A 278,110-nucleotide genomic window follows, 5' to 3' on the forward strand; every position below is an offset into this window, starting at 1 on the left:
ATCTAGAAATGCAGAAGCCCAGCCCGAAGGCCAATTAAGGTGTGATTTAAAGTTAACAATAATTTCTATCTTAGTTTATTCTTGGAATTCTAAGAGGACTGTGTAGTTTTATACAAACCTAACCCTATTATGAGGTAAGGTGGACTCTGGCCAAACGTTGAGCCAAAAAAGAGGTATTTAAACCCAAATAAGACTGAAGACCAACACACTAAAAGATCCAGAATGGCCTTAGCTTCACTTTCTTTGGTCTTCAAAGGTAGTGACCATCCCTCTTCCAAAGTTTACTTTTATTCAACACTTTGGGGAGTCATATGATACAGTGTTCCACACGGGCCAACCACCAACATTCTTATATTCTCACAAAAGGCTCTACACTGTGATTGATGAATACTCTGAATTTCTCCTGTTGGCTTTAAACACACCCTCACGGAATGGCCAGAAAACATGTATGTGTGTCAGTGGAATAACTCTCTCCCAGCCTTCAGTTTGTGCAATGTACGAATTGTAATATTTTTGAGGCTGAATATGTTCTAAACATGGTCCTTGGACTGGCAATATAGCAGATGTTTAGTGATGGGCAAATTTCTCCCGTTTCGCAGAAAAATTTCCGAAACTCGAAAATTGCTGTAATGTGTCAATTTTGACACTAGCGTTTAAGTCAATGGGCGTCCAAAAAAACTGTTGACAAGCGACGGTTTTGACGGTCCAAAATTTTTTTACGTTGGCGCATGAGTTTCACTAATTTATTTGCCGGCAGCGAAACGTGGAAATTCACATTGCATATTGGCAATGACGAATGTATTCACCCATCACTACTGTTGTTGATTTGCTAGAAAATAATACTGTAGTAGACTTTCTTTTGTCTTCTATAACAGTTCAATAGGTAGGGTAGTTGAGTTTATTCTAGCAAATACACAATAATATATATGCATACAGATGATGGCTTGCTCCTGTTTTTTTGTACTTTGCATCCTGACCTGTACATAGTATATGTCCCCTAGTGAATGCATAAAACTGTGTGCATGGGGGTGGAGGGAAGTACAATGGAGCAACAGAAAAAGCTATAATAGGTTAAAGACTCCAATGGCTGCCCCACCCTAAGAAAGTGCAGGTAGCAGCTTTTTTCATATAAGCCTAGGTGGGATCTTCTGTGTAGCATCAGTTACTGTAAAATGGATTTCACTAGCTCATTCCCCTATGACAACATTATCATATAGGCTGGATACACAATGGTTTTGGTTTTTTTTATCGTTGTGGTAGTTTTCACTCAAATATAGAAAGTTATAACCCCACAAAGTGATTTTTTTTTTTTACAAAACACATTACAAAAAATGATTGCATGTCTTTCTGTAGTAAAGTTTGTTACATTGCTATCGCCTTTAACAGGCTCATTAGCAAATACTATTAAGAGTAGCCTAGCGAAACAAAACTCCTGCATATATAACATGAATACCACTTGGTTTGTGTTAATAACACTTACAAGATCCTTCTCTTTGCATTATCTTCTCTAAGAAGCGTTTGTCATATAACGCAGCCCTGTGGCTCCACTAACAAGGCTGATATCTCGTTATGCAAATTGCCCAATTTACTGCTGGCAAGAAGCTCAGCCTAACCCAAGCTAATATTATTCTCACTATTTATTATACTCTGGTTCCTACCTAAAGACTGCACACTAATTATGGTAATGAGCATATCTATGACACCTCAATTAAAATTTCATTATAAATAGCACTTATCTCTTGTGACCACCCATGTGTGGCAGGAGTTGGTCAGGAATAGGTTAAAAAGCGATGCAATCAATAGAATAGCTAAAACAGTTCATACTTGCAGGCGATATAGTGACTAACTGAAAATGTTCTCATCGCACAGCATGTACAAAGTCCTTCCCTCTGTAAAGGAGAATAAAATGTCATCAAAGCTGTAATGTTTTAAGTCATTTAGTGATAACTATTTATTGTGAGCTTCTCGTATTTGTTAATTAACAACTGAGACTGTGCTATGGACTGTCCTATGGATCTATATTATTAAAATGCCATTATTTGTTTCAAAACGCCAATTCTTGCTCATTTCTGCTACACTAGTTTTTGACAGTTGTGAGACCTCTTGGGGTAAAGACAGATGTTTATAATTCTCAAACAGTATGAGATTTTTTTTTTAACATCCAGCAGCGTTCCTATAAGTGGATATGCATACTAAGCTGTCACACTTCAGTGGAGAGGATAGCACATATCCCTGAGCTTTGCTAAGACAAGAGCTTACATTCTTTGCCTGAGTTGGGTTGAGTATAGTAAAATACTTGCTTCAAAAGGTGGTCTACTTTACTATATCTCTTCTTTTATGGACAGTGACTGGTCAGGTACAATATAAGAGGAACACAATGAAGGTGGAAGCTGAGTTTTAGAGGTGATGCTGATAAAGTCTGGCGATGAGTTAATATGTCTCAATCAACAGAAAATAAAAGTGTGCACAGAGAACAAAATTAGGATGCAGTCAAAATGTATTATGAACCAAACTGACATAGATTACCAGACTATCTACCAATTAATTTAGCCATGCAGTGGAAGGAATTATGTCCTGACCCCAATTGCCCATTTGCAGTTGATTACACCATGGATCAATTATTACCGACTGCCTGACAAACCATAATTATATAGGTGACCTTTTCTGCTAGAAAAGCATTCAGTCTAAACTCATTACTATTTATTTTGGTAGGGAATTCCAAAACCTATACAGGGGCAACCTAATGTGCCCCTTAGTGCAGTGCACTTCTGAATATTTGTAAATTATTTCTGATGTTGTTATTTTATATGTATGTATGTGTATACAGTATATAAAATGATTTCCTGCAGCGTTTTGCAGAGTACAAATACAAGACATAACAGTTACATATACAGATAAATAATTCAACAGAATAGATGCACAGTTATATTTGCATATTGTCAGACAGAAGGGGGAGGGCCTGTGACAGCTTACAATCTAAGAGTTGCATACTAAGTACAGACTACATATCTTTTCAGTTCAATTCATCTGTGTGCCTTATATGCTTAGTCTAATATGCTTATCTTTTCTAATGTTCCCATCATGAGTTTGGGAACAGGGAAATATTAACCACAACATATAATTAAATATAATTGGTAAAATGTAAGCAAAGCACAGTGAAGAAACACTTGGCAATGCTTGGTTTTAAACATCAGTTTGGCCAGGTCCTAAAAAAAAAAGTGATTATTAAGTGTATATTTTTACCGTTCAAACCTCTTCCTCTCCAATTCCACACATCTCTCACTGGCACGTACCCACAAACACACAAAAAGTCAATTGATCAGATCAATGTAAAATGTGGAGTGCTCTCACAACCTTTTTTTTTGCAGATTTTTTCAGACTTTGGTCCAGATTCAATTCAGTGAGAAAAAGTTATCTCATGGTGATAAGTTATGTATGAGATTCAATTTGAGGAGAACAAAATGTGACATTTCACGTGATAAACCTTTTTCTCGCTGAATTGAATCTGACCCTTTGTGTGTTTTAGCAGAGATAATTCTCAGAATTGTCTATTGTGGCATTTAGATGAAAACTCATTGAAACATTGTGTAAGACACGCCGGGAGATTTTCCCCTGTTCTTAACTCCCGGCGCGTCTCTGCCTGTCTCAAGGGGCGCAGGCGTCCGGCACTGATGTCACCAAAAGTTAATGGACGCCAGCATCACGTCACTGGCGTATGATGCCGAGCTGCAGGACGGCAACGTTTTGACGCCCACGTTTTGACGCCCACGTTTTGACTCCCACGTTTTGACGCAGCAGAAAGCTGGGGCCCCAAAGGGGCGTGGTGAACACCTGTGCATCCAAAGGTACCGTTCACTACACAAGGTTCCTATTAACGAGATCGTTACACATTGCTAGTCTACCAATATCACTACAATAAGTTTGTCATAGGCCATAGGGCCAGATTCAATTCAGTGAGAAAAAAATCTCATGGTTTGGCACTTGAAAAGTCATGGGCGAGATTCAATTTCAGGAGAAAAAAACATTTCACCTATTTTGGGTCCAGTTAGACTTAATAGAGTCTTCACATGATAAACCGTAAGGTAAGTTTTTCTGAACTGAATTGCATCTCAAATTAAATCTCATCCATGACTTTTCAAGTAATAAACCAGTTCCTCACTGAATTGAATCTTGCACTTACTGATAGGTACAGGAACCAGTTTCAGCAGAAGGGAATGATAACCTTAGGCCAGAAACTTCTAAACTATGTAACTACCCCCTGGTGTGAAAGCAGAGGATGGAGGACCCAGTTTAAGATGGCCATAGACATGCAGATTATTAGGCTATATAGGACAAAACAACATCCATGCCAATCTTCCGACCTGCAACTAACCATTCAGATTAATATAAAGTAGTAAAGAAAACAAAGCACAGGATGCGCAGTCCATTAATTGACAGGCAGCAATTGTACGAAAGTTATATCCATCAAATAGTAGTGACAGTCTTCCATTGATATCATCAGATAGGCAGTTTTGTGTGATAATATCTTTGTGTCTATGGCCATCTTTATTTACAGCCCCACATATTCTTGCAAGGCTGAAATATGGTAGCATATTGCAAACATGAGTGAATTTACTATTATTGGTAATTAAGTCGCAATTCTGTGGGTTGATCCCCTTTTGTGAACGTTGTGAACTTGTGATCTGGATGCAGATGCTAAATTACATTACTGTGCCAACATGCCAACCAATCAGATATTTAATTTTCATTTTCTAACTAGTAGTAGTTCTAACTAATAGCTGAAATTCATTTTGATAAACAGACTGGCATTGCCTGTGCACATGGGAACCAGCTGTTAATAATTTAATAACCAAACAGTCCAGTTAGAACTTTAGTAGGAAACACTAGCTAAAATACAGCTCTGTAAAACTGCATAACATGCTTTTACATATTTAGTAAAAGGCACACTAAATATCAGATATTGACAGCGGGGTGCAACTTTATTTGCTTCTAGGGAAGACTTCCTGTTTAGCTGAACAGGAAGTTGCTGTTGCTCTGAGGGATTGAAACGTGGCACTGAGTCAGGTAAAAACAAAAGTGACCTTTTCATAACTGTATTATGCTTTTATACAGGAGCAGCACTTTAATGCATGTTATCCATTGTGAAGGAATTTATGATGATCCTACAAGTAAGGACCCTTTTTGCACTTTGCACACTGTGGGGTTATATCTCAATATTTTCTGAAATAAACTCAGACCAAATCCGCACATGTTTTTAGGCTTATTTATTAATATACTTTCCCGAAAATTTTGTTTGTGGGAAAAAAACCCCCAAAAATCTGGAAAAATACAAATTTTTCGGAATTTGCAACGGAAAACTTCGACTTTTTTAGGATTTTTGCCTGAAGACCCCAAAAACTTGGATTATTACACGGAACCCAGATCAAAAAAATCTTTGGGACTTCTCCCATTGACTTATATGCAACCTTGGCAGATCTAAGATGCTGGATTTCGGTTTCAGACTTTTTCCATCCTGAAAAATTCGTGATTTTTTTTCCACTGAAAAGTTTAGTAAATAACCCCCTGTGTGTTACATTGTAAATTAGGTCTATTTTCCCTGTTTATAACAAATATCATACAACGGGGCAGATTCATTTCAGTGAGAAAAAGTGATTTCATCGTTTATCACGTGAAAATTCATGGACGAGATTCAATTCCAGGAGAAAAAAAGTCCAATAGCGTTTTCAAGTGATAAACACTGAGATATGTTTTTCTGAATTGAATTGCATCTCAAATTGAATCTCGTCCATGGCTTTTCATGTGATTAAACTTTTTCTAACTGAATTGAATCTGGCCTAATATTTATTATATCATCAATGGGGATCACTGACCATGACAGTAAAAAAACATTTGCTACAATTGTATTTGTTATATTCAGAATGCTGTATCAGTAAAGAGGCTTACAGCAGCTTGTAGTAGAAAAGACTTTACTTAGCAAAGAACATGGCTGAACTGCCAACAAGTTGAGAGAAAGAAAAGGATAGACAAAGAGCAATTTCCAACAGAAGAGTTTGATTCATAACAGCTTTACATGTATAGCGCCATCTAATGATCGAACAGTAAATAAGAGTTTTGTTTATAGCTTATTTGTCTGTTCAGTCCCTCTCATATTCATCTCCAAGTCTCTCATTCAAATCCATGCCTGGTTGTTATAAATACAGTATATGAAAATTGGACCCTAGCAACCAGACAGCTGTTGAAAATCTAAACTGGAATGCTGCTGAAAAAAGCCTAAATTGTCCAAAAATCAGATTAAACATGAAGACCTATGACACCTTTTCCTATTTTTCCCTTTTACAAAGAACCCATCATTTTTATTTTAATTTGTAAAAGAATTGACATCCATTAAAATCAAAAACTGTTTCTTTAAATGTACTTTGGATACATTTTTCCTAATACACCAATATCTAAAATGATGCAAGGCTGCAAACTTGTGATGAATATTTCTTACTTATTCTTAATTTCTTATTTTTAATGGTTTCTACTTACACCCGCTATATGATTTTCAATTGACCTTATTTAAAAGTGAATGCTGGTCCTGTTCAAGGGTGAAAGGCAGTGCATTTCCATTCCTGTAATCATGACACAAGCTTCTAAACAATGATTAGGAAATGACCTTGGTGACACAACCATTTCAATTCAGCATATAAACACGTCTACCAGTTACTCAGTGTGCAAGGACTAAATGGGAAACCTGACACTAATGCAACTGTATAAAATATGTCCAGCGCTGTCATCTTATAAGCACCAGATTTATGAGGACCTTGCAAATTTAATATAGCACCAGTCTGTTAAACAAATGCATTGTGATAGCAAGATAAATGAATGCAAAAAGAGATTGAGAGGGAAAGAGGAGGTAGAGGGGGGAGGGAATGTTACAAGATTCTGTTAACAGCAGCCTTGTATCGTTACCTTCCTCCATCATTGCTGGGAAAAGAAATGTGATTATACTGCTTTACTCCTGAACTCAGGGAATAAATATGCACGTAATTAATTTAAACATTTAGTGGAACACAGTGAACAATATTTTGGAATCACCATAATGGAGAAAATAAAACTCCACTAGCGATGGGAAAGTGGATTTTCTAAATAATGAGTTCTTCAGTTGGTTGCAGAAGTAGCCCAGTCATTGAATCAAAAGCCCGTCATTTTCATTGGCTGATCAAATTAAAGAAGAGTATGATTGTATGTGCAGTATACTGAACATATATGATGCTTTTTCAAGTTGTTTTGAAAACCACAACATACTTTAGAATTCATCCTGATTTAGCATGGTACAAATTGGAACATTCGCTCTTTTGAATTGACTGAACATACAGATTGTTGGCCAGTTCAAGCTCTGATCCAGTCCTCTGGAATGAATCCGATTCAGAAAATAGATTAACCATCATGTCCAATTGGAATCTTCCCAATTACAAGGTTGTTCTGACCACCAAACAAAATTAACAGTTCAAGAAATCCGTGGCTTGGTTTAGATGTGGGAAACTGCACTCACATGACTTAAGGTGAATATTAAAAACTTTTTTACTTTTTTCAGTTTCCAATAATAAAAATTTGACATACCATTCCTAAGTCCTGTGAGTGTGGGACATATAAAGCACCTGTGGCCACCCCAACTTACATGAATAAACACATTAGGCACAGATATACGATAAGTCTCTACCCAATAAACTATGCCAAATGTTTTACTGAGCATTTATGGCTAAACTACATTGGAGATTTTGATCAAATTTTGTGGGTCAGATTTCATCTGATCTTGCCATGCGACACCATGCAATGAGGCGCAACACCATGCAATAGCACAAGATTTGTAGGATGCTACGAGATCTTATCCCCCACAGCTGGAATGTAATGTCAGATCAGATGAAATGGTGATGGTGTCTTTTGTTCATGCATCCAGCAGGCAGTGTATTTCAACGCGGAAAATCTTTCCTACACCATCAGTTTTGTATGCTGCATTCCCAACCAATAGGCATGTTGTGTCAAATGGCAAATCTGCCATTTATACATCAGATTTTTGTATCAGTCCCATTCTATTTTGATCCCTGCGACTACATCCGATTTGTTGGATACAGTTTGTCAATCCAACACCATCCCATCAAAAGCTCCCTTGTAATTTAGCCCTTATATACGGAAATACCTAAAATCCTGTCTATTTGTTGCTAGGAAGACTGATCTACTGGTCTACTGACTTAAAGGAACAGTAACACCAAAAAATTAAAGTAATAAAAATATAATGTACTGATTGTGCTGCACTCGTACAACGGGTGTGTTTGCTTCAGAAACTGTACTATAGTTTAAACAAGCTGCTGTGTAGCCATAGGGGCAGTCATTCAAAGCTTAAAAAAGAGAAAAGGCACAGGATACTCAACAGATAACAGATAAGCTCTGTAGTATGCAACGGGATTCATCAGAACTTATCTGTGATCCATTGTTTATCCTGTGCTTGAATGGCTGCCACCATAGCTGCACAGCAGCTTGTTTATTTGAACTATAATCATTTTCTGAAGCACAAAACACATCAGTTTTACAAGTGCAGGACAACAGTACATTATATTCTCATTCATTTTAAACACTTTGATTTTTTGGTGTTACTGTTACTTTAATACAAAAGATAAGAAAGTCTTGTGAAACTACTGATTATAACTGAGTTGCAGAATACATTTAAGTAGTATGGTTGTATCTTTTATATACGGTAGGTAGCTGTTTATCTAAACGTATTTATCAGAACTGTTTACCATTTACATTCTCAAATAAGCAATGGATCACTTAAATGTTCCCTATGTGGTTCATAAGGGTTTGGTAGTGACTTAATAAGGTGGTTTCTGTATCTCTGTTACTTTACTACTAATGACTGCTTTGGATTTGATCAATCTGCAGATGTACATGTGACCCCAGCCCTTCTATATTGCTAATAATGACCCAAATGGATGAGGCTTAGCTCTTATATCGCTCAAGCAGTGGTAAAATGCATTTTTGAGAATAGTAAGTATTTAAAATGGACCTCCGGCTAATCTCCTGATCACAGAAGTTAGGTATCTAGAATTTATGCAAACTTGAGTGTTTAATCATACCTGTCATTGTTAAAGGGCCAGTATACCACCGTTCAACATGAGTTCAATGAATAAAGCAGATAATTAGATTACCTGTGTTCATATAATTCTCCTGCATAATGGACAGATCTATGCACTTGTAATGTAGTTATCTACCTTGCAAGGACCAAACATGGAGTAGCTTTAATATCCCTGGTTGGCCTAGTTCTAAACATAAATTTTCTATTATTAAAGAAATAGGTAAAAAGCATGTTCCAAACAAGCCCTATTCTCTGAACGAATAATGAACAAAAGTGTCTCCTGCCCCATTAATGAAAGAAGGTATCATCTTTGGTCTGCCATGTTGCTCATATTAAATAGACTATTATCACACAATTTCGTCATTAATATGCGTGCTGGTGAACAAGGTACATGGTGAGATGTCAAAACAAGTTTGCTGCATCTGCACATAAATTACGTGCCTGGTTGGTCTAATCTTTTGAATCTCAAATGAGGACAGTGTAGCTCAATTTGAAACTGGAATAGTGGATAATAAAATAATGTAGTACAATACTTCTAAAGACCTTAGATCTGATAAAACTGGCTATGGAATGAGGTCTCTATAACTTTCAAATTTACTTTTAGTACAGTTATGCGATCCGATATCCAGATACCCATTATCCAGAAAATTCTGAATTACAGAAAGGTCATCTCCCATAGACTCCATTTTATACAAATAATCCAAATTTTAAAAAATGATCTTTTTCTCTGTAATAATAAAACAGTACCTTGTACTTGATCCAAACTAAGATTTAATTAATCCTTATTGGAAGCAACACCAGCCTATTGGGTTTATTTAATGTTTACATGATTTTCTAGTAGACTTAAGGTGCGAAGATCCATAGTCCAGAAAAACCCAGTTCCTGAGCATTCTGGATAACAGGTCCCATTCCTGTATGTTATAGAATACTATTCTTAGCAACATTTCAGTAGGTCTTTTTATTTTTTAGTTCATAAAAATGATTTGCCTTTCTCCCCTGCCACTCTCCAGCATGCAATTTAAAATCCTCTTTAATACCAGCCACATATTGAATCCACATCTTGCATGGCTAGCTAGTAGTCGGGCTGGGGAATTGGGGGCCCACCAGGGCTGCGACACCAATAATAATAAAAAAAGACCAACTGCACATTGTGTTAGAATAACACTACTTTACTTAATTATAAAAGTTAATTTAAAGCTGAGCAACCCCTTTAACTGAAAGCTGACTATAGTGTCAGATTAAAATTTCAATTAACACTTAAATATGTCAGCCACAGGCACCTTGTTTGAGTTGATGCTGCAATCTCATCCCAATTAACAGTATAAAGACTGTGATTCATTTACACATAGACATGCTGTAGTTTAAACTGATCTCCATGAAGTGGTGTGTAAAGGTTACTGAGGCAAAATTAGATAAAACAGAATGTTTGGCTCAGAAATGTGTACCAGACAGCAAGGCTTTCAATAGTAGCTGAAGAAACAAATGGTAAAAATTAACCTTCTCTGTAGCTTTATGACACTTTACTAAAGGGATGTATTGTACCTCTAGTATTGGGGTTCAGTATATATAACAACTTTTTAACTGAGGTTGCTATAAGAGTTACACAGGGACCTATACGGTAGAAAATACATTCATGTGCTGGAGCTAAACCCTGTTTTTTGGATACTATTCCTAAAGAGTAATTCTTCTTTAGATAGCGTCTGTAATGATAGTGTTATTAAGATAACATCCTAGATTCTTTCCACAGTGTAGCGTTAAAGACCCAATATTTCACAGATTTTGATATCAAAGGGACATTAATAGAGTGATCTATTATAGCCCCTTTATAAGGAAAGACATAATAGAATAATGCTTTGCTGGATAAGAAAATGGAGGAGCAGACAGCATAGATGAAGATGAATCAATGGGCAATGTACTCTGTTTTGTTGTAGCAATAAAGCTCAAGGGTGCATACTCTGAATGGAAAGTTGTTAGAGATATGATATTCTGAAGATTGGACTGGAGCTAGGGGACACTCTGCCACCTTTCCAGTAAAAGAGACACAAGCACACAGATATGATCCCAATAGGAATCTTTTAATAACGTATAGAAAATGCATTAAAAAAGGATCTATACATCAGCTAACAGCATCCAGGACAAGGGATACAAGATTGAATAAGGTGTTAACTCTATAATAGTCTCCTCTGTGATCTTCTGTGGGATAGTTGCTGCTTCACAAGTCACAAATATAAAATGGGGTACACTGGTCTCCATAAAGTGAATATTGTTTTGTTCATCCTGTTGCTTCTACATAGCGCACCCTTGTCAAGCAGACGCAAAGCATATTAGGTGTAGCATTCCATAGTTAAGAAAATAAAAAATACAGCGGTATGTGGAACATGCAAAATGCAGTATTTGGGATACTGGCATTCTTCATACCATGTGAATAGGAGTTGCTCAGGCACGGTGTGGATTAATGTGTCCACTGAAGGTACCGTATAGTCGGTGCTGTTAAACAAAGGTACAATACATTATACTGAAATGCTGGTCAATAAAATCATTCACTTTACAAAGATCAGAATGCCCCACTTGATTGTTGGCATGTGAATCTTGAGTGCACAGAGTCATCCACAGTGTAGCCAAACACCTGGCAGTAGTATGGTATTAAAGGGAAATTTAAATAAAACATTTTCACCAAATCCCTTTCTATCCTAAATGCAAATAGTCATCATAGGAGCTGAATGCCAACATATCCCTATCATGGATCAGTTTGAATAAAGAGCCCGATTACATTGAAGGAATAACATTTTTACAATTCAAAACAATTAGACATAAATTTTATTTTAAACCCAAAATTTGAATTTTAGGAAATATAACCAGAGGATTTAAGGGCATCCACATTTTCTGTAAGGCAGTTTGGGCCCTTTATTTCTTTGACCAATATTAAAAGAACAACTAGAATGAATTACTTGATCTTAATCAAATAATTCAGGCTACTGTCATGGATGCTGGCAGGAAATCTTTTAAAGGGTCCTGGGTTGCTGAGTATTCAGTGCTACATGTGTAATTCCATTCCACTTGCAATAGTCAGTTATTTACTGTGTACAAATCACTCTCCAATCATCAAAAGGAATTGGAGTTGCAAGAGGAAAAAGACAAAGTTTGGCACAGCAATTATTAAAGAGTTCACGATTCTCTAAAATTCAGAGAGTTGTGGATCTCATGGGCACTAAAACAGGTAATTTCATTGCTGGTTCCAACAAGGTTTATGTACACTGAAATTAACACTGTCTTAAACTCAGGGAGAAAGGAAAGAACAGAGGAGGTAAAGGTATTAGGGTGGGATAATTTAGTACCCATCAGGGCAGGGAAAGGTTTAAGAACTGCAACGAAAAGCAAATGTCAAAGGAAAAGTGATGTGCATAGGTGTGTTTGAAAGTGAAAAATAAGGTAAATGCAGGGCAAGTATGAGCTTGAGAGAACCATTTCTGTCCACTAACAGCGAGAAAGGAAGGTAGACAGTTGCAGGCTGTGGCTGTTTGGGGGAATAGAGCTAGGTTGGAAAGCAAGGAACAGGAAAACATTAGATAGATGTCTGCATGGAGGAGCCATGTGCTTGGCTGGTACAATTAGCTTAGAGCTGGAGGGACCGTTTCTTCAAGGTACGATGATTATATGGCCGCATCTTCATCTCCACAAAAGGAATGGAAAATTCATGACCTTTCCAGTGGTACCAGTTTATTCCCTAAGGAAAGAAATTGAGATAGGAAATTAAGATAAATAAATGAGGATGAAAGTAAAGTAATATATGTGCTGTACATTTTATCTGTAAATTCTTTATAGATTTTAATTGGGAAAACAGAGTCTTAAGGATCTAGTGTTTCTGGACTTTCAGGCACACGATTAGTATTTGTCTACATTAGTCATCAAGAATAGTCTTGCTTCATGCTTCAAGAATCCAATATAAATACAGTCATATGAAAAAGTTTGGAAACCCCTCTTAGCCTGCATAATAATTTACTCCACTTTCAACAAAAAAGATAACAGAGCTATCTCTTTAATTTCCCAGGAACATCTGCGTACTGGGGTGTCTTCTGAACAAATATTTTTAGTGAAGCAGTATTCAGTTGTGTGAAATTTAATCAAATGTGAAAAACTGGCTGTGCAACAATTTGGGTACCCTTGTAAGTTTGCTAATTTGAATGCATGTTATTGCTCAATATGTGTGTAGGGACCTATAGGATCTATTAGGCTCCTATAGAGTTAATCCCCTACCTTTGCTTAAGTTCTCTTTTCCCTTGTTATTGGGCCTAGCCCTTCTAACTGGTAAAGTGTAACATCTACACCTATTGGACAAAGAGTGTAATGACACTCCCCTGCCACACTGCTATATAGTGCTGTGTAGGGAGTGGCCTCTTCCTCTTTGGCTCCTGGTGTCTGTGCTGCTAGGTGTTTCCCATTGAGCCTGGGATCACCAAGGCCCCAGTAAGCCATTTACCCCAAAGGGACCTGTACCTTTGGTGCCGAAGTCAGGAACCAGGCAATCCCGTGAATGAGGATTAGCTATCATTAGGGCAGATCTGTAATAGTCTCTCTAGGAGAGAGAGATAGCCAGATTAAGGTAGTATGAGCAGTTCTGTGCTCCAACAAGGAGAATAGCAGGGAGTAGCCTCCCAAAGGCTTTTAAGGTGCCTTTAGTGTAGGGAACTCAGTGATAGGGAATTCAGTTTAGCAGAGCACTGCCTGACCCCTACTTGATTGATCCTGTTTCACATTGGTCGCTGGTCTTTGGGAGTGAGATATTCTTCCTACTGTTTGACTTGAGGAGTGACATCTGTACATGCTGCATCATCATCAATGCTATCCTTTCTCCTCTGTGATATGCTAACTCCTACTACAACTCCTGCGTGAGTAAACCTGTGGTCAATTGCCTTTGCATATTGTTGTGCTAATAAATCATCTCACTTGTTTTCACTATCTAAAGAACCTCCTGGCGTCCATTATTCTATTTTAACATTAATTAGCCTGTGGGTTGTAGTTTTACACCATCTTAAAGGGGAAGCTTCGATTTAGCGAAGGCTCCGCCCTGAGTGTAGTATCATAGTGTAACCCATGCTAATACACTAGCTGGACACCCTTTTTGGCGGGATAGGCCAAGAAAGCGTTACAGTTGCATTAGCTCATTAAGCCTTGAACTTCATAGGCAATTGTGTCCAATCTTGAGAAAAGGTATTTAAGGTGGCCAATTGCAAGTTGTGCTTCTGTTTGACTCTCCTCTGAAGAGTGACAGCATGGAATCCTCAAAGCAACTCTCAAAAGATCTGAAAACAAATATTGTTCAGTATCATGATTTAGGGGAAGGCTATCTCAGAGGTTTAAACTGTCAGTTTCAACTGTAAGGAATGTCATCAGGAAATGGAAGGCCACAGGCACAGTTGCTGTAAAACCCAGGTCTGGCAGGTCAAGAAAAATACAGGAGTGGCAATTGCGGAGGATTGTGAGAATGGTTACAGACAACCCAAAGGTCACCTCCAAAAATCTGGAAGAACATCTTGCTGCATATGGTGAATCTGTACATAGTTACAAATCAGCGCAATTTGCACAAATAACATCTGTATGGCAAGGTGATGACAAAGAAGCCCTTTCTGCACTCACACCACAAACAGAGTCACTTGTATGCAAAAGCTCATTTAGACAAGCCATAGTCGTTTTGGAACAAAGTGCTTTGGACTGATGAGACAAAAATTTAGTTTTTACATGGCGGAAGAAGAGCACCTGCTACCTATTTTCAAATTTGGTCGAGGTTCCATCATGCTGTGGGGCTGTGTGGCTAGTTGAGGGACTGGGGCCCTTGTTAAAGTTGAGGGTCAGATAAATTCAACCCAATATCAAGTGATCTTAGCTGGTGATCTTGTGCTTAGGTTAAAATCCGCACATTACTGAATTTGACCATAGTAAAAAGCCGTCTGTCGATAGCGACGGTCTCATTCACTAGCGAATTGACGCCTGCACCTGTTAGTGAATTGGTGATGTCCCTGTGGATGTGATTTCTGGTGAAAAGTCACCAGCGTTAGCCACTTCGCCCTTTAGTAAATCTGCCCCTTAGTATTGATGTAATATCTCTGTTGGGGTGCCCAAATTTATGCACCTGTCTAATTTTGTTATGATGCATATTGCATATTTTCTGTTAATCCAATAATCTTCTGAAATACTACTGTTTCCATAAGGCATGTTATATATTAAAAGGTAGTTACTACTTTGAAAGCTCAGCCAATGATGCTTTAAGAGGGGTTCCCAAACTTTTTCATACGACTGTAAATGGAGCTAAAACCAGCATTCAGTTAAGAAAAAATATGGCTTTAATAGTTTCTGGTAAGGGAGTGTGTGTTATGAAGCCTAAAATGTTATACACCTGGCTCAGAACTGGTTGTTTCTCTACCATTATGCCTTAATAAAATAACTTGATTACATTTTATCAATAACAGGTCCAATATTCATTCAATCTAATGTGTGCCTAAAAGTAAACAGTTGGGTGCAATGGTGTAGCCTGTAGTAGAGACTGATGGTTGAAGCAGCTGAATACCTCTTCATGTGGCTGTTTCCAGTAGCAAGGAATATTTATCTGCCTTCTGGAATACAGTTCTGTATGGAATACATTTGCATAAGTGAACAGTGTTTCTTATCACAAAAAGCAGTAAGTAAGGACATTGCCAGGGATATCAGCAATGAATTCCTAGTCGGCTGCCCAATGAATTGCTTTGTGGAAACTGTTGCTTCTCAAGGGAGCTGCCATTTTACATATGAAAATCAATAAATGCATATTTGACTGTATAGAGAAGTCTTTATAGATCTTGTTTGTATTTTTCTGCTCTAGCTTGGAGAGGTTATATTAATAATCATGGTGTGTGTATCTTAATCCTCCAGATAAATTAAAAAGATCTACAAAGTAATTATACTAAATTAAATAATTTAATGCTACAGGACACCATTGTCAATGGATTGTCAATTTAACACACACACACACACGTATTTTTAAAACTATAAAATATTTATAAGCTAACAGAAATGGGTTTTGACACTATGCCACATGCATGGACACTTCTTTTACATGGTCTGTATGTTTATTAACTATATGTTTATTAACTATATGAAAGTGTCAGTTCTAGAAACTGCTGTACTTTATAGTAACATTAATGTGTCAATATTCATGAACAAGCCCCTTTCAAGCTCAATATGCTCTTTGCTTGAGATGCTAGAAGCAACCATTTCAAAAACCCTTATTCTTTATTGCATTTACAAGTTTCAGATGGGGCAACTATCAAATTATTTAGCATGATAGTTCTAATGTCATGTTGCTGCCTCACAATAACAGCTGGTTGATATAATTCACAAAAAGTAGGCTTCCCATTTACATTATTGAAGTGTAGTGCCGGGTAGACCATATACTGAACCAGAGTTTCTCAGAGATTCACTTTGATTCTAAAAATGGGATCTCAAAAATGTGCATATCATTTAGGAACCCCTATCCCTAACCTGGGCTTGTGATTCTTGCATAATTAAAAATGGCTGGAGAACCCCAAAGCACCTCATCTCATTTAGTCAGGGCTACAGTTAAACTCTGGAGCTGCTTTTTCCTTTGTAAGTGTCACTTTCTTAGGGTATTGACTGCTGGGTACCGGTAGACTGCTTAATAAGTATGCCTGAGAATTAAAGTAGATTGGGAAACAAATACCAAAATTATACTAACTTTACCACTAACTGGGAAGTAGATTGGGAAACAAATACCAAAATTATACTAACTTTACCCTTTACACCTGAACTGGGAACTGGCACTACAGTGTCACACACTGTAACCTACAGCACTTTAATACCCCTCCAAATTGTATCCGTAAATTACCCTTCCATTTAGACCAGGCATGTCCAAAGTGTGGCCCAGGGGCCAATTGCTGCCCTTTTTCAAATTTACACCGTCCCTCAGCCTCCATCATAAGCACAGCACAGTGCGATCATGAATCCCATAGCAGTAATATTAAGGCACATTAGTGAAATGATCTGCCACTTGGTCTATACTGCTGCCTGTGTGCTGAAGGTGTTAGCAATAGACACGTACTGGCACATAGTGATGCACCACTCTCACATACTGTACTTCTTTAGGGCTGAAGGTGTCAATAGACGTACTGACGTGCCAGTACAGTAAACTAAAGAAGTATGGCGTCACTATGTGCCAGTACGTGTCTATTGCTAACACCTTCAGCACACAGGCAGCAGTATAGACCAAGTGGCAGATCATTTCACTAATGTGCCCAAATATTACTTCTACGATTACTCGGGTTCCTGTAATTTAATGTTAATGGTTCATAAAATGTCGGGCTGAATGGTCGGCTCCCACACATTTTAACCTCACCAAATCTGGCCCTCGTTGCAAAAAGTTTGGGCACCCCTGATTTTGACTGTAAGCCACACGGGGTAGGGTCATCAATTATTTTGTCTTCTTGACACTGAGCTCTGTATTTTAATTATATTTCATATTTATGTGAATTATATTGCTAATAATGCACTTATTGTTACGTATTAATGCAATGAACCCTTGTTTGTTGCTACTAAATAATTGTTTTGCTGTACAGTGCTTTGCCCTCAAGGAGCACTATACAAATAAAAATATACATACATACATACATACATACATACATACACTAATTGGAGAAAAATACATGGTCCCAATGACATCCAGTCTTGTCAAACACAGTAACGGACAATATTTCTGATATTTATGAACTTAAGTAAAATCTTGTGCTGCTGATATAACAAAGAGGTAACATGAACATTAGACAATTATAAACACGAGCCACAAATGTCATTATGGATTAATCATGCACCAATCATACCAGACTAATTTGATTAGCTTCTCTAGGGGTAAGTAATTCATTTGATGGGAGCAGCACAGTTGTTATGATACATTTAGATTTTGTTTTCGTTTGTGGTAATTTCTTTCATAACAAACTGATACACAATATAAGGTCAATAGGACTGAGGGAAAAAGCAGAGAGATGTCAAAATTCAAATTCCATTTGGTAGCTATAAGCACAGAACTGCTGAGGGCCTAGTACAGGTAGAGTGCAGATAATAATAAATACTGCAGTTATAAAATTAAGGCAAAACATTTTTCTACAGTAAGAAAAAGTGTAATCATGACAGATGATAAGGTTATGCATATAGATTTTAGAAACAAACAACTTATCCATGAAATGCATTTAAGCAGAGATGGAAAAGCATTTATGAATAATAGCAAATAATGAGCTTGACACTCAGCGTCTGACAAATGATGCAAGGGATGATAAGGTAATGAACAGAAAAAAAATAAGATTTGAAGGGACCCCTGTGCTTTCAAATTTTCTGCTGAAATGTACTTTGCAAATCAGTTTTATAGAATGATATGATAAAATAATGAGAATTGCTTCTGTAAGGCTATTTGAAAGTAGAATTCTGCTGCTCTTGAGGAAGAGCACATTGCTTTCCACTATCTCTATAGCATTGCTAATTTATACACATTTTGTCACAATTACTTTGGCACCAGCATGTCTTAAAAACATAAACTGGAACTTTATTGCCCTGAAATGCTGTCTCTCAGAGTTTTGCTATGCAAACAAAGGGGCAAATTCATTAAGTGCCGAAAATGCGCTAGCGACGCCTTTGTCGCACTTCGCCGGGCGAAGTTTCGCCAGGGCGCAGCTAATTCACTAAAATCTGAAGTTGCGCTCAGTAAGGTGAAAGGTAGCGAAGTTGTGCTAGCGTTATTTCGTCAAGCAAAGTGAAGTTACGCTAGCGATGCCTAATTTGCATATGGCGCCAAGTTAAAGTACAATGGACGTATATGTAGCAGCAAATACATTACATTACACAAGCCTGGGAAAGCTTCATAAAATAAAATAGAGTTGTTATTTTGCCTTATACATGTGCCCACTGTATAGTTTAGGTGCCATATGTTAGGAAATGTAGGGGGGAAGGAGTGTACCTCCAAAAAAATTTACGATAATTTTCAGCCTATCACCCTTAAAAAAGGAAAAGACACCAGCGTTTTTTGGGACTTTTCTTCAACTTATTTTGAAGCAAGCCCTATCTACTCTATTGTTAAGGCAAGTCTGGCGCAAGAGGTAACGTTCAGTAAAATGAGCAAGTTAGTGAATTAGCGTAGTTACGTCCCTTCGCCATAGCGCAACTTCGGCTGGCATAAGGGTGCGATGTAGCGCTAGAGTAGGTCCACTTCGCTAGCGAATTTATGCCAGCGCCCGTTAGTAAATCGGTGAATTAACGAAATGACGTCACGCTGGCGAATTTTCGTTAACGTTAGCCACTTCACCCTTTAGAAAATTTGTCCCTATATGTGCCCTTACTATTGCCATTATCATTTGGGTAACTAATGCCACTCTCCTCCTCCTTGGTGAAGCACTGCTCAAACTTTCTTACTCTTACAGCTACCTCATACTCCAAGAGTGCTGGGTATCTCTCCCTTACATCCACTGAGTTGCCCTCATTATTTGAGGACACTTTTTCTGAAGCCTTCTGTAATCAACAATTATCCATAGAGAAGTGTCAAAAGTGACTAAAGCTTGGAATCCCATTCTCTTTACAAACTAGTAGTACCCATAATTCACTTTTCACAGCTCCTCCTTCCAGGGCATCTCTATCCTAGATGAAAAATTATTAACACTCCCCCCTACATTGCAGTTTTAGAGGTAAATTTAAAGTCATGCCCCTAGACTGTCATGCTTTTTTCCTTCTTTTAAAATTATTTTTAAAAGGATTACAAAATATTAGAACAGCTGAGAGGGGTGACAACATAGGCTGGTTTAAAACAAGCAAGCCATGGAGATAATGTCAACCTAGGTAAGAATAAAAGAGCAATGTAATAAAACCTAGGGGAAAAGTAATAAGAAAATAATCTTCCTCTGAGCAAAAATAAAGAAATATTACAAGGGTAGTTCATCTTTAAAATTAACTTTCAGTATGTTGTGATATTCTGCAACAATATGTACTTGGTCTTTATTTTTGGTAGTTTTTAAATTATTAGTGTTTTTTCTTAGCATTTTGGGATTTCTTAACAGTTTGGGATTTCAGGAGTTTGCTAGTGTCCAATTTATCCTAGCAACCAGGCAGTGTTGTGACTGAAAGAAATAAAAAGAAATCTAATAAAAAAATAACAATAACAATGTAGCCTCACAGAGCAATATTTTTTTGGCTGCTGGGGTCAGTGACCCCCCTCTCCCTGAAAGATGGAAAGAGACAGAAAAAGATGACAAACAATTAAACAAAATATTTAAAACTTAAGATCAATCGAAAAGATGCTAAGATTAGGCCATTCTACAATATAGGAAAAGTTAACCACTTTATTCACCACCCTTTATTTACATGGAGTGTCATAGCCCTGGGTTTGCTCTGTGGTTTCCATATTGCATCCTGTTGGTTGAACATTATGTTACAATAAAGTGGTATGTTTTATTATCTCCTAATTAGAATTGTTGTAAAAAGTAATATGAAGGGTTCATATTTTGCAAAGTGTTTTCTAAGCACCTATATATAATAAAAAACGTATCTAAGATTATTGCAGCTAACAAGAAATATTATTTGCAACTACTGTATAGAAACACATTTTGACTGTACACAAGGGGGGTTATATATCAAAGTCAGAATTTATCTGCATATAATACACAAAAGCCATGAATATCCTGTAAATTATATCCTTATAAACGGTGAGTTCTGATGTCATCAGTTATAAACGGTGAGTTCTGATGTCATTTCTGTCACATCACTCACTGAAATTTGTGTATTATAATAAATAAAGTACCCCCAGTTGCAAAATATGAGGATATTAGAAGTTACCTCGGAGTTCCATGACCTGTATAAAAATACTCGGCCTTCGGCCTCGTATTTTTATATGGTCATGAAACTCCTCGGTAACTTATAATATCCTTATATTTTACAATAGGGGGTACTTTATTCACTATATTTTCTGCTACAAACTCCGATCAAATCCACTTGGTTTTTTGCGTTTATTTTTTATTACATTTTCCCAAAAATTTGCTTTGTGGGAAAAAATCAGATTTTCACGATTTTTCCAGGTTTTTCATCCGATTTTTGCCCGAAAATGTCAGGGTATTGCACGAAACCCAGCGAACATCAAAAAATCATTGGGTCTTCTCCCATTTACTTATATCTCAGGTCTGAGATGCTGGATTTTCTGATCCTGACTTTTCCATCCTCGGGGTTTAATAAATTCTGAAAAATTCGTGATTTTTTAAAAGTCCGATTTTTTTCATGATTTTTGCATTTGGGGTTTAGTAAATAACCCCCTTAGTCTTTTTATTAATGCCTGCCACTGGCCCTTTAACTAAAACCATAACTTACTGGTGCAGGGCGTTCTAGCTAACACTTTCGGAATGTTTTCCTCTTTAAGTGGGAAATATTAATCTTTATTTAACCTGCAGCCAAAATCTTTTCAATCACAATATCGACTTCGCTTTTCAAAACAATCATCTCTACTGGCAATCCTCTGCAATTGAGCTAATTGAGTTTTCAAGCATATGGTTGAGTGCTATCATTTATTGATTTACATTCCTGTTTTTATTCCAGTTTCATTTATGTGAAGGTCAGTTCCATGTTTATAAGCGGTCTTTATCATATTAACATCCAAACATAAAGAGATTTGACTATGAAAATAGCTGTAAATTCACTTTATAGTCTCACATTATTAACACAATCAATCAAAGTCGTTAAAATAAAAACTGCAGAAATGGGGTATGTTGTCAAGATCATATCAAATATTTAATCTTATTACCCTGAGAAACTTTCTTTTGATTACAGTGTGTAAAACTACTTTACTATGCGGATGCAATATTAGTTTTCAGCACTGTACTGAATCATTCATAATATTTCTTTCAGGCACAATTTCAAGTGTCATAATTTGACAGATGTGGATCGTATGAAGCTGTAATTAGAAAAATCCTCAAAATGAGAGACACATTACACATCCTAGTTTTACAGAATCGATTCTGTTTATTAACAGAAAATATCACAAAAATGACACAAAATCTCTTTGTAGGGCTACTGTTAGCTTTAGCATAGTGAATAAGCATCAGCTGAGATACTTGCTCATAAAAGCTGTAGCGAATGTACCGCCAGTAATGCTTACTTGCCTTTTGGGAAACGCTATGGTTCAAACTGGACATATTGGTTGGATGGGTAACCTCTAGCATGAATCTTTGGAGGATATTTGGTGATGACAGATAAACTCTCTTAAAGATCTTCCCCAAACAACCCCTAAACTTTCCAGACTAAGCTTAAAGTAAGGCACGTTTCAGGGGCTGCTGCCGCCTGAGGCAGATAAACAGATTTTTTTTATATTTAAGTTTGAAATCTGACATGGGCCTCGACATGTCAGTTTCCCAGGTGCCCCCAGTCCTGTAACTTGTGCTCTGATAAACTTCAGTCACTCTCTACTGCTGCACTGCAAGTTGGAGTGATATCAACCCCCCCCCCCTTTCCCCCCAGCAGCCCATCAGCAGAACAATGGATAGATAACCAGAAAACAGCTCTCTGACACAAGATAACAGCTCCCTGGTAGATATGAGAATAGCACTCAATAGTAAAAATACAAGTCCCACTGCGACTCCTTCAGTTACATTGAATAGGAGAAACAATAGCCTGTGTAAAAGCAGCTCCATCATGAAGTGATGGCTCTTTCTGAAAGCACAACCAGGCACAATGACCTGGGATCCCTACACACCAATATTACAACTAAACAAAAATACAGGAATACCATTTTATATATATATATATATATATATATATATATATATATATATATATATATATATATATATATATATATATATATATATATATATATATTTATTTATATATGTGTGAATTATTTGCAGTGTATACAGTGCAATTTAGAAATAAATGAACACCATAAAATCATGACAGAATCTCTTTTGATTCATATTTTGCCTTGATCTAATGGTGCATTTCCAACAACTTAAATATTTTCTAGAAAATAAATACAAATAAGGATGTATATACAGTAAGGGGCAGATTTATCAAGGGTCGAAGTGAATTCAAGGGAATTTTCAAAGTAAAAAAATTTGAAATTCAAAGTAATTTTTTGGATACTTCGACCATTGAATAGGATACTACAACTTCAAATTTACTTTGACTTCAATTCGCAGTAATAATCATTCGAAAATCGTACGTACCAAGATTGGAATACGATTGTACGATGAATAAATTCCTCCGACTTTGAATTCGAATGTCGGAGGATTCTATTCAATGGTCGAATTTCGAAGTATTTTCCACTTCGAAATTCGACCCTTGATAAATCTGCCCCTAAATGTATGCTGTTAACTTGAGCTATACTACACTACAGTTTGTAACTGTCTACAAATAGCTTCCAAAAATAACAAGATTTTAAGTGCACTTGTCCCAGAGGAAGACATTAAACCTATTTATATCAAGAAAAAGAGAATGTTATTGTTAAAGAGGGTAACAAATTGGTAAGTTAGGCAAACGGCAAGGACTTGCCAGCTAAATGGCAACTTAAGCGGGTTATTTATTAAAACACATTTTTTTTTCTCATATTTTACCAGAAACATACTTGACCTATCTCCCATCCAAGAATTTGGTTAATTTACTAAGAATTAAACAAAAAAAAAAGGATATAAAAAAACTTTAAAAATTCAAATATTTCATTTTTGAGTTTATATGCTTAAAAACTTGATTTTAACGAGTTTTTGAGAAAACACCCCAAAACACCAGAAAATCGCGAAGATCATCTTCAAATGGTGAAAGGCACCTCTGCCACTGACTTTTACATGAATTCGACAGGTTTTAGCTGGAGTATTTTTGGATTCTGATTTTTTGCTGCTTTGATGCACAATAAATAAATCCCTAAAAATGTGAGTTTTTTTCTCTCTATAAATCCAAGTTTTTAATGAAAAAAAATCTCAAATTTTTATAGAAAACAAAACTCAAATTTTATTAAATAGATCGCTCAATAAAGAAAATATCTATCAACTGAAAAAAACAAGTTTGTTAATTTATTCTGAGTAGAACTTTTAGTGGGAAATTAAGGGGCCGATTCACTAACTTCGAGTGAAGGATTCGAAGTAAAAAAACTTTGAATTTCGAACTATTCGAACTAAAAATCGTTCGACCATTCGATAGTCGAAGTACTGTCTCTTTAAGAAAAAACTTTGACCCCCTAGTTCGCCATCTAAAAGCTACCGAACTCAATGTTAGCCTATGGGGAAGTTCCCCATAGGCTTGGCTAACTTTTTTTGATCGCACTATTTGCGCTAAAATCCTTCGACTTCGATATTCGAAGTCGAAGGATTTTAATTCCCAGTCGAATATGGAGGGTTAATTAACCCTCCATATTCGACCCTTTGTGAATCGGCCCCTAAGTATTCTTATTTATAAGAATGAACTGACATTAGTATAGATAATAGTAATTAATATAAAACGTAAGTACGTTTCAGCAAAAGCGCGCCATAGTGTCATATGTTCAAATAAACATATGCTTTTTACTTAGAAGTCTTTGATAAGACTCCACTTTGAGTATGCAGCTTTCTACAGTATGGTATTTTATCAAAATGAAAAGGTGAAGCAAAGGGAAACATTAAGAGTTTTTCAACTGATGTTTTAATCAGGCAAAATAACATTCCCATGCTCTCTCACTTCTTTACTTATGTTGCCATAAGCAAAAATAAAATAATAATGAAGGATGTTCCTGCATAAAGTTCTAAATTCTCCTAAATAATATTAGTATATGGTCTTCCATAAAGTTGGACTAAACACAGCACACTCTATCTTGAAGATTTAAGGTTTGCTAACTCAGATAAAGCAAAGAAAATAAATAAATGATTATTAGCATCTGAAGGAAAAGAGCTTGTCATGTAGATTTCTTTTGTAGATTTTTAGCAAAAACACCCTGTGTGTCAGGTAATTCTTTTTCAAGTACTCTGAAGCCTTCAGAACCCTTGTGTTCTGAAGTAGCTGCAACTCTCCAAATTAAAGTGTACAAATAGCGAGGCTCTTGATTTTAAGATGTGTACCTTTGTGCATATATATATTTAGAGAGTCTGCAAGGAGCAGAGTGAGCATTTGACTTAGGGGCATATTTATCAAGGGTTGAATTTCGAATTTGAAAAACTTTGAAATACGAATTCAAAAAGACTAACGAAAATTAAGTTGAAGTTTTTTTTGGCCGAATAAGTCCGTATTTGGCCGAATTCGAAACGTACAAATCAAAGTAATAGCACATGTATTCGAATTCGAATTCCCAAAACAACCTTAGATTTGGAGTCCACCAATTGACTCCAAATAGGTTCTAGGAGGTCCCCCATAGGCTAAAACAGCAATTTGGCATGTTTTAGATGGTGAATGGTCGAAGTCGAATTTTTAAAGAGACAGTACATAAATCAAATTTTTTTCAAATTCGAATCGAATTTGGACTATTCCCTAGTCTAGGTACACAAAAATACCTTGAAATTCAAATTTTTTTAATTCAAAAATTCACCTCAACCTTTGATAAATCTGCCCTGAAAGTGATTGAGTGTCTGAAGAACTCAGAGAAAAGCCTGGAGACTCAGCAATCCCCCAAAGATGAGTTGTGAATAAAGGGGTGACCCCTTGTATATGTGTGTATATATAAAGAATATTTTGACAGCTCTCTCCACTCACTCCAGGGACTTCCATAAGTCACGTCTATTACACATATAATAATAATAATAATAATAATTGTCAGCTAAAAACATTTCAAGGTATAGTTTATTATTATGTATTCATGTAAAATCATTTAAAAAATACTTCAGCTGAATGTATCATGGCTTTTTTTTTCTTGTTTCTTTATCCTTTCTATTCTTTCTATCATTTATACTACTTGCCTTCTTTTAAACTATAATATATATTTTATTCCACATTTGATAATTTGAATAGTCCTCTTCCTTGCTTTGAAGCACACACTATTTATATCAGACATTAAAATGTGCTGCTTCCATCACATTTTCCCTCCATTTGCTAATAGCCTTTATCTTGGCAATGTCAGAATGCAGACAGATACCTGTAGCCTCTATGCAGTAAGTAAAAGAAAACACATTATGCTGGCAGGTAAATGAGATCCGGCGCAGGAAAAAAAAAACATTTTGAAATGTTATGTCTGTAGAAATGAGTAGCATAAAATTCTTCAATTTATTTTGCTCTCCAAAAACTAAAGTTGTACAGATTCTCTGTCGGAAGATAATTGTCTCTATCTAAAGTACTTTTTGAATTGTGTGTTCAAGAAACTATAAATCCAATTTGACTCTTCATGGATTCAGGGGCCTATTATCTCTCATGAAAAATAGAATTCTTCTGCCCAGCAATATTGTGCTTTGTGTAAAACTGTTTTATTCTCACCTGGCTGTGCCGGGATTCTCCATATTTGCCATTCAGGTTTGTGCGGTGACAGTTCTTATACCACCATGCTCCTTTATATGAAGAGGCACAATTTGTCACAGCAACATCATTGTCTCTATCTTTCGTAGAGAACGGCCGTCCCTGGTGGTAGGTGAGTGAATCACCTGTACAAAAATCAGATATAGGCGTGCATCAGTAAATAATATGTCAGCTTTATTCAGCTCTAATATAAATAAGAGTAAAATATCACTAGGGGTTACTTGGTGTAAAATGATATATAAATATACCTGATGTCCCATTGAAGTCCCCAATGCGCAGCTTGTATAAACTGCGGGCATCGCCAATGTTAAACTTATTATAATATGCATAAACTGCTTCTTGTCCATCTCGCATATCAATTCGAAGTTCATACCGCCCCTGAGAGGTCACCTGATGCAGAGTATCTAGTCCTGTGAAAATTGATATTAACAAACAAAAATATAAATAGTCAAAGGAGGGCAATAAACATATCCAGATACATAAAAGGAAAGTAGAGAACTTATGGAAGTCCCTGGAGTGAGTGGAAAGAGCTTTCAAAATATTCTTTGCTATATATTTGCACTGTGACTCACCCAGCCAAAACTCATCCTCTAGGTTACCAAAACCTGCACGATAATCTGCCCACAGGCGGAAAAAATCTGTCAATCCATTCTGGCGTCTTTGAAATACCTGTAAGGAAAAGTTTATGTTGTACTCATGGATACTAAACAGTTTAGGAACTGGAACAGACCAATTAGGACTCAGTTATATACACTGGGCAGATTTGCACAAGGGCAGTAAACCATTACATCCACAGCTAGCTGCAGGTTGAACAATTAAAGCAAACATATGATTGGTTGGTATGTGATACTGCCCAGGTGCAAATTTGTCCAGTGTTTATAAATAAGCCACTGACACAAACTGACAAAGATTTTTTTAAAAAAAGGCATTTAATGATGTGGGTCTTTACAGTTCCCCTCCAATGTTGGTTTTCCCACATAAGTTTAATGGAGAACTAACTACATTATGTTTTGGGTTTTTATACCAGCCCAAAGCAATGACAGCCTTTAAGCAGTAAAGTTATGTGCCTCTGAAGATGCCCCATTAGCTCCCCGTCTTCTTTTCTGCTGATTCACTGCACATGCTCTGTGCTAATGTCTGCTACTGAATTTAGGGTCCCACTCTACTACATGAAAGCACAGAAACCAGTGCAATTAGCATCAGAATTTAATAATCTGCCTTGTAGCATCATTTTATATTACTGACCAACCTCAGTTTCAATTTGATCATTTTGGACGACCCCTAAGCTTTACTTCTCAACAGCTGCTCAGAGCCCACTGAGCATGTGAGTGTCGCAGACACTTTCCAAGATGGTGACCCCCTGTGACAAGTTTGAAGTCCTGGATCATTGCTGCTATTGACAAGCTGAAACTTTCAGCCGGTGCCATAAAGTATATAAAATGTAGCATTTTTAGACATTTTCATAACATTTAGCCATTTTAGGATTTAGTTCTCCTTTAAGGACTACAATCCAAGGTGGAAACAACAGTAAAATTTGAACTGCAGTATAACAGTGAACTAAATTGAATTAATTTAATCCTATAACCCATTGTTAAAGTAATACTGACACTAAAAAATTTCTTTCAAAATATTAATCTACATTAAAATTAACCTATAGGTCACATTGATAGTTTTTTGTTGATCGTTCTGCTTTTGTTACTTGAAGTTCCTAAACCTGACTGTCTTGCCAACCTGACTGTCTCATCTCAGTCTGTTTCTAATGTTAACTGACTACTGTTGCACAAATATGGCAGCCCCCTCATAGAGGAACATGGGGGTAAGAACGGTAATGTAAAATCACCAGGCAAATACCTGATCAAATACTTATAAATAGCATTCAAAGATAATGTTAAGATGGATATAAATAAAAAGTTATTTTCTGGTGTCAGTATCTCTTTAATGTTGGCATGCTCAAATTCATTTTCATACAATGAGGAAGTACTTCACAAGTTCACATAAGGGCATATTTATTAAGACTCATTAAGATTGTTAAAATTCATGTTTTTGAGTAGAAAATATTGTGAATAAATGAATTCAGTAATTACTGTATGTTTTGTGCAGCAGTGCTTTTCTGGCATCTCAACAGGTAGCAGGTGGTGAGATCAACATTTTTAATTCCCTTGAGATTTTAATTTAATGATTCTCAAAAAGTCTTGGTGAAAAAAATGCAGAAGCAGCTGTGATGGTATGTTTATTGAGGAATGTACGAGATGATTAAGGTAAATAAATTCATGTTTTACTTGTTCAGCCCACCAAGACTTACAATCCAGCCTCCACCATCAGTAGTCATATCACAGTATACTGGCACACTTTGGCTCATGTCGCCATTTATATAAATATAATATACTCCACTCTGATTGTCTCCGTTCAGCATGTGCTGAGCACAGTCTTGCGGATTAGAAAACACTCTCCCTCCTGCAAAGGAACAACAAGGAAAGTGAGTTGAGTGTAGAAATCAATGAAATTACTCCAGTGTTAGACTGGGACACCAGGGGCCCACCAAAAAACCTTATATCGGGGGCCCACCAAAGAACCACAGAAGAGGGGCCCACTCTCAGTGCTATTATTCTTCCTCTGCTCACTTAACCTTTATCCTCCTAGTTTCTATTCTGTACATACTACAAACTATTATTCAATCTGTTTAGCCTCTATGGTCTCATAGAAATAAGGAATGTCTATGAAATAGACCAAACGTTTAGCAGCATGAGGGCCAACTGACACCTGGGCCCACCGGGAGTTTTCCTGGTATCTTGGTGGGCCCAGTCCGACACTGAATTACTCCATTGTAAAAAGTGGGTTATCTTGCCGTAAGACTTGTGTGCATAGAGTCAAGAACATCTAAATCAAGGGGATTACTTATTAAAGTGGCACACTATTTGGACCAAGTATCCCAAGATGGGGTGGCAGTGGGTCCCTGTTCCTAAAAGCTTCTAAGAGAACTTAAATGCAGTTGTATGCTTAGCTATTACATTACATTTACATACTATCCTCCTGTAGAATTTCTTCTGCCTATGATCTAAGTTCTACAAATTCCCTCCTGTGCTTACATGCCACATAAAAAGAATGCAGATTAGTATGCAGGGCATATTTATAAAATGGCTGTTTCAATGTGAAGATCCAGATCTAGAATCCCAGGACATTTTACACAAGATATTGATTGCAAAGTTTTCTTATAAATACCGTCCAAAAGACAACTAATAGAACATTTCCATATTCTGTTACATGAAGCTTGGAAGAAAACAGAGATTTCATAAACCAAAACAGAACTATTCAAATTGTTAGAGATGAAAGACTATATACTATTGCACTTTGAAGATAGCAGGTCAGCCAGATCAGGGAGCTCTTTCACTCTGTAGCTGTACATTTATATTGGAAGTTACAATATTCTTATTTATTTATGGAAACACAGATGGGATCCCATACTGATATTTATCCTTTTACCTCTTCTTTTTATTTTTCTACCTTCTTTCTCTTTTTTTATATCATTTTTCCCTGCTTGTCTTTCTCTGCTGCCTTTACACCCACAAACAGTAACTTATTTTATTACTGCTAAACTGCTAATAATCCCCATGCCCCATTTTTATTTTCCTACTTTCCCTTTATTGCTACCATTGCTCCCTCCGCCATCCTTACATGTATATATGGGATACAGCTACCCACTCAACTTCTCTCCTATTTTGGCATTTTATGCATTATGTTGTCCCACTCTTGTCATCTGCATTTTTCTTCTTATTACAGCTTCTTATTATCATCTTTTCTCATGTCTTTCTATATTGCCGCTTTTTAATTTGGTGCTTTTTCCACCATTTTCCCCTTTTATATGTGTCTACTTCTTTCACGTTTCTCTCTTCTTCCTTATTTTTCCTGGACTTGTCCTCCATTTTCTTCTGTTCTCCCTTTCTTTACTTAGTACTCCAATTCTTATAATATTCCACTCCCCCTCCATTTGTTTCCACTTTATTTTCTTATTTCATTTTCATCCCTTATATGCTCCTTCATTTCCTGATATCCCCTTTCCTATCTTCTATCTATTTCTCCCATTTCTTATCTCTCTTCTGATTTCCCTCTTGACTATACACTTTGGGGCACATTTACTATTGATCGAATATCGAGGGTTAATTAACCCTCGATATTCGACCTTCAAAGTAAAATCCTTCAACTTCGAATATCGAAGTCGAACGATTTACCGAATTTCCATCGATCGAACGATCGAAGGAAAAATCGTTCCAACGATTAAATCCTTTAAATCGAAGGATTCGAAGGATAGTAATCCATCGATCGAACGATTTTCCTTTGATCACAAATACCTAGGAAAGCCTATGGGGACCTTCCCCATAGGCTAACATTGGTGCTCAGTAGGTTTTAGGTGGTGAAGTAGGTGGTCGAAGTTGTTTTTAAAGAGACAGTACTTCGACTATCGAATGGTCAAATAGTCGAACGATTTTTAGTTCGAATCGTTCGATTCCAAGTCGAAGTCGTCAAAGTAGCCAATTCGATGGTCGAAGTAGCCAAAAAGATACTTTGAAAGTCGAAGTATTTTTTATACTGATCCTTCACTCGAGCTAAGGCAATGTGCACCTTTATCTTTCCTATACACTTTATCTTCTGTTGTCTCTCATTTCTTGCTTTCTTCTTGCCTTTTATCTTCCCCCATTATGTTCTCTTTTGTGTTACATATATCCCTTATCTATGTTTGCCTTATTTTTTTCTCCTGCTCCTTTTCTAATCTCTCATTCCTTTGCCTACATATTATTCCAACAGATAATTCCATTAATTATGTTCCCCCTTCATCCTTTATCATCATCATTATCGTCATCAGTTATTTATATACGGTAGAACCATTTATAAAACTATGCAGTGCTTTGCAATAATTTATATTAACAGTTATCTGCCCTACTTTACTTATCTGTTACATTTATATACAGTACCATCCTCTTTAATTTCCATTCTTTGTCCATCATACTCCATAAGCCATCTCCTTTTAACATTCTGTCTCCAGTGTTGCAGACATCAGCTTTCTTTCAATAGAATCCCTAGCACATATCACTTTGCTTTGGAACAAACTGTATTTGAACCTCATATCTCAATCATAGAGCAGTCTTCTCCTAAGCAAAAACAAGTGCTATGGTAAGCACTTTGTGAGAAAGATAGAATCTGCCATTGAGATTCAGACAGCTGTTAATGTCTTGTGACAGCTGTTGAGTATTATACTGGCATTTAGAGCTGTGGGTCACAGATGGTGGGTCTGTGGGATGGATGCAGCCGGTTGGCTACCAGTTGGACAACTGTGAACTGAAGATTAATAAATCACAGAATGATGGGTAAAGGTGTGGGCAGGTGGCTATGGCTGAATAATACAGAGTTGCCCAGACATCAGCAAATTTGCATAAGAAACATTTACCTGTAGTGAACACAGTGTGGGTGACAGAACTTCGCTCCCCATTCTGTACAGAGAGAATGCTAACAGTGTATTCTGTACTCTCCAGCAAGCCCTCCAAGCGGATCCAGGTGTCCTCAGCATCTACTATCAGCTCCTAAGGATAAAACAAGCAAATGCACAAATGTTCAAAAGTGCAGTTTATTCTGTATTACAATTCTACAGATGTCTTAAAAGAATCAAGTTACTGTATGCCTACCTGCCCAAGGCATCAGAAAAATACATATCTATATATTTGTAAGACAATGATGAATTGGTAAGCTGGGTATGACCATTTCTGCATAAATCTCAATCAAGCTAAGTTTTAAAGGTGACATTATTCCATCACACAAAATTTAGCAGTTTCACATCTCACCTTCCGGCTCTCATTAGCAGATTTATAAGTGAGGATGTAATTTTCAATAGAAGAGATGGGTGGCTGCCAAGAAATCAGCGCACTGGTCCTTGCAACTTCTGTGGCAGTCAGATTCATGGGTGGATCCAGAACTACAAATAAAGCAAAAAATAAATACTTTGTCAGTATTGAAACACTCACGGTTCATACACTATGCAGAAAACTAAACACCTGTATTATGAATATGACAATAAACCACATACAATGCTAGCTCGCACACGTCACAAACCATTCACACTATTCGCACTCCCATGGGAATAACCACAAGAGATACTAACAAATTCTTAATACGTTCAGAACCTTTTATACAGATCTATATGCAGCAGATAAAGCTCCTGAGGCAACCAAGGCAAGCAAATCTGAATTTCTAATTAGGTGGATGCCCCATCCCATAACTAGGGAAAACCGGGAAATGCTAGCGGCGCCAATAGCCATAGAAGAAATTGAATAGGTGATTAAAAACTCTAAATCAGGTAAAGCACCTGACCCAGATGGCTATATATCAAAATACTAGCAAAACAGCTCTCCCCTCACTTGAGAGATCTTTTTCAATCGTTCCTTGAGGGCACCCCCCCTACAAAACATATGCAAACAGCATCCATCGTAATTATTTTAAATCCAGGAAAAGACCCATACAACTGTGACAGCTATAGGCCAATCTCACTAATTAACACTGACATTAAGTTATTTTCAAAAATACTAGCCAACAGATTATCCACAGTGCTTCCTAGTCTTATACACCAAGACCAAGTGGATTTTGTACCAGGTCGACAAGCGGCAGATGGAATTGAAGCAATAGACTTAGTTTGTAGAGCACCTAACATGGCCACGTCATCCCTTTTGTTGTCACTGGATGCACAAAAAGCATTCGAAAGATTGGATTGGACCTACGTGTTTGCAGTATTAGACAAAAAAATAAACATACCTAAACCATTCCTCACAGGTATCAGACAACTTTATACAGCACCCTCAGCAGAGATACTTAGTATGGGCCTTTTCTCTAATCATATTGAAATAAAAGGAGGGACAAGGCAAGGTTGCCCCATGTCCCCTCTGCTTTTTGCTTTATCCTTGGAACCGTTAGCTCATGCCATCAGGGAAAACCCTAACATTAAGGGCTTTCCAGTGGTTCAGAAAGAATATAAAATTAATCTCTTTGCAGATGATATCCTCCTTACATTGACATCCCCTCAAACCACATTACCAAACCTACTACAGACCCTACAAAGATTCCAACTTATTTCGGGGTACAAGATTAACCCCACAAAATTGCATGCACTACCATTAAAAATGACCAACTAACCTACACTAATAAATAAGTTGAAAAAGGAACTAGTCCGTGGTTTGGCAGAATAGCAGGTATCAAAATTATACTTACCACGACTATTGTACTTATTCCGAACGCTGCCAATACATTTTCCTGAGACAGTAGCCTCCTCGCTCCAAAAAGCTATATCAAACTTTATATGGGGAGGGAAAAACCCCAGAATTAAGGCAGCCATTATGACTAAACCAAAATCATTAGGAAGTACCCCATCTATAAAGGTATTATCTGGCCAGCAGACTTGAAGTAATGGTACACATACATGCTCCAACAGAGGAATCCTGGAAAGAAATTGAAGATCATTTCACAGCTCCATTACTCTTAGCTCATCTTTTCTGGATGCCTAAGATGTCCAGAGACATACCGTCAGACATTCTACCCCCATCACAACAAGCACTAGATCTTTGGGACGCTATAGGACTCAAAATGAAACTAGCCACTCCCACTACCAGATACAGAACCATCTTTTGTAACAAAAGTTTTCCACCAGGATGCATGCCTACAGAATTTTGACCATGAATAACAGCAAATATGGTGACTGTACTCAATTTTGTATCTGGCCAGTAACTGTTAATACATTCCAGCAATACAGAGACAAAGAACATAATATCCCACATACACAATTCTTCCTGTATTTACAAATAAGAAATTATGTTGAAACTTTGTTCAAAACCCAAACAAACAGGCCCTTTCCTACTTTGAAACAATGTGCCATAACCACTCATATCCAACCCATTTGATCTCACTATTATACATGCGCCTTACCTCAGATAATACAGACATACACCAGCCTTACATCTTTGGGACGCTATAGGACTCAAAATGAAACTAGCCACTCCCACTACCAGATACAGAACCATCTTTTGTAACAAAAGTTTTCCACCAGGATGCATGCCTACAGAATTTTGACCATGGATAACAGCAAATATGGTGACTGTACTCAATTTTGTATCTGGCCAGTAACTGTTAATACATTCCAGCAATACAGAGACAAAGAACATAATATCCCACATACACAATTCTTCCTGTATTTACAAATAAGAAATTATGTTGAAACTTTGTTCAAAACCCAAACAAACAGGCCCTTTCCTACTTTGAAACAATGTGCCATAACCACTCATATCCAACCAATTTGATCTCACTATTATACATGCGCCTTACCTCAGATAATACAGACATACACCAGCCTTACATGACGAAGTGGACTTAGATATTACAATCTCTGAAAAGACTTGGCCAGCAGTTTGGGAAACAGCAAAAAAAACTTCCATATGTGCAGTTTCTTGTGAAATTGTTTATAAAATTATATTCCGCTGGTACTATACTCCAACACGCATTAGCAAATTAAGTGGCAACTAAGATCATTCAAACTGCTTTAGAGGATGTGGAGACAGGAGATCCTTCATGCATACCTGATGGACTTGTACAATAGCTCAAGCATTCTGGAAAATGGTAGCTACTCTGCTCTCTGAGGTTTTGCATTGCACTATACAAGCAACACCACATACATTCTTGTTAGGAATGAGGATCAGAGCCATGCGCTCTCAACAATCTCGCAAATTAGCCAATCACATTCTTACAGCAGCAAGGTCTCTATTAGCAGCGAATTGGAAACAACCAAACATTCCAGGGCGACAAGCTTTGATATCAAAGATAAACTGGATCAGAGCAATGGAATCCATAAGAAACAAGCTTCAAGATAGAAGCTACGAGGGGGAGCTGTAGTGGCATCCATGGGCCCAGTACCTGGATAACCTGCAGGCTAGAGGTACCACTTGTTGAAGATGTTTCAACCTTTTTTTTAGCTAGAACCTGATAACTTTTTCTCTTTCTTCCTTCCTTTCTCTATCTCTGATTCTCCCCCCTTTCCATCACTTTACCCCCCCCCCAAAATAACCATTGATACAAAATATGCTGAACTAGGAGAAATGGGAGAAGAGGAGACTCACTATAGAATAGATTGATAATAGTGTACAAATAATATGTCATGATACTGACTAAAGAAACAATCAGACTACAGTTATGTATGTTGTACCTAGCACGTTAATCCTTTGTTCCATTTGTTCACAATATTCTTTTCTCTGGCAACTGAAAATTAATAAAAAAATATAAATTCCAGTTTTCTCATTGTGACATTTAAACCACCAGTCAAACCACCAAACCACTTGTACACGTATTTCTGGTGTCTGTTCAATGGCTATAGAAATTATAGCTCTTTATCAGTGTATAGACCAAAAGCAAAACAGTAAGGCTCTTCCTTTTACATCCCACCCAGTTGCACACTTCTTAGTGGTAAATATACAATGAAAGGAGCAAAGCCCAAGCAGGACTATCTGCAAAGTGTGTTTATTCACACATTTTGCAGTACACATATTTAATTTCTGATATCTGATGTTGATGGCCAGTAGTGTCACACTACAGTGTCATCTGGATTCAGGGAAGGAAATCACTGGCTAAAGTTATGTTTAGATTCAAACTGTAGTGTATCCTTGTGTAGTTTTTTTGTGTACTTTTGTTTATTTTGCTTATTGTTTGTTTATTTTAGTTTTCAAACTTATTAGCACTTCTGTGCATGTATGGAAAAATCTATTTCCTGGTACTCATAATACTATTTCTGTTTCTTCTCTGGTAAACAAAAGCCTATCTTGCCCTATGTCATAGATGGAATATTTGCAGCCAGTGGATATCAGATAGTTGAAAAGAACCTATCATGGAACCAGGGTGGTTACCAATAGTAAAAACAATATATAGCTTACAAAATGCAGCCCAATATAAAATGTCAGTCTCTTAGAATATTTCTTGCCGACCCCTCCACAGTCTCTCAACTGTATATGAATCCAAAATCGAACATATATATACCCCCCAAAAGGGATATGTATAAGAAGTGTTAGCTCACTCCAAGCTCTTGTCAGCTCACTTCAGGTGCCTTGATCTAGGTTGTTGTGTCCCCCAAACTATGCCTAACGCGCTTCGCTGGGTGTTACCAGCTTCCTCAGAGACGCCAGAGATGCGTAGATCAAGGCACCTGAAGTGAGCTGACAAGAGCTTGGAGTGAGCTAACAGGATTGCCCCTGGGGACCCCAGAAAGACTGTTGTTTGGACTCAATGCGCAAAAACCCGCAAGGGAAATGTGAGTGTGAATTTTAATTGTTTTTAATTATGTTTTAAATAAACGGTGTTACACTATCATCGATTTGTATTCCTGCTTGGGAACTCGGAAGGAGTGGTGAGCGCTGAAGGAGGAACCCGAAAGAGATTCATGTTAAATACACCATACCACGGCAGTGGTTTGTAAGTAGGCATTTTATACAGAAGGTGGAGGCATCTGCATCTTTGGAATATATTTTATTTCACAGGAAAAGCACTTTTCTTTTCTTCTGTCCACCTGTATTGCCACTCTATACCCTCGTTAATAGCCATTTAAAGAAGAAGGGGAGAACACATCCACTTAACATCCAGTGCACGCACGGGGTGATATTTCACATTTGTGAACATATTGCGCTATGTCTGTTTTTTATTTCTGTTGCCACAGGCGCTGATCACTTCTTATACATATCCCTTTTGGGGGGTATATATATGTTCGATTTTGGTTACCAATAGCAACAAATCAAAGATTTCTTTTTATAATTCAACCTGTACAAAACTGATTGGTTACTGTGGGTTATTCCACTATTAGAGGGTTATTTATAAATGGTCGAGTTTTAGAGGTTTGTGAAGTCTTTTATACCTCAAATGAATTCACAACTCAAATGTTTTCTGATTTAAGAAAAAACTTGAATGGAAAAAACTGAAATCAGTGAATTTGGGGGTGAAAAACATGAAACTTGAATTACTAAATTTTTTGGCAGAAAAAAAAAACTTGAATTGCTCAAATTAAGTTTTTTGAGCGAACCCACCGAAAAACACCCCGAACATCATGAAGGCCACAAATATATTCAAATGGTTCGAGGGACCTCTACAATTTACTTTAACATGACCTTGACAGGTTTTAGATGGAGTAATTTAGCATTCCAGCTATTTCCAGGTTCGTGTTATAATATATCTCAAAAAAATTGAGTTTAAGAAAAAATTGAGTTTTTTTTACCTTAAAATTCAAGTTTTGACTGAAAACTCAAATAGTTCAGGTAAAAATTAATTCGACCTTTATTAAATAACCCCCTTAATGTTAGTAACTAATCCAATGTTACTTTAACTGTTGCCACAAGTTAACATAGATAAAATGTAGTGAAAAATAGATTTATTAGTACCAGTTCTGATGGGTGACTGCCAAGTCTTTACATAAAGATGCAAAGGAATATTGCCAGAATCAGATTTGTTCTTCTAAGGCACTGAAGTCTGAAATTGAATACAATTTGAATGACAGACACCTTGTTTTAATCATCTGGAAGACCTCTGCAATGTTTTTTTTAATGATGATACAACCCTTACTCTCATATTCATTTTTCTACAGACAACTCAATACTGTAACAGTATTAGGGATGTAGCGAACTGCCGATTTGGTGTTCGCGAACGCCGTTCGCGAACACCGGCAAAAAATGCGAACGTTCGCAAACAGTTCGCGAACTTCGAACACCGCTAAAATCGTTCGATTCGAACGATCGAAGGATTTTAATCGTTCGATCGAAGGATTTTCATTCGAATCGAACGATCGAAGCCATTCGATCGAATGCTTTTCATTCGATCGAATGCTTACAATCGTTCGAACGAATGGAAATCGTTCGATTTTTAGCGGTCGAAGGAATTCGAATGGTCGAACGATCGAACGCGAACTCAAAATGCGAACGTTCCCAAACGTTCGCGAACATTCGGCGGACGCGAATGGTCGAAGTTCGCGCGAACTAGTTCGCGGGCGAACAGTTCGCTACATCCCTAAACAGTATCCTCACAGATAGCATCCTGCTTTGTTAAGAGAAAATATCAAGATTGTTTTTCATATGTTACATTTATAATGATGGGATTGGTGATATTTTGCTTTTTTTCTTCAGACATATTTTGACAACAAAATGATAGATCTTATTTATGACTGCCCCTGCAGCAAGTATAGAAGCACTAAGGGGTGCACCCATCCTACTTGCAGCAGGGGCAGTGCCGAAATTTGCACCTCATGTTGGATACAGAAATCCAGTGCTAGGCATTGTGTCCTGTATGACTTGCTACTCCCTAACTTGCAAATCTGAATAGCATGCAAGTTAAAGTGAATGTGTCACCCAAAAACTGTTTCCTCCATTGGAGGTCCAGGCTAATAAATTGCACACAGATCATGAGCACTTCTCTTTGTGCACTTGTTATGCACATGTATTATGGGGCAGATTTATCAAGGGTCAAATTTTGAAGTAAAAAATACTTCGAAATTCGACCATCGAATTAAAATACTTCGACTTCGAATATCGAAGTCAAAGGATTTTTCAATGAATTTTGCAATCGAACGGTCAAAGTAAAATAGTTCGATCGAAGGATTAATTAGTTCAAATCAAACGATTTTAGCGTACGATCGAACATTTTACTTTGATGTGTAAAGACTTAGAAAATGATTGTAGAAGGTCCCCATAGGCTAACATAGCACTTCGGCATGTTTAATTTGGCAAAGTATTGAGGTCAAGTTTCTTTTTTTTAAAGAGACAGTACTTCGATTATTGAATATTCGAACGATTTTTACTTTGAATCGAAGTCAAAGTAAATTTAAAGTTGTAGTATCCTATTCGATGGTCGAAGTATCCAAAAAAATACTTCGAATTTTTCACTTCGACCCTTGATAAATTGGCTCCTACATGTATGCTATGCACATAATCAGTGAAAGCTGTGGCACTATTGTCAGTGCCCATTGCATGGGTCACCTAGTGTTCGGGTGGGCATTTTAAAAAAAGGTACTAGACAGGGGTGCCCACCTTATCCACTACTATTTAACCTGGCACTTGACCCTTTCATGCATATATTACTTGCCTCCCCAGCCTTTCAGGGAAATACAAATTGGCACCGGCCATTACAAATTGAACGCCCTTGCAGATGACATTTTGTTGCTCATGACAAATCCATCCATCCCGCTTCTCCTAACCAATATTGAAGCCTTCAGCAAGGTGGCAGGATTCCAAGTTAAACTGACAAAGACAATAGCTATGCCCCTAAATCTGCAATTGGAAAACAAGTGGCATAGACTATTTCCATTTAACTTCACTCTTTGATAAATATACACCATAGACACTTGGGGTATATTTATCATAGGAATGTCATAGGAATGAATAGAAAGTGGTGGAATTTCACTCTAATGGACTGTGGCGATCTCTAACTTCACTCTTTGATTAATATACCCCATAGTGTGGCTATCTATATCACCATTCCTACCCTTTGCAATGGGCTTAGTTCTTACTAATGATGAGCGAATTTTTTCGTCAGGCTTGGATTCACAGCAAAATTCCACATTTTGCCATATGCAAAAAACTTCACTGAGACAAACAAGTCACCACAAGAAAAAAGGCCATTGACTTTAATGCATTTTGAGTGAGAAATAACTTCAGAATAAAACACCCATTAACTTTAATGCATTCGGACAAAAAGTTGGCGAGACAATAAAAGTCACTGCAAGAAAAAATGCCCATTGTCTTTAATGCATTTGGAGTGAGTGAAAAAATGATTTTGCCTTTTGACTTCAATGAGTTTCGCAAATTTTTTGATGATGCAAAACAGGACAGATTTGCTCATCATTAGTTCTTACAAAACTATAAAAACAAAGATCAAATATCGTTCATAGCTCTACAGAACCACAGAATTTCCCACTTTCTCATAGAGCAAAGGACATTTGTTGCCAATAGTTTGTCAATGCTCATCCTTCAATAGTAACAAAAATTATTTTTATTTTATGATGTTGATGGTTTAAGAGTTCTAATAAACCTGGATGTGGTAAAAACAAACAGAGACTTTGTTTGCACTTATCATTTGTGTCCCAATAACATATTTTCAGTTAGCACAACTTTGTCATGGATCCATCTTTTTATTTGTCTATTGAAGTTAAATATAGACAAAGCAGATTGAGCTCCAGCAGGAATGGCACTGAAAGCTACTGACTCAGACTGACTAACATTCTAGGTTTCCTTTTATATATGTTCACGCACCATCTCACTCTCCAGTCTGATTCCTTTTAGATATGTTCTTCTGATTTATTTTTAGCTTCATGTTTTTGGTGCTTTGCTGAAGGCATAAGTCACATATTTTACACTGTGAATGTCTGCCAGGTTGAATCTCCTGCCACTAACCCATTGTCTGATTTAGAAGTTGGCGAATGATCTGGGCAATTACTCATATACAACACATCATTTTTTTACTTACAGATAGAAGAAGAGTGCAGCAGTATTTTCTCCAAAGAGCTTTCTAATATATCTTTGCAATATGTGAAATCCACAAGGGATATGATTGTCCTTGCAAGGAAGAACCAGGGCAGCAAGCAAGGACAGCTATGATTTCCAGGTGTATTGCTGCTGCACATTATAAGGCATAGGTTAGATTTGATTGATTACAGCAGAAACTTTGCCTGTGGCAACTACATAGACTAAAGTAGTGGGCACCTCAAAAAATCTTTGTAAAACTTTGTAAAATCTCCTGGGTTTTGAAAATCACATTCTCTTCTCAATGCTGGGTAGATTTCATTGTAACACGGAAAGTTTAACATGGATCAGTGAAATAATTTATTAAATTTCAGCTCCAAAGCCCCATTTCCCTCATTCAAGCTGCTGCTAGACGAGGTCAGAATTTCTAGCGTCTATCTAGATGAACCTTGGCTGAGGACAATAATAATAATTGGTGCAAGAAATACTTTCCCTTTTCCTAACTTTTTGGATCAATATGAATTTCATGAAAGCTATTTGGAGCTTTTACAATTTCCCAGCCATTATAAAATAAAATAATAATTTATTAACAGAACTTCAATCTGACGTTTCGGCCCCATCCAAGGCCTTTCTCAAAGTGTATATGTATATATATATGTATGTATGTATGTATATATATATATATATATATATATATATATATATATATATATATATATATATATATACATATATATTTAGAATACCCCCCGCAATGCTTTTATTTGATAATGGGGAATGTTACACTGTATGAATTTGGGTTACAGATCTTACTCTTTAAAAACAGATTCATATAAAATAGAAATACAGTACGTTGGGTCATCATTTACCCTAGCAGCATGTCCAATTAAAACACTGAAAACTCCCACTTTCAGATATGTTTATGGAATGTACCTGACACAAGGCTGTATAGATTTCTACACAACCCAGAAAACACACAAACTCCAGTGTTAGTAATTAACACTATTAAATGAATGAGCTCGTAAGTCTATCTTTCGCACATAGTTTAGCAGAGCTTTGCAGGATCTATTTTAATTAAGTGTATTTACATAGGATTAATAGGTTCTCAGATAAACATATGTATGGTTGCTATCTAATTCCTTTTATATTTCTTTTTACTCATTCACTGATCCTATATAACCCTAGAAATACACTGGAGTACTTTCTAACAGATTCATTTAGTCTGACCCACGGGGTTTCAGTGGTTGGGGGAGCTGTAAACATGTCCTCAACTATATTGCTCTCACAGCCCTGCTCCTAAGCACGGTAACCCTAGAATGAGGACAGTGTACATTTCCCAGAACTTGCATTCACTAGCATGAGCCTGAATAAAACCAAGAGTATGCTCTTCGAATGTAAAGCCAGTCCATGGTAATCTACAGAGTGATAAATACTGTATATCTACACATATTCTATAAAACAGAGATTCAGATAAATAGAATATGCATACTTTATCTCATTATATTAGAAGCATCTCTAAATAGGCAATACTTCATAAGTTTAAGTTATTATTGTAAACTGATCATCAATGATCTGCTCATAACATTACCAAGGGCTTCATACATTTACATGCTTACACAGTCTTCTTTCTAAATTCTATGGGGCAAATTTACTAATGGGCTAATTTTAACCTGAGAAGGCTACGCCAAACTCCGCAACCAGGTGCAAATTTGCTACCACTAAGCTAATTCACTAAAATGCGAAGTTGCGTCTCTGCAGCCAAACGCTGACAAGGTTTCGCTAGTCTTAATTCGTCAACGTGAGCATTTTATAGCAAACGTTCGTTTCTGCCTAGCAAAACTCCTTTAGTACATTTGCAATTAGGTCAATTTGAATAGGGCGGGTACATATATCTCGTATAGACGTCTTTATTAGAAAGACGTCTATAGACGGTGCAAATGCTTGAAGTGGCCATTTACAGTATTATTACACATGTCTAAGGAAGCATAACAAAGACAAATGAGATCCTCTAAAGCCCTAGACATGAGCCCACCATAAAACAAATGTGGCATGCCCCTCAAACTGGTAAAAAAATATATAAAAACATTTTATATATTTTATAAATTTGTAAAAACACCAGTGTCTTTATGGTTTAAGTTTTATGACTTTTCAGTATACAGGATATGATGTCATTGACATACGATTGAGGAAGCTGTAGCTTCATCTTATCAGTTTGCCTGGTCTAAGGTGGTGAAGCAAACTCTGTCAAAAGAGGTAACGTTTTGTAGAATTCACACTTAAGGGACTTTGCCGAGTAACGTTCGTTCACCTGAGTAAAAATGCGCCTGGCGATAGGGCGTGAAACTGCACTAGTGACCACTGGGTAGATTTACTAAAGGGCAAAGTGCCTAACACTGGCGGAGATTCACCAGCATTACCACTTTCAGGGACTTTGCTGATCTACTAACGGGCGCAGGCGTCACTTTGCTGGCGAAGGAGATAGACTCTAGCGTTGATTCGTACTCTATCACCAGGCAAATTTTCGTTCTGGCAAATGGACGCTACTCTGCAAATTAATTAAGAAGTGGATTTTACTAACCTCTTTCGCCCAGACTTGCCTTGCCAGCTCAGTCCAGACGAAGTGCAATGGAGTGCAAAGAACTTCCTCAATTTTCAGTTACTTTCTTTTTTTTGAGTGCAAAAACTCCTAAGATCAAAAAACACTGGACTATTTTCCTTTTTTCAGGGTGATAGGCTGCAAAAGTCGTAATTTTTTTTTTGCGTGTAACCAGTTTCCCCTATACATTTTATAACTTATGGGAACATTATTTTACAGTGGGCTCATATGTAGGGCATTAGAACAACTCTATTGACTTAATTAAGGTTCCCTTGGCATGTGCAGTTATCAGTGTAAATGTAATCTATAAAATGCACCATGTAACATAAAGAGGTGCATTCAACTTTAAATTTCCCGCCGTATGCAAATTAGCCTGAGTGCAAAAATTCTAACGAAGTTGCGCTAGGTGGAATGGAACACTAGCGTATCTTCACTTTGATTTGCTCGCACTGCCAAATAACGCAAGTGAAAATTCGCCAGCGTTTGTTGGCCAGGGCGAAACTTCGCATCCTTCGCATCTATGGGATTTTTTAAGGCGTATTTATCAAAGGATGAGCTTCCACTTTCACCCATTGATAAATTTTTAATTCAAGCTTAATTTAAGATTTTAAAAATCCCATAGAAATTAATGGAGAGAGGCAGAATTTCACTCTTGTGGACTCTGGTGATCTCTAACTTCACTCTTTGATAAATATACGACTAAGTCGGCAGTGTAGAAGTATTATGACCATACTGCCTGACTAGTTGGGCATGTATTGTACTTCTGTAGGGCAATTTCAATAGACCATCCTGGCTTTCTATTCAATATACTCTATTCAATATACTATAAATTATGTCTGCTTATATGACCCTTCATGGCAAGCTGATGGGGCATTAGCAGACAAGGAAGTGAGATTATCTGCAGCTCCTCTTCATATATTGCCAGGACAAACAAACACTGCTATTTGTCTGTTTGTCTCTGAACCAGTCAAAAGAATACCTGTCTAATCAGTCATTACATTGCCAATTTAACTCTGGCTTTCAAATACATTAGTGAAGGTAAAGCTTAACAACCACAGACGTAACCTCCTTAAAATGTTTGTATAATTGAAAAATTAATTAGCTGATAAAATAAATATGGTTCTTTGGCTACATAAAGCTGTGTACAATGCTCTAAATGATTTACACAAAGTTTGAACAGGTGTAGTAACCTAAAACAACCAATAAGATGTTTCATTTATATGGTAATTGATACCTGCTGATTGGTTTCTATTGGTCATTAGTCCACAGAAAACTTTGTGCCTTTTATTGTATAACCCCCAAATCCTTTATGGATTTGGTTATGGTTATGCAGGATTTCAAAAGAATCAGCATGGTGATTGGTGGCACTCTGTGCTGGTGTTAACTACTTTCATATGCTTAGTAGCATTTGTTATTTTGGATTATTTTTTTTAAGTGATTTAATATTTGCAGGATTAATATTTTTATCTTGCTGAAGGACATACCAAAGGAATAAGTAGAGGGTTTACTTCTATGTAAGGCTGTGATTTACTTATTTTTGTTTTGCCATCCCATTGACAATGGGTTGTATTAAGGGAGTGCATACAAGGGTGTTTCTATAGACACTCTTTATTGTCTGCCCAACACCCTAAGCACAGACCTTGGGAAAGACGTACTGTATGTCAGGAACCCATCGATTATTTAGTACCTGTTTATTCTCCCTATTAAGGTGCAACCGCGATAATTCCATTTATACACAATGCAATAAAATGTGAATATGTTCAATATCTCAGTCCATCAGTATCAGTATTTATTTACTAAGGTAGTAAGTAGAGGGTGTGCTCATACATAAGGTCATTGTTTGGTTCTAGTGATGGGTGAATAAATTCGGCAGGCACAAATGTGCAGCGAATTTCTGCGTTTCACCACGGCAAATACATTTGCAAAACTGGCGTCCAAAGATTTTGGACGCGCATTGGAAAAGTTGCTTGCACCAAAACCGTTGTGCGTCAACATTATTTGGACGCCCATTAACTTTAACGACAGCGGCAAAACTGACGTGGGCGTCAAAATTAGAGTTTCGCAAACAAATTCGCCCATCACTAATTAGTTCTTATTTTCATATTGCTATCCCACTGGCAGTGGGTTGATATAAGGAAGAGTGTCCACTCGGGGTGTTTCAATAGATAGATAGATACAGAGTTGGGGTAATAAGTACTTTATTAGGGATTCATAGATTATTTCCTCCCAATTGTCAGTGTTTAGGTGATAATTCCAATAAGGGTGAGGCTATCCAAAGGTGGGCAAGATTTCAGTTAGATTGGGGTGTATCTGAGTGTAACTTGGTGGTTTTGTCATAGTCTAAAATTCCACATTTTTTTAATTTCTAAATTTTACAAGATAATGGATTTTTTTATTATCCCCACAAAAGAGAGTGGGGTATTGGTCTTTCAGTTTTAATATTGATGTCGTTGGAGGACAAGATACATTATTGCAAATATTTATCCCACCAGGCCCCCACCAAGAATTACTCACCCTGCAATGTATGAAAGTGTTCATGCTTCATCTGTATGCATTAATCATATTTAATTTGTCCAATGTAAATTATAGTTCACTCATTTGGAGCAGCTGAGATCATCATAGCAGGAAAGCAATAGGCACTCAGGAAGTCGATAAATGGTTTACATAGCAAACCTGTTAAAAAAGTCTTTTTTGGAATACACTTAAAGGATTATAATTTGCATAGTGATTTCTCAATGTGTCAGCCTGTAAAACAATGCCAGGCTAATAGTAAGAGCACAGCATCCAGCAGATGGTGCATTTGAGCTACAGCTCAGTCTTATACTGACAGGTTTATAACAATGATGGACTCCTGCAGTTCCTTATTACCTTTGAGGCATGCATATCTCAACAGCTTGTAAAAGCCCAGGGTTCAGAGATTGTCACAGACCATCTGCACAACACAAAAGACACTCCTGGGGCACAGGATAAAAGGGGAACTCTTGCACAAAGTACAAATGAGGCTTATTTTTAACTTAGTCATACAAGTTTGCACCACTTTTCTCTTCTACGAAGTAGTTAATTATAAATGGAGAATAAAAAAAAGAAAAGGCAAAATGTCCTGCCAGCAGTAAGAGGGTGTGATTTCTTTCACAACTCATTATATCAGGTACAAGTGGACTCTCAAAAACTGAGACTGTGAAGTACAGCATTGTTACAATGTATTTTCTAATTATCAGCAGTTGGATGAAATGAAAAGCAACCACATGTCGAGTCTTTACAATGATACTTGCAAGACCAACTCCCAATAATGACTGTTAGGAGTCCAAGGATAAGGTTGAGTCATCCCTTTGTTTTAAATATGAGAGTTTCCTTTAAAGAAGAACTAAAACCTAAAAATGAATATGGCTAAAAATGTCATATTTTATATACTGAATTTATTGCCCCAGAGTAAAGTTTCAGCTTCTCAATAGCAGCAATAATCAAACATGTCCCAGAACATCAAACATGTCCCAGGGGGTCACACACATGATCAGTGGTCTCTGAGCTGCCAAACTTAGGGGTTGTTGCAAATTATGAAGCAGAAAATTAATTTGACCTGTAATATAAGCTGATGCTACGAGGCTATTTATTAAATTCTGATGCTAGTTCCCCTGGTTTCAAGGTTGTCATGTAGTATGTATTTTTTATTAATTGGCCACTTAACATTTATATTTTATGCCTATTGTATATTTTGAGTGTGTCCCTAAGCTCAGTAACTGACATCAGCACAGAGCATGTGCAATGAATCAGTAGAAAAGAAGATGGGGAGCTACTGGGGCATACTCAGAGGCACATAACTTTCCTGCTAAAGGGCTGTTGTTGCCTTGGGCTGGTATAGTAGCCTAAAACATAATGTACAACATTTCTAGTCTACTTCTTCAGTTAAGCTTTAGTTCTCCTTTAAGCTTAATATTATTTATTATAGTTATTGTTTTGGTTATTGACCCAAACAATAACTGATGTCCAGTAGAAAGCTGTTTTTATATTTAAACAAGCCATAAGCTCATTCAGGCTTATGCAAAAAAGATGCATAAAAGTATCTGAACTTCCAAAAAAAAATATTAATGTACTGTATTTTTTTTCACACAAACATACCTGATTCCACAGATTCAAAGCAAACCACATTAGTCTTATTAATAATGTCCCTCTGCTTTCCAGAGCATCTGTGCACTATAAAGTATCATTTCACAATGGAACAAAGTGAGGGAGGGGTTGCATAAGGGGGGTGGGGCATGGTTCCTACGAGCCAGAGATAGATCTTCAAACTAGCAAGGCATACTTGGGTATTATTGTGTCTTTGATATGGACACACAGCTTAATGTGAAAATATTGTCTGCCAATTTAATTTGGCCACAGAGCGTTCACTCTATGGTCAAATAAAATTAAGAAACACCATTTTCATGTTAAGCTGAGTGTGTGTGGTTCCTACTTTGCTAAGTGCATTACCAGCATTACTTAGTGATACCACACCAGTTATCCACCACCACCAAGTAACTTTTGCATACAGTGTGCAGGATGCCTTCACAACATAGGTCTTCGATGTGGAAACATCTATAGGATAGTGTTATGTACCTTTTTTTTTCTATAAGCCCAACTCTTGACAAAAAGGGGGTATTGCGTATTGTATATTTTGAGTTGGTCAATAACCTCAGTAAGTGACATCAGCACAGAGCATGTGCAGGGAATCAGTATAAAAGAAAATGGGGAGCTACTGGGGCAACTCTTGACAAAAAGGGGAGTGTTTTTCTTTAAAGCAAGCTTCAGCCCATGCCAGAGGCTGCTATTCCATCATCGATGATGCAGCTGACTGTATACCACTCTGGTGTTATACATGTTAGATCAGGGATCCCCAAGCAGTAGCTCAGGAGGAACATGTTGCTCACCAATCCCTTGGATGTTGCTCCCAGTGGCCTCAAAGCAGATGATTATTTTTGAATTCCTGGCTTGAAAGCAAATTTTGGTTTCATAAAAACCAGGTGTTCTGTCAAGCGGAGCCTCCTGTAGGCTGCCAGTCCATATAGGGGCTACCAAACAGCCAATCACAGCCCTTATTTGACATCCCCATGGACTTTCTCATACTTGTGTTGCTCTCCAACTCTTTTTACATTTTAATGTGGCTCACAAATAAAAAAAGGTTGGGGACCCCTGTGTTAGATGAATAAGGTTCCAGTCAAAGCAGGGTGCTATGTTTATGAAACGAGGAAGAAATTCTCTAAATCTCCTAAGTCTTCTGTGTCTTCCTATGTTATAAAGTTTAATTAGTACCTGTGGTCCTTAAGTTGCAAAGCTCAGTTTTTAATTACTTTTATTAAAAACATAGTAATAACAGTGATGGAACATATTACGAGTGTGGTCCTTATACAAAACATCCATAAGGCTAACCGTGTTTAAACATTACAACACAAACTTTCAGGAAATTGTGGTCTCTGTCAGGCAGTAAAACATTCAGTCCAGGCTATATGGGACTTTAGTTCATAACTTTTTGGTCAAAAATAGAAACTGGCCAAACACCAGGCAGTTATACTATGACCTGGATGAATGAAAATCTTCATAGTCATATCACCAGGCAGTTGTTTTAAATATGTTGATTTTTGGCCACATGAAAAGAAAGCAGGTATAATTGATAGGATTATTTATGATGTGCAGCTCTGATAAGAATATTATAATTTAATTCTGCAGCTCTATTTGGGGAGTAAGATTTTCTTATCAATTGTTGTGTCCCTTCTGTTCCAGTGTAGTTTTCATATGGTCCCTCCCGTTTCCTCTTTTCATGCCATTTTCTTCATTTATTTTTACATCTACTTGTCCCCATTCTCTCATCATTAATTAAAAGGGTGTAACTGCTATTCACGCATTGCATTTATCAGGCTCTGTGCTTTCAATGTGAACATCGTATGTGCTATTGGTTATTGTATTTCATATAGTTACTGAAGAACATATCAGGATAAACCAAAAGCTTCTGGAACTTTACACCTTTGGCTGCCATGCATCTGCATTTAAAGAAATATAGGTTAAAAAAAGTGTCTTGCTAATTGTCACGATGCCGCCCGGAGCAGTTCCAGGAGCTCTGGGCGGCGCATCCGCTCCTTCCGGAGTCGCTCCGAAAATGGTGGCACCCATGGCCGCCACGTGGGTAGCGGCACCGGTGCAAACACGCCAGCGCATCGACGTCGGCATAAGGACGTCCATGACGTCACTATGGCTGCAAATTCAAACTTAAAAGCGCAACCTAGACGCCAGAATGGCGCCCAAGTATAGGATTCATTTACTGTGTGTATCCTGGGTTCCCTGTGTACAGCTATTAGACTCTATCTTGTTCTTGATTGTTGCCTGACCCCTTTCCTGGACTTTGGACTTTGCTATTATCTGCCTGCCCGTGAACTCTTGCCTGGACTTTGGACTTTGCTATTATCTGCCTGCCCGTGAACTCTTGCCTGGACTCTGATTACCCCTTTTGATTAACCCTTTGGACACCGCGACTTTCGACCCCTCAGAGGGCTTCCTCCTTGATCCTGACAACCTCCCTAGAGGGAGCTCCCGGCTCCCTGACACTAATTAACCCCAAAACACCAGTTATTTTATAGAGAATTCCTTACTTCTGTTTTGATACATCGTCAAAAGCACAAGTCAACAGAAAAGCTATGTTTAATTATTTATTGTGAGTTTGGCTCACACAAAGCCCTTATTTCATGTCCCCTGGTTGCCGAGAAACACATTGGAAAGAAAAGGGTTTGTTTTATCAATTTTCTATCTTCCTGTCCTTATCATATGGCAAGATAGATGAATGCTTTCCAGGTTTCTAATTTCCTGCCACATTTCTCTGGCAGAAATCTAGTGTTGTTGAAATAAAGCCTTTTAAATTTAAATCTAGTGGGTCACCTTAGAAGCATCTTGTATTTTCAGAAAACAACACACATTGTGCTACCTTGGAGGAGGCAAAGAGAAGACAAACACTCTTGAAAATGTATTATATAATCTATTGTATCATACATACATTGCTGAAATAAAAGTTGCTTGTTGATTGATAGAGAACATAGTATCACAAAGAAATTACTCTGTGTGTTGTTTTTTAGCAAGCTAACACATACCCGGACATGACCTATTTATTTTTTAGTCAAGGTTATGCTGTTTTCCAAACCAGAAGGGCATCATTTGGCAGGAAGTATATTTTTGCAGGCACTCTAAGCAGACAACCTCTGAACTTCACTGTTGAAAAAGGTTATTATACAGATTACAGTGTCAGCTCAGCCTTATGTCTTTCATTCTTATGCATTCTGTACCAAGCAGTTACTCATAGGTCAGTAGTCTTCTTGGATCACTTGCTGGTTTGTGATCCTCCGTGCCATTGCCTTAGTTGAAGGCTCAGTGCATCTCTGCTCAACCTTACACATGGAGGTCCATTTATTAAATGTCGAATTGTAGTGGTATTAAAACTTTTTTAAAACCATGATTAAACAATATTTCTCTAAAACCAAGAATGTCATGAAAGTTTTTAAAAGATCCAAATATAAAAAAAACGAAAAAACTCACTGAACAATCTGAAAAAAATTGATATATCTCTAAAGCCTTTAAAAAATGGATTTTCTCAGACAATTACTAGTGAAAAAAAATCCCAACACCTCTAAAAGTCTGGTCCATGGGACGTCGACTGATTTTACTTGCCGTTGTTTGCTATTAGAGTTTTTCGTGCTTTTTACACTTAATAAATTTCAAATTTTTAGAGTAAATCGGCCCCTAGAGTTAACTCTATGAAATACTGTATGTCCTTTATAACTTTGTGCCCACTAAGCAATGTGCTTGATGTGTAACCATGGAAACCCAAAGGTAATTCACATTTTGAGCATCAAAAACAACAAAAAAAACACATTGAAATAGTTGTATTTCACAGAGAAACACTATTTAGAGTACTGAAGGGTATTTTATGAATATAAAGTAAAGTGTAAAAAAAGGAAAAAACAGGCAAGAAATGTAATGCTCTAGAAAAGATCAAGGAATGATTGATTCATTTAAAATATAAAATAATGCTATTTTTCTATTTTTACATGGTTCCAGCAGGACCACGATTTTTAGAAATTAATCCAGCAGTGTTTCAGTGTAAAACTTGTTAGAACTGATGCCTGGAAGGGGTTTTCAGATTAGAAAGACATTGTGCAAAATTTTAGAAAGCCATAAGGAAGAATTGTCCTTGGATATAATTTGACTTGTAACCAGATAAGTCATTTTAATAAGACACTTAGGACGAGATTTACTATACCCAAATCTTCTATGGGTGTGCAACAGCATTAAAAAAAGACACAAACATCCTTATAAACAGTAGACATTATTGTGCAGATTGCAAGAATCTAGCCTTAAATTTATCCTATTGTCCTATGAATCTTATTATCACGATATAAATAAATGATAACAATGCTAGATAAGATATTCAATGTGGTTTTCTGAGTTTATCACAAAAACTTTATATTCTGAAAAGTTCTTCTAGGCATAAACTGTAAAATAACATAGTAAAAAGACATATACTGTAAAGTATACAGTGAGTCCAATGCAAGTTAGAGATTCTGTGCACATTTTCTGCCAGCAGAAAGCAACACAAATATGATTAGTGTAACCCTAGAGAATGCCACTGGCTAACAGTAAAGTCTTATTCCCAGATTATAGGACCATTGAACCCTGGCAGCAGTGTTATATATGTATAGTATTGCAATCAAACTAGATTTCTCAAATGAACAAACAATACGTCTGAACTGCTGCTCAGCAGCATGATATATAAAATTCTGGATTTCATAAGGAAAGATTGGTTTATAAGGATAATAGCCTTTACTCGAGGAGCAATATCCACTGTAATGGAACTGGGACTGGAAAAAATGCTCAGGATTAGGATACCAAACCTCCGAAAGATTTTAGTAAAGCTTCTATATTTTGTCTTCATGAAAAATTCATCTTTTGTAAATCATTTTGTTACTAAGTGGAGCTGTTTCCCCTGTGGCTTAATGCTGTCAAGTTGTGGTTAGTGTTCTTTGTGAAACTATTGACTTATTGATAGGAAAGGGTTAGTAGGAACATACGCTGTACAGCAGAAACTCACAATGCATTTTAATTTAATTCATTAAGTCTGTATCATAAACTGACCTACAGACCGTGTCTTTATAACATCCATTACTAGACCCAAACATTTTGTCTACAAGTTTCGTTTTTTGTTGCTGTGTGTATGTGTGTGATAGTAAAGTAACTAAAAACATTAAACGTAAATTATTTTAAATGTAAACATAAGCTCTTAAGCTTTTTTATAATGACTGTTCAGCTTTTGTTTATTCTGTCATAATGAATAATCGTTTGACATAATATATAATTATGTCATACAAATTTATGATGAGAGCATAATTTTTGTACACACAGAAGATTCCTCCGCTACACTATAAAAATTATTTAAATCTTGGTTTTGGTCTTGGAATTCATAATCACAGCAAGCAGGCTTGTGCCATTTTGTAAAACAATGTTATTAAGGCAAGCTTTGTATCATCCAAAATCTTGTTTGTGGGCCCCACATGAAAGTCTGCTTGCTGTGACTGCTTACCTTGTGTAAGATTTAGGGATGCACCGAATCCACTATTTTGGATTCTGCCGAACCCCCGAATCCTTTGCAAAAGATTTGTCCGAATACCGAACCAAATCTGAATCCTAATTTGCATATGCAAATTAGGGGTGGGAAGGGGAAAACATTTTTTTTCTTCCTTTTATTGTGACAAGAAGTCACACGATTTTCCTCCCGCCCCTAATTTGCATATACAAATTAGGATTTGAATTCAGTTCAGCCGGGAAGAAGGATTTGGCTGAATCCTGCTGAAAAGGGCCGAATCCTGGCTGAATCCCAAATCTTGGATGCTGTGCATCCCTAGCAAGATTTAAAAGGTGTCAGTACTGAGATTAACTGGTCCCTGCATTCAGTCAGTAAACTTCTGCTTGTTCACACCCCTAAAGCCCTTTACTGTTCAGACCCAGACTGAAAATGTCCACATTGTTCACCTGTTCACACCTCGTACAAACTCCTGGAAGGGCACCCACACTGTGTCAATGTATGTAACACAGTATTAACTGTTCATTTTAGAGTGGTCCTGCTGTATTCTGCCTTCCCTATCTTCCTTGTGTGTTCCATACTCTGCCTGCCCTATGCTCCCTGTGTGTGTGTCATGTTTTGCTTGCTCTATGCTCCCTGTGTATGCCATACTCTGCCTGCCCTATGTTCTTTGTGTGTGCCATACTCTGCCTGCTCTATGCTCACTGCGTGTACCATACTCTGCCTGCCCTATGCTCCCTTTAGGATGTAAGCCTGGTAGGGTTTGTTCTGGGGGTTTGTTAGCATTTGGAAATTGTTGCTAGGGGCCCCTAAGGTGTTTAATCAGGTGCTGGGGGTTGGTGGCGCTGTACTATCCACAGGGAAGGCATATGGATTTAATGGTATGTTTTATATGAATTAAATTTTTCACAAATTAATACACTGCTCTATAGATGTATGAATATATTGGATTGCCATGACTGGTTTTAGAATGGACACCTTATTGAATATTCAAGAAGCCAGTCCATCGGTTTGGAAACTTGTGCTCACCACAGAAAAATCCACTCACTCACTATTTATTCCTATGGGATTATTAGAAGAATATTTATCAGTGGCTGAAAGTTAGAGTTAGAGTTTACCAACTGACAAATACATTTCTTAGTGTGAGTTATCAATGAACTTTTTCTGTGAGCACTGATATGATTTTTTAAATTTTAATATAATATATTTGACCTCACACACACAAGCATTCAACATCATCCAAAGCCTTTTCAGTACATACTTGTTGTAAAGCTGACCCCAACAGATTGACTGGTTTGGTGCCCAAAATTAGCAGACAGCGTCACTGAATAATTTGTGTGTGGCAGAAGGTTCTGCAGCTGAAATTCCAGGCTCTCCCCATCCACGATGATAGTTTCCCCTGAAACTAAAGCCAAAAACAAAGCCACTTAGAGATTCTAGAAATGTACAGCTAAGAAAAATAAACCTATTGAAAAAAATAAATAAATAGCATTCGTTGTAAAAACATCAACTATAGGTAGCCAGTCAGATATCATTCAGAGCTAGGGAATTTGCCTCATTCACACAATACCGGTGATGTTACTAGAATATGAGTTGGAGAATGGAGAATTTATTCATCACTTTTATATTTCTATGGTACAGAATGATGTCTATTGATGAGCCTAACCTGCATTGTGTGTTACTATGATGACATAGCTCTCCATTTCTGATAGTGGTGGTTCCCAGTGCAGAATGACTTCTGTGGCAGTGATATTACTGGTCTTCAATCCATATGGAGGATCCACAGCTGCAACAAGAGGAAACATGAAATTGAGAGTCATATTTGGCAGCATTTTCTATAAACTTGCTAATGTTTTGAGCCCAAATAGACATATTACTAGTTGGCAAAGCTTGCACTGACCTGTCCACGAGACGATGCCAATACGCTCACTCTCTTCACGCCCCCAAACACTTCTTAAACTTATATTGTATTCTGTATGTGGCATGAGATTTGTCAGGGTAAACTGTGTTTGTTCATTCCCAATCACCACACTGTCCATTCTCCCTGCATAGAAATATTTATAGTGAATAACTTGACAAACAATGTCTCCAGAAACGCAAAGCTATGGTCCTCTTCTGATTAAAAATCTCTTTACTGTCTTATTTGACAGGTGTATGCCTTTTTTAAGATCTGTACAGGTAGGTCAGTGTACAATACAAACAAATGTTATTGGTTAATTTGTTAATTCCTTTGTTCTTTACCACGTTCTTCTTCATTTGAAGCATAAAAAACATAAGACCATTGTTTGTAGTTTTGGTTTAATGAAAACACAAAAAAAGGCAAAAAAAGACCACAATACATGAATATGAGGGAAGCACTAGCCCCATTATAATGTCTCCTCAGTACCTTTGGTAGATTGGTAAGTCAGTCTGTAGTGATGTAAAGAAGAAGGAGGTGGTCTCCACACCACAGTCAATGAATTTTCAGTAACGTTTATAACAGAGATCTCCATTGGCGGAGCCACACCTGGAGAAACAAGAATGTAGACTTTCTGGTAAGGAAACAGTGCCAATAACATTGAGAATATATGCATCCAGAAAGAAACTGCCACAGTAGAAATAATAAAATCATTTTCATCTTCATTGTGAATTGTATGTTCTGTGAGTTCTGTTGCAGACATTAAAGCAAAGTTTTGGTATTTTGCTATCTAATTAAAGTCAAATGAAGTCTACATGGCAATTCAGAAATTAATTTGGATAAGGGCCAACATATTAGCGTATGTATGTACTATTTTTTTGGGTTCCGTTAAAGGAATGCTCATAAAAAAATCTTCCTACCTGTTGTGACTGTGCCTTCCACAAGCTCTGCTCTGACAGTTTCATGAACTGGTAGAAGAGTGACCATGTATTCTGTGCAAGGCTGAAGATCTGAAAGTTTGGTTTGTCTAAATGAGGGGTCTAAAAAGAGCTGTAGAGGCTCATTGCTGTCAATAGGGTTGTAGGTTAGGATGAATTGATCTGGGGGTGGAGAAGGATCAGTCCATGAAACATTTACAGTATATGCTGTAACTGCCGAAAAATGAAGCTGTGTGATTGGGCGGAAACCTGCAGATTCAAGAAGAAAAAAAAGAATTGCCATATCATTACAGATCAATAAACCATTTTATATCTATATTTGCAATTCTAGGTAAATTTGTTGTACCATGTAAACAAGCCAAATTTTATAGTGTTAAACTGTTGATATGGAACATAATACATAAATATATAAAGTGGTGAAACATCTTTTTTGGATATCTAAGATGATAAGCACATCTGAAAAAAACTTTTTTTAAAGCTGTTGGACATTTCATGTACCTTATTGAGAAAATTGTGTTACTGGATGTTTTATTTCACTAATGTGTCGGGTAATTGCCATCTTAGTTGATGACACAATATGTGTGCATACTTTACCTTTTTCCACATAGTTGTGTTAATTTACTGATGGGCTTTTCTGTGGAATGTGATCTGATATGACAGGGTGCAGAACTGGTCAAAAATTGGGGAATTCCAGAAAAAGCAGCAGTTATAACAACCCTTATTGTGTACAGCTCTCAGTCATACAATACAAAAATCTCTATAGTTCTCTCTATTCACTAAACGAAATCAGCCCTTTGATCCAAAATTAATGATACCAATTTTGAGTTTGTGCCTGACTGAATCCAAAAATTTCACTTGTTCTCAAAAGAAGTGAAGCGACAAGAAGGAGGAATACAAGGGATTAGAAAAAAAATGGATTTTTGCACCTTGCTTTCATGTGGTTATTTCAGTTCTAGCTTCTATATATATATTTAGATGATAGATGATGTTTAATAAAAGACTTTAAATATATATATATATATATATATATATATATATATATATATATATATATATATATATATACAAGTGTATATATATATATATACACTTGTGTTTGTTTTAACATAATACAATAAAAAAAGTTTTACTTATGCAGAAATTACTATGTGGTGTATGGCAATGAAACAATATAGCCGTGCTGAAATACTGAAATGGTTCTATTTACCAAATGTCTTAAACACTTACCAGTGAACGCATCAATAGTTGTTTCCTTGCTTTGCTGTCTTCCTCTCTCTGCAAAAACAGAGATGGTATACTCTGTGCCAGGTTCTAACTCAGTAAGTTCATACTGTGAGATTTCGCTGGGCACAGTGACTTCAGAAGCCATGCCAGAGGAAGGAGTGAAAGAGATACGGTAATGGTCAATTGGACCTCTGGCTTTTGTCCAGGTCAGGGATATGCTCTTGTCTGTGGACCCAGTTACCATTAGATCCATTGGACTGTCTAACTCTATAAAACAAAATAAAATAAATTTCTACATGTATCTGGTTCACATTCTCTTAACATAATGACAACATGTGCCATCGGGCTTTGCAAAGTTCATACAACATTCACTGCCCCATTGAAAATATAGTCTAAGTCCCTATAACATTTGTGTAAACTATGGTCAATTTTATCAGGAGTCAATTAACCTGCCTGAATTTCTTTTGAAGGTTGGAGAAATATAAAAAAAACACCTATGCAAACATAGGGAGACTTGAAAACTCAATATAGTACCCTGTCTGGAATTGAACCTAAAAATGTCAACAATCACTTAAAGGAAAACTAAAAAGTAACGAAAGAAGTAAGCTAGAAATTACTCACGGCAGCACAGAAACCAGTGCAACTAGCATCAGAATTTAATAATCAGCCTTGTATCATCAGCTTATATCACAGGCCAACCTCATTGTCTGCTTCATAATTTACTGCGATCCCTAACCTTAGCTTCTCAACAGCTGTGAACAGGACAGCCATCAGGGGGGGGACAGGGGGGGAGGGTTGTAGGGGGCCCGGCCACGCCACACTTACTTGATTAGCAGGGCCCCCCATCTTTCTGAGAGCTGCTGACTTCGGGAAGGCATGGATGTTTAAGGGGCCCTGGCCACAAATTTTCTTATAATGTGGGGGGGACCCTGGCAACCAATTTTTTTTTCTCATGTAGGGTCCTAGCCACCAATATTTTTTAATGGGGGGGGCTGGCCACAAAAGGGTCCTGACCACCAATATCTTTTTATTTTTTATTAACATGTGGGATCCCTAGCCACCAATATTTTTTTTGTTTTTTTACTGTGTGGTGGGGAGGGCGGACCTGTAGGTGGGGCTTGTGGTGGGCGCAGCCCAGGGGGCCCAGGAAATGTTGTCGTATGGGGCCCTGCGATTTCTGATGGCGGTCCTGGCTGTGAATGTCGCAGACACTTTCCAAGATGGTGACCCCCTGTGACAAGTTTGAAGTCCTGGATCATTGCTGCTATTGAGAAGCTGACACTTTAGGCTGGTGTAATAATTTCTTTATATAAAATATGGCAGTTTTAGCCATATTTATTTTTATGGTTTAGTTCTCCTTTAAATAAAAAGTATATATTATAAAAGCATATCATGTGTACACATAAGCTTTATAACACATCTTTTCAATCTATACTGGGCTATTACACAGGAGAAACTGATTTTTGGATCTGTGCATTGTGTATGAACATTTCCATTTTTTCATAGATTGTAAAGTAAAAGTAGTAAAGATCCCCTTGTTTGATGAAGTGGAACAAAAGAAACCCCTTGGCAATGACTGGATCATAACAGGGACCCTTGCAGAACTTATGCAACAGCTTGATTGAATTTTAGATGGCCTGTCCAAATATCAATTGGACAGGCCATCATTTTGGCTTATACAAGAACCAATCAGCAGCCAACTTGTGAGGTGATCAAATCAGCCTCAATTGTCAGCTCTTGTATTGTCCTTTCAATTAAGTTGTGTTTTTTGTTTTTAAGTAAATACCATGAGAAACAGTCTCAAGAAATCACTATTCAGGATGCAAAGAACAAAAATGGGAGCTGAAATCTTTTCATCATGCTAATATTGAAGCACTAAGATTAGATTAGACTAACCTCATTCCTCTCTGACAATAACCTGCTGGACCCCCTACAATCTGGTTTTAAGCCCCAACACTCCACGGAAACTGCCCTGACTCGACTAACTAATGACCTTTTAACTGCTAAAGCCAACAATCATTTTTTTACTACTAATACTGCTTGATCTCTCAGCCGCATTTGATACTGTAGATCACCCTCTCCTCCTCCAGTCCCTCCAGTCGCTTGGCCTTCGTGACAAAGCCCTGTCCTGGTTCTCTTCTTACATCACCAATCGTTCCTTCAGTGTCTCCTACAATGGAGTATCATCTTCTCCCCTACCTCTTTCTGTTGGAGTTCCTCATGGCTCTGTCCTGGGACCATTACTATTCTCCCTCTATATTTCCTCCCTCGGCAAATTAATCAACTCGTATGGTTTCCACTACCACCTCTATGCTGACGATACTCAGATCTATCTCTCATCTCCTGATCTCAACCCAGAACTCCTAACTCGCGTCTCCTCCTGCCTGTCCGCTATCTCTACCTGGATGTCGCAACGCTACCTTAAATTAAACCTCTGAAATGATTCTCTATCCTCCAACTAACACCAGTAACATCCCGGAAGTATCCATCATAGTTAACAATTCCACTATCACCCCCTCTCCCCAGGCCCGGTGCCTTGGGGTTATCCTAGATTCTGCCCTGTCATTCACTCCTCATATCGAGTCACTTATTTAATCATGTCACTTCCACCTAAGGAACAAATCCAAAATACGATCATTTATCACCCAAGATGCTTCCAAAATTCTTATTCACTCTCTCATCATATCGCGTCTAGACTACTGTAACTCTTTTAATTGGCCTTTCCCTCCAGAGACTGTCACCTCTCCAGTCCCTAATGAACACTGCTGTGAGGCTCATACACCTCAGCAACCGCTCCTCCTCTGCCTCGCCATTCTGTCAATCCCTGCACTGGCTTCCATTACCTTTCAGAATCAAATTCAAATTAATGACACTGACTTTCAAAGCACTTCATAACTCTGCCCCACCCTACATCTCTGAACTCATCTCTATATACTCACCCAATCGCTTACTACGCTCCTCTACTGACCTGCTACTCAACTCTTCTCTCATTACCTCCTCACATGCTCGCATTCAAGACTTTGCAAGGGCTGCACCCCTCCTCTGGAACTCTCTCCGACTTTCTCCCAACCTTTCTGCTTTCAAGAATTCTTCGAGAAGCCTACCCTCACTCTGCTTAACTACCAAACGCAACACCACATACAATAACACTTTTCTCACCCACTTAATTCGATCTTGCCCACTCCCACACCTTGTGTATTACTCCCTTCTCTTAAGAGTGTATGCCTATGCATAGGGCCTTCCTCACTTTTTTGTACCTGTATTGACTGTGATGTATGTAACGCCATATGTTCTATGTATATAATTCATGTGATTTAGTTGTATTATCACATTTACTTTACAGTGCTACGCAATATGTTGGCTCTATATAAATACATGTAAATAATAAAAAAATAATAGATGCTTTGTATATGTTTATACCTGGTTTATTTCGCGCTTAAGTGAAATATAAGGAGGATAGCATCCAATTAAAAGGGCACATTATCTGCTTGACTTGACTTCCCTGAAAAACCCCCCCACTGCTCTACAAGCTGTATCTATTATCGTTACTTCTAAATGAATGTTTTACACATACCATATTTGCTTAGCACTTCCAGGTTTAATGTTAATGTTTCTAAAATATATTATCTTTGCAATTGCCACAGTTCTGGTTCTATATTTATTTTGTGAATAGTGTAGTTGTGATGGACAATTTATTCTAGCTAAATGGAGCTCTTAATGACTGCTTACTAGCAGGTTATTCAGCAATTATGTTTTAAACATTTACTTTGGAGAGAAAGATATAAACATTATTGCTTTCATTATCTAGCACTTTCAACAATAGTTTTTACCAAGGAATATGATGGATTTTTCTTCTCTTCTTCAATTCACTCAGCTGAGGTGACACCTCTGTAATCAAACTTTCCTCTTGTAGATCTTGGGACATTTGGCACCCAAATCACAGCAAGTTGTAGGCCATTAAGCAATACAATTAGTGTGATTGCTATTTCTTAGAACATTTATATTAAGTATCCACAAAAGAAGCATTTTTATTCTCCAGCTTTCACCTTTTTAAAGGTTTCAGGGAACAGTACAGACATAAGGTTAATACAAAGGTGAATTGTAGTAGATTGCAAGGTTTTGCCATATATTTATTCTCCACCTACATTCATATTGTAACAGACTTCACATTGTCTATGATAGATGGAGTGTCCTATTTATGAACCATCCTTGAACTTATAAAATGCTTATACAACTAACATTATTTACAATAAACAGAAATACACTGTAAAACTCATAGTTTAAGGGACAGAAACGAAGTATTCTAGCTAATTGTGGGAAGGCCGTCTCTACTGATGGGCGAATGTATTCGCCAGGCATGGATTTGCGGCAAATGTACCGATTTAGCTGAATGTTTTCGTGAAAATTCACCGTGGGAAAACACACGTCAAATTATTCAGATGCCCATTGACTTTAATGCAAAAATTTTCACGCGCATAAAAATAAATATGTATCTCAATAAATAACAGAATCTAGCTCAATATTGTTAATATGCAATGCAGCCACCAGTGTGTTGCAACACAAATCTGTGTGTGTCTTGATCCATAGAAATTAAACAATAAAACTCAGAATGTGGCTCATCCACTCTCTGGGGCAAATTTACTAAAGGGGCGAAGTGACTAACACTGGGGAAAATTCGCCAGTGTGACGTAATTTCAGAACTTTGCCAATTTACTAATGGTACTGGAGTAACTTTACTAGCGAAGGAGATAGACTCTAGTGTTACTTCACTCCCTAGGGCCAGGCAAATTTGCGCTCTGGCGAATGAATGTAACTACGCAAATTCACTAACATGCGGATTTTACTGAACGTTACCTCTTGCGCCAGATTTGCCTTCGCCACCTCAGACCAGGCGAAGTGCAATAGAGTAGATAGGAGTTTTTTCTAAGTCCCAAAAAACGCTGGCATCTTTTCCTTTTTTCAGGGTAATAGGCTGCAAAAGAACGTACATTTTTTTGGGGGTAACCAGCTTCCCCCCTACATTTCCTAACATATGGCCCATAAACTATACACTGGGCTCATGTGAAGGGCAATATAACAACTCTATTTTCTTTTATTAAGGGTTCCCTGGGCTTGTGTAGTGTAATGTATTTGATGCAACATATATGTTCATTGAACTTTAACTTCCTGCCGTATGCAAATTAGCCAACGCTATCGCAACTTTGCTTTGCTTGGCGCAGTAAGGCTAGCGCAACTTTGCCAGCATTTGACGCCCTAGACGCAACTTCGGATTTTAGTGAATTAGCGATGTCCCGGCAAAGCTATGCCTGGCGAATTTTTGGAGGTTAGTATATTTGCCCCCAAGTTGGGATTAGCAATTTACAAGGTTCCTGATTTCAAAACAGCTCCATATAGTCTTAACCTTAACTGGGAAGTCTCTTGCTTATTGATGAATGAATTTTTTATCGCCAGGCACAAATTCACGGAAAATTTCCTCGTTTAGCCACCAGCGAATAAATTCGGAAACTGCGGTGAATTTCGTTATTGAAAAATCCACTGCAAAAAAAAATAAATTGTCGCCCGTCAGAATAGTCGCATGCATAAAATGGTTGCACGTCAAAATAATTTGGACGCCCTCTGACTTTAATGCATTTTGACAAAATAATCACGTGTGAAGAAATTGTAGCTCGCATCAAAATTGTCGTGCATCAAAATGATTTTGATGCCTATTGACTTTAATGTGTTTAGTGAATTTTTCTGTAAATTTGCTAATTTTTCAGCGAAGCAAAACTGCACAGATTCGCCCATCACTAGGGGGCACATTTACCTAGGGTTGAATATTGAGGGTCAATTAACCCTCGATATTCGACCGTTGAAGTAAAATCCTTTGACTTCGAATCGAAGTCGAAGGATTTACCGCTATTCCTACGATCGAACGATCGAAGGAATAATCGTTCGATCGAATGATTAAATCCTTCGATCGAACGATTAAATCCTTTGAATCGAACGATTAAATCCTTTGAATCGAACGATTAAATCCTTTGAATCGAACGATTAAATCCTTTGAATCGAACGATTAAATCCTTTGAATCGAACGATTAAATCCTTTGAATCGAACGATTAAATCCTTTGAATCGAACGATTCGAAGGATTTTAATCCATCGATCGAAGGATATTCGTTCGATCAGAAAATTGTTAGGAAGCCTATGGGGACCTTCCCCATAGGCTAACATTGGCCTCGGTAGGTTTTAGGTGGCGAACTAGGGGGTCGCAGAATTTTTTAAAGAGATTTGAAGGTCGTAGTCGAAGTAGCCCATTCTATCGTCGAAGTAGCCATATTCGACCATTCGAAATTCAAACTATTTTTCCTCTATTCCTTCACTCAAACTAAGTAAATGGGCCCCTAGATCTGATTTTATATTAATATAAACAGTACCTCAATGTAAACATGTATGTACTATATATATAGATATACTGTATGTATAATATGGCATATATGGCATAATACCCTTATATCTTTGCTCTTAATGTGTGAATATTGCATAAAAACACCACAAGATATGAGAAGTGATTAATATTCAACATATAGTAATAGTGGTTGTGTTACTTTGATTTGAAGGATTGATTGATATCACATGTGGTGTTTATTAGATATTTATTTATGTATGTGTAAGAGGAAACATATCACTCTGAAAAAGGCCCCAGGAGGGAATGAAACACGTTAGGTGTTGAGAGCATTATTAGTTTGTTGTCATTATGAATGCTGTTTTAAATTTGGCAAATAAATGTGTGTTTCTTTTTAAGAAAATGAATCTGGACTGAAATAGTTTCTTCTTTTAAATCCTGTTATCTAAAACCAAGGGCAACATCTTGGGGACATTCATTGGCCTTTATCAAGACCTCAGCATTACGTTTATATATGTGAAAAGGGCGTAACAAATTCAATGTAGTTATGTGTTTTCTCAATCTACAAAGCATGTGAACTATGATGCATGTCAGGGGGATTACAGAGATGTAATGAAAGCATAGTAGTTACTGAATTATCTGGGACCTAGTCTAATGCACAATATTTGTTTTTATTTCCTTTTTTTGGTAGGTGCTACATTCATTAATTGTTGGCATAAAATATCTCTAAAGGTACCTCTTTTACATTTAAAACCCTTATTACAGTCTATTAAGTGTATTCAAGTTTTCTTAAGCCAAATGAAACATGGCAGTAACACAAAGGCAAATGGTGATTTATTTAGGAATAATGCTTTAATATTTTTGTCAGCTTACAAAAATCAAGTTTGCTTCCAACATTTTAAAATCAGCGATTTAGGCTTTTTCTTTACCATCAGACCCACGTCTGTGTTTATTCTACCATTTATGGCTCAGTAGTCAACAGAAGTTAAGAGTTGGAAGAACAGCTGGAGATATATGTTATTTCAAGCCTAAGAACGATATATACCAACTGCCTCCTTACTCATTGCTCCTACCCTAATATTCTCATGGTTACTGCCAGTGCTTTAATGTTTTTAGCTGTTACAATTTTCTTCAGATGACAGGGAAGAAACAGAGTTTCACAATATGAAAAATGTAATGAGCCCACACACACATTACACACTTTAATTACTTGACATTCTAGCAAACACACATCACTTGCAAGGGATTATAATAACCTTTGCTGGTTTTCATTATAAAGAGGGGGGCATACAGTCACAATACAAACAGAAAAACAGTAATATCAATTACAGAGATAGCTTACAGAAAAAATACTTTTCCTCTGTGCCTTGAGGTGAATGAATAAATTGCATCAGCAAGTCAGTCTTTGGTTCCCAGTATTTAAAAATATGCCTTGAAATATGCATTGTTTATGTGAAGGGATTATTGTCCATTTATTTTCTGTCAAGTATACATTTGTGCATGCTCTGACTAATGTGTTCCACAACATTTATTCTCCATATGTTTATATACACATGAATGAGAGCTGTGACATTGCTTGTCAAGGCTGGGAAAGGTTCAATAGACACCAGGAGAAGAGCACTTCTAGTCTTCCCATATATATATATATATATAGGGGCAGATTTATCAAGAGTCGAATTTTGACCATCGAATTCTAAAAAATTAGAATATCGAATTTGAAGTTTTTACACCGAATTTGGCAATCCCACGATCGAATAAAAATCGTTTGATCGAACGATTAAATCGTTGGAATCGAACGATTTTTATTCGATGTGTAAAGACTTAGAAAAAGTTTGTAGAAGGTCCCCATAGGCTAACATAGCAATTCGGCAGGTTTAATTTGGCGAAGTATTGAAGTCGAAGTTTTTTTAAAACGAAACGTCAGCCCAGTGCTCGCCATGGAATTAAACATTTTTTGAATCTTATCAGACTTGTGAGTGCGGATCTTTCTGGAAGAAATGTATATATATATATATATATATATATATATATATATATATATATATATATATATATATATATATATATATATATATATATATGAACAGTATATAGAAATAATAGTTTGCTTAGCCAATGAATACTTCTTTGAGCATATTCAAGCAAGGGAGTGCATCTTTTAGCATTAGATAATGTTTTGACTTATGCCTCGATATTCACAAACTGTATCCTTCTTGATGATTTTCTTTGCACAAAGAATGTAATGTATAGTGCAATTTATTTTTGCAAATTCAATTTTACCTTCTTCAAACCATGGGCCAGATTCAGTTCAGTGGGAACAAGTTGGTTTATCACATGAATAGTCAAGGACTCTCCAAATTCAGTTCGAGTTTTTTTCCCATAGACTTCAATAGAGTTTAAATGAGATACGTTTTTCTGAATTGAATTGCATCTCAAATTCAGTCTTGACCATTTCTTTTCACGTGATAAACCCTTTTCTCACTAAACTGAATCTGACCCCATGCTTTCTAAACATACCATAGGCATGACAGCTGCTAAATTATTCAGTGGCAATGACCTATGGTACTTGCAAGATGCTATAAAGGGTTGGGCTAACCAACCTGTGTTCTTGATGTGTTGAAATTCCTCGAGCATCTCCACAGAGACCACTTCTATACCCTTTACAGGAGATAGCTACAGAAGGTAGGCCCACTCTAAGTAACATAGTTACTGTTAGCGATGGGCAAATTTATTCGGCAGGCGCGAATTCACGGTGAATTCCAGCAATTCGCGAAACTGCCGTGAAAAATTCCAGGCGTCAAAAAAGCAGACGCCGGTATCAAACACAGATGCCGTTTCGAAATTTTTTTGCCGTTTCGCGAATTTCACAGTAAATTCGCAATTTTTTTGGCGAAGCGCAACGCTAGTTACTGTGTCCCTGATTTTAAGTGGTAATTTGTTGCTGTCATTCGTATCTTTACAAAGTTCATTGGGAGCATATGTTATTGAATCTATTTCCCAGAATACCCAGACATCACTATCCTTGAGGACTGTGTAATATGACTCTGGTTATCCCATGGGATAATTAATGTCATAAGAGCCAGGAGCATCCTGCAATGTGGTTATTTAAATGGTGGAATGAATATCAAAATTTCTAAATAACCTTTCAAATTCAAGCCAATGTTTTGTTGCCTTGTAAATATTATATTAAGTATAAAAACATAGACTTGTTCTGTTCAAGCCTTGGCCTAACTCAAGACACACTAACATTACTCACCAGTACGTGCATTCATTGTTGCTGGAGCACTCTTGAGATTATGGCGGATGGCAGAAATTCCTATACCATATTCTGTTCCTGGGATCAGATCTTGCCCATAGATGGAAACAAAGAGGGTATAAGAAAATGTTTGCATTCTTTGGATAACACACCAAACAGTTGGTAAATGTCACAGAGCTTACAATTCTGAATTTGGCTTTAGATTGGGTTAAAAATCAGGCATTACTCAATGTCAATGTAAAGACAGACCTTTATACATTAAAATGTTCTAAAATACTGTTATTAGCATTTCATATTAAATGTCACAAGTTTAAATCTATTTTTTGGCTTACAAAAAATATTTCTTTGGTTTACAAGAAACATTTTTAAGTCCATAAATACGAGGATGCTGACACCCTAGACACAGAAATGATTGCCTCATTGTATGATTCATGTCACTTAACTCCCATTTCAAGAAAGAGCTGATAAGCAACTAGCTATAACAAGGCTGAGCAACTCATGTTAAAAAATGTGCTGTCTACATGTAATTAAACTGACATTTTGCAGCATCAGTTCATTTTTTGACGTTGGTTCCATCTTAGCACCTCAAAGGCAACGAAACAGTCATAAAACAATCACACGATTTAATGATCACCACAGTGTACCAAGGAGAAGATGAAGTTCATAGATGTGATTGAATGAACCAATGATGCATTCGATGGATGCATGTCACATTTTGTTAAAAGATATTTTGATGTGCCAGTCTTATTATAGTAATAGAAAGCATTAAAGCAACTTGAATAACCCCTATATATGCAACAGGCTCCATTCAACTGCCAGCCTCTGATAATTTGATTGTGTGGACCTATTATTCCTATTGTTAAAATATTTGTTGCCAAAAGGTTGGGCGATTCTGTAAAAAGAAGCCATAGCTCCGATTATAAGATAAATCTTGCGTATGACAGGCTAGGTTAGCAAGATTTCACTGCATGGCCATTAATCATACACAGCAAAGCCAGCAAGACCACGAGTGAGCAGCATTCCACATACTCTAACAAGCTGTTTGATTCTGGGAACTGATAAATGGACAGGGTAGTGAGAATTGTGCCCTCTATCTCTGACTCTCCAGGGTTCTGGAACTATAGTACCATATTTTACAGACAAAGTATACATCTTTTTACATTTGCCAAAATGTAAAAGGTCACAGCTGCCAATATAATATATCCCATAACTGGCTCCGCTTTACCTACAGTAGTACTTCCTAATCTTGATCAGAATTATCCCTTTTGATATAAAGCAGAAATCATTAGACCCAGAAGGATAATCAAACATTCATGTAGACTTGGACTGCTGGCTGCAGGAACACGTGGAATTGTATAGGCTGTGAAAGGCACTGTACAAAAATGGCATTATAGGAAAAAAATATCAATAGTATTTGGGGATGGGGGGAAACCACACCGTCATACCTTTTAAAAGTGTGTAATATATAATTATCATGTAATATTCTATAGGATACAAGAATGCTCTTTCATTCCTAAAAGCCATAGTTTTATTCAATTCCTAAACATTGCAGTCAAGGCATAGTATTCTGTGAAGTAGTAAATAGAGTAAGGAAAAGTAAGGAAACTTTCTGTATGGTACTGTACCTTTGGTTGAAGTGTTTATCCTAAACCAAACACTCCAATAACCAGTTATATACTTATAAATACTTGATTATTCATAGGAGTTTGGCAGTGGGTAAAAAATGTTGGTTCAGACTGCATCCTCTGCCACCCCATGATGTTATAAGAATACCTGGAACAGCTCTGGCCATAGTTTGTGCAACATATTGGGCTGGAGATAAGGGATTACCACTTACATACCTCAGAACATGTTAGTAAAGCCACTGAATATGATATATGAGTGTCTTTGTCAGCTACAAAGGTATTTTTGAAAATGTATTGAACTAACTTATTACTAACACATTACAATAAGAGTAGGGATAAATAAAATCCAAGCAACTTGTTTCATAGATAATTCAGGGCAGTGGACCCCGAACCAGTGGCTTATAAACCAATCCCTTGGATGTTTCTCTCAGTGGCCTCAGCAGGTGCTTATTTTCAGATTCCAGGAGGCAAGTTTTAATTGCATAAAAATTAGGTGAACTGCAAGTAGAGCTTCCTGTAGGCTGCTAGCCCACATAGGGGCTGCCAAAGGACTTTTTCATGCTTGTGTTGTTCCCTAACTCCTTTTACCTCTGAATCTGGCTCATGGGTAAAAAGTTTGGGGACCCCTGCTTTAGGGTAATGGCATGTAAAGGCAAGATGCCTGAAATTGCCCTCTAATGGTGCCTATGAGAACCTGAAAGCAACAGCACCAGTGGTTGCTCTTGCCTGAAAATGAATGTTGATGTTTCTCATCAGGGCTAATTGTGGGTGATTTGGGGTGTCTTAGTCCTACATGTCTTGGCTTCTGAACAGATGAGTGTAATTACAGTTTCAACCAAAACGTTTACAAACAACAGTATCAAAATGAGGGGTTGATTTACCATTAGCTGTGTATTGTTTTAAGAGAGCTAGTGGTGCCTAATGTCTGCAACCTTAACCCCCCATGTGATTTTCAACAGAAATTAACAATTAAGATGGGTTGAACAAACTATCAGCGCTGATAAATGTGCCAATTTGCAAGAAATGTTCCTTTTACTATAAATTGTCCTTGAATGTTTTGATAAGTCTGCACAGTGAAGACTTTCGAATATCTATTTCATGGTCAAGATAAACTTTTATAATTTGTGATTCCCTAAAAAATGTATTCCAATTATAGTACAGTATATTTTTATATTAAATTAGCTTAATGATGCTTAGCAGCAAAAGGTGTAATTGGAAAATCATTTTTACAAAGCAGGTATTCAAGCTCAATCTAGTATTGCTTATTAAAGCAGAGCAGCCATAGGAGCCGTTCATGTATTGCTGTTCCTTGCACCCTCCCTCCTTTTGTTCCTGTGTTTCACCCCATCCCCAAAGCATTTGTAAGTATATCATGGTAAATGGGGCAGTGGAAGTATCTGAGAAAAACCTGAGGCCATGCAATGCATATTTATGTCACGGACAAACCTCAAAATATGTAGATCTTCAAAATCCAAATAATAATTTTTTCTATCTCTGTGTAAAAACTCTATGTAAAAAAAAGAGTAGAGCTAGAAAATGTACTTGCATTCACAGGTTAACTCATAATATTTAAAGCTCTAGAGTAAATTTAAAGAAAGAAAATTAGAAAACGGTTGGTTAATATGCTTCTTTATTCCGGGGCATTCTTTGTAAACAAACAGCTCTCATACAAGATACTACAGGGAAAAGCCAATGTACATTTCTGCTGACAGAACCCTCTGTATCAAAAAGTCAAACAATGGCCAGTTAATCTTCATAATACAGAAGAGTCGACACTGAAAAGTGTAATCCTATGATACAGCAGACAGATAATTCAGGGGATCACAGCTCCTCTGAAATGCCGTCCTCTGTTAAACTGACCCCTTTGTAACACCTACAAGGCTGTATCACAGTTATAATAAGTATTTCTTATCTTTCTTTTTTGAACTGTCTTTTCCATTATTGTTGACGGCAAGACATTCTCCCACTCGGCGAAGCATGCAGACATATGAGGTTCCTATAAGTAATCTCTCTATGAAACCTTTCTATTTTGTACAGAAATCACTTTTAGAATCCTGCGACGGAATTGTCACCCACGTATTGTCCTCCCTCCTTGAGATGATTGAAATTCTTGCTGGAAAAAATGATTCCTCTTCATAAGAATCAAGAGCTTGTTTGTGTCTCTTTCAATATTCTGGATTGAGGTAACTAAATAAAGGTTATCGGGACACTTTCCTAGCAAGTCAAACACATACATTTATTTGCATGTGGCATTTCATGCTGGGGGTTATTTATATACCATTCATAGATCCAACCTGGGCTGGCTGCATAAAAAACTTCTCTAATTGTAGCAAATATGATTGTCTGATCTCCTGACAACATGGGCAAAGGGGACATATTTGGACAAGATGTCATTAATCATTATATGCCCCTAAAGTTGACACTAAATTTGGGAACTAGATAATAACAAAAACACATTTATCAGTTAAATGAGTGGATTAAAAAGACTATTTTCCCATGTGGACCATGCTTGCTATAGGAACCCACAATTCTCTTATGGTTAAAGCCAGGTCTAATGTATTCATGCATAGCTATCTTTTGCAGTAATGTTTGAGGGCACACCTGTGACCATAATTATCATTTCTGTAATGTTTATTCATATAAATGTGATTCTGGAGTGTTGACTATGATCAACACAGATGGATTTGGTGTCATTTTTATTTCTAAACTACACTGTTTACATTGCAAAGAATTAACTCTACCATTTAAAATGCTATTCTTGAACCAACTTGCAATACAGCAGTAAAGAGTGACTGAAATTTATCAGAGCACAAGTCACATGACCCAAGGGCACCTGGGAAACTGACAAAATGTCTAAACCCATGCCAAATTTCAAAATTAAACATAAAAAAATATCTTTGCTCTTTTAAGAAATTGATTTCCTTGCAGAATTCTGCTGGAGCAGCACTATTAACTGATGTGCTTTGAAAATAACATGTTGCAGAAGTGAACATTTACCATACACTATACATACTCTTTTAAAATTGTATTTTACATATAGGGGCAGATTTATCAAGGGTCAAATTTCGAAGTAGAAAAAGCTTTGAAATTCGACAATCGAATTGGAATAGTTTGACTTCGAATATCGAAGTCAACGTTTTTTTACATCGAATTTAGCCATTTGCGGTCGAAGAAAAAGTCGACCGATTTTTCTTTGACTTCCAAAAACTTAGAAAAATGCTCTAGAAGGTCCCCTCTAGAAGGCTAAAATAGCACTTCGGCAGGATTAATTTGGCAAAGTATTGAAGTCGAAGTTTTTTTAAAGAGACAGTACTTCGATTAGCGAATGGTCGAATATTCAAACTATTTTACTTTGAATCGGATTCGAAGTCAAAGTTTAAGTCGTAGTATCCTATTCGATGGTTGAAGCATCCAAAAAATTACTTCGCATTTTTTTACTTTGAAAATTCCCTCGAATTCATTTCGAACCTTGATAAATCTGCCCCTAAGATTCATAATTTTGTTGTTGAAACTAATTATATCTATCTTACGCACCGCCGTACATGGCTTTGTAAGCTTCTATAATTTTAAATAGTAGTGTGCGCTGCCGACATATATACAACCTAAGATTCATAATCCCAGTCACGTGACATTAAAAAAATGTTTTTGATTCCATACTATAAAATGGGTTTCTGTCTCAGTACTATAAAATTAGTTTTGGATCAATACTATAAAAATGGGGATATATGATCATTTTGAAGTGCTTTGGGGTTAAAAACAAATGTAATTACCTGCTGTATAGCAGATTGTCTTTAACATGTTCAGAAAGTGCTAGAAATATCTATATATAATATGCCTGAAGCATGATGTCTGTGTAAAGGGAAGTTTCCATTTCTATTCACTGAAAATGTAACCTTGGTGACCTTATGGATGCAATATATCAGAGCACTTAAACGCACCATTATGAAGAGCACAACTCTTAGAGGAATAAGTAAAAGGAACAAAAATAGAACTAAATACAGTATGATACAGAACTTCAATAAGTATTCCTGGCCTGCTGACCCTATAGCACAGCTTTATACAAGCTATAGCAAAGAAGTCCTGCTGCGAGCAAGCAATACATAAGACTTTTACTGGATTATGATATGAAGCAGCTCAGTGAACTGTAATGTAGATGCCATGGAAGGACTGGCCTATCTCCATTTTTCATCTTACTGAGATGGAGAAGCTGACAGTACAGGTACAGGTATGGGATTCATTATCCAGAAACTCGTCCTCCAGAAAGTTCCAAATTATAGGAAGGTCATATCCCACAGAGTCATTTTAAACAAATAAATATACATTTTTAAAGCATTTCCCTTTTCTATGTGACAATAAAACAGTAACGTGTGCTTGATCCCAGCTATGTTATCATTTATCCATACTGGGGGCAAAACAATCCTGCAGGGTTTATTTTATGTTTATATATTTTTGGCAGAAGATCCAGATTACAGAAAGATCCCTTATCTGGAAAACCCCTGGTCCCAAACATTCTGGACGACAGGTCCCATACCTGCATTTAATGGTGTTCATCATATTTATTCAGGATATCCTCTTCATTAACAAATAGTACAATAGCCAATAAACTTGGGACTATGATCACATCTTTAAACCCTTAAACCCTTTATTTCTTGTCATTTACAGCTCCTCTGGGCATAGATCAGGCAGTTTGCACCTGACCCAGATGCACTTTTATTCTGTATGTGGCAGAACTTTGTTCACGAGACACATTTAATACAACATGGGACACTATACATAGAATTATTGTGTCAATAATATATCACTAAACTGCTTCTAGGTTATTTTCATACAGTATAGTTACAGGTAATGTATGTACAAATATAAACAAAGTGCAAAATATTTTTGACATATCTATTACATACCTGTAAGTGTAGCTTTAGTGGTCTGGCCAGAGTTTCTTGGCACAATGAGTTCATGGTACTGATCCCCAGCAAGGGTACTATAGACTACGCGGTAGCCCTCGCCCTCGGCCTCGCTGTTATCCCACTCTAATTCCAATGTGGATGAGGCATGGGAAATCACTCGAAGATTTTTTGGAGCATCTAACTCTGGATCAGCAGTGAAGGTGATAGGTGGGAGAAAATTTAAAAGAACATTATCATTCTATTTTCTTAAATGAAGTTAATGCATTTATATATTCGAAAGGTTCTTTGTTTAATTTTGCCTCCGATAAACCCATTAATCACTCCAATTGCCCTTGTTAATGCTGGTATCTCCAGTCATCAGATGTAAATGAATGCTCCATTGTAAATAATGTGCCAACCAATTAAGTACCTGTGGTGAAAGTAGCACGGACTGGTTCACTCTCAGTGTCTCCCCGCACGCCTCGAATTGATATTTCGTAGTGTGAACCTGGACGCAGAACCTGCATGGAATACTGGCTCAAAGGAGGCTGAAGACGAAAGGTGGTCTTTTCCCCTTCTCCATTTATAGGTCCATAGTCAAGCCTAATGAAGTCTAATTTTGCTCTAGCTGTTGTCCACTCCACAAATGCAACTGTATCAGAAACATCACGAACCAGGATATTGGTAGGCCCATCAATGGCTAAGGGTAAACAAAAAGCACAAATTCCAAATTAGCATCTATCTTTGTGATCACTGGTGAACAATTGTTCTCTTTCTTATAATAATATATATATATGATATATATATAATGACAACATTCATAGGACTTGTGTCAATATACTCCTGCAGAACGAACAATATGAAAGTGTAAGCAGTGTGTTTGGATGCAAGTACCTTTAATGAATAGCATTAGTAAGTGCACAGCCATAAAATCCATTTGAGCTCAGGCGCATTTCCACTTGAATTCATAAATGTGTATTTACGTGTGTTTCTGTGTGTAGTCTACCATAGAAATGCAGAGCAAAATCCATTAAGTTTAACCCCTCCAAATGAACTCCAGTGTGTATATATATATATATATATATATATATATATATATATATATATATATATATATATATATACATGTGTCTAAAGTCCTTTTGCTCTACAATAAAGTGAAGTTTTTTTTTAAGTCCTGCAAGTGCAGATCTCTGGAGGTATATATATATATATATATATATATATATATACACGAATAAGATCCGCACTCACAGGAATTATGCAGAGATTGTAATTGTTGATACTGCACCCAGGCGTTTGAAACTATTTTATCGAGAGTGCTGGCTTCATGGAGGACTATATATATATATATATATATATATATATATATATATATATATATATATATATATATATATATATATATATATATATATTCAGTATTTCTCTCTCTCATTCACAATTTAAGGAGTGTGCTGATCCTTAATCTTTATATACCAAATCATTGATTGTGCACATCTGATCATTGGAAGTCTGCTTATACCGACCTATCTAGACACTCACATATATAAAATATATATACTGATACCTATATTAAGTGGCCGATTTATGAAGATGCAACTTTTTTGGATCTGTTTTTTTGACACCAAAAAATTAGTGTTATTCTGGATTAATTATGCAACAATACTCTGAAAAACCTCTAAAACCACTTAAATTTGACCTTTAATAAATAGGCCTCCAAAATGTTCATAGGCCTCCACCTGTAATCTTAAAATCACAATAACCTTAATATTATGCTTGTTCCAACAGGAACAAGCAAAATATAATATAATAATATAAGGGATGAGCAATCATAGGTTCCCTGCTTAATGAGTAATTGCATGCATATATGCAAATTATCCGTATTGAGAGAGGGACATTACGCTTTTATGTAGGCAACTAATAACAAAGCAATCTTCACAAATGTGGGGTCAGTCTGGACATGGGAAATCATCCCATATAAAGGCACAGCGTGAGGATCTCCTCCTCTACACTCAATTCAGTTTTATATGAAACAAACATATTAAGCATTTAAGCTTTGTCCATGCTTCCAGGGAAGTCATCTTAAGCAACCCAGCTGATAATTGAAGCTTCTAAAAAATGACCGCAGAACCACCAGGATTCCTATTCTGCATCTCCACATAGCTACATAATTGATATATTAGCACAGTTGGTGTGGTCTATACAAATGTTTAGAGAGGCACTACTTATTTTCCCAAAATAGGCTCAGTAATATTGTACAACTCCATTTAACCCTTTTTAGCCCGTTAATCCAATCCTCACTATTGATATTGACAAGTTTTAGGCCACTTACCTAAACTGTGTATCATACCTTAATTATATCACTGAGTTCATGGCAAGGCCAAAGTCACAAATAGTTTTTGTAGAGACTTTTACATGAACAATCTGGGTTTACTGGTAGCCTGTATATAAATATATGCTACAAAACGATGCCAAGATAAGTCTTTACTTTTACTGAGGAACAATTCTGCAGCAAAGGTTAAGGGCACAGCGGAGTCTTAATCATAGAAAATAGGAAATAAGCACAATGTATTATGTTTCTAAGAATAGCTCTAAGAAATATGCCCAGAAGGCTTGTGTGCAGAATACTCACATAAGAAGGACCTATATTGATTTTTCTATACAAATAAATTAGCTGTTTCCAGAAATTTGTATTTACAACAGGTGCAGAATATGAGTAAGTTCTAACTGATCTCAGACCTGCCTAGCACAATCTATGCCAAACCGGCTTAATAAAGTATATTATGTTAATTTATTTCATCCAAACCAGTCATTTGCATTTATTGTCATATCAGAAATTGCTCAAGAATGTCCTCCCAATGAAACAATAGGAATGTCTGTATTCTACGTCGCTACTTCATCCTGTAGTGTTAAATGAACTCCCCCTCCATGTGCAGCTGTGCATATGTCTCAGGTATATTAAATTTGTTGATTATAATGAGAACTAAAATGAAGACAGAGTTTGAATAAATAACTTACACTCCCAAGAGTAAAATAAAAAATATTGTTCAGTTGAAATGTTCTTAGACTAATTAATACAGGGGAAAACAAAAGGTAGCTTGGTTTTCAGTGAAACAAGTGAAAGTTCCATTGTACAAGTTCTATTTATTGCACTCCTTTTAAACATACTGGGGGTCATTTATAAACTTCGCACAGGGCAGATTGGTTCGCAAAGTGAATATATTTGCCCTGCGCATGGTTATATTTATAAAGCTGAATAAATGTGGTGCAAACAGAATTGCGATTTTTTTTTTACAATATAAATGTCTATAGGAGCTTTTTAAATATGTCACAATTCGCAAATTGCGAATATTTATGCGCACACTCTGTGACTCAATCACGCCACAACTTTGGTGGCGGATAAAATATTTGCAAAACAGTTTCGCAAACTGCGAATTTAAGTTACTATCAACTCTATTTTTGCGCACAACAACCTCGCACAAATTCCCGTCTTATTTGGGTGCCATTTGCGAAAATTTATTCACAATGCAAATTCGCAAAAACCGGAAAGACGGGCAGAGCAGTGCAATATATTTGCATTCAGCAAAAAACATGTGCAATACAACCATTTGTGAAAAATATGCACTGTGCGAACTTTTTAAATGACCCCCACTGTAAGTTTGCATTGTCTCTTAAAGGAGAACTAAAGCTTAACTAAAGAAGTAGGCTAGAAATGTTGTACATTATGTATTGGGATGCTGTACCAACCCCAGGCAACCACAGTCCTTTAGCAGTAAAGATCTGTGTCTCCAAAGATGCCCCAGTAGCTCCTCATCTTCTTTTCTGCTGATTCACTACACTTGCTCTGTGCTGCTGTCACTTACTGAGCTTAGGGACCTACTGACAATATACAGAACACATAGAATATAAATGTCCCAATATAAGACTGATTAGTAATTATTACAGATAATTACTACATGACAGCACAGAAACCAGTGCAATTAGCATCAGAATTTTATAATCAGCCCTGTAGCATCAGCTTATATTATAGACAAACCTCATTTTCTGCTTGATAATTTGCGACGACCCCTAAGCTTAGCTTCATAACAGCTGCTCAGAGCCCACTGAGCATGTGAGTGTCACAGACACTTTCCAAGATGGTGACCCCCTGTGACAAGTTTGAAGTTCTTGATCATTGCTGCTATTGACAAGCTGAAACTTTAGGCTGGTGCAATAAGTTCAGTGTATAAAACATGGCATTTTTAGACATTTTTAGGGTTTAGTTCTCCTTTAAACCAGTGAAGCCTAGAGATCTAAATGACATCACCCACAATCATAACTATAAACCACTGACTTGGGATTCACATACAATAGTTGAATTATGAAATATGTATGCTAGGTTAGGGACAATGATCCAGTAACATGTTGTTCACAATTGATTCAAATAATTACATTGAGGTCTTCACTGTTGCCTAACTCACTGTTCGGTAAAACTATACCATGTAACTGAAGGAAATAAACCAGCATCAACAGTTGCTTGTAATTAAAACATTCACTGCAGAAGTCGGTTTTGTGGCTTTCCAAATTGTGGAATGAACTTGTCTTGAAAAACCAGGGACCCTGACATTTTCAGATAATACATTTGAAATCTATTAAAACATCCAGAGAGACATCACTTCAATAAAACTCATTAGCCAAGTCAAAGGGAGAAGAAATCCGAGATCAGGTTGTCATTTTTATTTGAAAGAGATTCTCCGAGATTCGGGTTTAGGTAGCTAGTGTTGCTGGCACGTTTTTGAGGATAATCTTGGTCAATCCATGAGTTGTCAGTAACAATGCTCCTTTTATGTACTGTTAATTTGTACTTACATGAACTGATCAGCTCAGCAATTACCACAGCACTGCTCTATTGCAAACACCCCTGATATTATCTTGCTGCTATTTTTATCGTTCAAGTTTTCTCTACTCTAAATGTACTGAATTAATGCTACTTAGGGGGTTGTGAATGCGTATAACCTATCCAGAGCTTCCTGCTGCTTCTATTCCAAAACTTGCTTCTCCCTGATCGTTAGCAGCTTCCAGATGCAGAAGAACAGCTGTTAGTAAGATATTTTCTTCTCATCCAAAACTCCCTATGGTTTATGTTTCCTTTTGTACACATTTCTCAGTCTGGAAGTAGTCTTCAAGCACAAGCATTTATACATAGCTAGCCAATATCTTACCAGTCAAAATGCTACCAGATGTTGCTGGGCTCCTTGCTTGATCCTTCAAAGAAATGATGCTCACGGTGTACTCTTCTCCTGGTTTTAGACCCGTCTGGTTAAAGGAAGTGACACTGCTTGGAAGCTGGACCGTCAGCCCTCCCTCATTATTCTGAAAACATTTGAAAAGAGGAAATTCTGTTAAACTATAACTCTATTGCCCCTGATAAGTACATGTAATAAAGCATTGATTTCAAAGATTAGGATATTCTGCTGTAAAAACAGCTGAACTGACACTAGGGCACAGTTTCTTGTTAGCGATTCATTCTCTCATTTACTGTTCTCAGTGGATTATCTCCATCGTTGCATGAGGTTGATTTTGGTAGTTAGCAAGAACAAGAACTGGTAACTGACAAAGCAGTGGGCATAATTAAAACAACAAGAAACACATGGTAATATTGATGAAGAGAAACATAGAATACTTAAAACTGGAAGTTCAGCAGGCAGGAGTTTGTAGCTAGGAAGGTTTTAAAGTTATCTCATCTTAAACAGTAAAGTTAGTGTCTTATTTATGCTGCCCCCTTTATGTTTAATCTTCTTTCTCTAGTCCCCAGACACTTTATTTTACTATACCCATAACCAGCTTCTGTTCTAGAGACTGATTTTCTCTTTTTAGTTGGAGAACATGGTGCTGTTTAATGCAATATCAATAATTTGTTTAGCAGCTGCCTTGAAGACGTTCCTTGCCTTGAAGTTAATACAGTATGTTATAGTATATACTATAGTATACATGACTTATTAAAGTGAGAATATTCATCTCTCTTTGCAATGATCTCATTCAGTTAGGCTTATGTATAAGAGATACATAACCGCTATCTGGTATTGCAGGTACCAGTTACTCACTTTAGGCTCACAGAGTGATCCAACCACATCCCTTACTTTGTTCTATTGTGAAATGATAGCTTCTGGGATAAGAAGTTTGTCTGCTTGCCAGAGAATCTGTGCACCACCAACTATGGAAAGCAGAACCCTTAGGGGGTTATGGGAAATGGCTCTTACAACTAACATGGATTGCTTTCAATCTGTGGAATCTCTGGAGTCTATGTAAAACAATATAAATGTAGTGCTATAGTAAATTGAGTGCACCAATCTATAGGATTCACCCCTATATGGTGCTCCTCATGAGACCTTAATTCTTAGGGGGTAAGCCTTTGCAAACGGAGTGGAGGCAGGGTGTTGTACAGATGTAACTTGGTGCAGGGTACAATAATTGAGCACCAGTGGTTCTTATAATTTACCCAAAGAACATATGTATTGATTAGGAGCATCCACAAAGGAGTGGATAAAGAGCAAGCAGGATCATACAGAACAGTGGGTAGACATATACTCACAGCACCTTTGGTCAGTATCAGTCCCCACAGGGAAGCGAAAATGTACAACAGCAAGTGCTCGGGGTACACCCAGCTTTCAGCCTTTTCCCTAAGTGGAACCTGAAGGGGAAACTCACATCTGTAGGTCTGTACATTTAGTCCCTACTACTGGACAATTGGTACCTGTGATCATAATCCCACTGATAATCCTTGGAGGAGCTTCAAGCTGCTTGGCTAAATAGTTTGTCTATCCACTGGAGCTCTGCTTGCCTGCTTAGGCCAGAGCTAGCACAAAATGGACCATGAGCACATGGCTGCCCAGGATTTTATACTTTAGCACAGTCCCATCTACTGGGCACTGCTTGAACACCAAGGGGCATAGCTTTAAGAATGAGAAGGAAACTGGTCCTGCTTCCAAATGTATTTTAGGACCCAGTTAGACATCTATAACACTAGGGGACTGCCTGCTAAATAATACTGGGAGACTAATTTACCAGTCCCCTACATATTTATTTTTAGATAATAAGATAACGTTTATACACCTTTTCTACATTAGCTCAACTGGAAATATAGATAAGGGTATATTTTTAACTGCTAATGATATGGAACATTACCATAGCCCAAAAGAGGAATTACTTTAAATAAATAATATTTGAGCTCCATGACCTGGAGAAATATTGTGTTGAGTAAAGCAAACTAATAAAAAAGTTAGAGTTCAAATTAGTAGCATATTATGGGAAATGGCCTTAATGAATTTTGGGGATTTCTGGATAACTGCTTCAAGATGACCATTCCCATAGCATAGTCCATTTAACAGAAGCTATGGCATCTAGTACACAATTCAAATAAAATTATTTTTATGTAGTAATGACTCTGTATCCCTTAATAAAAAAAATAATTATTTTCAACATCTTCCTATCTGCCAAGATATTGTGTCATAATATATCAGAAAAACACAATGTTCTTAAAAAAGCCATTTTATATTCTTTGTGGCAAGTACTGTATGTAAGCACAAACTTTAAAAATCTATACAATAATTCTTTCCTGACCCGTGGGCTGATGTTACTTGATGTTTATAATAATGCCATTTGTCACATAATCCATACCTATATGAATAATAAACCTAATGTGCCAAAATGTGCTCATTTTTTGCATTAAAGCTGATTATAGCTGCCTGTTATTCCTTAGCTCACAATATTATTAGATTGTACACAGATCCATCTTCTTTCCCTCAGCGGACACAATTGAGTAGATATTATCCCACAAATGTATCACTTCTACATAGAGCAGGAGAAGACTCGCTACTTATCTGCAACTATGCCCCCATATTTTCCATTAAGGTTGTTGCAGACTCCATTCAGCCAGTCTCTGAAGCATGCAGTTTATGAGCATTCTGTGACATCAAACCATTCACAAAAACATGACAATGCTCTCTTTTTAACAAACAGAGCAATCTATCTCTGAGACCTCCACTCTTAATAACTGGAGCAGATCCATCGCCCACACACTCTGCTTTCTACCAAAGTGCCCAGAGAAATACAGCTAAATGTTTTTTTTTATAACAGACAGCTTACACAAGCTCAGTCGTACATGTCATGAGTTCTAAATATCTTTTTTTTAAGTTTAGGCACTGTTGGGAGCTAACAAGCCCATTTTCCTCCCTATTAACGTGTGCTGCAATTAAAACATAATGAGAAACTTAATTGCCACATTTTTTATAGTGTAGAATGGGGCACACAATGTGAAAAGCATACCAAGTTTGCAGGGTGTGTAGGAATGCTGTAGTATTACTGTTTCAGAAAATATGTGTTGTTTTAAGCCAACATCACACATGGCCCTTTGGCAGTATAAAGAAAGTAATTCAGTGTCACAGCTCATTGTTAAACAGCAAAAAAAAAAATTGGTTTAGGAATTTAGCCGTGTAGTATGCCTTGTGCTAGGTGTTATTATCCCATATTATGCATAAACACTACCTTTTAGCATTATTTGTTTTGGGAAATATGGGGGCAATATAGAGGTTAAAGAAAGCCCCCATTGATGTAACAGGTGTATAAAAGGTAGTGGAGAAGGTATTTTTTGGATACACAATAAGGAAGATTGTATCTAAAACAGTGATCCCCAACCAGTGGTTCAAGAGCAACATGTTGCTCCCCAAACCCTTGGATGTGGCTCCAAGTGGCCTCAGAGCAGGTGCTTATTTTTGAATTCCCAACATGGAGGAAAGTTTTTGTTACATAAAAACTAGGGGTTACAAACAGAACTTCCTGTAGCCTGCTAGTCTACATAGAGGCTACCAAATAGCCAATCGTAGCACTTACTTGCCACCTACCCCCAGTAATATTTTTCATGCTTGTGTTGCTCCCCAATGCTTTATACATTTGAATGAAAAATATGGTGCAGACCCCCAATGTAGAGCCTTGAACTGTTTAAACCATTAAAGTTTGACAACTGGACTTCCTGAGAGCCTCTAAAAGTGTCAATTTTTTAAGTAGCCCAAAAGTGCATTGTTGTATGTGAGCAGTAAATATTGAATTGTGATGAACTGTTATTCATTCTCTTACTGAGGCTTAGGTATCCCAACAGAAGGACTATGATGACTTTGTGTTAGATATGAGCCAGCTAATGTCTAGTGAGGCATATTTAATATACCAACTGCCCATTTCCATCTAGGTAAATACTGTTTAACAATTACTTTTGTGTAATACACATTATTTTAATAGTGGACCCAGTTGTATGTATTGACTCTGATCCTTCCAACTGGGACAAAGCCACAAGGATCCAGTCTCTCCCCACAGTGTCCTGGGTATATTCAGGTTTTTCCTGTAGCAAGTTGAGTGCTATACTGAATGAACCTGGAGACAGTGGACAGTCATATCTGGGGATTGATAGCAATTTCTGTACCAGGCTCTGACTGTAGAGTAAAACATAAGGTTTCCCCTGTGTTTTCAAACCGATTTTCTGAAACTGATTTATTTGTGGCCCTGTGTAGCTCAATTCGTTTTATAAATACTACTGTCAGCAAACATGATGCAATTAAAATTGCATATCACTTGTAGTGTACACAAACTCCAGTATATTTAAGGGTCCATCTTGAAGTGTAGGGGGGTCTAAAGAACATACAAGAAAATAAGCTACATTAGTGTTACAATTTATATGCATATATTGTCATATAGAAACCCTGATGACTCTGTAGTATTTAAACGAGTGTGCTCTCCTGTCCCTTCAACAGGTGTCAGCTTCTGGCTGCCTTGTGATATAGGAAGCTATGACTTGATATGATAAGAGAACAGCACAATTGTGTTATAATGTAAAGGAGAAATGAAACAATGGTTGAATGCTATATAATATTTAAACATAAAGGGGACATGTCACCCTAAGAAATAATTCAAAATCCTATTTTATGATCTAAGTGAAGCAAAATCAACTAGTACTTTTATTATACAGCTTTTTATGTCTGGGTGAAAGGTTCCCTTTAAGCAATAATTCTATTTTTTTTAATTTGCCTTTTTTTGCAATAATACCTTGTACTAGATGGCAACTAAGCTGCAATAATCCATATACAGGCAAAACAATCCTATTGGGTTTATTAGGTAGTTGGGTGAATACTTTTTAGCAAACCTAAGTTATGGTGAAACAAATTATGCAAAGATGCCTTTTCAAGGAAACCCCAGGCCCCAAGCATTCTTTATTCTTTGATTCTTTCATTACATTAAAGAATGTGTAGACATAAAAATAATATAAGACGTTGTGGAATAATATGAGTGTGCGTGGGTTAATATTCAATAAGGCCCCTGCACAGTCTACACAGTGGAGTAAATTGAGCAACATTTTCCTTTCATATGTTGCTCCTTGGTTCTTGCTAAACAACTTGCATATTGGTCTGTATTGTTTGTGTAAAGATATTAAAAAAGGTTCATCATCCCTGAGCATTAAAATTGCCTGTAGTTAAGGCTGATCTTTGATCAGCTCTCTGTACACTCATTTTCGTGAAATGCATCAAAAGATAACTAAAGCTTAAAAAGTCTTAGGCAGTAAATGATGTACTTTATAAGGAGGTTGTTTGTGGGGTTGTTTACAGAATCCTTATGCCCAAAATTCCCCCATAGCTTCTTATCTTTGTTGGAAGGGTCTCTCTGACAGCTTCCAGTGGCCTTGCACATTCTGATTTGCCATCTGTACATGCAGACGAGGAAGAGTGAGGTTAAATTGGTTCAATATATATCAATATTTTAATTAAAGAACCAAACGCTGGTCCCATGTTGGTAAGTAATTATCAAACAGTTTAGGTGTTTCCAACGCATTTTTTTTAAAGCACATGCTTACATGAATATAAAAAATGAATCAAGGCGGAATGCCAATCATTTTGAATGTGTGCTTCACTACTGCACAGTACACTAGATTCTGTTCTAGATTTATAATGCTGTGTTCCTCAGAGGCTCTCCTGGGAGCTTTGAGTACCTTCCTCATACCTTTTATGGGACCTTGACACCTCGGCAGACAGGATCATTCAATTTCATCTTCAGTCAGGGCTAGGGATTCTCTAGGAAGCGTGCTTTGACAACAGCACAGCAACTGTAATATAAATGACTTTAGCTGCTCTGCTGCTCTCCTTTTGGATGCCTAAGTACTCATGCTGCATACATTATTACTGAAAACGTTGGATGCAAATAGCATTGCTTTCCATGTAAACATATGGTATCTAACTGAGCTAAATACTAATCAAAATATCTGCTGCAGGAATGAATTTAAATCAGTGCTGCCCTGCAACTTGCATTTTCCACGAGTCTCCTGGGTAAAGCAGTGATGCGTCTGTTACATGTTAGAGACCTTAAAACGATGAATACTGAGTTGGGCAGAACTGGTTCCTGTCATCTTCGGGGTTCTTAATAGAAATATTTAGCAGTAACAGTGTTACGAACTATATATAAGGCCCCTGCTACTTACTCCTATGGTAACCCAAAACCCAGTGGATTTCCATTAAGCCTCCAAACTCTCCAAACACCCCAGCCCAACACCCAATAGTAATACTGAAAGAATTATGTAAAGGTGAAGTAAACATTTGTTAAACATTTTACAAACATTTAGAAATATGCTTGTTTTTTTTAATGTAAACATAAATGCAATACCTAAACATTTGTAACATGTAAACCTAGAAATGGCAGGCAGATGGACCATTTAAATAGTCAATCACCAGTTAACACAAGCACAGCTAACCATAAGCCAAAATATCTCTGATCACATCTGTCTTAGGGCTTCTTCATAGAGGACACTGAACATAAAACCTGCCTGCCCAACTTCCAGCTTCTGCAAAACAGACTATTGCTTTATGCTAAGACATTGTAACCCATTTATATGCACTGGGTATATTTGCTCCTGAGCAGTAATCCATGGCAAACAATCAGATCATATATAGGCTGGTATACCCCACATTGTGCAGGACAGCTGGAAAACCCCTATTAGGACAATCCTGTATTTTCTCTGACAAAAAGGAGGAAGTTCTGACTACCCTCCAACACCTATGTCCTTTCATTTATTCTCTGCAGAGATGTCTTTGCAAGTACACAAATGTTTACCAGCATGTTTCAAAAGTGCTAGATTTATTTATATATGAGGCCCTTATTTGGAAGCTTTGCTGCATTCTGAATAATGGATCAGGATGAAGGAGACAATATAAAGAATGTTAATTTTATCAATATAGTTGACCTCAATCCAGAGGAGACGTCTTAATGAGCTGCAATATTCTGGAACTAGCTGAAAGGATACTAAATCGACTAATAGCAAGGCAGACATTTGTGCTAAATAGGCTAAATTCAGAGGAAGGACAGAATGCCAGCACAGGGCCTCTGCTGTAGGATATTTATTCAATGATTTCATTTAAGGAAATTATAGAGATTGAGTAACATATTTTGTAGTGAATATTCTGTAAAATGATGACACTAAAATGCCAATGAAAATTGGCAAAGATTCACCAAATGTTATCTTTAAATGTGTTCTTATTTCAGAAACAGTAAATACAAAGATACTGGATTGCATTAAAACCAGTATGTGCTGCAGAAGAAGGAGGCACACTGTGATTTAAGGCATTACAGAAGCTTACTTGGAAGAAAGTGAAGAACTGAGAAGTCAAGCTAGGAATGTAGAAGGCTGGGGACTCAAGAGAAATGATAGAAAGGAGTGGTTCACTCATTCATGAAATAGCCTTCCAGCAGAGCTGAGACATAAAGTTATCTGGCATATAAAGCACTAAGGCAACAAATGGGAAAAGAGTACTTAAACTAAACAAACCAGATGGACCAAATATTTAATGTTTTCTAAATTTTCCAAACCTCTTTGGGGCTGCCACCATATGCTTTTAAAAATGAGCGTCATTCCAATGCTTCAGTGCTGAACAATAATTGGTAAGGCTCCTGGCATTTGGATTGATGTTTGGTTTTAAAGAGGCAGTTTAATCTCAACACAACCCCTTCCCGTCCAAAAAAGTCTTTATTTATACATGTTTTTAAACCTATAGTTTACATATTTACTTGTTAGATACCATTGTGCTCAGCTGACCAATCATGATGAACTAGATTGATTTAGGAGAGCAATTCTTATCATAAATTGTGTTTAGATGCATATTGCACACATAGAACACTGGCTGACAGTTCTCCTCTAATGCTACATGACCCATGGCAAATAATTACTCGGTTCAGATGCTTGCTCAGGCCCTGGTGTATAAGTAACCATGCACATTGCCTTATTAGTAATCAGCCAAGAAACCAGTGGACATTTACTGTAGTTGCTTCAGAAGGAACTAAAGGCCAAATTCATTTTAGGTCTAGCGGGACTCAACCATCATTATTTTTAAATAAAAATCACATCAGAAGCCCCTGTGACATTAACAGGGGGATAGGGGTGCTATTGGAGAGGAATGTTGTTTCTTGAATAAGTAGCATGGTAAATCTATAAACTCTCCTGCCAGGGCTTTGGACAAGTTGTTGGCCAAATTATGTTTTGTACAGTGACATCCTCATGACCAGATACTGCATCTTGGGAAGTGGGGAAAAATGCAAAAATTTAATTAAATAAAGAAAGCAGAAAGAAAGCCCCCTGTCCATTTCAAAGGGAAAGGGAACTGAATTCAAAGTGATGATTAAATAAAAAATTTAGGGGAACAAGAAGATTATATATTGCATTTGACAGAAAAGCTCATTCAAAGTGCACCTTAGGAGTGAAGCTTATTTCCCAGCCATCGAGAGGAAACACTGGTGGGTCCCACTGCACTTCCACTGATGTCTGTGTAACTTCCATAAATTTCAATCCTCGCGGGGACGAAATATCTGAAAACAAGGGAACATGCCAGTGAATGCAGGCAGAGGAAGCTCACACAATCTCCAGCTTAGGTTTGAAACAAGATGTAGGCAACAGACTATAACATATATAGTTAAATGTCATAGTTCACTGAGAAAGGGCCCATGCTGCCCAAAACATGTTGTGTGGATACACAATAAAGCCCTTTTAGCAGTTATTCTGCAGATGTTCTTCGTTCCAACTTTCTAATTAACTTCTGAAGAAACTTGGGACACTGTATTGCATGTACCCTGAAACTATACTGTCAACATGGTTTTACTTTCCTTTACATGAGAATAGCTTAGGTCTCACCCAAACATGAAAGCTCACTGTCATACATGGATAAGTACTTTTATGGACTGATCCATTTCTAACTTCACTCTTTATTCTGGAAATTCCATGATATTTTCTACAGCTAATGGTGGCTCCTACAAAACGGAGCAGTGTTTAAATCAATTAGGAACTTGGCCATGCCTCAATATTACAAGTGCAGACACAAATACCTGAAATTCAGTGATGTGGTGTTCTCAGTTTTAGAAAGTGAAATCAAATGTTTTGGGACAATAGTATGCCCTTCCTCATGCTTTAGTAGAATGGAGTTAACTACCTGCCATTCTGAGTAGTGATAGTTGGAAATCGTACCATTATTTTCAGCAACCATTACCATGCAAATGAGCAATAATAATAAATGAAATATCAAATGAAGGTGTTTTCTCTTACGTGTGGACATAGTTATACTGGCTGGCTCGCTGGTGATATCACTGATGACAGAGCAGACACTGATATTGTAGGTAACTCCAGCCTCCAGCTCCCTGATGGTTACTGAACTCCAGTCTCCTGGGACCCTCTGTTGGAGCTGCTGTTGGGTCCCCCACTCTCCTAGCACTGCCGGTTGGTATGAAATTACATATTCTGTCACTGCGGTTGTTCCTTCCCATACAAGGTCCATCCAATGATCACCAATGGCTGTTACGCTAAAATCCACAGGTGGTGCAACTGTAAGGATATTAAAATGTAAACTTTAAGTTCTTACCATGAATGTTACTGTTCTGGATCCAAAGTAGAAGTTACAATTTAATAGAATCTACCATAGAGAATAAAATGTGGAGCACCTTTTCATCATCTGTATAGCTAATAGTTCCGTTGGTAGGTTTTTATTGTGGCTATCATTCTTCAGAAAAGAATTGGTAAAACAGGGCTATCCCCAGGAATAGTCTGTTTAGATAATGCAAATACCCAGATGTTGTCTCAGCTTATGTCTTGGGACTTGAAAAAGAAATACTACTATCAATTCAGTGCATTTATTCAGCAAAACCCACTGGACAAATACGTTGAAGGTAAAAGGGAAAACGTGTTTAGTACTTTAATGAAAAAAAAAAAAGTGCAGCAAGCACATCTCGAAACTGCACATTTTGTTGGTACCATATCTCAAACTTTAATAGGTGCTCTGTAATGCACTGTGCTTTTGAAAACACATGCAGTATTTATTTCTCATATTTTAAACAGGGAAGGCTTTTCCATCCAGAGATTTATTACCATTGCTGGCTATGTTGCAGCCCTATGCATTTCTGTTTATATAAAACAAAACCATCATACAATTACAAATGTTTTTTTTTGGTCAGTGAGAGAATTATAAGAACACAATTGCTTAATATAAGCCCCATTGATTATCCTCTGTAATTCAATGACAGTGAGACATGCAGACAGTTAAAATGTAAATAAACAAGAAGTGAAGAGAAACACTCCTGCTATTAAAAAAAAATGCCATACTGCAATCCTGGCAGGTATGAAGAGAACTTTTAAAAACAATTTAAAAAGCACATTTGAAGTGATCTTGTCCAACATTTACTACATACAGGAACTACAAGGCAGTAGATTGTAACTGAATTCCTTTCTCTTTATTCTGCAGGACTGGAAAGGACCATGTCACTTTAAATTACATTTCCTTTAAAAAAGATAAAGTTCATGGTTTAATAAACTGGGTCAGTATTAGTAACCTCTAGAGCCCTTGAAATCACCAGTTTCTGCCTCTCCTTTCCCCACTTGAGAGTACCTAATAGGGTTGCTTTTTGATCTTCTGGGAGAGATTCAATTCATTTTATGAGCTGCTCAGCTATTTCCAAAGATCACATCTTAGTGATTCTGTTCAAAAAGATTGGCAGCTTGGACGTACTGAGAAACATTTTTCTCTGAAAGAGCTATTACTTTCAAATGATTGGGTATAATTACCAGCCAAAAAAGTGTCTGAATTGATTTAAAAGGACTCTGGCTTATTCCTTAAATGTATTCCAGAATAAATATGAATATATGGTGCAAATAGTTTTGTTTTTTCTATATGATTTATAAAATTAATTGTTAAAAGCACAGCAGAGCTCTCTAATTCAGTGGCCCCCTGGATGCACCCCAGGAAAAGCAGAGAATATGGCAAGGCTTTGGTGTCTCAGGTGGTAGAAAAGCCTGAAGAAAACCTTGTATCAGCCCATGAACAGGTTTGCATAGGAGGGGCTGTACAATAAAAAACCGCCAGCAATTTTAGCTACAAGGTATATATTTATATATATATATGTATATATATATATATATATATATATATATATATATATATATATATATATATATATATATATATATATATATATATATATATATATAGTGCAGTATTTATGTGTTATTCCAACACCTTATGGGGCAGATTTATCAAGGGTCCAATTTCAAGTTCATAGGAGTTTGTAAAAACCCCCATAAAATCCCATGAACTCAAAATTTGAAGAAAAAAAAAACGATTTTCAAATTACACAAAAAACGAGAAAATTTGAAATCGAAATTTTAAATTCGAATTCGAATATTCAAATTTTCACTTCAACCCTTGATAAATCTGCCCCTATATGTCAGGAATCAAAAAGGGCCCATAGATTTAGTCCAACATTCCAAACAAAAACATCTGAAATAAAGTAAGAAACAAAAAAAGCCTGAATGGAAATGTTAAAAGAGGTATTCCCTGTATAATTGGTATAGGTGGGTACTTACAAACCACTAAAGGCTTTCAGCATACTGTATATAAATCCTCTCCCAATCTGAAAACGCTGTTAATATTTTTAGTTGCTTGCACACTAATGGGGGATTGTAATCAAATTCGTTAATGGTAAAAATGTATGCCTCTGCTTAAACAAACTTTCCTTTGCACAAATGCAATATAATTTTTTCAAACCTGGAAACTGTTTAGAGACCGCTTCCGACAGTGGAAGAAACACTATGAATTTTATAGTGCCAGTGCATGTAATAAAACATCTTACTGAAAAAGTTATGTTTCCTCAAAAAGATTATACCAGCTTCAAGCAAACCTTAAACATGCGCAATTGACATTTGCGATGCAATTAAAGACTAATAAAGAATATTCCATTGTAAAAAATGTGAATTTTTGAGAGCAAACATAACATTTGCAGTAAGAAGTTTTATTACACACGCTGCAAACTGGTGCAAACTATAACATTTGCAATCTGTCTTCCACTATTGGAGCGGTCGCTGAACAGTTTCCGAGTTTGCAAAAGCTTAACTAAATTTGTGAAAAGAAAATATGGCATACATTTTCTCATTGCAAATAGTTTTCCATTGCTGACTTTTATCGCATTCCCCATTAGAGATTGGAGAGTACTCAATAGTGTAAAACATTCTATTTATTAAATATTAATATTGTATTATAATATTGCATTTACAAAACTAGTTCCATGGAGGTCTGGGTCTGTGTGTGCAGAGAAGGGAATCTAAAGCCTGTGTTCCACACAACCAGGAGTCCCTTCCTGGTGTCACACCATTTTTAATGAAAAGTACGTTTTTACACTATTGGGTACGCTCCTATTTCTATATGTTTTCCTATTAAACTGAGGATTGTGGGAGATCTATTGACCTGTCAGAGAGTAGAAGGCAGTTGCAGTTTTATACCTTTAGCTCTGGACAGGAGTGACTACAGTATATAAGAACCCAAAGTGATCCTACACTGCTGGGCATAGGAAGCTCCACCAAACAAAAGCAGTTGTGCAACAGTGCAAGAAAAAAATCTCGAAAAGCAGAATCATGCAACTGCAAAAAGAGTATTCCAGATAGAATCACCCCAAGGTAAGTGAGAAAGAATTCAAAACATGACCACAGTCTGATATAGAACACATGGATGCACTTAATAATCAACTAATGCCGTTGTGACCTTAGCCTGAAAATAAAGGACACCCTGCTGATTGGAGATCTTGTTCATCACATGCTGCACTTGTATGGGTACAGTTCCCTGCAATTACAATAGTTATAATTTGTGAAGATATAGGAAAACACAACCATTCATCACTACCAAATGAGCATTCTGGATCAGTTTCAAACTGACCTATATATTCTTAAAGGATAATGTAAGAGATAATTAAATTTGCTAATGGATATAATGTAACTGTTTCAATTAGGAAAAAATTAGCAATTTTAAAAAAATGATGTTGCCTATTGTTGTAAAACATGTATTCCATGTATAGGCTGAGAAGCATGTAGTTAAGGTTTATTTTGTGCACAACTGTTCTAAGTGTATATTTACAAATGAAATAAGTGGAGGCTGTCACTGTTTGCCTTGGATGAGTAATTCTTTAGAGTCTCCATTATAAGAGTGTAATCTATCTATGACCACATGCTGTTTCTCTAAAGTCTTTACTGAATTCTTCTGCCACAAAAATCTACAAATTAAAATATGAAGAGAAGGAATTTTCTACGCACACAGCAGGATAAGCCTTGCCTTCTCATGGTCTGTACTGTGGTCGGAAGCAGAAATTAAATAAATGATAAACTCTACTTAGATGTAAAGCTTCCTCCTTAATAATGGACTTTGCTCTTTTTATACGACAAACTCGGGTCTACACAATAACGAAAGAAAGGTCAGAAAGACCTGAAATGAAGAGCTTTCCCCTCAGCTTCTTAAATGATAAGAGACTATAATCTTGTAGCACCTGAGTGTTCAGCTTAATACTTCTCTTCTCCAAAGCCATTTCTGTTTTTGTGGAGCTCCCACTGTATATTACTTTTTTTACACTTTCAAAGGACTGATTTCTGAATTATTCATACTGATCACACTGCTCCTCTTTTAGGAAGCATCCCGAGCTTAAAGAACTATAACACCAAAAGAAAATTCTTCATTTGAATTGACATACCGGTTATTTATATTTTTTCTTTGAAGCAGAAGTCCTGTCTTTTACTATATTGTGCTTACTCCACTCATGAGTCCAGAGGTTGTTTCCTAAACAAGCCCTTACTCTGGTGTGTTGTATTGTAAGCATTTCTTGGCACTAGATTCCAGGACTATAAATGCATGTCCAAAGCTCCCAGTAAATAAGAAATTCTGTGGGCTTGGATAACATTGGTACCATCCAGTGCTAGAAATTATAAGCTGACATGAATACATTTACTTGGAATCACAGTATTGGGGAATACTGCACAGATGCCAACCTGATTAAAAAGGATCCAGGAGCATCTTGGCCATGTTCTCGGATTGCCACCTTTCAACCAAAACAAGTCTGGACAGGCGGGGACTTGTGACATCAGTGTGTGGGGTGGGTGAAATAACAAGTGGTGTGATGTTTAGAGGCAGATTTGTGACAATCTGGTGATTGGCTGACCACTGGGTCAGAGTCCAATCTGCATGTCTGATTTTGGAAATCCATGCAGACAGTTTTGAGCGAAAACTTGGCTGTTTAGTTCAAAACCCAACTGGTAAAATCCTACTGCCTTCCCGGCTCCTCTGCTTCACCCAGATATTGGAGGTCTTTGAGTGACAGTTCTAATCAATTCAATGGAGCAGGTCATTTGTTCTAGGTGCAAATAAATAACTGATGGGCTACTGTGAGTGACTGAGTGAGGAAGGCTGAAATCAGGGTGAAAAATACAGGTAAATTGACATGCTTACTGTGGCATCTAGCACAGCAGTATGGTATGGCCCATGTTTATTATACTGTGTAAAATGATAAATAATGTAAAAAAGCTGTGCAAAATAAATGACAAATTCTTCAAGCTGTGTGTTTTATTTTATGCCATCAGTGGAAATCACTCTGGAACAAAAATGGATGGATGGATGCTATATATTCCCATAGTATTTTCAATAGGCTGCATATTTTTTTTTTGAACTATTACACAGAGATAAGTGATTGCTGAAAATCAGTATACGGCTTGATAAGTATGCTGTTTTTAATGCACCGATGCCTGGTGACGTGTGGTGTATTAGGTTGTCGTTATTTTAAACAGTATGATAAATTGGCCCCAATATGTATCTCTACACACATATATGTACATATATTGCACAAGGAGATTTGAACAATTATATTACCACTATAGTAAATACAATGTACAAATTACAAACAATACAACAAATAAGAATATAAATGGTGGGTCACTCCTAACATCCTCATTTACAAGGTGCAACCCTGATTTTTACTTTTATACTTTGCCCTGATTCAACTTGCTGCTTATGCCCTGAGGCTCAACTAATTTGCTCGCCAGCAATTACACCTATAGATTTGTAAATGAGCCTTAATATGGCTATAATGTAAGTGTGTACCCTATATGGGATGCCAGAGTTAACTACTAGCACCATTGTAGTGCTTGCAGAGATTATAGTGTTTTCTGTATTGAATAGTAACACAAAACAATGAACTTCAAATATAAGAAAAGATCTTTGGAATGGACATATTTTCTCAGCAAAATATTAATAATGGTTTAATTAAAAGGAACAGTTATTTTCTCAACCAAGGGCTCTGAAATTTGCTCTTGAGTAATTAACCCACGCTTTACAAACACTTTATTAGTGCTGAAAAGAAAGCATCATTTTCTTAATTAGGGAAAAAACACCCCTTTAATTTGCAACCATCTGGGAAATAACGGATGAGTTTGGGACTGGTGAGTATAAAATTGGTGGACGATGCTCTTGTGTGCTACTGACAAGGATAATGGAAAAGGCCAGAGAATTTGGGGTCAGTTTTACAGTCTTTTTGTGGCTCATTTTATGTTCCACAATACAGCAGCGTGTTACAGAAAGGACAATTTAATTAAACGATGGAGGGATTATTTATTGTATTCATTTGGCAAGCATTTATTTTCAGCCCTATTAGGTTATTGTTGCTTATCTTTTTTTTTTTCATACCTTTTTAAATGACATTCTTACCTAGAAGCCAAATAGTGAAGAAATAAATGTTTCTCTACTGTGGCTCCCCCCTCCCTCAGTTTTGCAAAACACAGGGTTTTCTATCACATGTTTATTGTATAAATGTGAAGTGCCAGGACAGCAAACCCACCTTATCTGCAGATGTATGTGTATTATATGATAAGGGAGCTGCCATACTACATGCTTTGCTGAGTTAAAAAAAAAATTAGACTCCCTGTAGTGGCCAAATATGGCATACTATATAGCTTGAACTAATGGGCAGATTCATTATGAATCAAACAGGGAACAGTATTCTGTTAAAATATGATAAGAGCTGAGTTAACATTTAGGGGCAGATTTACTAAGGGTCGAATTTCGAAGTTAAAAAAACGTCAAAATTCGACCCTCGAATTGAAATCCTTCGAATATCGAAGTCAAAGGATTTTTAACGTATTCGATCGAACGAACAAACGAATAGAAATCGTGCGATCAAACAATTTTTTTTAGCGATCGATCGAAGGATTTCTATTCGACCAAAAAAAAAAGTAGAAAAGTGCTGTGGAAGGCCCCCATAGGCTAACGTTGCACTTTGGTATCTTTAATTTGGCGAAGTATGAAGTCGAAGTTTTTTTAAAGAGACCGTACTTTGATTATCGAATGGTCGAATAGTTGAACGATTTTTACTTCGAATCGTTCGAATCGAAGTCAAAGTTGAAGGTAGTAGTAGCCTATTCGATGGTCGAAGTACCCAAAAAATTACTTTGAAATTCAAAATTTTTTAACTTTGAAAATTCACTCGAGTTTAGTAAATCTGCCCCTTAATAAATACATTCTTCTGTATTTATGATATGTAATACACTATTTGTAAAGTGTTAAAGTAGTACCTCAACGCAATCCAGTTTTTCTAGATTTTTTAACTGCAGGATAGATATCCGGACAATTTTTGGTCAGATATGGGTTAGGTAGGCCATCAGAAAGACCACATACACAAAGCAACATCAATTTTATTTGCCCATAGTTTGATGTTTGGCTAGTTCATGTTCTGTAAGTTTTGCCTTTTTTATTCACCCTATGTCTAACATAAGTCTACAATATATATGACTACAACATTTCCAACTGTCAGTTTGTATATGTAATTGCTATTGAATTCAGCAACTGGCATCTTATTTGTATGTTCTGCACTCCTCAGGTTGTTTTGCCTAATCCTGTTCTTTCAGAAAGAGCCAGTACGTCACTATGGAACTACTTTCAGATAAGCTATTGTTTCTCCTACTGAGTGTAACTGAGGGAGTCACAATGGGACTTGGATTTACTACTGAGTGCCATTCTCATAAATACCAGGGAGCTGTTATCTTGTCACATTCCTATTGCTCTGTTGATAGGCGACTGGGGAAAAGGAAGGGGGTGATATCACTCAGTTTATCAGAGGACAAGTCACACAAGGGCACCTGAGAAATTAAAAACATGTCTAGAACCTTGTCAGATTTCTAAAATAAATATAATATAAAATCTGCTCTCGTGAATTTCAGATTTCAGAGCAAAAGTCTACTGGAGCAGCTCTATTAACTGTTGAAAATGCTTGAAACTTTAAAAAACACATTATTTTTACATGAAGTAGCCATAGTTTATATATCACTTTGATCACCTGTAATCTGTAGGCACCTACAGGTCCTTGACCCTGTTCTTGTCTTTGCCTTTCCTTGCTTGTAGTATCTGTGTTAACATAATCTTAAAACAACCAAATCAGTGACTATTTCTTATCTACCAGGAGCAGGGAGGCATTAAAATAAAGCGCCCCCCCCAAGTAATATCTGGCCAGTGAAAGTTCAAGTTTTCATGAAGATAATGTAGTTTTATTGTACAATATATCACTATATAAGCTACATTGGCAATTTTGTAGTAGCGAGATTCTAGTAAATTGCCCCATTTTGATAAATTACTCTCTGCTACTTTTGTTTGCATCACTGTGGCTGTAGTTCTGCAGTGCACAGACTAAGATAAATTGGTCTTCCCAATTGTAATTTGGTTACTCAAGCTATTTTTGGTTGTTAATTTTTCACTATTCCCTCTGACAGTATTCACAAAAAAACTACTTATTGTTCCCCAAACAGGGTTCGAATATCCTGCATAAATGAAAGAATGTTTGCATCTTCAGTATAGGAAGACACATTGAAGAAAAGGTTTCTGGGAGTCAACGGATGGAGGGATATTGAAAGCTGTTATCATCAGACTGAACTTAGTACTGGTAATTTCCAATAGTTCAAAAGACTGTGGCTATATTACGGTGGTTCTCCATCCAGAAACCTTGCTGCTTTACTTGGTTCCCCTGTTCCATATGCTGAAAAAAGTAGGATGGCACACACTAGTAGCAAATGTGCTAAAACATAGGTGCTTTATTCAGATCTCAAACACAACGTTTCGGAGGTGCAACCTCCTTTATCAAGAACACTTTACTACTAGTGTGTGCCATCTTACTTCTTTCAGCATATTGAACTTAGTACTGGGTTGAGGGCAAAATGACAACTTTCCATGTGCAAAATTAAAAACAAAAAACATTAGGGTTTAATTACGAATGGAAGGGTGCAAAGTACATATAAACAGGTGTTATCCGCCCTGTTTTATTTTACTTTGAACTTGTGTACTCCAGAAGAGGGCACAAGAACCAGTGCACAGGTCTAGCATGGTGTACAGTGTGCAGCAATGTACCAGACATGAGTGCTGGCATTGTTATATTACACTCAATGTGTTTTTTTTAATAATATTCTGCATTCGACAGTTATTGCTTTGTAAATGCCATCTATATTCCCTCTGTATTCCCTATTGAAGATTGCTTATGTGTTTGAAGAAAAATAATCACTACTTTTTTAGAAATAATTATAAATGATAGAAAATTATTTAATAAAAAACTTATATTTCATTCCCTGTTATCCAAAGGAAAGAAATATCCAGAATGAAGCATTGGGAATGTAATAAAAGATATTAACAGAAAAATATGTATAATACTTTATTCCAGGTTTTGAAAACCATGGCACCTCCTCCTCCAATAAATAAAAAACATTGTAAGTCAAGTCTAATTTCTTATTGCAAAGTGCTAAAATGGATGCAAAACTGAGCGTGCAGTGATGTACTGAAATGTGCTTGCACCCATACATGCTCCTAACAGCTTGTGGCAGTTTGAATGTGCACATACTGCAATACATGCATGTACACATACTATGAATTAGCCCCAGCATGGAGGTGGTGGAAATTTAACTTTAAATGTCTTACTATTTAGCATATCCCATTACCAAGTTAAAGGAGTGGGATCCCCACTACCCTCTTTAGGAAAGAATATTTAACAAAGACTGTCCTTCAAGCTCCTTTTTCTCATGCCAGGCATCTCATACTGAGCATCAAACATCCTCGCTTGAGATGTATTTGCTCTGATTAACCTGATGTTGTAGAAAAGTATTAACAATGGGTTATAACATCACAATTTTGATTAAAGCTTTAAAAACCATTACTGACCCAACATACTGCTCCTTTTTAAAAAGTGGAAACCACAAGTCAAATTTTGATGTTTCATGTTGTATCTTGATATTATCATATGAATGAGTTATCAGGTATTGGATCCATTATCAAGAGACCCATTATGCAGAAAGTTCGAAATTATGGGAAGTCTGTCTCCTATAGAGTCCATTTTAATGAAATAACCCAAATATTGAAACATATTTTTCTCTAATAATAAAGCAGTACCTTGTATTTGATCCCAACTGAAATATAATGAATCCTTATTGGAGGCAAAGAATCCTATTGGGTTTATGATTTAAATTATTTTCAAGTACACTTAAAGGAGAATTCAACCCATAACATAAAAAAAACCCTAGGCAGACCCCTCTCTCTCTTTCCCTGTAGCCTACCTGGTATCTGGAGAAAATGCCCCTAACTTTCTACTTACCCCTCGGTGCAGATTCTGTCCTTTGGAGTTCACGGAAGCCATCTTCTTTTCTTCATTTAACTTCAGAAGCAGGCCGTTGGAGTAAAATTCCGGTCCCGAACAACTGTGCATGCACCGAAGTTCATGAAAATTTCCGACATATTTTTCGAAATTTTCATAACATTTTTCGTGAGGAGGGGGGTCTACCTAGGGAAGGGGGGCAGGGTTTTTTTATGTTACGGGTTGAATTCTCCTTTAATGCCCCCTGGGCACAAAACCCCTCCCCCCGCGTCTTCTTCCTGCTTTGACCGGCGTCTTCTGGCGCATGCGCAGTAGGAACAGTTACCGGTATGGCTCTACTGCGCATGCGCCGAATGTAACAAAGTTTTCCCATTTCATTTGTGACATTCGATGCATGTGCAGTAGAGCCGTACCGGTAAATGTTCCTACTGCGCATGCGCCAGAAGACGCCGGTCAAAGCAGGAAGAAGACTCGCGTGGGAGAAGATGGCGACTGTGAACTCCGTGGACAAGACCTGCACAGAGGGGTGAGTAACAAGTTAGGGGCATTTGCCCAGGGGGACAGGTAGGCCAGGGGGGAGGAGGGAGGGGGGGGCAACACAGGGGAGGGGGGAGGGGTTTTGCGCCCAGGGGGTTTCCTTCTCCTTTAAGGTATGGATATCCAAATTATGGGAAGAGCCCTTATCTGGAAAACCCCAGTTCCCCTGATCATTCTGGATAACAGTTGCCATACCTGTATAAATGTTAAGCCACAACATTTTATTTTCCTTACATTTTTTTTTACCAGGCATATAAAATGGGTTAAAATTCTGGGAATAGATGTGCATTCATTTAGTACTCAAATCCATTATAGATAAGTTTAAGTGCTTAGAAGTCTTTTTAAACCAATGCCATAGCAACCACAATTGTAAAGACACTTCTCATGCTTCCCTTGTCTCTCCTGTGATTACACGTTTTATAAACACATTTAAAAATTATATAAAGACAAATCTTGAATGCTTGCTATAACTTGTTTTTCCAAGACACGCTTGTTGTACAGAGCCAACTGCAGCCCGGAAAAAAATAGCATTTTAGCATAATAAAGTATAGAGTGTTGTGTTTTGAAATATTGATTTTTTTCTTTACCCTACAATTCTGCTGCAGTTGGTTAATAGAAATTCACTACAGGATCTGCAACTGCAAACCCTGCATGCTTGTACTGAGGGGAACAAGATGAGTGTGTCTGATTACTCTGCTACTCTAGACTGCGCTGGTTAAGTATTACTGAGCTGTGCGTGTATTAGGAGAGCTAAAGTAAATACATTTAAGGCCCTAAGCTATTTGCCATAAACCTAGATAAGAGGAAAGTCTTCTCCATGCTGTTTTTGTGGCACTTACCATACAGAATGCAAAAGGGACCTTTAAAGAATGTACAATTCCTGCTGAATGGTGCTTAGTACTTGGGAATAAAATTGCTGGAACATATCGTCTCTGTCTATAAGCTACAGGCAAGCCTAAGGCATTATCTCTGCTGCAGAGATACCCATTGGAACCCAGTACTATCTATGTACCACAACACCTACTTCTTATATATGTATAACACCTATTGGAAGTTGGACAGCACCCAAAAATTGCCACATCACTTTAAGTCAAACTCATCTTCTGACAAAGATCAATGCAGCTTTAGAGCATTTTCACAGGTATTGGATCTGTTATCCAGAAAGCTCTGAATTATGCAAAGGCTGTCTCCCATAGCCTTCATTTTATCCAAATAATCCAAATTTTATAAATGATTTCCTTTTTCTCTGTAACAATAAAACAGTTCCTTGTACCTGATCCTAACTAGGATGTAATCATTATTATCAGCAGAACCAGCCTATTGGGTTTATTTAGGGGCCCATTTACTTAGCTCGAGTGAAGGAATAGAGGAAAAAAAACTTTCTAATGTTTTTTTTGGCTACTTCGACCTTCGACTACGACTTCGAATCGAATGATTTGAACTAAAAATCGTTCGACTATTTGACCAATTGATAGTCGAAGTACTGTCTCTTTAAGAAAAAACTTCGACCCCCTAGTTTGCCACCTAAAAGCTACCAAAGTCAATGTTAGCCTATGGGGAAGGTCCCCATAGGCTTAGCAATCTTTTTTTGGTCAAACAAAAATCATTTGATCGATGGATTAAAATCCTTCTAATGAAACAATTCGAAGGATTTAATCGAACAATTTTTCATTCGATCGAACGAATAGCGCTAAATCCTTCGACTTCGATATTCGAAGTCGAAGGATTTAACTTCGACAGTCGAATATCAAGGGTTAATTAAAACTCGATATTTGACCTTAAGTAAATTTGCCCCTTAATGTCTACATGATTTTCTACCAGACAACGTATGAAGATCCAAAGCTAAAAATACAAGACTCATGCTACCAGTAGAAAGGATTAGTAGAAAATATTTCTGAAGTTTAGAACTTAATGAATATCAACATATTTAAACCTCCAACTTACCTTCTGAACAATCCTGCCCACTGTAGCCTTCTTCACACTGACAGACTCCATCTTGGCACAAGCCGCGCCCACTGCAGGCATTTATACACCACATACGCCCACAGTCCTCTCCTGCAAATCCATCCTGGCAAACACAAGTCCCATTGGCACAGCGTCCTTTCCCCAAGCAATCACCAGGACAGCGTAGCTCTGTGCAACCTAGGCCAATGTATGGATCTTGGCACACACACTGTCCATCTTGGCATAGCCCATGTGGGCTGCACTCCTCAGGGCACAACAGATCTGTACACCATTCCCCTGTGAAATCTGGCTCACATACACACATCCCCTCTATGCAGGTTCCTCTTCCAGAACATCCCAAAGGGCACAGAGGCTCCGAGCAGTTCTCACCACCCCAACCTTGATTACAAATACACGAGTCTACAGTGAAGTTTCCATGTCCACTGCAAGGTGGTGCAAACTCTGTGAGACCTGTAGAAATGGAAATTAATGGAATTAAAATGGAAAAAATGATGATTTTTTGTACATTAGTTGGTGTAAAATGGTATTTGCTCAGCAGATATAATTAAAATTTGCTTAAAAATACATTATAATAAAGTTAATATTTGTAGTGGGGTATGGATTTAGTCTTCCTCTGTGCCTGTGAGTTCTTAAATACGTTTAATGGCTTTAGACAGAGAACTAGTCTGTGTAAACATGGGAGGAATGGGATTGCAGCTTATCCAAATAAAAGAAATACAAAGGAAGAAGTCGAGTTTGAGTTATCGCACAATAACAACTTTTTCCTATTGTCTCACAAAAGACTCCAAAACACATTAAAATCTCTAAAATCATTCTGTTTGGCTAATTATAAACAATCATGTGATTGGTTGTTATAGTTTCCTGGACCTCTAGCAATCTTTGTTCTTGCTCTTACATTATTCCCTTATGCTTGTTTGGACATACGTTACTGTACTTTTGTCTGTTACAGATTAAAGTACTTATTTACTATAGGTATGATTTTAGGTCCTGAACCGCCAGCTTTGCGCCATGATCGGTTCCCATAATAACAGAACCCTTAAAGATTTTAGTCCTATCATTTCTTTGATTGAAATTAGTAGCATTCCTATTTGTTGAAAGTATATTCAATAGCATTCTTTTTTCCAGATGTAATTAATGATATTATAATTGAAGGCACATCTGTTACAACATTGTCTGAGTACATGTCCCCTGGCCTAACACATGTTCAAGGCAACTCTTTTGGGCTTCCTTCTAAAATAAATGATTAGAATTGTTTTACTGATGTGCACAGGAAGGGTATGAAACACATGTTCGTATTCTTTAAACAGCCCCTTGCTGGAAAATGTTTGAATAACACATAAAGTAATATAACAAGTGCAATCCCATATGGTGGTGTAATCAAGGTACTATTAGCATCCAATTGAATCAGTGTCCTGAGCCATTTTGGCATTTTCAGCAATGATTTTAATTTATTATTAGTGTTTCAACTTCCATTCTATTCTGCTTCACAATCCGTGTGTTTCTTAGTAGTCTCCATTAATTCAGCTAAACATCCTCTTTAACAGATAACTATCCCTGACAATCCCCTCTCTCTCGCTTAGCAACAGTTGGTGCTTTTTTTATTCTTTTATTTTATTTAAGAGTTATGTTCATGGGGAAAATATTTAAATGCTAGACAAGTATTAATTAGTCTGACAAGTTTGTTTTCCATTTCAGTTCCCCTTTACACCCTTGTGCTTTGCTCCTGCGTTTTTTTAAACATAGTTTCTCCTTATGTAAATCTAGCCAAAAACCTCTTTGCCCCATCCATCATGCTTTCATTGATGTCTACTTTTCTAAACCTTTACTTGACTGCAGAGTGTGACCCCTTGTGCTACCCCAAGATGATCTGTCAAATAACTTGTAGGAAACTGCAGATTCTTTTAAACAGGGAATGAGTAAAAAGGATATATAAATCATGGGTACAGATAAGCAATTATAACAATTTTCTTTTAAAATAAATACCTTAGTTAAAGCAAATTAGTATTTTTTTTACTTCAAGAACAAGAGTTTCTCTGCCTTAATAATTAATGAATAGCAGAAATTTTTGACAAGTCACATGTCTGGAACATATATTGCATGCAAAACATGTCACCATATAAAAATTTGCATGGGACATTCCTTACAGGTGGCTTACCATACACATATTCATTTTGCAGTTCTGGAGCATTCCCAATGTAGAAAATAGATCCTGTGCAATTTTCATTTTACACTTGATTTGCTTGAAACTACACAAACATTTGGGTAAGTCCATTCCTTTCTGAGTCCTGTGAACTGGGACTGTCCCAAGTGAATATAGATAATTGAGAGGGGGAGTACACTTACTATACAGGAATGCTTTTGATTGGAGCAGAACACATGCCATGGGCCACAAGCTCTGCCTATGAGTAAGTGTCTGAGACACGAAACGCGTAAGGCTCCATGTGTACAAAATAAACTTTAACCCTTTTAAACGTCTGTCTGGAAGACTGCTCTTTGAGTGCCTGCTCTACTACAAATACGGTTTTGATCGGCTCCCTCAGCTGAAGGTTCAGGGTGGTGCGCCTGGACCTCTTCCATTACTTGGTGAGTCAGTGCCCTGAGACCTCTTTTTTGTATCTATCTACAAGCTCTGCAGCTCTTAGAATTTACTGTTGTGCTCAATCAAGAGATTAAAGCTGAAACATAAAACTCTAAATACATGTATGGGATCTGTTATATGAAAACCTGTTATCCAGAAAGCTTCAAATTACTGAAAGGCCATCTCCCATAGACTCAATTTTATCCAAATATTCCAATTATTGTACTTGATCCAAACTAAGATACAATTAACTTGTATTGGAAGCAACTGGGTTTATTTAATGGTTATATGATTTTCTAGTAGACTTAAGATATGAACATCCAAATTACAGAAAGATCTGCTATCCAGAAAACCCCAAGTCTCAAGCATTCTGGGTTTCAGACCCCATAACTGTATTAAAATTAAATATTTTATATATTAAAAAAATGTTTGTTTGTAAACATTATTTTAGTATATAGTGCTCCTGTGACTACTGTGAGGATATTTTGCTTTTCACTAAATCTGGCAGATATGTCTCCTTTAATTTTTTGCAGATATCTGCTAGTGAGCGGAAGCTCTTGTGAGCAGGACTAACTGTTCCCATTTATATTCTGTAACCCTTGTTTGTTTTATTATTCTAAGACCCCTGTTTTTTATACATTTATGTAAAGCTATGCTTAAATTGCTAACACTATATAAATAAGTGGTGATGATGGTACTGATATATATATATAGATAGATAGATAGATAGATAGATAGATAGATAGATAGATAGATAGATAGATAGATAGATAGATAGATAGATAGATAGATAGGGGTTTATTTGTGTCAATTGTGTCAAGCTGAAGGTTGATACTATTAATATTTTGATGAATTGTAATTCAGAGGATGCAACTGACAGAGGAAGTGCCTGTTTTGTGTACTCAATTAATGTGATATTGGAAATGTTTCACTTAAAAATATATATGTTAAAAGGTAAAGGAGATGGAGTACCCAAGAAAATGGATCATGGCTGTGGGATAGCAAGTATAGAAGCCAGAAGAGGTGCCTATAGAAGCAGTGGGTATGACAGTACTTAAAAAGAGACTGTTTCTGTGGGATAGTGAGTATAGAAGGGAGAGATGGTGCCTATAGTAGCAGTGGGATAGGGCTGTGGGATAGCAGGTAGAGTTGAAAGAGGTGTGGTGCCTATAGTAGCAGTGGGGATAATAGTGTCTGAGAAGGGACCATGGCTGTGAGCTAGTAAGTATAGTATGGTGAGATGTTGCATGTATCAGATGAGATAAAATGATCTGGGAAGGTACTTAAGTTGTGTGATAGTAAATGTGGTGGCAACAGAAACAATTTATATAATTTCTGGTCAAATTGCTGTCCTTCATTTAATGCCCTATGCCAAATGGCAACTGTACACACTCTGCCACCAACCTTTTACTTCTAATCTCATGACTACAAACATATCTAATACTCTTAACAATGATAATCCTAACTATAATTTTAATGATATATTAATATTAAGTGCAAAAATGATAATAAAACCGTGGCTTCTGCAAAGCTTCACTGCCCAAGAATCTAGTACTGAGGTGCCATCTATAATAATTTCTTTTAAAAAAAAATATTTTTTCATTAGTAACCTAGGTTCAACCTATTAATAATCATTATATTATTGGTTTACCTGTAGCCTCTGCATCTTGACATTCTCTGTCATTACAGCGCTCCCTGAGCAGCATCACCTCTCTTTCCAAAGCTTCAATCCTGCTCAGGAGATGCTGCACAGCTTGAGGTGTAGTGTAGCACTGGCATAACCTCTGGGGGACATGTATGCTGTGTGTAAAGGTTATTTGGCTTTCAGCATCTGCAGTATTCTCTGTTTGCTGAGTAACCCAACTCCCATCTTCGGGAGTTTCTGGTTCAAGTGTACAGGGGAAGCTCATGGGAACATTAAAGTTATAGACATGGTTGAAGACCATAGGTTGCTTCTTGTTATCAACTCCATGATCAGTCATGTTTCCCCCTTCATCCACCTGTATGTCCAGTCTTGGTGTTTGGCCTGCTATCTCACATTGTGAGTGTCTAGTTAGGCAAGCCAACAAGATGAGATGTACTCCCACTTGCAGAGGTCCTAAGGCACTGCTCACACCCTCACTCCCCATCTTCTCAAGATGATGGAGGCAGTATTAAACCAGTATGGTATCCAGTTGCCTGTAACAAATAAAAAAAACTGCATGTTATAATCCATCTTCATTCTGGACCATAAAAATGTATCTATCTTTCTATATTATTGTATTGTAGATACAATCCACTTACAAAAACAGAATTTTCAAATATGTTTTTTTTTTTTTTGCGATGACATATTCTTATGAATTGTGTCTGTGGCTTATTGCATAGGGGATAAAAGAAACCAGAAGCAAATCATCCTAAGGCAGCATAAAGACTAAATAGACCCCTAGTTGTCCATATTACAAATAGGAAAAAAATAAACAACATCAAACTTTTTCACACAACAAAAGCAAAGCATTTCTACCCTTTATGAATTCAGATTTTGCTATACTTTGAGGTTGCCGCAGCTGCCACATATTATGATGTGAGGTTGACAGGGAAAAGTCCTGTACAGCAGAGATTTTAATGAGGAACAGTTTGTTCCCCAAATGCCTTTTATTTCACCTACAGTATCTTCCTCAACAGCTAGAGGACTGCAGGACCGGCGTTGTTAATCTAAATGCTAACACATCCTGTAACATTCGCAATTATTTTTCACTTTCAATTGATGTACTGTTTTTAGCACCTGTCAGGAGTCATTTGCCTTTGCACATCTTAATGTTTGTATTTCCTGAACAGAAGAATAATCAGAAAGTCTTTAGGAAGCTCGCAAAGAGCTAAGGAGCACATATACATTTTCATTACACAGTCCAGAAAGTATCAGACAGTTCGTCCTTATGCCACTCTTATTTGTCCAAAAATTGCCTCAGGCTACTTTCGCTCAAATGTAACTTGTGTAATGCTTTTGTTAACACTTTAAAAACACTCCCAAAATAAATACGGTCTGCCCCTGGCTAGAACATGGATGGAGGAGGTATCAGTAAGTTATGTCTGAACATTTAGTGTGCCACTGTAGGCACAAGAACAAAGTTTATTAAGCAATCATGCAATTAATACTTCTGTAGAAACACAATAAATAACAACACTCAAATTCACACCACACATACCAGTACAGGTATAGAAAGTTACAAATTACGGGAAGGTAGACTGAATTTTATCCAAATAGTCCACATTTTTTAAAATGATTTCCCTTTTCTCTGTAACAATAAAACAGTACCTTGTACTTGATCCCAACTAAAGGTGGCCATACAAAGCCGATAAAAGCTGCCGACAGACCAAGTCGGCAACTTATTGGCCCATGTATGGGGCCCTCCGACGGGCTTCCCCTATCGATATCCGTCATCGCCAAACGAGCGGATCTCCCCGTGTATGGCCACCTTAAGATATAATTACTCCTTATTGGAAGCAAATACAGTCTCTTGGGTTTATTTAATGTTTGAACGATTTTCTAGTAGACTTAAAGGGATACTGTCATGGGAAAAATGTTTTTACAAACGCATCAGTTAATAGTGCTGCTTCAGCAGACTTCTGCACTTCATTTTTCAAAAGAGCAAACTGATTTTTTTCTATTTAATTTTGAAATCTGACATGGGGCTAGATTGTTAGTTTCCCAGGTGCTCCCAGTCATGTGACTTGTGCTCTGATAAACTTCAGTCACTCTTTACTACTGCACTGCCAGTTGGAGTGATATCATCCTCCTACCTTCCCCCAGCAGTTCATCAGCAGAACAATGGGAAGGTAACCAGCTCCCTGGTAGATAAAAGAATAACACTCAGTAGTAAAAATCTATGTCCCACTGTGACTCCTTAAGTAACATTGAGTATGAGAACCAATAGCCTGTCAGAAAGCAGTTTTCTGCTCTTTCTCTTTCTGAAAGAACATGTCCAGGAAAATTAAACTAAGATGCCTCCTACAGACCAATATTACATCTACACTTGTTGGGTTAGGAGTGACATTTTACATGGTAGATTGAAACATTTGCAGTATTAGTGTAATTTAGAAATAAAAACTACACCATAAAAATAATGACAGAATCACTTTAAGGTATGAATATTACAGAAAGATCCATTATACATAAAACCCCAGGTTCCAAGCATTCTGTATAACAGGTCCTGTACCATTCTAATCACAATATGAAACACTTCAGGAGTACTTCCTATCAAAGCGCTAACAATCTACATTATTATTATCACTGAAAATTCCCTGGAACCTTTAGTGTTTACTCTAAACAGCCCAGTCTTGTGCTCCTACATCACCCCTACAAAACTACTAGCCTGTGTGCTGGTTAGGCCTTAATCATTGGTTCCCCAGCCCAAGCTTACTCTTCACTGGAGACTTCTTTTCAAGGATCTGTATACTGAATCTTCCTCCATCTTAAAGGGATTTACTAACTTTTCCCCAGACTTTTATGCTATTGTAGTTGATATCTGACCCTGCCTGCCACATGGAGCTAACCTGACCATATAGGTTCTTTATATCTGAAGCTAACTTAAACTAAAAATACATGATCCATTTTCTTCTATTTTCTCTACAGGAATAATCAAAAAATCCACCCACATGGCCTTCAGACAACCCCATTGCCATTATGGGCACCTTAAGGGAACTAGCCCCATTTAGCATTGCATGCTGCTAGCAGACTGCATAAATGTCAACACATACGCACTATGCAATATGTAAATATGTAAAGGCTTGAAATGGGAAATTCTGACTTTCTAAATCTCCATGAAAAGAGAAACCACTTTTAGAGTGAGAATTGGAGAGAACTTTTCAAGATAATCTTGAAATTATGTTTGTATTCTTCAAAACTGATATTTTACTATATCTCTACATGCCCTACGTGTGGGGTTGTTCACCTTTGCATCAACTTTCAGTATGATGTAGAGAGGGATATTCTGAGACAATATGCAATTAGTTTTCATTTTTTATTATTTGTGTTTTTTTGAGTTATTTAGCTTTATATTCAGCAGCTCTCCAGTTTGCAGTTTTAGGATTCTGGATGCTAGGGTCCAAATTACCACGGCAACCATGCATTCATTTGAATAAGTGACTGAAATATGAATAGGAGAGGGCCTGAATAGAGAGTAGAGTAATAAAAAGTAGCAATAACCATACATGTGTAGCATTACAGAGCATTTGTTTTTTAGATATGATCAGTGACCCCCATTTGAAAGCTGGAAAGAGTTTTAAGAAGAAGACAAATCATTTAAAAACTATAAAAAATAAATAATGAAGACCAATTTAAAAATTGCTTACAATTGGCTATTCTATAGCATACTAAAAGTTAACTAAAAGGTGAACCACCCCTTTAAGGGGAGCCTTGCTTAAGGCTGGACTTTCAAGTGGGGCTTAAACTAAAAAGTTATTTCAGTTTTTTTCAGAACCAGTTAAAGACACAGCATGCTGTTTTCACTAAATCTAAATTCTGCTACAATTTCTTTACACAGAGGAGATGTAATGATGTTATCACTTTTTCCCCTGGCTGACATAATTGCCTTCATTTTCCAAAGTGTTGTCTGGACCCATATATCTGACAAATATGTTTTTGCTTCTATTTGGATATGCATAAATCATGTCCTGTTGCTGAGCCCAGTGGACATGACTGAATGCTATCAGAAGTAGTAATTACCCACACTGCTTTTCCCACCTACTGTATGACCAAATATCTTTTGAGCATTTTAACAAGCAGCATGTTATTCTAGTTTCACAAAATGAAATAGATCTTTTCCAATGCACACCATGTCCCACGGAGCATGATTACTATCTACTGCCATAAACACTTTGGTGGCCTTGTCTTTCTCAGCTGCAATCTCTTGCAAGTGGACAAAATAACAAAAATAGAGGAGTAAGAATTTGCGCATGGAGAACATACTTTATAACTCTATGTCTGTCATGTGTGATCTGAAGGACCGTGACATGGCATAAGGGAAAATGATTACAGGATCCAAAAACAGCAAAATGAAATTATTGGTTGCACGTGGGGGAAGGATATATGCACCTTTACACGCCCTTGATGGTTAGTACTGTTAGTACTATGAAGGATATATATATCCATTTCTTCTTTTAGACAACAAAGTAAGGAACTGGGAAGTAAGGTCTGAGATTGAAAGCCTATAGCTTTAACAGAATTGGGTCAGGTGGGCAAGTGAAAGCAGGAAACTCTAAACCCCCGACTGGCAAGCATTTCCCCCTACCTGTTACAATAAAATGTACTGCCCTAAACCCCCAACCAATACTGTACCACAATCCTTGTGTATCATGGGGCAGATGGGAAGAGCAATGGTGGCAAAGCAAAATGCTCATGCATGTCACTTCTGGCACTGCGACCCATCACCCAGACATAAAAAGCTGTATAATAAAAGTTGCTTTCAATTTAAATATGAAGCCCACATTTTTTTTTCTATTAAAATACCCATATCTGTTGTAAATATGTCTCAGCTGTTAATCATATATTGCCTGCCCTTTCTCTATGCCTTAAATTTCTGGCCCATTTTGTCTCCGTGCGAATCTCAACCACTGCTTTCCCCTTCCTTACTAAGTCATATGCCCCACCCTGCACGCTCAACCATTGGTCTGAAAAGTCAAAAAATCACTGTGTAAAGGCCCCATGCACTGGATTATGCTAGGTCAGAATGATGCCTTTTTTTTGCACTTTGCACACTGCAATGGGGCATTGTAAATATTTTTTTTTTCTAGTCAATTGAATTAAAAAAATGCCACTTAGAAAACATAAATATTTGTGTTTGTTTAATACCATAAGCCAAAGAAAGGTACAGTGATAGTTGTTCTTCAATTTAAACAGTATGTTGGACAGATGAAACAGACTTGCTTCATGAAGAAGATTCTATGTATTTCATCTTGTCCTTGAATGTTAGGAGTAATGCTTGCAGCAACCTGGCTACAACTCACACAGATGTACCCTGATATCTCTGTACATAGAGAACATCTGCTTGGGAGAGTTTTTACTTCCCTGCTCTCCTTCACATAAACTGTACAGTACAAATGGCTGCAACCAACCAGCGACAAACTGCCAGTGCAAGCTGGCATATAGAATAACAGGAGCTGAGATGCTCATTACAAGCTGCCTGAGGGGGAGATGCTCTGTTACTGAGAATAATTAGCTTCTTGGAATCTCTAGTGTTTCCAGTTCCAGAGGAAGAGGCCATGGGCAAACTTAGGCTAATGAGCATAGATTTGGGAAGATATTGGGAAGATGAGGGATGTTTGTGATAACATGAATACAGAGTAACATAATGAATGAGGAATTCTTACAGATAATACCAGATACTAACCCCAGGGTGCAGGCGTGATATGCAATGACAAGCTGGACAGGAGTGACAGGAGAGAGACACACACAGCAGTCACTGCACTGTTAGGACGGGAGCAACTGCACACCCAAAGGCTTGTGACAGGCATCGAAATGTATATCTCGTCTAGGGAGCTCATGACAGACAAATTATGGTCTGGGCTGAACACAGCAGCATGTCTCAGCAAGAACAAATGCAAAAGATACACAACAGGGCTAATCTCAGCGACAGAGTTTGGCAATGATTAGGTAGTCAGCCATGGGTACTAGTATTTTGATTAGTCATTCAAACCGATATTATCATGTATTCTTCAAAACTCAGTCAGCAAACTCATGGTTTAACTACATCATTCATCATCTTCCAGCAACTATGCTCAGGTCGTTCCTTTTAAAAGGAGTGACATAGTAAGCCAGAACCAAGTGTCTAGATAAAGTTTCTTCCATCTTTAAGTCTTTATTAGTAAATCTGACAAATTTGCAGTCAGTCTTTTTGGAAGCATGAATAGTTCTTTCTTCTTTATTGTTAGGCATGGGCATATGAGGCTGCCAGTTAGGAAGAAGCCACTGTCAAATATTAAAGTTTTTGTCTGTTAATTAAAGGATTTAAGTGCATTGTGTGTCATGTGAGCCCTTAGATAAATCTTGTACATGCACCTCAGATCTTTATCTTCTCTCTTCTACCTTTTTACAAGCTGGTGTCACCTTTTAACTAAAGGGAAAAGTGTTAATTAAGGAATTATATAAGTGAGTTTAAGTTTCTTTGGTAAATGTTTTTAAAAACAAATAATGATTTTCCATTTCACCTCTTTCTACACAAGGGAAAGTAAAGATTAAATTTATTAGGGTTCAACAAAGTACTGCAGTAGGAATGACTGTGAGTGACACTTGGGCTATGACTGGTTCCAATTGATGTGGATCTCTCTCCCCTCCAATCAATCTTAAACTCTGCTACCAGGATCCTTCTGCTGTCTCCTAAAAGGGAACCTGCTCAACCCCAACTAAAATCTTTAGCATGGCTGCCTGTTAAGCAAAGGATAGCATATAAAACCCTTCTACTAACATTCAAAGCCTTTCACTCCTCCTCACTATATTTTTCTCTTGTCTCACTGTATGTTCCTGATCATCTTCTCCACTCCTCTCAGATCCACCTCTCATGTCAAACCCTTCTATCTTGCTGCTCCTAACCTCTGGAATTTACACCTTAGACATGAGCGGAACCAATTTTTGTATGTCACTACTTGTATTAATATAGGTACAAAACAAAGATAAAGTGATAAGCGAATGGGCACTTATAGCAACAAGTAACCAGTCTACTCTTCAAAGCAAGCCAGTTTGGGAAGTGGCAAAAAAGTAACTTTTTAATTAAACCGTAACTTTTTACGCATGATCTGACAGATTTTGCCAAGCTTGCTGATATTATTAACAGTTAAATAACAGCTCGAGTGCCACAGAATGGACACGAGTGCAATAAATAATGCAGTCACTGAAATGAAGTTGAAGTCAGCACTCTCCCTCTAGTGTAAAGAAATGGAACTGTAGTTAGACAATTTTTTAAAAAAAAAATAGAAATCTGTATTTCTTATATGTGATTGGCACCCACTTATTAAGGTGTTAATTATGTTAATACTTAATGCTAAAAAACAAAATACACATTCAGATTCAAATTCATTTTGGTAAATGCAGAAACAATGCACCATTAATTGTGTAATGGAAGCTAATTTTCACAGATGAAAACATGCAATTTCCAGTTACATAGTTACATAGTTACATAGTTAAATTGGGTTGAAAAAAGACAAAGTCCATCAAGTTCAACCCCTCCAAATGAAAACCCAGCATCCATACACACACCCCTCCCTACTTTTAATTATATTCTATATACCCATACCTATACAGGTATGGGACCTGTTATCCAGAATGCTCGGGACCTGGGGTTTTCCGGATAATGGATCTTTCCATAATTTGGGTCTTCATACCTTAAGTCTACTAGAAATTAATTTAAACATTAAATAAACCCAATAGGCTGGTTTTGCTTCCAATGAGTATTAATTATATCTTAGTTTGGATCAAGTACAAGCTACTGTTTTATTATTACAGAGAAATAGGAAATAATTTTTAAAAATTTAGATTATTTGGCTAAAATGGAGTCTATGGGAGACAACCATTCCGTAATTCGGAGCTTTCTGGATATCGCTTTTCCGGATAAGGGATCCTATACCTGTACTAACTATAGAGCTTAGTATCACAATAGTCTTTGATATTATGTCTGTCCAAAAAATCATCCAAGCCATTCTTAAAGGCATTAACTGAATCAGCCATCACAACATCACCCGGCAGTGCATTCCACAACCTCACTGTCCTGACTGTGAAGAACCCCCTACGTTGCTTCAAATGAAAGTTCTTTTCTTCTAGTCTAAAGGGGTGGCCTCTGGTACGGTGATCCACTTTATGGGTAAAAAGGTCCCCTGCTATTTGTCTATAATGTCCTCTAATGTACTTGTAAAGTGTAATCATGTCCCCTCGCAAGCGCCTTTTTTCCAGAGAAAACAACCCCAACCTTGTCTATCCTCATAATTTAAGTCTTTCATCCCTCTAACCAATTTAGTTGCACTTAGTCTCTGCACTCTCTCCAGCTCATTTATATCCCTCTTAAGGACTGGAGTCCAAAACTGCACTGCATACTCCAGATGAGGCCTTACCAGGGACCTATAAAGAGGCATAATTATGTTTTCATCCCTTGAGTTAATGCCCTTTTTTATGCAAGACAGAACTTTATTTGCTTTAGTAGTCACAGAATGACACTGCCCAGAATTAGACATGTTATCTACAAAGACCCCTAGATCCTTCTCATTTAAGGAAACTCCCAACACACTGCCATTTAGTGTATAACTTGCATTTATATTATTTTTGCCAAAGTGCATAACCTTGCATTTATCAACATTGAACCTCATTTTTCAGTTTGCTGCCCAGTTTTCCAGTTTAGACAAATCACTCTGCAAAGTGGCAGCATCCTGCATGGAACCTATAGTTCTGCACAATTTAGTATCATCTGCAAAAATAGAAACAGTACTTTCAATGCCCACCTCCAGGTCATTAATAAACAAGTTGAAAAGCAAGGGACCTAGTACAGAGCCCTGCGGTACTCCACTAACAACACTGGTCCAATTAGAAAATGTTCCATTTACCACCACTCTTTGTAGTCTATCTTTTAGCCAGTTCTCTATCCAGGTACAAATACTATGTTCCAGGCCAACATTCCTTAATTTAACCAGTAACCTTTTGTGTGGCACTGTATCAAATGCTTTAGCAAAGTCTAAGTAAATCACATCCACTGCCATCCCAGAATCGAGGACTCTACTTACCTTCTCATAAAAAGAAAGTGATGTAGTCCAAAAGATATAAAGCCATATTATGAATGGTATAATTTAAAGCAGAGGTTCACAACTGGCCATGGGGTCCAGCCTGAAGGCCACAAAGATTGACACTGGGGACAAAGACCAGTCTGTAGCTAAATTAGGGTGAGATTTGGGACCACAACTGTCCAATATATTTTTGGAAATATTCACGAAACAACAGTATTTTCAAATATCTACCCAGAGTTGCACTGGGCCGGCGGGACACCAGGAAAAAACCCAGACCCCATTCCAATAGCTGTTCTGGAGATCTCCCTTATCCCCAATAGGGGCCACAAGGGAACAGATACTCGTGAAGGAAGGGGGTTTGCACAACCACTATTAAGATTTCAGGATTGAGGTGGTGGGCCCTGGGGTATGTGGGGATCCCAAGGTTGCAGCCCTGGTGGGCCCAGGGCCCGCAGTCCAATGCTGCATCTTTATTATAAGCTAAGGGGTGCACTTGAATACAAAAGTAGCTTTGGGCCTTCTAGGGGCTACCTCACCATAACACATGTCAACGACATACACATGCAATCTGAAAAACAGGATCAATATACATAACTATATTCACTGTTTCTCTTGCATTTTTTGCATGAATGAAAGAAAAAGAATGATAAAGAGTATGGAAGGTCTAAGAGTATGGAAGGTCTCTATTACAAATAAAGATTGACCAAGTTGGGATTTTTTACATAGGAAAAGAGGCACTTTGAACAATATGCAAGGAACCTTTTCCATTGTCCAGGAGGTGATGTTCTGTTCCCTGCTAATGGAGTGTAGATTCTGCACCTACTGTTCTCTAGTTTACCATCAGTCTGATAGAGAATGCAAACTCACTAGTCCTACATGTAACTGACAGCTGTGCCAGCGAGAATTAAAGTACTTGCATATATCTGTATCAGGTTTGCATCATGGCACGCATAACATGTATTTGATATGTCTCATGGAAAAAATATGTGTCTACTGCACAAAAGATGCTTGACAAGACTTCTTAGTGCTCCATCTGCTCTGAGGCAAAGAATATGTTCTCTTCTTCATGCTTGTTATCTAATGGCTTATTTCATCTTCTAAGAAGGGATCACTCAGATACTACGAAACATCTGAAGTGAATAGTTACCTGCACAGGCTTCTCTCAAAATTTATCAGACTCTCAGCAGGGGAAGCATTTACAGAACTTTAATGGAGATTAATTTCTTGTTGCATTTTTGCCATTGGGAAAGACTGTAAATTGTATGTAAATGTGGGGAACTATAGGCATCTTTGGAAAAATAGAAATAAAATGCATCAGCAGACGACATACAGGTACAGTCTGTACACTTCATTAGCTGCTTTCAGCTATGGATAGGAACTGATAAGTCAGTCGGGAAAAATAAATGAAATTGCTGTTCCTTAATTATTGTGCACTTGAGGAAGAAACCTCTTGGGTATAAACAACTCAGTATTATAGGAAGAACGTGCACACAAATCCATTGTCAGCTCCAGCCATCCTATTGTTTTAATCAATACGTTGTACTCAATATGCTGGTGGATAATGTTTAGAAAACGGCAATAGTATCTGATACATACATTATTTTCAGGCAGCACTGGAGCAAGAATAAGACATTGTATAGAAACACAGAATTAGCCTATTGTAAAATAATTAAAACAAATAGTTACCTTTGTGATAAGAAGGAGGGAAGAGAAAATATTGATATGTTTCTTAATGGATCCAAGGATGACTATCTATCCTTAACAATTTAACAATTTTAACAATTCAATCTTCTACCAACCATTGATTTACATCACATTATCTATAGAAACCTGATCTTACGTTTAAGTCAAACTTTATATTTTAGCTATAATTTCATGAACTCTTTTTCACATATTCATTTTATTTTGAACATTTAACTGTGGTCGCAGAAATTTTTTTATGATAATATATTCTATATTCAATTTCTTTTATTCTGTCAGGATTGCTAATGTTATCTAATGTTATTGATGTTATTGTTTAATGTTGTTATTGATATTATTATTACTTTATCAATTGTACTCTTTTCTATAACTATGAATAAAAAAAAAGTATAAATAAATGACTAATGATAGGGTTGGCCTAAAATGTCTCTAAAATTTAGTATTGCGATGAAATCAAACCATGTCTAATAATGAAGTTTTTTTCGTTAAGGTAACGTTGAAGTGAAATTGTCACTTTTTTATAACAGGCCTGGTTTCTGGACATTTTGTTTATGAACGAGACCATATGTAATGGACATGGGGAAAAAATTAAATAGGAATCTTTAAGAAAGGTTTGTTAAACTGAATGTGTTTGCAGTACAGAGATATTTTCAGAATGAACTAAGGTAGTCAAGTAGTTTAACCTCTCGATATTTCCACAGTGATGTAGGGAACATCCTTTGAAGCTCAGCAAAAGAATTCTTTGCCATTAACAACAAGAAAAAAGATTACAGCAAAAGTAGACAAGATATTAGAGTGATTGCATTTCAGATATTTTTGCTGGGAGACATGGAATATTTTTATTCTTCCCCTGGAAAAAGATAGAGTGTATCAAGCAAAGCATGTACTTTATATATTAATTAATATTATTTCAATCACGCTCAATATGTTACCAGAATAGATGCACAGAAATTCCAAAGCTGAATACAGCTGGAATGGTTATTTACTGACAGTGACATCAGAAGAAAATAAATAATATATACAAACATACAAGAATGGCATCTGGGAAATATAATTCAATGATTTGAAAGTAAAAGCAAGCAGTGGGAAAGTCAAATCAAATAATAGGAAATATAAGAAGAGATTTCAGCAGTAGAATGAGGCAGGTTAAACCGCCACTTTATAGGTCAGGGGAAAGGCTTCACCTTGAATATTGCATTTGTTTTTTGAGGCCCAGTCTACAGAAGGATGTTAATAAAATGAGTATTGTCTAGAGAAAGCCAACTGAGAAGAGTCATAATCAAAATAACAAAGAAAACCAGGAAGACCTTAATATGTACATCTCAGTAAATATGGCAATATGATGTTTTATGTGTGTGTGCGTGTATGTATATATATATATATATATATATATATATATATATATATATATATATATATATATATATATATATATATATATATATATATACACACAGTGAAACTAGTGTATACAGCACAAGAAGCAGAGCTAACATTTAATATATGGAACCAGATGATAAACACATGAAAAAGCCATTTGTCAGATGTGATTGGGATAAACTCAGTAGAAAATCAATCATAACTAGGATAAATAAACACCAGGGTGCAAAGGCAAACCAGTTTGGTGTATTGTCACCCATGGGAAATTTCCTCTAAAACACGGCGAAACAGTGAAAATTCACGAGGCTCTTTGAAGTCAATGGGCATCAAAATGATTTTGGCTTTTTGTCAGGGCAGATTTTTTGCTGGCAGATTTTAAACTCGTGAAATTAACGGCGAATCCGTGCCTGCCGAATTTATTTGCCCATCACTAGTGGTGATTCCAGTAAATGTGGAGGGCAGGATTTTCAGACTCTTTGTTACCCATGGGAGAGGATATTTCCTATAGGTGACAAAGCACCCTCATCTGTCCTTGTGGAACACAGGGGTATGGGTATACAGAGACAGAAGAGGATCTGTGTTCTATCTTATAGATAAAGACCTGAAGGGTTAGCTTAGCACCCAGGCAGTTTTTATAACATTTTATTTTAAGGAACAACATTCTAGATACTTGAAATATTTCTAAAATCTTTAGGGCCACACAGCATTCTAGATACTTGGCAGGATTCTAAAGCCTTTGTGGAATGCAGACTCTTTTTCATATAAAGCATAACCATTTTTTCATTGGGTGCAATGATTTACAGCCCACACAAACATGTTGGCCAAGCAGTTTGCTTTTGCTATAAAATGAAATGTTTCTGTCTTTCAGCTTAACGGGTCTAATATGGTTTAATTCATCTGAACACAGCATTTGAAGTTTACGATTAGATGCTCTATAATCCGGTTTTATTATGCATAAAATTAAAAAACAGCTTCTATCACTTTAGTTTGTTTTACAGTAAAATAAATTAGCTGAAGTGGGTTTTGCAAAGTAAGTAATAGAAAAGTAAAAGATGGCCCATTAGGTGAAACTGCTATAATAATTCCATCAATATTTCGGCCAAACTTTTGGTTTTTAGAAGCGCACTATACTTTATGAGAATTCTGATGTGGATGAATGTAATGTTAGAACTTTGTATTTCTGTTTACCGCAGTGTCCAACAATATCTCCTTATTGCTGTAGCTCTGAGCCAAGCAGAGATGCATCGACTATACACCAGTCCGTAAATAATCTTTTTCAGGATAGCACGTGTATGTATCTGATATTGCATGCATTTATGTTATTCTGAAACACATTCTCTAAATCTGAATAAACCAGGTGCAAGTAACGTTCTTAGGAAATCTGCAAAAGTTAGATGAACCCATTTATTGACACAACTGAAGTGCACAACCAATATACTTGGCCATTTGCTTGGCCTTGTATTGACTGAATAATGGCAGTAATGAGATATACAGTATTGTGGCATAAAGACAACAGGAACTCCGTTGTGGATAGCCTGGAAAAGTAAGTAGCCAGCAACCCCCATTTTTATGAGGAATGGGACATTTTTACTGGTAAATCAGTTTAAACGTCCTTTAAACACAATTGGCAATTTTTATTGCACTTTGCCTACTGCATGGGGCATTGACGGCCAGCCCCACCCCCCACTTAAAAAAAGGTGGTCAGGGCCCCCCATTAAGTAAAGAAAAAAATGGTAGCCAACCCCCTCCAAGTTAAAAAAACATTGGTGGACAGCTCCCCCCAAGTTAAAAAAAAAAATTGGTGGTCAGCCCTCAAGTAGACCACTGGTGGCCAGGGCCCCATTAAAGTAAAAAAGAGAAAAACTTTGTTGGTCTGTGTACTCCCCCCATAAAAAATATTGGTGTTCAATGGAAACTTACCTTTTTTTGGCAGGTGGTCTTCCTTCTCCTTAGCAACAGCAGCTTCTTCATTCTCCTCTGCAACAACTTCTTTGGCTCTTTTTGATGGCTTTTAGGCTCTTTATGGCGGTTTTGGCTTCGGCTCCCATTCAGCGGCTTTGGCTGCCATTCAGTGGCTTCTGCTCCTATTTGGTTTCCACTCCCATTCAGCTTCCACTAATGTTCAGCTTCTGTTCCTGGCTTCCTTGTCCCACTTACCCATAAATGGAGCAGCCCACTTCGTATTTGCCCGAATGGACAGATTGCCAGTCCAGGTCCTTTATTAACACCATTTGCAGACTGGTCGGTAATTCCAGGTTTCCCTTGGGTTAATATAATTCATCAGCTGGGCAGGTGCATTGGTGCAGACTGAGGATGTATGGATGCAAATACAAATGTTTGTGGTATCACTTAGTGATGGGAGAATCTGACCAATTTCGCTTAAAAATTGCAACAATTTTTTTTTCACCCATTGGAGTCTATGGGCATCATTTTTGCAGTGAAAATATTTTTCTCATCACTAGACTGTCAATGCATTAATTATGTGTCCATTTTAGTTCTTTGTGCTTGTGATTATAAATTAATCCTGAGATGAACAAATTGGATCATCTCTGTTTATATATCTGTTTCAAACTATGCATTTCTAGCATGTTAACACAATATTCAGTATCAGTATTAGACAACAGGGCTGATTAACAAACATAAAATCGAGTGTGCACATTGATTCCATTGCACTTGTGTTCTCCCAGCCTTGGTTGATCAATATTGCTGAACTGCAAGTATTGACGTTAGAGAACTCTGTACTTACCACCAGACTAGATGTAGCACTAGTCCCACTAGCAGATTGCACCAATACACTGTGATTGTAAATTAGCTTTAAAAAGTATCAAATATATATATATATATATATATATATATATATATATATATATATATATATATATATATATATATATATATAATGCATTCTGATGATTGTGATTTAACACTTATTGACTGGTAAATGTATCTTATAGCTTTTAAACCTTATCTGTAAGTTGCATCGGGTTCAGCAAGGGATCTTTGAAAAGAATGTTTAATTATATCAAAATGCTACAAGAAGCAAATATCTTTTTATTTTTAAGCTAAATTGCTATGATTGATTTGATCTTTCACAGCAATGAGAGGATACTTTTTAATTTTCTCTCCAACTGCAAAAAATCTAATCTGCAAACCAAAAAGATTCCGCATGTCACACCTCAGACTTTACTAGACATCTCTGCAACATGCTCTATGCTAGCGGATTTATGGGATTTGTCTCTGGATATATCAATATATCCATTTGTGTGTTGTTGCCGTAATGGATTATTAAGAGTAATTTTACTTCATGACTTTGACTGGCCAGGAATAGCTATGGGACACAAGTATATACTGTTCTGTAGCAACATGTTTAAGCAATAGAAAAGAGCAAAATTGTTGCTGTGAAGTCTTAGGGGCAGATTCATTAAGGGTCGAATTTCGAAGTTAAAAATACTTCGAAATTCGACCCTCGAATTGAAATCCTTCGACTTCGAATATCGAAGTCGAAGGATTTAGCGCTAAACGTTCGTTCGATCGATCGAAGGATTTTTCGTTCGATCGAACGATTAAATCCTTCGAATCGAACGATTCGAAGGATTTTAATCCAACGATCGAAGGAAAATCCTTCGATCAAAAAAAGGTTAGCAAACCTATGGGGACCTTCCCCATAGGCTAACATTGACTTCGGTAGGTTTTATCTGCCGAAGTAGGGGGTCGAAGTTTTTTTTAAAGGGAAAGTACTTCGACTATCGAATGGTCGAACGATTTTTCGTTCGATTCGTTCGATTTCGTTCGTATTCGAACGAATTTAACCAATTCGATGGTCGAAGTACCCAAAAAATACTTCGAAATTCGAATTTTTTTCATTCGAATCCTTCACTCGAGCTTAGTGAATCGGCCCCTTAGTGTTAAAAGGAAGTTACATTAAAAATGGGACTTTTAGGGGGTTATTTATCAAAGGTTGAGTAAAAAAAGAAAGATTCGAGTTTTATTAAAAAACTAAAATTGTCCAAGATTTATTATACCCCGAAGCTGGAAATAGCTTGAATCTGAAAATACATCTAAAAGGTCCCTTGAACCTTTTGAAGATGTTTGTAGCCTTCATGATGTATGAGTGTTCTTCAGTGGGTTTCACTCAAAAACACGATCAAGTCAAAAAGCAGAGACCTGATTGGTTGCTGCAGGCAACAGCACTTGTGCAACTTAGTGTCTATGTTCAACCCTCATACCTTTATTGTCAGTGTCAGGAAAGCAATTCCAGCAGTAATAAGGAGTTGGCACATTGATGCCAATTAAAGTTCTTTTTAGTCGATATTCCAGTTCCATCCAACAAGGAAACCTGATGAAGTTAGGGAGAATCCAGCTGAAATGTTTATATGATGTACTGGTTAATGAGGAGTGAAATTATTCACCAAGTTTCGCCATGAAAATGACGCCCATATTTTCCAATTGTCGCTCATCAAAATTTTTCACCTGTCAAAATAATCTTGTCGTCCACAGACTTTAATGCATTTAGCCAAATTTTTGCAGTTTAGTGAATTAGTACTGGTGACTTTACCAAATGGGGCAAGTTCACTTTTGCAGTTTTTGTGTGTGTGTATGTGATTTTTTTAAATCATGTTACCATACGCATACAGGAGCTCGGCACTATTGCAAGTTGGTGATTATATCTGAAATACTCTTGTATTTTACTTGATTCAATGCCTTTAATATAGAAATAGTCTTCTATATGCAATAGAGGTAATAATGGCATTAACGAAATGAGAAATGAAGTGGAAAGGGCTCATTGTGCTGAAACAGAATAGTAAAAAAAACCCAAAATGAAGGCCAATATTCTTCTGTATTAGTTGAGCAACCATAGTTCAAGGAGTAGTTTAAAGGGGTTGTTCACCTTCAAACAACTAGTTGTTTTCAGATAGATCACCATCAATAAAGACTTTTTCCAATTACTTTTAATTTACTATGTATCACCGTTTTTCTAATATTGAAGTGTAAAGTGTAATTTTTCACCTTCTAAGGGCCCTTACTCACGTGCGTTTGAAGCTGCGCTCCGCTGCGTTCCGGTTTTATACGTTCAGCCGCAGAGGAGCGCAATAAATTATTTTCAATGCGGCTGTACTCACACAGACACATGTAAGCACCGAACGCAGGTTAGGACGCAGCATGTTGCATTTTTCCTGCGTCTGACGCTTACATGCGTTTGTGTGAGGACAGCCGCATTGAAAATAATTTATTGCGTCTACTCTTGTGCTCCCCTGAGGCTGAACGCATAAAGTAAGGGCCCTAAAGCAGCTCTGGGTTTCATTATAGGCAGCTGTTAGAATTGATACAATAGTTGGTAAAACTCCAGAGATGCTGCTGAAAAATGTATCAAATAAATGTTGCAAAATTGTAACAGTTCAGAGTCTGCGTCTGAATTACTGAGCTGCCAGACTCAAACACCAGAAACAGAAACATTCAACTTTAAACTTAGATTTTGGAACAGTAAAAAATAAATAATGGAAAGTAATTGAAAAAAGTCTTTATTTCTGGGGAACAATCTGAAAACAACTGAAATGAAAAAAAGTGTTCGGAAGGTGAACAACCCATTTAAATCAATATTTATTCTGGTATGGAGTAGACATTATTCTAATAAAACCTGCAGGGAAGGAGAGTGGAATGACAGGTGCAGGGTAGGGAGCACGTATGTGTTTATAGACACTGAAGCCATGGCTACTGGGAAACAATGAAACATGAAGGAATGGTGTTTGGCTACTGGAGCAAGGCCCAGGGACCCTCTCCTAAAGTCTCTAATGGAACCATCAGGACTACTAAATTTGTGTAACCTGGAATTAATAATATGATCATGGACTGAAGTATTCCTGCCTGTATTCCACCTGTTTCTAGGTCATACATGGACTATCCGTGGGACGCTGTATTTAAATCCTGCCAGCTGGGGACTCTCTCTGTTATGTAACTGTTCTTAATATGTAACCACACATTGGGGGGTTATTTATTAACACTGGGCAAATTTGCCCATGGGAAGTAACCCATGGCAACCAATCACATTGTTCCATTCATTGTTCTACTTGCAACTGGCTTTAAAAAGCTAATCACTGGTGGTTGCTATTGGTAACTGCCCATGTGCAAATTTGCCCAGTGTTAATAAATGAGCCCCATTGTGTGCTGATAAATAAATAAATAAATACATTTACCAGAAAAATTATATCCCTGATCTCCTTTGCCTGATATATTAACAGTGTCAATGCCTGTGGGTCAGACACAACCCTTACACCACTCAGCTACATCCGCATAGCAAACATTATTTGATTATCACTGTATTTTGCCTGTTAGTTAAGCAACAAGGATAAACACAAGTACCTAGTGACTCTGCATAGCATGGATCTCCAACAGCTGTCAACAACATCTGTAGTTCATTTGAAACGGCTAAAGGCCAAGTCTCTTGCCTCACCTGTGTAATAATTTCTTCTCAATTCACTCAATTGTTCTGCCAAAAGAATTAGATTTGAAACTATGGGGTGAATGCCAATTTAATTTTTTAAAGAGGAGCTCTGCTTCCCTTTTCATTGTTTGCTAAAACTGATCCATACTTGTGGGCTGACATAGCATCTTTTCATCTGTTTCAATACAAAAAAAAAACATAATGCATAAAATTGAATGTTGTTCCAGTAACAGTGGAAAAAGATATTAGAACTCGCAGAAGCAATGCTATTTTTTTATTGTCAAGGGCAATGTCTTTTTCCAAATCTAAGCACTGTGTGACCATATCTCTCTTTGTGTGCTGTTTGTTAGAACTTCAAGAGAAATGGTACATTTATGGCTTAAAATACAAAAGTCCAGTTTCAAAGGCAGAGAATGGCTGTGCACCATACTATAACTGACATCCAGGTGTGTATATAAATGTTGGTAAAATAATGATTTTTATGTCCTACAATTTATAGCAAAATTCAATATACTTATACTGTATATACTTATAAATGGTTAACCTTTATATACTTTCCCTTTAATAACATGTGCAGTCCAGAACCACATGGCAATAATGGAATTTGACAAATAAAGATATGATGTTATTATTGTGACAAATGTGTTAATTACAGATAAAGCTTTGGATGGCATATGACAAAAATTGACTTTCACTTCAACCCCTCTGATATATTCTCATATCTTCAAACACTCTCAAATCATACAAGAAAATAATCACTGTACCTTTCCCATTTTAGAGTCCTGCATCGGTCACAAAATAATGAGTATTTTGCAAGTTATGAGAAGGACTTGTGGATGCTAGCATCGGTGCATTTTGGTGGGTCTCGGGCCTCCTAATATGTTATTCCTTTACTGCTTTTCTTCACCTTTAGTTCCACAGTTATTAGCTGCTCTAATTGTGGAAAAGGCAGTTGCAGGTCAGATGAGGTGGCAGGTCCAAGCAGGTAAAAATGCAAAATGTGTGTTGAGGGTTCATGTTGGGTCCAGGTCAAGTCCAAGTTTCATAAATTAGACCTGTGGTTTTATCAATCATCACATACTTCACATTGCTCATAGTTTAAATAAAAAAAGGAAATGCAATCATTACTTTTTTTTTATTTAAACCATGAGCAATGTGAACTATGTTATGATTGATAAAACCATCCCAAAAACTAATGGCAAGATATCTAAGGGTAAGGAGCAAAGTGCCCAAAAGTGCACTATAGTTGCTTGTACCCTCTTGAGTAGGTGCACAGAGTCATACTGGGCTGGTGGGACACCAGGTAAACACCTGCCTACCCAGGTCTCCTTCTTCTCCTGGCTAGGAACAGCAGGTGCCAAGAGAGGTGCTGCCCGCTCACATGATTGCATCTGCAAGGAATGGAGTAGACAGTAAGATATCTGGTGTGCGGTGGGAGAGTGGTTTGTGATGCTCACAGATGGGGTGTGTGCCCCAAGGTGGCAGTATCAGGCTCCGTAATGGGTCCGACGAAATAATAGCCTCCCCTATGCCTCTCACTGGAACTTAGAGCCTGGGTGGAGACAGGAATAAGTCCAGATGGAGAGTAACAGAGGTGCCGGTAATAGATGTTGGATAGGCACTTGTAAAAAGTCTAGTCGAGGTAGCCAAACAGGGATAAGCGGAAACGTAGTCAAAGCCAGGCGTAGGTCAGGAACGGAATCAGCGGTACCAGGGGAAATCCAAGAGAAGAGTCAAAAACAGGCCAATAATCAGGAAACCAGTGGATCAGCAATGTGGAATTCAAAAACGCTTAGTGTCAGAGGCAAGATCACTTCGCAGTGACTTGCAGGCCTCGGCGTCCTTTTACGCACCGCGCGCATGCGTCAAAAACGTGCGCGCGCGTCAAAAACGTGCACGCGCGTCAAAACGTGCGCGTCAAAGACGTGCGCGCGCCCGCGAACCTCCATCCACGCACGCGCGCACAACTCGACGCAACCGCGCCGGTGCGCACACACGCCGCGACCTCTTGCCGGGGCGCAAGCCAGTACCAAGGGACTGACAGGCAGCCTGGTGGGCCTCGGACACCACAGCCCTACACTGTAGGTACAAGAGCAAGCAAATATGTGCATAATTAGCAAAGTGGGCTTTACTGATCGTACCTAGGACAATTTTCAGTACAGGGCTAAAGCAGATGGAAGCTTTCCACTGCATTTTCAGGACATGTACCCATTACTGAGCTAACTGCTTGATGCTACTTTAAAGTATTTAAATAATCCCTCATAATGTTGTAACACATGACACAGCTTGTATATCATAAAAGGGGACTGTAAGATCCAACCTACTGGATTCCAAGTACAATCGTCTGATGGTGTATTAAAGCTTAAAGATATGGCATTGAATGGGCATTAGCGTCCCCTTTTTAACAAAATGAAACACAGACTCCAAATGCGAGACAAATGTGTACAAGGACGAGAACGATACAATTCTACACATGCTGACTAACCTTATCTACAAGATATAAATTTCAAAGCCCCTAAATTCAACTCTGAAAAAAATGTCATTGAATGAAAAAAAACAAGAGTGGTTGTCTATATACCATGGGGTGAACTTTACACTCTTTGTGCAATTGGATAAGGAATTATAGAGTTGTGACAATGATCAGGAAGCCTATTGCAGGCTTTGACTCTTGCCTGATTGTTTCTCTGCAGAGAGCTATGACAGTAACCTGATTGTGTCCTCCAGCAAACACGGCTGTGACATTTACCTACAGTAATTGTCTTCCTGTTGAGCTCTGTAGCAATGACTTGATTATCTTTTTTTACAAGTCTACATCCGTGGCCATATTCGCTATAGCTTATAAGGTGGAGGCCATAACTGATTTCCATGGACAGTCCATTCTGACATTAATTTAATTCTCTCTTTGAAAAATGTTGTATTCTAATTTGGATTCCCTGTATATGTCAGTAGGCTAAGGGCTTGTCTATTTTTCTGCAAGTAAAGAGTGACTGTATTCTAATTATCTCTGCTAGTAGACAAATATTGCATGATTTAATTTACCCTATGCACTCAGAATGGTCCTCAATGAACAAAGCACACCAATTTTTTGCCACATAACAAATTAGTGATAAAAACCAATCTCATTTATTAGAGTGTTTCAGCTAGCAGAGGACATTGCTATAGATATATAAAAAAGCTGAAATTCAGGTTTCTTTTTAAAGCACCATACAACTCTGCATAGGTATTATTAGATCTTATATAGGTCCAAATAATAAAATATGTAGAGCAAGTTTGTTTGGGAAGGGTCCTCTATACTTCTTGTATGTGTTATTGATTGTTTTTTTATGTAAATCTGTATGTTTAGTGTATACACCCATTTATTGTACAGTGCTGCAAAATATGTTGGTGCCTTATTAATACCTCTTTATAGCAATAATAATAATCATTGGCTTTGTATGATGTACTACCTCATGCAAGACATGCACCAGGCTTGACTTGCATGACCAGGAACATTAGTAAAATGTAAAAAAAAACCCTACCCCCAGGCCTTAGAGGGCCCATAAATTGATCTGGGTCCAGATACAGTGGTTGTGGCAAGACCATAGTGAGGATTCCCTAGATACTTTTAGGAGTTGTGTGTGCTCTTGAGAAATATTCACACTCAAGAGAATGATTCTATCCTGGTAAGTGTTCAGACACTGACAACAGATACTATTGCTAGATATTGCATCAGTTTCCCTCAGCGTGTATACCTAGTAACAAACCAGAGTCCATCTGCACCAGCGATCCTCTATGCTTTGTAACAGCTGTGTCTAGACCAGGAGAATTATGTTTCATGCATAATTTGGTACAGTACAGGGCACAAATTGTTTTATGTATTTCCGTTGACTTTATAGTATTACTCTAAAAATCTAGTAAAACATAGAAATTCTCAGGGATCCCTTCTTATTCCGAAGACATTAATACATTCCTAATAACCGGACATTAAATTGATTGCAGAAAACACTGACCTTTATTATTAAACAAAACTATAAAAAGTAATGAGAGTTGCTCCATTCTGGCCGAGCACCTTATCCCTAAATTGATGCCTTCTCTTTATGCGAGTAGGATATTGCTTCATTGACCCAACTCCTGGTCTTCAACCAAGCAAATCAGTATGTCAGTGACATCATTTTATCTCAGGGATTTGAGAGCTCAGTTTCACATATGTAAATCATTCACAATTTGCAATGGAAGATTAAACCACACGCACCGTCATTTTTTCAATCATGCTTCTTTTCCATTGAAGAACAGCAGAAAATCATACATAATAGATTGCTCTGCACTATTAATATAGTTAGCAAATGGGTATCCTGGCTTTGAAGCTTACTTTCAAGGTAGTGCTTAAGCCTCTGCTAACTGGGAAGAGATTTTACTCTGTATAGCTATTTTCTCCTTAGTATACAGTGTATGATAAATAAAATCTCTTATACCTTTGCTGAAAAGTTGATAGACATGCAAAGTTCTCCTTAAATATATATTTATTCAGCCAACAATGCAGTTATAACCACTATTGAAATATAATAGGTTTAGCCATGAATTCAAAGCCATTAAACTTAGCATGCTGGTAGAGAATGCACTGACTGTCTACTGAATTGTAAATCTCCTGCACTGTTAATGTATTAAAACCCCCACTTCAACAAATACACACACTCCAGGCAAAATGATGGTACAAAAATTAGATCCATCAGAGACATATGTATTTATCCCCCCACAGTAGCTTTTGTTTCAGCTGGCCAGCTAGAATACAATGCACAGATCAGAATGGATGCAATGTGTCCACCCGATTAGATCCCAAGACTGAAATGTTATTTGAAAATCCACAGAGAGATTGGAGCTGTGGGAGATATCATTGAAGCAAAATGAGACTGAAAATCCCCGTTGTACAGGCTTTAAAATAGAACTTGATGTGAGCTACTAGGACGACATGTTCTTGCTAGTAAGATGATATGTCAACATAAGACAAGGGGAAAGGAGATGAAAATGGAACCAACATGTGAATGCAGGACTTTAATATTAACCCAACTTATTTAAGTCATTAGTAGAAAGTTAAGTGCTGGTGACATGATATATTGTGGCAATTCAGTGTGCGCAGAGACCATAAAAATACTTTTAATTAAAACTCATCATAAATATACGAATACAGGTATGGAACCTGTTATCCAGAATGCTTGGGACCTCGGGTTTTCCCCCAAAATACGAGATCTTTACGTAATTTGGATTTAAGTCTGGTAAAAAATATTTAAACAATTAATATACCCAATAAGATTGTTTTGCCTCCATTAGTTAGGATCAAGTACAAGGTACTGCTTTGTTGTTACAGAGAAAAAGGAAATCACATTTAAAAATGTAAATGATTTATTTAAAATGGAGTCTATGGGAGATGGCCATCTTGTAATCGGAGCTTTCAAGATAACGGGTAAAAATCTCCCCTACCTGAGTGTATTTTAGTGCAGTTGCATAAAGCAAGAGGGAAAGTTGTGGGCAACCTACACTGACCAATCAGCAATTACCTTCAGCCAGTCTAGTGAATTTAGAAAACTGAAAGCTATCTGCTAATATTTGGCAATATAGATGTGCAAGCTTCCTGTCTCCGTGTGACTATGCCTCTGGGAACTCATTGTAGCAATATCTGTTTAGCAGGAGTCGGCTCTCATTTTCAAGATTTGTTCCCCAGTTATATTGTTATGTTAAAACATTTATCCTTAGGTTTTATTAACTTCAGACTATGTATCTTCTCAAGATTTTGTTTTATCAGTGGAATAAATGCAACTTCCAGTGTTAAGTAAAATAAACAAAGCAACATATTTCCTTCTCAGGCGGCTTCTATTATTTTCTCCTAGATTGTGCAGACACCTCATTAAGCAAATTTCCAGGACAGAAAAAAGATTAATTATCTACTCCTGTATGCAATATTTTATCACAAGCGGTGGAATTACATTAAATGCTTGGTGTTTCTTGATTCAGTTAGGATAAAAATACCTGCTGGCATACATTTTAGAAAAAAAAAAAACACACACAGAAATCCCCATTGACCCACTTCTTGTATCCGCCAAAGAATACAAAGAAGATTCTACCAACAAAGTTGTCAAAGCATCTCTTTAAATTGTTTTGGAAGGAAAAAGCCAAGTTCTTTCACCATTCACTGGTTTCGTTTAAGTCGTAACTTCATAACAATGAAAGAGGCCCTCTTTGCATTGACTTCATCTGCGAAGCAGAATATGTTATCAAGCAGTGATCGCCACAGGTGAACATGAATGAACCAAGGCCATTGTGTCTGACTGCTGCTTTACAAATTACTCATAAAAAACACAGTGAAAAAGATCTTTCAAAACTTAATTCTCTTAAATTTATCTAAAAAGCGTTGTGCAGCTGCGTTAATTAAAGTGTTTCAGGGCCTTTATAAACTCAGATCAGTTAAAGTAGTCAACATTGTGTCCTGGAGAGCCATATTACAATGCCTATAGAAATAGCCCAGATTATTGGGTCAGTACTGCATATAGCCTATGTAAAAGGATGAAAGGTTAATATGTATACAGGCAAAGAAATTAATGCATGCTTTACAGGGATTATTTAATCACGTACCATAGAGTTGGGCATGGTCTTCTAGGGTCCCCACAGAACCTGACATTCCAAGCTAACTCTAGATTTAATTAGTGCCAAAGTTTTTATATAGGCCGCACAGGATAGGCTGATGGAATATGTTCTAGGCTGGGGGCTACTAGGTGTGGACCCTCCTGGAGATTCTCTAGTAGACCAGTACAACCATGCCTACAGTGTTATTTGCCTGCCACAGTTTGAAAACCACATTAGGCTCATTTTTATTAGACTGTATTTTAACTGTTTTGGATATGAGGGGAAACTACAACACCCCACAGTATATGAGAATATGAGAAAAGAATGCAAACTTTACATGCAGAGCATGGTAACATAGTCCAGGGTGAACCAAAGAGCCAATGAACTTTAGTTTAATGTAAGAAAATTTCCCACAAGAATAGATAATCCGTAAAAAAAATGTAGTTTTTAAAATCTGCAAAAACGTATTGTTTTCTAAACCTGTCATTGACCTATACAATGTTCTTTTTTTAACAACCCTGGACAAAAGCATGTAGACTTTTTAAGTACGCAGTAAGAAAAGATCATCTCAAATGAGAAAAAAAACCTGTATTAGTACTTAATTTACTGAGGTTTTGCACCCGACAAAAAAAAATACATTTTTAATCAGGGAATTCGATTTTGAGAACCAGAACCTAATTTGCATGTGTAGTGTCATCTTGAATTTGAAACCAGCCAATGCAGCAAAAATAACCAATGTACAAAGCTAATTTTATATTTTGGCACACAAATGGAAATCTGACAAACAGTATAAAATAAATCCCAGAGAATATTATGGCTGGGAAATATAGCTGAATCTATAGAAAATGCTGCACAGCAGGGTGTAAAAACATTATATGCACTTTCACCATGAAGGCTTGTTAGTTTCCTTGCTAAATCTGGTGTGGATTTGCAATTTAGTTCGAAAGCTGATCTAGCATCACGCAGGCATTCAAAAATACAGCTTTTAGCACTTTTAGGCTCAAAATAATGCATTAAATTGGAAAACTAATGAGCAGATGCCTAAACCTTTAGCTGTGCTAACATGATTATCTGTATGCTCCTTGAGTTTTATATTACAGAAATGATTCTGCCAGAGCTAGCACAGTACTGCAACACAATATTACAGAAAGGTTTTACCCTTTTCATTCTCACATCTCCATCTATGTAAATTTACACAACCTAGGGGGTGAGCACTGTGACAAGCCAGACAGTGAGCAGACATTCGTGGCATACACAGAGCAAGTGCAACATGCTAAAAAAAAGAATGTATATCTATAAATTCAGTTTTCTTTCACTGAAAGGTGCAGTTCAAGGTGCCACTGAGCTTAAAGAAAAGCATTTGAAGGATTTCTTTTTCTTTAAGCCATTAGAAAAAAAGGGGTTCTTTATTGCAAGATCAGTCGGTTATGGCATTCCCTACCAAGAAAAATGTATAATGCCTTTCTTTCTAGTACAATATGCTTACATTTTGGTACCGGTAAAGAATGTTTTCCTTCTGTGAAGTCGAAATAGTCGCTGGCCTACTTTATGGTCCTGCGGATCAATTTATAGAGTGACAGTGTTAAAGAGTTGAACTCCATTGACTTATTCCTTTGTTTTCAATCTAAATCACTAATTAATATCATGTTTATATACAGGACTGTTTGCAGGGCAGAGCAGAGAGGGATTCTGCTCTGGGCCTTCAACTTGATTGTACTTTTGCGCAATGTGTCAGGGTAAGTGAATGAGATCTATAGTTTTATGTCGTTTTAGCAAACTTTATATTTAAGACCAAAGCATTGCAGAGCCCCTCTCAAAGAATACGCAGACTCTAACTGAACTTCTAGTACCAGTAACCTGAACCGAGTATATTTGTGCATTAATTGCTTTGCATTATGATCATACTACCTGTTTAAAATAAAATGCTTGCCAGATGCCATATTTTTTAAAAAAGAACTTTTTCTGTGTAATTAGATGTGATGGCAGAGCACTGGCACCTCACAGAGATACATATTGAATTGAGCACGATAAAGGCAGAAAAAAGGGGCTTTTGAAAGCAGATACAGCAGAGCAATGAATAAAGCATTTAAATGCAGAAGGGATTTGAAGCCTGTTATCTCATGACACAAAATGCTATCCCAAGAAAAGACCACTGCATAATAACTACTCAGTAATGTATTTACATATTCAGTTATTTTGTCTGCTTCCCATGCGTTCATTTATAAATCATAAAAGGCAAAATATTAGTTTATGTTTCATAAGGGAAGTGGAGAATAAGCCTCAGACATTTTCTCAAGAATTCCCTTTATGTTCAATTCAATACACTTCTGGGAGTAAATGAAGGGAAATATAAAGTCATTGCCCTCACCCCTGGAAACTCATTGTTGCATTCCATGAACCTGACTGCATCATTATGGAAAGTGTTGACTGTGTGGATACTGACATGCTTATCAATGCCTATGAAGTGCTGTGAAGCGTATTTATGAAAGATATGCCACTGAGGCTGGACAGGTTGACTAGTGTGCAATGAATACCCATTAGGGCTACTCTATAATGATGCAAGCAGGAGGAATGTGCCCTCATGGACTCTCTGATAGCTCCACTCTATGTGTATTCTGAACCCAATAGCGGAAAAAGACTCAAAAGAGTATAATTATAATAATAATAATAGCTGTGCACATATAGAACATTTTTTCCCACTGGAACATGGAGCACTTTACAATTACCAAATTGAGCAAACAATTACAGACCCCAGGGAGACTATAAATATAGAAACACACACTTGGGTTTCTGCCTCACATATCTGCTAATTACATTTTAAACTAAAAAATGTACTGACAGGTGACATAATTTTTTAACCACCAAAAGGGGTTCTCATTACATGATGCTCAGGTCTTGGCTGCGTCTGGTTTGGTAAAAGAGAATTTATTAATACATATTGCCTTTTAAAAATGTATAGTGATAAGGGCATGAAGAAAATGAATCTGTTTGGAATAAATATTCGAAATAGGTATTGTCCTAGAAATGGAGTGATAAAAAAACAGACAGAAGGAGCTTTTTGCCAGGTATTGTCATTATAAAGCAGATAATCCATTATTATTGAGCAAGATTTGTGGGGGAATAATTCAATTAGCTGCAAGCCAGAACCACTATGGTACATACAGTATGTAATACAAATAGCAATGGTCTAATCACCAATAGCAACCAATGGCAGACAGCTGTATAAAAGCAAACATCTTTTTAGTTACTACTGGTTATGGTTCTGCACCTGGGCAAAGTGCTTTTTAATACATAGACTATTTAAGATAGAAAGTGCACTGGGGCTCATTTATAAACAATGAGCAAATTTGCACCTGGGCAGTAACCCATAGCAACCAATCAGTAATTAGCTTTTTTTCAGTCTGTTGCAGGTTGAACACTGAAAGCAATCATTATGGGTTGCTGCCCAGGTAAACATTTGCCCAGAGTTTATAAATGACATCCATAAATCTCTGGCATGTTGTACTCCATTGCTTACAAGGACATTATACCTATTGCACTTTACATTATATCGATATGAAATTGGAATGAATTTAATTATTTTTATTGATTGATGTCCATAAATAAAAAAGGTTTGTTATATTAAATAATTATTCTTTGTTTATTAAACACTAAGGGGCAGATTTACATAGGGTAGGTTTTAGGTGGGGAAGTAGGGGGGTCGAAGTTTTTTTAAAGAGACAGTACTTTGACTATCGAATGGTCGAATAGTCGAATGATTTTTATTTCGAACGTAGTTAAAGGTCGAAGTAGCCAATTTGATGGTCGAAGTAGCCAAAAAAAACATTCGATATTCAAAGTTTTTTTTATTCTATTCCTTCACTCGAGCTAAGTAAATGGGCCCCTCACTATCATTCACTCTGAATGATGTATAGTATACAGCATGTATTCCTGGAAGAGGCAGTATGTAGTTCAGCAGTCTGCCCTTTCTGAGATAGTAGGTATTAGGTGTTTTATAGTTAAAGGGGAAACATTTGCTCCAGGTCTATTCATTACTGCTTATAGCAACCAATCAGCAAGTAGAATGTACTGAATATCTAATTGGTTGCTGTGGGTTATCACCTGGTTTATCTCCTGAAGGGAGGTGTGTACCCCCTGAAAATGTTGTTTCCATTAGTTGTAACACAATAAAGTTAACACGACAGTTAAGGCAATATCAATAAAAAAAAGCCTTGTATAGCATTTGTCTTGTTGATTGGACAGGATGGAACATTTTTATCAGGCCCCTTTGAAGCGCCCAAACAGCAGCATAAGGTTAATGCTGAATCTTCAGATAGAGGTAGAATTCTATTGTTTCTACCTGCATATCTGACGATTTAGCGCTTAATGTTTGTAGAGGTTGCAGGAAAGTTTATAATTATAATGTTTCCAGTAAGGGTCGCTGTATATCTCAATAACAGACCATTATTGAGAAAGGGAAAAAAAAGAAAAATAGAGAAATATAGTGCAATATGTCAAATAATATTTACACCCGTGATATTTGGAAATATGAATCAGTGCACACCAACTGATAGCATGGGTAAAAGTTGTGAATAGTGAAAAAGTGTTACATCACACGTGCCAAATAAGGTGGATGAGAGAGCAATAGTGTGAATATTGCAGCAACCCATATAACTCTATGTGAATTCTGAACTGCACAGTAGTACCTATGAATGTATAACTCTGTGCCAACACTGTACAGCACAAGTAGTACCTATGAATGTATAATACACCTGGGTTTATGGATAAGAGAGGATCATAGTGTAACTGTGCTCTGCTTCCTGAATAGCTTAAACACTGTTTTGGCCAAATAAAAAGAGTTCTTCATGTAATGGAGGCAAGTCTGTTTTCCTCTAGCTGTGCCAGCAATAAAAATGGCCCTGCTTTGACATTGCATTCTAATGTTGATGTATATGTAATATGATGAATGTGTCTACAATATGCACGGCCATGATTAAATCTCTCCTTGCGCAGACTGTTCAATACTGACATGCTGTGCTGACAGAGCAAACAACGATTTTGCAGCAGCAAACAACGGTAGAAGCCGAATTCTCAGTTGCACTTCAGATTCAGGCTTATTTAGTAAATGTAACTAAAGGCAGTTCATTGGGTTGACAGTATATTTGCTGAACTAAATACCTCCTCTTGCAGCAATACATGTAGTGTAATACATTTCTCAGTATGGAGAAAAATGTCTCAAGTGGAATTTCAAGGGCAAAATGCTTTTAAGAACTATTGAACACGTAGCTAAAGTACCTATGTGAGGGAAATATTTTTAGATGTTTATTTTTGCTGCACTGTATAGATTTGTATTTAATTCTGGCCATGGTTAGGCCTCTGCTTTATGACCTTATCTCAGGGATGGGGATTTCATTTTATTCAAGCAGCATTTAATGTAGATTTTTATGTACATTTTGGTATGTAACATAGAACGCTGCAGTTCTTTCCATAATGCAAGGTACCATATTAGCATTGCCTGGACCCTTTGTATTTATTAACATTGGAGACAAGCATCACTGGTGACGTTTCCTATAGCAACCAATCAGCAATTAGATTTGAACAGTCATCTATAAGTTAGAAATCAAAAGCAATAATCTGATTGGTTGTTATGGGCAACATCACTAGGGATGTTTGTCAATATGCCCTATGTTCATTAGTAAATGGAGATGCAACTTCCTATCACTTTAGACTGAGTAGAATAATGAGGCGAGCTAGTTGATTTGATTGTTGTGGTGGAGGGGCAGAGGACTTTTGTTTGTCATAAAAGTGTACAGGTTACTTTATTAGCTGCTCGAGAAAAACATGTGAAGAGATTAAGTGCAAGAGAATTCATTATTGTCCTTGTTTACATTACTCAGACGTTGCACTGATTGAGCTTTATTACACTGCCCAGGGTTGACCGCTATTTACAGAGACTACATGTAGAGGGTATGTTCATAAAATTCATGGTTTAAACAATTTAGTTTGCAATCTAAATTCTACCAACACTAATAAACGGCATTATTTATTTACAGCTCCATTCCTTATGATAGAATGTATTATTTGTATTGGAGAATGACTTTGCAAAGGGAAAGGACCTAAGGATCTATTTACCAGAAATTAAATCCAATTTATATATATATTTTTCCTTTTTGATTTCCTGAAATAGCTACTAAGCTTACCCACTTAACTACTAAATAATATGCAGATATATTTAAAATGTTGAGCCAGGTTAGAGACACCTTTAAAATCTTTTTAAGACTTAAAATATCTCTGCTTTTCTTAGTTGCTTGCAAGCTTATGAGTGCAATAATCCTTTGCTGAAAGATATCTGGGACACTTGGGGATACTCCACCATCGTATGTCTTCTGTAACATTTGTAGCGCACCCGTAGGTGTTGGCTGTAGAATATATGAGTCTGCTTTCCTTAACCAGGTGACTCTCCAAGGCCCCAGTAACCAGGCACACAAGATGGCAGTGTAACAGGCACAACCTGACTTTATTAACCTGACTTTATTAAAACAGCTGCAGCTGTAAGAGAGGATTAGTTGGAAATTGAACAATATTCTGACAATTAGTATTCTGCTAACACTGCAGTAGCTATGACAATGTAACAAAAACAGACCCTGTAAAACCCTTCAAACCCCGGTGTGCACACCTAAGTCCCAAAACCGTTGTGTACCGATGGGGGAGCCCCTTACTGGGTTGAAAGTACTGGATGGGTGCCTGACAACAAAACTTCCTCCAGTGAACAGCAGCACACAGCTTCAAGCAGGCTGAAGACTGTCTCCTTTATCATTGGCTGGAGAAAATCCCTTCCTTCCTGCCAGGCGCGTTTCAGGCATCAATGCCGCCTGAGGCGGCGTTCGCAATGCCGCCCCCAGGCTTACCATAAGATCTCCGACGGGATATCCGGTGAGGGGCGCATTGCTAGCGCAGAGTGCGAAATATCGCTCTCAGCCCTAGAAAAGCCGAATTTCCGGTTTCCGGAAATTCGGCTCTTAAAGTTACTAGGAGCAGCTTTTTGCCGCCCCTGGTAACTTCTGTGGAGCTGCCGCCTGAGGCAAGGTACTCACCTTGCCTCATGGCAGAAACGCCCCTGCTTCCTGCAGTCTAAAGCATTAACTAGTATCTCTGTACTGAAGTGGAAGGCACGGGGGGACTACATTACCCAGCAGTCTTACAGGTGCAAACATTAAGTGTGCTACACATTTATCGAGTGATTTAGGCTCATGCAGGCAACAGTGGCAGAGAGGGGAACTGTATTGTTTAGGTTCTAACAGATCATTACCTACAGGCCTATTCTGTCTTTCAAAGGAGATTTGATGCCTCAAATTAATCCTATGGCACTTTACTGGTTTGCCAGCACTTATTAATATCTTACCATGGTGTCAGATATGCCAAGTACGCCAGAAATATCTGCCAGTCACTATACTGGGGATCACTTTAATTCCACTTACATAAACCAATAGATTTGGTAAATGCATTATGAAATGCAATATCACAAGCATTATTATCCAGTTCTGGCTTCTTTCCCATATTTGGATTTATCTTGTTTTTCCAGCCATTTAGCTAGCCAGATATAATAGACTACAAAACACACCTAACTAAAGTACAGTGCAGAAAAACCCAGATGCTCCAATTGCTTCTATGTTTTCATTTCTGTATTGCAATGTATTACAAGATTTCACGCTTGGCTTGCCAAAGGCACGGGTTACATATGTACTTGGAGCATCGTAGCAGCAAAGCAGTCCCTGCAGCTCAGCTGTTCCCGCCAAACCCCTTAGCTCAGCCAGCATTTAGGAAGATGGTTGCAACCCCAAGTCCACTGGGCTACAAGATAGAATCAATTAAGCTGTTTGTAGTTAAATCATTTAATTAGCCCGTTCTTGGTAATCGGAGCAGATTCAATCAAGCATCAGCTCAAGTCATTACATTCAGAAATGTTATCAAGTTAGCAAATGCAAATGAGCTCCTCTGCATAAAAAGTAGCTAAATCAGAAGCTTTGGTTTGATTAAGAACATACCGACAAAGCCGGGAACAACGCTTGTCATCTCTTATGCTGTGCAATAAGCTGAAAACTTGCAGAGCCTTTGCTGAGCAGGGTGGCTTTTGCAAAATAGCTTTAGGTGTCTGAGACGGAATTTATTCATATATGGATGTTACACACTGTAACTGGATGAAGTATTTGAAGGAAAGGAGAATCGTAATTATTTGTGCCACCTTGGTCCATCACAGATGTTGTGCATTAAAGCCTCCAGTTTTGCATCACCTCTTGGGAGGCAGAAATGCCAATCACACTCTGTCAGGCAGAAGAGCCACAGTATAATCCAAAGTTCTTCCTCCCAAGAGGTATTGCCTTGCTAAATTGCTTCAGCTCCATCTATCATCACTAATGTGCAACTTCGACTTGCAGGGTGAACTTGTGGGTTTTATTGGCAAAATATAAGTAAAATATGAGCACCATTGACAACTTCTTCTCTGGGCTGAATGGAATCTTTTGTTAGCAATACAAGACTCCCAACTAGTTTAAGGCTAAAAACAAATGCACCCTTCTTATAGCATATATCTTTATGGGATTAAGTTTGCCATTGTGTGTACTTCAAATGCATTGAAGATTTGGATAATGAGTTTTTACGCAAATAATTTACACAACTGGGCGTAAAGCTGTACAACTGCAACTGTGGTTGAACTTAATAAATGAGCCCTAAAGTGATTCTAAAGACCTTATTTCTACCGGATGCTTGGTAAAGAGTTGTTACCACTACAAGACTACCCACATGTGCACATGTCAACCCTTTACATTTGCATGCTTTAACTGTTGCCTTTAATATTGATTTTCTCAACAATGACAAGCAGCAGATTTCACAGCATGTTTGTAGCTATGTAACCAACCTGTTTGGAATAGGCACAGAAATGGGTTTATGGATCGTTGTTGATTAAACACCTTGGCACAGTTAGATAGTTTGTTGTTTATTACAATGACGCTTTGTCTGTTTAAGGATTTCACTTCAGTATTTATCTTTGGGCCCTGAGGATGGTCCATTAATGGAAGTTGCCTCGATATATGATATGCCTCATTTTCTTAGTACCAACCTGACTGTTCAAATAAATCCCCTTTTGATATACTTGGGAACTCATTGCCACTTGTGATTGGTTGACAGTTATTAAGGGTGTTTTGGACTACTATGGTCTCCCTGGTTTAAATGCTACCTTGCCATAGTCTAAAGGAGGACAAATTCAGTTATTGTCTTCTTTTTTTTTTAAAGTTTTTTATTTAAAGTTTTAAACATAACACAGTTAAAAGAGCAATAAAGAGATAGAAAAGGGAGAAAGTTGAGAGAGAGGGGGGGAGGGGAGGTAAGGTATAAAATGACATATCCATTAAATTAGTGTATAGGCAGTTAACCAGCTTGCACATTTAACCAGGTACCCCATATCGCTTCAAATTTCCCGGGGCATCCTCTCGAAAGATAGGTCAGTTTCTGATTCGAGAGAGAGTCATTTATCAGTTTTTTCCAATATTGTATTGTGGGAGGGTTGAGCGATTTCCAGTGCATTAATATGGCTTTCTTGGCATAATACAGGAGCTGTAAGTAACATAATCTAGCATAGGGGTGTAGCTGCAAACCCCCTATTATCCCCAACAGACAGGTTTCTGGCGAACGAATACTGGGTAGTGCAAGCTTTTCATTCAAGTATTGGAGTACTGCACTCCAAAATCTCTGAATTATCGGACAGGACAAAAATATATGAAACATGGTACCAGGTACCACTCTGCACTTAGGGCACAAATCCGACACAGTATCATATATTTTAGCCAGGCGGTAGGGGGTTAAGTAAACTCTATTTAAAAATTTAATTTGTATAAGCCTGTCCCTCATAGATATTGATAGCGCTGTTACAAGCTGTAGTGCGTCCTTCCATTTTTCGTTATTCAGGTCAGGGATATCTGCTTGCCATTTGCCCTTAACTCTCTCAAGGGGAGAGGGACCAGCGGTAGATAGTATCGTATATAACCAGGATAGGGGTTTTGTTAGGTCTAACCTGTGCAAGTAGGTCTCAAGGGTCGACACCTTTAAATTCACAGGTTTTATTGGGAATTGCACGTTGAAAGCATGGCGTAATTGCAAATAACGAAACAGCATATCCGGGTGGGGGTGGAATTCCTGTTGGATTGTGGCAAACATTTTACAGTCACCCCCAGTGACTATATCACCAAGAGTTTTAATCCCAATTTGTGCCCACCTGGCGATGTCTGGGAGTGAGCGAAAATGAGGGAGGTGATTATTGCCCCATAACGGGGTATGGGGGGACCAGGCTGTACAGGTTCCTCGAACCAGGTCTTGAGATTTCTGAAATGCTTTCACCACTGTGTGCATAGGGGTAGTGGTAGTTATTGTCTTCTTCATGGCGCTGCAGTATGCTTTAAATTGATAAATAATATAATATATTTAATATATAAATATAATAATATATTAAATGTTCTGCAAAACAAGTTGTGCAAATAAATATATCAGTTTAGTATGCCTATGGCCTTAAAACAGCAATGCAAGCAGTGTATCACCTCAGCAGAGTGTTATTATTTTGCCTGCATTAACTACAGATTTAGTAAGGTAATTCTATACCGAAATAACTCACCGCAGTTTACCTTACCAGAGACGGATTACCAAGCAGAACATAGCCCGTGTCAAATAATGTCAAATTTCAGCAGTATCTGAAGTAAGAGGATTTATTTTACATACCACCTATGAGTGTTAATTACAGTCTATAAGCAGAGCCCTTGCTCATGATGTAAAAACGGTTTTAGACAGCCCTGGGATTCATTATTAACCTCCATCTTTACCTGTGTCAAAGAAGTAAAATATTTATATTTCTTTGACACTGATTATAGAGTTGGGGTGGTGTTTTTTTCTCTTCTCGTACAGTATGTGACTTTTAAAAAATTGTGCAAATATGGGGATTTGAAGCAGTGATATTGAAAGGCAATGTGTAATTATTGATAATTGCTTTGGATGAATTATTCATTACGGTGAGTCTCCCCAATCCTGCGAGCTGTTTTAAAATAAATGTTCTAAAAACATGTTCTCTTTCTGTATTCCCTGTAGCCCTCTGTGCATCTTTACATCTTTCAACTGGTTCTATTACACAGTTAGTGAGGGAACTCAAACTGGAGGGTGTCAAGCCCACTTGTAGAAACCAAAGATAATTCACTAATTGACCAGAGTCAATGATTTGTTGGAGTTTATTCCAGGGCTCCCATCTGTCACACAAAGACACCGCATGGATAGCTATCCAAGGTGGATATCCCTTCATGCATGCCCATAACCAGTGCAGGTACCACCATTGCCCATGGTCCATCATTTATGAAGAAACAGCTATGCACACTTTTTGAGATTGTCCATTTTCACAGGCCTTGCTTGATGCCCAGGAACATGAACAAAAAGACAGTGTGGCCCGGGAACTTTTGCACACACCACACGGTGCTATATCGACTGTTTTAGGGCACTCAAAGAAGGGGCAATCCTGGAAGCCTGTTTCCTTATGAACTGTGTTAAGGATGTGTTGTGTTTTTTCAGGAATCATCTCATTCTAAGAGAGAGATAGGATGACCATCAAAGACTTTGAAGGCTATTGTTTATAAATATGGGTTTCTGGACAGATCTTTGCATATACTGTATGACATAATATGAAGTTGGTCCACTCTTTGCTGCTATTATAGTCTTCTGTTCTGATAAGACAGATTTTGGAACATTGTTGGGATTTGTTCCATTTGGCCACAGGAGCATTAGCGATGTGGTCAAATGTTGGGTAATCAGAGGTGGAATTATTTATTTGATTTCTGTAGTGTTAAGGTTTGCTTTCACTGTAATCAGAGGCCATAGCTCAAACTTTTAAATGCCCCCTAAGACCATTATTCTTCCTCCACAAGTTTTAGCAGCCAGCATGCTGGCAAGTAGTATGCTCCCAGCCTCTGACCAATCATCTGTGAGTCTGCCATACGATGAAGCATGACTTTTCATTATAGAGAAAGTGGTTTCACTGCCCCAGGGTCTAATGGTGGCATCCACTATTGTTTGGCATGTCACATGACGATAACTTTGTGTGTGGCTGTTTTACCATAAAAGACTCATAACTCTGCTAATAATTCCTGAACAAGTCTTGCAAGAGACAATTTGAAAATCAGCAGTGAGTCAGCTCTAAGGACATACAATTTTAGATGGGGGTGCCTGGATACTTTTGGCCCTATACAGTGTGCTTTCAGTTTAAAGATTTTGTATTGCCTTTTTGTAGGATTATTAACAAGTGTCTGCAAAATCTGGGAGATATTTTATCAAACATTTTGCATTGAAGATAGCCCATTTTGGCCACACTAGTATTTCTTAGAGTGTGAGTTCATCCTCAACTGACACAACTGATTAACAATGCATACTAGCTACCAGCTATGACATCATAACAATAAAACCCACTGCATCAACAATAGCAGCCCTATTCCTATATGGGACTATATATACTGTAGTTCAACTGCATTTCCAGTCCACAGGTCCACAACTTAATAGAAATACTACATGAAGAGCTCATGCACTGTATCAATACAGTTCTCTTCGTCTAACTCCTTATTAGTTAAGTTGACTTGTACTACACAGCAGGCAGATATCAGATAAGCCCCTCAAACTCTGCATGTAACGTTTGCAGAGCACCTACTGTAGGTGTGTGAAGTGCCTAATTTAAAATTTGGGGAAGAATTAAGCATACAGTCTAGTATGAATGGATGACTGATGAAATCAGTGGGAAATTGAACTCTTATGGTTTAACAAAGTAATCCAGCCAAGCACTTACATAATTACTCTTATATCGTTTCCCACCAGAAAGTAATTGTGTTTACACCATTCTACGGGGGGGAGGAATTGAACAACCAAACTAATTATAAAGCTATTAAGAAGTACATGATGGGAAATTCATTTTTTTACATAAACTGTGAACCTTACACAGCATTTACTGCAGTTGTGGGCCTGTTGATACTTTATTAATCATGTGCATATTGCTATTTCATTTACAGTTTGTTGAGCCCTTCTGTAGATTATGGATGACCTGTCTTTGCTTTTATTGTTTTATTTGGTTTTGGGTAGTGGATATTAGCTACTTTGGACAATAAATGAAAGTAATACAGAATGTTAAGTATTGCTTGCAGTATGAAGGTAAGCACCAATGCACAGTGAAATAGTATACGCTGATCATTCACATAGGTTCTTTTATCAATGCACACTCCTATAAAATCCCTTGTGTCAAAACTGCATTTATTTTTCACACCTGAGCACCCCAACATAATCTAATCACAGGAATTTTATACCTACAATAATTAACTGGTATTTTAACCAAAACCCAAAGCACAAGGTAAATATGGCTGCTGATCTCATACATCCAACTTACTACACTACCTGCATAACCGAATCTCCAGCTCCCATATACTGTACATGCAGTGTTATTTGAACATCAAATCATCAGAACTAATGTCTCCTGGGATTCCATTTTTCTTTTCAATTTGAAATTATAGCCTCATTAAAGCTATTATCTGTCTTCATATGTTTTGAAAGAAGTCACTTATTTTGTACATTTTGGCACTCTGCCTTTGTGGTCATATTCTATTCTAGTAATTTGGGAAAGGCAAGAATATTTATAATTTAGGGACATGTAAAGTATTCTTTAGAGAATTGTGCCAACAATATGTAACATTTTTACCCTTACCATGAAACAAAGTATTTTTCTCACTATTGCCAGTTTAATGGTCAAAATATTATATTTACTCCCAAAAGACAGCTTATCCATTTACCATTATAATGATTTCTACGGCACAGGTATATGATCTGTTATGCAGAATGCTCCGGACCTGGGGCTTTCCGTATAATGGGTCTTTCCATAATTAAGATAGTCATACCTTTAGGGCAGAGACACACATGGAGATTCAGGGAGATTAGTCGCCCGGCGACAAATCGACTCTTCTTCGGGCGACTAATCTCCCTGAACTGCCTTACCGCCAGCTAAAATGTAAATCGCCAGTGGGATGGTACTCGGAAACTTCGGACGACTTTGGAAAACGAATCGCTCCGAGTGCCATCCCACCGGCCATTTCAATTCTAGCCAGCGGGAATGCAGTTCTTGGAGATTAGTCGCCCGAAGAAGAGACGATTTGTCCCTGGGTGACTAAATCTCTCGGAATGTCCACGTGTGTCTCTGCCCTTAGTCTACTAGAAAATCATTTAACATTTAATAAGCCCATCAGGATTGTTTTGCGTCCAATAAGGATTAGTTCTATCTTAGTTTGGATGAAGTAGAAGGTACTGTTTTATCAGTACAGAGAAAAAGGAAATACATTTTAAAAATGTGGATTATTTGGTCTATGGGACATGACCTTTCCGTAATTCAGAGCTTTCTGGATAACAGGTTTCCGGATAATGGATCTTATACCTGTAGCAGGATATTTATTAGCTACCATTTCGGATACAATAACAATTTTATTCAAAATAAAATAGTGACTCAGTTTAGACAACAGGATTATGATGAAATATCATCAAAAATTAAAATGTCTGTTGCTAAAAATATACTGTGACATTTTGTTAATGGTAGTTTATGAGTTTTTGTTGTTTTATTGTTTAATCTCTGTGATTACCCACATTTCAGTGTAAATCTGTCATCAAACTTTAGCAACGCCAGAAACATTAATTTAATTTAAGCCCTAATTAACTAATTTACAGCTCATTTGAAATAATGGAACTGATAATAATGACAAACAACTGTGTACAACAGGGTAAGAAACGCTTTGCTAGTTCTGCTAAAAACTGTACAGCTATTAATTAAGCGACTGAAAAATATTAAGTTACAATATTTATGCCTAGTTCAGTTTGTCTATACAGTTTGTCTATACAAACATAAACAAGCCTTTCCAAAACACAGTTGCTGTCCTTGCTATACAAAAAAAGGTATACTGTACAAGAATCTGCCCATTTCTGAAAGAAAAACTGCTTTTTTGAGGGGAGGGGCAGGAGGGATAACATATTGCATGCTTTAGGCTGAAATATTGATTGGTATTTTTATATAGTCCTCAGCCTTAGTGTTTACATCCCGCATCTGTAATAGTGAAATTAAAATTAAAAACTGGAATTTCAAATTAAAAATGGAACAATGTAACATGAGCATCCCCAGTAGAACATGGTATATAAAAGAATACAATATATATCTTTGGCTGCTGCTTCTGGAGAAGTGGTCCAACTCCCTGGGGGACATGGAGCCATGGTGACTGAAGGTCAGTTATTGGTAGAATGATCATTTGCTCTCCTAGATACACATAAAAGGTCATCTTGAAAGTCTGTACGATAACATATGGATATTTATTTGCTGTCCTTGATATTCTTGAAACTATGGCTGAATGACTGAAACACTAATGTTTTCTAATGTACATTGGCGGGAATTTTACATGTCCTCTTCCTTTATGGATTTCCATGCCTTTTTGGGAGGACTTTTTAAATGAACAAATAGCCTTATATATATATACAGTGTATATATACACAAGAGTACACAAGAGTCTTATTAATCCTCCCGGCAGACCTATTGTGTCTGGCCGTGACTCTCTTTTACATCCTATTGGCATTTACCTGGATTCGATTCTACAACCGGCAGTGTGTAATATACCAACATATTTAAAAGATACACCACACTTACTTGAATGTATTAAATCTCTTGTCTTACCAGATAATGAATCTTATATGCTTGTGAGTATGGACGTAGTTAGTCTCTACACCATCATACCACACCAATCGGGCATTGAGGCGGTCCAAACTTCTTTGGAAGAATTTAATATGTACTCCGGCCCACCAATATCTTTTGTGCTTGATTTATTGCGACTTACCTTGTCCCTCAATTACTTTCGTTTTGAACATGACTACTACCTCCAAATAGCGGGCACGGCCATGGGGGCAGCCATGGCACCAGCTTATGCCAACCTCTATATGCACCAATATGAGAAGCGCTATATTGTTCCAAAATTTGGGAGTAGACTTGTATTTTTTCGTCGCTATATCGACGACATGATTATGATTTGGCGGGGGAGTGAGACAGACTTCGTTAGTAAGGTGGAGGAACTCAATAGTATTGACAGTCCAGTTAAATTTACATATTCCATAAATTCAAGTCAAATTAATTTTCTGGATGTGGTAATTATGATTAATGGCAGTAAACTTGACTACACCCTGTATAGGAAGCCAACTGACAAGAATGTCCTTTTGGATTATAGGAGTTGCCATCCCAGCCCTATGAAGCGGTCACTCCCTATCTCACAATTTTGTAGAGTGTTACGCAACAATTCTGATCCCCTGACCAGTATGCACCAATTATCGGATATGTGGACACGCTTTAAAGAAAGAGGCTATCCTGAGACACTTTTAAAACAGTCTTTGGAGATAGCCAAAAATCGCTGTAGCTCTAGCGCCACACCAGACAGAGGACATGCAGGATTAGTTTTCAGCACAAAATTTAATGCATGTACAAGAAACTTAGGCCAATTGGTTAGGAAACAGTGGAATATTGTACAGGCCGACAAAGATTTGGCTAGAGTAGTTCCAGATCCCCCTAAGATATGCTACAGACGCGGTACTAATCTACGCGATCTGTTGGTCAAAACTGACCCCATACAATGCTATTCTAAAACTACCCGCACTTGGCTGTCTGGTACTAAGTCAGGTTGTTTCCGCTGCCCTAACTGTACTTCATGTAGGTATATGACACCAGGAAACTCATTTCTACATCCCCAATCTGGTAAGCGTTTTCTGATTAGACATCATATTGCCTGCACTACGAGTCATGTCATATACCTGATTACTTGCCCTTGCGGTCTATCTTATGTTGGCAAAACGGACCTCACCCTTCGATTGAGAATGGATGCTCACCGCTCAGCTATTAGCGTTGCATTCAGGGATGGTGTATCCGTTAAACCAGTTGCCAAGCATTTCTTAGAACTTGGACATAGGTTACCTACATTTAAATATATTGCCATAGACCATGTACCGCCCCTGATACGTGGGGGGGATAGATCAAAAATTCTCCTCCAGCGAGAAGTTTTTTGGATTAAAAAATTAAATACAATGGCCCCTGCAGGGTTAAATGAACATTGTTCTTTCATGTGCTTTCTGAATCAAAGGTGATATATTACTATGTGCAATCTATTTTGGTTGGGGCAATATCTTTTCTGTATATATTTATGCTGCTTCTTTTGGATTTTGTATACATTTGTGTCTATGTAATGTATTTTGCTGCTCTAATGTCTCTGCTTATCAGTGGTTTGCTGTAACATTGTTTCTTGAAACATTGTTTTTATTTACTATGTTAAATATCTTTTTTCCTCTGTCTTTGGTCCAGGTGCTCTCTTTTTTCTTAATTCACATGTTTGGCCTATTCAGGTGATTGGGCTTTGTCACATGACCTGTCTCCACACACGTGATAGGGTGAGTGTCTATACTTTTTATCTATATTAAGCTGTGTTCCCAAGGGATTTCGGGTCTTGATAATGGTCTGAGAAGGAGACCGAAACGTTGGCCTGTTTTTATAATTTTCTACAATAAAGTATGTTTTAAGTAACTTGGTGTTAAACGTTCCTGGTGTGCACCCATTTACAAATATTTTTATATATATATATATATATATATATATATATATATATATATATAAATATATTCTTATCACCAGGAAAGGGGCCTATGAAGATGACCAAGCAGAAAGCAGCCATAATAATTCAAAGACCCAAACAGCAATGTACACAAGGCACCAACATTAATATGTTTATGGTAAAATGAAAAGCATTTCAGACGTGTATGATATGGTGACTATTACAGAGAAATGACTGTATGAATTGTACAACATACAGTTGGATTGGGTGATTATTCTAAAACCCTATTCCAAGACAGCGCAGATGATGATGAGAATGCATTATTTGTATTTAAATTCTTTTTACTACTTAACCAAAGTTGACCTGCAAGACAATATTGCTGATATAAGTGGAAAACGACTTTATGAACGGAAATACACATTAGTGCAAACAATGCTAACAAAACATAGTCCCCCAAAACTGTACCATTAATGCAATTAATAGGTCACATCTCAGTTATTTTTACTGCTGATAAAAAAAAAAGTTTTAAAGAGCAACTAGAGAAACCGGAGTTTTTTTGAAATGCTAAAGTTGATCAGTTCAGGAAAGCTTTAAAGAGCATAATTCAGAGAGCATAGATCAGAGAAGCGGGGGAATTATTCATAAGAATGAATTAAAAGCAATCAGATGGAAGAAATAAACTACCAATTGCTAAATGAAGAAGAGACAAGAGGGGTCAGCTATGAAATCCCCCATCACAAGTGGTAGCTCACTAAACGGTGCAAATTTATTTCCTTTAGTGTATCTTCTATAAGTGATTCTAGAGTGACTAGACTTGCTGAGTAATCATTGAAGACATTTCACTACTCATCCGAGCAGCTTCTTCAACTGACTTGTATAGGAAGTAACTGGCATATAAACTCTTCCACTATATGTTTATGGGTTTATATGCCAGGGACTTCCTATACCAGTCAGATGAACTGAAGAAGCTGCTCGAATGAGTAGTGAAATGTCTTCAATGATTAATCATTGAAGTGCTTTGCATAGAGGAAGAACAATGCATTCCATGACCAAATAACTAAATTTAGTTCCAAAATGTCTAAATGAGCTTTTGCATACAACAAGCAACTCTGTTTGTAGCGTGAGTGCAGGAAGGGCTTCTTTCTCATCACCCTGCCATACAGATGTTCTTTATGCAAATTTTGCTGAATTGTAAAAAATTGTAGAACGATGTACAAATTTGGTGTTGCCAGTAATCAGTATTGAGCTTTTACAATGGATTACAAGGGAAGCCACATTTTTGACAGTTTTTCACATTTGATTTAATTTCATACAACTGAATACTGCATCACTAAAAATCTTTGTTCAGAAAACACCCCAGTACGCAGATATTCCTGGGAAATGAAGACATACCACTGTTATATTTTTTGTTGAAAGTGGAGTAAATTATTATGCAGGCTGAGACGGGTTCCCAAACTTTTTCATATGGCTGTATATAAATATACCAGTAAACCCTCAAAGTAGTGCTGCTCTGGGTCACCTGTCAAAAGAAACAATTAATTTCTTTCCTTCTTTTGTTAACACACGGGCTTCTGGATCAGACTTCCTTCATTCAACTTAAACCTCTAGGGCACAGGTTTGAGCATGCGTCTTCGCTTCTCCCTCCTCCCCTCCCTGCTGTAATCTGAGCCTAGTGTAATCACAGAAAGCAAATATGGCATCTACTATCCTTAACAAACATTGAGAGCTTCTAAAGCTGTTTACTCAGGTATGGTAAAGCATTCTATAGAATAATCATAGAATTCTAGGTTGCACTATTGTGGCTAATCTTTTGGCAAGAAACTGCCTTGGTAGCTTTCCTTCTCCTTTAAAGACTTGCCTACAGATATTTATTCCTTGATCAGCAATCTGCTATTATATGGCCTTTCACTCTACTGACTGTCAACTCTACAATAATATGTGAATGCTTACACTACAATGTAAGAGTTACTTCTTCCAGTTCCATCACAGGCTCCCTGCTGCTTTCCAAATTACCTTTGACGTACCTCTACTTACATTCAGAGCACTCCACACTCCATGTACAAAGCTCATTTGTACATTTCTCCTATTGTTTCAAAATGCTTTTCTAGCTTTTCTCTTTGTTTTGCCCTTGATCATCGTCATCCTCTCCCGTGGACTTTTTGAGAGCAGTGCCACAACTCTAGGTAGGGAATTCACAAAAATGGAGGAAGACTTTTTTGGAGTAAAAGTAGTGTTAAAACTGATGTAAATACAATGCATGTATTCACAAACAAAAATCTGCCAAAATACAGAATTACTGCAACTGACACTTTTCAGTTTTTTGTAAAAGAAAGAGGATGAAGATTTTTATTTTCCTTTAACATGGGACAAGACCTAATGGATATAACTCATTGTACTGCATTCATCAACTGTGAGATCAGAAGTTCATAGTTACATAGTTAAAGGGCATGTAAAGTCTAAAATAGAATAAAGGCTAGAAATGCTGTATTTTGTATACGAAATATAAACATGAACTTACTGCACCACAAGCCTAATCAAACAGATGATTTATGCTTTCAAAGTTGGATACAGGGGGTCACTCAATATTTATTTGATAGTTTAAAAGTGGCAGGGAACCTTTACTCTGAAAGGCAAAAAAATGTCATTTAAAATGTTGTGGGAAAGACAAAATCTGGAATCTTTAAATAACAAATTCACAGAAGTACAGATAGAGGTTTGTAAATATGGTGGTTGCAGGTAAAGTTGCTGTACCATGTTAGCCAGTAAAAAAATTACAGGGTAACCCTTTTGAAATAAAAAAATAACAAAAGTGGTATAAAGGTGATACCTTTATGGCTTATTATATTAGTTAGCCAATAAAGGTATCACCTTTATACCACTTTTGTTATTTTTTTATTTCTAAAGAGTTGCCCTGTAACATAAATATGGTGGGAAATCTGAAAAATCTATCTTCACATTTATTTTGTCCCAATATCACCACTTTTCTGAATTCCCCTCTAGAACTAGTTTCCTTGCTTCCTAAGACTCTTCTCCTCCTTTTCTACTTTCAATTGTTACCATAAAATACAAAATTCTGAAGTGTACTCTTACCCTTCATAATGTTCAACTCAACCTCCCTTTTGCTTTCCCATGATAGACTCAAACAAGGGGTTAACCTTTAAGTTAACTTTTAGCATGTTAAAAAAAATGGTTAATTCTAATAAACTTGGTCTTCATTATTTTTTTTTTATAGTTTTTCAATTATTTTCCTTTTTCTCCTTACTCCTTTCAGCTTTCAAATGTTGCTCACTGACCCCATATCAAATATATTGTTATTGCTATTTGTATTACTCATATTCCTAGTCAGGCTCTCTGCTGTACATATTCCAGTCTCTAATGCATGGTTGCTAGTGAAATTTGTATCCTAGCAAACAGATTGATGAAAAAGGAAACTGGAGAGTGACTGAAAAAAAAGCTAAAAAACCCCACAAATAATCAAAAATGAAAACCAGTCGCAAATTGTCTCAGGATATCCCTCTAAACGTCATACTTAACTCACCCCTTTAAAGAGATATGGACACTAAAAACCTATGGGTTTATGTTGACACTTTTCTGCTGATTGTAAGAAATTGTTACTTGAAGTTCTTAAACCTGACAGTTTTGCCAACTTGACTGTCCCTTCTCAACCTGTCAGTTAGAGTTTCTAGTAGGGATGCACCGAATCCACTATTTTGGATTCGGCCAAACCCCCGAATCCTTTGCGAAAGATTTGGCCGAATACCAAACCGAATCGGAATCCTAATTTGCATATGCAAATTAGGGGTGGGAAGGGGTAAACATTTTTTACTTCCTTGTTTTGTGACAAAAAGTCATGCGGTCTTCCTCCCCGCCCCTAATTTGAATATGCAAATTAGGATTTGGTTCGGCCAGGCAGAAGGATTCGGCCAAATCCGAATCCAGCTGAAAAAGGCTGAATCCTGGCTGAATCCCGAACCGAATCCTGGAATCCACAAATATGGCAGCCCCCTCAGAGAGAAACATGGGGTATAAGACAGGTAATGTAAAAGCATCAGGCAAATTATATTATGGCAAAATCATACATAGCTTGCAAAGAAAACCTTATGATAGATGTAAAAAGGTTTTAATTTCTGGAGTCAGTTTCTCTTTAAGTTTCCAGCAAAGTCCTTTTAACTTACAGTGACTAGCATAATCCTTAGCTACATTGCAACAGGCCTGTGCTTTAAAATACCAAAAGAATCCCAAACCAAATATATCCAAAAGTCCAGCAACCTATCAGGCTCTCTTCTGCCTTCAACAAAGTTCCAATTCCAATAAAGGTCGATGTTTCCCTCAAAAGGATATGAGAAAAAACAGAAAAAAACTAAATATAGTGTAGCGTTACTGATTTAATTACCACACCTAGGGGGTTATTTATCAAGGTCCGAATATCTGAACCTCGAATAATTTGTGGTTTTCGGAGGAAAAAAAACCTAAGAATTTTCAAGATTTATTAAAGTCCAATGGTCTAAAAACTCTGAATCCGAAACCCCGGCATCTACAAGCTCTCGAGGTCCAATATAAGTCAATGGGGAAGGTCCCAGTGTCTGGGCTGATATCGTACCAATATCTGAGGAGTTTGTGGTTTCTGCACAAAGAACTCAGAAACCTACGATTTTTTCATCGATTTTGGAGTTTTTTTACGCGGAAACCACAAACAATTATTTAGGGGGAAGCACCGACGTTTACCCGACCCTTTTTTTTTTCAGGCTTTTTTCTTAATAATGGAGGTCCTTTCGGGCAATCGGAATTGCTCGGATTTCTAACTTAGAAATACTTAATTAATAACACCCTTAGGGGCAGATTTATCAAGGGTCAAATTTCGAAGTAGTAAATACTTTGACCATTGAATTAAAATACTTCGACTTCGTATTTCGAAGTTGAAGGATTTTTCAAAAAATTTGGCTATCCTGCGGTCGAAGTAAAATCCTGCACTTTGGCAGGTTTAATTTGGAGAACTATAGAAGTCAAAGTTTTTTTTAAAAAGACAGTACTTTGATTTTTGAATGGTTGAATATTCAAACGATTTTACTTCGAATCGAAGTCGTAGTAGCCTATTCGATGGTTGAAGTACCCAAAAATTTAGTTCGAAATTCGAACTTTTTGAACTTCGAAAATTCACTTGAATCCACTTCGACTCTTGATAAATCTGCCCCTTATTGTTTTTGATATACAGTATAGAGAAGCAGTGTTAAAGTTGAGACTTCCACCTTCTTATTCTTATAAAGTCTTAATAGTGAACAGTGCTCTTATTCAACATCAAATTACTAGTGATTGACCAGAAGGGCTGATTTGTTACCAATAATACCCACACTTTGAATCACTCTGGTGGTATATTATACTCACAAACATAAAAAAAAATCACTCGCCAACTTCCAATACTCTCTCCTCAAAAGTGTCTGTACTTTACCCACTAGCTTGGAAGCTCTCATCGGCAGGGTACTCTGATTTTCCAATTTGTTCTAGCTCCTTCATTTGAAATTGTTTCGCTTGAGTCTGTCATACTGTTTGTGTTCTCCCCAATCTAAACTATTAGTATGATAATAAGTTATGCAAGGCTGCTGAACAATATTCATTCACTCATAAAAAGCTTTCGAGTCTGTGAATCGGGCGGGCTGAGGCATACAATGTGCAACTGGAACATAATGTTCAATTGGAACATTATATAGAAGATTGTACACCTTTATCTTGGGAACGTGGAAGCTAATCGTATTATGCAAATTACATTTAATTAGTTTTGACAATGCAGAGATGGAAAAAGAATTAGAAAAAATAGTAGCTAACAAGCTCTATAGCTGCATGCCAGCTCTAAAAAGTCTTGTATTTAGTCTTGAGATTTGAATAAACCCTAGAATCTATATACAATGCTGGCAAATTAGTTACAGAGTACCCACAATATTGATTCTATGTTTCCACAATCCATTTACACAAATAAAAAAAAGCATTATATTATATTATAGCAGTCAAAGAGTTAAAAGATGCAAATATACTTCTAGATGTGTATTTATCATTGGCAAAACTTTGATCACAGGGTGAACGTTTGAGCACCCATCTATAAATAGAAAAGATAGCAGCACTGGATATTTCGGCATCTATTTACTAAAACTCAAATTAATATAATTTTTTTTTATTAAAACAGAGTCGACCAAACTCCCTTTCATGAATTGAACTAATTTATCAATAATTTTTCACAAGAAATTCGGAGCGAAAAAAACACAGCGACAAAATTGAGCGTTAATTCATATAGTAGAATTGGCACTCTGAAAACTCTATATTGTTAAATTGTCACTTGACTTTATCGGATTATCGGAAGAAAACCCCAACATTATCGGATTATCCAGCGCAGATCACAATGTCAAGAAATAACTTTAGGGACATTTGCCATTGACTTCTACATGACCTCGACAGGTTTGAGATGACATGTTGGATTTTTAGCAGCTTTGGGGTATAATAAATCTAAAAATTTGAGTTTTTATTTTTTGACAAAAAATTTGAGTTTTTCCCCCTAAAAACCCGAACAGAAAAAAATTGAGGTTTTTATAAACGGACCCCTTAATGTTGTTATTATTTTAACTTAATATATACTTTACATATATCTCTAATGAAGGAGGAGAAAAATGATGAAGACTGTAGTGGTTGATTCACTTGTTTAAAAATGTGTTCGTCAGATGCTTTTTTTTTTTTTTTTTTTTAAAAAAAAAGGTTTATTTTTTTAATGATTTTCAAAAACAAAACCAAACATAAACACAGGTTGCATATATTATTATTAGTGGTTGGTACAAAGCATCACTTTACCATTTTAGAGGTTTCTTCTGGTCCTTATTATTTTGTGAGGCCTATGTGGGTCAGCAGTAAGTTCAGCACATCTACCTTTTCTAATTACCCCCATCTGCCTATTCAAAGTTGCATTCCAAAACCAAGGGTATTAATATTAAGTTGATGATGTTGGAGATCAGGCCTGGCTGACAGTCTGTGTATTAGATCATGCCACAGGTCTGCAGTTGGGTTGAGGTCAGGGTTCTGTGCAGCCAGACAATTCTTCCATTCTCATCTTAGCGAATTCTTTCTGTTTGAACCTCATTTTATGCAAGGGACATTATTAAAAGAGGAAAGACTTCCAGATTGTAGTTTGGTACAGAATTGTCATTGTTTGTTGTGGTTTGCAGGTTAGCTTTCCAAGGAATTATGGGCCTAGTCATACTGTACGTCCCAAGATTATTATTACTCTTTCCCCAAAATGTATCATTGGTGTGCATTTGGGAAGGTAACATTTTTGTGCCATATGCCAAACCCAGGCTTCCAGCAAACTGAAAGATGGTGAAATGTCACTATCACTTGCTTCACACACCTGGAGCCTACATCCCTATGAATAATTCTTGTGCTGACATTGCTACAGATGACAGTTTGGAACTGAGCAGAAAGTGTTTCAGTTCATGTCATTTCATAGGGAGTATCCAGGGCCATCTTTACAAATTGCGGGCCCCCGTACATCGATTTCTGGGCCCCTTGGGCTCCACCCATCCCAGACCCAATGGTGACCAGGGTCCCCCCCTGCAAGTTAAAAAAAAACATTAATGGCCAGCCCTCCCCCACAAAAGTTTAAAAAAAACTATTGGTGGCAGCCCCCCAAGAGTAAAAATAACATTGGTGGCCAGGGTTCCCCCACTACAAGCTAAAAAAATAACAGTGGTAGCCAGGGTGACATTTTTTTACTTTCCAGCCCCCCCTGTTGTCAGGGAGTTGCAAACTTCCGGAAGGGAGGGCAGGAGCTCAGGTGCCTGCATATTCTTTCTGCTGATTGGTCACTGAAGTCTAAGTTCCAGGACAGCTGCACACAGATTGGATGGGTCAAGTTCAAACTTTCCCTCCAGCCTATCCAATCCCCATTCAGTTGTCCCGGGACTTAAACTTCAGTGACCAATGAAAAGTAGAGAAAGTTGTTACAGTAAAGATGATGCAGCATGGCCGGGCCACCCTAAGACACAAATGTCCCCCCTTTCCCCCGCTGATGTTGACCCCATGAGTATCTATATACTTTGGCTAAAACATGTTTGAAACTTTGGGTCATGTAGTGTATAATATGCCATTACTTTGTGGGGGTTATTGCATTTTTGTTTTATCCTTAAATAGAGAGTAAAGTATGATATGACATGAGCCCAGATCATTCCCGTTTGCCTGTTGGTAGTTATATGAATGTGGGATAGCTGCCATTTTGCTTGACTGTGATATGGAATGCCCCATAGAGTTTAATAAAATAGCACTGCTTGATGTTCACAAAAAGGCCTGCCAAATGGAAATGCCAAGAAATGCAACTCCTCACATCATATGTTTAAAAGAAAATATACAGAAAAAAACCCCATTTCAGAACACAATAGGCTACAGCCTGTTTAACAGAGATAATAGAAAGACAGACTTTATTTATAATCAGGATACAGTTTTTCCTTTCATATAGATATAATTATTTTCTTCACAGTGGCTTGAGAGATGTTTTGATGAGTGTTCTGAATATACGTTTATCACATGCTTAAATCTGTTTCACAGCTGCCTTCAGCATCGGATTCTTTGTCATTTTGATACTGTTCAGATATTTTTATTTGAATAAAATCTAACTATTTACTTGTTCATGCTCTTGCATCTGGAGTGATCAAATTGACTTAAACTGGAACAAACTGTGAGCAGAGTTATAGAAAATATATATACATAATTTTTGAGTTTCACCAATTTTTCACGAATTTATCGCCGTTTAACTTTTCGCGAGCGACTTTTCGGACGCTCGTTCAAAATTTTTGGAGAATTTTCACAGGAGTTTCGCAAATTTATTCGCCGTCAAATTCGCCCATCACTACTTTTGGGGGCACATTTACATAGGGTCGAATATCGAGGGTTAATTAACCCTCGATATTCGACTGTCGAAGTTAAATCCTTCGACTTTGAATTTCAAAGTCGAAGGATTTACCTCAATTCGTTCGAACGATTAAATCCTTTGAATCGATTTTAATCCATCGATCGAATGAAATTCCTTCGATAGGCCTTCCCCATGGGCTAATATTGAGGTTCGGTAGGTTTCAGGTGGTGAAGTAGGGGGTCGATGTTTTTTTTTAAAGAGACAGTACTTCGACTGGTCGAATAGTCGAACGATTTTTAGTTAGAATCGTCCGATTCGAAGTCAAAGTCGTAGTCGAAGGTCAAAGTAGCTAATTCGATGGTCGAAGTAGCCAAAAAAAACGTTCGAAATTCTAAGTATTTTTTCTTCTATTCATTCACTCGAGCTAAGTAAATGTGCCCCTGAATATAACATCATTTTTATACCATTCATTCCCTGAATAAACAGCTCTCACTATTACATGGTTGGGGGTGCTGAAAATTTGACAATTAAACCAGGGAAAATGATCAGAAATTTACAGTTGTCAGCTATATCATAAACTTTTGTAAGAAACATACTGTAGATGCTGGTACAGGTATGTGACCTGTTATCTGGAAACCTTTTATCCAGAAAGCTCCGAATTACAGAAAGGCTGTCTTCCATAAACTCCATTTTATCCAAATAATTCAAATGATTTCCTTTGTCTTTATAATAATAAAATAGTACCTTGTGCTTGATAATTGTACTAAGATATAATCAATCCTTATATGTGGCAACCCCAGCCTATTTGGTATATTAATTAATGTTTACATTATTTTCTAGCAGACTTAAGGTATGAAGATCCAAGCATTCTACATAACAGATCCTATACGTGTATAATGGTTCTAGCTATACTTTTGTTAATATAAAATGATATATAGGTTTCCCCCATGCATATAAATAAGATATTTTATAAGTTCATCTTTTAAAAGTTAAATTATGGCTTTCTGATGCCACATCTGAAGCGTTACCCCATATAACATTTCCAATTTTAAACTCAATTACAGAATTCTCTCTCTTCCCAAGTTAGTATAGTAGTTAGTAACGCAATTCACTAAGCTGTGACATAGTGCTGGCAGATTTAGTCAATATCTCAGGTCTCCACAGGCACAATGAGCTTACGCTGAGAATCTTTACTCCAAGCCAATCAATGGAGATGCAAAGACACAGGAGACTTAAGTCATTTTCAGAAACACGAATACAAAATACGACTGAAAGCGAACAAATATTGAAATATTGAAAAATAAATTGAGCCCTGTTTCTAATGTGTTTGTTTTATGGTATGACTTGTAGTAAAGAGTTGCAAAGTTTATGCCAATTTTGCACAGGGAATCGTATGCAATTTAACCTTTAGAAAAAGCTTCACTATTGTTTTGCAAGTGAAACCTTTCCCAGGCAGGATAAACCTTTATAATTCTTGTAGACAAAAAAAAGTCTGAATTTTTAATTAAGGCAATAAACAAAATGAGTTGCTTTTATATATTTTTATACTTTAGCATTCAAGTCTAGGGACACAGATTCTTCCCAGAATAACATCTCTCTTAGGGGAGAATTTAACCATGACAGGTGGCCTATTCATTATTATTACCATTACCATTTTATCTTTTTGTTCTGCTTGATACTTTTTTGAATACTACCTACAGTGCTGTCTTATACTTTGCTTATACAAACCACATTTATACACACAAAGTGGGATGTCACATCACACAGTACCAAAGTGATAGATTTATTTCCTGCTAAAGGGGAGAGTTTGTTCAGTGAAATGACAAGCGTCAACTGCTTGACAGGTGAAACAGCAGGGACGTTGACTCGTTTAGGTGTAGGGATATTGTAGCATTTTGCATTCCTACTAGTCAGTTGGTGTCTTTAAGTGATGATAAGCAGTAGTGCCTGCAATGAGTGGAAAACAGGTTTAGGATCCGTTATCCAGAAAACTCTGAATTAAGGGACAGCCCTATCCCACAGACTCCATTTTAAACAAATAATTCACATTTTACAAAAATGATTTTTTTTCCTGTAAGGACAAAACAGTACCTTGTACTTGATCCCAATTATTAATCCTTCCTGGAAGCAGAACAATCTGATTGGCTTCATTTAGGGGCAGATATATCAAGGGTCGAAGTGAAAATTAGAAGTAAAAAAATTAGAATTTTATTTTTGTGTACTTCGACTATCAAATAGGCCAAAATTTGATTAGAATTTGAACAAAAAGTGACTATTCGAATATCGAAATTCATCATGTTCTGTCTCTTCACCCATTCGCCATCTAAAACCTGCCGAATTGCTGTTTTAGCCTATAGGGGACCTCCTAGAACCTATTTGGGATCATTTGGTGGACTTTGAAAAATCAAAGTTTTTCAGGGCAAATACTTTGATTCAAATTCGATCAAATGCGCTAAAACTTTTATTCACAGGAGTTAAAAACAATAACGATAAAAAAATAGATTGGCATCTACAAATTATAATGTAGAAAAAAACGTTCAAAAGAAATCCCATTGGTAAATCCCTTGTAGTGAGACCAGGACCAAAAACTTGGTATTGCATTATCACTGGCATTTGTCATTAGTATGTTAATATATTAATGAATATTACTGACTGTAATTATTGCATCCAGGGAATCAGTGTTGTCATCTCAAGTTGCATGGTCCTTCCTGAGATTATAGGTTATATAGCCTGCTTTCTATTATGACAATCTGAATTTGTGATTCATGCCTACAACATTTTCCCTGACTAAATGAAACATTGAAAAAAAAACAAATGCAGAAACGCACTTCCATTTTACTTACCTTTCCCTGGCAATTCATATCAAATGTATAGGAGACTTTGTTTTCAGTGATCAAATCTTGACAAAACTCAAATTCAAACATTAATAAATCTGCACTGTGAACACTTGGGCAAATAAGTAAGATGGTGGCCCAGGGTGGTGCCTTATGTCAATCTGAAGAACATCAATTTAAATCACTTGGGGGGGGGGGGTGTTTAACATTTTGGCATCCCAAGTGAATCTAGGTTTCTTAAGGGTAAATTTACTAAACGGCAAAACTTTGGCAACGACGGCTTCGCAGCCAGCGCAACACTTCACCAGGCGTAAATTCCCTAGGACAATGCTAATTTACTAAAATGTGAAGTTGTGTCCAGGGCCAGTGAACGCTGGCAAATTTTCACTAGCGTTACTAGCAATCAAAACGAAGATGCACTAGCGTTCAATCATGCCTAGCGCAACTTCCATGGAGGTCTTCGCTCAGGCTAATTTGCATATGGCGGGAAATTTAAAGTTGAATGGACGTATATGTTGCAGCAAATACATTACACAAGTCCAGAGAACCTTAGTAAAGAAAATAGAGTTGTTATATTGCCCTACACATGAGCCCACTGTATAGTTTATGTTCCATAAATTAGAAAATGCATGGGGGAACCGGATATCCAAAAAAAAAATAGACGATAGAAAAAATGGCGATAGAGTGCGAATCAACGCTAGCGTCTATCTTATTCGCTAGCGAAGTGAAGCCTGCGCCCCCTTTGTAAATCGGCGAAGTGGCCAAAAGTGGTAACGCTGGCAATTTGCCTCCAACGTCAGTCACTTCGCCCTTTGGTAAATTTACCCCTTAGCCTTTTAAGGCCACTCAGATATCAGGACTTTATTATTACCATGACATGAATTAGTGTACATGTTTACACTGGTGTTACAATTTCTTCTAAAATATTCTGTAATGGATTTGGTTTGTTACTTTTCTGTCTAGGCAATATCACAATGTATACACTAAGCACCACATCGTTTTATAAGATGTTAAATAACTGAAATAATAGAGCAGAGTGGGAATTGCAGTTCATAGATTGTGCTAGAGACAGGTCAATTTATGATTTGCATTAATCTTATTTGTTATGTATGAAACAAATCTAAATTTAAGAAGTTGCTGGAACTTGATGGAAGAAGCCAGCAACTGGTCTAGGCAAATTAACTTGATCTCATTTCACAGCTCAAGTCATGAGTTTACTGGTTTTAATCAAACTAAATCTATGTTTAGCACCGCAATTTGCCCACTTCTAGCGCATACAGATCTCCACATTTTAAATATACTGACAAAAGCTACATAGAACAAGGGGCTATTTTAAATTAAACATCTTTATGCCTCCAACCAAAACCAGACCTAGCTTCGTGTACAGGACAGTTCCTGTACACACATTTCTAAACACAAAGCTCTAAAAATGCCATACACAATGCAACACTGCAAGTCCTGGTGATTATAATTACTATAGAAAATAGCAGTTATCTGAAGGAGATCATGCTGATTTTTAATTGTATATTGTTCTTCCTTTATGGGCTTTGTCAGAGTTTGATAACATACATGGAATATGTGCAGGAGGAATATATAGAAAACACATAGCTTAGCTTTGATAAATCTAGACTTACTGTATATGCTGCAAAATAAGGCTGACGTTTATATCTTGCTAGTTATATGGGAAATAGTTAAGCTGCCAGATTCCTCCTGCAGAGACATTTTTATTGCAAGATATAGAAAAACACATAAAAACACACAGAAAATACACAAAAACATAAAAAACACTAATAACAAAATAAAATAACTGGAGAGTAAAAGAAATGAGTCAAAAATACTGGAATGCCCCCAGAGATTTAATCTTCTGGGATACAAAGAAAACAGATACAGAAAACAAAGTATAAAAGTAAAATATCTGTCCAATATAAAAATAACCAATCACAGACAACAAAATTCAGAACTGATCTTATAAAAGTGTTATAGTGCCCGAGCTCAAGTATATTTACAGCAACCTGCACTAAGCATAATTACTAAGGAATGGTGACATTCAACATATTTAATTTAATTGGAATTTAGTTTAATTCTTTAAACGCTTTAAAACGTGCCCCAGAATACAGTGACGGATCACATGATCTCAGATGCTCCTCCACCTTGTGCCATTTGCTATTAATCTAGTGAGTGATGGGGAGAAGGGGCTGCCGGGGTCAGAATATGCTTCATGCGGATAAGGTTAAACACAGGAGCAATATAAGGGTGGGGGCAGATAGGAAACAGGAATTTGTATACCAAATTACAAATCATTTGTTTGTTTTTTCGGAAATTGTTACATTTAAATATTAATTAGGAAATAGTGATTTTTGTATGTAGAGTTGTCACTCTTGTATCAGAGACTACTTTGTATTTTTATACTCTTAGGCCACAAACATTTAATTATGGAACTTTTGGTGATGTGTAGAAAGTTGCGGTTCAACCATTGCTACTGATCTAATGTAATTCACACAAATGGACATCGACAGGATTCAGCTTTAGAGCCTGCTATGAAAAAAGTTCTAACTTTATTCTCTTGTTTCTCTTTTCTTCTCTGACTCACGGTGATCATGTTACAGATGATGTTTTTATAATGCAGCCTAGGTAGTGCTGTATAATGGTCTGGCACCACTGACCAAACTACACTCCCCTCCAGTCATACAACTGCGACTGTGCATGTGACATCACTTCTGTGCTTGTGATATCACTTTGCCCGCACAAATAGGTACTCCTTCATCACACCAGCTCTGCAGCTGGATTTAGTAAGGTCTGGCGGTGGATGGGGAAATAATTACATTTTAATTTAAAAAAAAAAGGTTAAAAAAAGGCTTAGGTATACAATTTGCAGTTTTGAGAGGCAGGAACTTTTTTGATCGTTCAAACACAGAAATGCCAATGACACACAGCAAGATATTATTTAATTATCTCAACATTATGGGTCCATAGATAACCAATATTTTTATGATGCTTATGATAATGATTCTTGTTGACCTTTTTCTTCTAAGCTACAATTTGTGGATTCCAATCCATTCCATTAATTGTTCATGGAACAAGGCTACTTTAATATTGTTCTGCCCATTCCTGTAAAAGCATAGTTTATTATAAAATGCTTGTTCAGCTGGGCAGGGTATGGAGAAAGGCTGTGGACACAGGAAGGGTAAGTGAAGAAAAAGAGCAGCAGAAAGGGGGTAAGAAAAACCAGGAATAAGTGGTTAGCTTCTACCCTGCAATCTGGCATCTGTGGCTGAATTCTTCAAGTTTCGCTCTGTCCTGTACTAGGTCATCACAATAGTCTACCTACCTTTTATCATTGACTAACATCAAAAATAACAATTACTTTAACTGATAACAGAAACTGAAAGGAGGATAAAGAACTACAATAACCTTTCTTATCCTGCTTTGGAAAGAAAGAGCTATATCCTCTTAGGTTACTTCCTGCATTTCACACAAAGTGCACATGCTCTGATTTAAGAAGCTCTCCATACTGTATGACTCTCTTTAAATTCCAGTAGGACTGCCTCTCTCTGTCTGTGAAGGCACTGCCACTTGTCATCCCTTAGAGGCACTTAGGGGCATATATTCTGCTGTGTAAAATGAAATTCAGGGAAAATATGGTGCAAAAAGCTGTGTAAAATAAATTTATCAAGGTGTGTTTAATTTTACATCATGCGTACGCCACGTTTGCCACCGCAATTTTACATTTCTTCCACGTAAAAATGATTCTCTGTTCTTTTACACAGTTTTTTATACAGTGAAGCCTGGCAATGTGTTGTATTATCCTGCTGTTTTTCACACAGCATAATAAATATGCCCCAAACTGCTTGGCAGCAATGCAAAATGCAAGGCTCTTGTATCCCTGCACTGGAAAATCATTCAACGTCCCTGCTGTTTCACCTACCAAACTGTTGAACCTGCTATTTACTGAACAAACCTCCTCTTAAGTAAGGAAACAAATCATTTTGGTACCTTGTCGTGTTGTAGCTTCCTACTGTTTGTGTATATACAGTACATACATATCTATATATAGATTTATATTGGGTTACTACTAAATATATATAGATAGCTGCCTATCTTAGATTTGGCTGGCTGTAGCGGGCATCATTGGTGTGATGGTATGGTAGCAAATGTACATTTGAATCCTTTACCATCACAAGTCTAATATCTATCAAGGTTAAACCAGTGTCCAGTAGATACTTAGCAAAAATAATAATGTAGTAGGTTCATCTGTTGAGTGGGTTCATCTCTTTACCATATTTCAGTTGTCTATATGATACAAACATCATGTGTGTATTTGTGACTTTCTGCATGTTAAGGACTATTTTGCTTAATGGCAGTTGTATGACCCTGTATGAACTGGATAACACGGGGCATTCATTTATATATACAATATAAGGTAGAAACAAGAACTGTTCAGATTCACAGAATTGTATTTTTCCCTTAACTTAGCAATAAAATGAGCATGCTGAGTTTAATTCATTGAACGTTCTTGTTTTAAAGTTATTATAATCTGATCTGTTATTTAAATAGACATATAGATAAAACTGAACAGCAGGCTTCCGAGTCACTTGTGCATTATCTATTCCCTTACTGAATATATTTTAAGTTATGGATCCCGGGTTATATATGGGAATGCTGTTTTTCAGAGAGAAGGGGAGAGAAAAGACATATTTGTGTAAATATGCGTGAATTCATTCAGCAGGATTCTATTGTCAGGAGAACAGAACAAGGCATCAGTGTAGAATATCTCCAGAAACCTACTCTGCTGTGATGGATTTTTTAATTGGATTGTGACAAACATTTAATGCCTAATAGAGCTAGCAGCGCACATCCAATTATACATGTGACTAAACACTGCATTGCAAGAGGTCTAAGAGTTGAAAGAAGATGAAAGAAGGAGATGGAAGAATAGAAGATAGGTGCTGGCTGGCAGCTTTGTAACTGGGAGAATGAAGGGAGGCAAATATTTGTTGTCTCGGATATTGGTAAGCCTCACACTTTCCCCGTATCCATGACATTAGAGAGACTGGAAAGCAGCCTAGATTTTCCAGCAAGGCCTCCTGTTGCATCTGCTTAAAAAAAAGACCTGCCAATCAGTTTTTCGGGTTCTTGAGGTCAGGTAAAACATGAAGATGAGAGTAAAATAAATATGAACCCTAATCATACTGGGTGAATTCTGATACATTTTTATAACACTGCTCAGAACAATGTTATGACATTATTCTGCAAAAAGAGACTTTTTATCTGGATGCATTTATTAATGCACAATAATTTAAATTAGTATCAACTTAATGATCATCCATTGATTACAATGAAACAGCATCCCTCAGTGGCCAGATGAAGTGTAGAATGTGTGCGTTGGATTTTTGTTGTGTTGTTAAGCTATTGAAGCTTGGGATATTGCAGGATAACAACTGAGATTATTAAGGCAATGGGTGAGACTAAAACACGGGTCAGATTTGATTACAAATTAGAAACAGATTTCTATTTAATATCTCCAACAACAGAGACCAAAATTGCAAATGTTATGGGATGACCTCTGGGGTGGGGGTACCAAGAGGTTACAACTACACTGAATATGATTTTAGCTTCCATAACCCATTTTTTTATTTTCATTCTTGCAGCTATTTGCTGAGATGGAAGATTTTGTACACTGAAACACAGAGCAGAAAATTCCTGCACTTACCCTACACCCTTTCATCAGGAATTCAGGACCCTGTTGCCGTCCATGAGGTTGCCACAATCCATTTTGTGCGGATTGCTCTTAGGTGCATAAATATTCATCAAAACTAGTTTACTAAGGTCGTAAGCACATGTTAATGCATGGCATGCTGGGAAGAAAAATGTGGAGTAAAAAATTAAAGCTGAATCAAAATTTCCCTTAGTTAATGAGCATCGAGAAGTTCAAACATCAACCCAGTCACAGGGCAGGCAAGCGTATGGGAATCTGGAATTAAAAGACTTCAAAGGGAATCATGGTATGTAATATAACATCGGTGCTCATACCCCATATGTAATAAAAGGCACAAAGGTTGCCCAGATGCAGTAACCAATATGATATTTACTTATAAAATGCTGATCACTAAATTCTTACTTCTGACTGGTTTCTGTGGGTGCATTTGTGGGCTGGCTATTAACAGAAAGGTCACACTACTTCTAAAAATAAAGAGTTCCTTCTATCAGCAATGAAACCGTAACCTAAGTGTAATGCTGGATATTCCTTTTACTGTTTCTACTTACCATAAGTGCAATATAATAATGCAATGTAATGCGACAGGCTAGGCTAGGTAGAGAAAGAGAGCCCAAGTGCAGAAGCTTTGTGACACTGCTTAGAGAATTCAAATGGGCTCATTCATATGCATCTCTGTTTCCTTTCCTACATACACAAGGAGTACAAATTTAATGTCTGGACATTTTTCAGGACAAATCAAACTTAGTTAGTTGCATTACCAGTAAACATATGCAAGGCTGCAATGCCTTTAATGATTGGTATTCAGTCTGATGACCATGAAGACTTTGATTTTCTACTTTATCCCCGCTCCTATGGTGTGGTGCCTTTTGTCACTAAAGGAAGTAAAGCCCTAAAGTCAGACCAGTTTATCATTTTTTCTTCTTTATTCAACTCAGAAGAGTCCTTGGACCTTTGATGCTTATTTAGATTTCAATCACAAACCCGCTCTGCCAGATTTATATTAGTTGTGACCTCGTATCTCATGGCAATATATTGTTGTTCTGGGAAAAATCATAGAGCTGGGCGGCAAATTTGGCATTTCAAGCAACTGCTTTTTTAATGGTTCTTGTGGGCTTAATGAATTTTAACCTTTAATTGTCAACCTAATAAAACTTAAATCCAAAGGCTTGAGCGCATTGTTGCTTAGCACTAACCCTCCAGGCATTGCTGCTCATCTCGTAGATACAAATAATGAATAAGGGAGGGAGCACAGCCTGAAGCAGAATAACTGAAAAAAAGTGTTTTTAATGAGCTATGCAACACAACGTGTTAGGGGCCTGAAACCTGCAATGCATAGCCCATTCACTTCATTACTTCAATCCAAAGACTGTTTTGCAGTCAGCACCATGGACAAGTCCAATGCAGCTGATCAGCTCTTCTTACGCATTATACCCAAGTACCTACAAACTGTCTCAGCATTTTGCACAGTGTGTCCTCCCTAATCTGCTTGTCTTTCTGTGTAAAATTGATATAAAAGTAAATAGCATGTGATATACAGAATACTTGAACTTCCTAGAAAATAGGACCATGTCACTATGAGCAGTTAGTCATAAAACCTCTCTTTCTGATCTGAATATGTTAAGTATTGGCATGAGTATATATACACATCTAATGTATACACACCTGCCCTCTTAGCAATGAATTACACTTGATCACACAGTTCTGGCATGTATATACCTCTCTTGAAAGTAGGCCATGGAACCTGCGGGTGCTGTGCAGTGTTCTAAGACCCCTTAGATATCTAGAGAATAGTACACACATTGCTATATCTGTTCCCCAATGGAACAAGTCTACATATTCCAATTTGAAACCATGCATCTGTCAGTCACTGTTTTAATAAGGCTGTAGCCTGACCCTTCTGCTTTTGCACCCATGGGGCCTTTGTACATAGCCATTTGCCTTGTGTGGAGATTTGCTCCACTTACCCTTATCTTTCTTGATAGACAAACAATGGGAGAGCAAGGCCGTATTACAGAGAAATTGAGTTCATAAGCGGAAAGCTGCATAACACCTGGATTAATTTGTCTGAATATCAGACACTGGATCAGTATTCCCTGCACACTCCAGTGGAAGCTAGAAACAAGAATGGGAGCTGGTAAACTGGGATATTTTTCTTTCAGATTCTCCTCCCTCTCTTTTCCTTTCCCTTAATATATTTTGTACAGATGGGCATATAGACAGATTGATAGATGTATAGACAAAAACATAGATAGACAGAGCCTGTAAATGTTTTTTTAATGTCGAACCAGAAGAAGAAAAGAATGCTGCTGGCTCCTGCTTCACAATTAATCTGGAAAGAAACAATTTTTATACATTGCTCCTTTATTCTACCACCAGCATGAAGCATAAAAAAACTAAAGCTAATGTTAAACAGACAGTGACTTGTAAATGAATTGATGTAATGCTGCATGGGGGGAGGTTGATATAAGGCACAGGTTAATTACATCAATGGTCATGGAACTCATTGGTGACATATCATATCCTTATATTTTACAATAGGTTAATAATACAATATATAAAATAGAAAATAGCATTGAGAAGACTCCCATGAAGCATTTGGGCACAGGAAGGGGATATTACTGAAAGAAAACAATGACTGCAGGGGCTAAATTTGCTTCCAGCACCAAGTTACTGTATATGCTTGGTGGTAAATCTTTGTATCTGCTCAAACTAAAACAGCATTAACATATTTAATTAGGTCAAACAATCCATCTTTGATTTAACAACTACATATAGTCTATTTATAAACAAATATAGACACATAACTCCCTAAAGTATCTGAAAAGTCATTAATTAAGTGATTCAAAAGGAATATTTTTCCTATAGACCGAATTCTGTATGTGACTGGACTAATGCATGTTTCCACTTATTGACTGACAGAAAACTATTCATCTTAGTTTTTATGCACACTTCCTAATATATCTATGTCTAAATCTAAATGTCTATAATCCATATACTGTCCTAATATATCTACGTCTAAATCTAAATGTCTATAATTCATATATTGTCTGCAGTAGTATTCCTCAAGATTTAAACAGCGACACTTCAAAAAGATTCCCCAGTAGTTTCCCTCGTAGAAGCCTATACTTTCCTCTTTCTGATCATTTCTATGTTTTTAACTGTTGGTGCCAGATCATCATTATGGCTGTGCTATGCTAATGGTGAAATTGAATTTTAAAACGTCCTTAAAAATGAAAAAGAAGAAGAAAAAAAAAAAACTATTCTTTATTCTATGCCTTAAGTTAAACATTTTGTTGGACAATTGCAATGTTAGAGTGGAGTATTCTCCATTGAGAATCTTGTATGCCATGCTTGCTAATAGGCTACCTGACATTAGCCATGTGTAAGGAAAGTAACTTACCCTGGTGGTTTAGCGGGCCGGTGGGGACGCCCGCCGCGCTCTCAGCGGGGACGACCGCCACGCCGACTTTCCTCTTGATGCGCTGTTCAGTTAAGGGCGCACGCGCCGCGCCTCTGTTCCTTTTTAAGGCGCTGGCGCGTGTCGTCAGCCCGCAATGACGCAAGGCCTTATGGGTATTTAAAGGGCCATTACACAGTATTCTTTGCCCGTGATAGGACTTTTTTCCTGGTGCTTCTGAGCCTTAGTGCATCTGTTCCTGTGTATTATTGATCTCCTGTTGTGACCTTGCCTGTTTGACCATCCTGATATCTGTAATCCGACCCAGCCTGTATCTTGACTACTCCTTCTGCCTGATCCTACTCTGATTGATTACCCGGTTTGACCCTTGCCTGCCTGACAATTCTTGTTATCTGCCTGCCTCGACCCAGCCTGTCTGACGATTCTCCCGCTTGCTCCATTTGTACTGTGACCTTCGGCTTAAAGACTCTGCTAACAGCCGTGCCCCTTCGCCAGCCAGAACATCTCGCCTTGCTCCCCTCGTTAAGTCCAGGTGGCACCCAAGTAAGCTGAGGGCTCCTCCCGAAGCCCAACGGTGGTCACACTACTGGTGAAGCCGAGACCAGGGTGCTTGGCATTTGTTCTGGTATCGGTTGCCGGCCGTGACACCATGGAGTGGTCATATACCTTGCTTTTAGTGCCAAACCAATAACTGAGTGCTCACATTGAACCCCTGCTCCCTTATCACATTCTTATTTGTATGTAACTAGCCAACTCAAGCAATATGTGGTGAGACAGACGCAAATGACACAACAATATCATAACGAGAAGCAGAAAGACATGCTTCTCAAGAAGAGTTTGTTCTCCCTTTTAAGTATTTTAATGGTGTACATGAGGAATCAATAAATAAGGTATAACACCAGGCTGCACCTTTAACACTCTTTATCTCTTAAATCTGTTCCTTTGTTCTGTTCACTAAGCCAAATAGCATTCTTGACAAAGGGCAATTGTGCTTAAACATGTAAGGGCTTGTTTACAAAGTGCAGTTGCAGTCACACAAGGGAGCAAATATACTTACATGCAAATTTTTGCTTTGGAAGGCTCAGCGCGAACATTTCTTTGTTTCTTTAAAATTTTCTCTAGTGTTACTTTCTTCCTAGAGAAACTTACTTACGCTTACATCAATTTAAATATGATGGGTACATATAGGTCATATGTATGTATTTATTAATGATGCTGGTGAAATTGCTTGAAGTGGCCACTTGTTTTAAAAAATGTCCAAAGAAGCAAAATAAAGACAAAAAGATCTTCTATTGTCCTACCCTAAAACAAATGTGGCATGAGCTACAAGTGGTAAAAAAACATATATTTAACTGTTATAACATATAAACATAATCTTCTTCGCTTTTAAGTAAATTGACAATGTCCCTGCAAATTGGCATTCTGCCTTATTTTAGGTTAAAAAATGCTTTGCTCTTTAGTAAATTTGCCCAAAGATGACACTGTTCATTGCTCCTTGCACCTCCACATTGTTGCTGACAGGCCCGAACTGGCAATCTGTGGGTTCTGGCAAATGCTAGAGGGGCTGCTATAAAGTGCCATAGAAAGTCAGTATTTAGTGGGCTGGTGGGGTCTGTTTGGGTCTCTGTGTAGCTGATTGGGCCTCTTTGTACCTGAAATGCCAGGGCCTATTTTGACTCTCAGTCCAGCCCTGGTTGCTGAGCATCTGTTCATTCATTCTGCCCCTTATGAAGAATAAAGATCAGATGCTCCAATTAATGCTGGGGGACCATAGAGGGTGAGGGTAGCTGCAGGGTTCCCTCAGTATGTTTTACGTCAATAGGCATCAGACTTACACCCAAAGAATCACATGTTAACGACAGACAACAGACACCAGAAGCTGACAACTTGAACCTAATTCAAAAAGCCTCCCTCAATTGTTTTTTTTTTTTGATGTATCAGACACAATAACAGTAAATGCCAAACACTGCATTCTGGATGAAAAACATGATAAATTGCACTTTGTACACTGCCATAAATGACCCCTGTAGTGTAAGCAGAATAAAGCATAGACTCTGTTTGCGTTCTGATCTTGGGCCAACCACAGTCTACTATTAATAGTTAATAATTAATGAAATAAGTAAAAAAAAATATTTTTAACTGATCCATTAGTGTAGATGTTTTTTTCAATGAATCAATAATTTTTTTAGATTGCCATCCTTACTGTTCATTTTGTCTTATTTACTTTTCAAATTATTTTCTTAGTTTTTTTGAAAATTGGATGTTTTTAATAAACCACACTGGGTTAATTTTACTTCTTTTGCTCTTGCAATTACGTGTATATTCAGCTTTGGTTATGAAGTACCGAAGTCTCCTCAGTTCTTTCCTCTTTCCATCCCCTACATAAGTTGCAAATGGTTCACCTTATTTTGTATTTTGCATGGAGCCTGAATGCACCTTTCATTATATTAGTTAAGAAACTCGTGCAGCTCCATGTATAATGCTTTGGGTTTTTTTTCTCCATTTACTTGAACTAATTTAATTAATGACTACAAGTCACTTAAATAAGCCGACCTAGAAATCTCTTATGGAAGTTTATATAAAGTAGAGTAGGCATAATTCAGAATTCTAAAACAAAGCAGAGAAAGATAAAGCTTGCTAATGGAATATTCTGCATCAAATGTTACAAAAAAGGTTATTCCCCGTATTAACTTCCCAGAAGAATAGCTGATAAGTACAGTAATGTATACACAGGTAGTAAATGAATGACCTCTCAAACATCACACAGTTCTACTGGCTTGGGCTATGTATTCTTCTAACTCCTTTTACCAGCCCCCTTTTCAGTGACTTTTCTTCTATTTACTCCTAAAAACACAGTAATACAGCTGCCCTCTAATTTCACCATGATCGTCCATCACTTGCTTTATTTTAAATACCCTCTACCCAGCTTTCTGCTTATCAACCCCCTTATAATCTTCTATGAGTCTATAATTAATCTTTTGGAAATACAAATTAAGCCAAAGAGACTGTTTCACATAGATTTCTTTTTGGCTTTACTCATTAAGGGCTTATCACATATCCAAACAGTGCAATAAATGGGCTGCTTTGTTGCAGTATGAGTTTATACACTTGCGAACACCAGGCATGCTTTGACTGCAAATGAAACATCTCATAATGTGACACATTCATGGCAGGGAACACTTGGCTAGAAATTGTGCTATCCTCACAAATATGAAAATTGACATTTGATCAAGTGAGGGTTTCTTGCATTTACTTCCCTGAGCTAATGAATAAGAGTTCACAATATTGCTTCTTTTTCTGTTACTGATAGTGTCTCTTCTTTCTTCTCTTTCTGCTGTCTATTGATATATCAGTATTAGTCAACAGCTACCATTAGCCAACCCATCTTCATTTTTCATGGTCTCATTTGGGCCTGAAAATAATCTTTTACACTCATCTCTTACTACTCTTAGACCCATTCCTGTTAACCTGCACCTTACAAAGCTTGCAACAGCTCCAATATACAGCAACATTTTGTATAGGGCTTATTCTGCACATAGTTGTATCTTATATGGACAACAAAAAGGTGCACAATAGATATCTGGCTTAAAGAGTTAGGTGGCAGCACTGCAGTGTATTGGGTACAGCTAGATGGACATTTGGAGTAAAGATTCCTTTGTTGTCATGAAAGGTGATTCTCATAATCATGTAAATACACCACCAGTGTTGGACTGGCCCATGAGTTACCAGGAAAACTTCCAGTGGGACCAGGTGTCAGTGGGCCCTCCTGCTTCTAAACATTTGGCTTATTTCATGGCCATTCCCTATTTCTATGAGAATAAAGAGGCTAAATAGATGCAATAATAGGTTATAGTATGTAAAGAAAAGAGAATAGGGGAATAGAGGTTGAATGAGGAGAGGAGAGGAAGAAAATAATACTTAGAGTGGGCCCCTGGTCTAAAGGTTTTTGGGTGGGCCCCTGGACTAAAGGGTTTTTGGTGGGCCCTTGATGTCCCAGTCCGACACTGTAAACCACAATGCATTTATAACACAAGTTTAACAGTGGTCCTGAGGTGGCATTGAACATGACTCAGGCAAATGGGCCCAACTTTACTTTGCAGTTGTAAATGAGCCCTATGTTTTTTACTACACCCAGGCCAAAAGAGGACTTTATTAAATAGTGGGTCTTTCATTACTAACAATGAAAAATACAACTTCCCCACATGTTCAGTTTAATACAGTACAAAATAATTGAGATTTACAATTAACATACAACTGGTTACATTCATTTTCTACTGGATTATTACTATGATCATCTCTCAGAAACAAGTCCTGGAAGAATTGAATTTCTGTTTTCATTTTAATAGATGCATTTCACTAATCTCTCTCCTGATGCTTTTTTATAAATGAAAAGGGATTTTCGTAAGCTCAGCTGTGGGTAGATGGTGAACACATAGGGGAACCTCCTGACGAATATAAAAGCTCCATCTGTTAATTAAAACGATCAGGATGGTATTAAATATGTATAGTAGAAAACAAATGAGGAAAGCGGAAAGTAAAAGCTATTAAGGATTGCACATTGATATGTCACTTATAAATGGAAAGGGAAGTCAGGTGAGGAGGTGGCAGAGGTAACTACCATCTTTATGGGATGCATGAGAAAGTCAACGTTTTGGAAGAATCTATAGAGTAAGTAGAGGGTGGATAACAGCAAGTACTGACTTACGGACAGAGTCGCCAAGTAGAGATGGGCCCAGGGCAAAAAAACAGATGAACATCACTTAGAAAATTAGAGGATGATAGATGAAGGAAGGTGAGGGCAGCAGTTTGCAGGTAAAGAGGTGGAATTATAAATGGAGAGAAAATAAGGAAGAACAAGGACAAATATGGGGAAGGATGGGGAGACTAGTTAGCAAAGAGAGGGGGAAAGAAGTGTGGAGAGACCAGATCAGAAGAAACAATGGGGCAATTTACTAACCTATGAAAATTCGCCAGCGACGGCTTCGCTCACAGCGCAACACTTCGCCAGGACAATGCTAATTCACTAAAATCCGAAGTTGTGTCCAGGGCGCCAAATGCTGGCGAAGTTGCACTACTGTTGCCCAATTTTAAAGTATAATGTACATATATGTTGCAGCAAATACATTACACTACACAAGCCCGGGAAACCTTAATAAAATAAAGTTGTTATATTGCCCTACACATGAGCCCCGTGTATAGTTTAGGTGCCATATGTTAGGAAATGTAGGGGGGAAGCCGGTTACCCCAGAAAAAATGTACGCTCTTTTGCAGCCTATCACCCTGAAAAAAGGAAAAAACTCTAGCATTTTTTGGGACTATTTTTGGAGGAACTCCCTTCTACTCTATTGCACTTCGCCTGGTCTGAGGTGGCAAAGGCAAGTCTAGTGCAAGAGGTAACGTTCAGTAAAATCTTCATCTTAGTGAATTTGCGTAGTTATATCCATTCGCCAAAGTGTAAATTTGCCTAGCATTAGGGAGCAAAGTATCGCTAGAGTCTATCTCCTTCACTAGCCAGTGACTGTAGCTGGCAAATTCAGCGAAGTTCCGAAATGACGTCCAGGGTGCCCTTTAGTAAAATTGCCCCCATAGAGGAGGAAGAGGGTAAGGGAAGAAGGAATGTAAGTCCCATACAGGGGGGAATCAGAGCAGGTGAGAAAGAGAGAAGGGCAGAGAAAAATAGTAAATTAAAGGAAAATGTGAAAGCAGGCAGAAGGATAATGGTTGGGAGAGAATAGATGAACATAACAGAAAGCAAGGAACAAGGAGAATAAGACAGAAATGCATATTGAACATTTGAGTGCACTGTGATACAAATGCAATAAAAAGAAAAGCTTGAAGCAAAAGACAGAAAAGCAGTGTAACCCCTGAAGCACAAAGGAAGAGGAATTTGAAGGGAACATGACAGAATGGTGGGTGGAAAGGTAAATAAAAGAATGAGAGAAACACTTCATAGCCAGCAAAGTATCAATATAAACCTATTACTATTACAAGCCATCACAGCAACATCCACTGGACTTCAAGCACATCTGGCACTGAATGTGTTAAATCATCGTTTGGTGTTACAAATTTTGACAGTCAATAAGAATATAAGGCAGGTAGCTACTGAATGAAAGTAAAGAAATCTGATATAGGAAATCTATTTCACCATCAATCTTCCACTTCAATAAGTCTAAATTACATGTTGGTAAAGAGTGTGCAAAGCTCTGACTGTTTTGCATGTAGGAGACGGCAAATCATTCATTGTGTAACTAATATGCCATTCATTCTGGGAAGCAGCTGGGGCCTACATGTACCTTCACGGGAAGTAAAACAGATGAGCATGTATTACTCTTTAGTCAGTAAATCTCGTCAGATTTTACACTGACTCTGGGGCCCCAATGCACTTTGCATGATTAACCTGAGCATTATTAGCTTGGCTCATAAAGACACAAGGTAGACTTTACAATGTCCCCTTACTGTATGGATAATAAAGAATAAAAGCCACCCACAAATTAAAGATATAGCGATATTTTCCATACAGCCCCTGGACATCTGATCCAAGTGTACATTGTTCTCCTGGTTCTGGTGTCACTGGTTTTCCAATACCTGGGGGCTTTGGGGAAAAGTATTAAGGCTCAGAAGAGTACACATACATTTTCACAAATTCCCCAATTTCCAGGCATGCTAAGTGGTTAATCTGAACTCTGCAATTCAATTTTAGGAACCAGACAACACTGAGAAGAACTGTGCCTTGCAAATGTGGAATATGCTTAATTCTTAAGGGCCACCTCTATATCCCCTCAGAGGGAACACTAGAATTAAATCATGTTCTGATTAAATGGGCCACTGCAAAACCACTTACTGTTCCGAAAAACAGCCTCTACCTGAGTGCTAGAGGTGCTGGGATTTGTTATTTAACAAATGGTAAAGGGGTCCTTAGTCCTTCAGAATTGCCACAAGCCCCTCTTTTGTAACATCAGTACCCTGTGCCACTTCTCTCTACCATAGAAACCTAATATCCAGGTCTCTACAACCACAATAATACTACAATAGAAAAATCCACTTGTTGTAGCAGTGAAGTGGCGCATGCGGTGTTTTTCTGCAAACAAGCAGCACTATAGGGAACATCACAGGAAATGGACAGAAAAGAATCTTTTTACATGTAAATAAATAACCTTATCTACTTAAAGAAAACGAGATAAAGAAGGGTTGCTCTTGCAGTACAGATGTTTAAAATATGGACTGCTATTGTTATCTGAAACTGAAACAATGGTGCTCACACAAAAAAAGCCATCACTTATAACAGCGCAGAAGGGCAAGCACTCAAGTTAATGAAACCTTATGGATCTGTGTCTTATGGATGAGTGTGCCGCTAACTACATTATTCAGTGGATTTCCTGTTATTGCTGACCTCACGGGCAATACATTTTCCTGGGCTCTGACACCAGACACCATCTGTCTCTTTACCTATTGCAGACACCATGGGGCTCATTTATTAAGAATGTCCAACCACCAAAAAAAGAGGGGCAGGCCAGGGAGAAAAGTAGAGGAATACATAGGAAGGAAGGTGAGGGTGGGATAGTTTGCAGGTAGTGATAGTGAATTAGAAAGAGGGAGAGAGTGAGAGAGAGGAAGGGAGGACAGGGAGGGAGAGGAAAAGCATAGGAAGAATATTTGGCAGAAGAATAGTTGGCCTGCTGTTCTGAGTGAAGACACACCGAGGGTTATTTATTAAAATCCGAATGTTAAAATCTTGAAAAATTTGAAAAAGACTTGAATTTTTAGAGATTTATTATATCCTGATGCTGCATAAACCCGAATCCTAAAATACAGCATCTCAGACCTGTCGAGGTCCTGTATAAGTCATTGAGAGAGGCACCCATCCCAATTTTATTGAGGTCTGTGCTGGGTTTAGCTCAAAAATCTGACTTTTACGGGGTTTTCAGGCAATAAGATGAAAAATTTGAGAAATTCGGGAAAAAGCCTGAAAAATTAGAGCAATTCAGGAAAAAGCCCAAAAAATTACAAGCGATTCGGGTTTTTACCCGATTTTATCAAGTTTTTCTGCGATCGGATTAAATCGAGTTTTTTTTTATAATAAAGCTAAAATCAGGCATGGGAGTTTGGTCGTGGAAAAGACTTGCAACAGTGTGGTCTGGTGGCTGCTACATTGTGGTCTTAGTGGGATAAGCTGTGGCATCCTCTCCCTTTGAACTGTGATTCCCCAGAGCTGCACCACATGTTATGCTATGACTGATAAACTATAACTAGGGTTGCCACCTTTTCTGGAAAAAAATACCGGCCTTCCCATATATAACATTGGGATCAATCATCATTTTTACTGGTCAGGCCGGTAAAATACCAGCCAGGTGGCAACCCTAACTATAACCCCGTTATACACCCACCCACAGAAGTTCAGTTGGAATACTCACAGAGACTTTCCCTCTTGCTGAACTGCCTGAAGCAGCAGGTGAATCTTATAAGGGACTCTATGTAGAGACACAAAAAAGAAAAACGACTGGTTGTGGGTGCACACCTGAGGCCAATTTCAAAAAGTCTAATTCCCTGTCTCAATGATTCAAGTAAAAATGCTAGTGCATATAGTTTTGAAACAGGGTTTTTTAGTTACAAAGTTATGATCATAAAATTGATAAGCCACCATACCACGTCAAGGTAAACCCCATACGGTGGTCCCTAACTTGTTTACCTTTAATCATAGTAAAATAGGTATCTTACCTCTCTTCTTAATAGCATTACTTCATGTGAACAACTCCTATGCCTTGGTTTAAACTGTGTGCTAATCCCACCCTTTTAGATTTTTGGTGGTCCTATTGTCCCTTTAATTATTTGCTTTGGTTTGTGCAATCACTCTCCCTTAAAAGCCGAAAATGCTAGCGGCATGGGAGGATCTAGCCTGAAGGCAGTCTCTCCCATTTAAAAGCCGCATAGCAGTTGGCGGGGGAGGATTTAGCACACAGTTTAAAACCAAGGCATAGGAGTTGTTCACATGAAGTAATGCTATTAAGAAGAGAGGTAAGATACCTATTTTACTATGATTAAAGGTAAACAAGTTAGGGACCACCGTATGGGGTTTACCTTGACGTGGTATGGTGGCTTATCAATTTTATGATCATAACTTTGTAACTAAAAAACCCTGTTTCAAAACTATATGCACTAGCATTTTTACTTGAATCATTGAGACAGGGAATTAGACTTTTTGAAATTGGCCTCAGGTGTGCACCCACAACCATTCTTTTTTGTACTCTATGTAGAGAGACTATAAAGTAATTACAGGGGAAATTATCTCCAAACTCTGCTTGTGGCCTAAAGAGGACTGGTGGCACAGGTTTACTAAATAACTGTTATTTGTATGTGAGACTGTTGCCTGGGGCCGGGTGCTACAACAAATCCAAAGTAAGTTGCTCTCCTGTTGAGCAGTTGTTCCCTTCCAAATGCATAAAGGGATTTGCCATTAAAGTTCAGTTGTGCTGTTACCTGCCTGTTTACTTTTTATGTGCCCATAAACCAGTACCATGCTCTGGGGCGCCACACACCAGTTAACTATAGAAGAAGCATGTGAATTCTAGGGGGCTGGTGGGGCACAGACTGATCAGCAGTTTCAATATAAGTTTATAAAAAAAATAGCAACAGCCCCTCCCGGACAATACCAACCTGGCACAACCTGATTAATAACTCTTTACCCAACCAAAAACTGACATATCTTGCCAGGGGTTTCCCGCAGAAATTCGATGCAGTCCGGGGCATGTGGGGTCATTCCATGAAGCAAAAACTTACTCCATTGGATGTGTACAAGAATAAGTCAACATGTATTCTGTTGATTCCTTCTCCCTCCTCTCTCTGCTCCAACCCTTTCTCTTCTTGATTACTTCTTTCTTACAAACAATGTTGTTTAACATTTAAAATGCAAAAATAAAAACTTGAAAAAAAGTTTATAAAAAATAGGGCCCTAGATGGCCCTAAAGTGATTTTGCTGGTGGGCCCAGTAACCTCTAGATAAAGCCGGTGATCAACGTGTTGCATTTTCAGAATATTCACCTTTTTTAATGTATTTTCAACACATCTGAACTCAAAAACGTGAATTCATGTAAACTTTTTCAGAGCCGGCCTCTTTTGCAATTTACATAGATTTTTCCATTACTGGCAAAAACCAGGAATTTCACCACCACACTGGCAAAAAAGTTTGCTCCTCCACTGGAGAGTTGAAGACTGCGGGAAGTAATCAGAATTGGAGGGATGAAACCAAAAATAGTGGGCCGGCACAATTAAAGGTCAATTAATGATACTTAAAGTGTACCTGTCACCCAGACATAAAAAGTTAAAGTTAATAATTAAAGTCCTTTTCAAATAAAACATACAACCCAAATCACTTTACATTCTGAATTTTCTAGATACCACATTGCCACTCCTTCTTTACTATCTAATTTGGTAACCAGTGCATCAAGTCCCCTATTCTAGCACATAAACAAGATTTTGGGATAACACAAAACTTCATTTAATAACAGTGTTTACATAATGGCCCCTGCCTGTTTGCTGTGATTGTTCATTTCCAGATTAAAGGGAACACGATTGAAATAATATATGTAGTGCAAGTAAAGTTTATCTTGCTTGACTAACATGATAATATATGATCTGGAATTATTTCTTAGGGAGACAGGTCCATAAAACATTATTGAATCCTTTCTCCTTGAACACAATTTTCATCTGGAAATTAGGTTTCATATGGGTGTTTAGTGTCAGTGCTGCTGCTGAGCTGTACTGAGTTTTAACACCCCGTTAAATGAAATGGCTCAAAGCAGTCATACACATTAGATAAAGTCTTGTTGCTAAAGGTGTCAGTTTGATAAAAACTTCCCTATCAGGTTGATAAATTGTTCCAAATTCAATATATAATAAATCTACCCCTTTGAGTCTCTGAATCAGACTAGAATACAGCTCAGATAGCTCTTAAATCATATATTCAAACAGTTGTAATTGTATTATACTTTGAGTGTTTGCACCTAAACATTTCTTACTAAACAATCAATCTAGCATCTAAACATTTCGCTCCACACAGGATTTACTGAATACATTTAATTTGCATTTCAATTTAGCACATATTTAATTGTGAATTGGTCTAAACAAACTGGTTCACTGGAAGCTAACAGGCTGCACGATACACAGAGAATGTGCAAGCAACACCTCCTTTTCACTTTATTCTAGATTAACTCTTCAAACCCAGTGTTATTATGGCTAAATTCCCTGCCTCACATTTTCAAGGTTTTGACAACCCAATGAGGATGATCAAGGGTTTATTCAACATAACATCCCAGAAAGAAAAAAATATGCAATTTGTTTATTAGCATGTTGCATTGTAATAGCATTCATGGAAAAAGCTTTTATAGGAGAATGAACACTACCATGCCTGGCTGTTTGATTTACCTGACTGACCAGGAACATATGCAATTAAAAGAAGGAACATAAGGACTTTAAGCAAGTGTGCTATATCACTGCAAGAGAGCAGAAAACCAGAAGTTAACTGGGCAGTCATGGTGGCCACCAGCCACACTTAAAGTAACTCTGCATTCTCAGCATCAGTACAGGGGAACAGACTCTATGGTATGATATGATTTGTATGATATGATTTGCCTGTCGCAAGGACTATCAACAAAGCAATGGAGATCTTTTATCCAATGATCAACATTTCTGTCTCCAATAAGACCTTTATTGCTTTACCTGTATATGTGTGTGTGTGTGTGTGTGTTGTCTTGAGCCTTTATCTTGGGGGGATCAGCCTATGAAACCAAATGAAATGAAGCCATGCAGGGAGGTGCCAGCCTATAAAAAATTGCATGACCAGAAGTAAATTTTTCAGACCACCATATGAGGGTTACTTTGTTGTGGTATGTTGACCTAGAAATGTGTGATCATACATGTATAAATAAATTCCTCATAAAACACAGGGACCAGGGAATATGCATTGATCAATCCAGTCTTCTGTGAGCAGGCCATTCTATCATTGTAATAGAAATAGATATATCTATGGATTGCACACTCAGACTTGTATAAAAGAATCAAAAACTTACAAACATCATGGAAAAACCCGACGAGTTTGGACCACCATAGTGGTCTTCATCAGGGGCAAAAAACTCCATAGATATATCTATTTATATGACATTTTTCAGGAGGCTATGATTGGGCAGCCTCCCTTGGATTAGCACCTCAGCATGCTAATGGGTGTGCAACTTCCAAATTTAAATTTGACATAGTAAATCTCTCATTGTAAGACATTATCCTCTGTCATGCCCTCTGCTGGGTTCCAATGCATTCCAATGTTTTCTCAATACCTTTACCCTACGCAGGCTGGTTAGCGGTATAGGTCATCCCTGTATTTGTGGTCTTCCTAGTCTCTATTCCTAATTCTGGTAATCTCTCCCATTTGCTCTGCATTAATTGTCAGGTGCAACTAATTCCTTGAGACCTACAGTACCAGCAGAGATCCCTTATATATACCCCCTGATCTGGCATTATTGGTTGCCAGTCTTTAGGTCCACTTAACCGCTGGTCCTCCTGCCAGGTAGCACCATTGAACCTGTTTGTCTTTAGCTCTGCAACCTTGAACCGATCTGTGAACTTTGGTTTTTGTTTACCCCTTCAGTTCTGACTTTGGACCTGTCTGCTCTTTGGAGCATGTGGCAAATTGCCTGTTTCCCTGCCCCTAGTTCCAGGCCTGTTTAGTACATGTCTTTGAATACAAAAGGTATAGGTTTCATTTTCCTCAGGCTACATTTATGAGTGACAGAGCCAATAAGCCTGCAGCTTTTTCTTTCTGTTACCTTGCTTGCATTAGTGCCTATATTCTGCCTTTACTTAAGGGACAAGGAAAGGCAAAAAAATAAAATCCCATTTTTACTTTCTTTAATGAAAAAGAAACCTATCTCCAATATACTTTAATTAAAAAATGTGTATAGTTTTTATAAGAAACCTGACTGTATGCAGTGAAATTCTCCCTTCATTTACTGCTGTGGATAGGAATTGTCAGACGGTCCCTAACTGCTGAGCAGGGAAAAAATCATACTTATGAGCAACAGGGGGAGCCCTTGTCTTACTTACCAGCCATGCAGAATCCAAGCAGCTTTGTTTATGACGATCCCTAAGCAGCCCAGACCACACTGAGCATGTGCAGTGTCAGGGTCAGGCAAAGATGTTTAACAAAGTTACAAGATGACAGCCCCCTGTGGGGGCCAACTTTGAAAGCATAAATCATGTGTTTGATTAGGCTTTGTGGTGCAATAAGTTCATGTTTATATTTAGTATACAAAATACAGCATTTCTAGCCTTATTCTATTTTAGACTTTACATGCCCTTTAACTAAACTGTTTTTGTGTGCAAAGCATCCATTGTGCCACCAGATCAGTGGCCCCTGTGATTTTATTGTGGTGGTAATTCTGTGTGTGGCAGTTATACTGTAGATTGGTGAATGTTTTCCTGCACCACCACTTGTTGGAGTTCAGGTAAAGATTTATGTGCTTATTGTCTTCCATTTGACATTATTCAATGATCCTTAAGATAATAAATGCTTTGTCTCTCAAGTAGCTGTGAAATAAACATTTTTATTATACTTTCTTATAAAGTGTCACTTCATGATAGATGTAAAAGAGAGGTGATGTACAGGGCAAACTGGATTTGGTACTGCAGAACTTTAATCAAACATGCATGTAAATTGTAATTACCAAGCAATTAGTGACTAAGCAGGCTTAGCTCCTTCATATCATTTTTTGACATAAAACTGTCAAGGCTACAAGTTAGACACATCTTCCCCCAGAAGAGCAATGTAACTAGAGAGATCAAATCAATAGTTTGCAATTTAAATATGGTACCATTGCACCCACAGATGAAATGAGCATAAATAATAGATACATATAAACTACTTTTTAAATACCTCAGTGTGGGGTCAACTTTTTGTTACATCTAGATATACCAAAAAAAAAGAAAAGATTTTCGCCGATGCGCAGCGCAGTGTGTGAATGCGCTACGATGGGTGCCGTGTGTGCAGGCACAGAGGGGGTTGCCGTGTGCGCACGCGCACTGAGGGGGCACCACGCGTCGCCTGTAGGGGGCCCTGGACTGGAGTCCCGGTGGGCCCCGGGCCCCCCAGTCCGACCCTGAGCAGAACATGTCAGACACAGGTTAGATTACTGTCTAAACCTTCTGACTGTTGAAAGCCATATTGGACTCGGGTGTGTGGGGCCCATTGGGGCCACCCCCTTCCCAATAGTGATCCCACCCCAGAATCAAGCTCCAGAGAAATCAACCTGCCTTACCAACGGGCAACCACCTTATACCTGTTTACCTTCCCCTTGCCACAATTGGAGTGGGGGAGGGTGCCCACACTATCCGACAGGGAGTTGGACTCGGTCAGCGGGCTCACTGTTTCCCACCACCCCAGTCTGATTCTGAATGAAAGGAAATTTCCACCTTATCTCTAAGGCTTACGCTATAAGGGTAGAACTCAATGGGCGATTTTAAGTTTGATACCAATATTGACAATCTTGACAGGAGTCTTTTGCTCACTGAGCAGGACCTAGCAGGGTCAGATAGTTTTGGGGGAACAGAACAGCAGCAGGATGTTGAGGCAGCTAGCTGGGTGACAGTTAGAAAATCGAAGGTGGGCAAAAGGAAAATGGAGGCTGATCCAGAGCTTATACATTGCAACAAATTTGCCAGATTGTGTGATGATGATGGGAGTATGAACTCCAGATTGGAAATTCTAGATGGGGCTGATCTTTCTAACAGCCGGGAGACCAGTTTCTCTAGTAGTGGTCGGGAGGAGAGCCAAGGCCAAAAGCAGATTGTGGTTGTAGGGGACTCAATTATTAGGAAAGTGGATAGGGTAATCTCTCGTCCGCATCGCTACAACCGAACAGTTTGCCTGGTGACAGGGTTCGGCATGTGGTTGATCGGATAGACAAATTATTGGGTGGGGCTGGGCATGATACAACTGTCTTAGTGCATATCAATACTAATGACAAAATAAATGGTAGATGGAAGACCTTAAAGAGTGATTTCAGGGATCTAGGCTCTAAGATCAGGGAAAGGTCTTCCAATGTCATATTTTCTGAAATTTTGCCCGTGCCACGTGCAAGTTTAGGAAGACAGTGGGAGTTTAGGGGGCTAAATGCGTGGCTCAAGTCTTGGTGTAGGAAGGAAGGGTTTGGGTTCCTAGAGCACTGGGCTGATTTTTCCTGGGGAAGCTAGGGTAGATGGGGCAGTGGGGTTAGTAAGGGGTCATGGGGGAGGAGTGAGGGGGGCATACAGTTTACCAGCTAAGGAGGTCCCTCTGTTACAAGGAAAACAGAATAATACTAACTTAACATATCATTTTCCAGTAATGCAAATTTCAAAAGTAAAAGTAGTAACCTCCGCTGTATGCTGGCAAATGCACGGAGTTTGTCAGGTAAAATGGGAGACCTGGAATTAATTGCATGCTCTAAAAATTATGATATAATTGGTATCACTGAGACCTGGTGGGATGAAACATGTGACTGGATTGTGAATTTAAATGGTTACACTCTTTTTAGGAGGGACAGAGGGATTAAAAAGGGTGGAGGAGTGTGTCTGTATGTAAAGTCTGAATTAAAGCCATGCACTAAAGAAATAACCATAGCTGGCACTGGTGAGGGTGTAGAATCACACTGGGTAGAGATTTTGACTGGGCAAAAGGTTACAAAGAGAATTACAAATTGGTGTATGCTATAAACCACCTCGTATAAGTGTCGAGTATGAAGCCCAGCTACTCTTGCAGATACAGGGGGCTTCACAGCTGGGTCAAGTTGTTGCTATAGGTGACTTCAATTATCCAGACATTGACTGGCAGGGCTGGATTTACATAGCGGGAGCCCCTAGGCCCACTGCCGTTCGTCACACGTGCCCCCCCCCCTTTATTCAAGCAAATTTTCATAATCGGGACCTGAGCAATGTGGATTGGGCACGGGAAATTTACAAAATTATTGTATCTTCTGCACATCCCCAGTGTTTTTGAACCAATGTGGGTGTGGTTGGGCAGCATGACGCCCCCCTAAAATCCTGCCACCCTACGCCCGGGCCTAGGTGGCCTTTCCACAAATCCGGGCCTGTTGACTGGGGTAATGGGGTTGCTAAGACAGAAAAAACTAGTAGGTTTGTAAATATGCTGAATAACAACTTTTTATTCCAGCTCGTTCAAGAACCTACTAGGAATAACTCTCTTTTGGACCTTGTAATAACTAATAATACTGAACTCATTTCTAACATTTGTGTGGGTGAGCATTTAGGGAATAGTGATCATAACATGGTCTCCTTTGAGATTCTGTTGCAGAAGCAATTCTATAAGGGAGTAACTAAAACACTAAACACATTGACAGTATAAGGGCATCTCTGCAACATATTAAGTGGGAAATGCTTTTCACAGGGTTAAACACGGAACAAAAATGCTTTAAATGTCTTTAAAATGCTGCTTAATAAATATACTTGTCAGTATATTCCGAAAAAACCTTTTTGGTTGAATAGAAGCGTTGGTGTTGAGGTGGGTAAGAAAAGACGTGGTTTTAAGGCTTTCAAGTTAGCTGGGACAGCCGAATCATTTACAAGGTACAAGAAGGCCAATAAATCATGCAAAGAAGCTTTAAGGCTAAAATTTATATGGAAAAGGATATTGCAGCAAGCAGTAAAAAGAATTCAAAATTATTTTTTAAACATGTTAATAGTAAAGAAATGAAGCAGGAAGGGGTGGGACCTTTAGTATCAGAGTACAGAGGGGTGTGTGGATGCTGGGTTTTCATTTGGAGGGGTTGAACTTGATGGACTTTGTCTTTTTGTCAACCCGATTTAACTATGTAATTATAACTAACTATGTAACCGACGCTCTGAGATGAATTGCAGGTGTCACGTCAGATGTGCCAAATCTAAGGTAAGTAATAGGAATGGTGGACGCTGTTGCCTCATGCATCCAACATGCGGGGGGGCTCCCCCGCGGCAGCGCATTCTTGTTGCCAGGGGCGTCAAAAATGCCACTCATGGTAACTAAGAGCCAAATTTCCATTTTTTCAACCTGGAAATTCGGCACTTCTAGTGCAGAGAGCGCAATTGTGCTCTCTCTGCACAAGCGATGTGGATGCCGCCGACCCTCTCCGGTGCTGAAAATGTGAGTGCCGTGGGGATGGGGGGTGGCAGAACGAAGGCCGCCTTAGACAGCAGAATGCCGAGGATCACCCCTGCAGACACGATGAAGACACAACATGCAGCGTTCACATCTGACAGCCGTGTTGATGCACACATTGTATTGAAATGGTTACACCGCACACCTGGAATTTTACTCACTTTATCTGCTTTTAGTGGTGCTGGTTATCCTTCGGCTTGACGTGGCCTTCCAATGATAGCAGTTTCAATTATGGATCCGCACACACCAATTTTCTGCAGTTTTTCCTTTTATTTAATTTCACCACCAATATCAACGTTTCGGGGGGTACAACCTCCCTTCGTCAGGATATACATTCAAGTGTGACAAAAAGCATCTTTATAGGCTTAGCTCCGCCTACATTGTTACATGTGATCTAATTAACATTTAACTTTATTTTCCCATTTTGTTTAAAATTCTCATAGTGCATATATATTAGGTAGTTTTACCTTATAAAAAATTCTTTATCTTTTATATAAGACATTAAAAATATATTTTATATAAGACAATAAAAATATTAAATCCTTCATATGTGATTGTGATTTTCCTTTTATTTATTATATCTCTACCCATTACACCTTAAAGTCAGTGAATTATTTTCTACCTTTGTTGATAATATTATTTTCTCTCTATCCCCTGACTGTTCATATCTGTGGAGAAGCAGAGAGACAGTGAGTTGTGACAGTAAGTGAAAAGTGACCATAAGATCTTAAGAATAAACATATTTTGAAAGTATATAATTGGGAAAATGTATATTTTAATTATAAAAAACAAGCCAAACTGAAATTTTCATTGAGACCCTTTGGTGTTAGCGTTTTAAGTTGCCATGGCTTGTTTTTTATAATTAAAATATACATTTTCCCAATTATATACTTTCAAAATATGTTTATTCTTAAGATCTTATGGTCACTTTTCACTTACTGTCACAACTCACTGTCTCTCTGCTTCTCCACAGATATGAACAGTCAGGGGATAGAGAGAAAATAATATTATCAACAAAGGTAGAAAATAATTCACTGACTTTAAGGTGTAATGGGTAGAGATATAATAAATAAAAGGAAAATCACAATCACATATGAAGGATTTAATATTTTTATTGTCTTATATAAAATATATTTTTAATGTCTTATATAAAAGATAAAGAATTTTTTATAAGGTAAAACTACCTAATATATATGCACTATGAGAATTTTAAACAAAATGGGAAAATAAAGTTAAATGTTAATTAGATCACATGTAACAATGTAGGCGGAGCTAAGCCTATAAAGATGCTTTTTGTCACACTTGAATGTATATCCTGACGAAGGGAGGTTGTACCCCCCGAAACGTTGATATTGGTGGTGAAATTAAATAAAAGGAAAAACTGCAGAAAATTGGTGTGTGCGGATCCATAATTGAAACTGCTATTGATGCACACATTGACATTCCTGTTACTTACCTTAGTTTCGTCGAATCCAATGTGATGCCTGTGATTCATCTCAGCTCGTCAGAACGGACGGTATCGAACTTAAAATCGCCCGTGGAGTTCTACCCTAACACAATTCATCTTCCTATGATATCATCCTTGCCCCTGAAAACAAATGCTACTGAGCTCTGGGTATATTTTATCCAGGATTTGCTTACTTCATCAAAACAGGAAAAATCTGATGACAATATATTAGGTTTTTTATTTCAAAAGGCTATAGGGTAGAAATAAAATGTTCAGCATTATATGCTATAACTGGAGTTTTTTTACCCCTAAATCCATACAACCGTAATAATTCTGTAGGTTGACTTTGCTCCAGTTTGGAATTTCTCAGATTTGCTTAGGCAGCATTACAGGGAACAAAATGAGGTTGTTCAATTTTGTAAGTCCCAGGGGAGCTTTAAAAAAAACCCTTTGGAAGTCTAGAAGACATGACTGGCGGCTGAAACAGAATATCAAGATAAATAAACTCACACTGTCGGTACTGTTAACATCTTCTGTAAGAATCCCCACACTGGAACAAACTGCAAATGGGGAAATTGACTAAAACTTGACAAATATTCTTGTCCTTTTTTTTTTGCCAGGAAAAAAGCACAAGATTATAATGACAATGTCACTATTATGAAGGCAGTGTGCATAGTGAAAGAATTGGTGCAATGTGCTCTGTTTGCACACTACCTTCCTTGATTAAAATGATGCTTCAGGTCTCTGTGCTCTGTTCCGGAGTGCATATACCTGTGGCTACCCTTATCAGTCTGGATATCACAGAGCTTTATTCTTGAGAGACGGAAGAGGGGAGTCACATAGGCATAACCCCTCATGCCCCCTAACATGTGTGTCATTCAGATGTGCAAGTAATGGAGCAGCAAAGGACACACTGCAATGAGACTCTTACTGAACACCTGCCTTATGGATTTTTTTATGTGGCACAAGGTGCAAAAGAAGTGCTGCCTGGATGATCTCTAATGGACACACGTATTTCTTCCCAAAGCTGCTGTGAATGACCTACAAGTAGTGATTGGCGAATTTGGGGCATTTCGCTTCGTGGAAAAAATCTGCGAAATTCGTGAAACGGCGAAAAGTTCGTGAAACGGTGCTGGCGTCTCGTTTTTGATGCTGGTATCCGTTTTTTTTTTTACGCTGGCGAATTTTCACTGGTGAATTTTTACGACAGTTTTGCAAATTTATTCGACCGTGGTGAATGGTGGGCCTAATTTTTTTAATTCTAGCCATTTTTAATCCATGTTATGCTGAATCTAGCAAAGCACGGTGCAATAGCCAGGCATGTACTTAACACCTGCCACAGACAGACAGTAGGTATAGGGCACAGCTCTCTCTAGCTCGCCTTGCTGAATAACAAGCAAACTTGGGGTCTTTTAATGGGTCATTTTAGTGAATCTGGCACCAGAGGTCTTTTTAAAATCCTAGTGTATATACAAAGAATATCGTAGATAAAAGCGGAAAAGTTAAATACACAACTGTACTATAGGTATTTTTAAATGCAATGTTAAATACATATTAGAGTAAACCAACAGAGAAGTTATAAGCAAGACATTGATCTGAGTCACTGCAGAAACAATACTGCGGGGCCTGTGCCCATACATACACTTTGCCAGCGTCACAGATAGGAATAGAAAAACCACCTGCCCTACATAAGAGGAAGCTTTGATATAAAAAGCCTTTTTTTCCAGACTCCAGTGCCAGCAACTTAGACACTTACACAGTTTTGGAGACCTAATGAAATCACTCAAAGAAAAGGCACAACATACAAGGGCAAAGAATGAAAATCTTAAGCATCCAGCCGTATTCAAACGGCATGAGTATATATTCCCATACCAATATAATTGCTATTCTCCTATGACATACATACATAAAGGATTGTTGTGACCCCTGATGTTTGATGGTGAAAAGATACATCACAATAACATTGTGCTGCATATTATGCCTTATGCTTTAAATGTGTATTCTGTACTTTTCCCTTATATACTCAATACTTGTGCATTACAGTCATAATATGGTTTTATGTAAAGGAAAACTTTACCCCCAAAATGAATACTTATGCAACAGATAGTTTATATCATATTATGTGGCATATCTTGCCAAACTGGTATATATATTTAAATAAATCGTGATGGTCTGTGTGCTGCCTCAGAGATCACCTGACCAGAAATACTGCAGCTCTAACTGTAACAGGAAGAAGTGTTGAAGCAAAAGACAGAATTCTGTCATTTAATTGGCTCATGTGACCTAACATGTATGGTTTGTTTGGTTTGTTTGTGTGCACTGTGAATAGTAGGATCCCAGGAGGCTGCCCCTATTTTTTAAAATGGCAAATTTTCTATTTATAATTACCCAATGGCACAAACTTCTAAAAAAAATATATGAAAATGGTTAATTTACATGAAGCAGGGTTTTACATATGAGCTGTTTTATGCAATATATTTTTATAGCGACCTACATTATTTGGGGGGTATAGTTTTCCTTTAAGCAACAGATTTTATTTTATTATCATGGCATTGTCCAATGAAGATTTGTAATTGTATTAAGGAGAAACAGCTTGGTAGCTCCCACTCAAATAAGATACACATTTATCCTAATAAAAGAAAAATGTTATGTTCAGTATAAGTTGTGTGGCCAACATGTTTTTAAACTGGATATAAGATATCTGGCACAAAAATATGTCCTTACGGATTTAAAGATACTTCATCCAGTCTTGTGATTTCTGAAGCTAGCTCCGATTTCCAATTCTGTGTGTGATGAATGGTCTACACTGGGCACCACAGGCCCGTACTTCTGATTTTTGGCAGCTGCTCAGTCTTACGTGGAAGCTCTACATTGTGTGTATATCAGCTAGTGTTGCAATGGAGAATGAACAGAATACTCAGCTAGATTAATCCTGAAAAATGCAGGAGCTTCTGGTGCAGTTTGAAGCCTGTGCATCCTATCCAATACCAGTTCATATGCAAATGATTTATTTACCTTTATAGATTTAATTGTATCGCTATATATACATACTTTATTTATTTAACAATGGCATATACTGTAGTACTTTACAAGAATGTGTAGCCATTCATACAATCTATTGTGTATTTTACAGCCTGTACATATTCACCAAGGACAATTTCATTAGACAACCCACAGAGACATAGGGAAAAAATACAAATAAGTTGCAGATGCAGTGGCCAAAGTTGGAATCAAGCTCAAGGGCCACAGAGCTGCAAAATAGCAATGCACTGCCTCACAGTTCCTGAATAACAAGTATACAACCACACAGGGGCACATTTACTTAGGGACGAATATCGATGGTTAATAATAATAAACCCTCGAATTCAACCCTCGAAGTTAAATACTACGAATTCGAATATCGAATTCGAAGCTTTTACCGCAAATCCTACAATCGAAGGAAAACTCGAACGATGAAATCCTTCGAATCAAACAATTTGAAGGATTTTATTTGATCGATCGAAGGATTTTCCTTCGATCAAAAAAACCTTAGAAAAGTAATGGGGAAGGTCCCCATAGGCTAACATTGTACCTTTGGTAGGTTTAAACTGCCGAAGTATGTAGTGGAAGTTTTTTTTAAAGAGACAGTATTTCGATTATCGAATGGTCGAATAGTTGAACGATTTTTAGTTCGAATCGTTCGAGTCGAAGTCGTAGTGATGGTCGTAGTACCCAAAACATTTTCAAAATTCGAAGTTTTTTTACTTTGAATCCTTCACTCAAGCTTAGTAAATGTGCCCCACAGTGTAGAGTCTACTGAAAAAAAACTAATTTTCTGTATTTTTAGGATTTCTTTGTGGAACCAATCAAGGTATACAGTAGGACTACATTTTGTGGAAATAAAAAAAAAAAAATACCAGTAGTAATACAAAGATAAATGGATGTAATTGAAGCATCCGGAAAAAATAACAATCCATGACCTATTTCTCGCTGAATTGGGAACTGAATGTCTATACACTTGTGTATTTGTGTATGTTTAGAAAGGACAAAGTAAAACAAAATACCAACAGTGTAGTCTGATTGGTTATTGTCATCCTCCCCAAGCTTCTCTTTCCCAGTCCCTCTCTGCTTTCACCTGTACTGTAGATTTCTCACTCCATGTCACATTGGTGAGCATATATATCAGTCTCCTGCTGCTTTGGTCAGACAAATATACTCACTGACTCATCTGCTGGCTGATTACTGTGCCCCCTGGGTGCCTTCACACTGACTGCCCTAATGACAAGAAAAATACCTGTTTCACCCTCAGTCTTTCCCTATTCACAGTCTCTCAAGCTGCATGATCTCTCTCTGTTGTCTTACTCCTATAGGAGTCTCATAAGTCTCTCCTTGCAATGCATTCATCCTGCTGCCCTGCTTTATGTTTGACTGTATTCCAGCAGATACAATCTTAACAGCCAGATAAATGTAACACCAACTGATATGTGTTTTATTACCGAGTCTCCAGCACTGTGAAGCTGCACACCCAACCAACTGCTTACACATTTAAATGTACATTTATTTGGAATGCTGCTAATGTGACCAAATTAATAGAAAGAGATTTGCCTTTGAAGCCACACAGTATGACAAAGAGTTGAATTTTTAAGAAAAAATGAGTGTAGGCAATTTCAATTAATGTTATCCTTCATTTAAATATAATTAAGAAGCTTTATACTGTTTTACAGAAATGCAGTCCCTGCCTCAGTGGAGCTTTCCATTCAAGGTGGGGTCGTTTCCTCAGAAGGCAGTTACACTGTTGATGTGTTTTTGGAATGGGAGAGCACCAGAGCAGAACCCAAGCAGACATGGGGAAGAAGATACAGTTATTGGAAGGGGCACATCCAGGCATATGATATAATAGAAGCATGTCTAGGCCCTATTATGGCTAATTATACTGGGGTACTGTCAATGACAATATCTTCCCTTCCACACTTGGAGTAAGTCTGAATCTCAGATGGGAAACATATTTTTTCAGAGGGGGGGTCAACTTTTAAATACTTGAACTACTTTATTAATGCATATTTCAACAGCTTCAGAGAAATCATAGCAACTAATATATTACTTATAACTGTAGCAGTTGCTCTGGGACAAAGTCTACTAAACCTCCACAGACTTTTACAACAACTAATGCAACAAATATTTTTAAAACTTACATTTGAGAAAAGCTAAATACTGTAATTGCTCAGTCTAGGAATGAAAGTCAGGTTAAAAAGAGAGAAAACGGTTGTCTGGTGGAGAAGGGAGCACCTTTCATGCAGGAGAGAAATGTGAAGTGGTGTGCAGGGTCAACTTATTATTATTTAATCATACTTGAATTGCTAGAGCAGTAGGGTTAATACTCTAGGTTATTATAGGGACCAGGTCCAAGAGAAATCCCAAGAAGTGGGCCCAAGCTTTGGCTGTACGTAATATCATATGCCTGTAATATTTCAGGCAACATGACATCTGTAATCAGGAAGTAAGATCTGTGAAATCTATTAAAGGAACCAGTTGTGTTTTTAAGAATCCCTGTAAAAGTATCCGGATGTAAAGCCTTTCCTCCAGTGCTTTAGCATGGATCAACCTGAGAGAAAGTGTCATGTGTGATATGTTGCAGGGGCAACACCTATAAGTGTACACACAACTTTTTAGTAAACTACGGAACGGACTTCATGTATTTTCATCATTTACTGTTCAACGAGTACATACAATACTCTAGGATAAAAATATTGAAATTAAAGTGGATTAGAGTAGCATAAGTAGAAAACTATTCTTTCCTCAGCAAAATAATGAAAGATTCCTTGGTTCAAGATGTGGAAATGAAATGCAACGTATAAATCTAAGTTCCACTATTAATTCGCCTAATTTTTGGCAGTTACTTTGGTAAAGCACAAAGAAAGTAGAGTGATACAGTTAACAACACTATTAAAGCTTAGGTTTCAGGGTTTTAGATTCATTTAATAATCCATAGAAACCAATATTTTTTTTATTTTTAAACATCTGACCAGTAAATGTTACTATTGAATCGGGATGCAACCTTTCAGGGCCATGTTGTCTGGGCAGGGGGGTGTCCTAGTGATGTCACAGTGTGGATAGATGACTTTGAAGGACGGACTGCTGACATCGTGGGATTGGCCCCTTACATTAAGGTGGGGCCAAAAACAGGCTGTCTGGGACAGGTGGCAACCCTACTAAGGAAGCATCAATCCTAAGACCACTAACTACATTATCCCCATGAGCCTTTAAGATGAAGCACCTTGTTACCTTACTGTTTGGCTTTTAACGTTGACTTAAAGGAGGTAAATAACTTTTGGAAAAGTCACACTTTTTACTGCCAATTAGCTATTTGACTAATGTACAAAAGGACAACTTCAAAAATCTTTGTATACACTACATTTGAACTACCTGTCCATCACCCCTAGTGACTTCCTCCTGCTAGTCACTACTCAAGCATCAAGCTTCTCAATATGACTTCTAAACTAGTGATGAGCAAATCACTAGGAATATTCAAAAGACACATTACAGTCAATAGCCTAACCACAGGGGTGATTAAATGACAGAAACTAGTAAAAGGTCCTTGGAGGACTCTTCAGACTCCACTAATGAAATGGAAGACAAAATGTTACTAGCAGAGATGTTAACTAGAAATTGACTACATCCCTACAAATTGTATAAAACATTTTTTCTTGTGGGTGGATGGTGAAGAGGGCACATTACCAGCTACGTTAAATCCTCATCTGCTGAACAGAAATGTGACTCTGTGCCAAAACTGGTCTGGAAAAATAATTTGCTCATCACATTTTTATGAACGTCCCACAACTCAACTGAAAGGAAGATTTTTTTTTCCTCAATGTTGTATAGTACATTTTAAAGTGAACCTGTCACATGCAAATATCTAGCACCAATGTATTTGATAACTTAAAGCCAATATTGATATTGCAATATTCATAATTTTACATACTCTGGATAACAAGGTATGGCTGCAGCATATGTTTGCCCATCCATCAGAGATCTGCAAAGTCTGCATTTCTAATGCACCAAGATTTATCTTGCAAACAGCACTGGCTGCTTATCAGCTTAAAGTCCCATACTCTCTCCCAATAGCCCTTATTATTCACAACAAGAACAGTTCACAGCCAAGGTGGCATTATTTATCCGAAGGGGCTATAGCTGTTATGGAAGCCAACTCTCCTCCTCTTTAGAAACCACAGAAAAATTTGTAGTAGTAGGACACTAGTCTCCCTAGTAGCCAGTAAACACTATGGGGCACATTTACTTATGTGGAAATGTTCTCTTCGGAAACCTCCGCCAGACTTTACGGCATTTTTTCCTGACAAATACGCATATTTATCAAAATTTTGCAATTTTGTGCAATGACGTCTCCGCAAGAGAACGCTGGTGTTCTTTCATCAACGATAATTCATTAGTGCAAATATTTCTTAGTATATAGAAAAAAGAAGAAATTCTCTTAAAACCAAGGATCTAGACAGGGGTCTGACTAGGTCAGTTTTTTTGGATTGATTTTTAAGAACAGAAGAAAGAGTACCCCGTATATTTCCCTTATCTATGTGGATAGAATCCTTGTGATACTCTTTCTTCTGTTCTTAAAAACCAATGCAAATATTTCTTAGTGAATTTTCTCTACCGTCACTTTCTTCCTAGTAAAACCGCTAACTTACTTAAACTTATGCCAGTTTAAATTTAGTGGGTATTGTCTTATGTATGTATTTTTAGTGATGTTGGTGAAATTGCTGGAAGTGCCCAGTTTTTATTATAAATGTCCAAGGAAGCAAAATGAAGACTAATGAGATCATCTATTGTGCTAGGCCATTAGCCCACCCTAAAACAAATGTGGCTTGAGCTTCAAATGTTTAAAAAAGTGTAAATAACATCTATTTAACAGTTACAATGTAAATATAATCCCACTTTAAATAGGAAAAATGCCAGTTTTGTCTTTTTTTTTAGGACTTTTGGAAAACAGGATATGTATGATGTCACCGACATATTAATGTTGAGATGTAGCTTCATCTTATTAATTCGTCAGGCAGAACCTGGCAAAATAGACATTGGTGAAAAGGGTAACGAACAGAAACTTTCACACTTTGATAAATAAACAGATTAACGATCGTTCGTCTGTGTGAAAATTTGCCTGACGAAACTTTTCCAGCACTGAGGTTTTCCGCTAGAGAAGTGTGTTACTCGCCTTTGAGTAAATTGGTAATGTTCCTGCGAATTTTCATTTTTGCGAATTTTTGCCAAAAACCATGCTCGCTCTTTAGCAAATTTGCCCCTATGTAGAGAATAATTATGTATTTATAAAGACTCAACCAAAGCTCTTATATTTTATTCTGCAAGCTAAGTTAGGCTTTTTGCACCTTGGTAGTTTTGGTTGCCAAAGTCGTGCCATAGAAAAAACATAGGAATCAATGCATTGTGTGGATAGTTGCTTCCCATACTCTTTAATAAGAACTGTAGTCTATTAGGGAATGTTCTGCAGGCAAATGCCTATTGCTGGGGAACATGGAAATCAGCATTCACAGGCAATGTCATCCCACCAAAAGTATGGGAAAGGCCATACCATATTTTTTAACTTGCCAGGGTCAGTGGCACCAGGTTTGTAACCAGGTACAAGCTGAAGTGTTTGCATATGACATCAGTAGGGCCAAGGGCCTGCCCTCTGTACAGAATAAATGTTGTACAAGGACCCATGTTACTGGGTAATCAGCCTGGCATGTCAAGAAAGAGCCACTGACCTGCAACAGAGGAATTACCCTCCAAATATATCCACTGTGCACAGGTTATTTGCATGGGTTTTTTCTTGTTACTGGATATAAATACATGGCATTATTTCTACATTTCATTATCACCTACCATGGCTTTTGCTGCATAGCTACAAACTTAGATTTGATTCTTACTAAATTTACAGCTTTGGCTATAATGGGTGTGTTTTGCACACTTACTGCCTGAGGGTGATCTGTGGGCTGATGGCAGGAAGGTATCCATCTGGTGGCAGGTGTGTCATACTCAGGACCGCCATCAGAAATTGCAGGACCCCATACGACAAAATTTCCTGGGCCCCCTGGGCTACGCCCACCGCAAGCCCCAACTACAGGTCCGCCTTCCCCACCACACAGTAAAAAAACAAAAAAAATATTGGTGGCCAGGGTTCCCACATGTTAATAAAAAATAAAAAGATATTGGTGGTCAGAGCCCCCCATAAAAAAACATTTGTGGCCAGGGCCCCCCATTAAAAAATATTGGTGGCTAGGACCCCACATGAGAAAAAAAAATTGGTGGCCAAAATTGGTGTCCAGGGCCCCCCCCCACATAATAAGAAAATTGGTGGCCAGGGCCCCTTAAACGTCCATGCCTTCCCGACATCAGCAGCTCGGGGGGGCCCGGCTAATCAAGTAAGTGTAGCGTGGCCAGGCCCCCCTTACCCTCAGGGCCCCCTACAACTCTCCCCCCCTGTCCCCCCCTGTCGGCTACCCTGGTCATACTGCACCAAGGGGCTATCTGCAAGCGCAGGAGGAGATGCTCACTCTTCTTTATACCAGCAATAGTCTGATGATATCAGCTTGCCCATGAGTGTGCCTGACGTTGCACAGAACCCATCATGTTGCTCACCATTAAAAGAAGTAGCATTACATAGAGTTAATTATGTGTTATTACACTAAATTAACATCAAGGATTTTGAAAACAAACTGAAAACAATAGTTGCCATGGTGCAAAAGCACTTCCTCAATTGGGTTGTCTCTGCTAACACTGCTTCGTGCAGAAAAATGGAAAATCACAACAAAGTGCTTCCATGATTTCTATGTATCTGTAAGGCAGTTCTGGATCCTTGATGAACCACCAATGCTGAAGGTGCCTTTGTCTGCCCTGATGTTGGTTAGCCTGTCTGATGGTTGTCACACCTCTGCATCTTCTCTTACACCTCCTCACTGAAAATCTATTTATTCCATCAGTTGACACCTATTAGTCATTGTACTTAACAATCACACCAACCTACGCATTTTCTTTGTATCTGTCCATATTAGTTTTTCCTGTACTAATAAATTAATAAAATAATATATTATTTGCATTAAAGGAGAACAAACCCCTAAAAATGAATATGGATAAAATGGCATATTATTATATAATGAACTTATGGCACCAGCCTAAAGTTTAAGCATATCAATAGCAGCAATGATCCAGGACTTCAAACTTGTCACAGGGGTCACCATCTTGGAAAGTTGTGACACTTACATATTCAGTGGGCTCTGAACAGCTGTTGCGAAGCTAAGCTTAGGGGTCGTTGCAAATTATCAAACAGAAAATGAGGTTTGTCTGTAATATAAGATGATGCTACAAGGCTTATTATTAAATGCAGTTGCTAGTTACACTGGTTTCTGTGCTGTCATGTAGTAAATATCTGTATTAATTACTAATCAGCCTTACATTGTGACATTCATATTCTATGTGTTCTGTTTATTTTGAGTAGGTCACTAAGCTCAGGTAAGGGACAGCAGCCCAGGGCATGTGCAGGGAATCAGCAGAGAAGATTGGGGGCTACTGGGACATCTTCACAGACACATATCTTCCCTGCTAAAAGGCTGTGGTTGCCTTGGGCTGGTACACAAGACCAAAACATAATGTATAACATTTCTAGCTTGCATCTTAATTTAAGCTTTAGTTCTCCTGTAATGAGCAATATTAATGCATTAAAAGGTTAAGCTGAAACCAAGTTTTTTCATGAAGTTGTACATCCGTTGTCGTTACTATAGAGGAAGCAGATCTTGTGGCTGCAGGGGGGCCCAGGAGGTATATGGGCCCCATGATGCCCTAATTCATCTACAGTTTCAATACATATTGCTAAAACAAGTCAACCTCTAAACAGTTTGGAGGCTTGAAAAATTATTTGCTGTGGGGCCCAGTAATATCTAGTTACGCCACTGTGTACATCCTTTACATTGTAGATTGTTCTTCATACTAAGAACATGGGTAAAATGCAGCCTTTCAGCTGTGGAATAAGCCCTGGAACTCTTCGGATGTTATGTAATAAATAATGGAACCCATCAGAAGATACCATTTACTGGGCAACTGTCTATATCTGATTGGTTTCTATGGGTTCATAGATCTGGGCAACTTTTTGTTGCAGAAGAATCATAGGAAGCATGGATTATTTGAATAAAAGGACAAGCTTACCGCTTCCCACGGAATGGGTTTGAGTGCTCATGCCCCAGACCTTCAGCAAAGGGGAGCAACACACGAAAAACTTGAATAGTGGGCAGGCACCACTCCGGAACACCAAGTCAATCAATCAATGGAATCCAAGAGCCTGGTTCCTGGATTCCATTGATTGATTGACTTGGTGTTCCGGAGTGGTGCCTGCCGACTATTCAAGTTTTTCAACTTTTTGTTGCGACTGATTACTGCCCAGGTACAGATTTGTCAAGTGTTTATAGATGAGCCATAAACTGTATGCATTGTAGTACCCTAGTAAATGGTTAATATCCAACTGCAATTGTCAACATTGCCCCAGTATGTTTTTTTTTTTTTGTGAGGGGTTTAAGATATCAGAACATTCTGAGGAAGTCTAATGGGGTAATAGATGGTGAGGTATTACATACAAACAATTAGGATTCAAGCTAGTGCAGCCATCCTTATTAGTCTAAACAAACAAAATCAAGGACTTAAATCAAGGTTAGTGCTAAAGAGGCAGCTGGGGAAACAATCTCAAGCTTGACTTTTAGAGATGAGTTAAAGAAGCAGATCCATAAAGTATCAATGAAAATTTAAGTCGGGTTAAGCTGAGCTGTGTAGCGGCAGCGCTGCAGCTCACAGACTGGAACTAATTTTTCATAAGAATAAAAGTAGAGGATAAACGGAAAGTCTTTAAACACATCTCAGTTCAGTCCCCTGTGAAACAACTATAATAGAAACAAATTGTAACTCTACAGCTGAACAGAAGGGTTAGTGCAGAAACAGGTAGAAAAAAAACATAAATGAAGTTTAAAAACCAATAGAAGGGCATCAAGTCTTAAACATGGTCAACAGAATAAGAAAAAGGAAAAAAAAGCAACTGAGCTAGCAATCAGAAATAAAATAGAGAATGCATATGAGAAACAATCACCATTTTATCCTATTAAGTATATTAGTGAAATGAGTAAAGATAGAAAACTTTCTTTACACCAAAGAATTTTGTTATGTATTATGGAGTATATTATTCTATAGGTGTGAAGGGTAATAATATCAGATGACCTCCCAGGCTTTAAACCTAAGAAGTGTAAAAATTGCCTTCAGAATAACTTATTGTGCATTTACTACAATAAGCCCAAGAGCCCATATATAGACTTTGGGAACTGGGATTCTTATGGGGTTATGTAATAACAGGCACTAAGTAGGAGCAGTAACCCATAGCAACCAATCAGCAGGTAGCATCTACTGGTCACCTGTTTAAAAGCCAACATCTTATTGGTTCTATTGGTCACTGCTCCTGCACAAACATAGTGCCTTTTATTACATATGGGGGTTAGGCACATATGAACATGAAAATGTTGATGTTTATATGGCAGTTGTGGTTTAAGTGCCATATTGGGAAAGTATTTGAAACAATTTCTGGTGTTGTCACTATTACCGGTCTCTGAGGATGATCTGGGTGATCTGGGTGACATAATGTATATTATCTCCAGTCTAGCTTTTAAAAATACACACACACAATGTATAGTAAGATCTATCATTTATTAAATTAGTCTCTAAGTATGTGCTTGAAAGGTAAATCAGCTTTACCTTTCTTTTAATCAGGTGGTAATTATAGGAAGCAATTACCTTACATGTTTTTTTTCGAGGAGCACCCAATGCATATTGTACAAGGTGCTACTTACCCTAAGGTTTTGTAAACATTTTGTCTGTGTTATATTCATAAACATAACATGACAAAATGTCCATCCATAAGGGAATCTAAGAACCCTGATGAAAATCACCTGGTAAATAATTCATTGTTTAAGTAGTTGGCATACACAGGAAACATCTAATTGTTTATTTCTCTAATGGGGGCTTATGTTTGTAGTATTCAGCTCTGGTCGGTGCTATGGTTTCCTGACATGACATTGTAAAATTAAATGTCATTAACCTGAGGACAGTTTCAGTTGAACAACAATTACCTGATCAATATTAAATATATATTAAGTTGAGTCACTGGGTTTTCACTACATAGGGTATTATTTCACTACATGGGGTATTATTTAATCTACTGTATGTAAAGTGGAGGCCCAGATGGAAATGCCATTCAGGTTGTATAAGCTTGACCTTTTAAAGTGGCATCATGACAGAGAAGTTCTGTTCAAAACCTTCACCCAAACATCATGGATGAATCATCTTGTGTCTTCTACCATCTGTAGTTCCCTTCTGTGCCACTCGGGAAAGTTTGTAGGCAGCCATCTTTTGTACTGCCAGGGCTTGGGGCAAAGACCTTCAAATTTTAAATGTCCTCCATTTTACCCTAACTTTTCCTAAACTGACAGCTTGGGCATATAGAGAACACACATTGTTGAGTCCTATTATTTAGAATAGTACAGTTAAATTTTTTGTTTGGTAGGGGTCCAATAACAACAACTAATGTACAAATGTTTGATCAACACTGCCACAGTGTTAATGCTGATGTGTACTATCCCTGGTATTCTTCATGCTTCTACCTACAACTGCTATTGTAAACTATATGCCTGGTTCAGAGAAGATATCCCCATGTGGTCTCCTAACAAGAATTCTGCATTAAAGACAGGTCTACAAAAACCACAAAAGCAAATGAACAAAGAACTGGCACTACAGCTCTGGATAGAAAGCAGACTTTATCCTTGCCAACATTAAATAATTCAGCCCTTGGCAAGGACACTTTGCAGTTGTGTTGTTTCACATAACCATGTTCTGAAATGGGGCATTTGGCTACACTTATCCAACTGGCACGGCTCTAATAACCTTTAGTATTGAGAATGCCTTTCCTAAGTGAAGGAATACATTTACAGTTGCTTTCTAGTTAAAAGAGTCAGTTCTGTGCAATCTGCCAGTTTTGAAAGCTTGGGCCATTTCCAAGGACAAACTCTTCCTAGGACAGTGAATCGAAAACAACTGTCCCTGAAAACTGGACACGATTTAAATAGGGGTGACTACAGGGAAAATAAAGTTATAATTAATGGTTGTATTTTCTAGTTGGACTATCAGGAGAATTTTAGAGTTTTGAGCTTGGGAAAATTCCTTGATTAATAGACACAAAGCTGCCAATGATAGATGTATGCATGGCTGTACAAGATGTTTTTTGGACAAACTGAGGGACTGGGCAACATAAGGTTTGACATGGATAAATGGAAGTGAATACACCTATGGATCAAAGATATGGATGCAAAAAATACATAAAGAGGACAGTGATTCCTAAAAGGAGGCACAGACTGCAGGCTCTGCAAGTGCACAAACAAGAGCCAGACACTGGGAATGTATATTAACTTTATTGTTGTTTTTGGAGTCCACAGGCAGGAAGGTGCCATGACAATTGCTTGTATGGCTGCATAGTTTTATTATGTCATTTCAGATAGTTGAAGGTTAAACAGTAGTAAATCAGTGTTTTCTAGACTGTGAGGCTGGCCAACCCAGGAACCTACTTGTTTGCTCTCCTAGATATTCATGATGATTTATGTTCAAACTAGGAGGAAAGACTTATTTACTGCCATACATATTCTTAGAACTATGATGTTTCATATATTTATAACACTTTTATGAGCTAAGGGGGCCCGACAAATATAATGGTGGCCATAGACGCAAAGATCCGCTCGTTTGGCAACATCGCCAAACGAGCGGATCTTTCCCCGATATGCCATTAATGATGATTAATTATACGGCCGAACAATCCGATTACGATGTGCCGTGGGCTCCGGCGGGATCGGTCGGGTCAAAATCAAACCTGATCGATCGACCAAACGACCGATCTCCGCCGGACGAAAGATGTCGGCAAACGCCACACACGATCCGAAAATCGTACGAATCCTCGATTCGTACAATAGGATCTGTGTGTCTATGGCCACCTTAAGACCTCAATGGGTCTTGAACGGAAACAGTCTGGAAACCACTTCAATATGTGAAAAGTATTTCTACATCATCTTTATGAAAAGGAAGTGTTTAAGTGTAAAATGAATACAATGACAGACATTTCTGTTATAGAATGATTTGCCTGTTATCTTGATACCTTCCAAAAAGACTTATTCCTAGATAAGAAAAATCCTTATATGCTAGTTTTGTGGCCGGCTTCAAAGGGGCGGCTCACCATTGAGTTAGCTTTCAGTATGTTATAGAATGGCCCATTATAAGCAAATTTTCAATTGGTCTTCATTATTTTTTTATTTTATAATTTTTTAATTATTTGCCTTTTTCTTCTGTCTCCATCTTTCAAATGGGGATCACAGACCCCATCTAAAAACAAATGCTCTGTTAGGGTAGAACTTGATGGGCCTTTACGTCACCATGTGATGAAACGCATATGACGTGTCGGATGTCCTGCAGATACAGGAAGTGAAGGAGAAATTGCATGTAAGAACTACATTTATCCAACTGTCAGATGAAAACTATGCACAGTGCGTCTTCATCTGACAGTCGGATAAATGTAGTTCTTACCTGCAATTTCTCCTTCACTTCCTGTATCTTCAGGACATCCGACACATCGCATGCGTTTCATCACATGACGACGTGTCGGCTCGAGCTGCACAGCTGAGTTTCTACCCTTAGGCTACACATTTATTGTCATTGCTACTTTTTATTACTTTCTATTCAGGTCCTCTTCTATTCATATCCCAGTCTCTTTTTCAAATCAATGCATGGTTGCTCACATGGAACTGCTTACCAAAGGAAAGTGCGCCAGAGCTCTATGGACTAACACAAAAAAAAATTAGTTTTTCTATACTTGCCCTTTAAAGAATAAAAAATGCATTGAGGCAAAATATATTTTCAGAACTAGGTTGTGGTTTCATTTCTCTTATGGATTCTCTTCCATTCAAGAGGCCTATGTGAAGTGCATTGTACTTTCTGTATTCAAACAATTACTGCACACCACTGATTGCTGATTAAATGAAATGAGCAAAGGGACTTATTGATCAGCTGATCAATCAGTGATGCAGATATAAGCCACGGCTCAAATAACTTCAAACCAAATGCCGCAGGGTTAATAGGAAGGAAGGGCAGCAGAAGCTCTGGCTTAGTTTGAAATACAGAGGACGCTTCAGATCTGTTAACCTCTGCCATTGGTATTTGGCTCCTGTAATGTGTACGATAAGAGCAATAATCGCATTCGCTTCCTGTGGAAAACAAGCTATTTGGCCTTAATATTGAAGGTGGCATATATCAAAAAAAACACCAGAAATAAAGTACATATCATAGTTATCGATAAATCTCTGCCCTTCAGATTCTGCTGACAGCTGTAGATCAGCAACATTGTTTGAATGTCTGGCATATAGCCTCTTTACTTTGCCTGTTACCCATGCCCAGACCCATATGACCAATATCACATCAGGCAATATCATTTCCCATGTGGATGTGCAGTTATATAGTAGGCAGAGTCTCTTCAACCTCAGTGCCCATTCAAACCACAATCCCATTCAGAAGATACTCATCTTGACTATTCAATTACATAAAACAAAACAATTGACCATAAAGTGTGTCTGATGTATTCTCAGCATTACTGACCAACATTAGGAATAAACATGATTCTATCAATTCAGCTCTGTTTTATTCTCTATGTTTTTTTGTTTTTTTTTACAAGGTCAGATTCTTAATCTACCTTCTACTACTGATCTTATTCCTCTTGCTAGCCTTGCATTTGATCTGCTTCCTCTAGGCCTTTATTGCATCACTTGATTTTTGTAAATTCATCTGAAATTATATTTCCTAGACCCCTTTCATCTGTTGACAGTAAATTATGATTACATGTCTGTGTTGTAAAGTAGGATTCATGTGTCCAACAGGCATTCGTTTTCCTTTGGTCTTGGTAATTATAAGGACCTGTGTATTCAAGCAGGGTAGCTGCTGCACTGACATGGTGAAAATATCACATCGGAATTGACCTTCTTTTATTTGTTGTTTTATGTATTATTCACTTTTATTAAGCACTGGTCAGTGTTTTATTTAAGTTGTTACTTTTGCCTTTCTAAAATCTCTCAGCCAGTCAGCTAATCCTGTTGAAATTCTGCAGAGATGCAAAGAATGGACTGCAGATAGAACCTGGGATGCTGTGGTCGCCCAAGTGTTTTCAAGAATTTGCACAGCACCAGCCAATTACCTTTATAAGCCTTTATTCCATCATTGGCTTTTATGACTACAAACAGACAGATTTTAGGCTGCCGTAAGCCTTTTTTTTTTTTTAAAGCCCAGTGCATTTCATCGGCTACTGCTGGAAAACAGTGATTTTTGTCATTGCTCCTAGTACTAGTGAATAGAAATTACCCAGTCTGACACCATCATTCCTCCATGTGTGATCAAAAGGGTGGTTATAATACATTAGTACTTGGAGAAATGACTGCTGGAGAGGGATATTTTGTCCCCTTATTGTTTCCGCCAGATGGTTGCGGTGGACAAAACACCCAAAGTTTGTTAAAAGATAGCTAAAATCTCTATGATAAAGCATGACCAAACTGCTGTGTTATGAGACAGGAGAGGGTAGTAGCTTACACTTACTTCCCTAAGTAAACACAGTTAATATAATATAAGATTTGAATCACCCCACTGTTTACTGACAACCTGACCAAACTTTTAATAGCCAATCTCTAGTCCAGCATGCAATATATCACTGTAGTGATTTTAGGGGAAACAAGTATATTCGCATTTTAAGTACCTGTTACTCTCCCTACCTATATATCCTGCCTGTGCATAACTTCAGCCTTGGGAAGAAAGTGACACCTGAATATCTTCTAAATTTTACTTATTATTTCTTACTTATTTTACTTAGAAAATGAGCAGTTCTGTTTCAGAAATGTCAGAACTGAGGCTGTATATGCAAAAGGTATTATATACAATAGGTCTAATAAATTGCGGTCTGATAAATGGACCATTTCGAGTTGCATTAAATGCCCCAGTCCAAAAGGTGTTCTCACTCGCTGACCCTGTTAATGTTCTGCAGAAAACCTTTCCATCAATCAGGTTCAAAGGAAACATACTTTACGGATGGTTATTGTATTGTCAATGCTCCATTACCCCTTTCACATCACAGAAGTGTTTTAGAAACTCCTGCTTTTAACATGACATTAATAGAGCATTACCCCATTACAGGGGACAGCCCTTTATAGTGTGGCTGGATGCCAGTAAAACCTATTGTTAGCCAAAATTGCTGCTCTAAAGTTCCCAGCATCCCTTATTGTTAAATTAAGCCTGTGCTTCTGGAAGCTGTAGTTCATTAACAGTAGGGGAGTTTGTATAAAAACAACATATATAAAAAATCAAGTTTTTGCCTTCAACAGAACGCCTCTACACAGTTATTATATACACCAATCACAGTCGCACCAAGCAATAGTTGTTTATTATTTTTAAAAGTATAGAGGAATAACCCATATTCCCATGTACTGGGGCATCCTATTCTCAGCACTCATTCTATCAAAGCACAGCAGTATAAATGGTAATGATTGCTGGGATCTGAATTTCTCGAGTTCCAGTTCACAGCATAATATTTATTTCCAGATTTAAGAACCTGCAGTTAAACAAAAAATAAATCTGCAAAGGCACGAAAAAAGGAGCTTGTAACTATATTATTTTATGCTCCTAATCTACTCGGAAATTAATGAACCATGGACAAAGAGAAAGCAGAAAGAACAGCACTTCCCAACATAAATTCCAGGTCATGGATAATAGCTCTGCTGTGTAAATGATGAGCAAATACAGTGTAGGTTAACCCATGCCAGCGGGCAATTACTGTTAGCGACTGAGGCTGCTAATGTTGTTCAATGGCAGGTATATGGTGCTCGTTTTTGAAGGCATCTCACGTGTATAGAACTGACAGCACGACACCGCGCTGCACAGGCTATAGATTAGCACTAAGGCTTTTAAAATTGTTCTCAACAACTTCACAGCGGGATACATTTCACAAAGGCCCAGGTGGACCTGTCAAAAATTGACTGATCTGCCAGTGCTGATGCTGAAGAGCTGAAGATATGTGCTTCCCCTCTGGCACCTAAGGCTTCAGACTTGCTCAGCTAAAGCAACTGTTTTCAGAGTTAAACCTTCAGCTACATCCAACTGCACAAGTCAGGAGGTCTCTCTGAAGCAGAGGTGAGAAGAGCAGTGGTGTCGGCTTTCTGACAAGTGTACCAGCTCAAGAAAAACAACTACCAATGCCCATGCGAGGATACAAAAAAGAACTGTGAACCGTGAATAGAAGATGTTATGTCCTGAGAAAGGCTTGTGCATTTAGGATTTCTACACTGGATAAACCTTGGGGAAGACAGTGTCCAATAGTGATATATCACATGCAAAAATGTAAATCCCTTTGCAATGGTGACAGACTTTTGGGGAAATACAATTTTGGCAGGGTAGTTCAGCTACAACTAGAGTGCAGCAACTGTATCACCATCATTCTAATATCAGGTTTGCACTAAGTTAAATCAGGATAACGCAAGTGGCATGTCCCAAAGTCTGGCATGAGCATTGTGCATTTAAAGGAACATGGGCATTTTACCAAAAGGGTGTCCTCTAGAATACATGTTACAAAAAAAGTAAAATATAATATTCTTTTGTATGAACAATGAATGGCAGTTGTTCCTATTTAGAATCAAAGATAGTACCTGCCTCTATGGTCCCCAACCAGTGGCTCATGAGCAACATGTAGCTCACCAACATCTTGGATGTTGCCCTCAGTGGCCTGAAAGCAAGTGCTTAATTTTTAATTTCTGGCTTGTTTGTATAAAAACAAGATCTACTGCTAAACAGAACCTCCTGTATGCTGCCAGCCCGCATAGTGGCTACCAAATAGCAATCACAGCCCATATTTGGCACCCCCGGGTATTTTTTTCATGCTTTTGTTGCTCCCCAACTCTCTTTACATTTGAATGTGGCTCACAGGTATAAATGGTTGGGGACCCCTGCGCTATAGGGGCCACAGTAATCATCTGTCCCCACCTCCTAGGTGGCACTTATTTCTGTAGCTGCCAATAGCAGGAAGTACAAATAGCACAGCTGTATATTGCACAGTGACTCCTGGAGTCCAGAACAATATTCATATTGATGTTTATGAAGCCACAGGTGATTCCCTATGAATTACTTGTACAGAGCACCAGTGGGAATGGCTGTTTCTACTGCAAGTTCTGTGTGCAGTGAAATCACTATTTAATGAAGTAAAATCGTCACTTTCAAGGAGGCTGCAAGGACAACAGATTGGGGGTGATCAAAGGTGTAATTTAGGATGATATAATAAATGGCTCAGGCCCACCTTCACTGCAGGAAATGATTGAAGTTACATATTGTTTGCAGTCTAAGTTCCCCATATTATTATACCTGTGGTTGCAGTTCTTGCCTTGAGCAAGAGCATTACGACAAATGTCTGTACTGCATCTGTACATGATCTATACCAATAATGATAAAACAGAGGGTAACAATTTATTTTTATTGGTACATACAATGTATATGTACCTTGCTAACATAAAATGCGCAGAAACATCTGTGAGATAACTGCAATGGCAATGTTAAAAATAATGACTTCTTAATCTTTGAGCAGGGATCAAATTGCTGGTCATTTGCTATTATCCTAGCAGAAAAGTTCCCCTGGCTCCCTCAGGGTAATCACCAAGCTGACATTTTGGACGGGCATCTCCCAGTAATTAAATTGTCTTTAGTCTCCACCCCCGCTCACTTTATATATGTGGAGTTCTAAGCTTCTGATCTTTACTTATTACTAGACAATTTATAAGATGTTCCAGTGTCATTACAGCAGCAATAAAGTGGCTAGGAGTGAGGCTGCTATCATGGGAAATCAGGCAATGCATAAGAAGAGTGTGAGGAGCTGATGCTGCAGGTATTAACTCATTTATTGCTGGACTTGCTAGGAAGGCATCACTGGCTCCTATCAGATGGATGGTGGGGGGTGTCTCTTGTAATGGCTGTCACTCTGCTCAAACTGAAATAGTTCCGCAGTTATCTCTATGACTGATCGGTGAGAGTCCAAGATGCCAAATGTAATAATATATAAATATATGAGATTGTGACATATTCCAGTAGTGGAAATTTACAGCGCCAAACTCTATATGACCTAAATGTGAATACAAGAACCAAGAAATGGAAGATCTTTTAGGTGTTTGACGTGTGCAGCTGTGAAAGTCTATTACGAGTGGTAATTATCACATTTGAGATAATAATAATAAGTATGTGTCATTGTTTAAAATTATTTATCAGAGAAAGCCAATTTAAGTATGTGGGAACCATCCTATTTGAAGACAAGGAATTTAAAGCAAGGCTGGGCTGCTAGTGGCCACCTGGGTGCCTTGGGATGTTGTAAGTTGTAGTACAAAATGAATTGGAATCATGGTGGGGTACCTGTACTCAGGCCTGGACTGGGAGTGAAAATAGGCCCTGCCATTCCAAGTACACAGAGGCCCAAAGAGCCTCTTACCAGCCCAAATAGCCCCCTACCAGCCCACTATATGGTAACTTTCTATGGAACCATACAGCAGCCCCTCTGGCATTTGCCAGAACCCACAGATTGCCAGTCCGGGCCTGCCTGTACTAAACATGTGACAAGGGAGATATAAACCAGCAGTATTGTATGTTACTATAAGAAGATGGATTGATTACTTCATTGATGCAAATGCTCTTTGGGGACCAGAGGATAAAGCATGGGCTCATTGAGGGGTTTTACTAGCTCCACGATTTTAACAACAGTGCCAAGCTTTTGATTGGATTTGCTACACTTTTTACACTCAGGCTAAGTTCATGGCTTTGCCTTTCAGTAAGCAATAGGTGCACTCACTGACTTGGGGAAAAATACTCCAAAAGACACGGACAAAGATGCCACCTGAAAGACAGACAGAACAGGGTAGGAATTTCACTTGGAATGCAATAAAAACATGTTGACCATACATGAGAGATTAGAGAAAGAGGACTGGAAGGTGCTGGGTGTTTTATTTTGCTAATTAAATAAGCACCAAACCAGAAAAGCCAGACTCAAGAGACTATTAAAGACAATTGGAAGAATCTTTAAAAGAACAGCCTTATAAACCAAGAAGAAATGCCTTTAGCAAGTGAAAATATACACAAACCATTATACTTCTCCACATACTGTGTCATTATGTTGAACAGTTTGGAAATGTAATGGGTTTACACCTAAAACTGAAATGTAAATGGGATACAACTAGGCAGAAATGTGTTGCAGCTACACAGAGGTTGGAGTAGAATGTCCTTCCTGCGTCTGTTTTATAAAAGGAAATTCTGGTACAAAAAAAGGGTAACGGTGTCACAACAGCTGCTGTGAATCTGCTGCATTTTGTCAGTCAAAATACAATATCAGTCAATGCTTTGTACTGGATCAATACAATACATTAACTGCTACTGTAAGCTATTCTTATAATAAATTGCCTTCTGTCTCTTTTTTTCTGCTTTTCATTATTTTCTCCCTCCTTATATTAACTGATGGAAACTTGTGTGCCAAAGTGGCAGAATGTGAGGCTCCTGAGCCACAAAAGCAGCATTATCTCCAGCTAAACTTCTGAAAAACACTTATTGGTTACAGTGTCTCCTGCTAAACAGAGGGGGGGGGGAGGCAAGCTCTCCTGTTAATGGGTGTAAAGCCAACAAAAAAAAAAAATCATTTTCTTACACAGAGAAATTGTGGAACCTGCATTAGCCCTTACATTATAAAACATAGCTTTCATGGCAGAAGTTCAGTTTGATACAAGAGCAGCAAAGGAAATAAATACAAAATTGCGACAAAGAGAAGAGTAATTTATAAAGGGCAAATATCACGATCAGGTAAATACATGTTTCTCCCTATTTCTCTGGTATCACTGCATGTTCTACACCGCAAGCAGCAGAACAACGGTCCATTCAGATATCTTAGTAGAGTCTATTTAGCATGCACAAATACAACTGCAAATAGCTCAATTGCATCTTGATATAAAGCAGTTGAAGCAGCAGTCGCACCCACTGTCTTTGCTGCTGACTGCTGTCCAAGGTTCTGAAACTGACTCTGCTCTAAAGATGCAAAGAGGAAACTACATTGGAACTCACCCGGCTGCGGAGAGCGACCTGGGATGCTGAGGAGTCACAGGCTGAAGATTGAGGGTGAAAAGAGTTCCTTCAGCAGCTTCGGCTCAGTCCAACAGTATCAGATTTCTTCTGCCTTTTGGAATCATGTGGATTCCCTCAGCTGCCTGTCTGTCTCGGTGGGTATCTGTTGCTGGCTCTCTCCGATCACTCTGCTCACTGTGCAAGCGTTACTGATCCCGATTGTGGTTTATCAGAGTGCAAAAAGGCAACGCTGTCATATATCTCTTCCTCTTCGCCTCCATCAGCTGAGCTCAGTCTACCATGGCCCTCTAGTGGGCAGAGAGAAGTTGAACAATGTGATTGTGCTTAAAATGTAGGTGCAGACTAGGCAATTCCAACTGTAGAGCTGTCACATACATGATGTCTCAAAATAACATCATTACCTGGTTTATTGGTGCCAGCTAAGTTTAAAAGTGTGTTTATGAAACTATAATATACCTGGCTATTACTAGCTTAGTAGCCCAGGCAGAAAACAGCATCACATTTGCAGCTATTACATTTTGGTGTGCATTATTAACAGCCAAAATATAACATAGTAAGTTAGGTTGAAAAAAAGCACACGTCCATCAAGTTCAACATATAGGGAAGCCTGATCCCAAATGCCGTGGGTGCTTGTGGAAAGGGGCTTGCTGTGTCAAACCGGGTATACATAGCTGCAGCAAGCATTCCTAGAGGACACCAGGTACTCTAGATAAGATGGATAGTTATTGCATATGTAAAGGAAAGGTTGGGTGTACCATTCTTCCAAATGTTCCTTCAAAGAGAATCATACTGGGTATGGTTGTTTGAAACTGTCCTAAGGGGGGGGGGTAGATAAGTTATTTCTGATAATGCTCTTATCTATATATCTCTTATTAATAAAATGTGTGGTATATAAGAGCAAAGGGTATTGTGGTTATTTATTATATACTATGCCCCCATTAGATGCCCTTGATATGTCTAAAAAATTTACTTTTTTCCAGGAAATAAAGGTACAGGTATGTGACCTGTTATCCAGGAAGCTGGAAGCCTTTGGTTTTCCAGATAAGGGATCTTTCCGTAGTTTGGGTCTCCATACCTTAAGTCTACTAAAAAAATCATATATTAAACATTAATTAAACCCAATAGGATTGTTTTGTGTCCAACAAGGATTAATTATATCTTAGCTGGGATAAGGTACAATGTATTCCTTTTTATGAGAAAAAAGGAAATTATTTTGAAAAATCTGAATTATTTGATTAAACTTGTTGAGTCTATGGCCTTCCTTTAATTCAGAGCTTAATGGATAACAGGTTCCTAAATAACAGATTCAGGGTCAGACTGGGGACCCAGGGCCCACCGGGGCTGTTGTCTCAGGGCCCCCCTCCGGCCCAGCCCGCGCATGTGCACATGTCTGCAAGCTCACTGTGTATTTGGCACAACCTGCAGGGTGCAGAACCTGAACAGATCCCATACCTGTATAGAAGTATTAAATGGCCTTGGTCACATCAACCTATTTAAAATGGTAATGCTACCAAAATTCACACATGTGTTTAGACAATTACCCATAAATCCTCAACAGCTTCTCCACCAAAATTAGGGTGCTCCTCACACAACTATAATAGTATCCCTCCACACCATATATTAGCATAGCCAAACTGCAACTCTGGGGCCTAGCTGCCCCAAATCTCTTTCTATACTTTTAGGATTAGAAATTAACTGCCACAAAGTAGCGGGCAGCCCAATCTTTGAATATAGGTGAAGAAAAGAAATGTATGGGACTAATACACAAGTGGAAAGCCTATAGAGAGGGGTAAGTCAACAGGTAATATTGGGCACCTTTATTTACCTGACAAATCAACATATGAATGGAAAAAGGTCTGTATTTGAGATGAGCAAAACAGTTTGACCAACATCGAAATTCTGCTTCACCTGTCTCCTTCTGATTTCAAAATCTTTTCATGAGTGGGTCGTCACTGTTTCCATTCCACTTTTGGAACAGAGGAGAGATGAGGATATAAGCAGAATCAGACACATCAGCTGGAACTGCCATTGTGTTTCCTGTTCCACAGAATCGCTGTATTGGAAGTGACAGAGAAAAGCAGTTGCTTTGGCAAAAGTCTATTCCAGAAATGATACTGCAACCCTAATCTTTTAGCTGCTACTAGTGAACGCAGAGAGGTCTGTGCATCGCTTCTCTAGTGATTACACGGCGTCTGAACTACACCAGAAACATTGTGGGTGGCTAAAACTTATGAAATGAACAGTTTCTGCCTTTTCTAGAGGTCTTTACAATAAAACACACAGCCCTGCTTCACTGTTTGTGTTGTATGCCTCTAGGCCAGCCAGGTGTATTTACATCTGACATGTTACTACGTTTTCAGCATATTGACCTTTAATAAAGTCTTGTTACATATGCCCTGATTTTGAACTGCTTGGCTCACAGTAGATGGTTAACTTGTTTTATTGTTGGTTAGATGCTACGGTAGAGATGTCTGAGCCTATATATCACATTGTGCAATCAATAAAAGCCATGTCAGCACAACATAACATCAAATCTAGTAAAGACAGAGCACTAGAAGAAAGCCCCATAGGCAGAAGCACCCAGGAACAGAGTGTAGATTGCTGCATATGCTGGAGCTTGTTATTAATGATGTGATGCGTATAATCATTGCAATAGTTTAACTGCTTATTGGCCTGCATATAATAAAAGTGCCTGACATAAAATAACATGGCATAACACACTGCCCAGTTTTGATATATTACATTTTTTTTTTATTTGAGGCTTACTGATATAGAGGTGCAAGTCCCATAGTGATAATATGTCAACAAATATTTATTATGCACAATAAAACTGAACATACAAAATAAGATCTTAATGGTTATATCAAATTATTTTCTTCCCCTGTTTCATAGTCTTGTTATCTTGATGAATCCCTATCCCCAGTGTGTCCCTAACTTTGAACTTATGGCTGCCTCCAGCAGCTGATAAACTTTAGGCTAAGGCCACACTAGGCGATAGCGCCGCGATTTGACTCGCGGCGACTTTTCGCCTCGACTTTTAAGCCGCAATCGCTGGGGAAACTTTTGCGCTGGCGTCTATGGGGAATCGCGAAAAATCGCCAGCGTAAAAATACACGCGGCGATCTTTTCTCTACTGTCGCTCGAAATTGCCTCGCTAGGCGATTTCGAGCGACAATAGAAAAAAGATCGCCGCGTGTGTTTTTACGCTGGCGATTTTTCGCGATTCCCCATAGACGCCAGCGCAAAAGTTTCCCCAGCGATTGCGGCTTAAAAGTTGCGGCGAAAAGTCGCCGCGAGTCAAATCGCGGCGCTATCGCCTAGTGTGGCCTTAGCCTAACTCCCAGCATTTCTGTAAAAACAAATATCTTATCAGTCTAGAGGCATTCTACACAGGACGAACCCAGCAGACCATGCGTCTAATACATATGTAATTAAATGGGATTAAATGTTTCTTAGAGATCACCTAGTTTAATGTTTATTATAAGGGCTAGTCATACTGACTATTTTGTTTCCAGTCTATAGTAATTATTTTTCTTATGAAAACATTTGGAGGAGCAACAATTTAAATGTTGTCTGCCAGTAAGTTCTCTCTAAATTACAAGATTTCTGATTTATCAGCAATATCAGTAGATCCAAGAAATGTCTTGTTCTTGAGTTCCCATTATACTACCATGCAGGCCAGTCCTACAGCTTCAATATAATATGTTACACTTTATACCCCTTCCCCCATAAAATATAGGGTGAGCAATATTTAAAGGGAAACACCACCAAAATAAAATAGATAACACGTTTCAATGGTTTTAACTTTCTTAAAAGTTATTTGTAATTGCCATTTAATGCAGTAGCTGTCTACCTCGTGCTATTTCTTTCATTGTAAAGGTGGCCATACACGGGCCGATAAAAGCTGCCGACGGACCAAGTCAGCAGCTTATTGGCCCGTGTATGGGGGCCCCCGACGGGCTTCCCCGATCGAGATCTGGCCGAAAGTCGGCCAGATCTCGATCGGATGGGGTTAAAAATCCCGTCGGATCGCGGCCGCATCTGTTCGTTGATGCGGTCCCGCGATCCGACCGCCCGTTTGGCGAACGCTAGGATCCGATCGTTGGGCCCTAGGGCCCACGATCGGATCAGCCCGATATTGCCCACCTCAAGGTGGGCATATCGGAGGGAGATCCGCTCGTTTGGCGACATCGCCAAACGAGCGGATCTATCCGTGTATGGCCACCTTTAGTCCTGACAATAGGTACCACTGAAGCAATGGGACAATATTCTTCTCCCCTCCAGTTAAGTTTCCAATTCACATAATGCCTTGCGTGTTGTCATTTATGGAATTAACTGAATGTAGAAATGCTTCATAGCAATAAAGTCATCTCTTTCAAAGAAATTAGATCCTCTGCAGTCCATTATCAAGGACACGTGATTAAATCTCTTAAATGGTTGCTCATTTTTATTGGCTGCCACTAGGTTTCCCTGTTTCACTGTTAAATTGTTTAGAACAACTTTCCCTTTTTGCTATAGTTTATACAGGACCAGTGGCCAGCTCCATGTTGTTGCTCCTACCCTTTCCAGCTACAGTCAGGTGATTCCAGCAGTGGCCAATAAAAAGGACAAATATTTGGGAGTTTTATCCTTAAAACCAAAGGTGCAGGTAAAACGTAGTACATGTATAGGATCCGTTATCCGGGAAACCCGTTATCCAGAAAGCTCTGATTTAAGGAAAGGCCGTCTCCCATAGGTTCCATTTTATCCAAATAATCTCATAATTTTTAAAAATGATTTCCTTTTTCTCTGTTATAATAAAACAGTACCTTGTACCTATTGGGTGTATTTAATATTTACATAATTTTCGAGCCGCATAGCAGTTGGCGGGGGAGGATTTAGCACACAGTTTAAAACCAAGGCATAGGAGTTGTTCACATGAAGTAATGCTATTAAGAAGAGAGGTAAGATACCTATTTTACTATGATTAAAGGTAAACAAGTTAGGGACCACCGTATGGGGTTTACCTTGACGTGGTATGGTGGCTTATCAATTTTATGATCATAACTTTGTAACTAAAAAACCCTGTTTCAAAACTATATGCACTAGCATTTTTACTTGAATCATTGAGACAGGGAATTAGACTTTTTGAAATTGGCCTCAGGTGTGCACCCACAACCTTTCTTTTTTGTATTTGTAATTGCTGGGAGCTATGGCTAAGCTCCATGTGGTTTGTTGCACCCTCATACCCACCCTTTTAGATTTTTGGTGGTCCTATTGTCCCTTTAATTATTTGCTTTGGTTTGTGCAATCACTCTCCCTTAAAAGCCGAAAATGCTAGCGGCATGGGAGGATCTAGCCTGAAGGCAGTCTCTCCCATTTAAAAGCCGCATAGCAGTTGGCGGGGGAGGATTTAGCACACAGTTTAAAACCAAGGCATAGGAGTTGTTCACATGAAGTAATGCTATTAAGAAGAGAGGTAAGATACCTATTTTACTATGATTAAAGGTAAACAAGTTAGGGACCACCGTATGGGGTTTACCTTGACGTGGTTTGGTGGCTTATCAATTTTATGATCATAACTTTGTAACTAAAAAACCCTGTTTCAAAACTATATGCACTAGCATTTTTACTTGAATCATTGAGACAGGGAATTAGACTTTTTGAAATTGGCCTCAGGTGTGCACCCACAACCTTTCTTTTTTATAATTTTCGAGTAGACTTAAAGTATGAAGATCCAAATTACGGATAGATCCATTATCCGGAAAACCCCAGATCCCGAGCATTCTGGATAACAGGTCCACTATCTGACTGTATACAGTTTTATATTTTACCTTTTCGATCACAATAACAACTACATTTTACCTGTATGTTGAGTCTTAAGCTGGGTTCCAGTTTATGCCTTGAAGGCGAATGTTTTACTCCTGGGGCACCAGATGAATCATTCAGGGTTGAACTGACCTTCCAAAATTGTATCAAACTGCATTAAGAATAACAGAACAAACTTTTAAGGTGCATCTATAAGATAGGGATTGAGGAAGAACAACAAAGCTCCACCTTAGAAGTACAAAGTCCCTTGTGCATCTCTAAGAGCCAGAAGCTAGATATGGGGCACCTTTGATTTGCACACAAGCTGGCTCAAATGGGCAGATACAGCATTGCATACAACTTCAAGGTCAGATGAATTTGGCAGGACCATAGATTGACTCAATAATTTATATCTTGCTACAAGAACAGACCTTCAAAAAGAAAAAAACCCACAAATGTGGTAGCCAAAACCTCAACGTGCTGCAGCAAACAAGAGGGGAATTAAACAATACTCACTACCCACAATGTACAACATACTAAATAAACTCTACAAGATGCACTCAATTGCACAAAACAGGTGTTGCAGATTTAAAGTAAGTCCCCAAGCTTCACATCTTCTTGCTCTACAAATAGCAAAAATACTTGCATGATATGTACAAGGGCAGTCTAGTGATAATGACACAAGATGGCCTATTTGGAGACACGCCTTCCATAATATAAAAGCCAAAGATGGCTCGTTGCTACTTGTTTATCGCTTGCACTGGGAATCAAGGAGCACTCTCGCAGTTAAAGACAACTGCAAAAAAGATCTACAGATTTGAAGATCTACTCACTACACAGGACCCGGATCATACTTCAAGAAACAGATACTCAAATTATATGTTTAAAGTACAGCTAATCCTGCTTAATTGAAATAGTTCTAAAGCTAAGGTAAAAAATGATCAATAACAGACCCACTGCCCTATACCTCTTACTAGTTTCCCTTCTCCTCTAACTAATTCATCACTTTATGAAGAAAATCCCTTGAGATCTATGCATTTCATGTACCCTACATCTCTCTACTGCAGTGCTTTAGGCAATGTTTCTAACTCTCACATTTTCTTATTTGCCTCTGTCTTTATAGCTGCCTATCTACAATATTCTGTAAAAGTAATAAAAAAAGTTGTAATGAGATACATTTCACTCAATGTATTGCATCTAGTTCTTTGGAAAAATTTGGAAATGAATTAGATCATCTTTTCTCATTAAACTGAATTTAGTCTATAGTTGCTTATACAAACACAGACCCTTATCAAGACTGTTTGGGCCTCCAGTCATTTAAATGAAATGTTATTTGTAGCTTCTAACACTGATCCACAAACATTTTTTTTGAAAACCCCAAAAATGCAGTTCTTGGGGCCCTTAACTTCACATAAAAGTTTGCAAACAGTGTGCAATTTTGTAAAACCGCTAAATTATGCCTAAATGTGTTGGCAGGCTTATGCAAGAAAATATAATTCTAAGGCTCCCCTCAGTAAATATTCCTTGGTTTGTTGTGTAATTGCTATTGAAACAATATTTGCCCCTTGCTGTTCTCTGCACTGCTGGTTTGGGCTACAAAGGTAAAATATAGCCCCAGCTGAGTAAATTGCTCTGCTGTTCTGTTCAGGATATATACTGTACAATGTCTAGTACATGAGTCACTCTTAATAATGATAGAAAAGCAAGTTTCACCTTTCGATCTGACTTATTTGTTAGAGGATGTTCTTAGTGTGATTGTCTGCAGCCTCCTCCACCAGTGCAAAAAGAAATGATTCCCCAAAGCAAACGCTTGCAACACATTAACATAGTCAGGTTTAATCCCTCACTCTGTTTTTTTTAGACAGTATCTCTCTGATGCAGAGGAAAAGGAATCTAAAGTTGCTGCTGATGTGTGCCGGGGGAGCATCTTGGTAAATAAGCCTCAAGACGGTTTATTATGTGACTATCTAATTTATTTAAAGTGAGAATATCCCCTAGCACCAGTTTTCAGCTATAAACTATACCAACTTGGCAAGACAACTGTTTAAGCCTTATTGATTCCTTAAATGGGAATTAAACTTTTAGTATATTACTATATTCTAAGCAAATTTTCAATTGGTCTTTATTATTTATTTATTATGAATGTTTTTTGCTTTATTACCTTTCCAATTCTGGCATATGAGGGCACACGCTGTTAATTTGAATAAAACATCTATGTAAAACGATGTGATTCTCTTATTGATTGCCTGTAATAATGTAGGTTTTATACAGGCAATGACAACAAAACAATTGTGTGTATCCATGTGTGTCCATTGAGGCAGGAAGCAAAATAAATGTAAATGTATTTAATATCAGTGACAGAGAGACAGCCTTATGAGTTTCATGTTGTCCTAACACCTAGGCTAGATGACTAAGGGGCCGATTCACTAACTTCGAGTGAAGGATTCGAAGGTAAAAAACTTCGAATTTAGAAGTTTTTTTTGGGCTACTTCGACCATCTAATGGGCTACTTCGACCTTCGACTACGACTTTGAATCGAAGGATTCGAACTAAAAATCGTTCGACCATTCAACCATTTGATAGTCGAAGTACTGTCTCTTTAAAAAAAACTTCGACCCCCTAGTTCGCCATCTAAAAGCTACCGAAGTCAATGTTAGCCTATCATCATCATCATCATTTATTTATATAGCGCTGTCAAGATACGCAGTGCCTATGGGGAAGGTCCTTCGATCGTTGGATTAAAATCCTTCGAATCGTTCGATTCGAAGGATTTTATCGTTCGATCGAAGGAATTATCCTTCGATCGTTCGATCGAACTATCTGTGCTAAATCCTTCGACTTCAATCGAAGTCGAAGGATTTTAATTCCTAGTCGAATATCGAGGGTTAATTAACCCTCGATATTCGACCCTTAAGCTGGCTATAGATGCAAAGATCCGATCGTACGAATCATCGTACGATCGGACTTTCCCATCTCCCGGCCCGCCACTAACCATTCAGATCAAAGTCTTACCAGTCAGATTAGTTAAAGAACAGATCACCCGATGTTCTGCCCCTGACAGCAATCGTACGATATCTATGTCCAACCAAAGCTAGTGACAGTCTCCCACTGAAAATCGTACGATCGGCAATACACACAGAGATATTATCGGCAGCCGACAGAAATTTTCTAACCTGTCCGATCAACCAAACGACCGATCTCCGCCGGACGAAAAATGTCGGGACTCTCCACACACGGTCCGAAAATCGTACGAATCCTCGATTCGTATGATCATATCTTTGCGTCTATGGCCAGCTTAAGTGAATCGGGCCCTTCGTGTTAGGATAACATGAAAAGCATAAGGCTGCCTTTGTTATTGACACCAAACACATTTACATTTATTTCACTTCCTGCCTCGATGGACTTCTTATTGAGTGTCTGCTCAGTTACACACAGTGGATTCTGCTCTTTTAGCTCAAGGCTCAGATTAGTGCACCTGGGCCTCCTTGTGACCTTGTTGAGTTGTGGACACATTTTCACAACAAAACATCCGTTACAATTGTTGTATATTTAGAATGCATTGTGAAAGCTATATGACAGGTCCTAGAAATATCTACAAACTCCATACGTGCAAAGCATTCGGCCCATATCAAGCAATTTCCTCCTATTGTTGATGAAGAAAAAAAACAATACAAGAAGATAAGCCATATTTATAAATAGGGTATGTTTTCCTTTTAATGTGCTTTAAAAAGGGAATCTTCATGCGAGAACATTGCAGCCATGATTTGCATTTAGTTTCTCCCAGCAACCCTTATTTCATTCTCCCTGTTACAGAATCTTCTTGGAGGTACACTGCTGCTTCTGTTTATTCTTTCAGTGTATGTTCCCATTTACATAGAGCGAAACTATTCTTCATCTGATAAGAAAGATGTAAGCTTCGTTCATATCCCCATGCCACCAAGACAGTCCATTCAGAGCACGGCGAGCTGGATTACTATCTCCAGCTGATTAGCACTTCAGTCCCAAACTAATCACTATTTAACAATATGTGCTTATCTTCATCTGCTTTCCTTTATCCTCTCCCCTTTTCCCATCAAACCTTTCCTTTCAGTCTGCCTTGCATTGTGTAATCTCACATTTATAGGGGAACAATCCTGGAAGAAAAAAAAAAGCCGTATGCTATGAATCTGGTAAATTGGCAAATTTGTTACATAGCTCTTGAGTTTCCATCTGAGTAAGCTATCCTGTATTTCTCCTTGCGGAGAGCGAGACTTGGTAATTATGTGACTTGTAGCCACATTCCATTGATCAAAAATAACAGTCTCTTGTTTTATGGCAGAGCAGCCAGCTCCCATAGAGCCTCCAGCCCTGCTAAGGTTTCTATGGGGGAGACAGCGAGCATTCTGTGGTTTGTATTACTGCTGCAAGCTAAGGCATTTCGCTGAAAAATGTAGAAAGGTGGAAGAGATAACAATGGTACAGATAGGGAAAAGGAACTTTGTTAATAAACTCTGAAAAAATGCCGTATAAGCTCCATCAGGACTGCCAGTCCCAATGCGATTGGATTCTTTAAGCAACGTGTGCCAGCAATGAAAACAGTGATCATTTACAAATTTAGGTTGCTTTATAGAGGAATGTATTAATGGATTTCTAAGGCTTTCATAGAGCGTAACAAGACTTGAATCCTCGTGGCAGCAGCCTCGTTCAGCATTATTTAAAGAACCAGAAATACATGGTCAAATGAGAATGCTTCATCTATAAAATGATATGAGCCGTGATGATAAGGGGATGTTCTGGTCTGTACTGAAACAATGTTTCTTTTAACTGCAGAACATGAGATCTTTAACTTCAGAAATGTGTTTTCCTTTATTATATGGTGGAGAAAGATATTTCATTTTGTTCCTTAATGACAACTTGGCGTAGGGAATCGGTTTTCTCCCTTTTATTTCCCGTCCCTCATACCCTATACCACTTCTTTTGTCTCTGAATTCCTAATGCTCCTCCTATTCTATCTGTTGTATCAGCTTCTCTTTATATCGAATCCCCCTCCCATCTCCTGCATTTGTCTTATTAACTCCTGCTTTATTATTTTTTCAGGCATGTGGCAATAGCAGCAGGGTTTTTCTTTTCTGAGAGGTGAATATGAGACGGATGGGGTTTGTGAATTATCCTCTTCCTCTCCACTCAAAATGACACCTTTAAATGTAGGGTGTCCGTGCCAGCTCTCCCCTGCTCTGCAATCTGAGCAAACAGACACTTTCAGTGGAATAGAATGGCACAGCGGTTAACTTTGTTTGTATGGAGAAATGTATCGCAGTCTTTCATGGTACAATTAACTAGCATTTCCTTCATTGGCACTGGAAGAGAATTTACTTTACCCAGGTGTGCAATGAAGCAGATTTATTTTCGTTCACACATATCAAGGAATCAGCCGCTATCATGCTACAACTGTAAACAGAAATAAACTTCAGCTGCGTAGAAACTCTTCCTATCTATAGCTATCTTTCTGCTTTTTGTTTTGGGGTGTTACATAAAAATGCACCCACGCTATCCCTAGATATGCAGTGGCTGCAGCAGAAACAAGGATTGTGACCTAAGGGGGGGACAATGCTCTTAAAGAACAAGATCTTTCGTCCCAGAGGAGAGGATAAACTGTAGCATGTAGGGGTCAACACACAAACCCATGTGATCAGAAATGTTGTTGTATAGAAATGAAGAAGAAAATGGAGGTCATTGGGGACATTAGCATTTAAAAGTGAAATAGAAGGGGGCCCTGTAAGCAGATTTATATGGGGTTAATCAGTCCCGCAGGCCCACTTAGCACTAAGACGTGCTTTCAGCCTGACTGAGACACTAGACGAGTTCCAGAAAGCTCTGTTCTGAACAGATAAAGCCTCAGAGTCAACTCACTAGTAGCGGAATCATTCCCATCAGACCAACAAATACAGATGGATCTTGTAAACATTTTAAAGCAGAGACCCTGACTGATTGATGATCAATATTGCTGTGAACAGTAACAATGAGTTATGTAAAAAAATAATATATTTTATTTCCTAATAATAATATATCCTTGCTCCTTAAAGGCATTGTTCACCCTTGAGTTAACTTTCATTATGATGTAGAGGGGTATATTCAGAGACAATTTGCAATTGGTTTTAAGGTTTTATTATTTGTGGTAATTAAGTTGTTTAGCTTTTTATTCAGCAGCTCTCCAATTTTCAATTTCAGCAGTCTGGTTTCTAGGGTCCCTAGCAACCATTCATTGATTTGAATGTTAGACTGGAATATGAATAGGAGAGGGTCTGAATAGAAAGATGAGTACTAAAAAGTAACAATTAGGGATGCACCAAATCAACTATTTTGGATTCAGGCAAACCGTTTTGGCCGAATACCGAACTGAATCCTAATTTCATATGCAAATATGCTGGGCAGAAGGATTTGGCTGTATCCAAATCCTGCTGAAAAAGGCTGAATCCCGAACCGAATCAATAAACGCGTAGCCTTACAGAGCATTTGTTTTTTAGATGGGGTCAGTGACCCCCATTTAACAGTTGGAAAGAGTAAGAAGAAGAAGGCAAATAAAACTAGAAGAAAATAAATAATAAAGACCAGTAGAAAAGTCACTCTAACATGCCAAGTTAAGTTAAAACCACCTCTTTCATGTTTAGCCGCGTTTCAGTAGGGTGATGGAAATAAGCCAAGAGTACTATTAACTCTAAGCTGTAAACTGACACAGGCATTAACTTTGATACATGTGTCAATTCCTTGAAACTTTTTAATGTTCCTGACAGTCAGAAAATTTTGACAAATTTAAAATTAGATCAAACCTTTGGGAATCTTTCTAGATTGCCCAGTTTGATCTTTAATTAACCAGCTCTAAAAGTCAGCTAAGAGTTAAACTGACAGTGAAAAAAAAAATAGCCTGGGGAAATGGTTGTTGGCAGAGCCCCATATATTGTATCTGGTAGGAGCAGATCAAGAACATCTTTCAATTTATATACTTCCTGCAACATAAGACATTCATGCAAGATACTTTCATAGAGAAGGACATTTAACCAGATCTGCAATAAAAGTTGTGCTGACACAGCAGTTTCAGGACACTCATCTTATCCGCTTTTGTGATCTGAATCTCTTATTTAGATACTCAGGGGCATATTTATTATGATGTGCAAAACAAAATTCGCCCAAAAGACGGTGTAAAAAAAGCTGTGTAAAATAAATGGAGAATTTATCAAGGTGTGTGTTTTACACCAAACGCAAGATTTATTTTACATTGCTTCCGCCGGAAGTCACTCTTAGAAAACACAAGTAAAACATTTTTAGTGAAGACTGCCTATGTCTGATGTATTATCCCACCGCTTTTTACATAACATAATAAATATGCCCCTTTAAGTAATGAAGAAAACCTTTCAAGAGTTTACTGCTAAATAAGCAGGGGATGTCCAGTAGTTTAAATAGAATGAGGCTGAATATTGATCTGAATGATAAACCTGATAAACCAGTAGACTAAATTGACTAAATTAAAGCAGTCTGGCCATGTGCGTGTACCTAGTCAGCCTGGTGGTGGGGGGTGGGGTAGAAACTGGGAAATGAAGGATAATAATAAGAAGAACAATAATAAAGAGAGAATAGAAGAATGAAGTAGACGACTAAACAGTATATGTTATGAGTTATTAGACTTAACAAGGCCACTTGTGTGCAGAACCTTGTTAAAATGTCAAAGGCACAAGACATCATAATTATTAACCTTTATATGGTGCATATTCTGCAGCACTTTATAAAGATTATACATCATACACATCAGTCCCTGCCCCAGTGGAGTTTACAGTCTAAGGTCCCTGCCACATACACACAATACTGTCTATTTTATCAGGAACCAATGAACCTTCCTGTGTGTCTTTGGGGTGTAGGAGGAAAACAGGGGTCCCAGAGGAAACCTATGCAAGTATAGGGCGAAGATACAGACTCTTGGAAAATATGTCACAAAGAGACAAACAATTCCCACAAATAAGAAGAATAATTCATATTTCGCAATGTAATATTCTTTATTAGAATGTTATTACCCTGCAAATTTTAAGACAATTAATTCATTAATTTTAATTTTAAAATTTTAAGATTGTAATCTTTTAGAGCAAACATAACTTTTTCATTAAGAAGTTTTATTACATACTCCCTAACTCAAACTATAAAATTTGCAATCTTTTTTTCGACTGCAGGAAGTGGATGCCAAACAGTTTCTGGTTTGACAAAAGCTATTAAATTCGCCCAAAACAAAAAATTTTGCTCAAAGTCATACATTTCTCATTGTCAATATTTTTTACATTGCTGACTTTTATTAAATGTACCCCGTATATATGTATCCATACCTCCCAAAACTTTGGAAATCAAAAGAAGGACAAATAGAGTTTCAGCGTGTAGTGCTATGCATTTTTTGACTGTAGCACACCCTTGAGTGTACTTTTGCTGTGTATTGAGGCTGTGTGTGACCAGGCTAACACTGCTATTTGTGTGCCCCCGACCCCCAGTGTACCCGGGCAACTCCCTGCAACTCCCGGTACCTGGTGTGGATAAATGCAGCAGTAGATTCAGCCAGACAAGTCCTTTGCAGTAAATTATAACTGGTTTATTAACAGAGCACCAGCAAGATCATAGGTTACAGTACTTTGATGTTCACTGGCAGTTATAGAGTAGCCTCCAACAACAATATTCCCTCCAGGGGGGTAGAAGATGCAACAGACGGAGTAGAAATCAATATAGATCAGTAACAATAGACTTGGGAAATAGTTACCACTCTCACTGGCACTATCCTCTATGGTTGAACACTAAGGCATGGGTTTCTCAGCCTGGGGTCTTGTATCTTGGCACCGGACTTGATCCTCACCTCACCCACTGTATTCAGCCTGGGATCTTGGGTCTTGGTATCCTATCTGGTCCTCAACTCACCCACTGTAGTCCCTGCACTAGTGGTTCAAATACCACGGGGTCCTAACCCCACTATTTCTCCTCGTTAGAGCCACATCTGCTCACTAGCTACCCTGTGCTGACTTTCACTCCTAGAGCGACTATTACTGTAATACTATCACTATCTTACACTTAACTAACTTTCCCGGCAGACCTGGACCTGTAGTACCTCTCAGTGAGGCAAAGTCCCAGGAGAGACCTAGACCACATGGTGCTAAACCCCTTTATATTATCCAACAGTGCCATCTAGTGGACAATCCCCATGAACTAGTATGGACCCAGCCAGGGACATAGCTGCCTAACTTAACTAAAGGGCCCTTAGGTGTCCTTTTACCAAAGGAGAAATGCCTGAGATAAATACACCCAAATCTCAGGGTCTCTACATGACCATGCCCATTTTGTGGCCACACCCCCTAATTACCATGTTCATTTAACAAAATTTGGCAGTTTAGGAAAGTTTGAACATATTTGTGATTTTTTTTCAGTTATTACAGTTTTGCTAATGAAGGTGAATTGCCCTTTAAGCCTTGAGTCTAACTTCTCCCAAGAGACCTGTTATCTTATATGGTTACAATTACTTATTTGCTTATCTCAAAATTGTTACAAAAGTATCTAAGTGCATCTGGTGGCTGTTCTGGGCTCTCTGCCAAAAGCCAATTAGGTTAGAAACTTTGTATCTTTTTCTGGCTCTTCGGTGCAGAGAAAGTCTGCTGCTAAAAATGTTACATTTTATAAAGTTAGTGAAGCTGGGTTATTACAGAGCACAAATTACTCCAAAGGCCAATGAGCTACTGATGAGCACATTTTATTCACTCTTCTGACACAATATTTTTACTTTTAAAAGAAATGGTGTTCTCTGTGCAAGATTCAATCCAGATACAAATACATAAACTGTACACTATTCTGTTTTGGATCCCAGATGCTCTACTATTTTTTATGCATTAACCTACAGAATGACCAAATACAATGACATCCTCTCATTCAGGAGGTCAACAGCTACTTTTTTAGCACAAACTAGGCAAAGTGCAATACAAGAAGCCATGTTTTTAACCCACAACACAGCATTATTTGTATCCATAATTCCAGCATAATTGCGGCTTTGCTGTGGGAAGCCTGTCCGCTAACTTTGAGGTGGCCAATTCACTCAATGACCAGAGGAAAATATCACTCAACCACAACTGTGCATAATAAATGAGCCCTAAAAAGTAGGATTGATTATTCTTTATTAGACAGACTGATTTACATTCATTGTTGTCTGTAGCCATGCAGGAAGGGAGAGGCCAAACAAAATCCACATTGCTGTTTCAAACGGCCCTCACTGTCTCACTACTACTCAGCTATGCTTTAGCATGGTACTAAGAATGATGGATGCCATTATAGTTAAATGTTGTGCAACCCTGATGGCTCTCCTGGTATGCCTTGTTGGTGCAGTTATAGTAAGTAAGCAAGTTTGAGGTTGAAGGAGGCATCGCCTCTGCGTGATACAGGGTAAAACTATATGGTATCAAAAGGTTGAGACTGGGGCTCAGTACATATAGCCACTAAGAGAGCTTTCAATTAATTGTTCCAGTGGGCAAAATGTAAAACTACATGTAAGGATTTTGTTAAATGGGTGATAAAAAGGATAAGATTAATTTACTGGTAGTAACAGTGTGTGTTTGTGGTGGTGGGGGGGGGTTGGGGTTGACATTTCAGAAAGACAAATGGAACCATGGACCACATTTACAAGCAATATTGCAAGTGCCAACTATATGTATAAATGCAAGTACACTCAGTACACTGTATTTCAACTTTTGATACCTTAAAATGTGAAAATTAAAGAGAAAGTGAGTAGAACGCTACTAAGAAACTGAGGGGCAAATTCAATAAGATTCGTAGTTGTGCCCAGTGTTCGCCGCACTTCGCCAGACGAATTTTCGCCAGCGCTACGCAAATTCACTAAAATCCGAAGTTGCGCTCAGGGGAAATGAAAGGTTGCGAAGTTGCACTAGCATTAATTCGCCAGGTAAAGCGAAGTTACGCTAGCGATGCTTAATTTGCATACGGCGCCAAATTGAAGTTACAATGGAGGTATATGTAGCATCAATACACAAGCCTGGGAAACCTTCAAAACATCAAATAAAATGTTTATTTTGCCCTACACATGTGCCCACTGTATAGTTAAGGTGCCATGAGTTAGGAAATGTAGGGGGGAAGGAGGGGAGCCCCAAAAAAATTTTGATCTTTTTCAGCCTATCACCCATAAAAAAAGAAAAAACGCCAGCGTTTTTTGGAACTTTTTTTTTTAAGCAATCCCTATCTACTCTATTGTACTTCGCCTGGTCTGAGGTGGCGAAGGAAGTCTAGTGTAAAAGGTAGCATTCAGAAAAATGCGCGTGTCAGTGAATTTGCGTAGTTACGTCCATTGCGCAAACTCACCAGGCGTAAGGGTGCGAAGTATCACTAGAAAATTTACGCCAATGTCCGTTAGTGAATCGGCGAATTAACGAAAATGCGCTACGCTAGCGAATTAACGCTAAAATATAAGGCATTTGATAGGAATGATTGTCCTTATTGTGTTACACCACTCATTTGAAACATAAATGTCCCAATGCAACTGCCATAGAAGAGGGCATTCCAAATTCATTGAGTCCATTTTGTCCCTTGCAAATTATATTTAGTAGTAACATTGTTTACGGCTTATTGGCTTTCAATGCAATTTGAGAAGATCTCTATACAAGATAGAAAAGCATGTGAGTGTGACAGTGTATGGGCAAGAGGGAGAAACACAAAGTTATTAGCATTCTGGAGCAGCACTAACTATAAAAGCATAAAATGTTGCCAATATCTGCCATGCTTTTTCTCATCTTTAGGGATGAAGTAAGATAAGATATGAAATATGGGGGGAGGGGTACAAACCAGCAGTTGCTAAGTAGGCACTAATTGGAATCTATAGAGAAGGTCCTGGCAGATCAGTACCGTTCACCTATTATGTCACATATTATGGGTCACTGCAAGCAGAAGGCACATATAACCACAGATCTCTGTTAGCCACCAATCTAATATATAGAATTTCTTTACGGAGATTTCTGCACAGAGCTGCTATGTTTTGATTAGTAGTACAGATGTACCCTCTGCAAAGCACACTATGACTATGAGCTTTAGAGTTATCATAGAATATACAACATATATACTCTCTAAGGCAGGGATCCCCAACCTTTTGTACCCGTGAGCAACATTGAGAAGTTAAAGGAGTTGAGGAGCAACACTAGCATGAAAAATGTTTTTGGGGTGCCAAATAAGTGCTGTGATCGGCCATTTGTAGCCCCATGTGGATTGTAAACCTACATTGAGGCTCTGTTTGGCAGTGCACCTGGTTTTTAGACAACCAAAACTTGCTTCCAAGCCTCAAATTCAAAAATAATCTCCTGCTTTGAGACCACTGGGAGCAACGTCCAAGGGGTTGGAGAGCAACATGTTGCTCACGAGCTACTGGTTGGGGATCACTGCTCTAAGGCCTCTTAGATTCTACACTGTCATTTTCAGATTACAACTATCAGATCACCCGGTAATGGTCTATTGTCTGTGAGCGACTGGACCAAAGTTGTGGTGTGCAGCTCCTGATGTTGGATTGCCAGACTTTCATTACACATAATGGTTTGAAAGAGACCTTAAGAAATGCACAATACATTATTGAGAGAAACCAAAAGGTTATATTCTATGATTCTATAAAAGGATGGAAAGAAGGTTGGTAAAGTGATAATAATACAGACATGGGTCATCAAAACGTATAGCGTGAATTAGTAAAAAAACTGATTTGCATTTTCAAGGTATCTTTCTATGAGAATACTAAATATATGATAAATTGGCCTAATGGTTCAGTATTAAGAACATTCTGACTAAAGGTTGATTTATTTAGAAAAAAAAAATGTTCTGTCATTTCAAAATGTTAATTTCTTTACGTGTTCTCCTTCCAGTAGAATGATCTGATATAATCTCCAGACTAGAAGAGAACAAAAGCAGGGCTAAACAACTGGAATAAGAAAAACGGAGAAGTATAAAGAACAGATATTTGTTGTTACATTCAATGTTACATTTTATATAAGTTAGTGGAGCTAGGTTATTACAGAGCACAAATGACTCCAGAGGCCAATGAGCTACTAATGAGCACATTCACTCTTCTGACACAATATTTTTACATTTAAAAGGAATGGTGTTCTCTGTGCAAGATTCAATCCAGAAACAAATAAATAAACTGTAAACCATCTGTGTTGGATCCCAGATGCTCTACTGAACGTAGAGGGTTGCATAGAGGACTTGGGGGTAAAACACAGGGCCATTGCTGATGACTAGAATGTAAAAAGTGAGTGCCAAGAAAATGAAATATGTAACATCTTTAGCTTCTTGCTGACTGTAGAGGAGATAAAGGTTTTGCAGCAAGGCAGAACTTCATGCCAACCAATTATTGTGATTAATCTCAAACTGCAGTTAATTGGTTAAAACAAACTGAGTAGATCTATTTTTTTTTTAGAAACTGGCACAGTTATAAGCAGTTGGTACTTATACAAAAGGGCATATAACTCTAGCTAAGCATCACATTTATTATTTAGGATGAAAAGCCCTAGTTACAAGTTTGAAATAATGATACTTAAATAACTACTCCTAACTGTACTGTAATTGGAAGGCTCTGTTTTTTTCATGCTCTCCTCAATTAAACTGGAATTCATCACTGCACTGAATGTATCCACTGACAATGGATATTAATGAGAGCATCAGCAGGCACACAGGAACTTCTCACTAATAACATTGCAGCTCCTCCTAATGTTCCGAGTTCAAGGGGGAAATGCATGGTTATAATAGAAATTCCAAACGCGTTTATGTGACGGAAGCTACGCACCAAGGGAAGCTTTCTGATTCCACACCATGCGCAGAGAAAATGCATATTTATGTCAAGAAGTGGAGCATTTGGTCATTCAGACCCTACATTGCTGGAAATAAACATATTCACATCCATCTTCTCTGGCAACTGAAAGAAACCTGACAGGTATTGGCAACCCGGAGGAAGCAAATGTATTTGATTCCACTAAAACTCACAGAAACTTTCCGCACATTCATCACTGGCCATTTCTGCAGGGAGTCAATTGCAGAAGCTGTTGGTGTTTCTGATGGAAAAGAAAACTTAGGCCTAAACTGAAAAAAGGTGGAATGTATTTAAATAACAATTGGCATTTTCAGCAAAACGAAAACAAATGATCTTTTTGCAATTACAGCAAATTGCAAAAGGTCACTTCATCTCCCAAACATAAAACTAGCAGCATTACATATGTTAAAATGTTACTGTCATGGGAAAAAAAAATTTCAATATGAATCAGTTAATATTGCTGCTCCAGCAGAATTCTGCACTGAAATCCATTTCTCAAAATAGCAAACAGATTTTTTTATATTCAATTTTGAAATCTGACATGGGGATAGACATATTGTCAATTTCCCAGCTGCCCCAAGTCATGTGACTTGTGCTCTGATAAACTTCAATCACTCTTTACTGCTGTACTGCAAATTGGACTGATATCACCCCCCTCCCTTTTTCCCCCCAGCAGCCAAACAAAAGAACAATGGGAAGGTAACCAGACAACAGCTCCCTAACACAAGATAACAGCTGCCTGGTAGAACAACACTCAATAGTAAAAACCTATGTCCCACTGAGACACATTCAGTTACACTGAGAAATAAAAACAGCATCCTGCCAGAAAGCATTTCTCTCCTAAAGTGCAGGCACAAGTCACATGACTGGGGGCAGCTGGGTCATTGACAAAATGTCTAGCCCCATGTCAGATTTTAAAATTGAATAAAAAAAATCTGTTTGCTCTTTTGAGAAATTGATTTCAGTGCAGAATTCTGCTGGAGCAGCACTATTAACTTATTCATTTTGAAAAAACATTTTTTTCCAATGACAGTATCCCTTTAAGCTTGCATTAGTTGCATACCTATGCTAGCCAACAAATAGAATTATGTTACAGCTGCTTTTCTTTTTCTGTACTATGGCTAACTTGGTACATCTCGCTACTATTTGAGGTATACCTATAAATAGAGTAGCTCTAATGCATTTCAGGAGTTAGCTTCTCATAGCACAGGTTTCTTGGAGTCAAGGTGCCAGTACACAGGCAAATATTGGCTGCTAATTCAGATTTTTTGAACTTGCAGACCATTGCCCATAGTATTGGACTTCCAACTGAGAACCAGTCCCTTGGCTGATTACCACAGGAACATCCTCCTTCCTAGACCCTAGCCAGTCGTCCCTATGGTGCTTGAAAGACTATAGAATATCTTGAACTACTTTACACTGCCTTTTTTTATCTTGGCACCAAGTTCAAGTTGTTCCTGACGTTGCCTCTTTTCCCAGATGTAATTCAGTGTTTGATTATGTGATATCTGGCTGTAGAAGCAGGTCAAATATTACTTAGTCACATTCAAAACATTTAAAAAAAGCATAACAAAATGTTTTCATAACAAACCAAAAACCATAAGCAGTAAATAATACACGTACTTTATAATAGTAACATTTACAAACACATCAAATACTGATATGCTATAAAGCAGAAAGACCATGATCTTAGACCCCCACATCTCTTCCTTTCAGTGCTTTTCAAAGATAATTGTTGCTTCGAGCATCTTACTCTTCCCTTTAGTCTGACGACATTATCACCTGCCTAAGAGATAACCAAAGGATTAACAAGGCTATACATATGATTCATAGTCAGGGTCCAGAATGTCTACACTAGTATCATCTCTCATATACTAATTATCCATATTGTTCTTATAAGTACAAACTGATGCTTGACTAATTAAGCACTTTCCAGGTAATACTTCCACTGTATTTACATCACAACATTCATACTGAATATTTAACAAGTAATTATGCTGAGCAGTCAATTAACCTCTCTTATATATTATATACTATATCCCTGCTCAAGAACCTTGTCACAAATTTGCTGTGCTTTCAGACAATAGAAAGAATTCAGCTTCTGTAACCATACAGTTGTGCTGGGACAAATCTATTTTTATCTACTTTATTTCTCCGTATATCTGCTTTTCTATTGTGATAGTGGTAAGTTGCATCTCCCTTAGCACTGGTTCAATGTTCCAATTACTTTTTTTTTTACTGCATTTATTACTTGTCCAAATTGAGCCCCATAATCTATGTTTAATCTAACATCCAATGTGACATTCTTATTACCTTTTTCTCCATTAATTGGTATTTCCTTCCTTATCCTCCCAAACATTCTTGTACTCACTATCTTCCAGTCTTTCCCTTCTTTTGAAAAAAAAATACCAGTGTAACTACATGTTCTCTTTATTCGAACTGTCAATAGAGAATGCAGCTGTTATTTGCTTCATATCAAATAATTCTCTCAAAAGAATCCAAGTTACCATCCACATTTTTTTAAGACGACTTAGAGCGTATAACATTTTCCACAGTTTGAGAGAGTCACTATATTTTGTTTTCCCCAATTGTTAAATCAGAATTTTCCCCACCTCCAACAGTCTCATTTATTGTGACAACACCCTCATAGGAAAAACATAGAGAGAGTATGGTCAAGCTGTCCAGGTTGGGTATGAACATAACCGAGACTGTAACTAGAGATCAGACTCTCCAGTATATACAGGAATAACCCCCCCTAACAAAAAACTGTCACCCTAGACACCTGTGCATCAACGTTAATCCATATTTAATAATACCACCACATAATATATGCATTTTTCTCAAGCCATCTCGTTGGTGGAATGACCGATAACCATTTCTTCTTTGATAACAAGCTCAGATTTTTTACCTAAAGCATCATGAGACAGCTGGTTTCAATTGCGAACACCCTAATTCTTAAGATAAGTGGCCATATCATTTTTTTTAGGTGCATTCAACTATCTGACATAAAGCTAATGTATATTTAATTATATTATTGTCTGCCTATCCCCAAAATGCTATGGAAAATGAACTGATTTGCACATATATGTTGAAACTCCTCATCACTCTTGGCCCTCACCAGTACATTCTTATAACTGCTGCTGGGTATATTATTAGAATTACCTGTAGTATTCCTGTATAACCTGTAGCAGTGGCATCCAGATAAATTACATAAGTCAACCTTTTCCTCGAACACAATCTAAAGCAGTGGTCTCCAACCAGTGGCTCACAAGCAACATGTTGCTCACCAACCCCTTGGATGTCAGTGGCCCCAAAGCAGGTGTTTATTTTGGACTAGGTGTACTGCCAAATAGAGCCTGCTATAGGATGCCAGTCCACATAGGGTCTACCAAATAGCCAATCACAGCCCTTTTTTGGTACCCCTGGGACTTTTTTCATGCTTGTGTTGCTTCCCAACTCTTTTTAAACTTGAATGTGGCTCATTGGTTAAAAAGGTTGGGGATCCCTGATCTAAAGTATAATATATATTGTGGGCCCAGTTTACTATAATTGTATATACGTATGGCTATTATGCAAATAATTCTATAGCAACTATACCACCCCTAATCTTTTCTGCATACAGCTCAATCTCTTAGCATAACAACTAATCCAAAATCAAGAAATGCTGTTGACAGTTAATAGTTCTCCCCAATTTTTAGCTTACAAGAAGATTGAATGGACCCAATAAAACCATATCACACAGAGTGAAACTATTAATCTCAGCTGTTCTCTTCCAAACTCTCATATAGAAGAGAAGAGCCTTCACAAAATCTAGGAACGCAATGTGGGCATGGTGCCTGGCATCCACAGACATGTTGTATTAACTAAACATTATTATTTTTGTAATGCACAGAACACGTAAGTTAACATATAGTTTTGTAAAAATGTAGCAAATGTAAAATTTACAAAGAAAAATGAATCACATAAAAGAGAAATTGAATTGAATTGTATGAACATGAGAAGAAATGTAGAACTGAGCATTTGCTGTATAGGATATGAATTTCAAGGATAAAGGAACATAGGAAACGTGGCCTTGGGCTGATCATTACAGTACCTTAAGACAGAAGTTGACAGAAATAGAGAGGTTCTGTAGGTAGCCAAGGGAATAAAAGGTGAATATGTGATATGAGAGATAATCGAGGTCTGGGATGCCAAGTGTCTAAAAGAAATGTATGATCCATGATGTCAAGGAACCCGTAGAGCTCAGACAGAATGCGATCTAGTGATGTTTGTGCTTTGCCATCAGAATATTCAGTTACAATGGTGAAGTAGCCAAAAAAAACATCATTTCTAAGAAGATTCAGGGGTTGAGGTTGAATGTGGGCAAGAAATCAACTGCAATGAGCATGGACACAAATAGCTAACATGTTGTGAAATACATATAACATGTTGTACATGTACCTCTACCTGTTTGCCCTACATTTGCTAGTACAGTATGTGACAGAACATTTTACAATTAGCGATGAGGAATTAAGTTTGCCATGTACAGATTCACTGCAAACTTACGAGTTTTGCCAATTTTCATGAAACTGCGTTAAAAAAATCACTTTGTGACTCATTTCGCTTTGTGCAACAAAATAAAAATAATGAGCGACAAAAAAAAAAAACTTGTGACAAAAAATTAGCCAAACGCATACATTGTATAATCCTTCCCCTTTCCTTCCATTTAAACCAAAGGGATCTGAGCCATCCCACTGTCTATATATGAACATACACATAAGTATATGGTTCATTCATTTTAATGTGGGATACAAAGCACCCACATATTATCTGTTGGTGGTCAGATTTCTTATTAGTTGTTAGTTATAATGTAGCAGTTAGTTAGTTAGTTAGTTATAATGTAGTGGTAGATACCATTATCAGTCAACTAGAGGTAATGTCCAAAATCACAGACATGTTTTTAAGAAATTGACAAAATGGAAGCCTTTTTTCTATTTAAAAGGCAGTTGTAGTACAGTGAATAGGCGGTTCTCTAACAATGTGTGTAGCTGTATACCTAGTGAACAATACATGATTTTGCTCTCCCAGAGCAGAAACAAGGTGCCACAAAAACACCAATAGACTCTAACGTAGTTTGCTACAAATATGACGCTTGCACATCAGAAAATTTGGTTGTACAACAAAAAAAGTTCCATGAATTTTTCAGCAAAGCGAAACAGGACAGATTCGCTCATCACTATTTACAATATGTATGTTTATATTTTGTATTCGTTACGGAATACATTCATGCACCCATTTACCGTAAGGGGCCTAGTTATTATGCTGTGTAAGAAGTAGAGTGAAGCATTACCGGTGATGTTGCCCAGAGCAACCAATTAGCAATTACATTTCAACAGTCAGAAAACAAAAGTAAAGTTCTGATTGGTGCTATGAGCAACATCACTGGTAACATTTCACTCCACTTGCTAGACAGCATCAGGGGCGTAACTACAGAGGAAGCAGACCCTGCGGCCGCAGGGGGGCCCAGGAGGTACAGGGGGCCCCATGAGGCTCTCATTGATGAGCAATTTGAACATATATTGGTAAAACAGGACAAACACTGGATATGTTGGGGGCCCTAAAATTAATTTGCTGTAGGGCCCAGCAACATCTAGTTACGCCACTGGACAGCATGATAAATAGACCCATAAATGTTATCTGTACAAGGCTTTACATTAAACCCTCAGACTCTCCTGCACAATTAAGGGCTATTCCACACGGGGAGATAGCCTTGCGTTTGCGGTCGCGGCGACAAAGCGCCGCGCCAGTCGCCGCGACCGGCGCAGGCGACAGTTTTGTATGGGCGCCTATGTAAAAACGCCTGTGCTAACCACACGAGGTGATGCGCTTTTCAACAGTCGCCTGAAAATGCCTCGCCAGGCTTTTTCAGGCGACTGTTGAAAAGCGCATCGCCTCGTGTGGTTAGCACAGGCGTTTTTACATAGGCGCCCATACAAAACTGTCGCCTGCGCCGGTCGCGGCGACTGGCGCGGTGCTTTGTCGCCGCGACCGCAAACGCAGGGCTATCTCCCCGTGTGGACTAGCCCTAAGAGTTGTACCTGGGAATATGCTGGCCCAGTTTTATGAGATTTCCCCTGTTCCTTCCCAGAGACTATTATTTCCACTGCTACTATAGGCACCATCTCTCCCAACTATACTGCTATCCCACAGCTACAGTCCCTTCCCAGAGACTATTATCCCACTGTTACTGTAGGCACCATCTCCCTCTACTATACCTGATATCCCACACCCAAGGTCCCTCTCCAGCTATAACCTAGGAGTTTGTCGCTGCTATGGGTGGTCTCAATCGTGGCACTGTTAAACTGCTGAAACTTTTAGTAATTTCATACTATGCCCTTTAAACCATGCCCCTTGTGGTTATTTGATAACCAATAGGAGCAATAAATGCACAATAAATATTGTTTCCACTTTTCGCATTTTCATTGGGCAAATTCATTAGGGAAGTAAAAAATGATGGTTTATTGGGTTTTTAAATGAAACACACATTCTGCCAATCACAGTGTATTGTAGCTAGTTTAGCATTAGCACTAACTTTTGCACTGTAGATAATGTCTGCAAAAAATCCTTTATGCATTTATCATTAATTACAGATTACCTTTCAGCCAGGATGTTACTATATTGCTTATCTGTTCATAAAAGATATAATGGTAGGTAACAGCAAGCATACCTTATGTGGAAAGAACATCACTTTAATGCTCCATTATAGCACTTGATCAGGATACAGATGTCTCTGACATTGACTTTTGAACATTTCCTAATGGTATTATTTTCCTCTGTTCCTTCTAAACCCCTGCAGGCATTACCATTTATCTGTAAGGTAATAATCTCTGCTAATACATCTACTCTCTCATGCACATTAATGCTTCGGGTGCCAGAAGGATCCCACAAAACCTGAACTAGGTCAATCCAACCAGTCAGCTGAAACACATACGCCGAGTCCTCATTTTCATGAGCAGTCAATTAAAATGGTAATACGTTAGCTATTCATTCTGAGCCACATTGGAGAGTGGTAGGGAGTTTCAATGTGCTGCAACTCCTTCTGATTGTCTGATTCAGCTTAGATCAATGAGCCTAGAGACTAGAAAACACTCAAAGTAAGGCTACATTTAAACAACTGGCTATAAAAATCATCCAAAAGTCATGTCAATGGATTCTGACCAAGCAACAGAATTACTGCTTCAGTTTGTGATGAGTGACTTGTGGCCTTAAGGCACTCACTCTGTGTACAGTAGTGCATGTAATCAATACAGCAAAGGAACAAAAGCTTCAAATAAAAATAATATGTTATTTGTAAAGTGACCTTAAAGCATATATTAAGCAGATTTTATGCAGTGGTTCCAGTTGCAGGCACAGGAGAGGGCTGATTCTAGCCTAGGGGGCAGATTCTTGGCCTGTGTTTATCTGTGTTTGATTAGAGAGGGGAGTAAAGTCATCACTATGATCTATTGCAAAGAGAATGCGGGAAATTCATTCTCGAGATGATTCCTTCCATCTGAGACATGTTTTTAAGGGCATTCCCTTTGGTCAGGTTCAGCGTTTATGCTGTATTCGTAGTACTGATTTCACTCAATATTTGGATATGCATGATCGGTTCATGGCATGGGATTTTTTTTTAAAGGGTTACGGTATGCTTTTTTGTGGGCTATTAGAATGGATAGGCATTCACTGTTAAAGAATGACATGATCACTGAAAAAAATGGAAAATCTGAAAAATGAAGTAAATAATGAAAAAAGACAGGGGCACCTTAATCATATTGTGTCCAGTTCTGAGACCTCCACTGTGTTTTAGCACTTTAAGGTATGCAATAATGGGAACATTGCATACCTGAGTATACAGGGTTTGGAGAAGATTCCTCCCTCCAATGGGTGGGTGGGGTGATTTTTTCTCTAGGCTTTTGCGTCTGGAGGTTTTATTAGTTATTTAGATTGGAAATGCGACATCCGAAAGGAACGTAACAAAAGTTATAATGTCTCATGCTTTGTTGAGGATCTTAGTTGAGCAAGTTCTATGGATTTCATTTTATATATATATATATATATATATATATATATATATATATATATATATATATATATATATATATATATATATATATATATATATATATATATATATATATATATATATATATATATATATACTATAACAAACAAGGGAAAGTTGTGCTCACCACTATTTTTTAAAAACATTAGGCGGGGGTGCAATGAGGGTGTGACCACAAAATACATATAGACAAATACAAGATTCCTCTGCACTCAACCCATTATCAATATATTTAAGACAGCGACATTTTGTGCATACTGCTACTAAAAAATGCCTTACCCTTTAAACAAAACAGGGATTGTTTGTCCATATATTGCAATATATTTAAGCTGGCCAACTACGTCAAAGTCATCCCATATCTGGCCAGTCCTATGCTCAATTTTATCTGATTCATTAAGAATTCTATTGCTTCATTATACATTTTACAAAGGGACTAGGTACTGGCCAGATATGGGATGACTTTGACGTAGTTGGCCAGCTTAAATATATTGCAATATATGGACAAACAATCCCTGTTTTGTTTAAAGGGTAAGGCATTTTTTAGTAGCAGTATGCACAAAATGTCGCTGTCTTAAATATATTGATAATGGGTTGAGTGCAGAGGAATCTTGTAGTTGACTATATGTATTTTGTGGTCACACCCTCATTGCACCCCCGCCTAATGTTTTTAAAAAATAGTGGTGAGCACAACTTTCCCTTGTTTGTTATAGTTTATACAGGAGCAGTGACCAGCTCCATGTTGTAGCTCCCACCCTTCCCACCTATAGTCAGGTGATCCCACTGGTGTCTAATAAAAGGGCAGCCAAGTATGGAGGTTTACTTTGAAAGCAGCAAGTTAAGTTGCAGGTAATACCTAGTCCCTTTGTAAAATGTATAATGAAGCAATAGAATTCTTAATGAATCATAAAATTGAGCATAGGACTGGCCAGATATGGGATGACTTTGACGTAGTTGGCCAGCTTAAATATATTGCAATATATGGACAAACAATCCCTGTTTTGTTTAAAGGGTAAGGCATTTTTTAGTAGCAGTATGCACAAAATGTCGCTGTCTTAAATATATTGATAATGGGTTGAGTGCAGAGGACTCTTGTATTTGACTATATATATATATATATATATATATATATATATATATATATATATATCTTCACAGTGGCAGCACCCTGCTGTTAACGTTTTCCACTGGTGTACGGTAAATGGTTCAAATACTTCAAAAAAACACCAGCAACGCCGGGATATTTGTGTATCAAAATCAAAGTGTATTCATATTGTGCATGAATAGCCGACGTGACATTTCGGTACACGCAGGGACCTTCCTCATGGCAACTATCTAAATACTGTATCTGTGAACTTTGTATCTTTATTCCACTGCTGGAGTGCTTACCATTTTTTCTACATGAATTATTCGGTGAGTTTTTTTTTCCTTTTCTGCATCATTTGCGATTTGAAGCTTTTCTATTGATCCAGATTTATGCAGTGGCCTGGGGTCTTTTACACCTGGGCCTGTGAGTATATTTGGTTGGTTTAATCGTATTTATTTTTAGGATTGAGCAGTACATATTCTTCGTCTCTCTGTGTTTATCCGCAGACTGAGAATCAGCCCAGTGTGCTGTAGCCTACGTGTAAAAGCATTTCATGAACACCAATAGGTCACTATGAGAAGGGGCAGATAGATAAAGTAATGCAATCATTAGCCATAGCATAGGGACAAAACACTACCATTTAGCTCCAACATGGAAATGTATTTGGGTATGTGTTGCAGCACTGACACCAATGGGAAATTACTTTATTCAACTGTTCAGAGCAGTCAAATACATTGCTATTAATTACACATCTATTGCCTTTTATAAATGTGTCATATTGCAGACTGTGATGTTTGGGGGATCACAGCGGGGGTTTTTTCACCAAACATGCAGGCCACTCCACGTTAAGGGAAACATTTACTTTATTTTCTTCAGTTCAAATAAATCTCTCACAGACAAGCAGTGGCATAAAAATCAAAACAGCTTCAGTTCAGCAACAAAATAAGTCCCAACAAAAGAGCCATGTACTTGCCATGAAAACTTGCAGTGTCCAGTCTGCCGGGAGTGAAGTCCCTAGTCTTTTAGAAAAGAACTTTCTCCAACTCCACAGTGAGTAGCCACACATGAAAAACCAAAACTTTTCTGTTTAACACAGCAGTGAGTTTCCACACCCCTTTCACCTGCTGTTCACCTCCATTAAACACCTCTTGGATGTCCAGCCCACCTCTGGCTGGTTAACCCCATGGTGTCTTTTAAAGAGGTAATTTTAAAACCTAAAGAATGGGGATATATACCGGTCATCTACAATATATCCCCCCCAGCTTCTACAAGACGTTGATACATTTTCCCAACAGTCAAGAAAGTTAGGTTAAATTGTAAAATAGATAATACTGCTGCAAATTCCGAATCAATCTATCATAAATCAGCCCCTGTAATAAATGAACCCCCAACACTGTTGCTGTTTGAAACAGACCAGATAAGTTATAAGATACACCAGAACGACTACCCATTTAATGGTGGTGTAAACCTCCTTAATGTTGTAGCAGAAAGAAACTTAAAGATATGGTAAAATATATACCATATGCAAAAATAAAATACTAGTTGTAATTTACTACCGGTAAGGTAGGGTCCAAAGTGCACTAGGTTTTCTTGCCTTGCTGCAGGTCTTTGGTCTCAAAAATGGAAAGCAAAGACCTGAGTTCACCTCATGAATACATTGCTACATGTGTCGAACAGCACTGTATTCATTCGTAGTGGTGAAGGTGGAGGCTCGTATGAGTCCCCCCATTAAACCCCTACCTGACCCCTAACTGACACTCATGTGCAAGACTCAGTGGAATTTATAACAAGACTAAGACAAAAGAGTTAACATTTTGTGATGAATGTTATTTCCATGCCTACAAATCCTAAAATAATAAGGATTGTGTCCTTGAAGGTTCTGTACCATGCAATATTTAATAGGGAACCAAGTCCATAGCTGAAGGGAAGCCTGGTGGTAGAGGGGGTGTAAAATAATAAACACTTTTTAGCAATGCATATTATATACAAGCTTGTTTTATGTTTTGTGTAGTAATATATCTGTTTTTATTGTACCGCAGTCTGGAGATTTTCTCTTTGCTTTCTGCCAGTAAAATGCACCTGCCATTTGCTTTGCAAGTTATAACAGCAACCTGTGCTGCATGATTAAAATGTTACTTTCCCATTGCAAGAGCAGAAATAAATCTAATATTGTACGGACTGGAATCTTTTTTTTGTTCTTCTGTTCTCTGACATTGTTCTCCACAATTCATTTCAGTGGTGCTAAAGCACAATATTCAAAATAATGTTTTTTGCAACACTACCCCACTGTTACATGCAACATTTAAAAAACTGTTAAATTTGCAAAATGTAAAAAAACAGGCTATATGCTGTAGTCCTGTGCTTTGTACCACAAGGATTATTGTATTCATACACTAGTGCAAGAACATGAAGGGGTGTACGACTGCACTCTATAGGGTCCATGCACAGAACACTTACCCCTATGCCAATAGTCTCCTGAATGAAATCCTGGCAGGGAAGGAGGGACTAAACACTGATGCTACAAATTGTAACAACTACTCCACAGCTTACAGACAGCATGCAGGAACTACATAACCCAAAATGCATTGCACTGTGATGTTCCTTTCCTTATTGAAATCACGTGTGCAGGGAATTGTGGGGTTTGGCATATGCAGGCTAAGGACAGATGGCTGTTGATACAAATTAACAGTAGTCAGACAGCTTAGCAAAGTAGTCAGAGAGATCAGCAGGAGAGCACTGGGCTAGGCTTAGGGAACTGTTCCAAACCATTAAAAATCATGAAAAGTCTGCATATTTTTTAATTGATGCATATTGCAAAGTTGCTTGAGCTTATGTTATGTTTGTGTGGAGTAAAGTTCCCCTTTAAAATCCAGCACAAGGTATACAGAGCTTTCCAGTGTATTGCATGTTCTGCTGCTCCATAGCCTGTGTTCTAAATAATGTCCAAGCTTAGGGGGTTTTAAGGATCACTCACATGCTGCCCACCAGGTCACCCCCTCTAAACTCTAAATGCAGAAATGCCAAACAGCTTTTGCTGTATTCAGAGTTGTCTAGGACTACAAGAGGGTACCCTGTGCCTATTTTTTTTTTGCACTTTTTCAGGGCAAAAAAAGGCCAATATTTCACCTTCTATTTGCTGTGATTCTATAACTCATATACAGTAGCTTGGGGTAATGTCATTTGATTACAGGCAAAGGTAATATGATGCACACATTGCTTAATATAAATTCGTATTGCTTTTTATCATGTGGTTTTATTTATAAAGCATTCATTATTATAGCCAGTGCAATAACCTTATTGGGTTCTTGCCTTGTTGTGGTAGTGTGACTAATAGAACTGGGGATTTCTAGAGCAGTCAGACCAGATCTACAGGCACATTTCTATTCCAGAATTACTATTTTATGAGGTATTCTTTTGAGCCCATGCATGAAAAGTTGCAGAATATAATGTCAAAGCAGCTCTTCAGCTTTAAGGGGGCAAGGGTGGGTCTGGTAAGCACAACAACAAGGGGCAGGCCATAGTCATGTATCAGGAATGAGAGGAATTAAAATGAGTGGTTGGTATCAATGCCATCATCAAGTAATGCACAGTACAGAGCACACTTATGGGTAACTAGTAAAGGGAAAGATATAGGACTATGCAGTATGCGTGAGAGCAAGGTATGATTACTAACTCAAAATTATTCTTAAAGGGGACCTGCCACCCAGACTGTATAATTAAAGTCCTTTGCAGATTAAACAGGAAACCCAAATATTTTTTTTTAATTAAAACATCCATACCAGTTATAAATGCATTTAAAGGTCTGAGCGGTCAATCATATATTGCCTGCCCCTTCTCTATGCCCTGGGCCTCGGCAGAGGCTATAGCATAGGTTATAAAATATTCAGCCTAGTAACACACACTGCAATAGCAGACATTATTTGTGCATCTTAAACAAATCCTGAGTAATTCTTATAAATTTGTTTGTGAGTGAGAGAGAAGCAGCTCAGAGCTTTGATTGAAAATTGCGTCTCTCAAGCTACTTAAACAGAGAATGTGTCATTTCTTACACCGTATGATGTGTCAAACTACAGAAACCTAATAAATATATCTAGAAATGATATGAAGTGATAACATAAAAGCAACGGCAGCATCAGTGTTCCTTTCATACATCATGTTTATAGATACATCCTGCTGGGTTAAACCTTGATTGTGTTGTCTTTGTAAAATTATCAATGTATTGCAGGCTCGATCCTGCTGAGTCGCTGCACTGCTATGAGAGAAAGTGCGAAGAAGAACTTGAAAACAAATATATTTTACACAGAAGAAAATCTAAACATCTGGTGGTTAAATACAATTCAATGTAAAACTTTTGTCTCTGAGCTTGACCTTGTATGGAGAAAGCTGTGCATATGTTTCCATACGAAACCCGTTATCAATAATCAAGAAGGAAAGATGCTAATCTAACATCATAAAGTGGAATATTGCCAATTGCACAGCCCCAAAATAACGGATGTCCACATAATAATTCCCTCACTCACTGTTTCTTCCTAAAAAGACATACCAATAAAGAATGACTCATTATCTTTACCACTGTACAGTAATGAAACCATTCCCATGCTGCTGGTAAAACCTGGTATCCTATTGAATATGTTCGTGGCACTAGCACTTACCTAAGGAAGATAAGACTGTTGTTATTGTTAGGAATTACAGTAAGTATCTAGCCTCTCTAAATTAAATAATCCATTCCCCTAGTCTGCTTGTGCTACAATGAACCATTTTTATTTTTTATGTTTTTATAGATAATCCACTGTGTAGATGCTCCATCAGATAATACCACATAGGCCTCTAGTCTAACACCCTCCTTTCCAATGTTTCCTTCTTCCCTTTCTTTCCCTTCCCTATTCTCTATGCCTCTCTATGTCTTTGTACCGGAGCTGCTTAAACCACGATGTTCCCTCCCTTGTAAGGTCATTGCAAATCCTTATATACTGTAGCTACAGCAGCTGCTATTACTTTATAGTGTCTTAATGTACCAACATGTTCATTTTACTTCTACTTGGGCAATGTAGAAATGAATAGAAAACTAATATCTGGAGACACTTATGTCAATACTGTAATTTTGGAAGTTATTTTTTTAAATGAGTGAGAGGCTGATATTGACTTCTGTGAGGCTTGAGGGGGAAATGAGGAAATTGGTTGAGAACCAAAGCAAAATAAATATTTTTTTCTCCTATTTTGTCACCTTCACATCCCAACCATTAAAGGGATACTGTCATGGGAAAACATTTTTTTTTTCCAAAATAAGTCAGTTAATAGTGCTGATTCAGCAGAATTCTGCACTGAAATCCATTTCTCAAAAGAGCAAACAGATTTTGAAATCTGACATGGGGCTAGACATATTGTCAATTTCCCAGCTGCCCCAAGTCATGTGACTTGTGCTCTGATAAACTTCAATCACTCTTTACTGCTGTACTGCACATTGGAGTGATATCACCCCCTCCCCAGCAGACAAACAAAAGAATAGTGGGAAGGTAACCAGATAACAGCTCTCTAACACAATATAACAGCTGCCTGGTAGATCTAAGAATAGCACTCAATAGTAAAAACCCATGTCCCACTGAGACACATTCAGTTACATTGAGAAGGAAAAACAGCAGCCTGCCAGACAGCATTTCTCTCCTAAAGTGCAGGCACAAGTCACATGACCAGGGGCAGCTGGGAAATTGACAAAATATCTAGCCCCATGTCAGATTTCCAAAATTGAATATAAAAAAATCTGTTTGCTCTTTTGAGAAATGGATTTCAGTGTAGAATTCTGCTGGAGTAGCACTATTAACTGGTGCGTTTTGAAAAAAACATGTTTTCCGATGAAAGGATCCCTTTAACAACCTTTTAACCAACCTTTCTTTTTGTTGCGATTCAGCATCTAAGCAAGTATTGACACCATTCATTCCATTCAACACACTCCCTGCACATTTTTGCCACAAGTACAATTACACTCACCAAGTCGGTCCTTATGAATAGCAAGTAAGTTCACCTATTGACACATGGGAACCCTGGAGCTAGGAGCACCATGTAGGTAGAGGTAAATCCAGGGGTCGCACACATTGCAGGTTGCATCAAGACTTGCGCCAAAAAAATCACATTCAGACAGCATTTCATCGAATTCATCGAAAATCGTCAGGCACAGTTGCGTTGGTTGCAACTCTCCCCTAAAGACGCTACTACAATTGTAAGAGTAAAAACAGGAATTGCACTATGCACATTGCACTTGCATTCATAATTGAGCCCTATTGTGTCCAAGTAGCCAGCTATATCCACCTGAAGCATATTTTTATACACTGCAAATGAACAGCGGATGTTGGTAAATGTACTAAAAAGGAGGAAATAGTTTTCTAAAACCAACCTATTTACAAAGCTTTTTTAATTTTCTGATTGCTGCCAGAACCTATAACTGGCAAATGTAAAAGCAAAAAGAATCCATCTCATTTTCTGGATGATTGATAAATGCAAAATCTGAATTAAAGCAATACAAATGAGAGTGAACCCAAGGCACTTATTATGGTCATGTCTTTTCTCATGTCTTCATTAATGCTTGTAATCCCCATTTCTCCATCCTCCCCTCCTACAGTCCCTTTCATGTCTCGTAATATTCTTGACTACTATTTACACCAGCAGCCATCCCACCATAATGCTGTGTAACAGTTGGGAACGTGCATCAGGGACGTGGCGTGAGGTTGAATAAGATTTGTTGAATGTACAGCAAAGGTTAGATCAAAGGGTTACTGCGCTTTCAATGGCCAATTTCAGTCCTGTGTAATGTACTCTCCACACCAGTGCAACAGCTGATGCATCGGTAAGTAGGAATCATATTGCTTTCAGAGGTAGAACAAATGTAGGTCAGGCAGGTCTCTATCATAAAACATTTTGATATTGTGAATTAATCTGATCCCAGGTCTCATAGCTTATGGGTTTTGGGGATTTTACTGGAGCTGACAAGTAATAAAATAGAAAAATGATGCAGTGGCTTGATGCCCTGTTGGAACATTAGCACCTACAAAGTACAGATGCTTCTGTCTTATGCTTGAGAATCGCCTAAACTGATTATCAGAACACCTTATTTCCTTCAGGAGCTTCAGAAGGCAGCATGATGTGCACGGCAGTTCCTTGGAATAGTTATGTATACACAGAGGGATCATAAAACCATGTAAAAATTCAAAAACAACATGAATCATTATTTCTGGAGGGCAATTAGCCTTTAAGAAAAAAGAATCATTTGTTTAGATGAATGTGCAAAGTCAGAATCGATACATTAACCCTGGATACTAAGAAATGAATGCGACAAAATGACAATTTTCTCTTTAAAGGTAAAGTATTATTAACATGTATTTATAAAGTGGCAACAGGCGGAATGAAACCAACACCAATTGTGTAACTATTAAAGGGGTTGATGTCTGTGGATGAACTTCTCTAGTCTTCAGATCTGCAGGTGAATAAAGGGGAGCAATCTGTCTATACAGGTATGGAACCTGTTATCTAGAATGCTCGGGACCTGGGGGTTTCAGATAATGGATCTTTCTGTAATTTGGATCTTCATACCTTAAGTCTACTAGAAAGGCACGTAAACATTAAATAAACCCAATCGGCCGGTTTTGCTTCCAATAAGGATTAATTATATCTTTTGGATCAAGATATGTTTTTTTTGTTACAGAGAAAAAAGAAATCATTTTTAAAACAAGCTTGCGGCTAACGGATCCCATACCTGTACTACAAAAGATTTATATGTGTTAATAGCCTGCACCATATTTCCAGACTAGAATTTCAGAGCCTGTCCCGTCCCCCTCCTTCTAAATGGTATAAAAATATAATTTTTTACTAGGAATTTTATCTCAGTTAAGGCAGTGATAAATGTACTATTTATTTTGACGGTCCTAATTGTTACCAAAATAGACGCTTCAGTTACAATCAAACACCAGTCAGTCTCTTGTTGAAGTGTATTCCTCACCAGATCCTTGTCATTCATAACCATCCACTTAATCCTGTCAAGCTGCCGACAACTTCAGTACAATTAGCAGAGCTGCTGTTACATTCTAGCCATGCCTGTCATCCCTGATTCCACTCTCACACAGACGTGATCAATGAGGTTTTTGCAAGGAAATGATGCCTGAACTGTAAGCAAAATAAAGTGTTATTCCTACGCCATTATAAGATACATTTCAGATTTACTTAATAAGATGTGAAATAAAACAATTTAATATAATATCAGTTAGCATTGCAAGAACTTGTTTTCTCGAAATTGACACTATATTATAGACACCATTCATACATTAAAATGGAATTCTATGATGGCTCCCAGTGAGCCCTTGTACTGCATAAAACATAAAATGAACTGTATAAGACAACGTTTCCTTTTGTTTTTTTCTGCAAGGGAAAATGTACTTATTAAACTGGAGGATTCTGCTCCTTTGAGTATGAAATAAAAGGCGGATACAAGTGAAAAGTAATGGAATAGGTCAAATAAAGATGGCATTCTGAAATCATGTACAGGTATGGGACCTGTTATCCAAAATGCACTGGACCTGGGGTTTTCCGGATAACGGATCATTCAGTAATTTGAGTCTACTAGAAAATCATGTAAACAATAAGTAAACCCAATAGGCTGGTTTTGCTTCCAAAAATGATTAATTATATCTTAGTTGGGATCAAGTACAAGCTACTGTTTTATTATTACAGAGAAAAGGGAAATCATTTTTAAAAATCTTGATTATTTGGCCTTTCTGTAATTTGGAGCTTTCTGGATAATGGATTTCTGGATTACTGATCCCATACCTGGATCCTGTATTATTTCTGTATATTGCTAAAGAAATAGTTATACAATCAACTAATTGATCCTTGATATAGGGCTAGTTGCATGGTAGGCATCTGAAATTCTGAACCCATAGCAACAGCAGAGCTGCCAAATGGGTCCCACCATAATGTGTGACCCTCCTTCTGAAGGGCCCAGGTCGGGGGATAGCTAAACTGCAGTCCTCCACCTGTTGCAGGTCTGCAGCTAACAGTACCCTGAAATGGGAGGGGGGGGGGGTGAAGGTTCAGCAACACCTGACGTACAATAGGTTGAACATCCCATTTATGTAATTTACACCCAAACAAAATGAGACCCACCCTAAGGGAGGAACTACACGGTGTGGCTCGAGCCGACATGTCGCCATGTGATGAAGCGCATGCAACGTGTTCTGAAGATACAGGAAGTGAAGGAGAAATCGCAGGTAAGAACATTTATCTGACTGTCGGATGAAAACGCTGCATTTCATTCAATTCTCACCTGCCATTTCTCCTTCACTTCCTGTATCTTCAGAACATCCGACACGTCGCATGAGTTTCGCATGGCGACGTGTCAGCTCGAGCCACACCGTGGAGTTCCTCCCTTAGTGAATTGCTTGACCACCCCTTTAGGAAAAAAGGAAAGAAATAAAATACTATGAATAATAAACTGATAAACTAGGCCATTATATGCTACAGAGAAAAGACCAAATTGTTTGCTAAAGTGCCTGTAACTGCAGGTTATGTCGTTGTGAGACCTCGATATTTTGGAGCTGAAACTCATACTGGGGCTTTGTAAACAGTAAAAAATAAATCCCAACAGAAGCATTACAAAACATGTTACTAATATGGGAGCCAGTGTAAAGGGGTGGTTCACCTTAAAGTTAACACTTACTAAAAATGGCCAGTTCGAAGCAACTTTTCAATTAGTTATCAGTATTTATTTTTTATAATTTTTAAACAATTTGCCTTCTTCTTCTGACTCTTTCCAACTTTCAAATGTCCCATCTAAAAACAAATGCTCTGTAAGGGTACAATGTTATTGTTATTGCTAATTTTTATTACTCGTCTTTCTATTCAGGCCCTCTCCTATTCATATTCCAGTCTCTTATTCAACCAAATCAATGCATGGTTGCTAAGGTAATTTGGACCCTAGCAACCAGATTGCGGAAATTGCAAACCGGTGAGCTGCTGAACAAAAAGCTCAAACCACAAATAATAAAAAGTTAAATCTAATTGAAAATAATCTCAGAATATCGCTCTCTACAACTTTTAGTTGTTCAACTTTAATATTGTAAAAAAAAATTTCTAGACAGATTAATGCCATTGATTACTCTGATAAAGTCAGAGATTACTAGAAAATCGGAATCTTTAGTCCAGTAACAGTACATCAGCAAAGGAGTTACTGTATAGTCCAAAGCAACGTGTCTTACCAGAAATGCAAGATGCAGATCTGGGATCTCAATTGAATAAAGTGGTACTGTACAGACAAACTGTCTATGGGAAAAGGTGAGCTGGTAATTCTCTGTTTGCTGTTTTCTTGTGACACAGAGCATGTCATTGAGCCAGTCTCAGTCGGCAACTTCTCAGAGGAATAGTCCTGACTGCAATGACTTTGTAGCCAAGTAAGTGTATTTGAAGTGTTGCTTTTATCATGTGCCTTTCATAGTCTGTAATGACAGATATGGATTTCTTATTTATCCACAGACCAAAGAAAACCCTCTGGCACAAAGATAAACAACTCGCTCAATATGCACAGATCCATTAAAAAGAGAAACAGAGTTGTGTAGAGTACTGCAAGTCATGTATGTCCAGAAAACATTACAAACGGAGTCCTATGTTACTAGAATTGTGCTTAAAGGGATTACATACATCGTAAGGATTTGCTCCTTGGCAACTCCTTATAATATTCATCTCATGGATATCTGCTCAGCCTTCAGCTCCCACATTACTTGGGCTTAGCCTCCCAAGCTCCAACCCTGCCCACAACCTTTTGATGTAACTACATATACAGCAAACCCTGTAGACTTGGGGGACAGGGTGCCCTGGATAGCGGGGTCTGCTGTATCGTAGTCTCCTCTCCCAAGCTGCTATACTGCCTTAACATTGCAAAGTGGCACAAAAAGTTAGCAGAAGGGCCGGGAAGGGGTCAGGAAGGAGGGATTGCTTGTGCCAGGCCCCTCCAAAGATTTTGCTTTTGGTACCCATGGCGCTTTTAATGTATTCAGGTTTTTCCATTGCAAAATCAGGCTCATGCTTTTATCACTCAGCTGATGATAGAAGGACGAAAACAAAAATATGATTGGTTGCCATGGGATACTGCCTGTAGCAAATATACACAGTGTTGAAAGATGACCCCCTTAGTGACTTTTATTACATATGGGATTGACTAGCAATCCAGCAAGAGGTGCAGAGTGGAGCACTAGTTGATGAAAGGCAGTCCTGTCCTTACAACATACCATAACCAGGGGCATAGCTACAGAGAAGGCAGACCCTGTGGTTGCAGGGGGAGCAGGAGTGTGAGGGGCCCTGAAAGGTCAAAATGAATGAGCTAAATAAAGTGCTGCCAAATGCAAGTAGTACTGTAGTCATATGAAATGTACAGGTCCTTATGCTCCTGTCAACAGGTGCTGATGGCAGTACAAGTTGCTAATTGCTACAAAAATGGTTTGTCCCAGTTTTTTGCACTTTATACTCTGCCCCATCTGTCAGTAAATAAGTCCTATAATATTTGTAAATGCCCAGCAGCTGTTCTCAGTGTATTGAAATTATGGGGGTATTACTCTTGAGATGTATGGAATGTACTGGTTATACTAGAGGATTAATCTTTTACTGTTATTATCTCCCTAATGTTTGCCTTCTAAACTTTCTGATTTGATTGCTCTTCCACACTCTCCATTTTTGCAAGCTTTAAATGACGCCTCTGTTCTTGCTGAAATAAGAAATGTAAATGCCCATATTATTCCATGTCAATGACTCCTTTATACTGTTACAAAGCCTTTTTGGTTTCTCTGAGTTTCCTGTATTTGCTCCTCTTTGCTACGTACTGATGAGCCCATTTTTTCATTAGCATCTCCGAGACATTTCTCTTGTGCCTTTTAACTTATTTCTTTTTTGTTCAGAATATGTTATCAGAGTTAATGTGCTGTAATGATGCTTTTAGCAGCAGAAAATAAGCTTTTATATAATTAAGTGTTCATTTTTAATTCTGTGTAACATTGCTTATTGAAAAGAATCAGGACAAGTCGCATTTATTCCATGAACCAGTTTGGAGCAGGCAAGTTGGGCACTTTAGCTATTGTGGAACTACTGTTCTTTGTACCATATCCTATAATGAGCTGGCTGGGGTTTCTGAGAGCTTCTCTTCTGCAGTAACTGGTATTGTATATGCCTGCTGGAATTCCAATGGAGAACATAGAAAAAAGCAACACTGAGCACTCTACAGCACTGATCTAATACAACAAATCCCAACATGCTGCCATTACTGTAAAGGCTTAAATTCTCTTCTCACAGAGGTTGAATTGACATATAGACTAGGGCCTAATATTGCCACCATGTGTTGTGTATGGTGGGTCTCCATGATCTTATTTTAGAGCCGTATTGAGCAGTTGAGATATACTCCTTCCTATTAAACAGTGCTGTAGTATATTATAACAATCTCCCTTAATATAAAAATGCATTGGGCAATAGGCAGTAGTTAATTTTAAGCCAATGAATGGGTCACAAACCTGACTCCCAAGGTTCATGAGCCCTGTCTTGACAGACATCTCAGATACAGCCACAGGTGTGTAGCATAGGGTTGCCACCTTCTGCCACAATGTAGACCGAGCAGGGGACGGGGGCGGGGATGTTAGGGGTGGGCAGATGATGTCAGGGGGCGGAATGGGTGACAGTCCAGGGTGTTCCTGTGACTGGGGGGCATGGTTATGACATAGCGATCACTGACCAGTGGAAAACCTAGTGTAGCAGGTAGCAACCTATGTGATTGGTAAGGTGGTATTCCCATGTTAGGGGCATAGAGAGGAATAAAGGGAAAGTTGTGCTCAGCATTAATTTGTAAACCATTAAACGGGGGTGCAAGAAGGCTGTCACCATAAAATTCAGGTAGACAAATACAAGAGCTCCTGTGCACTTAACCCATTACCAATATATTAAGGGCATTATTAAGGACATCATTGTCCTTAATATATTGGTAATGGGTTAGGTGCACAGAGAAGAAACAGGAATAAATAATAGCAGGACAAGTCCATACAACTAGCCAATGGTTAGGGCAGGCAGAAAGCTGAAACAAGTCCATATAATCAGATGAGAGGTCTAGGCAGGCAGCAAGTGATACAAGCAGGTTAGGGTCAAAGTCAGAAGATCAAATATGATGTTTAGGTAGCAGGAATTTGAAAATTAGGAACAAGGATTAACAGGACTCAAGAAAATGAGGTTTAGCAGGAAGTCGGAACAAGGGGGCTAGAACATAGAAAATGGCTCAATGATCCAGCAATGGGAGGCAGGAAAGGACTGGCTTAAATTGGTACTTAATCAGGCAATTACCAGTAGCTGGTATAAACAAGGAGATGCTGAGAACAGTATAGTATACTCCTCAGAGCTGTGCTCACAGATCAGGGCTCCAATCAGAGTCCTTGACATGACATCAGTAGTCGTATTGCAGTTACATTACCAAATAAACTTTTCAGGTACTAAACACATGCCCCTGTGATATTTGCCAAAGAGGATTTATAATATAAAGTTAGTATATAAACAAATAATTAAGTGGATTTCAATTTACTGCCTTCTCTAGAATGCTAGAACGCTTTAGATTATGTAAATTACTCCTGACAGTGACTATGCTAGACCATGTTCAACAAATGATAAAAACTGGATGAGATTACAATCTTTTTTTATACTACTGATAAATAATCTTGCTTTAAAAGTTATTTATATTTTATATACTTTTGTTTTCATATATTTTATATGTTATTATTAATTATTATTAAATATTATTAATATTTTTATTTTAGTTTTACCATTTTCCAACTCAAATGTCACAGATTTCATCAGCTTGTTGTTATATTTATAGTTTTGGCTGAGAGAAAATGTGAAGCAGTCCTCTAAATTAGCAAACAAAAGGTAAATCATAATTTGAAATTGCTTGAATGTTGTTAAATGTTTCCAATTCTAGAAAGGGAAAAGCGATAACTATAAAACTTGAGAAAGGGCACCATGGGATGGATATTCTGATCTACCTGTACATGGAACGAGTATTATAAAACTTAATTCTGATGAACGCGGGGAAAAACAATGAATTATAATCCATCATTGGCCTCAGCTGGGTCCCACCAGACCATCAGTAATAAATCAGCATTGGTAGGAAAGGAAAGAATGATGTTGATAAGCAGCAAACTCATTGCACTCATGAGATTGAGCCAGCACAATGTGTCATGCAGCCCTCAAGCACACAGCCCTAATCCATAGAGCTTACTCTTCTACTATAGTACCTTGAAGATAAAGTTGCTTTCCCAAGGTCACATGAAATTCACATAGTTGCTGTCACTGCCCTATAGTGTAGCTGAATTAACCACTCAACAACTGCAAAGTTACTTACATTTTAAGGAAGAACAAGCATACTGATGAGATATATTCTTATATAGGTTTATTCGGAACCAGTGTACTTTGTAGCTGATGTTTGCTATAGCAGCTACTAACTTAATATCCACTTGTAGTCTATTGGAATTGGTGTTCATGAAGCAGTGTTGGTTTTTCTTGAGATCTGGGAATCTCACCGGCGACCCCTGCAGTGAGCACCAAAAAAATCATTATTATTGTATTATGATGTGCACCACCAACTATTTTACTATTGCCAATAGTCACAACTGACTTTTAAAACGTGAAATGGATGATAACATTATCATCCAATATTGGGCAAATAATGTGGCACAATTTCCATGTCGTTTATCAAAAATGGACACTAATTTGTTTTGATATTGGTGCATTGCGATGGATTCTACCTAGCATGAGCCCACTATAATGCTGTAGTTCTGGAAAAATACTACATTGTGGGTAAAAAAACAGTTGATAGGGCTCATATACATATGCAAGAACAATGGGTAACTTTCACGTTTTCCCTCGCTAGCTCCAGGGTTCCATTCACACCCTGTGTGTGTGTTTTTTGCAATGAAGCAAGTACAGTTCCACCCATCTTGGTAAACAGGACCAAGTAGGTGAATTGCTATGGTGTCAAGAGACTCACCCATTTGCAACCACAATGACATTGGAATTCTTGGTGCTGCATTGTAGGAATGAAACATGGCTATTACTCTCAGAATTACACTTTGCAAACTGTGTACTAGGTAACTGAATGCACCTTTATATCTGGCATGTAAAAATAAGCAGCTACCAACCAATGAAAACTTTAGGGCCATGGCTCCAGTGCAGACCATGAAACAAAAACAAGTGGCAGAAATATGGTTAGTTTTTGAAATTCCGAGATCTGAAGTTTGTTTTTTGTCAGTTCTTATTTAGGGGCAGTACATTTTGTTGCTGGAATTCTAGTCTTTTCCTGTTGATGCAAACATAAGCCAAAAATCATCAGTAATGAGTGAACCAAATACAAAACACGTAAAAGAATGGTATGAAAACAAAACAAAAAAAGGGTTGGGAAAGGCAGGATATTGAGAGCTGGGTTAAGGTTGAAAAAACGGAGCTTTGGTTAAAACAAAATCTGGGCAAAAGTCATTATTGGCACAGCAATAATGTTAAATATTTCAAATACCATCAGCTTTTATTAGCAAGGAGGACATCAGAGAGTTAAGATAAACAATGGACATGGGCACACAAAGACAATCTGGATACACAGAGCTGTGAATTCCAAATCTTTGTAAACAGAATGGATTTCAGCAGAACTGCATCATTACCAAAATCTCATGAGAGCGCAAAGTCTGCCGTCTGAATGTGAATAGAGATTCCCAGCCATACAATATTTTCCAACAGGTAAATATGCCAAGGAAATCATAACTTCAAATAATCTGCTTTAAACAGTTACTCTTCTCAAAGCTTAAGTGTGGAGAGCAAATAAACACCTACCCCAGATCCCAGCTGCTGAGAGGATAAAGATATTAGATTAATGCACAGCTTTAGGGCTAATTCTTGCAGGTTTTTTTTTAAAATACCGCCGCTGTACAGTGGATTGATGTGCCTTGTATTGCATGGCAACACAGGAGTGAATTTATTTAAATGCACTCTATGAGCGCCCACAGCACTAGGGATAAATACATGATGGCAATACCCATAGGACACCCAGGGCAGTTCCAAAGGACAGGCACTATCTAAGGCACCTAAGTAAGAGAAATATATCAGATTTCTTTGATAGAGATAGAAAAACCTTGTTTGTACACAGACTAACAGGGACATTTATCAAAGGTTGAATTGGGATTCCTGGCATTTTTCTGGCATTTTCCCAGCAGTATGAATTGTATCCGATTTATTAACCTTTTCCTGACATTCTACAAAATGTTGTGGTTGAATGATTTTGCTCATTTATGAAAACATTTGCTCATTTCTCCCGCTGGCTTTTTCAGCAGTGTTCGCTAACTTTGCGTGTCCATTGTTTGGTGACATCTCATTGTTTCCTATTGCCTAAATTATTGCATGTCTGCCTAGATTTCTATTACTGAACTGCGGAAGTTGTAGAATGGCCATGTCATTTTTATTATAATGTATGTCTATGTCATTTGTATCTGTCAAGTCTTCTCTGAATGTATTTGTTCACAAAATAAACACCAGAAAAGATAAATAAATAAAATTGGACTTTTTTCTCTTTGCAGTGGTGACAATCATTGCAAAAAACATAAATTTGGTATGGAAATCCTTATCCAGAGACTGGTTATGACATCTCATTTAGATTCCATTATAAGTAAATACTTCTAATTTTCAAAAATGATTTCCTTTTCTCTGTAATAACAAAACAGTACCTTGTGCTTTAGCTTAAATACGCCTCATTAATCCATATTGGTGGCAAAACAATCCTTTTGGGTTTATTTAATGTTTAAATGATTTGTAGTCGACTTAATGAATTGGAATCCAAATTACTGAAATATCCCCTATCTAGAAAATCCTAGTTCCTATGCATTTCGGATAATAGATCCTATACATATAGCAAATGAGAAATTCGAGAGGGGCATTTTACCCACTACTATTCTCTGCTTGAGGGTACTTGCAGTAGAAGGGCTCTGTCTACTATAGGCCTAACAATCACTTTGTACTAGTACAGTCTCTCTGTAAACTTTATTTAATGCATTTATTATGCATCAATTATAATCATAATTTCTCCTAAGAATACAGGATAATTTTAGCTACATGACATTTTGAATTTTTGTTTTGGTTTCCCTTTAGCATTCCCATTTAGTCTCCCCCTGCATGCCAACTTCTCCATTGCCTGTGAATGTCACTAAATCTTATCTTGTTTATTTCAGTATTCAACCCAATTTAATTTTTCAGTCAACAGATCAACAGTTTATATTACACATTGCCTTATTCCTTCCACCAGAACGGTATATTATGGTAATATACTGTATAGATCTGTTTTTCTGTTCTTTGCTTGCAACTATTGTCATTGCAAGGAAACAACGAATCAGCAGTTATACAGCTATGTGCTCCTGACTTGCTCTGATAGAAATTAAGCACCTTTAGTATTACTTTCTCTTTCAAACAAGTGGCAGTATGAAAAGAATTATTTTTTTAGGCTCTTAGGGAAAGGTCACTTTTCATAAGCAGAGAATTTACAGCTTGGTTAGCCACAAGCCTACTTTTATACTCCCTTACAGAGACAAACACGAGGACAAAAATAGTCTTCAAATCGACACAGCAACCTAAAAGTCCTTCACAGGTGGGTAGAAAGCAGCTTCACTAATAAACAGCTTGGCTGTTAGCAGAAGAGAAATGGCAGCAGCCTTTAAATACAGACTCAAGTCTTGATAGCAGCAGGGAAATAGTGTGAAAGCTTTTCTTGAACCTTTAGCAATGTCTCCAGCAGTGTGAATGTCATGAGGATTTAAAAGATTACAACATAACTGTCTGCAGCAAAAAAGTTAATATAAACTTGTCCTTTTTTTGATAGCAATATCCTTTCATACGCCTTCTTTTAAATGGGTGCATAAATGTTCCATGTCTGTCCTGTGCAAGCATAATAAAGAAATTATTATTTTACTATATGACAGAGGATTCCGTTATTGACATCGATATGTCTCACAAGGGGGCAGATTCACTAACCGGTGAAAAGTCGCCAGCGACCGTTTCACATCCATCGCTACACTTCGCCAGGGAAAAATTCGCTCAGACAATGCTAATTCACTAAAATGCGGAGTTTCGTCATGGGCGCTGAACGATGGCAAATTTTCAGCAACTATGATGTAAGTAACAGAAGATTGAGGACGATCTATGCACTGCAGTGTACTTCTCCTGGTCTGAGCTGGCGAAGGCAAGTCTGGCGAAAGAGGTAACATTCAGTAAAATCTGCATTTTAGTAAATTTGCGGAGTTACGTCCATTCGCCAGAGCGAATTGTTGCTTGGCAAAAGAGTGCAAATGAGCGAATTGGCGCCTGCGCCTGTTAGTAAATCGGCGATGTCCCTCCAGGCGGTCACGTTGACGAATTGTCGCCAGCGTTTGCCACTTCACCCTTTGGTAAATCTGCCCCATGGAATTAACTGAATGTAGAAATGCTTCATAGCAATAAAGTCCTCTCTTTCAAAGAAACGAGATCCTCTGCAGTCCATTATCAAGGACACTTGATTAAAGCTGGCCATAGATGTTGAGATTTTTAAAAGATCAGATCCTGATCGTGAGCCCACGATTTTCTCTGAACGATCGTACGAATTTAACATCAACTAAAAAGACCAATTTGCCAGGAAAACAAAGGGGAGCTGCCTGCTTGGCCCTGCAAACATAGATAGATTGCACTGGGAACGACAAAGATTTTTTGACCTGGCCGATCAATTTCCTGACAGATGTCGGCCGAAAAATGGTAAGATGTACGATCGTTCAAATCCCACTAACTGCACGATAATTTCGAAGGATTGGTCGGGCTTCCCTAAAATCAGTCGTTCGGCAAGAAGAATCTATGGGGAGCTTTAATCTCTTAAATGGTTTCCCATTTTATAGCCTCCCACTAGGTTTCCCTGTTTCACTGTTAAATTGTTTAGAACAACTTTCCCTTTTTGCTATAGTTTATACAGGAGCAGTGATCAGCTCCATGTTGTTGCTCCTACCCTTTCCAGCTATAGTCAGGTGATTCCAGGGGTGGCCAATAAAAAGCCCAAACATTTGGGAGTTTTATACTTTTATACTTTATACTTCTACAATGGTGCAGGTAAAGTTGTTCAGGTATAGATCCGTTATCCAGAAAGCTCCAAATTACAGAAAAGCCACCTCCCATAGATTCCATTTTATCCAAATAATCTAAACTTTTAAACATGATTTCCTTTTTCTTTGTTATAATAAAACAGTACCTTGTATCTGATTCAAACTAAGATATAATTAATCATTATTGGAAGCAAAACCAGCCTATAGGGTTTATTTAATGTTAACATGATTTTCTAGTAGACTTAAGGTATGAATATCCAAATTACAGATAGATCCATTATCTGGAAATTCCAGCATTCTGGATAACCGGTGAAAAATGTATAATGAAGCAGTAGAATTCTTACATGTGTTGTTCACCTTTGAGTTACGTTTTAGTATGATATAGAGAGTGATATTCTGCGGCAATTTGCAATTGTTTTTTTATTTATTATTTGTGGTTTTTGAGTTATTTAGCTTTTTATTCAGCAGCTCTCCAGTCTGCAATATCAGCAATCTGGTTGCTAGGGTCCAAATTACCCTAGCAGCCATGCACTGATTTGAATAAGAGACAGGAATATGAAAAGGAGAGAGTAATGAGAAGTAGCAATAACAATACATTTGTTGCCATACAGATCATTTGATTTTTAGATGGGCTCAGTGACCCCCATTTGAAAACTGCAGAGTCAGAAGGAGAAGGCAAATAATTCATAAAATAAATTAATAATGTAAATATGACATAAAAAAAATGAAGACCAATTAAAAAGTTACTTATAATTGGTCACTCTATAACATACTAAAAGTTAACATAAATGTTAACTACCCCTTTAATGATCAGATGAAAGTGAGAGTAGGACAGGCCAGATTAATAAATGGACAAACAACCCCTGTTTGTTAGAAGGATGAGAATCTTTGGTAGCTTAGGGCACAAAATATCCTACAAACTGTATATTAATAATGGGTGGGTGCAGCGGACCTCTTGTCTTTGTATGAATGTTATGGCCACACTCTCATTGCACCCACTTCCTAATGGTTTAAAATTGTTTAGAGGACTTTCCATTTTTGCTCTCCTTGCAAAAGGTAAAATCCTTTGCCAGGTCTAGGGTGGCACATTTTAAGGGGTGGCATGCCGTCCAGTCACATCTATATTTCCTGGTTCCTACAGGACACCCAGAGCAGAATTGCAGGAGGAGCAAAGGAGCCAACTGTGGCTAGGCCTAGTGGGGCCTCATTTGGAAATCCGGCACTGTTTGCCAGTGTATAACATGCTGAGAAATAACACTCCAATAGCATGTAAAAATGTATCCTTAAGTAATCAACAAGAACCTAAAATAGAAGGTATTTATATGTCTCATGCTTTACACAAAGCATATTTACATAATATAGTCTTGAACCCAAAATTGAGAGGCACGCACGCACACAGAACTACAAGAGAGACCTGATGAACAGACTTTTTCCTTGTAGTGCTAAGCACAGAGCTAATTAATAATAGCTACATAAACTCAAATCCTTGCTGTCTGAATAGACTGCTTAGCACCTTTTTAATTCTCATGTAATTACAGCAGTATAGTTCTTTCTGCTTATATTCTTCTTATTTGTATTGCCTGTTAAACAGCCAGATTGTCTTGCTTTAAATAAGAATACAGAGGAAGAGATTAATTAACTTTATGCCAGAAGTTATTATTCAGCAAACCTCCTTAAAAGGGAAAATGTTTAGTTGCTTCTCATCTTGGTGACTATACATTTATATACATATATATATATTATTGCTGCCAACTTTTAGCCCGGTGGAGACCGGGCAGGGGGTGGGTCTGTGATGTAGAGGGGACGGGCTGTGATGCATAGGGGGTGGGGCCAGATGCGGAGGGGCAGGTCATGACATCAGGAGCGGGGCTATGATGCAGCGATCGCCAATTGGTTGATCACCTTGGCAAACTTAGAGAATCCTGTCCGGTTTTCCTAATTCGAAAATATAGTTTTGACCCAGACAGCCCGACAATTTGAAGGGCTGCCCGGGTCAAAACCGGACAGGTGGCAACCATATATATATATATATATATATATATATATATATATATATATATATATATATATATATATATATATATATATATATATATATATAAGAATGCTTTGTAGCTAGAGTGGATTCCAGATTTTCCAGATCCCTCTAATGTCCCCTGTGCTGAATAGCAATAAACATGAAGAACAAACATTTCCTAAAAGGGCTGCTGTTAAACACTACAGCTTCTTAATTGGAAGTTTTTACCAATGGCTGAAAAATATAATGCTGCACTGATAATGATTCTAGAGAAAGAAACACATGCACAACATAAATATGATCATTTTAGGTGTAGTAACTGGCTTGTGTGGGCATTTTGTATAGCCACACTTAGCCCTTCCTTTTCTCTGACATCAATGGAGGGGGCAGAGCAAGCGTGAGTATAGAAACAAGTGTCCCACCCATCACCATACCTCCCAATATTTTGGAAAAGAGGGACAAAAACATTTGCCGCGAGTAGTGCGTCAAACATTTTTTTGCCCACAACCATTTTTGTGGCCACACACCCTAATTGTAGTAGTTTGGGAAAAACAAGGTGCCCCAGAATATATTGTAAATGACTCACCAAATAGTAAATGTGGTCCAGGTGCACCAGCCCCAGACCCCCAGCTTTATGGAGCGGTACGGCAGAGGATTTGAAGAAGAAGCAGGGCCGACCGGCCCTCAAACAGATCCACAGGACCAGTGAAAATTTGTTAAAAAATATCTTTTATTTATACAAAGTTAAAAATTTATATTTGCATCTCCATTTGCCCTACGCGTTTCGTACCCACCTAGGGTGCTTAATCATGGGCTTAATCATGAGAAAAGTCACTGACCCCGGCAGCCAAAAAAACCATAGTTATTTTTACTTTTTATTACTTATCTTTCCATTCAGGTCCTCTCCTATTTATATTCCAGTCTCTTATTCAAAACACTGCCTGGTTGCTAGGGAAATTTGGACCCTTGCAACCAGTTAGGTACTGTAATACTAAACTGGAGAGTTGAACAAGAAGCAAAATAATTTAAAAACCACAAATAATTAATAAAGACCAACTGCAGATTGTCTCAGAATATCACGCTTTCCATCATTCTAAAAGTCCATTTTAAGATTAACAACCCCTTTGAATGAACGAATCAAGTCAAATCAAATGAAGTCTATAAAATTCAAGTCAATAACAGCACAAGGTTAAGGTCAATAAATACCATAAATTAAGTCTCATAATTCTCGCTATCTCTAAATTTTAGATCTCAGACCGATTTGGTGTGAATACTCTATGAAAGCCATTATAAACATCAGGGCAGAGCCTTTAACATAATTCAGTGGCAGAGATATGGCTGGAAACAACACTTTTATGAAAACTGGTTGTAATAAAATGCATAAAAATGAATTATAAAATGGTTAAAAACTAAAACTTTAATCGCACACTAGGTGCAGGAGAAATTGTTTTTATATAGCTGCACATTTCTTTTTAACAACCAGATGAGAGAAATATTAAAGGGACTGCACAACAGGAACCCCTCTTAGCAACGCTTACATATTCAATCATCAGTTCTTTTTGAAAGGAAGAATAATGCATCTCATCATGTATTGGAGTACATGTGCTCTGTTAAATGTATAACATTATAATCAAGCCTAACCTGAAATAGAGAGCTACTTTCAAATGGACGCTGATGTTCCTGCTCTTACAGATGATCAGCGTTGGCTTTAGGAGCAAGGCTGCTGCGTGTATAGTATAGCATACTTCATGTTAAGGCCTATTTATCAGCGTTAAAAGATATTTAAAGACAGAAAAGCACCTAGGAAATGTTTATCTTTTTGTTAATCCTTTTCCCTCAAGCATTTGGCAAGTTGCACAAGGCGTATATCACACATTAAAACATGATTTATGTGAAAGCTCAGTACTTGCGACTGTCCCAGATGGGGAAAAATTACTGCAGCAGAGGGAAGGGAGCATTCTTATCTAAATGTATACAAGGACAGCTTTATTTTGCTGCATGCACGCTTTGTGCTGGATACATTATTTTTGCTCTGGAGATATTGGCTATTTAGATATTCTTTTTTATTTACATATGCCCTTTAAATAAGCCTCCAGAGGTAACTCAAACTTTCGCTGCCGCAGGGGAGTGTGTATTCAAAAATATTATTTCTTGTGTGTGCCATTGTTTTAAAGTGCATGATGAATCTTTACTAGGTTTGTTTGAAGACTCTAATTTAAATAAGATTTCCTTACTTTCTCAATTGCTTTTGTCTAGTAAGAACTACAACCCCTTAGAAATTTCAGGGAAAAAATGGTCTTCATTTCTAGAAACAGAAATTACTCCTCCTGGGCTTATAAAGAATATGCAACAATATAGAAAAAGAATTTACTCCGAATTTTGGAGAGATGAGCAATTTAGATTTCTACATCTTGGATACAGTACAGGTATAGGATCCCTTATCTGGAAACCCGATATCTAGAAAGCTCCGAATTACGGAATGGCTGTCTCCCATTAAAAAATTTTTTAAAAATGATTTCCTTTTTCTTTGTAATAATAAAACAGTAGCTTGTACTTGATCCCAACTAAGATATTATTAATCCTTATTGGACGCAATACCAGCCTATTGGGTTTATTTAATGTTTAAATGAATTTCTAGTAGACATAAGGCATGAAGACCCAAATTACGGAAAGATCCGTTATCCGGAAAACCCCAGGTCCTGAGCATTCTGGATAACAGGTCCCATACCTGTACACTATTTTTGAATCATGTTAACTCTAGTAAGGTATCTTATTGTTCAAAACGCAAAAAATATAATGTAGACATTTTTCACTATATATGGTCATGCCCTTTCATTAAATTATTGTGGGAAAGAAATCAAGAATTTATAAGCAAGGCAACTTATTTTGATTTTAAACTTTCCCCAGAATTTGCACTGCTTGACCTCGTTGATTAACTCCAGGAGTCTGACGAAAATTCAATCTCTGATATTTCTGATGAAATGGTTTATTTCTATTTTGTTTAGTAATGGCAGTTACTAGGAAGGCCATCTTTTTGTATTGGATTAAGGACACTGCTCCAGTTTTAAATTATGTTCTTAAATATCTCCATAGCCTTTGCTTACAAGATGCTATTAGATAAAAATTAGCAGATCACTCTTCAAGAAAGCTATTCAAAATAAAGTGGTCGATTTATTTAGAAACAGAAACAACAAAAAGGCAATTTCTTTTAAGTTTTTGGGAGAAAATCCTTTGCTACCTATATTGAACTTGACTGTACCGTTCACATGTTATATTGGAGAAAATGTTTGCTGTGTTTTTAAATGTGTTGCGCAAAAAAGATGAAGTAGATCTCTGGTCACTTGGTAGTTAATACCTGTTAATGTTATATCAATTTATTTGTATGATTCACATATAATCTTGGCAAATATTGTTTGTTTGTAACTTTGCTGCTGGATTATTTATAAATTCAATAAAGAGAATATGAAAGTAAGTTAAAAGTACATGAGCAGGTCATTGGGTAGATCCTAGTTAGTAATGAATTATGGGGCAAATTTACTAAAGGGCGAAGTGGCTAACGCTAGTGAAAATTTACCAGCGTGATGTAATTTCGTTACTTTGCCGATTTACTAATGGGTGCTGGCGTAAATTCGCTAGCGAAGTGGACCTACTCTAGCGTTTTCACACCCTTACACCAGACAAAGTTGCGCTTTGGTGACCAATTCACTAACTTGCGGATTTTATTGAACGTAAAGTTACCTCTTGCGTCAGACTTGCCTTCACCACCTCAGACCAGGCTGAAGTGCAATATAGTAGATAGGGATTGCTTCAAAAAAACCATGCAGTGTGCATTATCACAGATGCAGGAATTGAAGGACAGGGGTGGACGAGGTGGTGATAGAGCTAAACCTTCTGTTTTTTTTACCAGGAGGTTCAGTAACTCTAGTGCAGTAGTGCTTACTTAATAGTGATCATGATGCTTCCCTGCCCTGGAGCTGGTCAACAGATAAGCTGGAATATGGGGAAAGGGTTGTTAGCAATCTTTATCTATAACATTTTATATAGTGCTGCAAGGATACACAGAGCTGTACAATCTTGCATGTATCTATTTACCAACAGCAGGGCAGCATAGCAACGTTCCGAGCCTCGCATGGCTCTTTTTCAAGCTTGAAAAAGAGCCGTGCGAAGCTCGAAACGTTGCTATGCTGCCCTGCTGTTGGTAAATAAAGGCAATTTTTTAACTTTATCCTGGAGTGCTTCCCATTTTGTCTCTGGTTCCTGTATTCCAGTGGGGAAGGACACTGCGGGAGGTGCACCCAAGCAATTGAGAAAATTAACCAGGTGTGTGCCCCTCAAATCCTCTTTGAACAATCTTGCATGTATACAAGTACAAGTATTATAGTAGATACAACAAATAAGTATAAATACATAGAGATTAAGTACCATGTTGTATGAGACATACTAGGAAGGAAGTCCCTGCCCCAGAGAGCTTAAGCTGGCCATAGATGTAAAGATCTTTTCGTTATCGTGAGACCACGATTATCGTTTAAATGTACGATTTGTCCATCAATTAAAAAGACCATTTCAGGCTATATTGCCAGGACAACTGAGGGTAGCGGCCTGCTTGGCCCTGCAAACATACATAGATTGCACTGGGACTGAAAATTTTTTAACCTGGCCGATCAATTTCCGGACTGATGTCGGACGAAAAAACGTAAGATGTACGATTGTTTGATTCCCACTAACTTCACCATAATTTGACGGATTGGTCGGATTTCGCTAAAATCGGTCTTTCAGAAAAGAAGAATCTTTGCGTCTATGGGGACCTTTAGAGTCATATGGATGGATAACATACAGGCACAAATTAGAGGGCAAAAGTGCACAAGGTTTGGGCACTGGCCCTTAAGTGCAGTACTAGACTAAACAAAATAATGCTCTAGTGATCTAAAAGTGATCTGAGGTTTTGTTTTTAGCGTAAGGAGCAGCCTGATAGAAATGTTTGAGACGAAAGGTGGCAGTGGATGTGGGTGGTGTGAATATCTGGTGACTCTGAGAAGAGTGGAGGAGATGGACAAAACATACAAGTAAAGAAATGTAGGCTAAAGATTTTATTAGAGAGCAGGTGGTTCCTAGTAGAAGAGTTTAAAATTGATTGCAGGGGAGAGAGGTGGAAGTCATGAAGACCAGTTAGTGAGAGATTGCAGTAGTCTAAACAGAATAGGATAAGGGCATGGATTAGTGTTTTGGCTGTTATTTGTGAAAGAAAGGTAAGTCTTGGCAATATTGTGGAGTAAAAAGTGGCAGATTCTTTTTAAAACTCCCATAAATTTCAAATTTAACTAGTCGAAATGTATTAATAAAATCAAATTTTTTATACTCAGACGAATTTAAAAGACCCAGAAACAAAGCAAATTCTATCAAACTCGATCCGTGTTTTTCCCAGAAACAAAACTCTAAATTGATCCCTGCACTTCTCCCATTAGCTTAAACAGTAATTTGGCAGGTTTTAGGTGGCAAATTAAAATTCTTAAAAGCCCAGAGTATGATAAATCTCGAAAATCAAATTCAATTTTTTTTAAAAAAACTCGAATCAATTTTGTATAACTCCCTAGCCGTATTTTACCATAAAAAAAAAATAGGAAAATTTGAATTTTCAATTTGACCCTCGATAAATCTGACCCTTAATATCTAGTATGTCTGCTACAGGGGCACTACTACAATTACTGCATTATCCGGTAAATATACAGCAGGCAAAACAGCTTCTAAGGAGCAGATTTATTAAGGTTCGAGTGGTAAATTTTAATTCGAATTTTCGAACTCACAAGTTCAAATTTTCAATCACCAACTCGAATTTGATTTCAAATGTGAGATTTATCACAACTCGACCCTCGAAACAGTTCTAATTCAAATATTCGCCACCTAAAACTTGTCGTGTTCATTTACAAGTTTCACTTACAAGTCAATGGCAGAAGTCCGTTGAACCATTTGAAGATTTTAATTGCCTTCCTGACATTCAAGTTTTTTTTGGAGGAAAACTTGATTTGAATTTGATTTGAATTTTAAGGGTCGTTTGATCGAATAGTAGACATTCAAGTTGTTTTCATAAATATCCTCCCATTCGAGTTGTGAGTACATTCATATTAGAGTTAGAAAAAAATTCACATAGCTTTGAAATTTGATCTTTGATAAATCTGCCCTTAAAATTCTTTGGAGCAGGCACTCAATAAAGGCAATCTTCCACCAGGCAGTTGAATCAAAGTGAAATGGTTTATTGTGTCCACGCCTTACGCATTTCGTGTTATAAACACTTAGGGGCAGATTTATCAAGGGTCGAATTTGAAAAACTTCGAAATTCAAAAAGATCAATCGAAATTAAATCTAAGTTTTTTTTGGCCAAATAGGTCGATCAAATAGGTACATTTTTTATCGTATTCTAATCATATGAATAGGGATGGGTGAATTTGACCTGTTGATTTATTTTTGTCGCACTACACCATACAAGTCTATGGGAGTAATTTCTGAGGTGAAACAAGGCGAAAATATTCGCCCATCCCTACGTATGAATCGAAGTAATCGCACATTTGATCGAATTCGATTCAAAGTTTTTTTTAAAAAAAATAACAGATTTTTCAAAGTCCACCAACTGACTCCAAATAGGTTCTAGAAGGTCTCCAGTTGGCTAAAACAGCAATTTGGCAGGTTTTAGATGGCGAATGGTCGAAGTAGAATTTTTAAAGGAATTTCTTCAAATTCTAATCAAATTTGGACTATTCCCTAGTACACAAAAATTAGCTCGAAATTTGAATTTTTTAAATCTACCCTTTAGTCATAGGCTAAATCTGCCCCTAAGTCTACATGCAATGGCATATATGGGATGTACTTGAGCTGTACAGATACAGATCAGCATGGCCACACAGTAGTTATAATGGGTAACAAGAGTATAGCACGAGCACCTTATCGAAATCTTCCCCCTGCTTTTGTTATGCACATTAACAGAACATCCCAAGGTTTCTAATCAATTATTCCCTGGCTCTTTCACATCTAGCATTTTTATATTCAGTCATTTAATGTATAATCTCTATGATGTAATATTGCCATTAAATTCAGCAGTATATGAAGCCATTAGACGATACAGAGAAAATGTGAATAATAAAAAGACAAACCTTTTTTCTTGGCTTTTTTTTTAAATAAAGGAATGGCAAAGAAAGCAAAATATAAAAGAAAGCAAAATGTCAATGAAATGTGGAGAAATTGAAGTTAATGTCACGTAACAAGAAATGTAATATAATTTGTATAAGAGAGAAATGGTGGAATAAAAACATTACTTCAAGGGTTATTTTTATCCACTAAATGTCAGGCCTGGTTTAAAAACCTTTCCTAGATCTTATGATAAAATATAAACTATTTTAACAACTTAAATGCCGGGAGGGTTGCTCTCCATATTCATAACTGTCACTTTAAACAAAACAGCACAGTAATCATCATAATTTATCTTACACAGCACATTTATAACAGTCGGTCACCATAGATTTGCTAGTAAAATGTGTATTATAATTATTATTGACACATATATATAAAGTGCCAACGTATTCCACAGTGCTGTACAATAGATGGCTGCATACATGCCGTGGTGTAAATATATGGTGCTGGGCCCTCCACAAAAAAATCTTTAAAGGGTCTCAACATGCACCTCAACCCAATAAATTCAAAGTGTGGGTAAAGAATATCATTAGGCGCAATAATCTGCTGCAACGGTGCCTTTATAAAGGGGTTGAAGATACCTAAAGAACTAATAAGGGTAAATATAGCAGTTTACTTTGTTCATGCACCTCAACCCCCAGCACAGTCATGTTCCCCGCTCACTTGCTTTCAGGTAGGGAGAGGTCTCTATAGCTAAAGAGGAAGCAGACGTGCAGTTTGGTTCTCCCTTTCCCCCAGCAACCGCAGGGTCTGCTTCTCCTATAGTTATACCACTGCAAATACGAGAGGTAAACAGGAGAAAAAAAAAATGTACAGCTCATTATTTACTTGGAGCAGTTCAATCTCTTCATAAGAAGACCCGATGCTTTTGACTCCACTGCTCAGTCCATTACTTTATTTATCTAAAGTGTAGCCTATCATTTGGTCTGGGGACAGAAAAAAAAAAGACGACTAATTGAAAACTGTCTTACGATGCCTAGAATCATAGGCCTAGCTCAACTTGTAGCAGCCCACTTACATCTTAAGTGACCCACAATTAGTAACTGATCATCTGGTCACCTTTTAAAATGAAAAAAAAATACTTGAAAGGGCTCAAATTTGGCAAGTGGGACTATATGCAGTATGTATGAGAATGAGATGGTAGACTATACCTATGGGATCCGTTATCTGGAACTCCATTATGAACTAATTTTTAGTTTTCCCTTTTCCTACTGGGTTTATTTAATGTGTATTTTAATATTTAGTAGACTTAAGGTATGGAGAACCAAAATACAGAAAGATCCCTTATTCAGAAAATCCCAGGTCCTGAGCATTCTGGATAACAGGTCCCAAACCTGTATTTTTTGGGAAAGATACATACCCTCATGTGTCATGTCAAGTACCCTTATTAAAAAAAAAAATGACGATCACAAAAACCGTGCATTCACCACCAGTTTTTACTCAACTTCTACTGGGGTTTACTTGCTGCCGGAGGTTTTCCCCTTGGCATTAATGGCATATACAAGCTCTAAGATGGTACAGAATAATGGCACAAAATATGGTGCTTCTGCAGCTTAAAAGTAAAATAGACAGTTTTATAAATATACCATTTGTTTTTCACTACTTTTTCATCATAAATCAAATTATACCACATGCTAAACTATCCTCTAGGTCTCTTCTCCTCTGGAAAGATATTAGTAAGCATTTTATAGAAAGCTCCTGTAAGAAGGCCCTTTGATCCTATTTTATACTCTATAACCCTTGTTTGGTAAAATTAAATGTACAGCACTGAATAACTTACCAGTGCTAAAGAAATACATGTTGATAATGAAAAAGCTAGTGTTGTTAATAGTGACTTTGGAAAACCAACTGGAATATGTTAATAGTGACTTTGGAAAACCAACTGGAATCCAACATACTGTATTTCTATGACCCAACATACACTAGAGAGTTTAGACTGCTTCCCTCAAACCAGAAACCTTGCACAAATACCATCTCTCTATTTACTTAATTTAAAAGTATATTCAAAAATAGATAGAAAACTTTGTTGAATGCTGCCACAGAAGATGCTTTCCTGCTTTTCCAGTTACCTATGCCATAGCCATTCATCAATGGGAATTCCCAAAACTAAACATCAGCAGGAAGATATTTGCAGAATAAAACAGATGCTTATTAGAAGCTTGATCAACTACTTTGCTCCTGAAGTTTGGTTCTTGGGATGCTTATTTTGAGGTGTCTTATCAGCAACCATCAGGTTGTCTTGCAAATCACATCTGCTGCCTTAGAACATACCAGAGCTCTCATCGCATGGACCTTTAAGCCTGAAGGTACCTTCCTGCATCTAATGCTATACATTTAAACAGCTATACTCCAAGCACTAATCTTTAGTTTTTTTCAGATGGATAAATTACAAGCTGCTCAGACTTTCTCAATAATGATGTAGGAGATAGATAGGGCTGTGACAAAATCTTGAGCTACACCATTGCTTTACTTTTAAATATTTTGGATTGGGAGAGAAAGAAGGCAAAAGTACTTCCAGGTCAATTTAAACATTTTGAAAAAAAAAGATAAAATCTGTTCTTGAGAATGCCTTATACTTGTAAAGCAACTCCTGTAGACTGTCCTGTGGTTCAGAGCCTCACCAAAAGAATGTACTCCAAACATACTGCTGCTAGGTGCTATTTGAGAATGAAATTAATTTCTGGTGTAATCTTGTCCATTAGCATGCATAGTACTTGCACCTGATGTTAGAAAATTAAACTATAAACTAGATAGTGGGAGAGTTGATCTAATTTTTGCAGTAGTCTACTGTTGGTAAATTCTACCATAAGTGATTGGGAAAAGCCCTCGAGTAGTCATGGGCGTATCTGACCCGTTACAAATGCATTGATGTCAAAGGGCGTTTTCTTGCAGGACTTTTTCAAAATCGTGCGACTTTTCTTGTACTATATATTTGAGTCTATGGGTGTTTTTTCATTATGAACGCAGCAAAATATTTCGCCCATTACTACCCTAGAGCATAAGCATAAATGATTGTAAAGAAAGAGGTTCTTCAAAAACAATAAGGTCGGGTATATGATTGTAAGAATAACCACATCAGGTTTGTGTCCTTTTGCTGCATCACTGGTGTTTTTGTGTGCAAATTGATCTTGTACCACTTTTTTGTGCAAACAACAACAAGGGCAATCCAACTAGCAGTAAGTCTTTCTTGAGTTTGGAGACTTGAAAATAGTGATCACAAAGAATGAAGCCAAGAAAAAGTTGTATAAAATGACATGACTGCAAAGTTAAACTCAAGAAGATAAGCATTTTTATCAGTTGAATTTAGTTATATAATTATTATGTTCGGTTTATACTGAATCACTGATACAGCAGTGCAAAATATGCGGGTGCTTTCTAATATACTTTAAAAAAAAATAAAGTAATGTTTGATATAAATGTGTGAGTATGAAAAAGGGACACTACAATACAAACTGTGACCACCTACTGCATCTGCTGTTGAGTTGAATAGGAAATATGGGAAATCAAGTTATAATCTCTGCACTTTAATCTTACCATGGGGGCAGCAGGATGCAGTCACAGGCACTTTTTAAAAAACATTCAGGTTCTGGTTTTACAGGAGATAGATGCCGAGGCTTTATAGCTACGAGCTGTGCTGTTCCTTTCATACAAAATGACAACAGGTTAACTGTTCATTTTCATCTAACAAAACTGTCTCGAAATGTAAACTTTACTTTACAAATATGTATCTTCAAGCAGTAACACCCCAGCTGTTAACATACTGCAGCTTGTTGGCAGTTGTCATTCATTATCAGCTGGAGAGCTGCAAACTGCCATATTGTCTGTGGATGTTACTTATTTTCACGAAAATGAGACTGGCAGTGGGGAATCAAAGATGAGGTTGCAGCAATTTTGCTTTAATTTTTTTGAGCATCTTCTGCCAATAAAGAAGTTTAAAAGTATAGCATTATGACGAGGAACAAGAATAGATAGGAGAAAGAACTAAAAATGTAAAGGTATTATAAATGTTATTTTCAGGATATCTACAGATTTGTTTTGTTTTCAGAAGATATTCATCTGACACAGATGCTGGTTTCACTTCACAGTTCTCTAATTCATGATAAAACAGCACATACTGCAATGTGAGGATCTAACAATCCATCACAAAAAAATGGAAGAAATTCAGAAGAGAAAAATACTGGCAGAGGCACCAATGAACAAGACGGTGCAGCCATAGGAGATGATACAGACCATTATTATCTGGGAAGGAAGGGTCAGCGGAGAAGGAAATTACTTGAAACATAATTAACTTGTTCAAGGTCTCCCTGACACGGACACGATTGAGGGTATTATCCTGGGGTTTATCATTTACACCATCTATAAATGTAAGTGCTTTAAGGTTGCTGTAGACATTATTCTCTTTGCTGGTAAAAAAGTGTTAGGCAGGACTTAATGTTATCTTAGAGGCTGAAATTGGGGATTCTGATCTTGAAGAACGTCAAATAGATTTGTGAAGTACAAATCTGTAGAATTAAAGTGTGGATAGGGCAATTACCCATAATACTCTTATTGGTAGCTCTTAGGACTCTAATTTAGACAAATAATTAAGGAGTAACACTGGCTGGGAGTTAAAGGGGAATTCAGCCCCCCACAACTGATGAAAACCCCACACAGGTAAATGCCCCATAGCCTGTAATTACCCCTCGTTGCAGAGTGAGCGCAGCGGAGCTCACGGGCACCATCTTCAGTGCTTTGGTAATCTTCTGTAAGTAAGTGCCATATCGTCTCATGTGCAGTTGGAGCAGTCTTCCGCTTCGTGATAACTGTGCAAGCTCCGAAAGTAGACCTGAAGAATACCAAAGCGCCAGAAGATGTCGCCCATGAGCTCTGCTGACTCTGCAACGAGGGATAATTACAGGCTTAAAGGCATTTACAGGTGTTAAAACCTGAGACGGGGGGAGGGGGACTATGGAGGGTAGAGTTTTTTTTTATTATTAGGGGATACTTCGAAGAAGAAATGATACCATGCAGGGAGGTGCCAGCATTTGAAAAATTTGACAGGTGGTAAATAGTTAGGGCCACCATATGGCATTTACCTTGACGTGCTATGGTGGCTTACTAATTTTATGATCATAGCTTTGTAACTAAAAAGAGATGTAAGACCTGCCCACACATCCTCTCCGCAGACAAGAGTACAAATTCCTGGCAGAATAGAGGAATACTATATACACGGGCACTACACTTGCTCCTCCAGCAATGTGGTTTATGCAATAACATGCATAAAGTGTCCAACAAGAGGCATTTACATTGGAGAAACTGGACAAAGCCTAAGAAAAAGAAACAATCACCACGGGTTCACAATAAATAATAAAAAAATTGGACACACCAGTAGGTGAACATTTTAATAGCCCCAAATACAGTCTGGATGACTTTCAAATTTCTGTCATCAAAGGCAATTTCAAAACAGAAAATGAACGCAAAGTGTGGAAATACAAACTCATGCAAACCTTTAGGAGTCTGGAGACCGGACTTAATTTAGGCCATGGATTTATGGCTAATTACCAAGCCTAGAAAAAGATGCATACATTTTTTCTGTGGCGACAACAAACTACTACAGGGATCTGTTATCTACTTCACACCTTAGGTCTAATTTGTGCCTAGTCTGGAATACTTTGCATAACCCACCTCTCTGTAAATCTGTCCCTGCTTGTAATACAAATTATGCTTATGTGTTGTTTCTCTTTTTGTCCCTCACAGTTTTTTTGTAAACAAAATACTGTATATATGTCAGTGTCAACATAGCTTCATTGTACTCAGCTTTGAAGAAGGAACTGCAATGTTCTGAAAGCTTGCTGTGATTATCATCTTAGTTAGCCAATAACGGTATCACCTTTACACCACTTTTGTTATGTTTCATATCAAAAGCTCTTCCCTATAACTTTCTCACACTTACACCGGATTATCATGCCATTCATTGGAACACCTGCCTGTAATTTCCCCTTCTAAAAATCCTAGAGGTTGCTATACTTTTGCTACTAACATATGTAATTTTGAATCTTTTTCCTCAATAAATAAATGTTTTTGACTCATTTGTTTAATTGGATGCCATGTGAACAGTTATTCATGTTTCTTCTCAACTGTAGAACTGTAAATGAAGCATCTAAAATATATGGCAGCCATCCCTTCACTGAGCATGGATCTGAACACAAAGGAAAACCAAGTAACTAATTCAACAGAAACACAGCATGAGTGATTTATCTTTGAATTTAATTGCATTGGGTAATTCATCTGCAATTGTCTAACAGGTGTGCTTGGTAGGTGAAGAACATGGGGGGTATCCTATAGTCATTGGAACTTAAAAACAGAGCATGGATGAATAGTAACTGAAAAAAATGTATCCTTTTAACATATAGATAACTTGTAACACCCCACGGGAAAGAAATGAATTTAATTGACAAATTGGAACATTTAAAAAAAATAGAAAAAAACTGATGTTTATAATGGGTTCCTGTTCGTTTTAATCAAATTAACCCTGAAGTTATGAAAGGCTGAGCACATCAAGCAGAACAAAAGCCCTGTTTTCTCAGTGTATACCAAATCCCAATGTTTTTACATTTAATTATTTCAAAATCTTTTTGTGTCCGTGTAATCATCAGCACTGTACAAAACATTTATGAGCTTAATGTGCATGCCCGAAAATGTGTCTTTTTTGCATCTCTGACACAAGAGAAACTTCTTTTGCAGAAGGAGCTAAAGGGAAATAGAAGGTGGTAAAGTGGGTCATAGTTTTGAATCAGACATATTAAGGCATTTAGAATAGGTTACATTTGCAGTAAGGCTTCTTAATATAGATGTGTTTCAAGAGAACTGGCCGACCTTTGGGTTTTAGCAGTGATATTTCTGCTTGCCCAAGTCCTGGGGTCCTGTTTAAAGGTCGTTCAGTTTATCGATCAACCCACAGAGGGGTAGGCAGCACGTGCAACTGTGCTGGCAGAAGAGAATCAATACAAAAACGTCAAGATGGTATGATTGCTGCACTGCTCTTGAGCCTGGGGCTGTCAATAAGCATTCATTTTCTACAGCATCCACTTACATTACTGAGGAAAACTATTAACAGAATCACCCTTTGTGAAAACAAGTCAGGGGATGAGCAAGAATGCATAAACATGGTTGCCATAGAAAATTTTTTATGCTGCTCTACTACAAATGACCATGTAACCTTTTTTTTAATTAATGAATGGGGCTTGCATTGAACATACGTTTTGCCTGTTACTTTAATTAGGATATAGGAATGGTTCTTCTACTAGACCGGGAAAAAGCTGAAATTGAAAGTAAAACCACATTCTACTTCCTGTTCAGCCAAGCACAATGAAAACAGATAAGAATCTGGTCGTCTGCAACACTGCACATGCTCAGCGTGGACCAGGCAGCTGTGAAGAAGCTAAGCTTCGGGGTTGTTGGAAATTATCAAGCAGAAAATATGGTTTGTGTGATATGATTTGTTATGACATTCTGATGCAGAATATACGGATTTCTGAGCTGCCGTGTAAAGTGAATCTGAATTACTGTAATTACTAATTAACCTTGCAACTTAGGGAAAGATCCCCAAGCTAAGTTGCTGGGAAACTTTCATATTGAGTGTGGACTATCATCTTTGTATGGCAAATACACTGTCGCGAATCGTAAAAAAATAATCATTCCAAGTTGGACAATATATGTTTTTGGGTGTAATCCCTAAGGTGAAATCCTTGCCCCTGCTCCACTCTAACCTCCTCCTCCTCCTTTTTTTTTTTTTTTTAAATAATTGTAGTTACTCTATTTAAAAAGAAAAATAACGTATATGGTGCTCATAAGCACCGAGACGAAAAACACTTTATACAATCTCTATTGATTAAATTGTGATTAATCTATACACATATATGAATTGTGGTCACAGTTTTTTTAGGCTTAATAATTATACTGTGCATGATTTTATTGATTGAGGTAGGCAAGCCAGCCAATTGTTAATTAGGATAATAAAGCATTGTGTTGATTGCAGAAATGAGACTCAATACTGCTAAATTATTTATGGTGTTTTAGAGACCAAATATAATTTACTGGGTGGTATGTTTGCTGGCCATAACCACTCATTTATCTTACACACAAACATGTTGAGTTCTTGGGTTATAAATAAAGGTACATTTTGAAAATTAATTCTCCTTTAATAAGGCAGAAATAAGCAAAGTAGACAATGGCAGCATTGTTACAGTCAAAGACCCAGTAAGCAAAAAAAAATACTATTAAAGGGATTGTTCACCTTTAAATTAACTTTTCGTAAGATGTAGATAGTAATATTCTGAGACCATTTGCAATTGGTTTTCATTTTTTATTAATGTGTTTTGAGTTATTTAGCTTTTTATTCAGCAGCTCTCCAGTTTGCAATTTCCAGTTCAAATTAACCTAGCAACCATACATTGATATGAATAAGAGGTTGAAATATAAATAAGAGAGGCTTGAATAGAAAGATGAGTAATAAAAAGCAGCAATAACAATACATTTGCAGCCGTACAGAGCATTTATTATTAGATGGGGTCACTGACCCCCCCCCCCCCTCCCAACTTGAATGCTGGAGTCAGAAAAAAAATGCAAATAACTCAAAAACTATAAAAAAAGAAAATGAAGGCCAATTGTAAAGTTGTTTAGGATTAGCCATTCTATAACACACTGAAAATTAACTTAAAGGTGAACCACCTCTTTAATCAGCAGCATTTAGTTCGGAATGGCTGGTAGTGTAAACAAAACAAATCATGTACAAATCAATCAGACTTAATATCTATGAATATCGCAAATGTATTGATCTACACATGTAAAAATCCAGTGTTTTCTTCAAGTTGAAAGAAGATATTACTGAGGTTAAAGAAGACAAGATGGCTGATGGTGAAGTATTAGAAAAAAAAGGAAAAACTTCTTTGAAGAAATGGGTGTTAAAGTATAAATAGAGTGAGTGCCAGTCTCTACTTGTAGTCATCAGGTGAACAATCATGAGATCAGACCAATGAAGTACTATTAATGTTGTTATTGAAATGAACAGTTGTGTAATCCCTTTGTTGTCAAATATCTTTAAACTCTGATTTTTGATGATTAGAGGAGACAGATTCTGGTATAGTCCATGTAGGCATCAACAGAGGCAAATAAAAACAAACCATGACTCATGCATCTATTGTGAGTGTATTTCCAATGGATATAATTGCTAAGGAGTCTGCTTTGTATAAAATCTGAATAACAGCTGAACACACACACAAAAAAAAATAAAATAATATATATATATATATATATATATATATATATATATATATATATATATATATATATATATATATATATATATATATATATATTGCAGCTGAAGTCATTCACTGCACACAATATATAACACTTGCACTTGACATATGCGGCAGCAGCTCATTTACACATCTGAAAATATTTGCTTAAGAGTCATTATCTATATCGATACCCTTTATAAACGAAGAATTTTGATTTGTGTATAAAGCCGTATTGGAGGATTCTTAGAAAAAAAAAAAAAAAGTTGCCATAGAAAACATATAAATGTGTTGACTGCGGTTGGAGCACATATTATGCATAAGAAGGAGAAAAATACAGGCTTTTGTTTATTGAAATGTAGCCAGATGCTTTAACTTTCTTGTGTGACTGCAAATAATAAATCCTGATAATAAACGAGGTGGTTAATAATAAATTAGTCTTTAAAGCCAGAAGAGCTGCTAGCTGCAGGAAACCTGCTCTAGCGACGTGCTTGGTTAGCACAACCTAGCAATTCCACCCGCTGCCGCATAATACAAGTTGGACAAACCTTTGCTGAATGAGGAATGAATTACTAAAACTCCATTTCCTGGGCACTTTCATAGAAATTAAAAATGAGAAGGTGTCTGCACAAATTCAATATTTTTACTGGGTCATAGCTTACATAAGAAGGAATGTTTGCCAGAGGACCTGTACCGTTTGTATATAGATTTTTGAATATTTACTTAAGGAAAAATAATCTATACTACATTAAATTCCAGGTCTTAAAAAGAACATTTGCAGCGAAGATGCGGCAATGTTGGATTTGGAAATAGTGACGAATATATATGAAGAGGGTCAATAAAAAACTTAATGGAGCAAAAGCTCAGCAGGATTGAGGTGAAGTGTCAGAACAATGAGACATAAGCTGCTCTGGAGAAGAAAATGAACAGAAACA

At 37.7% G+C, this 278,110-nt stretch overlaps 1 protein-coding gene across 1 annotated transcript; it reads right to left on the minus strand.

Annotated features, from left to right (window-relative positions):
* Nucleotides 1-11,168: 11,168 nt before the first annotated feature.
* On the minus strand, nucleotides 11,169-210,998 carry LOC108713537 (tenascin-R). The gene is made up of 22 exons (XM_041590489.1): nucleotides 210,733-210,998; nucleotides 105,193-105,719; nucleotides 100,943-101,413; nucleotides 88,089-88,364; nucleotides 87,243-87,358; nucleotides 78,691-78,841; nucleotides 73,917-74,186; nucleotides 73,505-73,690; nucleotides 66,979-67,068; nucleotides 57,342-57,605; nucleotides 56,097-56,363; nucleotides 55,666-55,785; nucleotides 55,180-55,323; nucleotides 54,946-55,065; nucleotides 54,541-54,684; nucleotides 32,413-32,543; nucleotides 32,022-32,154; nucleotides 28,884-29,035; nucleotides 27,154-27,250; nucleotides 26,830-26,991; nucleotides 26,543-26,706; nucleotides 11,169-12,836 (listed from the first exon to the last, which is right to left on the minus strand). The coding sequence occupies exons 2-22, from the start codon at nucleotides 105,668-105,670 to the stop codon at nucleotides 12,726-12,728; spliced, it is 4,047 nt and encodes a 1,348-aa protein (XP_041446423.1). The 5' UTR covers nucleotides 105,671-105,719; nucleotides 210,733-210,998; the 3' UTR covers nucleotides 11,169-12,725.
* Between the last annotated feature and the right edge of the window lie 67,112 nt (nucleotides 210,999-278,110).

Source organism: Xenopus laevis, chromosome 4L (genome assembly GCF_017654675.1).
Source record: "Xenopus laevis strain J_2021 chromosome 4L, Xenopus_laevis_v10.1, whole genome shotgun sequence".
In the NCBI taxonomy this organism is placed as follows: domain Eukaryota; kingdom Metazoa; phylum Chordata; class Amphibia; order Anura; family Pipidae; genus Xenopus; species Xenopus laevis.

Bases quoted from the DNA above. Each gene is read 5' to 3' on its own strand.
- LOC108713537 (XM_041590489.1), bottom strand. From the start codon at position 105,670: ATGGGGAGTGAGGGTGTGAGCAGTGCCTTAGGACCTCTGCAAGTGGGA. The intron at 67,069-73,504 runs GTATGTAATAGA...TCTATGGGCAAG, and splicing joins CACTAAAGCTACACTTACAG to ATCTGATCCCAGGAACAGAA. The intron at 29,036-32,021 runs GTAAATGTTTCT...GTTCCTTTGCAG, and splicing joins CCACACTGTGTTCACTACAG to GAGGGAGAGTGTTTTCTAAT.